The following is a 224,016-nucleotide window of genomic DNA, read 5'->3' on the forward strand; positions in this document are numbered from 1 at the left end:
CCCCTGCAGAGCATTACAGCAACCCCCCCTACAGAGCATTACAGCAACCCCCCCCCCTCCCCCTGCAGAGCATTACAGCAACCCCCCCCCCCCCCCCCTCCCCCCTGCAGATCATTACAGCAAGCCACTCATAAGCCTCTGGGGATATCATCTGTGCTTCTTGCAGACTCCAGGACCGGCTCTATAGGACCCTGCAGAGTATTACTTAGGCTACATTCACACTGTGTGGATCTGTTACAAACGGACATTAAGGGCTATTTTTTTTCCCACTTTGTCCGCCCTTAACCCCTTAAGGACTGAGCCCTTTTTCGCAATTCTGACCACCGTCGCTTTATGAATTAATAACCCGAAAAGGCTTTTACCGAATATTCTGATTCTGAGATTGTTTTTTTCTTCCTAATGGAAGCTTTTTCTTTTCTATATGTAGCACAATTTTTTTGCGCAGGGAGTTATTTTGCATCTTTTTTTGTGTGTCTTTTTTGATAGAGCAAAAAGCAAGCACTTGATTTTTTTTTTTTTGTGTGTGTGTGTGTGTATTGTGGAATGCATTTTGCAGTGGATCCTAATTTATCTTGTGCGTTTTATTTTTGATTTGACGCATTTTTTTTTCCCAAATAACTTTATTTTTTTTTTACTGCAAAAATACACCATCAAAAAAGGACACGTAGGAAAGTGCTCTACCGAGACAGCTGGGGGATGCAGGAGCCGTCCCTCAACACTGCTAAACTACAACTACTCCCATTATGGAACATGATGGCTGAGGAATGGAACTTGCACATCCCCCCCTGGCTGCGGGACTCTTGGAATAGTTAGGACTACTACTCCCATCATGGACAGACTGCCCATAATGGGAGTTATAGTAAAGGGAGGCCCGATCGCAGCAGGTCATTCTCCAGAGACCCGCTGCGATCCGCATTTATTAACTGTCCAAGCTGGCGGCATATGCGGTTCCACTGCGCTCCCCCGCCGGCTCCTGTATACGCTGTACCACCAATCAGAGCTCCCATCTCCCGGTGGCGAGGATTATTAATTATGACAGCATATACAGGAGCTGGCGGGGGAGCACAGTGGAGCCAGATTGTACCGCTGGTTTGTACAGTTAATGAATACAGATCGCAACGGGGTCTCTGGAGAATGACCTGCTGCGATCGGCCCCTGGACTATAACTTCCATCAGGGACAGTCTGTCCATGATGGGAGTAGTAGTCCTAACTATCCAAAAAGTGCCATCCCTCAGTGGTGCGGTACTACTCCCATCAGATGTCCCATGATGGGAATAGTAGTCCAAGGGCAGAGGGATAGATCGAAAAGGGGGTCTCACGTCTGAGACCCCCTGCGACCTTTACTGCACTGCCCCTATTGATGACATTATTAGGGGCGGAGCTACACAGTCCAGGCCTGACACTGTTCACATTATGCGTTTTTGCATAATGGGAACAGAGACTTTCTGGCAGTGTGTTCCCAAACAGGGAGACTCCAGCTGTTGCTTAACTACAGCCCCCCATGATGGTAGTTGTAGTTTAGCAACAATTGGAGGGGTCCCTGTTTAGGAATATGCTGCATTATGTGTGCTCTCTCCTCTATTTCTTGTTTTCCATTTCAGATACGTGAATGCGGAGGACTGCAACGATGACCAGCGTGCTTTTTTTTTTTTTTTTTTTTTTTTTTTAAATGGTTAACGAGGGCTGTGGGGGAGTGTGTTGTTTTTTTAATTTATTTATTTTTTTTATTTATTTTTATTAATTTCTTACAATGTGTCGTGTTTTTATAACCGAATTTTCAGGCTTAGTACTGGAAGCTGACTTGTAGACAGAATCCATTACTCCAATCTAATCCATTAGCCCCAAAATCAGCTAGCACTAACCTCCAATTATTACCCCAGTACCCACCGCCACAGGGGTGCCGGGAAGAACTGGTACCAACAGGCCCCAGAGCGTCAAAAATGGCGCTCCAGGGCCTAGGCGGTAACAGGTTGTCATTTTTAGGCTGGGGAGGGCCAGTAACAATGGTCCTCGGCCCACCCTGGTAACATCTGTTGCTGCTTGGTAGGTATCTGGCTGATATTGAAAATATGGGGAACCCTATGCAGGTTTTTTTTTTTAAATAAAAAAAAGTGTATGATTCCCCTTATTTTCAGTATCAGACAGATACCAACCAAGCAGCAACAGATGTTTCCAGGGTGGGCGAGGACCATTGTTACTGGTCCTCCCCAGCCTAAATAACACCAACCTGTTACCACCTAGGTCCAAGAGCACCATTTTTTGACGCTCTGGGCCTGAAGGTATCTGTTCTTCCCAGCACCCTTGTGGCGGTGGGTACTGGGGTAATAATTGGGGGTTAGCACTAAGCCCAGGCTTAGTAATGGATTCTATCTACCAGACGGCTTCCACTAATAAGCCTGAAAATTCAATTATAAAAAACACACACATTGAAAACATTTTTATTTAAAAAAAAAAAAAACTCCCCACAGCCCTCGTTAGCCTTTTTATTGACATTTAAAAAAAAACACTGGTCATCGTCACAATCCAACAAATCTGAAATGATAGAGAAAAAAAGGTTAGTACATTTTTGGTGCTCTCCCCTGGGTCGTTCCTAAACAGGGAGCCTTCAATTGCTGCCGTTTGCCTACTGTATATACAGTCATCTATAGACAGCTGTATATACAGGATAGCGCACAAAGACATAACCCAGAACTGTTCAGCAGCAGCAGCGGGGGTTAGCTCTTTTCTTGCTGGGCTCCTGTATAGTATACATGGGTACACTATGCACCCCTGTATACTATACAGCCAGTGGAGGTAAGTAGTGATGCTTTGCACCCTGTATATGAACATGCATCACTCATTACGTCCCTACACTCTGTGGACTCGGCGCTCTGCATCTGACCCATGGAGTGGTACCTGAAGGCAGTGACAAAATTGCCACAGGGTACAAATATGGCCAGCCAAAATGATCTACAAAAAACTTCTACCTACACCAAAAGCAAAGTGGTAGGGGGCCTGGCGGCAGGAACAAGTGTGGCAGAGGATCGGGAGTAGCTGAGGCAGCGAGCGTCGGTGGCCGAGACAGCGGTAGCAGTGGCTGTCTGGGCATGCTGGGAGTTGTAGTTTTTCAACTGGAGACACACTGGTTGGGAAACAGTTAGGGTTTATTTCCTGACTCAATATTTCTCAACCCGTTTCCCTTCAGCTGTTGCAAAACTATAACTCCCAACATCTGCTGACAGACCGTGCATGCTGGGAGTTGTAGTTTTGCAACAGCTGGAGGTACACTGGTGCAGAAAAACTGCTGTAATCTGTTACCTAACTCAGTGTTTCCCAACCATTGTGCCTCCAGCTGTGGCACAACTACAACTCCCAGCATCCATTGTCTGTTAGTGCATGCTGGGAGTTGTAGTTTTGCAACACCTGAAGGTTTGCTCCTCCCCCCTCCCCATGTGAATGTACAGGGTACAATCACCCGGTCAGGTTTACAGCGAGTTACCAGCTTCAAGTTTGAGCTGTGGCAAATTTTCCGCCACAGTTCAGACTTCAAGCAGGAAACTCGCTGTGAACCCGACCGTGTGACTGTACCCTAAAAACACTACACTACACCAACGGAAACCCCACCCATAAAAATGAAAAATTTCTTGTACGGCACTGTTTCCAAAACATAGTAACATAGTTCATAAGGTTGAAAAAAGACCAGAGTCCATCAAGTTCAACCTATATCCCTAATGAGTCCCTGCTGGGTTTATCCAAAGGAAGGCAAAAAACCCTCATACTCGAGGTAAAAATTCCTTCCCGACTCCAAATATGGCATCAGAATAAATCCCTGGATCAACGTTCTGTCCCTATAAATCTAATATACATAACCTGTAATGTTGTTATTCTCCAAAAATGCATCCAGACCATTTTACATTATTTTACAGAGTTCTCCATGACCACCTCCTCAGGCAGAGAATTCCATAGTCTCACTGCTCTTACAGTAAAGAACCCCCATCTGTGCTGGTGTAGGAACCTTCTTTCCTCTAGACGAAGAGGATGCCCCCTTGTTATAGATACAGTCCTGGGTATAAATAGATCATGGGAGAGATCTCTGTACTATCCCCTGATATATTTATATATAGTTATTAGGTCGCCCCTAAGCCTTCTTTTTTCTAAACTAAATAACCCTAATTCTGATAATATTTCTGGGTACTGTAGTCCTCCCATTCCCCGTATTACTCTGGTTGTCCTTCCAGCTGTTGCAAAATAAGAACTCCCTGTATTTCCGGACAACCATTGACTGTCCAGGCAGTTTTGCAACAGCTGGAGGTACCCTTTTTGGGAAACACTGCCATAGGGTATTTTTGGGTGGTGGAGGTGTTGGGTCTATAATATTCTGATATATTGATCGCTATATCTATACTCATATGCCTTTGCTAAAATGCTTTATGCTATTGCTAAACATTGCAGAAGAACTTTGCTTTCCTTTCAGCTGCTCTTTGCCCGTAATCAAGGCTAGAACCTTGAGATGGAGTCTATGGATACAAGAAGTCTAAACATTGGGCTTTGTGGAAGGATGGAGAAATCTCAAGCTAGAGGGCTTGTAACATAAATGACTTATGCTACGCCACACTCAAATGACCAATCAGCATACAGAACGATGCATAGTTTTACCCTTTACCCTTCCCCTTTATGTCAGATTGTAAAAAAATAATGTGATTTCCGGATAATAAACAGAACTCCCTGGAGTCAAGACCGAGGAGGCAAAATAGTACAGCGGTAGTCACTCACAGTTTAAAGGGGTACTCCGGTGAAAACCTTTTTTCTTTTAAATCAACTGGTGGCAGAAAGTTAAATATATTTGTAAATTATTTCTATTAAAAAATCTTAATCCTTCCAGTACTTATTAGCTGCTGAATGCTACAGAGGAAATTCCTTTCTTTTTGCAACACTGATGACATTACGAGCACAGTGCCATGACTAAGACTTATTAATAAGTCGAAACGCGTTGGTGCGTTTCGTTAGTGTTCTTTTATCATTTTTTTCTTCTGTTCTTGGATGCTGTATTTGGTTTTCAATCTGATCTAAATTAAAGTCTGGAATTTTAATCCAAGTTGGGAACCGGACATCCTTTTCCTTTGTCTGCAACTGTACTACAACATCAGAGATGAAAAGTTAAAGGGGTTCTCCACCATAAGGTGATTTTAGTACGTACCTGGTAGACAGTAATGGACATGCTTAGGAAGGATCTGCACTTGTCTTGGGGCTAAATGCCCATGTTGTGAGATTACCATAACACTGTGGCTAGCTTTCTGTGAACAGGTATTTCCTATTTTCAGTTTTCTTGTTTGCCTACAAATCCCATGATTCCATTTTCCTCCCTCCCACACATCAGCCACCCCAACCATTGAAACATAAATGAGCTGCATCCATTCAAAATACCTGTGGTTTTCAATCGGGGTGCCTACAGCTGTTGCATTACTAGCAGATTGATCCCTCCACCCATTGAGGCAGACAGGCTCCCTGTCATCAGCTGACTAGTGAATCAGGTCTCGGTTGCATTGCAAGCTGGGAAAAATCCGAGACAACAGTCATTTTGTATGCTGCTAAAAATAGTGAGGTGAAAATCACAGAAGAATTGCGAGAAAACCGTCACACACAGGTACAGACACTATATTATGAAATACACTAACTTTACAGCCCCTGTAGCATAGTCAAATAAAACAAAAATCCTTGAATACCCCTTTAACATCTAGGGATGAGCGAATCGACTTCGGATGCTTCATTGGAAGTGGATTTCCATAAAACTTTGTTGTAATACTGTAAAGAGCGGGAGCATAAGCCATTTCCTAGTCATCAGATGGACCAGGTCCTTTAGCTGGCTAGGATTTAGCAATCTCCCATAGAACAGGCTATTTCCTAGGCAGCAGAGGGACCAGGTCCTTTATTTCCTAGTCATCAGATGGACCAGGTCCTTTATTTCCTAGACATCAGATGGACCAGGTCCTTAATTTCCTAGACATCAGATGGACCAGGTCCTTTATTTCCTAGTCATCAGATGGGCCAGGTCCTTTATTTCCTAGTCATCAGATGGGCCAGGTCCTTTATTTCCTAGTCATCAGATGGGCCAGGTCCTTTATTTCCTAGTCATCAGATGGACCAGGTCCTTAATTTCCTAGTCATCAGATGGACCAGGTCTTTTATTTCCTAGACATCAGATGGGCAGGTCCTTTATTTCCTAGACATCAGATGGACCAGGTCCTTTAATTCCTAGTCATCAGATGGACCAGGTCCTTTATTTCCTAGACATCAGATGGCCAGGTCCTTTATTTCCTAGACATCAGATGGCCAGGTCCTTTATTTCCTAGACATCAGATGGACCAGGTCTTTTATTTCCTAGACATCAGATGGACAGGGTCCTTTATTTCCTAGACATCAGATGGACCAGGTCCTTTATTTCCTAGACATCAGATGGCCAGGTCCTTTATTTCCTAGTCATCAGATGGACCAGGTCCTTTAGCTGGCTAGGATTTAGACTCTACCCTTTACACACACCAACACAGGAAGCGGCACATCCCCCTCTGCTCCGCTCCTCTCTATCAGTATGAAGTGACATTACACGTCTATTCTCCCAGGCAGCCTCTGCGCTGCTCTTAAAGGGCTGGTGAAAATGGACAGCCCGGAACGACTAACCATCCCCACCGGACAGTCCCTGCAGCATAGATGGCCCGGACCAGCTCACCCTAACTTCCGTCGAGGGGTGGTGAGTACAAAACAAAAGGGGGGGGGGGGGGGGGGGGCTGGATGATGACGAAGGCCGCAGTGGTCTTCAACCTGCGGACCTCCAGAGGTTTCAAAACTACAACACCCAGCATGCCTGGACCACCAAAGGCTGTCAGGGCATGCTGGGAGTTGTAGTTTTGCAACATCTGGAGGTCCGCAGGTTGAAGACCACTGATGAAGGGATTGACAGGCGGTGATGATGAAGGGGGGGGATGATGAAGGGGGGGTCTGGATGATGATGGGGGTCTGGATGATTACATGGGGGGATGATGTATTTCCCACCCTAGGCTTATAGTCGAGTCAATAACTTTTCCTGGGTTTTTGGGGTAAAATTAGGGGCCTCGGCTTATATTCGGGTCGGCTTATACTCGAGTATGTACGGTACTTCACTGTTTTAGTCTACTAACACACACTGGGGGAGTTCAAGATAGTTTTTTCCCTCCACTATTATCTTTATTATTATTATTTTCCTTTGGGCATTTTGTAGGTGGTACGTAACATTATCCTAATCCCACTTACGGTAGCATCAAAGTCCCACCTGACCACCCCCTGTTTTCGGTGCCTCTGTGGCTGCTGAACTGCAGCTGTGTCTGCATTTCATACATGTATTTTACTTGTTTTTAATTGTATGTATCTGAATTTTGTATTTATGTACTAATAAAATATAGTTAATTTGTTAATATGGATATGTATATGCTCTTTTTTTCATGTAGCACAGACACTGGACAATTATTGGCTCTTACTTCACCAAGGCCAGGAGCCTTGCCGACACAAACCGACCATCAACCACAATGCCCTTGACCTTCTCACATACCCCCCCCTTTTGTTCAACCCTGAGGGGGTGAACACTTGTGCAACAGTGGACTCGTGAAAGGGCATCAGCGTTGCCTAGCAACCGACCCGCCCTGTGTTCAACCCTGAACTTGAAATTCTGCAAGGACAAAAACCACCTGGTGACCCTGGCATTTTTGTCCTTGGCTTGGCACATCCACTTAACGGGGGAATGATCCGTCACGAGACAAAATTTCCTCCCCAAAAGATAATAGTGGAGAGACTCGAGTGCCCTCTTAAAGGGTAACTCTCATTAAAAATGTTTTTGCTCTTGCACATTTACTAAACGTTTTCCTATCTAGTTTCGTCTGTTTTTTTTATCTGTTTTTGGGCGCAGTATGTCCGAGACATGTCACAGACATTTTGCGACGTCCTGCCCCATCATGCGCCCTCTTTTTGCAACTTGCCCAACTTTTCCGCAACAAAACCCGAAAAAGGGGCGTGATCTTCCAGTTTTCCCGAAACCCGACATATTTACTATCCAAGCCCACCAAAACTCGTCAGATTTATGCGCCGTAAAATCGACCAGGTAAAAGCAGGTCAGTTTTGCATTACATAGTCTTCTCACATCGGGAATTAAATCCCAACAACTATCAATGTTTGTTTTTTTTCAATGAGACCAAACAACTTTTCTGTCTTTCTTATTTTTATTTAAAAAAAAAAAGCTTTATTGCTAAGGATATTCGGAGTAGCTGGACCTTGGAGAAGTGTTTCAGTTATACAAGTTTGCCTTTTTTTTTTGTTTGGCATCCCGGGCACAAGGATACATCAAAGGTATGTAATGCATATCTCCTTTAACAAGGCTATGAAAAAAATAAAAACATTTTCCTAATTGCAATGTGGCAAATAGCCCTCTACTCTTTCCTGACAGCGTAACCCTAATGTAGGTTGTTGTTAAAGGGGTACTACCGTGCTGACAACTTATCCCCTATCTAAAGGATAGGGGATAAGTTGCCTGATCGCGCGGGGTCCCGCCACCGCTCTCATCACGCCCCCTCCATAGGCTTGCATTGAGGGGGTGGAGCGTGACGTCACAGAGGGGCGGAGCCGGGACGTCACTATGCTCCGTCCCCGTGATCGCCAGTAATCAGACCCGGAGCGAGCACGCTCCAAGGGCTGATTCTAACGGGGTGCGGCGTGGAAGATCACGGGGGTCCCCAGCGGCGGGACCCCCGCGATCAGGCATCTTATCCCCTATCCTTTGGATAGGGGATAAGATGTCTTAGCGCCGGAGTACCCCTTTAAGCTTTTTTGTGGGGGTATGAGAGTACTAATCAGTTATATTGGTTTTGGTTGTGTATTTAAGCAGTTTGAACATTGATAAGTAAACATGTTGGTTTAAAAAATTGACCAGGGTCTTGGCAAAATGTGTTTTAGTTTTATGTAACTAATTTTCCTGTACGTAATTACAGAAAACAATGAGGAATCATTGTCCTCCAGCAGTGGTGTACCTGATTCACTGATGGAGGAAACAACCATAATAACCCCAACACCTACTGCGGTATGTTTTCACCTAGTGTATACTTCTTTCTGTATGACCACAGTGCTCTGACCTGACAGCTTTATTTGTTATTTGCTAATTTTTTCTGAAAAAAACAATGTCTCCACTACAAAGTTGTCAGGGCAGTATGGCAGCAGACACCAGAGAGATTACACTGTAAATAAATATACTATTCTTTCCAAAGGTTTATTAACCAGTGTTTATGTTGCTAAACTTTCGTTATTTTATACTACCAGGACTTTGACAGTCGACCGCTTTGTTTCTGCGGTTGTTGTGGTTGATGTTAGTGTAAATGCAGAAGAGCAATTATTCCAGATATCCTTTTGCACGCTAATTGTGCAATGTGCTAACAATAGTACTAATTTAGTGTGTGGTTTTCACTTAATTAATTAATGCCTACATTTTTTATTAAATGGTTAATGTGTACAGTGCTCCTTATTTTGGATTTTTTCATTAAAGGGGTACTCCGGCACTTAGACATCTTATCCCCTATCCAAAGGATAGGGGATAAGATGCCTGATCGCTGGGGTCCCGCTGCTGAGGACCCCTGTGATCTTGCACGCCGCACCCCGTTAAAATCAGACCCCGGAGCCTGTTTGCTCCGTGTCTAATTACTGTTACTGTTGATCACGGGGTCGGGGCATTGTGATGTCACAGCTCCGCCCCCGTGTGACATCACGCTTCCACCCCCTCAATGCAAGCCAATGGGATGGGGCGTGACAGCTGTCACGCCCCCTCCCACAGGCTTGCTTTGAGGGGGCGGAGCGTGACGTCACAGAGGGGCGGAGCCGTGACGTCACTATGCTCCGTCCCCGTGATCGCCAGTAATCAGACCCGGAGCGAGCACGCTCCAAGGGCTGATTCTAACGGAGTGCGGCGTGGAAGATCACGGTGGTCCCCAGCGGTGGGACCCCCGCGATCAGGCATCTTATCCCCTATCCTTTGGATAGGGGATAAGATGTCTTAGCGCCGGAGTACCCCTTTAAGCTTTTTTGTGGGGGTATGAGAGCACTAATCAGTTATATTGGTTTTGGTTGTGTATTTAAGCAGTTTGAACATTGATAAGTAAACATGTTGGTTTAAAAATTGACCAGGGTCTTTGCAAAATGTGTTTTAGTTTTATGTAACTAATTTTCCTGTACGTAATTACAGAAAACAATGAGGAATCATTGTCCTCCAGCAGTGGTGCACCTGATTCACTGATGGAGGAAACAACCATAATAACCCCAACACCTACTGCGGTATGTTTTCACCTAGAGTATACTTCTTTCTGTATGACCACAGTGCTCTGACCTGACAGCTTTATTTGTTTCTGAAAAAAACAATGTCTCCACTACAAAGTTGTCAGGGCAGTATGGCAGCAGACACCAGAGAGATTACACTGTAAATAAATATACTATTCTTTCCAAAGGTTTATTAACCAGTGTTTATGTTGCTAAACTTTCATTCTTTTATACTACCAGGACTTTGACAGTCGACCGCTTTGTTTCTGCAGTTGTTGTGGTTGATGTTAGTGTAAATGCAGAAGAGCAATTATTCCAGATATCCTTTTGCACGCTAATTGTGCAATGTGCTAACAATAGTACTAATTTAGTGTGTGGTTTTCACTTAATTAATTAATGCCTACATTTTTTATTAAATGGTTAATGTGTACAGTGCTCCTTATTTTGGATTTTTTCATTAAAGGGGTACTCCGGCACTTAGACATCTTATCCCCTATCCAAAGGATAGGGGATAAGATGCCTGATCGCGGGGGTCCCGCTGCTGAGGACCCCTGTGATCTTGCACGCCGCACCCCGTTAAAATCAGACCCCGGAGCCTGTTTGCTCAGTGTCTGATTACTGTTACTGTTGATCACGGGGTCGGGGCATTGTGATGTCACAGCTCCGCCCCCGTGTGACATCACGCTTCCACCCCCTCAATGCAAGCCAATGGGATGGGGCGTGACAGCTGTCACGCCCCCTCCCACAGGCTTGCATTGAGGGGGCGGGGCGTGACGTCACACGGGGGCGGAGCTGTGACGTCACAATGCCCCGTCCCCGTGATCAACAGTTATCAGACACGGAGCAAACAGGCTCCCGATGTAATTTTAACGGGGTGTGGCATGCAAGATCACGGGGTTCCCCAACGGCGGGACCCCAGCGATCAGGCATCTTATCCCCTATCCTGAGAGTTGGAGTTTGCAACAGCTGGAGGCACACCGGTCGTGAAACACTGAGTTAGGTAAAAAAAAACTGAGTTTCACAACCAGTGTGCCTTCAGCTGTTGCAAAACTACAACTCTCAGCAGTCACCGACAGCCAACGGGCATTCTGGGAGTTGTAGTTATGCAACCAGCAGATGCACCACTACAACTCCCAGCATGCACTTTAGCTGTTTGTGCAAGCTGGGAGTTGTAGTTATACAACAGCTGAAGGTACACTTTTCCATAGAAAAAATGTGCCTCCAGCTGTTGCAAAACCATAAGTCCCAGCATGCCCATAAGGGAATGCTGGGAGTTGTGGTGGTCTGCCTCCTGCTGTTGCATAACTACAGCTCCCAGCATGCCCTTTTTGCATGCTGGGAGCTGTTGCTAGGCAACAGCAGGAGGCTGTCACTCGCCTCCAACGATCCACGCACAGATCAGTCCCTCGTCGCCGCCGCTGCTCCTGGGGCCCCAATCCCAACATTGACGCCGGGGATCAGGGTCCCCAGCCCCCGGGGTGTACGTCCCACACCCGCTCACGTCCTCCAGAAGAGGGGCGGAGCGGGTTGCGGGAGTGACACCCGCAGCAGGCGCCATGATTGGTCGGCCGGTAATCCGGCCGACGAATCAGGGCGATCGTGAGGTGGCACCAGTGCCACCTCCCTCCTGCAGGCTCTGGCTGTTTGGGGCCGTCAGAGATGGCCCCGATCAGCCAGTAATTCCGGGTCACCGGGTCACTGGAGACCCGATTGACCCGGAATCGCCGCAGATCGCTGGACTGAATTGCCGACATGGGGGGGCATAATGACCCCCCTGGGCGATATGCCGGGATGCCTGCTGAATGATTTCAGCAGGCATCCGGTTCCGATCCCCAATCGGCTAGCGGTGGGGACCGGAATTCCCACGGGCGTATGGATACGCCCTCGGTCCTTAAGGACTCGGAATGCAGGGCGTATCCATACGCCCTATGTCCTGAAGAGGTTAAGGACCCAGGACCCATGACGTACCGGTATGTCATGAGTCCGCTCCCGATCTATAACGTGGAGCCCGGCCTCTAACAACGGTCGGGACCCGTGGCTAATAGCATGCGGCATTGATCGCGGTGCCACGCGCTATTAACCCTTTAGACGTGGCGTTCAAAGTGGAACACCGCATCTAAAGTGAAAGCAAAACCATGCCGGTTAGCTCAGGGAGAAATCGTGGCATCCCGAACAGCTTACATTACAGCCGGAGGATCCTTATTTGCCTCCTCGCTGTCCGATCGCCGAATGACTGCTCAGTGCCTGAGATCCAGGCATGAGCAGTCAAGCGGCAGAATCATTGATCACTGGTTTCCTATGAGAAACCACTGATCAACGTAAAAGATCAGTGTGTGCAGTGTTATAGGTCCCTATGGGAGCTATAACACTGCAAAAAAATTTGGGAAAAAAGTGAATAAAGATCATTTATCACCTCCCCTAATAAAAGTTTGAATCACCCCCCTTTTCCCATAAAAAAAACCCAGTGTAAATAAAAATAAAAATAAACATATGTGGTATCACCGCGTGTAGAAATGTCCGAATTATAAAAATATACCTTTAATTAAACCGCAAAAAAATTCAAAAGTCCAAAATAGTGCATTTTTGGTAACTTTTTATTTCATGAATAAATGAATAAAAAGATCAATAAGTCCTATCAATGCAAAAATGATACTGCTAAAAACTTCAGATCACGACGCAAAAAATGAGCCCTCATACCGCCTCATATGCAGAAAAATAAAAAAGTTATAGGTTTCAGAAGATTTTTTGGTAAATTGACTGACGTCATTACAAAGTAGAATTGGTGGCACAAAAAATAAGCCATAATATGGATTTTTAGGTGCAAAATTGAAAGAGTTATGATTTTTTAAAGGTAAGGAGGAAAAAAACGAAAATACAAAAACTGAAAAACCCCGGGTGCACTTACAGGGTCTGTGCGATGTTAATCAATTGTTAACGTATCAAATGGCTTAGGAAAGTTGCAAGATTTTAATTTTTTAATTTTTTTGTCAAAGTTTGCACTGGAGCAAGTGTCAAATAAAAGTTAGTGGCATTCATCCTTGGTAAATTTTTATTTTTATAATTTTTTTGCCTTATAAGTTAGTAAAGTTGTGCATGTGAGCCTACAAACATGATGTAAACACAGCATTGATGTTTTTGGTGGACAACGGTGCTTGCTGATGAGCGTTTCACTAAGGTCATGCAATGCACCCTTGTGACATCACAAACCCCAACCTTAATCATTATTGTGTACGCCACTAATTTACATCATTTGTAGTATTGTTTAAGGCTTGGTTCACACCACGTTTTGTTAACTACGGTTCCCGTACACGGCTGGGAGGAGGGGGGGTGGGGCTTAATTGCGGCATCCGCACTCAGCCGTATTCAGGAACCGTATTAAATGCATGTCTATGAGCCGACCGGAGTGAACCGCAGCCTCCGTTCAGCTTTGTTTTCGGCCGTATGCGGTTTCCCGACCCTAGGCAAAAACGCGGTCGACCACATTTTTTGCCTGCGGTCGGGAAACCGCATACGGCCGAAAACGAAGCCGACCGGAGGCTGCGGTTCACTCCGGTCGGCTCATAGAAATGCATTAAATACGGTTCCTATATACGGCTAAGTGCGGATGCCGCAATTAAGCCCCGCCCCCCCCCTCCTCCCAGCCGTATACGGGAACCATAGTTAACAAAACGTGGTGTGAACCCAGCCTAAGTCAGTGGTGTAGAAAACAAGCACAGTCAGAACAAAGTTTGTTTATTTTCAAGCAAAAGATACCTACATTCACAAACAAAGGAGGAACCCAAAACAAAAATGTCTGCGTTACATTATTTTTTGGACAGAACAATTCAACATGTTTTTATTTTAAATTATATGATGAATGTGATATGCTCGAACCGTATATACTCGAGTAAAAGCCCACCCAAATATAAGCCAAGGCCCTTAATTTCACCCCAAAACCCAGGAAAAGTTATTGACTCGACTATAAGCCTAGGGTGGGAAATACATCATCCCCCCCATGTAATCATCCAGACCTCCGTCATCATCACCCTGTTGTCATCCAGACCCCTGTCATCATCCCCCCCCTTAATCATCCCCGCCTGTCAATCCCTTCATTAGTGGTCTTCAACCTGCGGACCTCCAGACGTTGCAAAACTACAACTCCCAGCATGCCCGGACAGCCATTGGCTGTCCGGGCATGCTGGGAGTTGTAGTTTTGAAACCTCTGAAGGTCCGCAGGTTGAAGACCACTGCGGCTTTCGTCATCATCCAGCCCTCCCCCCCTTTTGTTTTGTACTCCCCTCCCCTCGGCTGGAAGTTAGGGTGAGCTGGTTCGGGTCATCTCTGCTGCAGGGACCGTCCGGTGGGGATGGTAAGTCGTTGCGCGCTGTCCATTTTCACTGGGGGGGCCTCTTCTCTGCGCTTCAGGCCCGGACTAGTGACGTTTCCTTGACGACGACGCACAGGGACGTTCATGCGCATGAACGTCCCTGTGGGTTGTCGTCAAGGCAACGTATCTAGTCCGGGGCCGGGCCCGAAGCGCAGAGAAGAGGCCCCCCCCGGTGAAAATGGACAGCGCGCAACGGCTAACCATCCCCACCAGACGGTCCCTGCAGCATAGATGGCCCGGACCAGCTCACCCTAACTTCCTGCCGAGGGGAGGTGAGTACAAAAATAAAGGGGGGGGGGGATGATGAAGGCCGCAGACGAAGACCGCAGTGGTCTTCAACCTGCGGACCTCCAGAGGTTTCAAAAATACAACACCCAGCATGCCCGGACAGCCAATGGCTGTCCAGGCATGCTGGGAGTTGTAGTTTTGCAACATCTGGAGGTCCACAGGTTGAAGACCACTGATGAAGGGATTGACAGGCGGAGAGTTCACTTGAGTATAAGCCGAGGGGGGCGTTTTCAGCACGAAAAATTGTGCTGAAAAACTCGGCTTATACTCGAGTATATACGGTACCTTTAAACATAAACGTATTAATCTTTCATACTATCTAAACATTAAATATAAAAAACCTGATAATGGTTCCATAATTTTAAAGGCAATCTGTCCCGAGTCCCCTGCACTAACCTGTCGTTGCCGACAGGTAGTGCAGGTGACCCTGATGACAACGGTACTTGCCATGTCCCGTTCCGTGCAGGGGATCTCCTGTAATCTTCTACTTATCTTCGATTAGTGCACCCATCTTGGGGCACGGGCGGAGCTTTGTGACATCACCGCTGCTGTTCTCTCACAGTGGTATCCAGCAGGGAGCAGCAGCGGTTACATCAGTAAGCTCTGCCTGTGCCCCAAACCAGGTGCCCGGAGCAAAGATACGGTAGAAGATTACAGGATAGCGGGACAAGGTAAGTACCGTTGTCCACATTGGCACATGCACTACCTTAAAGGGGTACTCCGGTGGTTAAGATTTTTGGCTATATTGCATCTTCTTTTAACCCCTTAAGGACCAAGGACGTACCAGTACGTCCTTGGTCCTGCTCTCCTGATATAACGCGGGGTTACATAGTAACCCCGCGTCATATCACGGCGGGCCCGGCGTCATAGTGAAGCTGGGACCCCCCTCTAATAGCGCGCAGCGCCGATCGCGGCTAAAAGTGAAAGTTGCCGGCTAGCTCAGTCGGGCTGTTCGGGATAGCCGCGGCTAATCGCGGCATCCCGAACAGCTTACAGGACAGCAGGAGGGTCCCTACCTGCTTCCTCGCTGTCCGATCGCCGAATGACTGCTCAGTGCATGAGATCCAGGCATTAGCAGTCATGCGGCAGAATCGTTGATCACTGGTTTCTTATGAGAAACCAGTGATCAATGATGAAGATCAGTGTGTGCAGTGTTATAGGTCCCTATGGGACCTATAACACTGCAAAAAAAACAGTGAAAAAAAAAGTGAATAAAGATCATTTAACTCCTCCCCTATTAAAAGTTTGAATCACCCCCCTTTTCCCCAAAAAAAAAAAACAGTGTAAATAAAAATAAAAATAAACATATATGGTATCACCGTGTGCGGAAATGTCCGAATTATAAAAATATATCATTAATTAAACCGCTCAGTCAATGGTGTGCACGCAAAAAAATTCCAAAGTCCAAAATAGTGCATTTTTGATCACTTTTTATATCATTTAAAAATGAATAAAAAGCGATCAATAAGTCCTATCAATGCAAAAATGTTAAAAACTTCAGATCACGGTGCAAAAAATGAGCCCTCATACCGCCCCATACACGGAAAAATAAATAAGTTATAGGGGTCAGAAGATGACAATTTTAAACGTATTAATTTTCCTGCATGTAGTTATGATTTTTTCCAGAAGTCCGACAAAATCAAACCTATATAAGTTATCATTTCAATCGTATGGACCTACAGAATCAAGATAAGGTGTCATTGTTACCGAAAAATGTACTACGTAGAAACGGAAGCCCCCAAAATTTACAAAACTGCAGGGTTTTTTTTCAATTTTGTCGCACAATGATTTTTTTTTCCGTTTCACCGTAGATTTTTGGGCAAAGTGACTGACGTCATTACAAAGTAGAATTGGTGGCACAAAAAATAAGCCATCATATGGATTTTTAGGTGCAAAATTGAAAGAGTTATGATTTTTTAAAGGCAAGGAGCAAAAAACGAAAATGCAAAAATGGAAGACCCCCCGGTCCTTAACCCCTTAAGGACCAGGCCATTTTATACCTTAAGGACCCGAGCGTTTTTTGCAATTCTGACCACTGTCACTTTAAACATTAATAACTCTGGAATGCTTTTAGTTATCATTCTGATTCCGAGATTGTTTTTTCGTGACATATTCTACTTTAACTTAGTGGTAAAATTTCATGGTAACTTGCATCCTTTCTTGGTGAAAAATCCCAAAATTTGATGGAAAAAAATGAAAATTTTGCATTTTTCTAACTTTGAAGCTCTCTGCTTGTAAGGAAAATGGATATTCAAAATATATTTTTTTTGGGTTCACATATACAATATGTCTACTTTATGTTTGCATCATAAAATTTATGAGTTTTTACTTTTGGAAGACACCAGAGGGCTTCAAAGTTCAGTAGCAATTTTGAAATTTTTCACAAAATTTTCAAACTCACTATTTTTCAGGGACCAGTTCAGTTTTGAAGTGGATTTGAAGGGTCTTCATATTAGAAATACCCCATAAAAGACCCCATTATAAAAACTACACCCCCTAAAGTATTCAATAAAACATTCAGTAAGTGTATTAACCCTTTAGGTGTTTCACAGGAATAGCAGCAAAGTGAAGGAGAAAATTCAAAATCTTCATTTTTTACACTCGCATGTTCTTGTAGACCCAATTTTTGAATTTTTGTAAGGGGTAAAAAGGAGAAAATTTTTACTTGTATTTGAAACCCAATTTCTCTCGAGTAAGCACATACCTCATATGTCTATGTTATTTGTTCAGCGGGCGCAGTAGAGGGCTCAGAAGGGAAGGAGCGACAAATGGTTTTTGGGGGGCATGCCGCATTTAGGAAGCCCCTATGGTGCCAGGACAGCAAAAAAAAAACACATGGCATACCATTTTGGAAACTAGACCCCTCAGGGAACGTAACAAGGGGTAAAGTGAACCTTAATATCCTACAGGTGATTCACGACTTTTGCATATGTAAAAAAAATATATTTTTTTTTTACCTAAAATGCTTGGTTTCCCAAAAATTTTACATTTTTAAAAAGGGTAATAGCAGAAAATACCCCCCAAAATTTGAAGCCCAATTTCTCCCGATACAGAAAACACCTCGCATGGGGGTGAAAAGTGCTCTGCTGGTGCACTACAGGTCTCAGAAGAGAAGGAGTCACATTTGGCTTTTTGAAAGCAAATTTTGCTCTGGGGGCATGCCGCATTTAGGAAGCCCCTATGGTGCCAGAACAGCAAAAAAAAACCACATGGCATACCATTTTGGAAACTAGACCCCTCGGGGAACGTAACAAGGGGTAACGTGAACCTTAATGCCCTACAGGTGTTTCGCGACTTTTGCATATGTAAGAAAAAATATTTTTTTTTTACCTAAAATACTTGTTTTCCCAAAATGTTTACATTTTTAAAAAGGGTAATAGCGGAAAATACCCCCCAAAATTTGAAGCCCAATTTCTCCCGATTCAGAAAACACCCCATATGGGGGTGAAAAGTGATCTGCTGGCGCACTACAGGTCTCAGAAGAGAAGGAGTAACATTTGGCTTTTTGAAAGCAAATTTTGCTCTGGGGGCATGCCGCATTTAGGAAGCCCCCATGGTGCCAGGACAGCAAAAAAAGCCCACATGGCATACCATTTTGGAAACTAGACCCCTCGGGGAACGTAACAAGGGGTAATGTGAACCTTAATACCCTACAGGTGTTTCACGACTTTTGCATATGTAAAAAAATATATATTTTTTTTACCTAAAATGCTTGGCTTCCCAAAATTTTTACAATTTTAAAAAGGGTTATAGCAGAAAATACCCCCCAAAATTTGAAGCCCAATTTCTCCCGATTCAGAAAACACCCCATATGGGTGTGAAAAGTGCTCTGCTGGCGCACTACAGGTCTCAGAAGAGAAGGAGTCACATTTGGCTTTTTGAAAGCGAATTTTGCTCTGGGGGCATGCCGCATTTAGGAAGCCCCTATGGTGCCAGGACAGCAAAAAAAAAACACATGGCATACCATTTTGGAAACTAGACCCCTCGGGGAACGTAACAAGGGGTAATTTGAACCTTAATACCCTACAGGTGTTTCACGACTTTTGCATATGTAAAAAAATATATATTTTTTTTACCTAAAATGCTTGTTTTCCCAAAAATTTTACATTTTTTAAAAGGGTAATAGCAGAAAATACCCCCCAAAATTTGAAGCCCAATTTCTCCCGAGTACGGCGATACCCCATATGTGGCCCTAAACTGTTGCCTTGAAATACGACAGCGCTCCAAAGTGAGAGCGCCATACGCATTTGAGGCCTAAATTAGGGATTGCATAGGGGTGGACATAGGGGAATTCTACGCCAGTGATTCCCAAACAGGGTGCCTCCAGCTGTTGTAAAACTCCCAGCATGCCTGGACAGTCAGTGGCTATCTGGCAATACTGGGAGTAGTTGTTTTGCAACAGCTGGAGGCTCCGTTTTGGAAACAGTGGCGTAACAGACGTTTTTCATTTTTATTGGGGAGGGGGGCTGTGTAGGGGTATGTGTATATGTAGTGTTTTTTACTTTTTATTTTATTTTGTGTTAGTGTAGTGTAGTGTTTTTAGGGTACAGTCGCACGGGCGGGGGGTTCACAGTAGTTTTTCGCTGGCAGTTTGAGCTACGGCAGAAAATTTGACGCAGCTCAAACTTGCAGCCGGATACTTACTGTAATCCTCCGCCCATGTGAGTGTACCCTGTACGTTCACATGGGGGGGGGGAACATCCAGCTGTTGCAAAACTACAACTCCCAGCATGTACGGTCTATCAGTGCATGCTGGGAGTTGTAGTTTTGCAACCGCTGGAGGCTCCGTTTTGGAAACAGTGGCGTACCAGACATTTTTCATTTTTATTGGGGAGGGGGGCTGTGTAGGGGTATGTGTATATGTAGTGTTTTTTACTTTTTATTTTATTTTGTGTTAGTGTAGTGTAGTGTTTTTAGGGTACAGTCGCACGGGCGGGGGGTTCACAGTCGTTTCTCGCTGGCAGTTTGAGCTGCGGCAGAAATTTTGCCGCACCTCAAACTTGCAGCCGGATACTTACTGTAATCCTCCGCCCATGTGAGTGTACCCTGTACGTTCACATTGGGGGGGGGGGGGGGACATCCAGCTGTTGCAAAACTACAACTCCCAGCATGTACGGTCTATCAGTGGATGCTGGGAGTTGTAGTTTTGCAACAGCTGGAGACACACAGGTTGTGAAACACCGAGTTTGGTAACAAACTCAGTGTTTTGCAACCAGTGTGCCTTCAGCTGTTGCAAAAGCTACAACCCCCAGCATGTACGGACAGCGGAAGGGCATGCTGGGTGTTGTAGTTATGCAACAGCTGGAGGCATACTACTTTGGCTGGGGATGCTGGGGATTGTAGTTATGCAACAGCTGGAGACACACTGGTTTGCTACTTAACTCAGTGTGCCTTCAGCTGTTGCAAAACTACAACTCTCAGCAGTCACCGACAGCCAACGGGCATGCTGGGAGTTGTAGTTATGCAACCACCAGATGCACCACTACAACTCCCAGCATGCACTTTAGCTGATTGTGCAAGCTGGGAGTTGTAGTTACACAACAGCTGAAGGTGCACTTTTCCATAGAAAGAATGTGCCTCCAGCTGTTGCAAAACTACAAGTCCCAGCATGCCCATAAGGGCATGCTGGGAGTTGTGGTGGTCTGCCTCCTGCTGTTGCATAACTACAGCTCCCAGCATGCCCTTTTTGCATGCTGGGAGCTGTTGCTAAGCAACAGCAGGAGGCTGTCACTCACCTCCAGCGATCCTCGCCGCACAGGTCAGTCCCTCGTCGTCTCCGCCGCCGCCGCTTCTCCTGGGGCCCCGATCCCAACAGGGGCGCCGGGGATCGGGGTCCCCAGCACCCGGGGTGCACGTCCCGCACCCGCTCACGTCCTCCGGAAGAGGGGCGGAGCGGGTTGCGGGAGTGACACCCGCAGCAGGCGCCCTGATTGGTCGGCCGGTAATCCGGCCGACGAATCAGGGCGATCGTGAGGTGGCACCAGTGCCACCTCACCCCTGCTGCCTCTGGCTGTTCGGGGCCGTCTCTGACGGCCCCGATCAGCCAATAATTCCGGGTCACCGGGTCACTGGAGACCCGATTGACCCGGAATCCGCCGCAGATCGCTGGACTGAATTGTCCAGCGATCTGCGGCCATCGCCGACATGGGGGGTCATAATGACCCCCCTGGGCGATATGCCCCGATGCCTGCTGAACGATTTCAGCAGGCATCGGGGACCGGCTCCGCTCCAGATGGTTGCGGGGGGCCGGTAAAACACATGACGTTCTCATACGTCATGTGTCCTTAACCTCTTAAGGACCCATGACGTATGCATACGTCATGGGTCCCGGTCCTGCGATATAACGCGGGGTCACACGGTGACCCCGCATCATATCGCGGCGGGCCCGGCGTCATAGTGAAGCCGGGACCCGCCTCTAATAGCGCGCGGCACTGATCGCTGTGCCGCGCGCTATTAACCCTTTAGCCGCGCGCTCAAAGCTGAGCCGCGCGGCTAAAAACGAAAGTAAAAGTGCCCGGCTAGCTCAGGGAGCTGTTCGGGATCGCCGCGGTATAATCGCGGCATCCCGAACAGCTGTAGCACAGGAGGAAGGTCTCTTACCTTCCTTCCTGCAGTCCGATCGCCGAATGAATGCTTCAAGCCTGAGATCCAGGCTTGAGCATTCAATCGCCTAAAACACTGATTGATCCATTCCTATGGAGATGGATCAATCAGTGTAAAAGATCAGTAAATGCAATGTTATAGCCCCTTATGGGAGCTATAATGTTGCATAAGAAAAGTGTAAAAAAATCATTAACCCTTTCAATTATCCCTTCCCCTAATAAAAGTTTAAATCACCCGGCATTTCCAAAAATAAAAAAAACATTATGTAAATAATAATAAAAATAAACATATGTGGTATCGTCGCGTGCGGAAATGTCCGATTTATAAAAATATACCGCTTTTTAAACCGCTCGTTCAATGGCGTACGCGCAAAAAAATTCCAAAGTCCAAAATAGCGCATTTTTGATCACTTTTTATACCACAAAAAAGTGAATAAAAAGTGATCAAAAAGTCTGATCAGAACAAAAATGGTACCGCTAAAAACTTCAGATGACGGCGCAAAAAATGAGTCCTCAAAGCGCCCTGAACACAGAAAAATAAAAAAGTTATAGGGGTCAAAAGATGACCATTTTAAACGTATAAATTTTCCTGCATGTATTCATGATTTTTTTCGGAAGTGATACAAATTCAAACCTATACAAGTAGGGTATCATTTTAACCGTATGGACCTACAGAATAAAGATAAGGTATCATTTTTGACAAAAAATGTACAGCGTAAAAATAGAAGCCCCCAAAACTTACAAAATAGTGTTTTTTCATCAATTTTGTCGCACATTGATTTTTTTTCCCGTTTCACCGTAGATTTTTGGGTAAAATGACTAATGTCATTACAAAGTAGAATTAGTGACGCAAAAATTAAGCCATTATATATAATTTTAGGTGAAAATTTTTAAGAGTTATGATTTTTTAAAGTTAAGGAGGAAAAATTGAAAATGAAAAAACGGAAAAAGCCCGGGTCCTTAAGGGGTTAAGGACTCGGAAATGGAGACGTATGAGAACGTCATGTGTCCTTAAGGGGTTAAGGGGTTAATATTCGAGTTTTTTGTAATTGACATGTATTATATATTTGTGTAGCATGTGTATTTTTTTCTTACCTGTTTGTGGGCCAGGAAGTTCTGTAGTTCTGTGTTGGATCTCTTACTGTTGTCCACATGTTAGGATTAGGCTGTGGACAACATGTCAGGGCTTTTTTTTTCTCTGTTCTTTCAGAACTGCATGAGAGAGATAAGCCACGCCCCCTCATCTCCCCCTCCCGGAGGATGGAGGTCTGCATGAGACAAAGAAGCCAGAGCAGGGGGAGAGAGAGGACATACACAGCTCCTGCTCTGTCTTCTGAGAACGCAGGTCTGCACTGAAAGAAGACAGAGAAGATAAGAGTTTTATTTGAAGAGGAGGATAACAAAGTGCACGGGCTGGTGATGTATACACTGCAGGGGAATAATTCTCAGACTTGAGATGTATACACTGCAGGGGCCGGGGATGTATATACTGCAGGGGCCGGGGATGTATACACTGCAGGGGCCGGAGATGTATACACTGCAGGGGCCGGGGATGTATACACTGCAGGGGCCGGGGATGTATACACTGCAGGGGCCGGGGATGTATTCACTGCAGGGGCCGGGGATGTATTCACTGCAGGGGCCGGGGATGTATACACTGCAGGGGCCGGGGATGTATACACTGCAGGGGCCGTGGATGTATACACTGCAGGGGCCGGGGATGTATACACTGCAGGGACCGGAGATGTATACACTGCAGGGGCCGGGGATGTATACACTGCAGGGGCCGGGGATGTTTTCACTGCAGGGGCCGGGGATGTTTTCACTGCAGGGGCCGGGGATGTTTTCACTGCAGGGGCCGGGGATGTATTCACTGCAGGGGCCGGGGATGGATACACTGCAGGGGCCGGGGATGGATACACTGCAGGGGCCGGGGATGGATTCACTGCAGGGGCCGGGGATGGATTCACTGCAGGGGCCGGGGATGGATTCACTGCAGGGGCCGGGGATGGATTCACTGCAGGGGCCGGGGATGGATTCACTGCAGGGGCCGGGGATGTATACACTGCAGGGGCCGGGGATGTATACACTGCAGGGGCCGGGGATGTATACAACACTGCAGGGGCCGGGGATGTATACAACACTGCAGGGGCCGGAGATGTATACTACACTGCAGGGGCCGGGGATGTATACACTGCAGGGGCCGGGGATGTATACACTGCAGGGGCCGGGGATGTATACACTGCAGGGGCCGGGGATGTATACACTGCAGGGGCCGGGGATGTATACACTGCAGGGGCCGGGGATGTATACACTGCAGGGGCCGGGGATGTATACACTGCTGTATACATGCTGAGAGTTGTAGTCCCTGTTATGCGTGTGTATGCCAGTGTTTACAAACCAGTGTGCATCCAGCTATTTCAAAACTACAACTCCCAGCATGCCTGGAAATTTTTTGGACTTTTTTTCTCATTTTTTTTTTTTTTTTTGTCGGTGTGATATTGTTACGTACTTTTAAACATAATTCATCTGCTGACCATGTATATTTATAAGCCTGGTGCTTTCTTTTTTCAGGTACAATCACATGTTTTGCTCCACTTATGCGTTGTTCTTATTAGTGATATATATCACTGTCTTACTAATCACAGTGCTCATTTTAAATACACGGATTTTTGCTTTTTTGTGAGTATGTCTTGTTGTTTTTTCCACTCCACTTTTTCACTGTTTTTATTTTTGCATGTCACATTTTCACTTGGCACTTACTCACTTTAATTTTATTTACTCTTTAATTTTTTTCCTTTTTATTGTGTTTTGCTTTTGGAGATCCTAAATCCCAATACTTACCATGTATATTGCAATGTATATTGCGTTATCCAATAAGGTTATTGAGAAATGGATACGCATGTGCAGGCACTTAGTAGAACGGTGTGTGCCCTTTGGCTGTATGCACAATTTTTTTCAGCTGTAAACAGCCGTGATACGCACGCGCAACTCCGTTTGGGCACCTTATAGCTATGCGCATGCGCTAATTTTAACACTGCGATACATCATTGCGCCGCGCGTAACTTGCACATGCGCGATGCGCAACAATATGGCGCCGGCCACCGGAAACTACATGCGGACGCCGCAGCTGTTAGAGGAGGTAATAATCTTGTATTCTATGTTCTTATTGGTTTGGACTGTGTATTAATTGGCTCTTTGGACTTATCTAAATCACTCCCTGAAGAAGTGTAAAGCGAAACGGCGTAGGGGTGGTCATAGTTCCGGGCATGTCAGTACAGCATATCGTCTACTCAACTTTGGTGTATGGGATCTGTATTGGTTGAGCTCCTAGCTGATGGTTGTTTGGAGGAGGCTCTATAACACTCTGTTAGTGCTGAGCATACCTATTCGCCAGCCCTATCCCATTTACCCCTCAGAGTTGACTATTTGATGTCTATGAATTCATTGCTGCATATTACTCTATGGCAATTAGGATCCTTTCGGTTCTAGTGTGATGTCCTGTTTATGTAATAGGCTTGGTTTAGCCCCTTATTTTGCTGGACATTGAACTTTTTTCAGTCCATTTGTACTTATCCCATAATATGATGTTCCTTATCTCATGCCTTGTACTATGACGTGTTCTTTCTAACTGCTGCTGGTCCATTTTATATTTTTCTTAGTTTTTTTGTGTTTTTAAACCTTGTGTAATAATAAAGATTGATTTCTATTCTATTTAGTTGTGTTCCTTGCTCTGATAGGCTATATTCTTAGTTATGAATGGGACACCCTTTGCATGCTATATAACATTTTGAGGTACTTATAATGGCTTATATATGGTTAGAGGGTTGTAGCATAGTTATCTTGGGCCCTGGTGCAAATGTCCAGCTTGGGTCCCCACCCTCCTTGCATCTTCAATTTCCAGCTATAGGTACGACCAGCAGAAAAGAATGATGATCCAGCACTTGGAAATGATAGCTTTATTGAAGATCACTTGACACTGTTAAAACTGATCATACCATCAGACGCGTTTCGAGTGCATGCGCTCTTTCTTGGAGAGGGCGGTGGGGTCATGATGTCACGCCCCCTCTTGATATCACACCACGCCCTTTCAATGCAAGTCTATGGGAGGGGGGGGTGACGCCGCCACGCCCACTCCCATAGAATTGCATTGAGGTGGCGTGACGTGATGTCACAAGGGGGCGTGGCATGATGTCACGACCCCCTCCACCGATTGTACCCAGTATTCTAATCAAATGCCGGGGGCTGCACAGAGATTATGAGGGTCCCAGCAGTGGGACCCCGCAATCAGTCATCTTATCCCCTATCCAAAGGATAAGATGTCTAGGGACGGAGTACCTCTTTAGGAGACAATAAAACTTTCTCCCTGTAAACTCAGCATGTTCATATATGTTTTATTAGTTTTTTTTTTTTTTTTTTTTTTAAAGTTTACTCTGTTGTGTACATACCTATATGTGGGTGTCTTTAGATATTTTTGTCATACCATGCGAGAAGCAGAACCCTAAGCAGGTTAGAAATCTCTGTAACATCATTAGATTTATTTTTGTTAGCCATTAAAGGGTTATTCCGGGATTTTTTTTTATTTGACTATGCTACAGGGGATGTGAAGTTAGTTTAGTTCATAATATAGTGTCTGCACCTGTGTTTTCTGGTAGTCTCGCAATTGTTCTGTGATTTTTGCACCAATGTTTATTTTTAACAGCATATTAAATGGTTTACCCAGCTTTTCCCAGGTTGTAGTGCAGCTCGAGACATTACATCACTAGTCAAGTGCTCAGAGGGAGTCGGTCTACTTCAACGGGTGGAGGGACCGCTGAGAAGCTCGAAATGTCACGGTCACGCCTCGCTCGTGACGTCACGGCCAAGCCCCCTCAATGAAAGTCTATGGGAGGGGACGTGACAGCCCTCACACCCAGTCTCATAGACTTGCATTGAGGGGGCGTGGTCGTGATTTCACGAGTGGGGCGTGGCCATGATGTCATGAGCCTCCAGAGCTGCACCCAACACTTTAAACGAGTGCTGGATACCACAGTGGAGTTCGCGGGGGTCCCCAGCAGTGGGACCCCTGATCAGACATCTTATCCCCTGTCCTTTGGATAGGGGATAAGATGTCTAGAGGCAGAGTACCCCTTTAAGGGCAGCAAGCTCTGTCAGAAATCCTACAGAAGAATAATCCGTCCCCCCAGCCACAAATGATTACAATTGATGGTGTCTTTAATAGGAAACATACATTTGCTGGAAAATCTCTTTAAAAAAAAAAAAATGATGAAGTAAAACATGTCTTATACCAGAATTGATCGAAGACTTCATCTATCTGCGAGATATGGCACAGATCTCAAAGGGTTGGGGGGAGTTTGTAAACCCTATTTTAGGAGTAAGGTCCAGTTTGGCTCCGGGTACAGGCTTGAAAGTGAAGTTTTGTAATAGTGTTGTGAAGAACAGGAATAGCTCCATTTTAGCCAAGGTTTCCCCAGCACAGCTACGTTTACCTACGAGGAAGAACAATGATAGAAGATAAGTGATCATTTCAAATTACAACTCAATTGACGTAAGATTTTATAAATATTTGGTATAAAGCTTTGGTCTGGTCTGAGTGATGCTTGTTAGGCTGCTTCCACACTATAAAAATACCTCCGTTATCAACGTCCGTCATAAAAAAATCTTGAAAATCGGCAGTTAAACGGCCGTCAGAAAATCCCATTATAGTCTATGGGATTTTTCTAATAGCCATTTTAACCCGTTATCACCCGTTGTTATTTTGTGACCGACGAATGTACGGAAGAAATAATGCATAGACTATAATGGGATTTTCTAACGGCCGTTTAACTGCTGATTTTCAAGATTTTTATGATGGACGTTTACAACGGAGGTATTTTTATAGTGTGAAAGCAGCCTTACTCCAATGGTTGTTTATTTGCTTCTGCGCATGAACCCAACAGCCTTCGGAGTATCCGACGATAGTTCTATCAGATGTGATAGGAGGGAGAGCACCACATTTCACACTATTTTCCTGTCAAATGAGCATACACCAAGATGGAACCCAATGGATATAAGTCAGGGGGTTTGGATAGGCACCAATGGTATCCATCATTGGATTGTTCCAGCACTGCCATCATGGCTTCCGTTATAACGGAAACCAATTCGAAAAAAATATAAACAGATACATAGTTTCATAGGGGGAGATTTATCAAAATTTGTGCAGAGGAAAATCAGATCAGATGTTTTTTATTTTTTTTTTTATTTTTTTTTCATTTTTAACAAGGACTTTGCCAAATGAAAGAGGCAATCTGATTGGTTACTATTGGCAACTTAGAGTGAAGGCTTGCACTCTACAGCCAAATAGTGGATTTTTAATTTTTTGACATTTTGTCATTTGAAATAGTCTCTTATTATTCTGTACAAATTGGATGTTTACCTAGTGCATCAGAAATATAGCAGCTTTAGGTCAGAAAATCATTGGCAGATCTTTACTCTTAAATTTTTAGACAATTTTTAGCTTAGGTTTGGATTGATGCTTGTAATTAGAGATGAGCGAACTTACAGTAAATTTTATTCGTCACAAACTTCTCGGCTCGGCAGTTGATGACTTTTCCTGCATAAATTAGTTCAGATTTCAGGTGCTCCGGTGGGCTGGAAAAGGTGGATACAGTCCTAGGAGACTCTTTCCTAGGACTGTATCCACCTTTTCCAGCCCACCGGAGCACCTGAAGGCTGAACTAATTTACGCAGGAAAAGTCATCAACTGCCGAGCCGAGAAGTTTGTGACGAATTGAATTTACAGTAAGTTCGCTCATCTCTACTTGTAATGTAGCTTTGCCCAAAGATTTAAACCTTTCTAGTATCTGGCAAAACTTGTGGTCGCTGTGGCGACACCCAGGTCTATCCTGTCTGGTTTTTCTCTGGCCAATGCTGTGTCCTCTTCGAGTCCACACCCTGCAGCTTGGCTATTTAAAGAGATAATCTGCTGAAAACATATTATCCAAAGGATAGGGGATAAGATGTTAGATAGCAGGGGTCCCGCCACGGGGGACTCCCGCAATCTCCGCTGCGGCACCCCAGTCATTCTGTGGATGACGCGAACTCTGCTCTGTGCCTGATGACTGGTGATGCCAGCCACCACGCTCCCTCCATTTAAGTCTATGGGAGGAGGCATAACGACTTTGTACTAGCCACCACACTCCCTCCCATAGACATGAATGGAGGGGGAGTAGTGTGATGTCACAAACACAGAAGCTGCAAGCTTCTGTGTTCCTGACGCTGACGCCTGGCCCACCACTTTTAGTGGAGTACCCCTTTAACCCCTTCATGACCCAGCCCATTTTCACCTTCATGACCTGGGCATTTTTTGCAAATCTGACCACTGTCACTTTAAACATTAATAACTCTGGAATGCTTTTACTTATCATTCTGATTCCGAGATTGTTTTTTCGTGACATATTCTACTTTATGTTATTGGTAAAATTTCACTGATATTTGTATCCTTTCTTGGTAAAAAATCTAAAAATTTCATGAAAATTTTGAAAATTTAGCATTTTTCTAACTTTGAAAGTCTCTGCTTGAAAGGAAAATGGATATTCCAAATAAATTACATATTGATTCACATATACAATATGTGTACTTTGTGTTTGCATAAAAAAATTGACAAGTTTTTACTTTTGGAGGGCACCAGAGGGCTTCAAAGTTCCGCAGCAATTTTCCAATTTTTCTCAAGATTTTCAAAATCATAATTTTTCAGGGCCCAGTTCAGGTTGGAAGTGGATTTTAAGGGTCTTCATATTAGAAATACCCCATTATAAAAACTGCACCCCCAAAGTATTCAAAATGACATTCAGTAAGTGTTTTAACCCTTTAGGTGTTTCACAGGAATAGCAGCAAAGTGAAGGAGAAAATTCTAAATCTTCATTTTTTACTCGCATTTTCTTGTAGACCCAATTTTTGAATTTTTACAAGGGGTAAAAGGAGAGAAATCACCCTAAAATTTGTAACCCAATTTCTCTTGAGTAAGGAAATACCTCATATGTGTATGTCAAGTGTTTGGTGGGCGCAGTAGAGGGCTCAGAAGGGAAGGAGCGACAATGGGATTTTGGAGAGTGAGTTTTTCTGAAAGGGTTTTTGGGGGGCATGTCCCATTTAGGAAGCCCCTATGGTGCCAGAACAGTGGACCCCCCCCACATGTGACCCCATTTTGGAAACTATACCCCTCATGGAATTTAATAAGGGGTGCAGTGAGCATTTACACCCCACTGGCGTTTGACAGATATTTGAAACGGTGGACTGTGCAAATCAAAAATTTTATTTTTCATTTTCACAGACCACTGTTCCAAAAATCTGTCATACACCAGTGGGGTGTAAATGCTCACTGCACCCCTTATTACATTCCGTGAGGGGTGTAGTTTCCAAAATGGGGTCACATATGGATATTTATTGTTTTGCGTTTGTCAGAACTGCTGTAACAATCAGCCACCCCTGTGCAAATCGCCTCAAATGTACATGGCGCACTCTCCCTTCCGGGCCTTGTTGTGCGCCCCCAGAGCACTTTGCGCCCACATATGGGGTATCTCCGTAGTCGGGAGAAATTGCGTTACAAATTTTGGGGGTCTTTTTTCCCTTTTACCTCTTGTGAAAATGAAAAGTATAGGGCAACACCAGCATGTCAGTGTAAAAAAATTATTTTTTTACACTAACATGCTGGTGTAGACCCCAACTTCACCTTTTCATAAGGGGTTAAAGAAGAAAAAGCCCCCCAAAATTTGTAAGGAAATTTCTCCCGAGTACGGCGATACCCCATATGTGTCCCAAAACTGTTGCCCTGAAATACGACAGGGCTCCAAAGTGAGAGAGCGCCATGCGCATTTGAGGCCTGAATTAGGGATTTGCATAGGGGTGGACATAGGGGTATTCTATGCCAATGATTCCCAAACAGGGTGCCTCCAGCTGTTGCAAAACTCCCAGCATGCCTGGACAGTCAATGGCTGTCCGGCAATACTGGGAGTTATTATTTTTCAACAGCTGGAGGCTCCGTTTTGGAAACAGTAGCGTACCAGACGTTTTTCATTTTTTGGGGGGAGGGGGGCTGTGTAGGGGTATGTGTATATGTAGTGTTTTTTACTTTTTATTTTAGGTTAGTGTTAGTGTAGTGTAGTGTTTTTAGGGTACAGTCACATGGGCAGAGGTTCACAGCAAGTTTGCCGCTGGAAGTTTGAGCTGCAGCGCAAAATTTGCGCCATCTCAAACTTGCAGCACTCACTGTAAACCTCCGCCCATGTGAGTGTACCCTGTACATTCACATTGGGGGGAGGGGGCAAACATCCAGCTGTTGCAAACTCTGAGCATGCCCTTTGGCTGTCCGTGCATGCTGGGAGTTGTAGTTTTGCAACAGCTGGAGGAACACTGGTTTGGAAACACTAAGTTAAGAAATAAACTTTCAAGTGTTTTGCAACCAAACTTAGTGTTTCCAAGGGGACGCCAGGGGACGGGTCAGGGACACTTAGCAGAGCGGTGTGTGTCCCGATCCCCGTGATCGGGACTCACACACCGCGCTGCTATCAGCTAGTCAGATTTGACCAGCTGATAGCAGCGATCGCTGGGGGGGGGGGGGGTGGGCGATGAAACCCCCCCGTGGTCGCATGGTAAGATGGCTGGCTATCAGTGACCACCATCTCTCCGGGCGTTGCGGGATGCCGCGAGTAGCGGCAGTAATGTTCATGACGTACCTGTATGTCATGGGTCGGGAACACCTTGCCACCCATGACGTACAGGTATGTCATAGGTCGGGAAGGGGTTAAGCTCTCAATTGTCTCTTCGCTTTGCCTGTGAAATAGTGTTGTTCTCTGAAGCTAGCATTTACCTGCATCTGATTTTGTTTTCTTAGTTCTGTGACTTTGGCTCTGAAATTGGTTAACCCTTTGATACTCGATATTTTGTACTTTTGTTGTCTTCTTGGCTTTCTGATCTGGCTTGCTTACCATCCTTTCTGTTTGTCTGTCTCCCTATTTGTATATAGTGTGTGCTACCCATTGTGTTCTGACTGCTTCTCCCTGACCTTACTGTATTGCTGTCGTTTGTTGTTTTGACCTGTGACAACCCTGTACTAGAAAGCTTGGAACTGTACATTTAGTGAAAGCCACCTGAAAGTATAACACTTATCGGTGTTCCAAAATGCAAGGACTGTATGGATGAGACACTGTTTAGAGTGAAGGCTTGCACTCTACAGCCAAATAATGGAATGTTAATTTTTGGACATTTTGTCATTTGAAATAGTCTATCTTATTATACTGTATAAATTGGATGTTTACCTAGTGCATCAGAAATGTAGCAGGGGAATGCAGACCATGTGGAAAATAGCAACTAACTATCCTTTCTTGACAGCTTTAGGTCAAAAATCAGTGGCAGATTAGCTTAGGGTGGATTGATGCTTGTAATGTAGATTTGCCCAAAGAGTTAAACCTTTCTAGTCTCTGGCAAAGCTTGCTGTTGCTGTGGCGACACCCTGGCCTATCCTGTCTGTTTTTTCTCTGGCTAATGCTGTGTCCTCTTGGAGTCAACACCCTGCAGCTTGGCTATTTAAAGGGAAACTCCACTGAAAACATTTTATCCCCTATCATAAGGATAGAGGATAAGATGTTAGATAGCAGGGGTCCCGCCACTGGGGACACCTGCAATTTCCGCTGCGGCACCCCAGTTATTTTGTGCATGAAGCAAACTCCGCTCTGTGCCTGATGACTGGCGATGCCAGCCGCCACCCCCCCCCCCCCCCCATTTTCGTCTATGGGAGGAGGCATGATGGCTTTGTACTAGCCGCCACGCCCCGTCCCATAGACATGAATGGATGGGGTGTGGTGTGACATCACGGACGTAGAAGCAGCAAGCTTTTGTGTTCCAGACACCACCGCCGCTGCTGGCCGGCCCGCCACTGGGGACCTCTATGATCTAACATCTTATCCCCTATCCTCTGGATAGGGAATAAGATGTTTTCAGTGGAGTACCCCTTTAAGCTCTCAGTTGTCTCTTCGCTTTGCCTATGAAAGAGTGTTGTTCTCTGAAGCTAGCATTTACCTGCATCTGCATCTGATTCTGTTTTCTTGGTTCTGTGACTTTGGCTCTGAAATTGGTTAAACCTTTGATACTCGATATCTTGTACTTTTGTTGTCTTCTTGGCTTTCTGATCTTGCTTGCTCACCATCTTTTCTGTTTGTTTGTCTCCCTGTTTGTTTATAGTGTGTGTTACCCATTGTGTTCTGACTTCTTCTCCCTGACCTTACTGTATTGCTGTCGTTTGTTGTTTTGACCTGTGACAACCCTGTACTTATTCGTCTTCCAGTTGTGGAGTCCCCTTTTAGGGCAAATATGCAATAAGCAGGGACAGGGGTTCAGGGTGAGAACTAGAAAGTACTGTATCCCTGCCCATACGCAACAATGCGGTTGTAGGAAATGAATTACATCATTGTGTGCAATTTTTGTAAATCTTTTTACCCAGGTGAAACCTGCCATGTACATGTAGGAGAATATTAGAGCATGGTTTAATCTGACACAGTTACAAAATGTCTTAGAAGAAACAGCCACAAGGTAGAAAAAATATTTCAGACCGAGCACAACCCTTTTTCAGACATCTTATTGGATGAGGCCATCTGGACATTCATGGGGAGAACCTCCCTATGAAAAGGCATGAAAAACTAATATTACCTATTGAGAAGGGGATGAAGGCCTCGTTCGTTTTAAAATTCCCCTTTGAATCAAGAAAATGTTCTGGATAAAACTCTTCCGGTTTCTCAAAGTAAGTTTTCTCTCTCATTATCGAGTGCAGCAATGGGAAAACTAGAGTAGCCTGGAGGGAAAAAACATCAGAAGATTGACGATCATTACAATCAAAAGAAATAATGTAAAAATTAACAGGCAGAACAAAAGTCAATAATAGATGGGAAAACACTAATGCAGCTCAGGATCAGTATAAATGCAATAACATCTTGAGTACTCCAGAACTAAACCTAGAACACTATTGGGTGTCAAAATGTAGCAACTTTTAGATGACCTGTCAAGTGTTCTCTATGGTGCCTAGTGTATAGGGTCTGTCCTGTGTGGTGTAGTATAGAGGATCTGTCCCGTATGGTGTAGTATAGAGGATCTGTCTTGTGTGGTGTAGTATAGAGGATCTGTCTTGTGTGGTGTAGTATAGAGGATCTGTCCTGTGTGGTGTAGTATAGAGGATCTCTCCTGTGTGGTGTAGTATAGAGGATCTCTCCTGTGTGGTGTAGTATAGAGGATCTCTCCTGTGTGGTGTAGTATAGAGGATGTGTCCCGTGTGGTGTAGTATAGAGGATCTGTCCCATGTAGTGTAGTATAGAGGATCTGTCCCATGTGGCATAGTATAGAGGATCTTTCCTGTGTGGTGTAGTATAGAGGATCTGTCCTGTGTGGTGGTCCAATCTAGAACTGACCTCCTTATAGAAACTGATCAGATTAATCTGACCGGACTGATCCCGCATAAACCCGTGTTGGTGCTGTTAGTTTTTTTTCCTTATAATAATTCAGAATAGCATCTCCTAGAAACCCTTAAAAATCTTACCCACAACAGATGTTACTTACAGGCCTATAGTTCCAAGTATCCCTTTTTGACCTGTAGAACAATCACTGTTATTATGGAATCTTAAAATATAAAGAATATGGGTCTGTCTATCTTGGTTCTTAATTACTGCAATACTAATATTCCATCTGGGTCCGGTGATTTGTGTATTTTAATGTTACTAATGCTACTTTTTGTTAGATTAAACAGGTTAGATAGGCTGGAGAAATTACATTTTCCCTTCCAATGTTATCTGCCATTGGATTTTCCTGTGTAAATACAGTAGAGAAGAAGGTATTTAGTAGATTGGCCTTTTCCTCATCCTCCTCCACCATTACACCCAGATTATTTCTTTATTTCTTAAAATGACAACATTATAGTGTATCTGTACTATGTGTTGTAGTATAGAGGATTGTTCAGCAGAATACATTATATCTTTGCGGGGAATCTAGTAGCTCGAGAATTTCCCTGAGACTCAGTGATCTGATGGATTTAAAGGGGTTATGCACCATAAGGTGCTTTTAGTATGTACCTGGCAGACAGTAATGGACATGCTTAGGAAGGATTTGTGCTTGTCTTGGGGCTAAATGACTATGTTGTGAGATTACCATAACACTGTGGCTAACTGGTATTTCCTGTTTGACTTTTCTTTTTTTGACTACAAATCCCGCAATTCCATCTTCCTCCCTCCTACACATCAGCCACTCCACCCATTGAAACATAAATGAGCTGCATCAATTCAAATCAGTGTAGTTTTCAATCAGGGTGCCTCCAGCTGTTGCCCATTGAAGCAGACAGGCTCTCTGTCATCGGCTGTCATCGGCCACATTGCAAGCTGGGAAAAATCCAAGACAACATTATGTATGCTGTTAAAAATAACTATTGGGCTTAAAATCACAGAAGAATTGTGAGAAAACCATCACATTGCCTACTAAGTTTTAATGTACCCTGCTGCCAGAGAAGTTATAGTAAAGCCTTAAAGGGGTATTCCACTACCCCAGCGTTCGGAACATTTTGTCCTTAACGCTGGGTGTGGGTTGTGGGAGTCATGATGACGTCACGGCCACACCCCTCATGACATCATGCGACACCCCCTCAAAATGTTCCGAATGCTGGGGCGGTGGAGTACCCCTTTAAGTATTCTTGGACAAAGAGTAGTAATAATACTTTCCTTCATTCGAGCTAAATATTAATTTTGTCCCCCCTTGCCTTGTGTTTAGATGTTCTAGCCAAGTAATATGGGCTTATTGGTGCACTTACTGACACTCAGCACCCAGACCACATGACCCATTTTCCCTTTCCTTAGCTACACCCTTGTTTTCATGTATCCAACATACGGCTGTTCATTGGTTTTCACCTTTGGAATAAAATACCCTCTGAATGTGACGTCTTCAGAAGTTGCATGTGGAACATTATCAGGTACAATATCCCCAAAACGTTGAATTTCATGTACGACGGCGTCAGTATACGGCATTTGTTTCCTATGTTCCATCTGAGGTTGGGCTGATCCAATCACTCTTTCAATTTCATTATGGATTTTTTCTGTCAAGGAAGAGAGAAGGTGTCCCTTATTCACGTCTACACATCATTTTTTTAATATTTTTCTTTAATATTTCAACTATTTTTTTATGTAATGATAAAAAGCAGAAATTAGAAACAAAAATAATCCCTCCCCTACAAAAAAGCAAGTCCAATTGTTGACATAATGTTTGATCCAATCCGATTACTCAAAATCAAATATGTAATTTATCTAAATTAATGGCCGATGTTATTGAACTTTAAAGGGGTACTCCGCTGCTCAGCATTTGAAACAAACTGTTCCGAACACTGGAGCCGGAGATGGGAGCTCGTGATGACATAGTCCCTCCCCCTCATGATGTCACGCCCCACCCCCTCAATGGAAGTCTATAGGAAGGGGCGTGACAGCTGTCACGCCCCCTCCCATAGACTTGCATTGAGGGGGCGAGGCATGAAATCATGAGGGGGCGGGACTATGATGTCACAAGCTCCCGGCTCCAGCGTTCGGAACAGTTTGTTCCGTTTATCATATCATTACACTATGATTACTTAAAAAAAATAGCAGTTACATTTTTCTCAAAATATAGGCCCACAGATTGTAAAAAATATTAGGTTTGGGTTAACACAATGTAAATTCTTCTCATATTTTATTCTACAAGCTGATATATTTTTGGCGGTAGCAATTTAAATATTACACGTGCATTTTCCGGGAAAATTGGAGCATAAATTCAATTATGCTCTGAATTTTATGCAGTGTGAACCCATCCTTATGAATAGTTATCATTGTCATGACAAGAATGTCCCTATTCATGTTGCGAGCCCTTTCAATTTGAAATGATTCAATACAAGAGAAAATGCAAAAAATTGTTTGTTGCTGTTAACCATTTGACTGTGTTTAATAAATCTAATTCTTACGTTGAATCTCTGGATATTTCATCATGAGCAGAAGCCCCCATCTCAGGGTGGTTGAGGTGGTCTCCATTCCAGCACCGAACAGGTTCGCTACCAGTGTAGTTAAGTTTTCATCATGGTAATACTCTTTGGATTCAGACTTTCCCTAGACAGAACAAAGGAAGACAATTTTAAAGGGGTATTGAGGGATTTTTTTTTTTTATTTGACTGTGTCACAGGGGCTGTAAAGTTAGTGTAGTTCATAATATAGTGTCTGTACCTGTGTTTGATGGCTGGGCCTGCAATTCTTATGTGATCTTTGCCAAAATGTTCATTTTTAGCAGCATAGAAAACGAGTGTTGTCTCAGCTTTTCCTGGGTTGCAGTGCAGCCCGAGACATGACATCACTAATCAGGTGCTGAAAGGGAGTCTGTCTACTTCAATGGGTGGAGTGACCACTGGATGGGAGGGAGATCAGTCTCCACAGGGCTGCAGGGAATTGTAGTCTTAATTACAGCACAGCATGCAAGGGAGCTCAGCTGTGCAGCAATGGGTATGGTGGGTGATGCGTGGGAGAAAGAAATGTCACCTCGCACTTACAAACAAGATATCATGGGACTTGATAGTTGGAGTTGGAGTTAGGGAACTCCAACAAGAAATAGCCATTTCACAAAAAGCCTCCGCATTATGGTAATCTCATATCGCAAGACAAGTATGAATCCTTCCTACGCATGTCCAATACTGTCTGGCCGGTAAGTACTTAAGTCGCCTTATGATGGAGAACCCCTTTAAATACCGTGGGATGTTGTGTCTATGTTGGCTATTCAAATACGGTACTATGGCCTTCCTTATAATAGGGTTACCCAACAGGCACATTTTAGCTTTCACAAGAGAAGAATAAGTTAAGGTGACCACAACAATTCTAGCGTTACAGGAGATTTTGTAGTACTTCACTGTGTTTATCATGCTATAGAAATATCTATTCATAGTTTAGACATTTGTGAAAACAGTGATAGCATGTGATTACAACAATACCCAATTTACATAGGTTTTGTTTTACTACTTTTAAAAATGTTTTAAAAAAATTAAAGTTTTTGTAAGAAAATGAGTATGACCACCATAATTCTATTTTTTTCAGCATATGGGGGTGTATCAGGCTCATTTTTTGTACTGTGTTACTTAGTTTTTATCTGTACCTTTTTTATTTTGATGGGACTTTTGGATCGCTTTTTATTTTATTTTTTTCTAGCAATTCTGGACTTTTTTTTTGTTTTTGTTTACACTATTCATTGTGCTGTTTTACAAACATTATATTTTCTATTTCCACACTCGGCGATACCAAATATGTTTTTTGTTTATTTTTATTAACATAATTTTATTTTGGAAAAAAATAAGAAAAAGGGAGAGGTGCTTATTTACATTTAAAATATTTTATTATTATTATTATCATTATGATTTTTCACATTCTTTTCACAAAATGTTGACCCCATAGGAGACGAATACATGAAATCTTTTGATTGCATACACTAAACAATGCTCTGCCATAATTTCAGCTGATCTGAACCCCGCGATTACCCACTACATCAGCTTCCCCCCTGAATCCACTACGACCAAAAATTTTTACTTTTAGATCCCACAATCAACTTTGATTCCAATATCTAACTCAGTGGTTCTTAACCTGGGTTCAGGTTAACCCCAGGGGTTCGGTGAGTCAGTCCCGGGGGTTCGGCAGGGGAGGTCGCAACAGGACAGGCAAACCAAGCAATTGAAGTAGAAGAAGAAAACAGATAAAGCGACACTCACCAGGCAGGTAATTCTTTATTCACGGAGCTGTGACATCATGCGGGGTACAGGCGGGGGAGTGGAATGGAGGAGGGGCAGCCGGAACAAGTTGTTTTCCTCAAGCCGGATGTGAAGGCCGCGGAGCGCCGCCTCCACATTACATAGACACTGCGCCCCGCCATCGCGAGGCAACCAGACACAACATCATGTGACCATGGGGTTAGATCACGTGGATTGTAAAACGTAAACAGATGAACAACACAAGATATGCATATATAACGAAATGACATTAAAACAGCAAAATCAAAGGAAAGATACATATTCATTTCTATCATTGAGGCCTTTGTTGCCTGTTGCATTAAGCCGCACAATTCAGCGGGCTTCTTTTTGCAGGAGGACTCTGTGCCTATCTCCTCCATTACGGAGGAGAGGAACCTTTTCCAATCCTTGAAATTGCAAGGCACTTGGATCATCTTCATGTGCCTCTTTCATGTGGGCAATCAATCTGGGAGCCCCAGTTCCGGTTCGGAGAGAACAAACATGTTCCCGGAAAAGGATCTGGAGCTGCCTGATAGTCTTGCCCACATAATAGCGTCTGCAGGGACACAGTAAAGCGTAGACCACGAACGTGGACCTACAGGTAATTAAATCTTTAACTGTATGAGTAACGCCACCTAATGTGACATGGTCACATCTGTGGAAATGGGCACAATGTGGACAGGATTGACATGGTCGATTTCCTGTGAGTGCTTGACTGGAGAGTCAGTTGGAAATGGGCTTAGATTGAACCTGAGTCAATTTTTTCAATTTATCACCGATGGGGAGATTTTTACGAAAAGTGATTAGTGGAGGATTACTAGCCACCTCTTGAAGGTTATGATTCGGCAGGCTGGAGGTGGATCCTCTGTGTCAGAGAGGGATTGGCGTGGACCGTACCGGTGGACCAGTTCTAAGTTGCTACTGGTATTCACCAGAGCCCGCCGCAAAGCGGGATGGTCTTGCTGCGGCGGTAGCAACCAGGTCGTATCCACCGGTAACGGCTCAACCTCTCTGACTGCTGAGACAGGCGTGGTACAAAAGGACAAGACAAGAGCAAGGTCGGACGTAGCAGAAGGTCAGGGCAGGCAGCAAGGTCTGGAACACAGGCTTGGGACATACACTAAATGCTTTCTCTGGCACAAGGCAACAAGATCCGGCAATGCTGGGAAGGGGAAATGAGGTTATATGAGCAGGGAGCAGGTGGGAGCTAATTAGACTGATTGGGCCAGGCACCAATCATTGGTGCACTGGCCCTTTAAATCTTAGAGAGCTGGCGCGTGCGCGCCCTAGAGAGCGGAGCCGCGCGCGCCAGAACTTGACAGCCGGGGACCGGGACGGGTAAGTGGCTTGGGATGCGATTCGCGAGCGGGCGCGTCCCGCTATGCGAATCGCATCCCCGTCATGAATGTCAGTGCAGCGCTCCCGGTCAGCGGGTCTGACAGGCGCGCTGCAGAGAGGAGAACGCCGTGAGCGCTCCGGGGAGGAGCAGGGACCCGGAGCGCTCGGCGTAACAGTACCTCCGCCCCTTAGGTCTCCCCCTCTTTTTGTCTCCTTGTCCCTTCAAATGAGACGAGAACATAGGGGGCAACTCTTGAGTTTCCTTCCGGAAAAAAGAGAAGTCCTGGGAAGCAACATCAGCGGCAGGCAATCCAGAAGAAGTGGGAATGGGGAGGGGGGGCAGAGGGTGAAGCTTGTCACGGGGCAGAGTGTTACCAGGAAGGGGGCTATGAGGAGCAAATGTGAGGCATTGTTTGTGACAAGCAGGACCCCAATTCTTGATCTCCCCGGTGGTCCAGTCAAGGGTGGGAGAATGACGTTGGAGCCATGACAGACCAAGGAGGACTTCAGAGGTGCAGTTGGGCAGAACAAAAAATTCAATTTTCTCGTGATGCAGTCCAATGCTCATAAGCAGGGGTTCTGTGCGGTAACGCACAGTGCAGTCCAATTTTGCTCCGTTGACTGAAGAAATGTAGAGCGGCTTGATGAGACGGGTCACCGAGATGCAGAACCTATTAACCAAAGAGGCCAGAATAAAATTTCCAGCAGAACCAGAGTCCAAGAAGGCCACAGCTGAGAAGGAGGAGTTGGTAGAAGGAGCAATCCGCACGGGCACAGTGAGACGTGGAGAAGCAGAATTCACACCAAGGGACGCCACTCCCATTTGAACAGGGTGCGTGCGTGCGCTTCCCAGACGCGGAGGACGAATAGGGCAGTCCACCAAGAAATGTTCGGAACTAGCGCAGTACAGACATAAATTTTTATCTCTGCAGCGAGTCCTCTCTTCATGGGTCAGGTGAGACCGATCCACTTGCATAGCCTCCTCGGCGGGAGGCACAGGGGTAGATTGCAAAGGATACTGGGAGAGAGGTGCACAGAGATCAAGGTCCTTTTCCTGGCGGAGCTCCTGGTGTCTTTCAGAAAAACGTTTGTCGATGCGGGTGGCCAAAAGGATAAGTTCAGACAGGTTAGCTGGAATTTCTCGTGCGGCCAGTACATCTTTGATGTTGCTGGATAAGCCTTTCTTGAAGGTCGCGCAGAGGGCCTCATTGTTCCAGGCTAGCTCTGAGGCAAGGGTACAAAACTGGATGGCGTATTCGCCTACGGAAGAAGTTCCTTGGACTAGGTTCAGCAAAGCAGTCTCGGCAGAGGACGCCCGGGCTGGCTCCTCGAAGACTCTACGGACTTCAGCGAAGAAGGACTGGACTGTGGCTGTGGCAGGATCATTGCGGTCCCAGAGCTGTGTGGCCCAAGACAAGGCCTTTCCAGACAGAAGACTAACTACGAAAGCCACCTTAGACCGTTCTGTGGGAAATTGGTCCGACAACATCTCCATATGTAGGGAACATTGAGATAGGAAACCACGGCAGAGATTAGAGTCCCCATCAAATTTGTCCGGCAGAGGCAAGCGGAGGCTAGGAGCGGCCACTCGCTGCGGAGGAGGTGCAGGAGCTGGCGAAGGAGATGGTTGCTGCTGTAGCAGTGGCAGAAGTTGCTGAAGCATGGCGGTCAACTGCGACAGCTGCTGTCCTTGTTGGGCGATTTGTTGGGATTGCTGGGCAACCACCGTGGGTAGGTCAGCGAGACTTGGCAGCGGCACCTCAGCGGGATCCATGGCCGGATCTACTGTTATGATTCGGCTGGCTGGAGGTGGATCCTCTGTGTCAGAGAGGGATTGGCGTGGACCGTACCGGTGGACCGGTTCTAAGTTGCTACTGGTATTCACCAGAGCCCGCCGCAAAGCGGGATGGTCTTGCTGTGGCGGTAGCAACCAGGTCGTATCCACCGGTAACGGCTCAACCTCTCTGACTGCTGAAACAGGCGCGGTACAAAAGGACAAGGCAAGAGCAAGGTCGGACGTAGCAGAAGGTCAGGGCAGGCAGCAAGGTCTGGAACACAGGCTTGGGACATACACTAAACGCTTTCTCTGGCACAAGGCAACAAGATCCGGCAATGCTGGGAAGAGGAAGTGAGGTTATATGAGCAGGGAGCAGGTGGGAGCTAATTAGACTGATTGGGCCAGGCACCAATCATTGGTGCACTGGCCCTTTAAATCTTAGAGAGCTGGCGCGCGCGCGCCCCAGAGAGCGGAGCCGCGCGCGCCAGAACGTTACAGCCGGGGACCGGGACCGGTAAGTGGCTTAGGATGCGATTCGCGAGCGGGCGCGTCCCGCTATGCGAATCGCATCCCCGTCGTGAATGTCAGTGCAGCGCTCCCGGTCAGCGGGTCTGACCGTGGCGCTGCAGAGAGGAGAACGCCGCGAGCGCTCCGGGGAGGAGCAGGGACCCGGAGCGCTCGGCGTAACAAAGGTCAGAATCTGATTCCAACAGAAACCAGTTGCGAAGTATAGCATTAGCCACAGTCTGGTTCATGTTGGAGTTAGCTAGAGAGAAAGTACATCTTTTTGAGTGAACCAGCTGTTGCTTTCTAGGAGATAAAAGTTGATTTCGATCAAGGGTTCTGACTCTATTCAGACTGGATTCTATGACTTTGGGAGGGTATTTCCTTACCAGAAGACGCTGCTTTAGGTCATTCGCTTGACTCTCGAAAGTATGATCATCACTGTTATTGCGACGAAGCCTGAGGAACTGGGAATAGGGAATACTGTGCTTCACGGGTTGGGGATGGGAGCTATGACAATGAAGGAGAGCATTCTTAGCTATTGGTTTGCGGAAGCCCTCAGTCACGAGGGCACCATCAGACACCTTAAGCTTAATGTCCAAAAAGTCAAGCTCATTACAAGGGGTTGGAGAGGGAGAAAACGTAACGGCGTTCAAGGATAGCGAAGAAGAGATTAGCATATGTATAGGAGACCGGCGTGCCCATAGCCGTACCGGTCTCCTGCCTATACCAATCATCGCCATCCTTGAACGCATTATGGGTCAAAATGAAAAGTAAAGACTCACAGACAAAATTGATGAATTTGTCACTCTTGCCAAACTCAGTGAGGAACTCGCGAACAGCCTGTACACCCGCATCGTGAGGGATGTGGGTGTACAGGCTCTTGACGTCGACCGAGGCGAGACTGTAAGTCTCGCACCAGTGCAAGTCGGAAATGGTCGCTAGCAAAGCACCAGTGTCTTCAATGTAAGTTGCGGTGGACGACGAGAGAGAATTCAGGAGCCACTCGAGATACTGCGACAGGTACTCGGTCACGGAACCAATCCCGGCCACAATTGGTCAGCCGGGAGGTTGGCTCCATAACTTGTGGACCTTAGGTAGGAAATACCATCTAGGGTGACGTGGAGCCCTAGGTAGTAATTTCTCCGCAGTTCTGATGGAAATAACTCTCGCAGTAGGTTCTGAGGAGGGTACGAAGTTGGTTGAGGGTTTTGGACGTTGGATCAGAAGCGATGGGTTTGTAAGTGGCTGCATCGCCAAACGTCAGCATCCCTCTTTCAATCGGAGAAAATCCAATGTCCGTAAACAACCGTAAGACTATTGCACCTCTGATTCTGATACTACAGCTTCCGACGAGTCAACCACCATTCGTAACAACCAGCCTTTATCTCAACCTCCCCTCCCAGGTTCTCTCCCTTTAGGAGAAAAATCAGGAGAGGGAGAGGGAAGAAGAGAACAGACCGTCTCGTCAGTCAAGAGGAAGGGAGTCACTTGGAAGGACTGACCGAAGGGTCTGATAGGGACAATGTCATCAACATTTCTGGTGTCCCCCTCACAGACAAGTGCATGTCACTCCTATCTAAAGGGCTTAATTTTGGCCTTTGCCAGTCTTTTGACTATACCCAGAACGAAGTTGATCTTTATAAGAAAACTAGAAAAATGGGGCTGCATAAAATGTTAAATAAAAACCCTTCTTTTGCATCCACTTCTGACTACGAAGCGCTACGCACTTTGTGAGACCTGGCTGTTGGGGTTTACATTACCTCACCCCCAGTTTGTGATACCCCAGTAACTACGCTGCCTTTCAAGGGTGGTAACCCTTCTAGGTTTTCCCCTCCCACTCTGCCGGGCAGTTCAATTGAGCTGTTCGATAGAGCGGTCTCTAGGGATGTAAAAGCCTTAGTCTACCCACATATCAAGGCAAATCTTACTGTGGGAGAACAGCGGGCTTTGAAGTGGCTTGCGGCTAGGCCTGATTTGAAGATAGTTAAAGCTGACAAAGGCGGTGGGATGGTCGTGATGTCCTCCTCCGCCTATGACGCTGAGAAACAGCGCCTATTGGGCGATGCTGCCACTTACAAACCCATCGCTTCTGATCCAACGTCCAAAACCCTCAACCATCAGAACTGCTGAGAAATTACTACCTAGGGCTCCACGTCACCCTGGATGGTATTTCCTACCTTAGGTCCACAAGTCACGGAGTACCTGTCGCAGTATCTCGAGTGTCTCCTGAATCCTCTCTTGTCGTCCACTCCAACTTACATTAAAGACACTGGTGTTTTGCTCGCGACCATTTCCGACTTCCACTGGTGTGAGACTTACAGTCTCGCCTCGGTCGACGTTGAGATCCTGTACACCCGCATCCCTCACGATGCGGGTGTACAGGCTGTTCGCGAGTTCCTCACTGAGATTGGCAAGATTGACGAATTCATCAATTTTGTCTGTGAGGCTTTACTTTTCATTTTGACCCATAATGCGTTCAAGGATGGCGATGATTGGTATAGGCAGGAGACCGGTACGGCTATGGGCACGCCGGTCTCCTGTACATATGCCAATCTCTTCCTCGCCATCTTTGAACACCTTTACGTTTTCTCCCTCTCCAAACCCTTCTGTCGACATATGAAGTTGTTTGTCCGTTACGTGGATGACGTTTTGGTCATATGGGACTCTACGGAGGCTGACTTTTTCAACTTTGTTGCACATCTGAATACTGTGAATGAGGAGAATATGTTCTTCACGGCTGTTTTCAGTGGTAATGAACTTGACTTTTTGGACATTAAGCTTAAGGGGTCTGACGGTGCCCTCGTGACTGAGGGCTTCCGCAAACCAATAGCTAAGAATGCTCTCCTTCATTGTCAAAGCTCCCATCCCCAAAACGTGAAGCACAGTATTCCCTATTCCCAGTTCCTCAGGCTTCATCACAATAACAGTGATGATCATACTTTCGAGAGTCAAGCGAATGACCTAAAGCAGTGTCTTCTGGTAAGGAAATACCCTCCCAAAGTCATAGAATCCAGTCTGAACAGAGTCAGAACCCTTGATCGAAATCAACTTTTATCTCCTAGAAAGCAACAACTGGTTCCCTCAAAAAGATTTACTTTCTCTCTAGCTAACTCCAACCAGACTGTGGCTAATGCTATACGTCGCAACTGGTTCCTGTTGGAATGAGATTCTGACCTTCAAGAGGTGGCTAGTAATCCTCCACTAATAACTTTTCATAAAAATCTCACCATCGGTGATAAATGCCTACATGAAAGAGGCACATGAAGATGATCCAAGTGCCTTGCAATTTCTAGGATTGGAAAAGGTTCCTCCCCTCCGTAATGGAGGAGATAGGCACAGAGTCCTCCTGCAAAAAGAAGCCCGCTGGATTGTGCGGTTTAATGCAACAGGCAACAAAGGCCTTAATGATAGAAATTAATATGTATCTTTCCTTTGATTTTGCTGTTTTAATGTCATTTCGTTATATGCATATCTATTGTGGTGTTCTTTTGTTTACGTTTTACAATCCACGTGATCTAACCCCATGGTCACATGATGTAGGTGTTGTCTGGTTGCCTGGCGACGGCGGGGCGCCGTCTCTATGTAATGTGGAGGTGGCGCACCGCGGCCGTCACATCCGGCTTGAGGAAGTGCGCACTGCGCACGAAACAACTTGTTCCGGCTGCCCCTCCTCCATCCCACTCCCCCGCCTGTACCCTGCTTGATGTCACAGCTCCGTGAATAAAGAATTACCTGCCTGGTGAGTGTCGCTCAATCTGTTTTTTTCTTCTACTTCAGTTGCTACTTTTTTAGAGCTGAGCACCGCCGTTACAGGACTGTTACGTCTGGCTCCAGTCGAGTTGCGTTCCTCCGTGATTTTTTGTGGCTTAGTTCTTGTAGTGCCGGCTTTCTACTTCTATTTATACATGCCAAACCAAGAAATTGCTTGGGGCCCCAAGCTGGCCGGGGCCCCGAGAAGAGCCAGTGTTTGCCCGTCCTGTAGCGACGGGACAATTCCCCCCATAACTATTAACTCCCTGCGGCAACGCGTTAGGATTAAAAATGCAGGGCTGCCGGGACATAGCGCTGGGACGTCACTGACGTCCCGTGCATGCGCCTATGGAAACGAAGGTGCCGAGGACCGGAGGATAGAGAAGGAGGAAGATGCGCGCTGGCCAGCTTGGTAAGTGACCAGCGGCACGTCACCTTCGGTGCTCCGACCACCGGTCCCGAGACCTACTGCTATAGCCGGAGCGGTGGTCGGAGCACTGAAGTGGACAGTACACAGGCATACACTGTAAATGGATGGAGGCTGTATGTCTGTAGGGGAACACTGCCTACATCAGTGGTCTTCAACCTGTGGACCTCCAGGTGCTGCAAAACTACAACTCCCAGCATGCAGTTTTGCAACATCTGGAGGTCCGCAGGTTGAAGACCACTGGCCTACATAATGTGGGGGAACACTGCCTGCCTAATGTGGGGGAACACTGCTTGCCTAATATGGGGGAACACTGCCTGCCTAATGTGGGGGAACACTGCTTGCCTAATGTTTGGGAACACTGCCATTGTTGCGAAAATGACATGAGAGTGGCACTTCCCAAGGTAAAGCCGCACATTTCTGAACTGGTCTCTGAAAGACAACAGCAGAAGTCACACTGATTTGCAGTAAATATTAATTATGTTTTTGTGAGAAAATCATGTTTTCATGGTTTTGTTCTTTGTTCTTAATGGTTTTGTTCATTCTGTGCACCTATGTATTAATATATACTTAGATATATACCTCCTATGTTTTGAGTTTGAAAAAATCACATTTTATTTTTCCAATTAAGAGGGGTTCGGTGAATGCGCATATTAAACTGGTGGAGTTCAGTACCTCCAACAAGGTTAAGAACCAGGGGCATAACTATTAAAATATAAGGGTATCTAAACAGCACAGTCGATGGCGTACAGGTAAAAGAATACCAAAAGTCTAAAATTTTGCCTTTTTGGTGACTTCATATACCAAATTTTTTTTTATAAAAAGCGATCAAAAAGATCCATCAAAACAAATATTGTACCGATAAAAACTACAGACCACGGTGCAAAAAATGAGCCCTCATATAGCCCCGTATGCCAAAAAATTTAAAAATTATAGAGGTCAGAATATGGCAATTTTAAACATACTAATTTTGGTGCATGTAGTTATAATTTTTTTAAAGTAGTAAAATTAAATATAACCTATAAATTGGGTATATTTGTAACCATATGGATCTACAGAATAAAGATACATTGTGCATTGTGTAGAAGCGGAAGCCCCCAAAAGTTAAAAAATTGTTTGTTTTTTTTCATTTCACCACACAAATAAGTTTATTTTTGTTTTGCCTGCTGATTAGGCAATAAAATAAGTGATGTCATTACAAAGTACAATTGGTGACGTAAAACACAAGCCCTTTTATGGGTCTGTAGGTGCAAAATTGAAAGCGTTATGATTTTTAGAAGGGGAGGAGGAAAAAATGAAAGTGCAAAAACAAAAAGTGGCCTGGTCCTTAAAGTATACCTGTTATCAACAAAAACTTGCTGAGATGCAGGCTTGAGCAGTGATCAGTGTATAAGATCAGTGTGTACAGTGCTATAGCCCCCTATGGGAGCTATAACACTGCAAAAAAAAAAGTTAATAAATGTGATTTAACCCCTTCCCTAATAAAAGTCCAAATTGCCCCCCTTTTCCCATAAATAAAAAAACATATAAATAAAAATAAATATAAACATATATGGTATCACCGCGTGCGTGAATGTCCGAGCTATAAAAATATATCATTAATTAAACCGCACAGTCAATGACGTATGTGCAAAAAAATTCCAAAGTCCAAAATAACGTATTTCAATAGAAAAATGGTACCTCTGAAAACTTCAGATCATGGCGCAAAAAATGAGCCCTCATACCGCCGGATACGCAGTAAAATAAAAAAGTTATAGGGGTCAGAAGATGACAATTTTAAATGTATACATTTTCCTGCATGTAGTTATGATTTTTTCCAGAAGTACCACAAAATCAAACCTATATAAGTAGGGTAGCATTTTAATTGTATGGACATACAGAATAAAGATAAGGTTTCATTTTTACCGAAAAATGTACTGCGTAGAAACGGAAGTCCCCAAAAGTTTCAAAATTGCGTTTTTTCTTCAAATTCATCACACAATTATTTTTTTTACAGTTTCTCCGTAGTTTTTTGGGTAAAATGACTGATGCCATTACAAAGTAGAATTGTTGATGGAAAAAATAAGCCATCATATGGATTTTTAGGTGCAAAATTGAAAGGGTTATGATATATAAAATGTGAGGAGGAAAAAACTAAAGTGCAAAAACTGAAAAACCCGTGGTCCTTAAGGGGTTAAGTATAAACTGGAATAAAACTGTATTAATGCCACTAGATAAACAAACATGCCATGGGAGACTTAAGATAATAGGACATGGAGAAACGTTTGTGTATAAATGTTGGAAGGCAAGTTTTAAAGTATCTGGAATTAAATGTTTGGCCCATTTTGAGAAAGATAAAGGCAAAAATAAAAGCCTGGATAGGTTTACCACTTAGCATGGCAGATAGTATTGGCCTATTAAAGATGATAATCCTGCCCCAGAATCTGTTTGTGCTGACCAATAGTCCGGTATGGATAGGAGAACAATTTTTTTTAAGAAATAGAAGCTATGGAGAGAGAACTGCTCTGGAAAGGGAAAAAAAACAAGAATGAAACTAGGTCATTTATGTAGGGAAACGAAGAACGGAGGACTAGCTGTTCCAGATTTCAGGTTATACTATATAGCAGCACAGTTTAGGTAGGTAAAGAAATGGAAGGAAACAGATTCCTTTGCTAACATGGTAAAAGAAAAAAAGGAGACGTGTGGAGATGTGGGAGAATTGTTAGAATCTAAGTTGGGTGGAAAAGAGCCTGTAGGGGAAATGGTGAATAAAGTATAGGCGCAAATGAAAAAATAATGAAGGTGGAAGGTTCACTAGATTGCACAAGATTATTTAATAATACAAAATTTTAAGAACTTGAGAGACAAGAGTGGCGATTTTGGGGTAAATATATTTCAAAATATGTTGCACAATTTTTTGAAGGGAAGAAACTCAGATCATTTGAAGAGCTGAGTGCACAATATAAAATTCCTAATAATATGGCATCGTATGCCGCTGTAACATTGAAAAAGAGGCAGGCTAAGCCTCGAAACGTGCCTGTTTGCTTGGCACCATAATAAATGAACTTTTTTATCCATAGATCATGGATTGTGATTCTTACTTCACGGATTGCGCCAGAAACCCCCTGGATTTTCTACACCCAGATATCGGATGTTTCTACAATCAGCCAAGGCTTTTCTGACTACCGATACCGGGGAGGCTGCATCGTTACCATATGCTGTCACAGGTGGTTGTGTCTGGCACACAACCACAAAAGGTGAGCGAGATTGCCCCTATTTTCCTACTAGCTTTTTAAAAGTGCCTCCGCCTTTTTAAGGACTACTATCCCATGAGAAGCTCTGCTGTTTTTTCTCTATATAGATACACCTAATAATAGGATGTCATTATTTAGATATGCACAGTTAAGGGAGGCAGTGAAAAAAAATACATAAGAAAGAGGACTTAAGAATTCATGAGTGTCTAATAATGAAGGTCTTAAGGGAAGGTACGGGGGAAAAAAAATTCTAAGATATATAAAATAATGTTGATTGTTTAATACCGGGGAATGAGGCACTTTAGTATAAAGGAGTGGGAAAAAGATATAGGACAAGTAACAGAGAAGGAATGGAGGGGGACCTGGGAAGAGGACCTGAATATTAATAAAAATTGTTCACATAGGATTACACAATTTTTCATAACACATAGGTTATATTAAACGCTGCAGCTTTTGGGAAAAATGGATAAATTCAAAAAATATAAGTGGCCAAGATGTTAGAGCGAAGGATCAGGGTTCTTCCATATGTACTATGAGTGTCCTGTGCTTAAGGAATTCTGGTTGAAGGTGATAAGAATGATGGAGGGAAGGTTAAAGTTGTAGGAGAGAAACAAATTGATAACCTAGTTATTAGGGGGAGGAAGAACGGAAGGTAGAAGGATGGATAAGATTCTAAGAGTTAAAGTGCAATTTGTAATCAGACTATTGGTGGCAAGAAACTGGATGTCCAAAGAAGTCCCAAACATTGATGACTTTAATTCTACAGTATGCAAGATGATGAATTTTGAGTTTTGTTGGGCAGCCAAGGCCGGATGCTTGTCAAAATTCCATGCAATTTGGGATAGGTGGATTGAGGGTATGACGGAGAGAGAAAAATTGTGTTTTGTGGAGAGTATTAGATAAAAATATATCTATATATATTTTTTTCCCTTCTGCCATGGGGTGGGTGGGGGTGGGGGTTTATGGTGGCTGTGATTATATATTTGTAAGGAGAGGTGTTCTGTCCGACCAAAACCAGAAGTAATCTTAAAATGGGGAGGGATTATTATTAATTTTCCCTTCTTTTCCCGTTTCTTTCCCTCTTCTTTTGCCTCCTCTTTCTTGATGTTTCTCCTTCCCTCTCTCTTGGCTCTCCTCTCTCCCATGACTGAATGGAAATTGAGTGATTGAGGGCCTTCCCACTTGTCCATGTGAATGAATAAAAGATGAGTAGTCTCCTTATTTAAAAAACAAACAAAAAACACAAAATAGAAAAAAAAACGAAAAATTGTGCATAATAGTCAATAAAATATTCTCCTTGAATTGTTGATCCTGGACGGGATGTGAAAACGAATCGGCAGTGGAATACAGATAGTAATAAGGAGATGTTAATATGAAGTATGATAGATGGTAAGAATAGGAGGGAGAGAGTGATGGCATAAATGTGAGGGAGAAAAATGAGTGATGTAGCAGGGCCCAGATTGCAAGTTGGAATTGGGAGGGGGTCGGGGGGGAGGAGTTAATATTATAGTCTAGTTTTGTTTTGTTTTGTATACATATATGGTTTTTGGTTTTTTTAGGGATGGGGTGTGGGAGGGGGAGGAGAGGAGAAGTATTATTGAAATTAGTAATAAGAGTATGTGGGTGTTGTGGGTCGGACAGGACACTGGAGCTGGACTCGAGAAGTGTATGGGGGGGGAGAAAAAGAGGAAAAGAAAGGAAAATATATTTGTTTCTCGTAACATTGGTAATAGGTTAAGAAGATGGGAGTGTAATTTTATAAAGAATGTATAATTATTATTATTGAAATAAAAAAAAGTATAAAATATATTGATTTATAGGTTTAATAATGATTGGTACTATGTGTATCGTACCTCTTGTTGTTTGGCTAGAAAGGCATCCACAAGGTTCCTCTGGTCATTTACATCTAGTTCTTTCCTCTGTTTTGTAAATGTTTCTCTTATGAATTTCTGGAACTCTCTGATGTTCTTGAAAACTGTTCGGTGAGGTCCGGGAAGACCGTCCATCAGTGACGGAAAACTGTTATATAGCTAAATACAAAAATATTAAAGTCATAGTCAACACTATATTAAGTGTAAAGGACCATGTACAGGGGACGATTATTAGCCAGATGAATATATGTTCATTCCTTATTATTTACCCACGTAAAAGGAGCGGCCATCATCCAACAAAACAATAACTTATCGGCTCATCGTATCATTTATGCAGGCCTAAAATTATGGTTATTGGCGGCAAATCACCCATTGAAGAAAGCGAAGGAGCACATTGATGATCCAGTGATTCTTCATGTGGCCCTGCCTGTATGAGAACAGAGCCATGTAAAAGGCTCCTTAAATGAGAAGTGATCTACTAAATCGGGGCTCACATCAGCCCATATAAAAGTACCCTAACAGTCTGGAGGCTATTTACATGCAGGACTATATATGAAATGTTTCATCTCAGAATTCGCAAGAACCACTAGCCCTATGACAAAGACTGCAGTAAAAGCATACCTATTATAACCTCTTTTAATTTTCTATAATTTTCAGTTCTCTCAAAGCTGGTGGTCGGAGTCTAATGTATATGTGTATAGATGTTTCCCATACAATACACACACACACACACACACACACACACACACACAGAGGATATGATCATACACTTCTATGTCTCTATACACTGTACACACAGAGGAGGAAATCCTGCAATTCTATGTCTCTGTACACTGTACACACAGAGGAGGAGATCCTGTACTTTTATATCTATACACTGTACACAGAGGGGGAGATCCTGCACTTCTATATCTCTATACACTGTACACACAGAGGAGGAGATCCTGCACTTCTATGTCTCTATACACTGTACACACAGAGGAGGAGATCCTGCACTTCTATGTCTATATACACTGTACACACAGAGGAGGAGATCATGCACTTCTATGTCTCTATACACTGTACACACAGAGGAGACTATCCTGTACTTCTATGTTTAAATACACTGTACAGACAGAGGAGGAGATCCTGTACTTCTATATCTCTGTACACTGTACACACATAGAAGGAGATCCTGCACTTCTATATCTCTATACACAGTACACACATACAAGGAGATCCTGCACTTCTATATCTCTATACACTGCACACACAGAGGAAGAGATCCTGCACTTCTATGTCTCTATACACTGTATACACAGAGGAGGAGATCCTGTAATTCTATGTCTCTCTACACTGTACACAGAGGAGGAGATCCTGTACATTTATATCTCTATACACTGTACACAGAGGGGGAGATCCTGCACTTCTATATCTCTATACACTGTACACACAGAGGAGGAGATTCTGCACTTCTATATCTCTATAAACTGTACACACAGAGGAGGAGATCCTGTACTTCTATGTCTCTATACACTGTACACACAGAGGAGGAGATCATGCACTTCTATATATCTATACACTGTACACACAGAGGAGGAGATCCTGCATTTCTATGTCTCTATACACTGTACATACAGAGGAGTAGATCCTGTACTTTGTCTCTATACACTGTTTACACAGAGGAGGAGATCCTGCACTTCTATGTCCATACATTGTACACAAAGGGGAGCAGATCCTGCACTTCTATGTCTCTATACATTGTACACAGAGGAGGAGATTTTGTACTTCTAGGTCTCTATACACTGTACACACAGGAGACGATCCTGTACTTCTATGTTTAAATACACTGTACAGACAGAGGAGGAGATCCTGTACTTCTATATCTCTGTACACTGTACACACATAGAAGGAGATCCTGCACTTCTATATCTCTATACACAGTACACACATACAAGGAGATCCTGCACTTCTATATCTCTATACACTGCACACACAGAGGAAGAGATCCTGCACTTCTATGTCTCTATACACTGTATACACAGAGGAGGAGATCCTGTAATTCTATGTCTCTCTACACTGTAGACAGAGGAGGAGATCCTGCACTTCTATGTCTCTGTACACTGTACACAGAGGAGGAGATCCTGTACATTTATATCTCTATACACTGTACACAGAGGGGGAGATCCTGCACTTCTATATCTCTATACACTGTACACACAGAGGAGGAGATTCTGCACTTCTATATCTCTATAAACTGTACACACAGAGGAGGAGATCCTGTACTTCTATGTCTCTATACACTGTACACACAGAGGAGATCATGCACTTCTATATCTCTATACACTGTACACACAGAGGAGGAGATCCTGCATTTCTATGTCTCTATACACTGTACATACAGAGGAGTAGATCCTGTACTTTGTCTCTATACACTGTTTACACAGAGGAGGAGATCCTGCACTTCTATGTCCATACATTGTACACAAAGGGGAGCAGATCCTGCACTTCTATGTCTCTATATATTGTACACACAGAGGAGGAGATTTTGTACTTCTAGGTCTCTATACATTGTACACAAAGAGGAGGAGATCCTGTACTTCTATGTCTCTATACACTGTACACACAGAGGAGGAGATCCTGCACTTCCATGTCTCTATACACTGTACACACAGAGGAGGAGATCATGTACTTCTATGTCTCTATACACTGTACACACAGAGGAGGAGATCCTGCACTTCTATATCTCTATACACTGTACACACAGAGGAGGAGATCCTTCTGTTCTATGTCTCTATACACTGTACACACAGAGGAGGAGATCTTGCACTTCTATGTCTCTATACACTGTACACACAGAGGAGGAGATCCTGCACTTCTATGTCTCTATAAACAGTACACACATAGAAGGAGATCTTGCACTTCTATATCTCTATACACTGCACACACAGAGGAAGAGATCCTGCACTTCTATGTCTCTATACACTGTACACACAGAGGAGGAGATCCTGCACTTCTATATCTCTATACAATGTACACAGGGGAGGAGATCCTGCACTTCTAGGTATCTTTACACTGTACACACAGAGGAGGAGATCCTGCACTTCTATGGCTCTCTACACTGTACACAGAGGAGGAAATCCTGCACTTTTATGTCTCTATGCACTGTACACACTGAGGAGGAGATCCTGTACTTCTATATCTCTATACACTGTACACAGAGGAGGAGATCCTGCATTTCTATGTCTCTATACACTGTACACAGAGGAGGAGATCCTGCACTTCTATGTCTCTATAGACTGTACACACAGAGGAGGAGATCATGCACTTCTATGTCTCTATACACTGTACACACAGAGGAGGAGATCCTGTACTTCTATGTTTAAATACACTGTACACACAGAGGAGGAGATCCTGCACTTCTATATCTCTATACACTGTACACAGAGGAGGAGATCCTGCACTTCATGTCTCTATGCACTGTACATACAGAGGAGTAGATCCTGTACTTCTTTGTCTATATACACTGTTTACACAGAGGAGGAGATCCTGTACTTCTATGTCTCTATACACTGTACACAATGGGGAGCAGATCCTGCACTTCTATGTTTCTATACACTGTACACAGAGGAGGAGATCCTGCTCTTCTATGTCTCTCTACACTGTACACACAGAGGAGGAGATCCTGAACTTCTATATCTCTATACACTGTACACACAGAGGAGGTGATCCTGTACTTCTATATCTCTATACACTGTACACACAGAGGAAGAGATCCTGTACTTCTATATCTCTATACACTGTACACACAGAGAAGGAGATTCTGTACTTCTATGTCTCTATACACTGTACACACAGAGGAGGTGATCCTGTACTTCTAGGTCTCTATACAATGTACACACAGAGGAGGAGATCCTGCACTTCTATGTCTCTATACACTGTACACACGGAGGAGGAGATCCTGTACTTTCATGTTTCTATACACTGTACATACAGAGGTGGAGATCCTGCACTTCTATGTCTCTATACACTGTACATAGAGGAGGAGATCCTGCACTTCTATATCTCTATACACTGCACACACAGAGGAGGAGATCCTGCACTTCTATATCTCTATACACTGTGCACAGAGGAGGAGATCCTGCACTTCTATGTCTCTATACACTGTACACACAGAGGAGGAGATCCTGTACTTCTATATCTCTATACACTGTACACACAGAGGAAGAGATCCTGCACTTCTATGTCTCTATACACTGTATACAGAGGAAGAGATCCTGCACTTCTATGTCATTATACATTGTACACACAAGAGCAGATGAACAGCATGCATACATCTTAAGAATTAGATAGTGTACTGTATGATAGTGGACTGTATGATAGTTACAGTATATGGGAGTTAATGGCCCAAAAAAATTCAATAGACTTACATAGTCTCAAGGAAATGATGCAGTACTATCCTGTCGTATACTGGCCTTCAGTTGTATTATGGAGCTGTCACCTTTCATTATATCTGTGACACATTATTTATATTTATTTTTTAAATGCTTTTAATAAAATCTAAAGACAATATATAATAAATATATGCAATAATAAAGTTCTGACTTACCCTGATCCAAGGGCTTCCCAGAAGTCGTACATTCTCATTGATTAAACCCATCAGCCTCTGTATGGTCGGATCTTCATAGTCAAATCTATGGCTGAGCAGTATGGCCACAATGATATTGGCTACGGCTGCATTGATGATGGTCAAGTTATCAAAAGGCTTCCCTAAAAATTTGGGGAAAAAAAATAAAATAAAAAAAACTACATAAAAAAATAAACTGCATTTCTTGCCTCTCAGTTTCCATAATTTTATTGGTGATACCTTGTTTACCCTTTATTGACATTGGATGTAAATGTATATCCTGGTGCCCTGGTACTAATCACATCAGAACATATATTTACATCCTAGGAGTATGAAGCGTGCAGAGTAAGTTTTGTAAACTCCAAAATTAATGATCACATCCCAGAAAAAATTGAATAAATAGTCATTTAAAAGTCACATGTAAAGTAGATCACAATGCAAGGAATGAGCCCTCAGCAGTGTTTACAGAAAAATAAGAAAGTTATAGGTGCCAGAAAAAGACAAATTTTAACAAAAGTTTGATTTCTTTTTAAAGCACAACACAATAATTGTAAAGCATGTAAACCTGAGTATTTTTTTAATCGTATAGACCCACAGTGTAAAGAGAACAAGTCAGTTTACTGTAAAGTTTACAGCGTGAAAACAAACAAAAAACATGTGCAAAATTATTTTTTTTAACATATTTACTCCACAATAAAAATATAAGAGAAACAGAGACATCCACATCCACCATCTATATTTTGATTTACTTGCATAATTTCAAAAACTAGCAGGTTGTTATTATACATTTTGATCAAAAAGTACAAGCCCACTCACCACGTCATGGCCTAACCTAACACTGGTGTATCGCCAGGTGGCAACCATTGCCTCGGCAATGCCAAGCCCATAAGGGGAATGACCCAGTGGTCAGGCAGCCCCATTGCTGCCCGACCAAGCCCCTAGCTCCGGGCCACACCACCCCACAGACAAAGCATCATAGAAACAATAGCCACCACAGAGCACCACACTAGTGTGAAAACCTACCATGTGCTCCCTACCAGAGGGCTGGGAGAATGCTAGGAGGAAACCCATATGCAGTCTCCTGCTAATTAAAAACACCTGGGCCAAGTGGGTGGAGCAGAGTGCTGGCTATGAAAGAAGGGACAGACTACAAATGTATAACAAAAATAGAGAAACAGAAACACAGCCACATATCCACCATTTGTATTTTGATCTATTCCTAGCATTCCCCCAGCCCTCTAGCAGGGAGCACATGGTAGGTGTTCACACTAGTGTGGTGCACTGTGGCGGCCATTGTTACTGTGAAGCTTTTGTCTGTGTGGTGGTGTAGCCCGTTGCCTGGGGCGTGGTTGAGCAGCAGGTTAGGGACCCACTCTGACTAAGTGGCCTTGACGTGGCGACTGGGCTTGTACTTTTTTTTTAATCAAAATGTATACTAACAACCTGTGAGGTTTGAAATTATGCTGATAAGCAAGTAGATTAAAATACAAACAGTGGATGTGCAGCTAAGTTTCTCTATTTTTTTTTTTTTTTTTTTTTGAGCCATTCATTTTATGATAAAAAAAAATCATTACAATCAAAAATCATAAAATCAAAAACACACCCTCATATCGATCTGTGGATGGATAAATAAAAGAATTATGAATCTTAAAAGGCAAGGAGGAAAGAACGAAAACTCAAAAAGGAAATTGGCTGTGTCCTAGGGGCAAAATGTACTTTGTCCTTTAAAGGGTTACTTTGGGGAACTAGACCCATAGCCCGGCCTTTCCTTCTCACCAATCTATGTATTTGCTTAAATATCATTAATTAGTTATATAGAGTTATGTAGTTTCCCCTCTTTGAGCTGTCACTTACATGCAGGGAGTGAGAGAAAGACTACATTCTCAGATTCTCCTTGTCTTTGTGCAAACCCCTCAGTGAGACCTAGCCCCCACCCTCCTGGAAGACAACCACCTTGTGATTTCTGTCTAGGACTCTTGTCTTCACAGCCACACCTCCCCTCCTCTTCCCCCTCCCCTCTCTGTATGAGGATCATGTCGGGAGAGAAAAAGCCCAGTCTCCTCAGCACAAAACCCTGCTCTTTTCCTGCTGTAGGAAATTGGCTGGCAGCCATTACACAGAGCTGCACTGACTGCTGGGAGTTGTAGTCTGGGCTGCAAGCAAGAAAAAAGAATATACAGGAGACAACAGGGGCCACAGGAGCTGGCAAAATCACATGGATAACTACTGAGGACACAAAACAGGTATTGTGGTGAGAGCGTCCCTTGAGAAAGTCAGGTGATGAAACGTACGTTTGGACGGTGGCGACAGGTATCCATTATGGGTAAGTGAGGATCATCATCTACTTTGGGCATGTTGTTCATATGGATCAGTTTACATGTGATAGAGCAGATAGCTCTTATACACATATATTGGGGCCTCTAGACCCCTGTTTACTTTTGGTTGCATAACATATAGAGCCATTGATATCATTCCCTTGACCTCACTATATATAGATCCATTGTGATTACAACGATTGCTATACCTGTTCCCCCTACGTTTATTGGTTGTATCTGATTACATCTCATTTTGTATTGCTTTATGCACACAGATTTGGTATTATCTTTATTGCATTTTGTCACAAGTGGTGACATTTTTAAATTTTTTGATATATTAATAAAAATCGTATATTATTCAGTGGCAATTGCTCTCAGTTTCAGTCCTTTTTTTGTATAAATTGTGGTGCTTTGCGGCTTTTTTAATTTTCTTAACTTCCCCATAGCACCCCTTTAAAGGGGTACTCCGCCCTGGACATCTGATCCCCTATCTAAAAGAAGGGAGAATGTCGAATTACGGGGGTCTGGTTGGGCAGCACCCAAATGCTGTTTTTTGGCTGCTGTGGTCTTGATATCAAGCCTCGCCCCCTCCATTAATAACTAAGGGGCATGGCAAGCGACCACAGCTATTATGCCCCCTCCTATAGACATGAATGGAGGGGGGCATGGTGTTATATAAACAGTCCATTCATTTTTTTGACTACCTGACTTTCTCCAGTGGTCACAGGCAGGCCAAAGAAGACCAGGGCGCCCTCGATACAAGGATAGCTGTGGGTCTCAGAAATAGGACCCACATCTTTCAGACATTTATGGCACATCCAGTTGATGTTCCCATAAAATTTTCTTATTATCATAGTGAAAAATAAATTGAAATAAAGGGTCAACTAAAGTAGCATTTTGCCAGGGGTGAGGAGGTTGCCCAGGTCTTGAGGCCTTATGATGCCCAAAAGGTCTCTCTGCATTACAAGGAAATAAGTTATATCATTTTTATTTGATATATAAGGGACACAGGAACTACAAGTTACTGTACACCTTACTGCATTACTGTACATTCTGCACCATTACAGAAATGAACCCCTCACCTTTATAGGATCTGAACTTCTCCACTAAATACTCGGCCTCCTCTGTGATCTTGTTTTCAATGGTTTTCTTCCCCATTCCATAATCCCGTAGTGTGGAGAGTGTGAATCTTCTCATTACTTTCCAGTTCTCTCCATTGGAAAAGACAATGCCTGAATAAAATGAATATGTGTTATGTTACCCTTACCACATGAGACTTAAAGAGGTACTCCACATTTTTTTTAATGGGAAAAAGAGGGTGATTCAAACTTTTGTTAGGGAAGGGGTAATTGTCGTTAACTTTTTTTTACACAATTTTAGTCCCCATAGGGGAAATGATTGACAGTATTGCAAGGTAAAATTGGTGGCACAAAAAACAAGCCCTCATATGGGTCTGTAGGTAGAAAATTGAAAGTGTTATGATTTTTAGAAGGGGAGAAAGAAAAGACCGAAAGTGCAAAAATGAAAAATGGCCCCGTCCTCAAGGGGCTAAATAGAAGTTATTTACAAACCTGTTTAACTTTCTGGCACCAGTTGATGTAAAATAAAAAGTATCTCTTTAACAAATGCTGGAAGTCTCCTTTAACCCCTTGACATCATCCAATTTACAGGTACTGTGTGGCTGCCTGGGCCTTAGAGCACCTAAGTTGCATTGTGCATAAAGTTCACAAAACTTGAAGAAAAGCTCCATAGATGGTGAGTGACGGCTGCTATCACGTTGATGCCTTTCATTTAACCCCTTAAGTGCCGCAATCAGTAGTGATTGTCCCATTTTCCCTTCTCCCATGTTAGGAGACAATGAAAATTGGCAGTATCCTCAAGGGGTTAAGGGTAGAAAAACTCTAGGAAAAAATACTCAACATTATATGTAAGCACGTGTGATGCAAAGTGAGAAAAAAAATAAAATAAAAGATTACCATTGTTCTTTATTAATTTTGTAACCACCGGTGTATGAGGTCTGTTATTGAAGGCCTCGGCATGGTTGATGAGCGCGTCCTTCACCACGTCATAACCACATAGGACAACTGCTTTTGTCATGCCTAACCGGACGCTGAAGACTGGGCCGTACGTCTTAGAAAGCTGTGAACACAAGACAAGACATGTTTTCCTTTATTGAATCCATAACTTACAGTCTCTTACCGTCAAGGACTTCATACAAGTAAAAGACGTCTACTGTAATTTAGGATTACGTTTAAGCCCCTCCCATCACTATGTTTTCTGATTAACCTTTTTGTAGATATTATGTTGTTTTCCAACATGTTTTGTTTTTTGCAGGACCAGTTAAATTTTAATGGCTCCATTTATTATATGTGATTTATTCTGCAGTACAAATTATGTGTTGACTTTATTCTGTTGGTTAGACTGGTTTACTTCATCAATTTGCACTCAATGAGAGAGATTTATCAAAACCTGTCCAGAGGAAAAGTTGCTGAGTTGCCCATAGCAACCAATCAGATCGCTTCTTTCATTTTTAACAAGGCCTCTGAAAACTGAAAGAAGCGATCTGATTGGTTGCTATGGGCAACTCAGCAACTTTTCCTCTGGACAGGTATTGATACATTTTCCCCAATATCCTAAAATGACAAAGTGACAACAGAATGTTACAAATCTTTGCCTATTTATAAAAAAAAAGGAAAAAATAAAATCTTGCATTAGACCCTTTACTCAGTCCTTACTTGAAGCACCTTGGGCCATGATTACAGCCTCCAGTCTTCTTGGGTGCTGAATGAAGGTAAAGCTTCATCCCAGTCTGAGGTCCGGAGTGCTCTGGATCAGGTTTTCATTAAAAGGATACTCCGGTGAAAGACTTTTTATTTATTTTTTTTTTTTTTTAAATCAACTGGTGCAAGAAAGTTAAACAAGTTTGTAAATTACTTCTATAAAAAAAATCTTAATCCTTCAAGTACTTATTAGCTGCTGAATACTACAGAAGTAATTAATTTCTTTTTGGAACACAGAGCTCCCTGCTGACATCACAAGCACAGTGCTCTCTGCTGACACCTCTGTCCATTTTCAGAACTGTCCGGAGTAGGTGAAAATCCCCATAGCAAACATATGCTGCTCTGGTCAGTTCCTAAAATGGACAGAGATGTCAGCAGAGTGCACTGTGGTCATGATGTTGCTCTATTCGGCTTTCAATTCTAACCCGTTTCTCTGTGCCCACAGCATGATGCTGCCCCCACCATGATCACTGTAGGGATGTATTGGGCAGGGAGATGGGCAGTGCCTGGTTTCCTCCAGACATGATGCTGCCCCCACCATGATCACTGTAGGGATGGTATTGGGTAGGTGATGGTCAATGCCTGGTTTCCTCCAGACATGATGCTGCCCCCACCATGATCACTGTAGGGATGGTATTGGGCAGGTGATGGGCAGTGCCTTGTTTCCCCCAGATATGATGCTGCCCCCACCATGATCACTGTAGGGATGGTATTGGGTAGGTGATGGTCAATGCCTGGTTTCCTCCAGACACGATGCTGCCCCCACCATGATCACTGTAGGGATGGTATTGGGTAGGTGATGGTCAATGCCTGGTTTCCTCCAGACATGATGCTGCCCCCACCATGATCACTGTAGAGATGGTATTGGGCAGGTGATGGGCAGTGCCTGGTTTCCTTCAGACATGATGCTGCCCCCACCATGATCACTGTAGGGATGGTATTGGGCAGGTGATGGGCAGTGCCTGGTTTCCTCCAGACATGACGCTGCCCCCACCATGATTACTGTAGGGATGGTATTGGGCAGGTGATGGGCAGTGCCTGGTTTCCTCCAGACACGATGCTGCCCCCACCATGATCACTGTAGGGATGGTATTGGGCAGGTGATGGGCAGTGCCTGGTTTCCTCCAGACATGATGCAGCCCCCACCATGATCACTGTAGAGAAGGTATTGGGCAGGTGATGGGCAGTGCCTGGTTTCCTCCAGACATGAAACTCAGAATTGAGGCTAGAATGTTCAATTTTGATTTCATCAGAACAGAGAATCTGTTTTTCACAGTGTTATTTTACAAACTCCAAGTGGCTTTCCTGTGTCTTATACTGAGGAGAGGCTTATTTCTGGTTACTTTTCCATAAAGTCCAGATTGTGGAGGCTGCAGTTATGGTTGACTTTCTGAAAGTTTCCCCCATCGGCACACAGGATCTTTGGAGCTCAGCCAGAGTGACCATTGGGTTCTTCGGTACCTCTCTTACCAACACTCTAATTCCCCAAATACTTAGTTTGGTGGGGTAGACAGTTCTAGGAAAGGCCCCGGCTGTTCCAGACTTCTTCCATCTAGAAATTATGCCACTGCTCTAAAGAACTTTGTAGCCTTCTCAAGATTCTGTCTTTGAGCTCTACAAACAGTTTTCCCACTTAAAGGGGTACTTGGCTGCTCAGAGTTTGGAACAAACTGTTCTGAACGCTGGAGCAGGCGTTGGGAAATGTGATGTTATAGCACCAACCCCTCATGATGTCACACCCCACCCCCTCAATGCAAGTCTATGGGAGGTGGCGTGACAGCCACCACACCCCCTCCCATAGACTTGCATTGAGGGAGTGGGATGTGACGTAATGAGGGGGCAGGGCTATGATGTCACGAGCTCCCGGCACCGGCTCCAGTGTTCGGAAGAGTTGGTTCTAAGTGTGGCGGTGTACCCCTTTAATTTTTGCTCTGATGTGCATTGACAGCTGTGAGACTTTACATAGATGGGGTGCATCTTTCCAAAGCATGTGTTTAAAAAAAAAAAAATAGTACAAGGCCACAGCAAAACAAAATGTGAAAAAAGTGAAAGGGTCTGAAAACTTTTCAAGTGCTTCTGAGACTTTCACCTTTGACACATTTATTGCATGAACTTCTGATATGCCAAGATTGCACCAAATAAGAATGCCAATAAGTTATCTGGCCCCTGAAAGTGGTAAAATGTTACAATGGGCTCTGGGAACAGACAAGTTTGTGCACCCCTGCTTTATATTAGAGGATTTCTGTATTACCTCCATGAATGTTTTATGGGGTTTTGACAAGTTGATTGTGAGGAGATTTCCAATAATCGGTAAAGGTGTTGGTCCAGGTGGGAAGTTTTTGTAATTTCCATATTTCTGGTTCATAAAAGCTTTGGCCAAAAATAAAATGACCACGATGGCCAAGAGAACCGCAACCAGGTCCATGGTGAATGTGAGCTCTGTAGAGTGAGAAAAGACAGGACATGAGTGATTCTTGTCCACACATATTTAAAAAGGGAATAAATATAATAGTCTACATTTAATTATCTGTTCATGATTTTGCAACACTTGTTTATTGCTCAAATGCATCTAAAACTTAATCGACTTTGCAGAGTATCGATTAAATAATATTCTTTAATTTTCTGTCTACAGCTTCTATGCAGATTCATGTGTCTCAATGGTTACAGATAGAGATGAGCGAAGCTGACGAACCCGAATTCGTTACAAATTTCATGAAATATTCGATTTGCAATGCGCAAATGACTTCATTAAACTTCATTTTACAGCGTTCCAGTCTATTGGAGACCTAAAATGGCGCAACCACATGTGAGTACTTGGGGCAGGGGATTATGGAAGGGTGGGAGACAGCGGCGGGAATGAAGGTAGGTGGGATGACCCTGAATCACATGTGAGATGCAGCCTATCAGCATTCATTGACCCCTGTGATGTCACAGCTCTATATAATTGGCAGCCATCTTGCATTTCTTCATTTCATCCATGCACTCAGAGATAGAGAGAACGGAACTGCGTGTGTGTGAATTGCTTATGCCACATCGTACCACTGCAACTGATAGTTAGGCCACAGTAAGGGCTGGTGTTTTACAAAAATACAGATTTTTTACTGCGTATAGTTGCGCATATTACTGCCCTCTTCATTGCATATCGCATACGCACATCCAAGTAGTGTACCATTTTGTAACTGTTAATCTGTCAAGGGCCTACATAATGTGAAAGTCCAAACGATAGTATTAACCGGCTGGTGTTTTACAAAAATACAGATTTTTTTTACTGCGTATTGTTGCGCAAATTTCTGCCCTCATAAGTGCATACCGCATATGTTCATCCAAGTAGTGTACCATTTTGTACCTGTTAATCTGTCAAGGGCCTACATACTGTGAAAGTCCAAACAAAAGTACTCACCAGCTGGTGTTTTACAAAAATACAGATTTTCAACTGCGTATTGTTGCGCATATTTCTGCCCTCATCATTGCATACCGCATACGTACATCCAAGTATTGTACCATTTCCAACCTGTTAATCTGTCAAGGGCCTACATTCTGTGAAAGTACAAACAATAGTATTCACCAGCTGGTGTTTTTCAAAATTACAGATTTTTTACTGCGTATTGTTGCGCAAATTTCTGCCCTCATCAGTGCATACCGCATACGTTCATCCAAGTAGTGTACCATTTTGTACCTGTTAATCTGTCAAGGGCCTACATACTGTGAAAGTCCAAATAATAGTATTCACCGGCTGGTGTTTTACAAAAATACAGATTTTTTTTACTGCGTATAGTTGCGCATATTACTGCCCTCATCAGTGCATACCGCATACATACATCCAAGTAGTGTACCATTTTGTACCTGTTAATCTGTCAAGGGCCTACATTCTGTTAAAAGTCCAAACAATAGTATTCACCGGCTGGTGTTTTACAAAAATACAGATTTTTTACTGCGTATAGTTGCGCATATTACTGCCCTCTTCATTGCATACCGCATACATACATCCAAGTATTGTACCATTTTGTACCTGTTAATCTGTCAAGGTCCTACATAATGTGAAAGTCCAAACAATAGTATTAACCGGCTGGTGTTTTACAAAAATACAGATTTTTTTTTACTGCGTATTGTTGCGCAAATTTCTGCCCTCATCAGTGCATACCGCATATGTTCATCCAAGTAGTGTACCATTTTGTACCTGTTAATCTGTCAAGGGCCTACATACTGTGAAAGTCCAAACAATAGTACTCACCGGCTGGTGTTTTACAAAAATACAGATTTTTTTCTGCGTATAGTTGCGCATATTACTGCCCTCATCAGTGCATACCGCATACGTACATCCAAGTATTGTACCATTTTGTAATTGTTAATCTGTCAAGGGCCTACATACTGTGTAAGGACAGACAAAAGTAATCACCTGCTGCTGTTCTAGACAAATACTGTTTAAAGAGTAGTGTAGCTTATTGTAATACCCTCATATACGCATTAAGTATGTCAGGCAGAGAAGTGCCATGACGTGCACAGAGGAGTGGCAGAGGCCTAAATACTTCAGGCAGATTTGGCAGCAGACTAGGGGCGAGTGGCAGCAGGAGTCGCAGCGAGAGTCCTGAGCTTCCGTTATCAGCCAGCGGTCGTGTCTCGACCAGCAACCCATCTGCCGTCGTCGATTGGTTAACACGCTCATCCGCATCATCACAAGTGACATCTGACACCCCCAGTCAACAGTCGGTGGGTTCCTCAGACACAACCCTCAGTTGGCATGGCTCGGGAGCAGTCCCTGTCCTCTCATTGCCTTTAACCTATGCTGTTCACTCTCCTAGAGAAGTATCTTATACTGTGGGTTCAGTTCCACTATTCACTGAGGACGATCTAATAGAGGACAGTCTGCAGCTACTGCCCAGCCAAGAAGGGGAGGAGACATCCGTCGCGTGCTCCGCTAGGCGGCCAAGTAGTGATGCGGAGAGTGACGTGGGAGGCGGTGTTGCAAGGGTTCAGGGTCCTGAAGCAGACACTGTTGGGGAACCTGAGGAGGACATCAGTGACGTGCACACACCTGTGGATGATGTTGAAGCCGATCGCAATTGGGAGCCAGGTGCAGAAGGTGCTTCATCATCATCAGGAGAAGAGAGTTGCAGGTTGCCCTTGAGGCAGCAAGGTGGTAGCACGGTTGGCAGTCAGCGTGGTGGCAGAAGTGGAAATTCAGGAGCCAAACGTGCCCGGGGGAGGCCACCTGCTTCGCGATAGCCTACCTTTCCGGGAGGTAATGGAACAGGGGTTCCTGGAGACGCGCCAGTAGCAGTCAATTAGAGTGCGGACTGTAGGTGGAAAAATCAGCTACTCAGCGGTGTGGCAGTTTTTCATCAGGCATCCGGAGGCGGTTCACGTAGACACATGAAAGCTCTGTCGGCAGAAGGTGAAGCGGGGCCAGGGTCCCAATGACGGCACCACGGCCCTGCGTCAACACATGCTTCGCCACCATAAAGCGGCCTGGGAGAACCGTGGCTCCGATGTAGTGGTCCAGCTTGCTGCATCACCCAGTGGCCATCCGCTCCCTCCTTTATCCAGCCAAGGCTCCACCACCTCAGCCAAAGGGAGCTGTGTGTCAAACCCTCCTTCTGTTGCTACAGATGCTCCTGCTTCTCCCGCTTTTAGTCAGCCATTCTGCCAACAATCCATCGGCGAAGCCATGTCCAAGAGACAACAGTATGCGCCCACTCATCCACCGGCGCAGAAGTTGAATGTTCTCCTGTTCAAGTTGCTGGTGCTGCAGTACCTCCCTTTTCAAGTGGTGGACTCAGAGAATTGATGGCTTGTGCCTAGCCGAGGTGGAGAGTCCCAAGCTGTCATTTCTTTGCGAAGAAGGCAGAAACAACCCTGCATAAGTTTGTACAAGAGAAGGAGGGCCAGTCCTTGAGCCTGTCGGTGTGTTCAAAAGTGCACGGCAGCGCCGACGTGTGGAGCTGTAACTACGGGCAGGGACAATACTTGTCTTTTACGGCCCGCTGGGTAAATGTGGTTCCTGCACAGCCACAACAGCAACTTGGACAGGTCACACCTTCCTCCTCCACGCTCTTGCTCTCAGGCAGTTGGTCCTGTTACAGTGTGTGACGCCGCCTCCTCATCCTCCACCGTGTCCTCGCCCTCCACTGCATGTCCAAATCTCGGTGGCCCTTCATCGTACCATGTGTGTAGGGCACGGCGGTGTCAAGCTGTTCTTCACATGGTTTGCCTTGGCGAACGGAGTCACACAGGGGAGGAACTGCTAAAATTCATTAGTAAAGAAATCCGAGTATGGCTTACTCCACGAAATCTGGAAATGGGAACCATGGTGACCGACAACGGGAAGAACATTGTGTCTGCGCTGCGACAAGGAAGTGTGAAACATGCGCCCTTCATGGCACATGTGTTGAATCTGGTTGTCAAGCACTTCCTCAAGTCTTCACTCCATTTTCAAAACATCCTGAAAATGGCAAGGAAATTGTGCATGCACTTCAGCCACTCGTACACCACAGGGCACACCTTCCTTGAGCTGCAGCGTCAGAACGGTATCCCACAACATAGTCTTATTTGTGACGTTGCCACACGTTGGAATTCCACCCTCCATATGTTGGATAGACTATACGAACAATGAAAAGCCATCACCAATTTCTTGATGATCCAAGCAGATAGGAGTACTCCCCTGAGTAACTTCAATGGAATCCAGTGCAGCCCATACGTGACACCTGCCGTTTGCTGAGGCCCTTTGAGGAAGCCACATTATTTGTGAGTCGCCTGGATTACGCCATGAACAATGTAATTCCACTCCTACATTTCCTACAAGAAATTATTGAAACGATGGCTGGTAACGGCAATGGAGACGTTGCGCCTACATCTCAAGGCTACATAAGCCCTGTGGGGGCTTAACTGGAGGAGGAGGAGGAGGGGCAGAGTGGAGCACAGTTTAGGTTGGATGAGATGGCCGGTGTTTCTAGTCATCGGACAGGAGAGGAGGAGCAGGAGCAGCCAGAGGAGGTGGAGGGTTATGAGGAAGGCGAGACAGAGGACCCAGACACACCATGGCAGTATGCAGTGGAGATGGAGGCAGGTAGTCCATCTGAGTCACTGGCGCAAATGGCACGATGCATGCTTAGTTGCTTGCGTAGTGACCCCTGAATTGTCAAAATTCGTCAGCGGGATGACTTCTGGATCTCCACCTTATTAGACCCTCGCTACCGTCCCAGAATGGGGGCCTTTTTTATATCCACTGAGAGGGAGGACAAACTGACCTACTACAGAGAGATCCTACGTAGTCAATTGGCCGATGCCTATCGGCCACATGGTCCATCCACTCGCAGGTCTGACTCGGGGGGCCCCCTGCGCTCACCTTCCACTGCCATGGCTGCTGGGGAGGGATGGGGTGGCAGGAGCAGTACCAGCTCAGTCAGCAGCAGCCTGAGTCTATAGTCGCTGATGGATAGCTTTCCTCACCCGCATAGTGAAGCAACTCATCAGCAGCAGGTAGACATGGAGCAGGACCTGAGCCAGCAGGTGGTGGCATACCTTGACATGGCCATGCCAACAACCATTGAAGATCCGCTGGACTTCTGGGCAGCCAAACTTGATTTATGGCCACAACTAGCAGAGTTTGCCCTGGAAAAGCTGTCCTGCCCGGCCAGTAGTGTGTCATCAGAGCGGGTGTTTAGTGCGGCCGGGGCCATAGTCACCCCAAGGTGAACTTGTCTGTCCACTAAAAATGTGGAGAGACTGACATTTGTGAAGTTGAATCAAGGATGGATCAGCCAGGATTCCCAGTCACCAATGCCAGATGCCTAAGAGTAGATTTGACCATGCTGCTACACCAACACTTCCCAATTATGGTTATGAAACCCTCTTGGGTTATCAATTAGGGTTATGAAACACTCTTTGGTACTGCGAATGCCTTCTCCTGACTCATCCTGTGTCTTTCAGGAACTACTTGCCTCACTGATGCTTCTGGCCTTGGGCCTTTTAATTTTTGAATGTTTAGCAGTAGCTAAATACATTCTTAATGCAAATTTCAACATTGATCTTTACATGTAAGAGGTTATGAAACCTTCTTGGGTACTGCGAATGCCTTCTCCATTCTCATCCTGTGTCTTTCAGGAACTACATGCCTCATAGATGCTTCGGGCCTTGGGCCTTAAATTTTTGGATGTTTAGCAGTAGCTAAATACATGCTTAATGCAAATTTCAACATTGATCTTTAAATGTAAGGGGTTATGAAGCCCTGTTGGGTACTGCAAATTCCTGCTCCTGGCTCATCTTGTGTCTTTCGGGAACTACTTGCCTAACAGATGCTTCGGGCCTTGGCTCTTTAATTTTGGATGTTTAGCATGGGCTAAATACATGCTTAATGCAAATTTCAACATTGATCTTTAAATGTAAGGGTTTATGAAACCCTCTTGGGTACTGTGAATGCCTGCTCCTGACTCATCCTGTTTCTTTCAGGAACTACTTGCCTTACTGATGCTTCTGCCCTTGGGCCTTTAATTTTTGGATTTTTAGCAGTAGCTAAATACATGCTTAATGCAAATTTCAACATTGATCTTTACATGTAAGGGGTTATAAAACCCTCTTGGGTACTGCGAATGCCTGCTCCTGGCTCATCCTGTGTCTTTCAGGAACTACATGCCTCACTGACGCTTCTGGCCTTGGGCGTTTAATTTTTGGAAGTTTAGCAGTAGCTAATACATGCTTAATGCTAATTTCCACAATGATCTTTAAATTCTCGGCGCTCTGCCAGGGCCGTCTCCTACCCCGCCAGGGCCGATCCGAGCACCTCACTAAACCATCCAATCGGTAGAAGAGACAGGCGGTGTGTACAAAGGCCAGGGACTTAACGAACCCGAGCTTATGACCCGCACTTAGTTGTGATTCTTCTTTCATGGCAAATAATTGCAATCCCTGATCCCTATCATGAACGGGGTTGAGCGGGTTACCCGCACTTGTCAGTGAAGGATAGACACACGCTGGTCCGTTCAGTGTAGCGCATGTGCAGCCCCAGACATCTGAGGGCATCACACTCCTGTTATTGCTTGATCTCGCGATTGATCGTGCAATGTAAGGGGTTATGAAAGCCTCTTGGGTACTGCTGATGCCTATTCCTGACTGCTCCTGTGTCTTTTAGGAACTACTTGCCTTCATGATGCTTCTGGGCTTGGGCCTTTAATTTTACGATTTGTGAAATAGATACATACATGCTTAATTAAAATTTCAACATTTATGGTGCAATCACTGTTGTGTACTGTTTTTTTCAAATTTTATGATAATTTTCTCAGTAATAAACTTGAATTTTCCAGAATAATAACCATTACACCATTGAACGCTTATTGTGTGTGATTTTTTTTATTAAAATTGTCAAAAATAATCTTCTGGACTCTTGGATATGCGCTTGTTCTTAAACAAAGGTACAAAAAAAAATGGCCGGTCAGGGCAATGGAGACATTGCGCCTACATCTCACGGCCACATGAGCCCTGTGGGGGCTTGTTGGATTTGGTCCTTCGTACCCACACGCTGGGGTCCAGGGCACTCAAAGTTTGATTTAAATTTCAAATTAAAAAATCAGACATTTCAATGGTCTCCTCATGCATCAGCCAACTCCAGGCTGTGTCATTCAGGCAATATATGGTTTACTAATGGCGCTGCTGGGCCTGGGTCTGGGAATTTCAAATTTTCTCACAGGTAGCACCCGCTATCCAAAATCTTTTTCAAAAATTTCTAAAATTGTTGTGTTTTTTTGGGGGGATTGTGAAGCCAACTCCAGGCTGTGTAATTCAGGCAATATATGGTTTACTGATGCCGCTGTGGGGGCTTGTGAGATTTGGACCTTTGTACCAACACGCTGGGGTCTGGGACACTCAAAGTTTGATTTAAATTTCAAATAAAGAAAAATAAGGTTTTGACCTTAATGACCAAGGCAAAGTTTCAAAATCTCACATTCATCAACTTATTTGGTAATAACTTTGGAACGCTTTTACTTATGAAAGCAATTCTGAGATTGTTTTTTTTGTGACATATTGTACTTTACACTAGTGGTAAATTTTGATTGATATATTTTGTGGTTTTTGTAAATAAAAAAATCCCAAATTCTGCGAAAAATATGAAAAATTTTCTAGACTACATTTTCTGCCCGCACGATAAATAGTCATATCGCACCAAATTAATGATTAATTCACATCTACAATATGTCTACTTTATGTTCCCGTCATTTGATAAACATTCTTTAACTTTTTTTGAATGTTAGAAGGTTTATAAGATTAGCAGGAATTTTCCAGATTTTCAAGAAAATGTCAAAATCGGATTTTTCAGGGACCAGTTCAGTTCTGAAGTGGAATTGAGGGGCCTGTATGTTAGATACCCCCTTAAATCACCCCATTTTATAAACTGCACCCCTTAAAGTAGTCAGAATGACATTAAATAAGTTTTTAACCCCTTAGGCATTTCACAGAAATGAAAGCAAAGTGGAGGCTGTATTTTAAAATTTCATTTTTTTTTTAAAGATTTTTCATTTTATTCAATTTTTTTCTGTAGCACAGTAGGTGTTGACAAATAAATAAAACTCAAGATTTATTCCCTGAATTCTGAAGTACTTAGAAATATCCCATATGTGGCCTTTTTGCGCTACGTGTCTCTCACTCAGACATGAAGCCGTGGTGTGTGGATTTTGGGGCGTCATTTTAGTTTAGGATTATTTGTTGGCATCATATAAAGTCAAAGAGGCCTTGGGGTGCAAAAATATTTTTGGGAGACAAGTTGACGCTTTCATTGGTACCATTCTGGGGTGATACTCTGATAGTTTTTTATAAAAATTTTTATGAGGTGTTATACATAAAAAAATCTATTCTGCGGTTGTTTATTTATAAAAAAATGTAGGTTGTTTGTCAAGCGGTATAAATGACATGTTATCTTTACTCTGCAGGTTGTTATGGTTATGGCGATACCAAATTTTAGTTCATTTATAGCATAAAAACTATTTTTGTGAAAAAAAAAAAAAAACCTTTTGTGAGTAGCCGTATTCTGTGGGCCATAACTTTTTAATTTTTTGACTGATGCGATTGTGTGAGGACTCTTTTTTGTGGGACATGTTGATGTTTTTGGGTGTGTTTGGACTCTTTTTGGGTGTGTTTTCGGGTATATTATATATATATATATATATATATATCATTCTTTTACTATTTTTTCAAATTTTTTAATTTTTTTTTAAATTTTTTTTTCACATTTTCCTTTTTTTTTATTATTATTATTATTATTATTATTATACACATAATTCAATGGAGTACAAATCTGTACTCCATTGAATTAGGCCTATGTCTGTCATAGATATAGGATAGATCAGTCACTACTTGGGTAAAGACTGATCTGTTGCCATGACAAGGGAGGCCACTGTCAGTCCTCCAGTTGCCATGGCAACCATCGGCCCTCTGCTTTCAGAGTTGCAGAGTGCCGATGGGTGACAGAGGGAGCTCCCTCCCTCTTTTACCCTTATAGACAGGGTTAATTCAGGATCTGAGCACAGCTTTGTACTAACGGATCAATAGCAGAGATCGCCGGCTGGGGACCGCTGCGATTGGTCCCTGGCCGGCATCAGGGAGGCTCCGCTGTGCAGCACAGCCGAGCTCAATAAACTGTCACAGCACCCGGCGGCGCTGTGACAGTTTATTTCCATCAGGTACATGTACCTAATATTGTGGGAAGTCACCGCTAATTGTCAGGTACATGTACCTGATTTTGCGTAAATGGGTTAAAATGTAGACAAAAAACGGTGTGGAAACATAGCCTGTAAAAGCATTTAGGTATGTCCCACTGAGTGTAAGTTAGGTTTAATAAATGAGAATAAATTAATGAATAAATAAATAAAATGTTGTATCCTACTTTGTGCAGTGCGAAGAGTTCAGTAGATATAGTTCAGCCGTGGACTCTCCGATCTTCTGTCCTCACATCATGAATACTTGGCTTTTAAACCTTTGGAGGATCATTAACTAGGATAGTCTGCTCCACCCCATAATATGGAGTAAACATCTCTAAAATATGCAACCAGCCTTCTAATGTGAAAAATACCCTTTTACTCAAGCTTCAACTGCATTCCAACAGCAATAAAAAAATTTGATCTTCCAATAAAGTAGATGTAAGAAGATCATTTTTTTTCTGGGATAAGTATTATGTTTCAATGGCACCATTTAATTGTTAGCGTATTGAAAAAGTAAATAAATGAATTGCAAAAATACAGGTTAAAGGGGTACTCCGCCCCTAGACATGTTATAAAATGTCTGATTGCAAGGGACCCCCGTGATCTTGGCTGCGGCACCCCAGACATCCGGTGTACGATGCGAACTTCGCGACATGCCGGATGACTGGCGATGAGGGGCGGAGGCTTGTGACGTCAAGGTCGTGCCTGCTTGTGATGTTGCGCCCATTCCCCCTCAATGCAAGTCTATAAGAGGGGGCGTGGTGGCTGCCACGCCCCCTCCCATAGACTTGCATTGAGGGGGCGTGACCACAACATCAAGAGTGGTGCGCGGCCGTGATGTCACAAGCCTTCGATGCTGAACCCGATGCTCTAAGGGGGATAAGATGTATAGGGGCAGGGAACCCCTTTAACTATTCTACAGTCGGTGACAATATGTACCGGTAACATTTTTTTTTTATAGGGATTTATTTTTAATAGTGAATTGGCAGCACAGACCTATAGATGTTGTTGTGGAATTTTCACAGGGGTTCTGCAAATTCAAAGCAAGATCTCCAGCAAATAAATTTGTTTGTTCAACATGGCGGAATGGCAGTTTTGGGCACAATGTTGCTGTTAGGAGGTAGCCGAGACTAATATTTAGAGTGCAGTAGATATGGACTAAGTGATGTACAGTATATGTAAGCATGTGACTGTTTGGGGAGAAAACTGTTCACCGTTCACAGGCTTAGCTCATGCAAGCTTGGCAACGGCAGTAATAATGGCAGGACAGGTGAAAGGAGGAAGTTTTGGGAACACTGAAATTATGTCAGTATAGCCCAGCATACCTTGCAGCTATCGGCAATATCACATGACCACAGGTTCTCCAATCATTGCTCTGCATTATATGCAATACAGCTCCCAGGCCTATGAGGACACAGCATAGGGGTGAGTTTAAGAAGCTAATAAAGCCCCATGCACTGCATTGTGGCCACCATTTTGGAGAAAGAGAGAAAAGACTATTGATTCAAGAAAGCCTTCATAAATCTGATCTACTCCAAAAAGGTAACAATAAAAAGTAATGATTACGGTGCGAAAAAAATTAGCTATTACATATCAAATGTATATATTTTATAGTTGAAAAAATTAAAAATAAATGACATGGGTCAGAATATTGTGATTCAAAGTATATTTATTTATTTATTTCAAATAAGTACAATATCACAAAATTAAAGGGGCACTCCACTGGAAAACATTCTTAATAACCTGGTGCCAAAATTTGTAAATTACTTCTATTTAAAAATCTTAATCCTTCCAGCACTTATCAGCTGCTCTATGCTCCAGAGGAAGTTGTGTAGTTCTTTTCAGTCTGACCACAGTGCTCTCTGCTGACACCTCTCTCCATGTCAGGAAATGTCCAGAGCAGGAGAGGTTTGCTATGGGGATTTGCTCCTGCTCTGGACAGTCCCTGAGACAGACAGAGGTGTTTTCACGATTCGGCAGGCTGGAGGTGGATCCTCTGTGTCAGAGAGGGATTGGCGTGGACCGTGTCGGTGGACCGGTTCTAAGTTGCTACTGGTTTTCACTAGAGCCCGCGCAAAGCAGGATGGTCTTGCAGCGGCGGAAGCAACCAGGTCGTATCCACCGGCAACGGCTCAACCTCTCTGACTGCTGAGATAGGCATGGTACAAGGGATAAGGCAAGAGCAAGGTCGAACGTAGCAGAAGGTCAGGGCAGGCAGCAAGAATCGTAGTCAGGGGCAACGGCAGGAGGTCTGGAACACAGGCTAGGAACACTCAAGGAAGGCTTTCACTGGCACAAGGGCAAAAAGATCCGGCAAGGGAGTGCAGGGGAAGTGAGGTATAAGTAGGGAGTGCACAGGTGAGGATACTGATTAGGCCTGCTGCGCCAATCAGTGGCGCAGTGGCCCTTTAAATCACAGAGACCCGGCGCTCGTGCCCTAAGGAGCTGGGCCGCGCGTGCCGGGACACAGACGGGGAACGGGTCAGGTACGGGAGCCGAGATGCGCATCGCGAGCGGGCGCGTCCCGCATCGCGAATCGCATCCCGGCTGGGAGCAATATCGCAGCGCACCCGGTCAGCAGGTCTGACCGGGGCGCTGTGAATAAGAGAACGCTGCGAGCGCTTCGGGGAGGAGCGGGGACCCGGAGCGCTCGGCGTAACAGTACCCCCCCCCCCCCCCTTGGGTCTCCCCCTCTTCTTGGAGCCTGAGAACCTGAGGATAAGACTTTTGTCCAGGATGTTGTCCTCAGGTTCCCAACATCTCTCCTCTGGGCACTTAACTACAAAGGGTCCAAGATAACGTGGTCCCAGATTAAAACTGGGGACACGGAAGCGGATATACTTGGTGGAGAGCCACACAAAAACAGGAGGAGTTCTTCTTTTTTTTTCGGCATGCTTCTTCACCTGGGATGAGGCTAGTATGAGGGATTTTAGAGTCTTTTTCCAGACGGTGGCGAAGCCCCGGGAAACCTCATCAACAGCGGGCAAACAAGAAGGCGTGGGAGTGGGGAGGGAGGGAAGAGGGTAAAGCTTGGCACGGGGCAGAGTGTTAACAGAACGGGGGCTATGAGGAGGAGACACAGCATAGTCCAGATAGGCCTTGGGGAGACCAGGTAAAGGAGGAGACACTGAGGTTAGACTGACGGGACTGGGAGCAGACGTGAGGCATTTTCTGTGGCAAGAAACACCCCAGCTCTTGATCTCCCCGGTGGTCCAGACAAGGGTAGAAGAGTGGCGTTGGAGCCATGGCAGACCGAGGAGGACTTCAGAGGAGCATTTGGGCAAAACAAAACGTTCAATTTTTTCGAGATGCAGTTCCATGCTCATGAGCAGGGATCCTGTGCGGTAACGCACAGTGCAGTATAGATGTAAATCTTTATTTCTGCGGCGAGTCCTCTCTTCAGGGGTCAGGCGAGACCTATCCACTTGCATAGCCTCCTCGGCGGGAGGCACAGAGGTATTTTGCAAAGGATACTGTGAGAGAGGTGCTCCGAGCGGTGTGGCCCATGGCAGGGCCTTCCCAGACAGGAGACCACGGCAGAGTCTAGAGTCCCCATCAAATTTGTCCGGCAGGGACAAGCGGGGTTTGGGAGCGGCCGCTCGCTGCGGAGGAGGTGCAGGAGCCGGCGGAGGAGATGGTAGTTGCTGTTGCAGCTGCTGTGTCTGTGACTGAAGTTGCTGTATCTGCGGTAGCAGCTGCTGTAACTGTGACTGAAGTTGGGTGATCATTAGGGATTGCTGGGCGATCACCGTGGAAATGTCGGCAAGACTTGACAGCGGCACCTCAGCGGAATCCATGGCCGGATCTACTGTCACGATTCGGCAGGCTGGAGGTGGATCATCTGTTTCAGAGAGGGATTGACGTGGACCGTGTCGGTGGACCGGTTCTAAGTTGCTACTGGTTTTCACCAGAGCCCGCCGCAAACAGGATGGTCTTGCAGCGGCGGTAGCAACCAGGTCGTATCCACCGGCAACGGCTCAACCTCTCTGACTGCTGAGATAGGCATGGTACAAGGGATAAGGCAAGAGCAAGGTCGGACGTAGCAGAAGGTCAGGGCAGGCAGCAAGGATCGTAGTCAGGGGCAACGGCAGGAGGTCTGGAACACAGGCTAGGAACACTCAAGGAAGGCTTTCACTGGCGCAAGGGCAACAAGATCCGGCAAGGGAGTGCAGGAGAAGTGAGGTATAAGTAGGGAGTGCACAGGTGAGGATACTGATTAGGCCTGCTGCGCCAATCAGTGGCGCAGTGGCTCTTTAAATCACAGAGACCCGGCGCGCACGCCCTAAGGAGCGGGGCCACGCGCGCCGGGACAACACAGACGGGGAACGGGTCAGGTACGGGAGCCGAGATGCGCATCGCGAGCGGGCGCGTCCCGCATCGCGAATCGCATCCCGGCTGGGAGCAATATCGCAGCGCACCCGGTCAGCAGGTCTGACCGGTGCGCTGTGAATAAGAGAACGCTGCGAGCGCTTCGGGGAGGAGCGGGGACCCGGAGCGCTCGGCGTAACAGGTGTCAGCAGAGAGCACTGTGGACAGACAGAAAAGAACTACACAATTTCCTCTAGAGCATAATAAAAGTAATTTACAAATCTGGTTAACTTAATCCTTCCAGTACTTATCAGCTGCTATATTAGGAACTGCTTCCATTTTAGGAATTGTCCAGAGTAGGAGAAAATCCACATAGCAATCTAGCATAGACACCTATCCTGCTTCAGACAGTTCCTAAAATGGACAGAGTTGTCAGCAGAGAGAACTGTGGTCAGACAGAAAGGAAATTAAAAAAGAAAACAACTTCCTGTGGATCACAACAGCAGCTGATAAGTATTGGAAGGATTAAGATTTTTTAATAGAAGCAATTTACAAATCTGTTTAACTTTCTGGCACCAGTTGATTTAAGACAAAATGTTTTTCCAGGGGAGTACCCCTTTAACTTGGGTATGGCAGTAGTCTTAATGACATGCTGAATAAATGTAACATGTCAGTTTTACTGCAAAGCAAACAGAGTAAAATGAAATCTATCAAAAGTTTCAGAATTGAGACTTCCGGTTCCGGCGCTGCCCTGGCTAGATGCGGCTGAGCGAGCTCCCTGCATCTCCCGGCCCCGACCTGCATATAAGATCGCGGTTCAGCCCCACGGTGTCCGCAACAGTCACCCCGACCTCCCCTCTCATACCAGGACCCGGATGGAGCGATATCTCCTCCGCAGTTCGCAGAAGGACCCGGCTCCGCTCCTCTCCTGCCAGGCGGCCTCCTCTCTGCATATGGCGGCGCAGCGCGGGAGAAGCTGCCCGGACCTCGGCCGCGGTGTCACTGAGGAACGTGACAGGCACCTTCCCACTGCTCAGCTACCTGCTCCTTCGGCTCTTCTGCCAGCTCCCTCTGGCAATGGGACTCAGGGGATACCAGCTGATTCCCCCAGCAATGCGGCGGCGGCAGAGCGCCACGAGAGCCCCAGCAAGGACTTCCTGCAGTGTCGCGGTGAGTCAGGAGGGAGGGGGGTTAATGCTCCTAATCTACAGCCGCCTGCTCCCTCTGCTCCAATACATGACCCTGCCTGCCATTCATCCCCTGAGGCTTCTCCTTCACTGAGAGAAAGGGTGCCTGAAGAAAAATCTTCTTTTTGGGAATTAACCCCTTCTGTGCTGCACTCTGGTTGTGTGGGGGAAAGCACACTTCCAGCTTCCCCGCCCAGCTTGCTTTCTGATGACTCTCGGGATGCTGGTCTGCTGCCCCTTCCATCTGCTGCTGCTCCTGCATTAACCCCTACGCTGCCAACCTCAGCCTTGGATTTTAAACAACTTGCTGCAGAGGTCACAGCCAGAATCATGCCCAGCATTCAACTCTCCCTGGAAGCTTCCCTACAAAAGTCTTTCCAGCTGTTGCGTACTGAACTTGCGACCACTAATAATACGGTGGCGTCCATTCAAACTGATGTTAAATCTTTACAGCGGGATTTTCTATCCCAGTCGGGTACTATCACTGAGCTGCAGAAAGAAAACAGCGCCTTGTGGGCGAAGTTGGATGACTTGGAAAATAGGTCCAGGCGTAACAACTTGCGGCTTGTGGGGCTCTCCGAACAGGTGCAGTTACTGGATTTACAAAGGATATGTGAAGTGGAGCTCTCGGAGGCCCTGGGTCTGGACTATTATTGCAGAGTTGAACGAGCTCATCGGTTGGGCCCGGATCGCGGGTCGCAGGAACAGCATCTGACCTCCTCACAAATGGCCTCCCGTACTAAACCGCGTCAGGTTATCTTTAAACTTCTGGATTACAACGACCGTCAGGCCGTAATGCGCGCCTTCAGAAGGCGCACTTCCCCCCTGATGATTCGCGGTTGTCCAGTGCTTCTCTTTGAGGACTTCTCGGCGCCTGTGGCGAAACGGAGGCATGAATTTAGTGGTGTGTGCACCGAGCTGTTCCAGCGGAAACTAAAGTTTCACCTCCAGTACCCGGCTACTCTCCGAGTCTTTCATGAGGATGGGACTTCTTCAGTATTCCACAACCCGTACGCAGCGGAGATGGCGCTTCGCAGCCCAGCCAGGGGGGCTCGTGGGGGGAAGAGCCCCCGATCCCGCAGAGAAGCCATGCCCGCCTCCAGCCCTAAGTTGGCTCATTCGGGGGGTGCCCAAAGAGCTGAATGACTATACCGTCTTGATTGAACGACTGTTCCGGACGGGTGTCTGGGGTATTTCCCCCTGAGCCAGTGCACTACCTTGGGTGCCTTTCACGAACTTCCTGGACTGCCATTTTGTTGGGAACTGGGATGGTTCGGGGGGCGGGTGGGGTGGATGTGGTTCCCCTAGTTTGTCCTTTTGCCGCTATTCTCCTGGAACCTTACCCTCGTTCCCATATGCCTTGTATTCTCAGGGGTCTGGTTTGGGATTGTGTGCTGTCAGAGCGTCCTTCACTATTGTTATTTGATTTGAGTGGGGTTTGTACTGCTTGGTCATGGGTTTGTTGCTTAGCCCGGAGTGTTCTGTTTAGGCCGGGGGATGAGGGTCCTCTAGCGGGGGTAGAAAAAAGGACGTCCCGAACACAGTGTTAGGCACTTGCTAAAGTGCCCAAGTACACGTGTCAGTTGCTATTTTCATTGTAGTGCTCCAAGTTCCTGTGCATTGCTTTATTTTACTGTTTAGCCAACCTAATTTTCTTTCACCCTACTAGGTCTGCCTAGTGTCAGGGAGCGGTGTGAGTGTTTTTTTTCTTTTGTTTTTGTGTGTTTGTCCTGTTCTGTTTGTCCCGTCCTGGTGTTCCCCCTGTCAAATTTTTACCGTTTTGTCCTTCCCTTAACCCTCCTACTTCCCGTCTTCATCCTAATTCACCCTTTTTTTTATTTTAATTTTTTTAATTTATTTTTTTTATTTTTTTTTAATTTATTTTTTTATTTTTAATTTTAATTTTTTTTTGTCCATCTCTCCCCTCCTATTCTCTCTTTCCAGGTCTTTACCTCTTGTCCCTTCTCCAAGATGAGACTGGTTTCGTGGAACGTTAAAGGCTTGCGTTCACCCAACAAACGGACCCAAGTTCTTCGCCATCTTAAGAGATTGCGGCCGGACGTTGCCCTGTTGCAGGAGACTCATCTATCCACGGAGGATATGGTTCGTATGCAGAGATTGTGGGTTGGGGAAGTAATTGGGGCCCCAGCAGTAGGTGGTAAGGCTGGGGTGCTTATCCTGATTGGTAGGGGCTTTGGAGGAGTGGTGGTTGCCAAGGTGACGGACGACAATGGACGTTGGGCGTGGGTTCACGTGAGACACGATGGCCATGATTATAGCATTTATAACTGTTATGCTCCTAATGGTGATAACAAGGCCTACTTCCACGATGTCGGGACTCGTGTTCTTTGTGATCCCATATCCAACAAAATAGTGGGGGGTGATATGAACGCTGTAGCCTCCCTGGCTGAGGACCGCAGAGGGGGAACTGCTGACCGTTCTCAGGTTCGACAAAGTGACAAGACCTTCTCCCTCTTCCTAGACTCGTCTGGATTGCGGGACCCCTGGAGATTGACACATCCTGACAGCACGGATTTTACTCATTATTCCCACAGTCACTCCTCTTGGTCTCGGATAGATTATCTCCTTACTTCCCCCGAGCTCCTTTCCAGGGTAGATAGCACAGAGTTACATGACATGGTCATTTCTGACCATTCCCCCATCTCTCTCTCCCTGACGGATGCGTATCCGAAAGGGAGCGATTTTCAATGGAGGTTCCCGGCGTATATGACTAAAGATGACAACTTTGTCGATTTTCTGCGCAGCTGGTGGATGGAATTCTCGTGGGACAATTCTGCTCATGTAAATGATGCTCCCTTATATTGGGAGTCTGCCAAATTTGTGCTTAGAGGTCGATTGATCGCGTTCATGTCCACTGTAAAAAAGAAGTCCCTCCACCACTTCCAAGAATCGAGCAAGGTGCTCCAAACAGCTTACACTAACTATGTCACCTGTCCCACGGCCTCGGCTCTGCATGCGTGGAAGGAGGCTAAGGCCACTTTTGACCTTTGGTCAGAACGCAAATGCCTGGCATCTTTTTCAAAATTTAAGGCCGAACTTTTCCGGTTCGGGAACAAGTCGGGACGCCTCCTTGCACGCCTGGCAAAGGGCAGACGCCCCCCTCAGCGTTTCCCTTCCTTACGAGATGCCCAGGGTGGGGCCCATTCTGACCCGAAAGTGATTAACACCATATTTCGGGATTTCTATAAGACACTTTATTCTAGTCACACGGCCGACATGTCTTTGGGTGGGGCGTTTCTGGAGTCACTTCGTTTACCGTCTTTGACTGATGATCAACGTATGATCTTGAGTGCGGACTTTTCAGAGGCTGAGGTGACGCACGCTATTAAGAACTTGCACAGTGGAGAAGCCCCGGGACCCGATGGGTTCACGGGAGAGTTTTTTAAGGTGCTGAAGGATAACGTGGTGACTCCATTGACGCGTTACTTTAATCATCTATTACACACGGGTTCCCTGCCCCTACATACCAATGTGGCCACCATTAAATTATTGCTGAAACCGAACAAAGATCCTCTTCAACCGCACTCCTACCGGCCTATCTCGCTCATAAACCAGGATTTTAAGTTGGCGTCCAAAATGCTGGCGGATCGCCTTAGTGCATTCCTCCCTTTGCTTATTGGGCCCTCGCAAGTTGGTTTTGTGCGAGGTAGGTCAGCCGTCTCTAACTTACGTAAGGTGCTGACGGTTCTAGATAGGGTTCATCACCATCCTCAGCCAGGGGAATCGCCCTTGTTACTAGCTCTCGACGCTGAAAAGGCCTTCGATAATGTCCGATGGGACTGGCTGGGGATGGTGCTGGACAAGATGGGAATTACGGGCCCCTTCCGCACTTTCTTAGGGGGGTTATATTCCTCCCCACAGGCCCGAGTACACACATCGGGCTTTCTCTCTCAGACTTTTCTGCTCCACAAAGGAACGAGACAGGGCTGCCCCCTTTCCCCTCTCCTTTTCAATTTGGCTCTTGAACCCTTGGCGAGATACCTGGAGGATTCCGCTCTGTTTAGTGGGGTCCGGATCCAGCGAACGGAGGTCAAGTTGACTCTCTTTGCGGACGACGTTTTGATTTTCCTGGCAAACCCGAGTGATCATTATGGCCCCCTGAATTCCACTCTAGAACATTTTGGCCAATTCTCTGGCTATAAAATTAACCCCTTGAAAAGTGAAGCTCTACCCCTGGGCCCACCCAAACCGGCCTCCTATTGGACGGCTATGGGTATACCACCTGTCATCATTAAAAACCATATAACGTACTTAGGGATCAACATAGGGAAACTCCCTTCCTCCTTATACACCCTTAATTACCCTCCCCTTTTCAAGACAATCACAGACGAACTTCACCGTTGGTCCCACCTTCCCCTCTCCTTTCTGGGTCGCTGCCATTTAGTAAAAATGATAAGTTTCCCCCGCATGTTGTACCACCTTCAGACTTTACCATTGCTGCTTAAACACACACATATAAATGATCTCAACAGGGCTTTTACTCGTTTTGTGTGGGCCGGTCGGCGACTGAGAATAGCGTTACAAAAGTTGATGCTACGTTCTCCTGATGGCGGGGTTGGTTTTCCCAACGTTCGCGGTTAAAACTTGGCCTGCTTGTTCAGGCATGTATTGGACTGGATCCACGAATCTAGTTATCATTCTAATTACCCTTTAGAGGCAGACCTGGTCTTCCCATGAAAGCTTTCGGCTTGCCTACACACACGCATCCCTCGCCTCCCGACCCACATAAAACGTTCCCTAGTGGTGAGGGACACCATTGTGACCTGGAAGGCGGTTCGTAAGGCATTTAATTTGCCTTTTCTGCTGTCTGGGCGCCTGGACCTGTGGGGACATCCTGAGTTTCCGCAGGGGGTGGAAAGTAGTTTATTCTCGGCTTGGCGACAGAAAGGGCTCAGAGTAGCTAGGCAGCTCATGCATGTGGAGGAAAAGCGATGGTTACGCCCCCAGGAAATCTTGTCTGATTTCTCCTTACCCTCGACTCATTTCCTTCAGGTCTCCCAACTTCTCTCTTTTTGCCAATCTCACCTTCGCAAGCCTGCTTCTGAAGTGTGCCCCTCATCCTTTGAGGATTTGGTGGGCTCTCAAGCCCGTAAGTTGTCTCTCTCACACTTATATATGAGCCTCAATACTTATTTCTTAAAAATTTCTCGAACTGCAGTGTTTCACAAATGGGAGTCCATTGTGCCAGATGAGGACCTACGCCAAAAAATATTGGAGGGTTGGAACAAAGTCAGAGCTAATGTCATAAGTGAGCGTTGGAGGGAGACTTATTTTAAATTGATGCATCATGGCTACCTGGGCTTCAATCTCCTGGCCACCCCCTCGTGCCCAGACAGGATTGTGTCTTGTCCTAAGTGCTCTAGCCCTGGTACTGATTTTTATCATGGGATATGGAGCTGCTCCTTCTCACGGACCTTTTGGACAGATGTAGTGCACTACATTGCTCGTTACTGGAAAATTAGGGTCCCTATGACCCCTCAAGCTCTCCTTTTCCAATCTGTCGGCCCGGAGATAGCTGAGGCGGCTGGAATGCGTACTGTGCCGCGTTTTGTTCATGTGATCCTACTGGTGGCTAAACGAGTTATTCTCAGGGAGTGGATCCACTCGCGAATGCCGGCATTGTCAGACGTGCTGGCGGAGTTAACAGCCTTTCTGGAGTTTGACAGATTGGATACGGAGAGACATAGGGAACGGAATGCTAAGAAATTTTTTGCCAAATGGCGCACATTTATGGTAGCTCATTTGGATAGATCTCAAATTGAGGCATTTGTCATGCCTTTCCGCCATACGGAATGGTATTGTAGGGCCTCACTCAGTGGTACTCTGGGACCGCTTCGCCTTCCAGATGGAGTGGGCTAAGGAATCCGGGTTGTCAGGCGAGCTTAGGGTGGCTATCTGCTTTTATACCTTCCCCTCACCTGGTCTCATTGACATTTCTTTTCTTCTTCTCTTCTTCTCTTTCTTTCCCCTCACTTTCCTTTATGTCATGCCCTTCCTTGATGTTTCCCGTTTTATGTGCCTTGGTCCTCTGTTACAGTTTAATGTTGTTGTCTGTCCAGGAATGCTTGTGAATGTTTCGGTGTGAGCGGTCAGAAGGAACATTTTGGCCTGGTAGGCTGAATACTAATTCTTGCTTTTCTGTATATTACATATTTGTTGTGGCATTCAGGGTACTGCGCTACCCGCTTATGCCTGTTCGTATACCGTTACTTTTTCGCATTACTTGGTTCTCTTTATTTATATAATGTGAAAACTCAATAAACAAAGTTTAAAAAAAAAAAAAAAAAGTTTCAGAATTGTGTTTTTTTATTTATTTATTAATTTTTTTTGTAATTTCAGTCCACACTTTTGTTTTTGGTTCATTTTATGGAAACAGCAATGGTGTCTTTAAATGGAAAAATAAGAAAACAGATCGTGGTTCTTAGAAGACGAGGAATTACGAACATGTCAGAAATTACTGTCAGGGAAATGGGTTAACGTTCCATGTAAACAGAGCCTGTATTCTTCACCTTTTACTCTACCCAAAGCTAATATGTCAGACAGAGATCTGGTGTCACCTTTCCTCTAGTGAAGAAACTTGGCTCACCTCTTACCTGTCTATTACTCAATCTGTTATGCCAGTATAAACTTCATCACGTGGGTCCCCACCTCTTCGGTGCAGACATATTATTGCAGAGTCATCACTTTGCACTGTAATAGGCTGCAGCAAAGACTTTGTGCAATGTACTGTTCACGTGTCATCACTTTAAAGGTGTATTCCGGGCAAAAACATCTTATCCCCTATCCAAAGGATAGGGGATAAGATGTCTGATCGTGGGGGCCCGCTGCTGGGGCCCCCTGTGATCTCCCTGCAGCACCTGCATTCTGTGCGGGGCTGCGTCTCCAGTTTCGGAAACCTCCGGGTTTCTGGGACTGGGGACGTGACGTCACGTCACGCCCCCTCCATTCATGTCTATGGGAGGGGTTGTGAAGGGTTTTATCACACTTTGATTTCAATGGAATTCTGCTGCTCTGTTCACACATGTCCAACAATATGTGACTGGACATGTTCTATCTTTCACCCGAATCTGTGGCTATATTGTTCTATATGGGACATCAAGAATAACATTGTTGCAGACGTTCATGAAAGGGATCACAGTAAAGTAGGAAAAGATATTACAAATAAGAAAAACTACAACAAGAGGACGTAGGGGGACATTTATCAATGTTTGCTTATGTATTCCTTTTTTTAGTTATTTTTTTCTTATATATATATATATACATATATATATATATATATATATATATATATATATAAATTTCTTTCACATAAGCAATTTTTCTTTTTTTGCTTTGGTAGTGGCTTTTTCTGCTCCATGTCTGAGCTGGAGTAAATTTAGTAGGTTATTTCATGTAATGCGACTTTTTTGCAACTTTCGCACTTGATTAATCTCTGACCACTGCAAGTCAAAAATCACTTTTTGCTTTGGTAAGCAAGATTTTTTAGTTTTTTCTTAGGACACTGCACAATTAAAAAGTCACAGAAAAAAGAGTGTAGTTACACTTGCGACTTTTTTGCGACAATTTTAACCCCTTAAGGACGCAGGGTTTTTCCGTTTTTGCATTTTCATTTTTTCCTCATCACCTTCTAAAAATCATAATGCTTTCAATTTTGCACATAAAATTCCATATGATGGCTTATTTTTTGCAACACTAAATCTACTTTGCAGTGACATTAGTCATTTTACCCAAAAATCCACGGCGAAACAGAAAAAAAATTAATTGTGCGACAATATTGAAGAAAAAATGTCATTTTGTAAATTTTGGGGGCTTCCATTTCTACGCAGTGTATTTTTCGGTAAAAATAACACCTTATATTAATTCTGTAAGTCCATACGGTTAAAATGATACCCTACTTATATAGGTTGAATATTGTCGTACTTCGGAAAAAAATCATAACGACATGCAGGAAAATTTATATGTTAAAAATTCTCATCTTCTAACCCTTATAACTTTTTTATTTTTCTGCGTACGGGCCGATATGAGGACTCATTTTTTGCGCTTTGTTCTGAAGTTTTTATTGGCACCATTTTTGTATTGCTCTGACTTTTTGATCACTTTTTATTCATTTTGCATGAAATAAAAAGTGACCAAAAATACGCTATTTTGGAATTTTTTTTGCGCGTACGCCATTGACCGTGTGGTTTAATGAACAATATATTTTTATAGTTCGGACATTTACGCACGCGGCGATACCACATATGTTTATTTTTATTTACACAGTTTTTTTTTATGGGAAAAGGGGGGTGATTCAAACTTTTATTAGTGAAGGGCTAAATGACCTTAAATTTTTTTTTCACTTTTTGTTTGCAGTGCTATAGCTCCCATAGGGGGCTATAACACTGCACTCACTGATCTTTTATCCTGATCCCTGCAAAGCCATAGCTTTGCATGGATCAGTGAGATAGGGGCTCGATTGCTCAAGCCTGTAGCTCAGGCTTGGAGCAATCAAACGCCGATCAGACGTAAAGGAGCAAGGTAAGGGGACCTCCGCTCGCGTCCTAGCTGATCGAAATGTCGTGATTTTATCGCGATGTCCCGATCAGCCCAACTGAGCTGCCGGGAAGCGTTTCCTTCCATTTTTAGACACGGCGATCAACTTTGATCGCCGCGTCTAAAGGGTTAATAGCGCGTGGCACAACGATCGGTGCCGCACGCTATTAGCCCAGGGTCCCGGCTATCGTTAGCAGCCAGGACCGACTCGGTGTGACCCCGTTTTAAACACCGGGACCGGGCGAGGGGCGTACAGGTACGCCCTTCATCCTGAAGGAGTTAAGCAAAAAAAAATCTACTAAATGCTTTGACAAATCACCCCCATAGTGTTGTATTGGAGGGGAAAGGTTTCTGCAGTAATATCAGGAAGTATTACTTTAATGAGAGAGTAGTGGATGCATGGAATAAGTGCAGAAGTGGTAGCTGCAGATACAGAGAAGGAGTGTAAGCATGCATGGGATAGGCATAAGATAGGGATTTGCATAAGGCTATCCTTCATATAAGATAGGGATAGGCATAAGACTATCCTTCATATAAGACAGGGATAGACTTAAGGCTATCCTTCATTTAAGATAGGGATAGGCATAAGGCTATCCTTCATATACGATAGGGATAGGCATAAGGCTATCCATTATATAAGATAGGGATAGGCATAAGGCTATCCTTTATATAAGAGAGATAGGCATAAGGTTATCCTTCATATAAGATAGGAATAGGCATAATGCTATCCTTTATATAAGAGAGATAGGCATAAGGCTATCCTTCATATAAGATAGGGATAGGCATAAGGCTATCCTTCATATAAGATAGGGATAGGCAAAAGGCTATTCTTCACATAAGATAGGGATAGGCATAAGGCTATTCTTCATATAAGATAGTGATAGGCATAAGGCTATTTTTTATAAGCCTACAAACAAGACAAATAGATGAAGCAGCAAAAAAGGAGGAAGTCATTATTATGGGGGACTTTAACTAATCTGATATAGAATGGGAGACTAACCCTACAGGTCCAGCAAGGGAAACAGATTTTATTGCAAGACTGGAGGCTCCATTTTGCAATCTCCTTTTTACTACTAATAGATAGCAGCAACATACAAATATAAGGAATGTAGAAAAAAACATTAAATATGCAAATAAGGTGAACCATGTAGCCGATCAGCAGCTGGCACAGGTGATATAAGGTATGACACGGAGCATCACTTCCTCTTCTTTGCTGCTCCAAGCTGCAGATAAGTTCACATTACAGTCTTCTCATAAATTTGTTAAATTGTATATCTTTATATATAATTCTATACATATTTTTCATATTGGTCTCCATTTTAAGTTTTTTTTTCCCCCTTATTACTTGATATTACTCTTTTTCTTATTTCTCATTTTTTCTCATACATTCACATTTTCTGTGAGAGAGATGCTATAGCACTGGACCCTCTGCTGTGAGGATGTGTGTCTGAATTACGCTTGTCAGGTGCCCCCCTGTTTGTCTCATATTTTTCTCTATCCCCTCTATCGCTTTACAGAGTTTACTTTCAACCTTACCTTCTTTCAGAGTTTATTTCCTCTTAGATATAGTGTTTTATTCACCTCTTAATGCGGCGTCATTTTACCTATCTGCATCCCTCTCCTTGTTATCTTCGCTGGAGATCTCGCGATAACAGCGCAAGCTGGTTGTCTGCTGTTCGCGCTCCTTTATTGTCCCACTCGCCGTGACTGACTTCAGTGTTCCTGTCAGTCGGCTGTGACGTGCCATATCTCCCTGCCTCTCGTCAGCAAGTGATATACTGTTTCTATATTGAGACATATATATTTTTGCTAAAACCCTCCTTTTCCCTGTACTCCAGCTCCATCTATTGGTGCTTATTCTATACTATCTATTATCACCTCAGTGCTAACTGCCTCGCTATTCATATTCAGTTTATTAGTTCATTGCCTCAAATATATATATATATATATATATATATATATATATATACTCTTAAAGCTACAGTATATATATTTAATTATATTCATTTTCTGACAATTTATTACTCTTGCTTAGTTACTATGGCTAATGAAGAGGCCTCTCAGGTCCCTGAGACCACCAATTTTAACATGAATGATGGTAATGCCATTCAGTCTATGGTGGACATATCAGTCTGCAAGGCCATGTCCAGTATTCCAGACATTGTGGCTCAATCCGCTGCTATGGTCATGTCCCATAATGAACTCCTAAAATCCCCTAAAGCAGGACCCTCTACCCCGTCGGATCAATTTTGGTCTGCGGAGGACCCTACTTCCCAGTTAGCAAAAGGCTGGGGTAAGTCTGGGAAGGCCTCCCATAAAAGGCCTATTTTACCTACCGGTCCACAAAAATCTCCTAAAAGCCCAAAACGGCTAAGGACCAGGTCTCTTATAACGCTTTTTCAAAAAGCAAAGTTGCTGATGCCAAAAAGTTGCATCCCATACCCTCTACCCGAGAGGAGAAGGATACAATTCGGGCTAAGAGAATCGCTCATAGGAATAAATCAGATCCCTACGATACTTAGCTGGATCAATCCTCTTCAGAGGAAGAAGAGATTGCTGAGGCAGAAACCGATTCCGAATATGAGGACATTTCGGATAATGAAGACCCTACAATAATTTCAGAGGATCCAAAAACTGTCATTACTGACAGTTCAGGCATACCATATTTTGATCCGAGCCTTCTCAAAAGTCCTCGCTGAGGGGAGTGGTCTCCTCACGCTAATATTTCCCAGTTCTTAAGTTTATGGCTGAGAAAACCAATGGATAAATCCATTTGCAATAAATTACGGGCGGAATGCCCCTGCCCCATTGTTCCACATAAATTAGAAGTCACTCCTGAGATTGATCCCAAAAAAGGAGTGGATAGGTGATTTTGTACAATCCAGGATTGCTTTTTGGACCTATTAGGTCCTTTAACTTAAATATTAGACCTAACTGAGGAAGCATGTTCATCCGGTAATCCGGTGGATCTGGATACCCTTAAAGGATGGGCTCAAAGAGCCCTATGCATTTTTGGGGGGATAAATTCCTCTATCTGTACTGAGCGCAAAAGGTCCAGCCTCTTAAAATTGGATCCCCAACTTATAAAACTAGCTTCCTCTGAACCTGAATCCCCAACAGAAGGTTTACTTTTTGGTGATACCGTCATCAAAGAAATAAATAAATAAATATGTTTCTTTGTTCTCATCACAAACGTCTCTCAAGAAGGCATTCCAGCCCCGTATTTTTCCCAAGGCTGGGAAAAGAAGGGGCAATTTTCCCAGCCAACAAGTCCAAGAGAGATGCTATAACTAAGTTCCAAAAACGCCATCACTCCAATTCCTCTTCATACCCCGGGTTTTGTGAGCAACCTCTTTCTTGTAAAAAAGAAAGAAGGCAGATACAGATCAGTCATACATTTGAAAGCCCTGAACAATTATGTCTGTTACCAACATTTCAAGATGGAGGGCATTCACCTATTGAGAGATCTTCTATTACCAAACGATTGGCTAGCAAAAATAGATCTCAAAGATTTTTATCTGACAATACCCATGCATCATCTCTCTCAACCTTACCTCCAATTTTTATGGATCAGAAATGGCAGTTTACCAGCCTACCATTCGGCCTTTCTTCCGCCTCTTGGTGTTTCACCAAGCTTCCCAAACCGGTCGTAGCAATTTTGAGAGCCTGTGGTGTCCGTCTCATTATTTACCTGGACGACATCCTTCTTATGGCTCAATCACTTCCCCTGATTCACCTACGTATCCAATGGGCTATATCTCTTTTCTCCAATCTAGGCTTTATTATCAACATGAACAAGTCAATTTTCTCCCCTTCAAAGGAAATAGAACTCTTGGGGTTCTTAATAAACACTCAAACTGCCCTCTTCAGTCTTCCCTCCAGGAGATTGAAAACCATTCGGAGAGAGATTTATTCCATATTGAACAAACAGACAGTATCTCTTCGTTCAATTGCTCGAGTAGTGGGCCTTCTCTCTGCCTCTATTCAGGCAATCTTCCCAGCCCCATTACATTATCGAGCCCTCCAATGTCTGAAAGCTCAACATCTTCGGGAAGGTCTAGGATATTCGGACGAAATATCCTTAAGAAGAACTTCTGTGGTGGCTAAAACATCTTCAAGATTGGAATGGGAAAACCATTTTCAATTCTGTCCCAGATCTGATCATAGAATCAGATGCCAGTCTCCTAGGTTGGGGAGCTCGAAGTGGTTCCTCCTCAACAGGAAGAAAATGGTCTCCGGAAGAATCCCTGTTACACATCAATTGTTTAGAATTATTAGCTGGTTTATTCGCCCTCAAGAGCTTTGCGAAGAACAGATCACATTGTTGCATCCTTTTACAGATGGACAATATCTCCGCAGTTCAGTATATCAACAAACTGGGAGGTACCAAGTCTCTACCTCTGATCAATATAGCAAAAGAGTTCTGGCATTATTGCCTTCACAGGGACATCATGATCAAAGCAGAATACTTACCCGGTCTTTCCAACACCATTGCGGATTGGAATTCTCATTTCCTCAAGGATTCCAGCGATTGGCAATTAGATCCCAATGTTTTCAACCGCATCAATTCTCTTTGGGGTCCTCTACACCTCGATCTGTTCGCATCTCACCTGAATCGTCAAATCCATCGTCACTACAGTTGGCGTCCGGATCCAGAGGCAGAAGGCATAGATGCTCTTCTTCAACATTGGCCCTCGGACAATCTATATGCTTTTCCTCCTTTTATTCTAATCCCGAGAGTTTTTCTTCTCATCAAATCTCTGAAATCAACAGTAGTACTGATAACACCTTGGTGGCCAACCCAATCTTGGTTCCCTCAAATTCTGGAAATGATTATAGATTTCCCTCAACTGATTCCATCACACCCATTTCTACTTCAGGATTCTTTGGGGAATCCTCACCCACTCATAAGTTCCAACAGTCTACATCTCATAGCTTGGTTTGTTTCGGGTCAACAAACTCAGATTTCAAACTTTCAGTTACATCTAGGGAAATACTCTCAGACGCTTGGGCCCCAGGTACCAGATCTGCTTACAGATCAGCCTGGAAAATTTGTTCTAATTGGTGCATGCAACGGGATCTGGATCCCGTACATGCATCTCTAGGACACATTATAAATTTTCTATCCTCATCTTTTGATTTACCATAAATGTCTACAGATCAGCCATTTCATTTTATCACTCTCCTATCAATTCTCTTTCAGTAGGTAAACACCCCTTTGTCTGCAAATTAATGAAAGGTATAAAATTCAGACGTCCTCCACTACACAGATATCACTCCACCTGGGATGTTAATTTACTTTTACAATATATTATTTCACTAGGCGATAACAATTCTCTTTCTCTAAAAATATTATCCTTAAAACTCACTGCCTTATTATGTCTCATCTCTTTGAAACGAATCTCGGTTGTTAGAGCCCTTGACGTTACTCACAGACAATATTTACCTAATTGAGTACATTTTTCTATATACAGATGGACTAAGACTGCTCTCCATTCAGTTTTTTACCCTTCTTTTCCTCAACAAAATCACCTTTGTGTGGTTTCTTGCCTTCAAGCTTACAAACGTCAAACTGCCACAATTCGTAACATCTCAAATTCTCAACTATTGATTTCTTTCTGTAAACGCTATCGTCCGGGTTTCTTCTCCCTCTTAAGCCAGATGGATGAAACAGATCATGCAATTAGCTGGCATTGAGATTTCTATTTTCAAAGCTCATTCGGCTAGAGGAGCTATGTCTACTAAATTACAACAATCTTGAGTATCTTTATCAGATATTCTTAAAGCCGCTAATTGGGCTTCTGAATCAACCTTTAAAACATTTTATTTTAGACCAGATCATCATATTTCTTCAGCTCTTATATGATTTATTGTTGTTATGTAGTTTGTATAATTGCTTAATTTTATTAGCTTTAAACATGCAAAATGGAGCCTCCAGTCTTGTAATAAAATTGGAGATTTTCCTAGTCTTTATGACGGAAAATATGGATTTTATTAAAGACAGGAGGCGAACATTTTCCCTCCCCTTTTTTCTTTTCCCTACCCTTATTTTATTGTTATATAATAATTTTTTCTTTCAGTATAATCTCGACAGATGGCAAAAATCTTCACTCCAGAGGTCGAGCTTCTTCCATTCAAAATTTCCGATGGACTTCCAGTTTCGCCAATTGGAGAAGTGTTTTCATTCTGTCCTGCTCCTAGGATATCTTTCATGATCTTCAGACTTCAAGATGGTCATCTTTCATCTGTGAATCTTAAATAAGGATTTCAAGATACCCATATTCTTCTCATTTTCGGTTGCTGTTAGACTTTTCAAGATGTTTACTTTATTTATCTTAGACGTTATAGTTTATTGCATCAAAGAAGAGGAAGTGATGCTCTGTGTCATACCTTATGTCACCTGTGCCGGCTGCCGATTGGCTACATGGTTCACCTTATTTGCATATTTAACATTTTTTTCTACATTCCTTATATTTGTATGTTGCTGCTATCTATGAGTAGTAAAGAAGAGATTGCAAAATGTTCGCCTCTTGTCTTTAATAAAAATCATTATTTTCCATCTTAAAGACTAGGAAAATTTCCAATTATTGGCTATAATGAAGGACAGTTACATTTCCCTAACCAATAGGCCAGACAAAGTATCTCAAGTAAAGGTAGTGGGTCATCTTGGTAATAGTGACTACAGCATAATGAGTTTTCATTTATCCTATAGCAGGATGTCTACTAGGGCTACAAAAACATTTAACCCCTTAAGGACTGAGAGTTTTTCAGTTTTTGCACTTTTGTTTTTTTCCTCCTTACCTTTTAAAAATCATAACCCTTTAAATTTTGCACCTAAAAATCCATATGATGGCTTATTTTTTGTGCCACCAATTCTACTTTAATGAAATCAGTCATATTACCCCAAAATATACAGCAAAACCCCAAAAAATCATTGTACAACAAAATTGAAGAAAAAACGCCATTTTCTAAATTTTGGGGGCTTCCATTTCTACGTAATAATTTTTTTGGTAAAAATGATATCTCATCTTTATTCTGTAGGACCATATGATTAAAATGATACCCTACTTATATAGGTTTGATTTGGCATACTTCTGGAAAAAAATCAGCTACATGCAGGAAAATTTCTGGCGCCTATAATTTTTTTTATTTTGGACTTTGGATTTTTTTTTGCACGTACACCATTGACTGTGCGGTTTAATTAACAATATATTTTTATAGTTCGGAAGTTTATGCATGAGGGTATACCACATATGCAATTTTTTAAAATTTTTTATTTACACTTTTTTTTTGTTTTCTTTAATGGGAAAAGTTTTATTAGGGGAGGGGTTGAATCATCTTTATTAATGTAAAAAAAAATTTCACTTTTTTTTTTTTGCAATGTTATAGCCCCCATAGGGGACTATAAAATGCAATACTCTGACTGCTATGCCATTGATCAGTGTTATCGCCGCTTTACTGCTCCTGCTCCTGCCTGGATCTCAGGCACGGAGCAGTCATTCGGCGATCGGACACCGTGGAAGCAGGTATGGGACCCTCCTCGTGTGTCCTAGGTGATCGGGACACCGTGGTGGTCCCAATCAGTCCGACTGAGCTGCCGGAAGTGCTGTTTTGTAACTTTAGATACGGCGATCGACTTTGATCACTGCCTCTGAAGGGTTAATAGTGCACATCACCGCGATCGGTGATGTCCGCTATTAGCCATGGGTACCAGCTACCGTTAGCTGCTGGGACCGACACGCTATCATGCGGGGTCACACATTCTAGAAAGAGAACGGACGCAGGGCGTACAGGTATGCCCTGCATCTTTAACCCCTTAAGGATGCAGGACATAAATGTACGTCCTGGTGAGCTGGTACTTAACGCACCAGGATGTACATTTACGTCGTAAGCATAACCGCGAGCATCGGATGCTGATCGCAGCTAGGGACCCGCCGGTAATGGCGGACATCCGCGATCCCACGGATATCCGCCATTAACCCCTCAGATGCCGTGATCAATACAGATCATGGCATCTGCAGCATCGCGGTCACATGGAAATGGATGATCGGATCGTCCGCAGCACTGCCGCGGTGATCCCATCATCCAGCACGGCAGACGGAGGTCCCCTCACCTGCCTCCGCTGCCTTCCCTGATCAGTGCTATGTCCTATACATGGCACTGAACAGTATTAGCAATCGAATGATTGCTATAAATAATCCCCTATGGGGGCCATTAAAGTGTAAAAATAAAAGTAAAAAAAAAAAAAAAAAAAAATTTATAGGGTGATTTTAAACATACTAATTTGGTTAAAAGGTTTGCGGTTTTTAAGCGCAACAGTAATAGAAAAGTATATTATCATGGATATAATTTTTATCATATTGACCAAAAGAATAAAGAACCCATGTCATTTTTACCGTAAATTGTAAAACGTGAAAAAGAAACCTTGCAAAATTGTGGTTTTCTTTTTAATTTCCCCACACAAATAGTATTTTTTTGGTACATTTTATGGTAAAGTGTGGATTAAAATATAAAAGACTTATGATTTTTTGAAGTCGAGGAGGAAAAAGCGAAAACGTAAAAATAAAATTGTCTGAGTCCGTAAGGCCCAAATGGGTCCTTAAGGGGTTAAAGGGGTACACCACACCTAGACATCTTATCCCCTATCCAAAGGATAGGGGATAAGATGTCAGATCGCCGGGGTCCTGCTGCTGGGGACCCCGGGGATCGCTGCTGCAGCACCCCGCTATCATTACTGAGCAGAGCGAGATCGCTCTGCACGTAATGACGGGCAATACAGGGGCCGGAGCATCGTTACATCACGGCCCGCCCCCGTCAATACAAGTCTATGGGAGGGGGCGTGGCAGTCGTCACGCCCCATGTCATAGACTTGCATTAGGGGAAGGGCCGTGATTATATGAGGGGCGGAGCCATGACGTCACGCTGCTCCGGCCCCTGTATCGCCCGTCATTACGCACAGAGCGAACTCGCTCTGTGCAGTAATGATGGCGGGGTGCCGCAGTGGCGATCCCTGGGGTCCCCAGCAGCGGGACCGTGGCGATCTAACATCTTATCCCCTATCCTTTGGATAGGGATAAGATGCCAGGGGCGGAATACCCCTTTAAGAGGTTAAGTGTACCCGTCATTAACAAAAAAATGTTTATATATTGTAGATAATACTATTATATGTATATTTGTAATATACTTTTTTTTTTTTTAAATTGAATAAGAAGTGAATTCGGGACAAACAGGACTCTGTGCAGGCTCCTGGATTGCCAATCATCCTGCTGTGTGACCCGGGAACGTGCCACAGCCTCAGTGTGCAGAGCCCTGCTTGTCCTCAGTGTACAGATCCCTGCTTGTCCTCGGTGTACAGAGCCCTGCTTGTCCTCGGTGTACAGATCCCTGCTTGTCCTCGGTGTACAGAGCCCTGCTTGTCCTCGGTGTACAGAGCCCTGCTTGTTCTCGGTGTACAGAGCCCTGCTTGTGTGGTGTCCCAGTCCCGTATCTAATCCGGTACATGTATGTTGTTGGGTCCCCATAGCCAGAGTCCCTAGGATGTAGGGAGCACTGTGGTATAGTCTGCCCCTAGTCGCCTCTATTACAGCTCAGATAGGATGGAATCCTATAAGGTTTTTTGTTAATAGAGTTAAATATAAGTAAAGAAAGAGTTCATTTAAGCGTTTCAGGACCTGCGGGTAATGTGACTGGGTGAACTCTATGGTATTTGGCTTCAGGACCTTCGGAGGCCCTGCTACGTCATCAATCCCATTACACCATATAATGGTGAATGGCAGATGTTCGGACCAATCAGATTCGCCCCGCCCCCTACCCATATAAGGGAGTGGCGGCCATCTTTTCGATCTCTCTTGTTCCTGCGCCACCAAACGGTGAGCATCTCTCTTGTTCCTGGCTGCCAGTCAAGGAGGATCTCTCTTGTTCCTGCGCCACCAAAGGAGAAGCATCTGTACGCAGCTGTTGCAGTGAGTTAGGCCCGAGCCTTGCGGCAACGGCCGGATCAATCCAAATCTAGAGTGTAGCTATTCCCAAACACTCTGCAGCATCACCGTATCTAATGGCTCCCCTAAATCCGGACGGATCTGCAAAATCTCTCCCTAAATTCAAAGACTGTTTACTAATTCAAGGTCCGCAACAACTGCCAGTCACTAAGCAATCAAAGTACTGTTTGTATGAGACTATTACTGTGCGGTGGATATTGCAAGTAATTGTTCAAGTTCAAGTTTAATCTCTTTGTGGACCTTCAGTCATTTCATGCACCTATCGTTCCTGGGTAGGGTGGCAATAGGGCGGAACGCTTATTCAGCATAATAGCCCTCAGCCTGGCATCATGAACTCTAGGGTTAAAAATTAACCCCTCATATACCGTTACCATACCACCACTACCATACACCCCCCCAAGGGCTACCACAAAGCCTTTTTGGCGTTGTACGAACAGGATTCGGGTGTGTGCCTACTACTAACTTTATTCATGTGTTGCTGTGTACAGGAACGGTGTTTGTGGTGCACCAAACAAGGGGGCCACAGAAAAAGTAAGGGGGGAGCTAAAAATCCTGCTACAGTTGAAATGTGTAAACTGCGCAACAAGTTCATGCTGCGATCATCTGGTCTGGTCAGCACAGGCGGAGCCGAACTGCTGCCGTAAAAACGCACAAAGAAAGCCCGCGCTGCGCCACGCCCCGCCCCTGGGCGTGGCCACCAAGTTGCTTTGTCGCAGCCAAAAGGGAACTCAGAGATACAGGAATTATTTCTGGAGGGACCGGAAGTCCGGGCTGCACCGATAGTGTCCTTCCTGCCCAGCGCCATTTTGGAGAAGCCTTCTATAAAAGACGCCATGCAGAGCAACCTCTTCAGTCTGCAGAGAGAACCGGAGAGTACAGACATGGCGGAGAGCAGCGTTCCACGTGGTCAAGTTGGCAAAATGGCGCCGGAAGCCCGGAAAGTTGCGTCAGTCGCAGCCCAACTTTTACAAGAATTTGCTGACCGTCTGCAGCGGTTGTCATTAGACGAAGAGGGGGCCTGCAATCTTCCCCCACTGCCTGATGATGATGTCGATTGGCCAGAGACACCTCCAGCGAACAGTGCAGGGACAACTGGAGGTGCGTCCCCTCACCACAGAACCTGGGGCTCGTGGGCCGAGATCCCGTCGGAGGAGTTTTCTGTGAGTACCCAGCCAGAGGCGGCCTATTCTTCCTCCTCCAGCCCTGAGGTCATTCCTCGATCAAGCTTGCCAAGTGCACGACCGTGCTCACCAAAATTGCCGCAATGGGTGTTCGGAGATGAGTCGGAGCTGATCGAGTACATGCACAGAGTACTTCAGCCATTACCTGGGAAGCCACTCCCACCAATCCCAACTGCAGATAGGGAAAGGGCCCGTCAAGAAGCCGAGCTGGCCGAATTGATGGAGAAGTTAAAGGCCCGACACCGAGAACTCTATGCCCCCAAGCACGTACATTTGCCCCCTGAAGAGAAAGTGCGGTGGCAAGAAAACACCAAAGAAATGGAGGGATTGTACATCCGCAAATGGGATCACCCCCGAGAAGGGGAGGAGCAATTAGAAAGGAGAAGAGCAACTGTGGCCAAGTTCGACAAGGTCAGAGGTTATGGGACCCTTCTTGACTGCCACACTGGGCAGAACATCCTCGTAAACCGGCGAGCAGTACAAAGGCCATATCTACAGAAGAAATTCTACACTTTGGAGGTGGGTGAAATTGTGGAGTACACCCCTGTCCAGAGCCTTCGTGGAGAATGGGCTGCAGCAGTCACCAGACCAACAGCCCCAACACAGCTTCCTTTCAAATATTTCCCATCAACGGATTGGGAGTCCGATCCCTTCAACTTGAGGCTGACAAGGTCCGCTCCTAAAACCTCCACCAACGCACCCAAGGAGGAGGAGCCTAAAGAGTTAAGTTCATCATCTTCCATGTACAGCAAAGAGTCAAGTTTATCATCTGCTATGTACAACAAAGAGTCAAGTTCTTCATCTTCTTCATACCGTCGAGAGTCAAGTTCTACACAGGGTGAAGAAAACAGGCCAAAGTTGCGGCCACCCAAGTCGGTACCTAGACCCTCTCGGAGCAGTGAGAGTTTGTCTAACCCTGGAGTACCCACAGATGTACCAAGGCCCTCACGGAGCAGTGAGAGTTTGCCAATTCCTAAGGTACCAATGAAAGGATCATGGGTTGCTCCTAATCTGCAGATGGTGCTCAAACAATCTTGTCCCACTGTGATCCAGGCTAGTAAGCCTATAACCCCTTCTCAAGCTGCCTTCCACAACTCCATCCTCACCAATGTGGTGTGGCAAAGTTATGTCAATTCTTCACCTTTCCCTGATGTTGGCAGATACAGAGAAACCCAGAGAGGCACTAGAAGAATAAAGAAGAATATTCTCTAGAGAGACTCTAAAGTAATGTCATATTGTTTTTCTGTCTAACCATTTTGTCTTACAGCAACCAAGTTCAAGAATTGTGCCTAGCAGGACTGTGCTAAGTTTGTTCCAGTTCAAAGTTCAGCAACGTAACCACTAAGCTTGTGCCTGACTATTAAGTCAAGAGACTCCTAGCCTGTAGGAGATTCATTAAGGACTGTACCCGGCTGATTTGTGGTAAGGCCGTGTTTACCTTTCCCTTCCCATGAACTCCTAGTGTAGGTGGACTGCTGATCCTTACACTCCAAATTGTATAATTTTTTATGGACTCCTAGTGTAGGTGGACTGCTGATCCTTAAACGCCTGCTTCATTTATATACCAGCCGCGTCATAAGAACTTTTATGATAAATGTTGTACTTATCGGGTGAATGCACCTGAAATATGTTGGAGTGTTGGTAAATATATAGTAAATATGTATATGGTTCTGTACACAGAAAGTGTTCTCAAGTCTGTGTACATAAAAATAGGTAAAAGTCTGTACATAAGAAAATAGTCAAATGTCTATGTACATAAAAAAAAGTCAGGACTGTACACAGAAAATATCGACGTTCTGCACGTGTACACTCCACACTAAAATGGTAACTATTTTCTGTACATACAAATGCACATAAAAACAAAATTGCTAAAGGTGTTGTAGTAATTACTTACTAGGTGACACCCCAGCTCCTCCGTGGGTAGTATTATTGCTGTCACCAATCGCTAGCACGTGTCTCAACAAAATTTAGTAGGTCTCAAAGGTCTACACAAGGCAAACTACCTATCAGGTACCAGGACTCACATTTAGTGCCTGCACACATAGTACCTTCAATGACCCACTTCAATGCTCTACCTATCAGCTTTCAGTACTCAAACTTTCTCACTTAGAAGTACTACTTCAAAATTTCTCTAGTACATATAAAATAAATATCTCACTTAAGAAAAAAAAAAACACTTTAGGGAATTGTAGCATATTAATACCCAATTCCTGCCACTGTTAGGTACACACTTCTTTTCTTTATTCATTGCGTGTGTGAGATATTCTAGCAAATACAGAAATAAAACAGGTAATTCCAGGAATAACCTAGTTAGGTTGTTTTGAAAGTGCCCTAGGGATAAGTAGCGTGTAGTCGATAGACCCTAGCAGCCACCCTTACTGTGACCTAGCTTAGGGCTAGCCAGTATACCTTTTGTGTACTAACTAACAGGTAAACCTATTGTTGGCGAATAGAATGTGTGAGATAATACAAATGTCTAGTCAGCTTGAAGCTAACTGTATAGAGAGCTGTACTAACATTTAGATAGCCTCATGTATAGAGAGTTATACTAATGTTCAGTTTAGCCTCATAGAATTTGTATAGAGAGCTAATAAAAAATGTCTTAGGCAACTATCCAATTGTCTAGTGAAGCCTAATTGTCTAGTAAGCTTCAAATGTATCATAAGTTTGATAGAATTGTATGGGAAGCTAGAAACTAAATGTATAGATAGCTTCTTTAAATGTCTAGATAGTATTAAATGTCTAGATAGCATTATATGTCTATATAGATTTCAAATTGTCTAGTCCAGATACTAGGAAAAGTATCCAGAAAATGTAAATGTGTTTAGTCTACTTAGGATGTATAACAAAAGTATAGTTCATCCTGTTCTATAGCATCCTGTTTTAGTCCCAGTCCCTCTGTCTCAGGGGACAGACGTCGAGGCCGACTTATCTTAAGTAAGGGGGTTTGTGGTGTCCCGGTCCCGTATCTAATCCGGTACCTGTATGTTGTTGGGTCCCCATAGCCAGAGTCCCTAGGACGTAGGGAGCCCTGTGGTATAGTCTGCCCCTAGTCGCCTCTATTACAGCTCAGATAGGATGGAATCCTATAAGGTTTTTTGTAAATAGAGTTAAATATGTGTAAAGAAAGAGTTAATTACCTGTTTCTATAAGCGTTGCAGGACCTGCGGGTCATGTGACTGGATGAACTCTATGGTATTTGGCTTCAGGACCTTCGAAGGCCCTGCTACATCATCAATCCCATTACACCATGTAATGGTGAATGGCAGATGTTCGGACCAACCAGATTTGCCCCGCCCCCTACCCATATAAGGGAGCGGCGGCCATCTTTTTGATCTCTCTTGTTCCTGCGCCACCAAACGGTGAGCATCTCTCTTGTTCCTGGCTGCCAGTCAAGCAGCATCTCTCTTGTTCCTGCGCCACCAAAGGAGAAGCATCTGTACGCAGCTGTCGAAGTGAGTTAGGCCCGAGCCTTGCGGCAACGGCTGGATCAATCCAAATCTAGAGTGTAGCTATTCCCAAACACTCTGCAGCCTCACCGGATCTAATAACTCCCCTAAATCCGGACGGATCTGCAAAATCTCTCCCTAAATTCAAAGACTGTTTACTAATTCAAGGTCCGCAACAACTGCCAGTCACTAAGCAACCAAAGTACTGTTTGTATGAGACTATTACTGTGCTGTGGATATTGAAAGTACTTCAGTAAAGTTGTTCAAGTTCAAGTTTAATCTCTTTGTGGGCCTTCAGTCATTTCATGCACCTATCGTTCCTGGGTAGGGCGCCGATAGGCCGGAACACTTATTCAGCATAATAGCCCTCAGCCTGGCGTCACGAACTCTAGGGTTAAAAATCAACCCCTCATATACCGTTACCATACCACCACTACCATACACCCCCCAAGGGCTACCACACTTGTCCTCGATGTACAGAGCCCTGCTTGTCCTCGGTGTACAGAGCCCTGCTTGTCCTCGGTGTACAGAGCCCTGCTTGTCCTCGGTGTACAGAGCCCTGCTTGTCCTCAGTGTACAGAGCCCTGCTTGTCCTCAGTGTACAGAGTCCTGCTTGTCCTCAGTGTACAGAGCCCTGCTTTTCCTCAGTATACAGAGCCCTGCTTGTCCTCAGTGTACGGAGCCCTGCATTTCCTCAGTGTACGGAGCCCTGCTTGTCCTCAGTGTACGGAGCCCTGCATGTCCTCAGTGTACAGAGCCCTGTTTGTCCTGAGTGTACAGTGATCTGTGCCAACGTGCCCTAATTATCTGTGCCATCATGCCTCTATGAACTGTGCCAATGTGCCCTAATCTGTACCACTGTCCCATAAGGATCTGTGCCATCATGCCTCTATGAACTGTGCCCTAATAATCTGTGCCACCATGCTCTAATGAAATGAGTCATCATGTCCCTAACAATTTGCACAAATATGCCCCTACTAAACTGTGCCAACATGCCACTAAAAACTGTGCCCCTAAATCATTGCTCTCCCAATCAATATCTCAGATGTTGCAAAACTCCCATCATACCCAACAGTAGTGTTAAGTACGAGTATTCGTAATCGCAAATATCGGCACTTTGCAATTTTGCTAATATTTAGAATATAGTGCTATATATTTGTAATGACGAATATTCGTGTTTTATTTTTTTCACATGCAAATTTTTATGCGAATTTTCCATGTGAATAGGTGTCTATCACATGGATCTATGACATGGGCCTGTTTTTTTTTTTCACATGCAAATTTTCACAGGGAAAAAATAAAGTGAATGAACGTAGCGAATATGCGAATTTCGTGAACATAGGACAAATAATCAATTTATTTGCGAAATATTGCAAATTCGAATATGGCCCCTGCTGCTCATCACTACCCAACAGCAGGACATGTAGTTGTGCAACTGTAGTGACACAGATATACACAGATATATTCTGCCTGTCTAAATACCCTGCCTCCTGGTAAGGCTGGGTCCACACTACGTTTTGTCCCATACGGGAGCGCATACGGCAGGGGGGAGCTAAAACCTCGCGCTCCCGTATGTGACCGTATGCGCTCCCGTATGCCATTCACTTCAATGAGCCGACCGGAGTGAAACGTTCGGTCCGGTCGGCTCATTTTTGCGCCGTATGCGCTTTTACAACCGGACCTAAAACCGTCGTTGACCACAGTTTTAGGTCCGGTTGTAAAAGCGCATACGGCGCAAAAATGAGCCGACCGGACCGAACGTTTCACTCCGGTCGGCTCATTGAAGTGAATGGCATACGGGAGCGCATACGGTCACATACGGGAGCGCGAGGTTTTAGCTCCCTCCTGCCGTATGCGCTCCCGTATGGGACAAAACGTAGTGTGGACCCAGCCTAATACTCATCCATACCAGCTCCCGCACTGCTCTGGCTCCTCTGGTCAGGTCTGGACCATTAACCCCTTATTATCCGGCTTTCTCATTTGGACCAGGTTGTAGTTACTGCATCTGCAAACAGTGAGACTGTGGAACTCCCTTCCAGAGGAGGTGGCTATGGTGAACTCAATAAAAGAGATCAGGAGGAGTCTGGACGCATTTTTGGAGAATAATAACATTACAGGTTATGGATACTAGATTTATAGGGACAGAACGTTGATTCATGGATTTATTTTGATGCCATATTTGAAATCGGGAAATAATTTTTCCCCTGGTATAGGGCAATTGACATCAGCCTCAGGCTAGGTTTCCACTTGTTTTTTTTTTTTTGTACACCTAAAAAATGCCAGCTAAAACAGCAGAGAAACTGCCACAGGGTTTTCCTGAGTTTTGGCAGTTTTTCTGGCATTTTCCCTGGTGTGTGGAAACAGCCAAATTTGTACCCTGTGACAGTTTTTTCACTGTCTTCAGGTACCACTCTGTGGGCCAGATGCTGAGCGCTCGTTCCACAGAGTGTAAGGAGATGAGGAGTGATGTACAGCATCACTACTCACCTCTTCCGGCAGTATAGTATACAGGGGTACATAGTATACCCAAGTATACTGTACAGGAGCTGGAAATCCTGTGACCAGACTGACAGGACTCCCTGCTCCTATAGCACCTTTGGGCGGTATACAGAATATACAGCTATCTATAGATAGCTGTATATAGTGTATACAGAACAGAAGGTTCACTTACCTCCCTCGTCTCTGTCACTGCCGGGTGCATGTAGCCCCGCCCCTAGTGATGACATCATTAGGGGGCGGAGCTATATACAGGATCCAAGCTAGTAATTCTGAAGCTCTGTTCACATTGTCCTTTTTGGATAATGGGAACAGACCCTTCTGCCACGGAGAGACTCCAGCTGTTGCAAAACCACATCTTCCAGCATGCCCAGACAGCCAAAGGCTGTCTGGGCATGCTGGGAGTAGTTTTGAACCAATTGGAAGCTCCCTGTTTAGGTAGACAGTGAATTATGGGCGCTCTCCCCTGCAGAGAGCGCCAAAAATATCCTTACCCATTTTTTTTAATGTTTTTTTTCTTCTCGTTTCAGATCCGTGTATGCAGAGGATTACGATGGATTTGATGGATTACGACGGATGAACTTGATTTTTTTTATTTTAATAGAATGGTTAACGAGGGCTGTGGGGGAGTGTATTTTAAAATAAAATAATTTTCCCAATGTGTTGTGTTTTTTTTTTAAATTGAATATTCAGGCTTAGTAATGGAGGCTGTCTAATAGATGGAATCCATTACTAAGCCGGGGCTCAGCATTAGCCCCAAAAACAGCTGGCGCTAACCCCAAAATATTACCCCAGTACCCACCGCCACAGGGGTGATGGGAAGAGCCAGTACCAACAGGCCCAGAGTGTCAAAAATGGCGCTCCTGGATCTAGGCGGTAACCGGCTGGCGTTATTTAGGCTAGGGAGGGCCAGTAACAATGGTCCTCACCCACCCTGGTAACCTCAGGCTGTTGCTGCTTTGTTGGTATCTGGCTGATACTGAATATACAGGGAACCCTATGCATATTTTTTCATAAATAAAAAAAAAAACGCATAGGGTTCCCCTATTTTCAGTATCAGCCAAATACCAACCAAGCAGTAAGTGAGACAGCAATGTTTATACTGTATACACATTGCAGGCTCACTGTAAGTTCTTGCTGGGCAGTAGATATACAATGTATATGCACTGCTCAGCATCAGCTAATCTCCCGGCTCTGTAGCCTTGAGAACAGCTGATCCCGACAGTCACTTCAGGTGGATTGCAGCGGGTGTCAGGAGAAGTGACATCCGCTGTGATCTGTCCCTTACTGCAGGTACTACTGCTCCCAACATGCAGCACACTCTGCTCAATGCTGGGAGCTGTAGTACCTGCATTAATAGACAAATCGCAGCGAGTGTCACTTCTGACACCCAATGGGATCGTCCGCTTTTCTATGGTCCCCTGCACTATATATACAACGTATATATACAACTATTCATATTTCCCGCAGAGTTGTGATTGGCTGGAACATCTTGCCAATCACAGCTCTCTGTGGGAAATGTGAATAGGTGTATATATACATCAGTGCAGGGGACCATAGAAGAGTGGCCGCCGCATCTTTAAATTATACAGGAGGATCGCAATGGACCCGGGGCGATCTGTCAATTAGTACAGGTAACTACTACTCCCATCATGGAACAGTGTGTTCCATGCTGGGAGTAGAAGTACTACATACAATTTTTTTTTTTTTTAAGTAAAAAAAACGCACACACACATTTTTATTATTGTCGGCTACATTTTTAGTGCCCTACCCGCCCACATAAATTGATGTCGGTTTAAAAATTTATAAAAATTTTGTTATAAAAAAGATACATTTCGTTATATACAATTTTTTCCATCACTACTGTATCTTATATTTTTTTAATGGTACCTATAGAAATGCTAATAAAAAAGGAATTTCCATCACTTTTTTGGATCGCTAAAGTCCAAAAGAGAATAAAAACCACCTGAAAAAATGTTAGAAAAAAGTTAAAACCCACATGGCATTTTTCTTGGGGTTTTTTCACTTCCATAGACTTCTATGGGAGGAAAACGCCAAGATTTTCCCGAAAAAACGCCAAAGTCTCGACAAGAGGACGTTTTTTAAAAACTGCCAAGGAGCCCAAAAACGTTAAACGGGTAAAAAAAAAAACGCCAAACTGAAAAATGCCAAGTGGATATGGCATTTTGCAGTTCCCAATTGACTTGCAGCTAACATCTGGCCGCAGCATTTTTTCACACAAAAAACGCCATGCGGCAGAATGGGCGTTTTTATTGGCGTTTTTGTAAAACAAAAAAAACAAGTGGAAACCTAGCCTCATAAGGGTTTTTTCTTTCTGTTGACCAACACAGTAGGGGCACAATAGGGATATAGGTTGAACCTGATGAACTTTGTAACTATATAACTACAATCAAGGCTGCCATCAGAAATGTTGGGGCCCCTTACATGACTCAAGGCCTAGGCCCCCCTTCAGTAGCTCACCACCCAGTCTGCCCCCAGTGCCCCCCCCCTGCTCTTTTACCCATCATGTATGAAAAAAAATATTTTAAAACACAGGATAAGAAAAACAAGAGCTCTTTAGAAGCAGTCCAAATAGAAGCAGCCCCTCCAGTAATGATAGCCGGTAGCGATGGGTGCAGGCACACGAGAACCTCGGTCTCCAGTTCTTCACAATAGAACAAATAGATGCAGCACACCAATATACGTGGAAAAATGTGTGGTTTATTCCATGATGCTGCAGACAACATTTTGGTGACTTCACGCCACCTTTCTCAAGTGTGAGGTCCCTGAAAGGTTGTCTGCTGGGACCCCGGGACAACACGCACCCTCCATGCATCTCTAAAGGAGAGTTGGAGATACAGGAGTGCTGTAGCCTATCCATGAAGGGTGCGTGTTGACAAATGCTTCGTGCACATAGCGGTGGGTGCTCCATGCATGAGGAGAGCCGGGTGTCGGGCAGGAGATTGTGGGGGTCCCAGTGGTCGGACCTCCCCAATAAGACACTTATTTTCTATCCTGTGGATAGGGGAAAACTTACTTTTCGCTGCCCAACCCTTTTAACTGGCAAATTCAGCTTTGCTATCTATACTGTGGTCTACAAAATCTCAAATATCCCTCATTATTAGACTATGTAAAAAACAAAGTTGGCCAGCAATTCCTAACAAAATAAAAGCAATGGGAAGGTGCAGAAGCAAAACAAACAATATAAGACTATATTAGTCTCCTTCTTTAAGTAAAGCCATAACACCTTGTTGTGTAAGACAGCAAAGAATAAGGGTAACACTAAGCCTAAATTTCTCCATTGTTGCTGTGACGGCATTACTACTTAAATTCATGATGACTGAAGTAGAAGAACTGGCTGTGGATTGCATCACATTAGTGCCTATAGTACAGGATAAAATCCCATAATCCCTCAATTGTTCTGAAGCTTAGAAACTACTGAGCTGAGATAAGGAGCTCATCGCCATAAAAGATTTTACCGAAAAACTATTCACACAATATATGAAGGGCATTTCATGCATCTACCTGTTGTAGTTGCCTTGTCCTATGTTTATATAAAGCTTTTTGAACAAACCTCTGTTTTATGCCTCAAAAAATATCCCCAAAAACTTTTTTGTTCCTAATGAATTACATTAGCCATAAGATGACACAAGATGTCGGGGTGTATGAAGTGTGCTCACAAATTGAGCACAAAATGGCCATTTTTAAATTGGAAAGCAACATAAAAAGCTAAAAAATGTCTTTAAAATAAAGTCCAAAAAAATCCTTTTGAAAAACGTAGCTTCAAGCTGTTTTGGGGCTTTAACCCCTTAAGGACCCGGGGTTTTTCCGTTTTTGCATTTTCGTTTTTTTCCTCCTTATCTTAAAAAAATCATAACTCTTAAAATGTTTCACCTAAAAATCCATATGATGGCTTATTTTTTGCGCCACCAATTCTACTTTGTAATGACATCAGTCTGCTTACCCAAAAATCTACAGCAAAACAGAAAAGAAAAATCATTGTGAGACAAAATTGAAAAAAAAAAAAAACGCCATTTTGTAAATTTTGGGGGCTTCCGTTTCTACACAGTACATTTTTCGGCAAAAATGACACATTCGCTTTATTCTGTAGGTCCATACGATTAAAATTATACCCTACCACTACTTCTGGAAAAAATCCTAACTACATGCATGGAAGTTTATACGTTTAAAATTGTCATGTTCTGACCCCTATAACTTTTTTATTTTTCCGCAAACAGGGCGGTATTAGGCTTATTTTTTGGGCCATGATCTGAAATTTTATTCATTTTTTCATGATATGAAAAGTGACCAAAAATACACTATTTTGGACTTTGGAATTTTTTTCCGCATACGCCATTGACCGTGCGGTTTAAATAACGATATATCTTTATAATTTGGACATTTCCGCACGCTGTGATACCACATGTTTATTTTTATTTGCACGTTTTTGATTCAAACTTTTATTAGGGAAGGGGTTAAATGATCGTTCACTTTTTTTTCACTTTTATTTTGCAATGTTATAGCTCCCATAGGGGACTATAACACTGCACACACTGATCTTTTACATTGATCAGTGGTTTCCCATAGGAAACCACTGATCGATTATTCTGCCTCTCGACTGCTCATGCTTGGATCTCAGGCACTGAGCAGTCATTCGGCGATTGGACACCAGGAGGCAAGGTAAGGGACCCTCCTGCTGTGTCACAGCTGTTCGGGATGCCGCGATATAGCCGCAGACATCCCGAACAGCCCCCTGAGCTAACCGGCAATGATTTACTTTCACTTTAGACGCAGCGTTCAACTTTGAATGCTGCATCTAAAAGGGTTAATAGCCGTGGCCCCCGTGTTATAGAACGGGAGCGGACTCATGACGTACCGGTACATTATGGGTCCTGTAGGGGTTAAAATTATCCTAAAATACACCATGTGAACATAGTTATCACCAAGGCCTACATACAGTGCATTGCAGGGAAAAATGCTCAGCTTAAAAGGGGTACTCCGGTGGACAACTTTTTTTCATCAACTGGTGCCAGAAAGTTGAACAAATTTGTAAATGACCTCTATTAAAAAATCTTTACCCTTCCAGTACTTTTTAGCAGCTGAATGCTACAGAAGAAAATCATTTATTTTTTGAATTTCTTTTTTGTCTAGTCTACAGTGCTCTCTGCTGATACCTGATGCCTGTATCAGGAACTGTCCAGAGCAGGAGAAAATCCCCATTGCAAGCCCATGCTGCTCTGGACAGTTCCTGACATGGACAGAGGTGTCAGCAGAGAGCACTGTGGACAAGACAAAAAATAAATTTAAAAAGAAAATAATTTCCTCTGTAGCATACAGCTGCTAAAAAGTACTGGAAGGGTAAAGATTTTTTAATAGAAGTCATTTAAAAATCTGTTTAAATTTCTTGTACTAGTTGATTTAGAAAAAGAGTACCCCTTTTTACCTAGTCATATCCCCCAATTATTTGTGAGTAGTGATAATTGGATTTGCTGTGAATTTTAATAAAAATTTTACAAAAAAATTCTCATTCTTAAATCTAGTATAAAAAACAGGGACTCCCGTCAAAGACTGTGAAGCAAGCTATACGCTGTACGTCTGCTTGCTCAGCCCTAAGTTTTGCTGGTTTTCCTAACTTTTGCAAAAAAATCTGATTTTGACCAAACTAGTTCTGTCCTAACCTTTACTTTACCAAACATGTGCATGACAAGCCTTAAATGCCCTATATAACACTGTTAGGTCACCTAGTGGGATATCTATGGACTTCTGAGTTGTCTTTAAAGGGGTACTCCAGCAAAAAACATCTTACTCCCTATTCAAAGCTTGGAGCTTCCATGTTCGTGACGTCACGCCACCTACCATAGACCTGAAAGGAGAGGGTGTGGCATCTGTGGTTGCCAGTCATCCGGCACGGAGTGGAGTTCGCTCCATGCACCAGATGACTGGGGTGCTGCAGTGGAGATCGCAATTAGACATCTTATCCCCTATTCTTTGGATAGGGGATAAGATGCTTTCCGACAACATGTTTGACTATGGGCGGTAACTAACAAGTTATTAATTTCCACATGGAATTTGCCTTGCCTTCATAGCCCCATCCAAGCTTGAAACACTCCACCGAAGGCCACTGTGCCTTCTTCCATCCATGCAGACTCTGGGCATTGATCAGCACATGTCAATTCCCCAATTGCAATTTCCAGGAGGGGACACCCTATCCCCCTACTTAGTGAACAGCAAGTCCCAGTATTCATATCTTCCCTTGCTTGCCATCTCCTTCTCCTGTGTGTGTCCGTGCTTCGGACTACAGCCTCTCGTTCTGTGGCCGCTGCTCCTCCTATTGTCACTATCACATGACTGAGTCCGGAGCCTCGGATTGCACCTTTACGCCAGGTAAGAGAGAAAGTAAGCTGAGCTCTGGGGCCTCAGAAGTCCAATGGCTCATGTGGTGCCATCATGTGAAACCACCCTAAACTGGTAACTAACAGGTTGAATAAAAACATGCTGCTGATTTTTTTAATGCTTTTTTTAAAATGAATGTTCGGATGCCTGCAGATGTTTATATGAACAAAGAATGCATAGAAAGGGAAGAAGCAATGGCTTTTTACAAGCTGAGAAAAATTATTCCCATTTTGGGATGTAGCAACAGGATGGATGTCCTAGAAAATGAACAACAGTAACTCCAAACCCTTTATGCAGCATTTTCACAACTTAGTGTAATTTTTTTTTTAAAGCCACGCGTAGCTTCCAATTAAAAAAAAAAAAAAAAAAAAAATTGCACTGATACAATGGATTCAGATCATTATACTACAATTATTATGTGTGTGGTCCTACTCCTATCTGTGTTGGGCACTGCACACTGTCACTCACAGAGATCTTCATCTAACATCTGCTATTGCTAAAATGGCTGCTGAAGCTATGTTTATAGGCTATTATGGTGGCCTTGACATTACTCCTATACTGCCTCCTGATTGTCTGGGAAAGCTGTTTAAAAGGCAATATTGGATTCCTTAAGGTCATGTGATCCTTCTTCCTTTCTGCACTGAGGCTAATGTTTTTTTTTAGCAAAGTTTTGACTGATTTTAGGTTATATAGGATCGACTAGCTCATATAAAGTGGATTGATACTCATCACTTTTGTCTGTGGCCAGGCCTGAACCTGCATTTTGCTCCACAGCACTTATGGTCACTAGATCACTGCAGGGGAATATCATGTCCACAGACAGGATCGGGGAATAAGTATTTTTATACTCCCCTGTGAGCAGAGGAGCAGGGACTCCTGTCATTTTATCAGGCATCCTAACTCTATGTCAATAGGCTGTAATGTGTTATGCATTGTTGCTGTTGTAACATGGAGGTAGGCGGTAATACAATGTCATTTTAAGGGCATCTATTATCTTCCACACACAACAGCAATTTGCTGAATGGGCCAGCTCAGGTTACATGCCTCATCTGGCCCTGTGGCTTGTGCTCTCAGTGGCAAGATTTAGGTAGACCTTATGATGTTAGTGCATCACCTCAGTCTATACCAAGTTTATAGAGAAAAAAAAAAAAAAGGACACCAGGATGCGCCCCTTGTGAGGACCAGTATGGAATACTGTTACGGTAGACTAAAGCTGGGCTCCTTACCCTTAGGTGTTGCACTTAGAGCACAACACCTACAGTTGCGTGTGGACAGTGAAGATAGGCTAGCCGCCTCATGGTGATTCCAGACGAACAGCAGTAAATCCGGTATATGCAATGGAGGGATGAAAAAAATGGAAAATGGTTCCCTGGCTAAAGGGGCTTCTCCCTAAATGTGTAAATGGTAAATATTATTAGTAAGGCAACGCGTTTCAATCCTGGACCAGGATCTTCGTCAGGCATTCATCCCTCCATTGCATATACCAAGTTTATGGCACCTTAAATGCCTACAGTCTACAAGTGAGTATGACTGGGCCAGGAGTTGATGGCTCACTGCACTTGCATAGTATTTCACTGTACTGAAGTTCTAAGGATGCAATAGGACCTTTACCATAAGACCTTCTTCCCCTTGTGTACACCCCTGCATTTGAGCCAGGTCATAAATCATCATTGCAACCTTATTGAGAAAAACTAGATGAAGATAAGCTCCAGGATCTTACTTTAATTTATATAATTAAAAACAGCCTAGAATGTACTATAATGTCTAAAACAAAATGTAAGATCACTAACAGTTGTAATCTACAACAGCGGTGTCGATCCTTGGATCTCCAGTTGAGGTGACATATTAAGTCCCGCTATGGCCAAAGGAAATCTTTGAACGGTATAAACATTCCCTACAAAAAAACTGCTACAATAGAATTTTACTGATTCGTTGTAGACGTGTTCTTAGGCACGAGGTATGGCACAAATCAAATGGGGCATAGGTGGTGTTGTGAACCCAAGAGCTGGGGTTAGGTCAAATTCAGCACCAGCAGGAGCCTTAAACGTGAAGTTCTGCAGCAATTTTGTGAAGAAGAGGAACAGCTCCATCTTAGCCAAATTCTCCCCGGCACAACTTCTCTTACCTGAAGAACAGAGCAATAGTAAACAGCAGAAAAGTGTAAAACATTTATTATTTTGTCACAAAAGAGGCAAGAGTCTGGCACTTCCCTTCATTCAAAGTAGGCAACTTCGGTGGATACATGCAGGAGTGGGAGTGAGCACTAATGAATGAGCGTGGAGGTGCAGATCCAATCCATGTAACTAGCAAATACAACAACTGAGAAGATTCAGAAGATCGCACTCACCACTGTAGCTCAAATCCTTTATTGGGGCATGTAAAGCAGGTACAGAAGATACAGATGCGGGGGGCACCTCCATGGGACAGTCTCCGTTTCGTGCACTAGGTTCACTTTTTCAAGCCAACACTCACCTTGTTGGCTTGACGAAGTGCACCTAGTGCACGAAACGGAGACCATCCCATGGAGGCGCCCCCGCATTTGTATCTTCTGTACCTGCTTTACATGCCCCAATAAAGGATTTGAGCTACAGTGGTGAGTGCGATCTTCTGAATCTTCTCAGTTGTATTTATTATTTTGTGTATACTATTATACTACTGTCCATACATCCTGTCATAAATGCTATGATACTGGCTGTCAGGAGTTATTTCTCTTGTCCCGACCTCTAGTACATGAAATGGATTTTACAAGGGGACTACTTTAGTAGAAGTGGAGGATAGAACCAGGGTAATTGCAATTTGATGGGTCAAGGCTGGCTTTGGTGGCTAAAACTGGTGGGGAATTGTAGCTTGTGTTCGGGTAGATGTTATAGAGTTTGATATTGTAAACAGGGTGTCCAATGGGAGAGATTGAGGCTGGTCCTGGAGGTCATTGTAGTTAATTTATGGGTACACAATTTGTTGAAATGGGGTCACAATGTGGTTACACACCACAGCTGCTGAAGACCTTGGCCCAGATTTATGAAACTGAGAAAAAAAATTGAAGGATTTTCGCACAACGACCAATCACAGCTCAGCTTTCACTTTACCATAGCTCCTTAGCTGAGCTGTGATTGGTTGCTGTGGGAATATCACTTGTTTTTCAAGATGAAGTCTCCCATGATATTACTGAATTAGAGAAAATGGGTTCTACAGTATATGCCTACAACCTAAGGCCCATTTCCATTATATTTTGGGGCATATATGTAACCTGTCACAAAGGGATGCCAACGTACAACACTACATTTTTCTGACAGGCCTATTGACTTTAGTTTGCAGAAGTAGTCTAATTGAGCTTAAAGAGGTACTCCGGGATAGAAAAATGTACCCCCTATCCTAAAAATAGGGGATAAGGAGGCGAACCGGGGCTCCGTGCAGGAGATTGCTGGGAGTACCAGTGGTCAGTCCCCCCCCCACCCCCAGTGATGCCTTTTGTTCACCTGTTTAACCCCTTAAGGACTCAGCCCATTTGGGCCTTAAGGATGCAGACAATTTTATTTTTACGTTTTCGTTTTTTCCTCATCGCCTTCAAAAAATCATAGCTTTTTTATATTTCCATCCACAGACTAGTATGAGGGCTTGTTTTTTGTGCGACCAGTTGTCCGTTGTAATGTCATCGCTCACTTTACCATAAAATATATGGTGCAACCAAAAAAATACCATTTGTGTGGTGAAATTAAAAAGAAAACCGCAATTTTGCCAATTTTGGAAGGTTTTGTTTTCACGCCATACAATTCACGGTAAACATTGCATGTGTTCTTTATTCTTTTGGTCAATATGATTAAAATGATACCCATGATAACATACTTTTCTATTACTGTTGCGCTTAAAAAAAAAATCACAAACTTTTTAACCAAATTAGTACGTTTAAAATCCTCCTATTTTGAAGACCTATAACTTTTTCATTTTTCCATATAAGCGGCGGTATAAGGGCTCATTTTTTGCGCCGTGATCTTTACTTTTTATTGATACCATATTTGCTTATATAAAACTTTTAATCCATTATTATAAATTTTTTTTGGAATAAAACGTTATAAAAAAGCAGCTATTTTTTTTTTTTTTACTTTCACGCCATTCACCGTACAGTATTATTAACATTTTATTTTAATAGTTCAGATATTTACGCATGAGGAAATACCAAATATGTATATACAATATTTTTTTAACACTTTTTGGGGGCGAAATAGGGAAAATGGGACATTTTACGTTTTTATTGGGGAGGGGGTTTTTCAATTTTCTTTTTACTTTTTACTTTTTTTACTTTTATTTTTACACTTTAATAGTCCCCATAGGGGAATATTTATAGCAATCATTCGATTGCTAATACTGTTCAGTGTAGCACTGATCAGGGTTATCGGTCATCTTCTGCTCTGGTCTGCGGGAAGGCAGATAAGAGCAGAAGACGCCGGGAAGGCAGCGGAGGCAGGTGAGGGGACCTCCGTCTGCTGTGCTGGATGATCGGATCACCGTGGCAGCTTTGCGGGTGATCTGATCATCCATTTTAATGACCGCGATGCTGCAGATGCCGTGATCTGTATTGATCACGGCATCTGAGGGGTTAATGGCGGACATCCTGCGTCGTTAAGGGGTTAAACTGATGTGGCTTGTATGGTATAAGCTGCATTTTGGATATATGGTATCTCACATAAGTGAGTGCACCCCCCCCCCCCCCCCCCATTTTTTTTTCTAAATATTGAATCATACCTTTTAATGTGGCAACACTGAAGAAATGACCCTCTATTATACAGGCTGTGCACTCATTACTTTATATTGTAGCAGTGTTTAATGTTGTGTTCCCTCAAAATAACTCAACACAGCCATTAATGTCTATACTGTCTACTGTTTAATGAGTGGAAATGCCCAAATTGGGCCCAGTTAGCCATTTTCCCACCCTGGTGTCATGTGACTCAGTGTTACAAGGTCTCAGGTGTGAATGGGGGGCAGGTATCTTAAATTTAGTGTTATCGCTCTTACACTCTCTAATATTGGTCACTGGAAGTTCAACCTAGCACCTCATTGCTAAGAACTCTGAGGATCCGAAAAAAGTATTGTTGCTCTACATTAAGATGGCCTAGGCTAGCTGCAGCACAGTGGGCAAGAACATACAGCTGTTTCACAGGATAGAGTCCAACCAGGCGTTCGCCATGGTTGACCAAAGAAGTTGAGTTCACATGCTTAGCGTCATATCCAGAGTTTGTCTTTAGAAAATAGACATGAGTGCTGCCAACATTGCTACATAGGTTGAAGAGTGTGTGTGTGTGTGTGTGTGTGTGTGTGTGTGTGTGTGTGTGTGTGTGGGGGGGGGGGGGGGGGGGGGAGGCAGCCTGTCACAAATGCTCTTCAATACAATAAATTGCACTGTAGGACTAGAAATCGAGAGTTTTCATGATCTAGGCAAAAAAATGAGTGCTTCATTAAAATCAGTGGGTTCACTGGGAACAAGTCGAGAATTATGCTGGCATTCCTTTTTAACGGGTTTCTAGCATATAGCCCAATGTCTGCCCAAAAACATGATGTTAATGGCGCCTAAAAAGGTTAAGGATAAGACTCAGAAGACAATGTTCTGATGACAAGTTCTACTCCACAAAGATGTGCACTTTGCACTGGAGCTTCTAGGAAGAATTTTATGTCGTGCAATAGAACACTATATATTTTTATGCTATATATATTACCTGCTGAGAATGGCAAAAATGCTTCATTCTTCACAAAATTCCCCTTGGAGTCAAGGAAATGCTGTGGGTAGAACTCATTTGGTTTCTCAAAGTGGGCCTCATCTCGAAGGACAGAGGTCAATAGGGGCATGACATATGTGCCCTGAAAAAAGAATACTTCTTACTCATCAAGACTGTAACCTCCATGTAGAAAATGCTGAAAATTATTGTTACATACATATAGAGCTGTTCTTTAAAGGGGTACTCCGCTGCTCAGCGTTTGGAACAAACTGTTCTGAACGCTGGAGCTGGCGTCGGGAGCTTGTGAAGTCATAGCCCCGCCCCCACACGATGTCATGTCCCGCCCCCTCAATGCAAATCTATGGGAGGGGGCGTGACGCCCCCTCCTATAGACTTGCATTGAGGGGGTAGGGCATGACATCACAAGAGGGCGGGGCTATGATGTCATGAGCTCCCAGGCGCCGGTTCCAGTGTTCGGAACAGTTTGTTCCAAATGCTGAGCAGCGAAGTACCTCTTTAAACAAATATTCTAACCTCTAAAAAGAATCCCTTGTTCCATCAGTTATCTATAGGAGTGCTGGAGATACACGAGCACAGCATTTGGGCATCTCCAGTGCTCCCATAGACAATGAATAGAAAGTGAACCGACCCACCTCTCAGTGGGGAGAATTGGGTCCTTGTTCTCAAGGTTGCGAGTGGTCCGACTTCCTGTGATCAGACATTTACCCCCTACCCTGTGCATAGTGGATAGATTTCTAGGGTTTGGAATACCGGTTTAATTCTTCTAAAAAGGGGTTTTCCCGTAAATACATTTATAGTATACCCTCTGAATATGCCATCACCACCTGACAGGGATGGGTCCACCTTTGTGTGATTGACTTACTGAACGGAGTCTCCTGACCTTGATTTGCCGATTTACGCTATCACAGAAATCAAAGGAGAGATGACCTTACGTGCATGTTATCCCGTCCATCAAAGTCTTGCTCTGCTTATTCCCTAACTCCTAAAGACTTTGATGTGGAAGGACCATGGGTATTATAGGACCCCATGTTATACTGTTTATTACATAGTCCAATGTATATTCTGTATTGTTAGACAACAATTTTACTGTATATTCTGTATTCTAACGCTGCTGGTGTTACGCCGAGCGCTCCGGGTCCCTGCTCCTCCCCGGAGCGCTCACAGCGTCTCTCTCCCTGCAGCGCCCCGGTCAGACCCGCTGACCGGGAGCGCTGCACTGACATTGCCGGCTGGGATGCGATTCGCATAGCGGGACGCGCCCGCTCGCGAATCGCATCCCAAGTCACTTACCCGTCCCGGTCCCCGGCTGTCATGTGCTGGCGCGCGCGGCTCCGCTCTCTATGATTGGTGCCTGGTCCAATTAGCTTAATTAGCTTCCACCTGCTCCCTGGCTATATCTACTCACTTCCCCTGCACTCCCTAGCCGGATCTTGTTGCCTTGTGCCAGTGAAAGCGTTTAGTGTTGTCCAAGCCTGTGTTACCTGATCTCCTGCTATCCATATTGACTACGAACCTTGCCGCCTGCCCCGACCTTCTGCTACGTCTGACCTTGCCTCTGCCTAGTCCTTCTGTCCCACGCCTTCTCAGCAGTCAGCGAGGTTGAGCCGTTGCTAGTGGATACGACCTGGTTGCTACTGCCGCAGCAAGACCATCCCGCTTTGCGGCGGGCTCTGGTGAACACCAGTAGCCTCTTAGAACCGGTCCACCAGCACGGTCCACGCCAATCCCTCGCTGACACAGTGGATCCACAACCTGTAAGCCGAATCGTGACAGCTGGTTGGCAACCATCAGCGTGCCAAGTGTCTTGGTTCTTACCAGCGTCGGGCGACATTCTCTGTGCCATGTGTCTTCTGTATTTTCTAGTATTAGTCTCAAAATCCCATCTGAGGCTCAGATGGGATTTTGAGACTAATATTCCAAACCCTGGGAAACCCTTGGGGAATTTTGAGAGATATTCTCTATTTCCTAGGCTTCCTGCTCTGGTGTGTCTCTTGCTGCAGTTTCCGCTCTGTCCACTAGGGGCAGCAGGCAAGCACTGAATGAGTTTTATGGAGCCAGCGTACACTGCCTAATGGATCCTCCTCCAATTCCTGCTAGGCACTGCATATATAAGTCTGCCACACCTGCTGTTCCAGGCCTCAGTAAACTTGCATTCTGGTTGTATTTCCTTTATTGCTAAGTAGTGTTGCTCGCGAATATTCGCAATGCGAATTTTATTCGCGAATATCACATATTCACGAATATAGCACTATATATATTCGTAATTACGAATATTCATTTTTTTTTTCACAGTACACATCACAGTGATCACCCCTCTCTGCTTCCAGCTAGTGTGGTGTAAAGAAGGCCGTGATACTACTGTGTGAGACTGGCATGCAAATTATTGCATATGCAAAAATTAGAATATGCTAATTTTTGCATATGCAAAAATATGAATATGCTAATTTTCGAAAATAAAACAAGAATATTACGAATATTCAAAATGTGCGAATATATGACGAATATTACTTGCAGTGGGTGCACACTCATGGGGAGTTACAGTGGCTATGACATCAATAAACATCGTCAAAGATAAATTTGATTGTCATCACTATTTGACTGTGAATTATTAGCTCCTGAACATATATATTACTTACTTTAGGTATAAAATAACCTCTGAATGTGACATCCTTGGCGGTGGCGTGGGGGAGGTTAGTTGGGATTATGTTGGCGAACCTTTGAATCTCGTGGATGACTGCATCTGTATAGGGCATTACCTTCCGATGCTCAAACTGAGGCTCAGACGACCCGATAACTTTTTCTATTTCATTTTGAACATTTTCTGAATTAAAAAGAAAAAAAAAAAGGGGATAAATGAGTTTATTATCTTCTCAGTAGGTTTTATTACAATCGATTTTAGCATCACATTGTTATTTCCTGAAGCAACAACAGAGAAGGAAAACTTGTAATTTTTAAAAAACTTTTTTAAAGATTTTCTTTACAATTTTATCAGGACAGCCATCTTGTTCAAAGTTGTTGTGGCAGATATAATGGAGATTTTCTTTATGGCATGCCCTTGTATAGTAAGGCTCCTGTCATACCACTTCTCTGGTGTTGATTAGGAACACCGACACTGTGCCTAACGCAGTGGTCTATAACTGTGGCCCTCCAGATGTTGCAAAACTTCAACTCCTAGCATGCCATAACATTCTCTCGATATACCAAGGGATAGAATATAACAAAGTAGCCAATGCTAATATGTGTCCCCTGAGGAAGTTGGAACTACCCAATGAAACGTGTGGAATCCCAGAGCACATGTCCGTGCTCTTAATACTTTTGGATCCTTCTTTGATCTTGTGTCTAGCACAGTGGTCTCAAAGTGTGGCCCTCCAGATGTTGCAAAACTTAATCTCCCAGGATGCCCAGATAGTCGTTGGCTGCTGGGAGTTGAGGTTTTGCAACATCTGGAGGGCTACAGTTTGAGACCACTGGCCGGTCATTAATTTTTATACTTTATGAGTCCATCTATGACAGATGTCACTAAATGGCATCTGTCATTGCTATAGGTAGCTCTGTATGAGCTACCTATAGCAATGACAGATGCCATTTAGGGACTCATAAATGGACTCAAAGTATAAAGATACACTTTAACTAGGCCAACAAGGCTCGAGCCTAGGGTGGCACTTGATCAGAGGATGGTGGGTGGGGACAGGATTGTTTTTTATTTATTTATTTTTTAACCTTTGGCAGCTGTCACCAGCTGTGGACAACCCACTTCACAGCTGTCTGATGAGGGCAGTACTTCTCTGGGAGGAGGAGCAGCCTAACCACAAAGTAAAATTACTTGGAGCATGAGTTTAGTCAGGCCTAGGTCAATGCCAAACCTAAAAATACCACTGACTATAGCGTAGTGGTACCTGCCAGGGAGTTCCCAACTTATAACTAGAGATGAGCGAATCGAAGTTGACAAACCCGAATTAGTTACGAATTTCATGAAAAATTCGATTTGCAACGAATATCGCACGAATCGCTTCATTAAACTCCATTTTACAGCGTTCCAGGCTATTGGAGACCTAAGATGGCGCATCCACATGTGAGTACATGGGGCAGGGGATTATTGGAGGGCGGAAAACAGCGGCGGGAATGAAGGTAGGCGGGCTGACCCTGAATCATATGTGAGATGTAGCCTATCAGTGTTCACTGACCCCTGTGATGTCACAGGCCCTATATAAATCGGCAGCCATCTTGCCTCTTCATTTCATCTATGCACTCAGATGGAGAGGACGGGACTGCGTGTGTGTGTGAATAGCTCATACCACAGCGTTACACTGCAACTGCTAGTCACATCAGCATTAGGGAAAGGCAGGAGTGCAGAGTGCTGTGCTGTTACACTGAGAAGGATCATTGATTGCTAAACCTCCTATTCACGTTATTGAGCATTGCAGCAGAGAGGGGCAGATAGCTGTCAGCTGCCTCATACAGATCTCCAAGCTGCCTGAACTTTATCAACCATCTTATCTCCTCATTTTTCAGCCCAATTGAGGTTTTTTTAATTTGCTCCACAAATCTTCTGCTGCTCAGAATTGTGTGACAGAGTGCAATTTAGGGTTTAATCCCTGGATTTTTTTTTTTTGTGGTGCTGCACTGTTGGGTCCTGCTGCTGTTCAGAAATACATGATTGTTCAGTGGACTGTAGTGCATTTGTACCATTTTGTACCTGTTAATCTGTCAAGGGGCTGGCTACATACTGTGCAAGTCCAAACAATACTATTCACCAGCTGTTTTTTTTTTTTTTAAATAGTTTTTTCTGCGTATAGTTAGGCATATATAACTGCCTTCATCAGTGCATACCGCATAGGTACATCCAAGTATTGTACCATTTAGTACCTGTTAAGTTGCTCCATACCGTCAAAGTCCAAACAATAGTATCCACCGGCTGGTGTTTTACAAAAATACAGAGTTTTTTCTGCTAATAGTTAGGCATATTACTGCCCTCATCAGTGCATAGCGCATAGGTAAATCCAAGTATTGTACCATCTAGTACCTGTTAATCTGTCAAGGGCCTACATACTGTTAGGACAGCCATAAGTAATCACCTGCCGCTGTTCTAGACAAATACTGTTTAAAGAGTAGTGTAGCGTATTGTAATACCCTCATAATCGGTGGGTTCCTCGGACACAACCCTCAGTTGGCATGGCCCGGGAGAAGTCAGTGTCCTCCCATTGCCTTTGTCCTATGCTGTTCCCTCTCCTAAAGTAGTATCTTATGTTGTGGGTTCAGCTCCACTATTTACTGAGGACGATCAAATAGAGGACAGTCAGCAGCTACTGGACAGCCAAGAAGGGGAGGAGACATGCGCCGCTTGCTCCGCTAGGCGGCCAAATAGTGATGCGGAGAGTGACGTGGGAGGCGGTGTTGCAAGTGTTCAGGGATCTGAAGCAGACACTGTTGGGGAACCTGAGGAGGACATCAGTGACGTGCACACAACTGTTGATGATGAAGCCGATCGCAATTGGGAGCCGGGTGCAGAAGGGGCTTCATCATCATCAGAAGAGTTGCAGGTTGCCCTTGAGGCAGCAAGGCGGTAGCACGGTTGGCAGTCAGCATGGTGGCAGGAGTGGAAATTCAGGAGCCAAACGTGCCCGGGGGAGACCACCTGCTTCACGGCAGCCTACCTTTCCGGGAGTTAGTGGAGCAGGGGTTCCTGGAGACGGCGCCAGTAGCAGTCAATTAGTGCGGACTGCGGGTGGGAAAATCAGCTACTCGGCGGTGTGGAAGTTTTTCATAAGGCATCCGGAGGAGGTTCACGTAGCCACATGCAAGATCTGTCGGCAGAAGGTGAAGCGTGGCCAGGGTCCCAAAGTCGGCACCATGGCCCTGCGTCAACACATGCTTCGCCACCATAAAGCGGCCTGGGAGAAATGTGGCTCCGATGTAGTGGTCCAGCCTGCAGCATCACCCAGTGGCCATCCGCTCCCTCCTTCATCCAGCCAAGGCTCCACCACCTCAGCCGAAGGGAGCTGTGTGTCAAACCCTCTTTCTGTCGCTCCTGCTTCTCCCGCTTTTAGTCAGCCAATCCGCCAACAATCCATGTCCAAGAGACAACAGTATGCGCCCACTCCTCCAACGACGCAGAAGTTGAATGTGCTCCTTTCCAAGTTGCTGGTGTTGCAGTCCCTCCCTTTTCAAGTGGTGGACTCTGCACCTTTCAGAGAATTCATGGCTTGTGCCGAGCCAAGGTGGAGAGTTCCAAGCCGTCATTTCTTTGCGAAGAAGGCAGTACCAGCCCTGCATAAATTTGTACAAGAGAAGGTGGGCCAGTCCTTGAGCCTGTCGGTGTGCTCAAAAGTGCACGACAGCGCCGACATGTGGAGCTGTAACTACGGGCAGGGACAATACTTAGCTTTTACGGCTCACTGGGTAAATGTTGTTCCTGCACAGCCACAACAGCAACTTGGACAGGTCACACCGCTTCCTCCTCCACGCTCTTGCTCCCAGGCAGTTGGTCCTGTTACAGTGTGCGACGCCGCCTCCTCATCCTCCACCATGTCCTCGGCATCCACTGTACGTCCAAATCTCGGTGGCCCTTCATCGTACCATGTGTGTAGGGCGCGGCGGTGTCAAGCCGGAGGAACTGCTAAAGTTCATTCGCAAAGAAATCTGAGTATGGCTTACTCCACGAAATCTGGAAATGGGAATCATGGTGACCGACAACGGGAAGAACATCGTGTCCGCGCTGCGACAAGGAAGTGTGAAACATGCGCCCTGCATGGCACACGTGTTGAATCTGGTTGTCAAGCCTCAAGTCTTCACCCCATTTGCAAAACATCCTGAAAATGGCAAGGAAACTGTGCATGCACTTCAGCCACTCTTACACCACCAAGCACACCTTCCTTGAGCTGCAGCGTCAGAACGGTATCCCACAACATATTCTTATTTGTGACATTGCCACACGTTGGAATTCCACCCTCCATATGTTGGACAGACTATACGAACAAAGAAAAGCCATCAACGATTTCTTGATGATACAAGCAGATAGGAGTACTCCCCTGAGTAACTTCAATGTGAACCAGTGGCAAGTGACACCTGCCGTTTGCTGAAGCCCTTTGAGGAAGCCACATTATTTGTGAGTCACCTGGATTACGCCATGAACGACGTAATTCCACTCCTACATTTCCTACAACAATTGCAACCATGGCTGGTCACGGCAATGTAGAAATTGCGCATACATCTCAAGGCTACATGAGCCCTGTGGGGGCTGAACTGGAGGAAGAGGATGATGAGGGGCAGAGCGGAGCACAGTTTAGGTTGGAGGAGATGGCCGGTGTGTTTCTAGTCTTCGGACAGGAGAGGAGGAGCAGGAGTAGCCAGAGGAGCTGGAGGGTTATGAGGAAGTTGAGACAGAGGACCCAGACACCGTGGCAGTATGCAGTTGAGATGGAGGCAGGTAGTCCCTCCGAGTCACTGGCGCAAATGGCACGATGGATGCCGAGATGCTTGCGCAGTGACCCCCGAATTGTCAAAATTTGTCAGCGGGATGACTTCTGGATCTCCACCTTATCAGACCCTCGCTACCGTCCCAGAATGGGGGCCTTTTTTACGTCCACTGAGAGGGAGGACAAACTGACCTACTACAGAGAGATTCTACGTAGTCAGTTGGCTGATGCCTATGGGCCACATGGTCCATCCATTTGCAGGTCTGACTCGGGGGGCCCTCTGCGCTCATCTTTCACTGCCATGGCTGCTGGGGAGGGGTGGGAGGAGCAGTACCAGCTCAGCAGCAGCCTGAGTCTACAGTTGCTGATGAGTAGCTTTCTTCACCTGCATAGTGAAGCAACTCATCAGCAGCAGGTAGACATGGAGCAGGACCTGAACCAGCAGGTGGTGGCATACCTTGACATGGCTATGCCAACAACCATTGAAGATCCGCTGGACTTCTGGGCAGCCAAACTTGATTTATGGCCGCAACTAGCAGAGTTTGCCCTGGAAAAGCTGTCCTGCCCGGCCAGTAGTGTGCCATCAGAGCGGGTGTTTAGTGTGGCCGGGGCCATAGTCACCCCAAGGCGAACTCGTCTGTCCACCGAAAATGTGGAGAGACTGACGTTTGTCAAGATGAATCAGGGATGGATCAGCCAGGATTTCCAGCCACCAATGCCAGATGCCTCAGAGTAGATTGACCATGCTGCTACACCAACATTTCCCAATTATGGTTGGTTATGAAACCCTCTTGGGTTATCAATTAGGGTTATGAAACCCTCTTTGGTACTGCGATTGCCTGCTCCTGGCTCATCCTGTGTCTTTCAGGAACTACTTGCCTCACTGATGCTTCTGGCCTTGGCCCTTTAATTTTTGGATGTTTAGCAGTAGCTAAATATATGCTTAATGCAAATGTCAACATTGATCTTTAAATGTAAGGGGGTTATGAAACCCTCTTGGGTACTGCGAATGCCTGCTCCATACTCAGTGTCTTTCAGGAACTACTTGCCCCCCTGCCCTCAGGCCTTGGGCCTTCAATTTTTGGATGTTTTGCAGTAGCTAAATACATGCTTAATGCAAATTTCAACATTGATCTTTAAATGTAATAGGTTGGTTATGAAACCCTCTTGGGTACTGCAAATGACTGCTCCTGACTCATTCTGTGTCTTTCAGGAAATAATTGCCTCCCTGATGCCTCAGGCCTTAAATTTTGGGAAGTTTAGCAGTAGCTAATACATGCTTAATGCTAATTTCAACAATGATCTTTAAATTCTCGGCGCTCTGCTAGTGCTTTCTCCCTCCTACCCCACTGGGGCCGTTCCGGAGATCTCACTAAACCATCCAATCGGTAGTAGAGACATGCGGTGTGTACAAAGGGCAGGGACTTAATGAACCCAAGCTTATGACCGGCGCTTAGTTGTGATTCTTCTTTCCTGGGAAATAATTGCAATCCCTGATCCCTATCGTGAAGGGGGTTCAGCGGGTTACCCGCACCTGTAGGTAAAAGATAGACACACGCTGGTCCGTTCCGTGTAGCGCGCGTGCAGCCCCGGACATCTGAGGGCATAACACACCTGTTATTGCTCGATCTCGCGAGTGATTGTGCAATGTAAGGGGTTATTAAAGCCTCTTGGGTACTGCTGATGCCTACTCCTGACTGCTCCTGTGTCTTTCAGGAACTACTTGACTTCATGACGCTTCTGGGCTTGGGCCTTTAATTTTAGAAATACATACATACATGCTTAATTTAAATTTCAACATTTATGGTGCAATGTATGGGGTTATTAAACACTCTTGGGTAGTGTTTTTTTTTAATTTTCGGATAATTATCACAGTAATAAGCTAGAATTTTCCACAATAATAACCTTTACACCATTGAACGATTTTTTAAGTCAAATTTTCAAAAAAAAATACGCAGAGGGATGAACTCTGCTTCTTTATTTCATAAAAAAATATTTTATAGAAGAATGTCTTTTGGTGGTCCACCGTCCTGCATTATAGAGTCTTCTGGACTCTTGGATATGCGCTTGTTCTTAAACAAAGGTACAAAAACAAAAAATGGCCGGTCAGGGCTATGGAGGCGTTGCGCCTACATCTTACGGCCACATGAGCCCTGTGGGTGCTTGTGAGATTAGGTCCTTTGTACCCACACTGCGGGGTGGGTCCGGGACACAAATTTTGATTTCAATTTTTAAAAAAAATCACACATTTCAATGGTCTCCTCATGCATCAGCCTACTCCAGGCTGTGTCATTCAGGCAATATATGGTTTACTGATGGCGCTGCTGGGCCTGGGTCTGGGAATTTCAAATTATCTCATAGGTAGCACACGCTATCCATAAGTTTTCTTCGTAAATTTCTACGATTGTTGTGTTTTTTTGGAGGCATCGTGCCCTAGTGTGTACTCATGCATCAGCCAACTACAGGGTGTGTCATTCATGCAACGTATAGGTAGCACCCGCTGTCCTAAATATTCTTAAAATTATTTTAAAAATGGTTGTTTTTTCTTTGGGATTCTGAAGCCCTGGTGTGTACTCAATGCTGCTTCCTGCTACACTCTGTCAGCCCGTTGGTCCTGTGACAGTGTGCTATTCCGCTTCCACATCCTCCACTGTGTCTTAAGCCTCCACTGCCCGGACAAGTCTCAGTGGCCCATCAGCATACCATGTGTGTAGGTCACGGCAGTGTCGCGGCTGTTTTTCACATGGTTTGCCTTGGCGAGAAGTCTTGGAAACAATGGCCGGCCAGGGCAACGGAGACGTTTCGCCGAAATCTCACGGCCACATCAGCCCTGTGGGGGCTTGTTGGATTTGGTCCTTCGTACCCCCACACTGGGGTCCGGGACACGCAAAGGTTGTTTTAAATTTCAAATCAAAAAATGAAGGCGCTGCTGGGCCTAGGTCTGGGAATTTCAAATTTTCTCATGGGTAGCACCTATCTTTTTTTAAAATTTCTAAAATTGTGGTGTTTTTTAGCGGGGATTGTGAAGCCCTGGTGTGTACTCGTGCATCAGCCAACTACAGGTTTTGTCATTCAGGCAATATATGGGTTACTGATGCCGCTGTTGGGCCTGGGTCTGGTAATTTCCAATTTTCTCATAGGTAGCACCCGCTATCCAAAATCTTCAGTTTAAATTTCTTAATTAATCTTTTAATCTTAGAGATTGTGAAGGTCTAGTGCCTACTCATGCTGCTGGCAACTCCGGGCTGTGCCATACATCCACTATATGGTCTCCTCATGCTGCCAACACTTCCATGCTGTGTCATTCAGCCACTATATGGTGTCCTCATACGGCCAACACCTCCATTCTGTTTCATTCAGCCACTATATGGTGTCCTCATGCTTCAGCCTCATCCAAGCTGTGTCATTCAGCCACTATATGGTCTCCTCATGCTGCAAACACCTCCACACTATGTTATTCAGTCACTTTACGGTCTCCTGACACTGATGCCACTGCTGTGCGGCAGTGATTCTAAAAGCGATGCCGGTAATCTGCATGTTATTCTGAATAACAGTATTATTTCACTACCCCAGCACACTCCATATGCATTTTAGAAGACAGAAATGTGTCCTATACCTATAGTGGCTGTATGTAGGCTAGAAATAGCCTTTTTTAAATATAGATTCGCCGCAAAAAAAATTTGGATCGAAACGAACTTTGGCGAATCGGCCGAATCAAATTTTTGAAAAGTTTGCTCATCTCTACTTATAACCATTGCTGGACACTAAAAAAAAAGTATGGTGGAAAATTACTGATTGACATGACTGAAAAAGGATAGGGGATAAGTTGTCTGACCGCTGGGATCCAGCTGCTGGGGACCCCTGTGACAGCACCCCAGTCATCCGTGCACGGAGCACTACAGCCACCACACCTCCTCCGTTCATGTCTATGGGAGGAGGTGCGACGGTTACGTACTAGCCGTCACGCCCCCTCCCATAGACATGAATGGAGGAGGTGGGGCATGATGTCACGAATGCAGAAGCTCCAATGCCAACCCGGAGATCATGGGGGTACCCAGCGGCGGGACCTCCACGATCTGACATCTTATCCCCTATCCTTTGGATAGGGGATAAAATGTTTTTCGGTGGAGTAACCCTTTAAGAAGAAGCATTAGATGTTATCCTGGCAGTTTTGCTCATGTCTCTCGTAAATATGAGAATTGGTAGCCCTCGCCCTAGCGTGAACACTGCAAAGCAGGAAGCACAGAGTGTATTTTTTGTCATCTTAAAAAATTTTAAATCTATGTTTACCAATTAAACTTGGTTAACAAAAGGTCAACTGAAAAAAAAAATAATTAAGAGGTTAACTAGTACTGCGAAACCCAATCATCTATAAAGTATCTTACTTTGAATCTCGGGGTATTTCATCATTAGAAGGAGGCCCCATCGGAGAGTGGTTGAGGTTGTCTCCATTCCTGCAGCAAAGAGGTTGCTGACCACCATTATTAAATTCTCATTGTGGAAATAAGAAGCAAATTCAGATTTTTCCTGAAACAATTGTAAAAATCCCCTCAATAAAATGTGAATCATTAAGAGATAAAAAGCGTAAAAAAGTTTAGCGATATTGGCCCTCATTTACTATTCTAAACTTGTTTTGTCAGGTTTTTTTGTCGCATCTTTGTCTGCGACATGTCGCAGACATCGTGCGCCAGACTGCGACACGATGCAACATTTTTTCCCGACGGACCGGAAGTGTATTCTCCCAAACCCAAAAAAAGGGCGTAACCCGACATTTGAGCTTTCCCACGTATTTATAAAGCTTTCCAACCCGAATTTGTTCAATTGTTGTGGATTTTTTCCCCGACAACTCAGAGGAGTTGGAAACCAAGTCAAAAAAATGCACGTGTGACAAACAGGATGCAACATAATAAATACCAGGGGAAAAAAGCAATCGGGTAAGAAAGCAACATAAACTTACAACCCGATTTTCTAAGTAAATGAGGGCCATTGTCCACATATTGATGACGTATTATACTGAAGAGGATATTTTCTGGGTTCTGATTCTCACCATTGGGTTGTCTTATATTAAGTTTTTCCATTTATAAGAGAACTTGAGAAAAGGGAGTGCTGAGCTTAAAGGTTGCATCCATGTACTTGTCAATGGTGGAAACACAGTTTGGCCCCTTCACCAGTTAGTAAAGGGGCCAAAATGTGCTGGACTCTTGAAGCGCAGAAGAATGCCCAGTGGGCTCAGAAGCCTAAAACAACTGGGGAAGGGTGCGGTGCCTGCGCTCTAGTGCAAGAGCAGAGCGCTTGTGTCCTGTCAGCTCCCAGGCGACTAGGGCTTGAGGGTAAAGTAATTAAAATATTTATTAGATGGACGGGCATAGTGTTGCAAAAAGAAGAGGCAGGGGAGCTCGGCAAGCCGAATCCCCGCCTCCATTGGGCACAGAAGTGAAACAAACATAATTTTGCAACTACAGGATCAACGTACATAAGTAACCCGTCCTTTTCATGCTGCTCACCTGCACTCAAACCCAGTATATTGGGTTTAGTGCAGAGGAACACGCAGAATAGCTCATATATTATACCTCTTGTTGCTTGACAAGAAAAGTATCTATAAGCGTCCTCTGATCATTTGCGTCCAGCTGCTCCTTGTGCTTTGTGAAGACCTCTTTAATAAATTTCTGTGTCTCTACAGCATTCTCATTCACTTTTCTGTGACCTCCCGGCAACCAGCGAATGACAGATTGGAAAGTGTTATATAACTGCAAAGGATAAAAATTATGGAATAGTTAGTCCCTACGAACAATCCAATTTCTAGGGTTTCATTTCAATCACATGTTTCTAAGACAGAAATCATACATGGTCATTTTCTGCAACAAAAATTGACCATGTATTAACCAATGGAGAGGGGAATACTAGAATAGATATAGATATAGATATAGATAGATATATATCACTGTACCCAGTGTTTCTTTCTCTAAGGCAAATGTATATGAACAGTTGTGATGCCCCACATTGCAGATGCTGATAGAAGCTACTTTGAGATAAACAATGTTTTTGTTGAAATTGTGCAAATGGATTAAAGCTTTAGTTTAGGAAACAATAAGAAATATGTGTAATCCTGGCAGTTTTTGGTACATTTGCCACTGCAGTTGTTAAGCCAAAAGCCAGATGTGTATTCAAAAAGGAAAGGAAAATATAAAGTAAGGACACATACTTCTCATTCCTGCTGGATTCACTTCTGGCTTTGGGTCAAAGAACTCTACTCCATGCCTCATATCTAGTGAATCTGTTAAGCTGTAGATAAAGAAGAGTCTTGAAGCTCTGAAGGACTTTATAAACTTTAGCTCTGCAGAATATGGCTCACCGATATACTGTATAAGGACTAATAATAGTACTGGAGCAGTTTAATTTAAAACCAAAGAGCTTTTTATTTTATTTTTTATGTACTACATGTTTCTAGGGGCAATTTCCCCTCTTCGTCAGTTCCTGACGGAGAGGAGTTTGCCCCTAGAAATGCATAATACATAATAAAGTTCTCAGTTCATAAGGGTGAAAAAAGATCAAGTTCAACCTATATCCATCTTGTGTCCTTACTGTGTTGATCCAGAACACTTATTCTCCATATACTCGTGAATGCTACTCTGCAGATGCAGTATATATGTGAAGTCCTACTAAACTTCAAGCCTCTTCCACTGTTACAACCTGCAGATAGGATCAGGGTACCTGATGCAAGCGGCACCTGGCTGAACAATTGTGATACATATTATATTTACATGCAAGTATTAATATTGTGCATGCAGCACAGTGCCAAAAGGTTTCCACCCTATATCTGATAATGGCAACAGTTAAACCCATTGTCTCCTGTTCTTTTTTTCTTTATATGTGAAGCTGTGGATGAAGAAAGCTTGGCCCAATTAGAGGGTGTAGTATATATTTGTTTATACCTGTAAGACCCCTTACTTTGCACCAGAATAATTATTAAATAAGGTTGGGGTGCCACGGGGGTGCAAGGTATGCTTGTCAGTTTGTCATGCCAGGACACCATTAACCAACACGGTCTGAGATGGAGGCCAGCTTCTCCTGGGCCAGGCACAAGACAAGCACAGATGCCAGTTATGGATAACTGTCTTTTTACTGAGGCAAGAGCAGATGGTACAATACAGTGCTCGCAGCACAAAGTAAAGTAGAAGGAATGCAGTGTAACCCTTGGGAGCCATGTTGCCTTGCTAGTACTCATGGTGCTTTACACCCACTTGAATTGAACAGACTTGAGACTTTATTCTGAGATATCCTACGCTGACTAGGGTACTGCTAAGGTCCAATTTAACTGACGCCGCCAGGTATGAACTAGCCCACGGGATCCAGCTGCCTGTGGCTTTCTACTGTATCTATCACAAACTAGAACCGTGTGGCCCATCGACTCACCAGATCCTATGCACACAGATAGGAATTTCCGACTCCTCCTGGGTGGGGAACACTTGCAGATTAGCCTGGTTGCTTGTTTCAGTTTTTCTTTAGGCTTCTCCTTGGATCACTTCACACTCCTTTCCACACTGCAGCTCACACTGAGCTCTGTGGGTGGGATGAAATGGAATGGATGTGATGCATAAGCATTAATGTTATTTTGTTCTAGGATTCATGCTTTCCTGTTTACTCCTTAAAGGGGTACTCTGCCCCTAGACATCTTATCCTCTATCTTAAGACCTCCGCTGGGGACCCCTGCAATTTCGGCTGCGGCGCTCCAGACATCCAATGCCGGATGACTGGCAATGCGAGGCGGAGGCTCATGAAGTCACTGTCTCTGCAGGCTCGAGATGTCATGGGCACACCCCCTCAATGCCAGTCTATGGGAGGGGGCGTGATGCCTGTCACGCCCCCTCCCATAGACTTGCATTGAGGAGGTGTGTTGCCGTGACTACACAAGCGCGAGTGACCATGAGGTCACGAGCCTCTGGCGCTGCACCGATGCTCTAAACAAACGCTGGGTGCAGCAGGGAGATCGTGGGGGTCCCCAGCAGTGGTATCCCCACGATAAGATGTCTAGGGGCGGAGTACCCCTTTAATTCTGACTTTGCCATCTGAATGTCACAGCTGGAATGGAGACCCAGACCAGACAATGTTCTTCCAGTCTTCCATTGTCCAGTTATGGTGCCTGTGTGAATTCCAGCCACAGGTTCCTGTTCTTAGCTGACAGGAGTGGCACCTGGTGTGGTCTTCAGCTGCTGTAGCCCATCTGCTTCAAGGTTGGACATGTTGTATGTTTGTGGTGTCCCAGCACCAAAGGCTGTCCTGTGGGTTAGAGATTGCCTCGGACACCCTGTCTGGCTGCTCACGGAGGTGAATTGTCAAAGGCTGGCGGTAAGAAAAGTACATGGGAAAATCTCTACTTCAGTCGGTCAGTCAAGCTCAGTCTCCCAATTCAGAGTGTGCTGCTTCTAATTCTAAAGCTACATTCATCAGCCACTACAACTCCCAGGAAGGCTACGGGCTCCACGGGTTCCACTCAGCCCATCCCTCTGCGCAGAAATCTGAATTGTTTAAGTTCTGCTACTTCCAGAAAAGTAAATAGACAGTTATATGTAACCTGGCATCGGTGTATTTATTATCCTGCGCTTGACCCAGGAGAAGCGGTTGTATCCTCGGACCGCGCCCTGGCGCCCTGATCATATCCAAACACCCTGCACACAGTATCCCCAATTGGGCACCACATGTTCAGAGGTGGTATTCTGCATACCTTTAGTATTTGAAATAATGTTGCCTTTCTGTCATCTCGAACCAATCTGCCCATACTCCTCAGACATCTACCAAGCATTTTCTTCCAGACAACTGACGCTCACTCGACATTTTCTCTTTTTTGGCGTTAACATCCCAGTAGATCAGCAGTTTCTTGAAATACTCAGACCACCCCGTCTGGCACCAACAACATGCCATGCTTAAAGTCACTTAAATCCCCTTTCTTCCCCATTCTGGTGCTTAGTTTGAACTTTACTAACTTGTCTTGACCACATCTACATGCCCAAATACATTAAGTTGCTGCAACGCGATTGACTGATTCGCTGTTAACAGGCAATTGAACAAGTGAACCTAATAAAGTATACAGTGATTGTATATGCTAGTGATGAATTAAGGTAGTACTATTACTTCCAGCAAGTCCAAGGAAGCATAGGCAATATGGTTAGACATGATATCATCTGTAACAAATGTAGGTGGCCAAAACAATCATTTTCTGTCTATTTACTGTGCATATGTACAGTGGGGCAAAAAAGTAATTAGTCAGCCACCAATTGTGCAAGTTCTCCCACTTAAAGATGAGGCCTGTAATTTTCATCAAGGTATACCTTAACTATGAGAGACATAAGCTCCTTGCATTCCTCCATGCAGATCTCCTCTAGAGCAGTGATGTTTTGGGGCTGTCGCTGGCCAACACAGATTTTCAACTCCCTCCAAAGGTTTTCTAGGGGGTTGAGATCTGGAGACTGGCTAGGCCAATCCAGGACCTTGAAATGCTTCTTACGAAGCCTCTCTTTCATTGCCCAGGCGGTGTGTTTGGGATCATTGTCATGCTGAAAGACCCAGCCATGTTTCATCTTCAATGCCCTTGCTGATGGGAGGTTTTCACTCGAAATCTCACAATACATGGCCCCATTCATTCTCTCTTTTAAACAGTTCAGTAGTCATGGTCCCTTAGCAGAAAAACAGCCCCAAAGCATGATGTTTCCCCCATGCTTCACAGTAGTTATGGTGTTCTTTGGATGCAACTCGGCATTCATTCTTCTCCAAACACAAGTTGAGTTTTTACCAAAAAGTTCTACTTTGGTTTCATCTGACCATATGACATTCTCCCAATCCTCTTCTGGATCACCCAAATGCTCTCTAGCAAACTTCAGACGGGCCCAGACATGTACTGGCTTAACCCCTTAACGACCATGGACGTAAATGTACATCCTGGCTTGGCGGGACTTCCCGCACCAGGACGTACATTTACGTCCTGTGTATGACCGCGAGCATCGGAGCGGTTCTCGTGTCGTACACGGCAGGTTCCGGCTGCTAGCAGCAGCCGGGGACCCGCCCGTAATGGCCGACATCCGTGGTCGCACGGATGTCCGCCATTAACCCCTCAGATGCCGTGATCAATACAGATCGCGGCATTGCGGTACTTTGATTGGATGATCGGATCGCCCGCAGCGCTGCCGCGGGGATCCGATCATCCAGCATGGCGGCCGGAGGTCCCCTCACCTGGCTCTGGCCGTCTCCCGGGGTTTTCTGCTCTGGTCTGCGATCGAGCAGACCAGAGCAGAAGATCACCGATAATACTGAGCAGTGCTGTGTCCTATGCATAGCACTGCTCAGTATTAGCAATCAAAGGATTGCTATAGATCGTCCCCTATGGGGACATAAAGTGTAAAAATGAAGTTGAAAAATTAAAAAATAAAAAAAGGGGAAAAAAAGGGAAAAATCCCCTACCCCAATAAAAATTAAAACTGTCCATTTTTCCCATTTTACCCCCCCAAAAGCATAAAATATTTTTTTTTAATAAACATATTTGGTATTACCGCGTGCGTAAATGTCCGAACTATCAATGTTAATGATTCCATACGGTGAATGGCGTAAACGTAAAAAATAATAAAAAGTCCAAAAATGCTGCTTTTTTGTCACATTTTATAAAAAAAAAAAAAAAAGGATCTAAAAGTTTTATATATGCAAATGTGGTATCTAAAAAAAGTACAGATGACGGCGCAAAAAATGAGCCCTCATACCGCCCTATATATGGAAAAATTAAAAAAAAGTTATAGGTGGTCAAAATAGGGCGATTTTAGATTACTGATTTTGTACAAAAAGTTTTAGATTTTTTTAAGCGGTACAAAAATATAAAAGTGTCTAGCCATGGGTATCATTTTAATCGTATTGACCCACAGAATAAAGAACACATCATTTTTACCGTAAATTGTACAGTGTGAAAATGTGCAAAATTTTAGTTTTCATTTAAAATTCCTCCCTAAAATTTTATTTTTTGGGGGATTTGCCGTACATTTTATGGTAAAATGAGAGGTTTCATTACAAAGTACAATTGGTCACGCAAAAAACAAGCCCTGGTCCTAAAGGTGAAAATGGGCATTAAGGGCTTAAGGACCAGGTTTTTTCTGTTTTTTTGCACTTTCATTTTTTTCTCCTTACCTTTAAAAAATCGTAACTCTTTCAATTTTGCACCTAAAAATCCATATAATGGCTTATATTTTGCGCCACCAATTCTACTTTTTAATGACATCAGTCATTTTACCCAAATATCTACGGCGAAACGGAAAAAATAAATCATTGTGAGACAAAATTGAAAAAAGAAAGCCATTTTGTAAATTTTGAGGGCTTCTGTTTCTAGGCCGTACATTTTTCGGTATAAATTACACATTTTCTTTATTCTGTAGGTCCATAGGATTAAAATGATACCCTACTTTTATAGGTTTGATTTTGTCGTACTTCTGAAAAAACTACTTGCAGGAAAATTTATACGTTTAAAATTGTCATATCCTGACCCCTATAACTTTTATTTTTCTGCCTATGGGCCGTGATCTGAAGTTTTCAGTGGTACCATTTTTGTATTGATCGGACTTGTTGATCGCTTTTTATTCATTTTTTTCATGATCTAAAAAGTGACCAAAAATACACTATTTTGGACTTTGGAATTTTTTTGTGCGTTTGCCATTGACCATGCGCTTTAATTAATGATATATTTTTATATTTCGGACATATCTACACGCGGCGATACCACATATGTTCATTTTTATTTTTAGTTACACTTTTTTTTTTAAATGGGAAAAGGGGGGTGATTCAAACTTTTATTAGGGAAGGGGTTAATTCTTTATTAACTTATTTTTCACTTTTTTTTGCAATGTTATAGCTCCCATAGGAGGCTATAACACTGCACACACTGTTCTTTTACATTGATCAGTGGTTTCCCATAGGAAACCATTGATCAATGATTCTGTCACTTGACTGCTCATGCCTGGATCTCAGGCACTGAGCAGTCATTCGGTGATCAGACACCAGGAGGCAAGGTAGGAGACCCTCCTCGTGTCCCAGAGCTGTTCGGAATGCCGCGATTTCGCCGCGGACATTCCGAACAGCCCCCTGAGCTAACCGGCAGTGATTTACTTTCACTTTAGATGCAGCGTTCAACTTTGAATGCCGCGTCTAGAGGGTTAATAGCACGCGACACCACGTTCAGTGCCATGCGCTATTAGCCACGGTCCCGGCCGTTGTCCCCGCGTTATAGAACGGGAGCGAACTCAGGGCGTACAGGTACGCCCTTGGTCCTTAACAGATTAAAGGTGTACTCCGGTGGAATGCTTTTTTTTTTTTTAATCAACTGGCGCCAGAAAGTTAAACAGATTTGTAAATTACTTCTATTAATAAATCTTAATCCTTCCAGTACTTATTAGCTGATGAATACTGCAGAGGAAATTCTTTTCTTTTTGAAACACAGAGCTCTCTGCTGACATGACCAGAGCTCTTTGCTGACACCTCTATCCTTTTTAAGAACTGTCCAGAGTAGGAGAAAATCCCCATAGAAAACATATGCTGCTCTGGACAGTTCCTAAAATGGACAGAGATGTCAGCAGAGAGCACTGTGTTCCAAAAAGAAGAAATTCCTCTGTAGTATTCAGCAGCTAATAAGTACTGGAAGGGTTAAGATTTTTTTTAATAGAAGTAATTTACAAATCTGTTTAACTTTCTGCGACCAGATAAAAAAAACGGAGGGGGACACGTCTGGCACTGCATGATTTGAGTCCCTGGCAGTGTAGTGTGTTACTGATGGTAGCCTTTGTTACTTTGGTTCTTGTGATCATTTTGACACCACGAGGGAGATTATCCGTGTTCTTGTATGTCTTCCATTTTCTAATAATTGCTCCCACAGTTGATTTCTTCACACCAAGCTGCTTGCCTATTGCATATTCAGTCTTCCCAGCCTGGTGCAGGTCTACAACTTTGTTTCTGGTGTCCTTCGACAGCTCTTTGGTCTTTGCCATAGTGGAGTTTGTAGTGTGACTGAGGATGGGGACAGGTGTCTTTTATACTGATAATAAGTTCAAACAGGGGCCATTAATACAGGTAACGAGTGGAGGACAGAGAATCTTAAAGGGTACTCCGCCCCTAGACATCTTATCCCCTATCCAAAGGATAGAGGATAAGATGTCAGATCACCGGGGTCTCACCGCTGGGGACCCCCACAATATAGCAAGCAGCACCCACCTGTAATTGCTTCCGGAAGCGCTGGAGGTTCTCTGGCCAATTCCTCCAGACCACGGGGACGGAAGGTAGTGACGTCACGACTCTGCCCCCTCAATGCAAGTCTATGGGAGGGGGCGTGATGGCCGTCATGCCCCATCCCATAGACTTGCATTGAGGGGGCGGGGTGTGACGTCACACAGGGGCGGAGTCGTGACATCACGATCTTCCGTCCCCGTCCTCGGGAGGAATTAGCCAGAGAACCTCTAGCGCTTCCGGAAGCAGTTACAGGTGGGTACTGCTTGCTATATTGCGGAGGTCCCGAGTGGCGGGACCCTGGCGATCTGACATCTTATCGCTTATCCTTTGGATAGGGAATAAGTTGTCTAGGGGCAGAGTACCCCTTTAAAGAAGAAGTTACAGGTCTGTGAGAGCCAGAAATCTTGCTTGTTTGTAGGTGACCAAATACTTATTTTCCACCATAATTTGCAAATAAATTCTTTAAAAATCAGACAATGTTTTATGATTTTTTTTTCTCATTCTGTCTCCCATAGTTGAGGTTATAACCTATGATGAAAACTACAGGCCTCATCTTTTTATGTGGGAGAACTTGCAGAATTGGTGGCTGACTAAATACTTTTTTGCCCCACTGTAGAACATACTGAAGATGAATACACGACTGTGTGTAAATGTAAAAGAACTTACCATGACCATCGGTGATCCCACCAGCCTAATGTTCTCATTAATATAACCCATTAGCCTTAAAAAGACTGAATCGTCATAGTCAAAGCGATGACCAAGTAATATGGAGACGATGATATTAGCGACAGCTGCGTTCATGATCATTGTGTTTTCAAATGGCTTTCCTGAGAATAAGGCAAAGAACGTCAGTTTAGTTCACATGAACATTGCACTTGTAAGGTTACACACAGTGGATATACAGCAAAAAGTCTACATACCCCTGTTAAAATGCCAGGTCCTTGTGATGTTAAAGAATAAGACAAAGATAAATCATGTCAGAACTTTTTTCACCTTTATACATGCACATGTACAGTATTCTGCGCAGATTTTCTGCAGGATTTTCTGCTGCAGATCTCAATGTAAACTGAATGACTGAACACAGATTGAAATCCTGCGCATCAAATCTGTGTAGAATACTGTACGTGTGAATAGACTCTTAATGTGACCTAAAACATGAACAATTCATTTACAAAACAAAAAATCTTTGAGGGGGAATTTAAAAACTTGGTTGCATAAGTGTACATACCCTCTTATAATTGGGGATCTGGCTGTGTTCAGACTAAACAAATCGCATTCAATCTCATGTTAAATAGAATTAATTACACTGGCTATCATTTAACCCCTTCCCACTATAGGACGTATGCATACGTCCAAGCATACGACACATTCACGCAATTGGACGTATGCATACATCCTAGAGATCTCCGGCACTGCCGCGGGCCCCCTGATCACGGCATCTATGGTGTTGACAGGGGGAGCGCTCTCCCCCTGTTAAGCAACGGCGGCACCGCGATACGATCGCGGGTTGCCGTCGGTTGCTATGGCAGCAGGAGGTGTGATCACTACCGCCTGCCTGCCTGCTGCGGAAGCCTGTGAGATCCAGCCAGAGGCTCATCAGGTCATACTGTGCTGCAGTACAAATGTATTGCAGCATAGTATAACCTGTAAAAAAATAAAATAAAAAAGTTCTTCAATAAAAGTATGAAGTGTAAAAAAAAAAAAAAAAAATGCCCTTTCCCAATAAAAACCCTGTATTATCACCAAAAAATATCAAAAACACAAATCATATACATAATAGGTATTGCCATGTCCTATAAATGGAAATTATAATGGAAATTATCCCGCACGGGATCGAAAAAATTCAATCGAAAAAAGCTAAATTCACCAATTTTGGTACAAATAGCAGAATAAAAAAAGATCAAAAAAAGGTAGCACGTAGCACAAAAATTACCAATAAAAAGTACAGCTCATCCTGCAAAAAATAAGCCGTTACTCAATGGCGTCGGACGAAAAATAAAAAAAGTTATGGCTGTTGGAAAATGAATGACAGAAAAAATTTTGCTCAGAAAAGGAAAAAAAACAGAAAGCGACATAAAATGGGTATGGCCATAATCGTACTGACCCACAGAATAAATAGAACATCACTTACTGCACAGTGTACACCATGAAAAATAAAAATAAAAACGCCAGAAATGTTCCAGTTTCACAATATTTTGAAGCGTTTCACAAAAAAATGCTGCATATGTCAACAAAAATAAACCACTTTATATAAAGTACAATATGTCACGAAAAAAAAAAAAAATATGTCAGAATCGCTCCGCTCAGAAAAAGCTTTCTAAAGTTATTACCATTTAAAGAGATACATGTCAAATAAAAATAAAAAATAAATTTAAAAAAAGCCTGGTCATTAAGGTAAAAAATGGGTCCGTCCTTAAGGGGTTAACCAAATGCTCACAAATAAAGTTCAGCTGTTCTAGTGAGATTTTCCTGACATTTGCTAAGTAATCTCTCAGAGCAAAAGCCATTGTCTGCAGAGAGCAAACATCCAAACATCGATTGACATTAAAGGGGTACCCCGGCGCCTGATCTGTCTACATTCATCCCATTAAAGGGGTTCTCTGGAGCTTAGATATCTTATCCCTTATCCAAAGGATAGGGGATAAGATGCCTGATCGCGGGGGTCCTGCCGCTGGGGACCCCCGTGATCTTGCACGCAGCACCCCAGTTAAAATCAGTCCCCAGAGCATGTTCACTCCGGGTCTGATTACCGGCGACCACGGGGCTGGTGGAGTGTGACGGCATGCCTCCACCCCCGTGTGACAACACGCTCCGCATGATAGCTGTCACGCCTCCTCCCATAGGCTTGCATTGAGGGGCAGAGTGTGACGTCACATGGGGGCGGAGGCGTGAAGTCACATGCCGCCGACCCGGGGTCGCCAGTAATCACACCCGGAGTGAACATACTCCGGGGACTGATTTTAACTGGGGTGCTGCGTGCAAGATCACGGGGGTCCCCAGCGGCGGGACCCCCGTGATCAGGCATCTTATCCCCTATCCTTTGGATAGGGGATAAGATGTCTATGCGCCGGAGTACCCCTTTAATGGGATGAATGTAGACAGAATTTTACCGTCTTCAGGCAATTTCCCCTACGTATCCCGTTTTTGGACTCAACAGACAGAACGGCAGCAGCGGTATGAACAGGTATGTAAAAACACATCGCTCACCCTCAAATGATTTAAACTTCTTTACTAGGAAATCACATTCTTCAACAATATTATTTTCTATGATTTTCTTCCCCATCCCCAGATCTCTTAGTGTGGAAATTGTAAATCTTCTCATCACCTTCCAATTCTCTCCGTGAGAAAAAATTACACCTGGAAAGAAACTTAATAAAATAATGAGATTAAATTAATAATTCAGGATTATTTTCTGCAAAAAAATTTATATTTAATTAAACCACAAAATACTGAAAAGCCTTCAGTAATATTATGTAGGCGCCAACAGACACCATTTAAACACCTTAAAAACACAGACATGAAGGCATGTCAACTTTCCAGTTTGACAAGATGGGTTTATCCTACATCCACCCATGATGTTCATATAAAACCTTATTTCTACTCATAGCTATGTGTTTATATCTGTACTTTCATTTTTCTTTTTTACTCATATGGTCTACGGCGGGGTCACCACTATATGGGCTTTGTATGGGGGGGGAATAATGTTCTATGTTCAGTGGTTTTTATACAGTCACTATGTGGTAATGGTAATGGTCATGGTGTAGTGGTATTATTCTTGTGTACTGGTATTAATGGTAATATTGGTCTCAGTATACAGGATTTGGTCAGTAACAGTATGATGGTAATATTTATGGTGATAATGGGAGAGATTAATCAAATATGTGCAGAAGAAAAGTCAACCAGTTGCCCATAGCAACCAGATTACTTCTTTCATTTTTGAAAAGCCCTCTGAAAGATGAAAGAAGCGATCTGATTGGTTGCAATGAGCAACTGGTTAACTTTTCCTCAGCACAGGTTTTGAGGAATCTCCCCAATTCCTTGTATACTGGTTTTATTGGTAACATTGGTCTCAGTATACAGGATTTGGTTAGTAACAGTATGGTGGTGATATTTATGGTGATAATATTCCCCCTCCCTTCCTCAATGAACTAAATGATCTAAAAGGAAAGCAGAAGGCGCTCCATGTGCGGGATCAGCAGGTCAGGCCCATAGGGAGAGGGAAACGATCTATCCCACGCCGCTTACCAGAGTTGGTTGTGTGCACACACACACACACACACACACAACAATGGGAAGCGCCTGGAAGTGCTTGTGTCCTCATCCGCAGCCCTCCTCATAGGCAATAGATAAGCAATTTGACCGTGTAGTAGGAGATATCGGCACTGGATGAAGGAACCAGGAGGAGTGCAGCATAAAATCAAGCTGGGTTTATTAGATGCAACGTGTTTCGCTGCGCATGCGCAGCTTCATCAGGCATGATGAAGCTGCGCATGCGTAGTGAAACGCGTTGCATCTAATAAACCCAGCTTGATTTTATGCTGCACTCCTCCTTTTTCCTTCATCCAGCGCCGATATCTCCTACTACACGGTCAAATTGCTTATCAATGAACTAAAGGCACTTGTTTTTCTTGTCCTGTGTCTTAAAAATATTTTTTAATTGACAATGGGGAAGATATTTTAATCCTGAGTTGCCCATAGCAACCAATCAGATGCCCTCTCATTTTTCACGGCTTTTTTTTATTTTTTTTATGAAAGAAGCAATCTGGTTGCTATGGGCAACTCAGCAACCTTCCCTCTGGATAGATTTTGATAAATCTTCCCCATTGTCTTTTAGGTATCACGTTTTGGCAGTTAGAGACATTGGGGGAGATTTATCAAAACCTGTGCTGAGGAAAAGTGACCAGTTGCCCATAGCAACCAGTGCTTCTTTTTCAGAGGCCTTTTCAAAAATAAAAGTAGTGATCTGATTGGTTGCTATGGGCAACTGGTCAACTTTTCTTCAGCAGGTTTTGATGAATCTCCCCCATTACCTGTATCCACAAGGGCCCTGTGATTTACATTAAAAGGGTACTCCGCTGCTCAGTGTTTGGAACAAACTGTTCCAAACGCTGGAGCCGCTGCCGGGAGCTCATGACGTCATAGCCCTGCCCCCATGACATCACGCCACCTCAATTCATGTTTATGGGAGGGGGCATCATGCCCCCTTCCCATAGACTTGCATTGAGGGGGCGGGGTGTGACATCATGAGGGGGCGGTGCTATGATGTCACAAGCTCCTGGCTCCAGTGTTCGTTACAGTTTGTTCCAAACGCTGAGCAGCGGAGTACCCTTTTAAACCTGATGTTTTATGAGTGTCTGTGCAATAAAAAAAAAAAAAAATAATAATAATTACAATTTTACCAGAATTTATCATTACTTCCATTACAGATTATTATATTATTCATCTGTATAGAAAGTAGAATTCCTCTAAAGTTTTTTTTTTTCCCCCTTTTCATGTTTCTGCAGTACAGCGCAACGTATCATTGGAAATAATTCACAAATAATCTTACCTTGTCTCAATGACATGACGCTCCAAACAATGTTCTGTTGTAAAAGCGCGGGAATTCTCATATTGTACAGGAAAGAATTAAAAAAAAAAATGCAATATTGAACTTAATTTTTTGTAATATGTTAAGAGCTCCTATAGATAAAATAATGCTCAATAACAAATATCACAAACAAACAGTTCACAAAGTTGTACACAATAGACAATAGGATTGGGTTAGGCTGGGTTCACACTAAGTTTTGTACTTACGGTTCCCGTATACGGCTGGGAGGAGGGGGCGGGGCTTAATCGCGGCACCTGCACTCAGCCATATACGGGAACCGTATTTAATGCATGTCTATGAGCCGACCGGAGTGAACCGCAGCCGCCGGTCGGCTGCGTTTTCGGCCGTATGCGGCTTTTCCGACCGCAGGCAAAAACTCGGTCGACCACGTTTTTGCCTGCGGTCGGCAAACCGCATACAGCCGAAAACGCAGCCGACCGGCGGCTGCGGTTCACTCCGGTTGGCTCATAGACATGCATTAAATACGGTTCCCATATACGGGCGCCGCAAATAAGCCCCACCCCCCTCCTCCCATACGGGAACCGTAGTTACAAAACGCAGTGTGAACCCAGCCTTACATGGGTCACTTTCAAGTCATCTACACTACAGGCTCCAAGATGACATGTCTCTGGTTATAGGTAGGGTTGTCCTTACATTGGACAAAACACAAACCCACACTATACAATGCCTCAGTACAGGATGCTGACCCAATATGTTGGTCCAATAGTAATTTCATGTGTTTGTTAAATGTATGTCCTTGTTGCCTCTTAGTGCACCAGGGCCCTGCGGCAAGTACCGTCTATAAAGAGAGCGCAGTAGCTGCGCTTCCTTCATAGATTGTGGGTCCGCGATGCTAATGGTGGACAGTGATTATGTCCACCATTAACCCTTAGGCTAGGTTCACAGTGCGGACAGCGCCTACTGAATCAATCGGCACTAGGACCGTGCGGACACTGCAGTTCTAACAGACTGCAATGTGTTCCACAAGTATTTCCGCCTGAATGAGCAACGCCATTCTTCTGGCGGAAATTTTCAAGCGGATTTTCCGTTCACAAATTCCGAAGTGTGAATTTGTGAACGGAAACCCATTCACTACACTATTCATTTTAGTTAGCAGAATTTCTGCCTGCAATTTCAAAGCGGAATTGCAGGTGGACATTCCGTAGTGGGAACCTAGCCTTAAGATGCTGTGATCAATACTGCATCTAAAGCATTAGCATGGCTTAATTACACTCGGCGGACCAACACCGGCGTGATTACGGGGGTCCGATGAGTCAAGATGGTGGTCAGAGGTGTCCTCATCTGCTCGGTCCTGCTGAATCTGTGGTGTCCCAGCATCAGTAGGTGTCCCATGGCTTTGGACTGTCTCGGGCAGCCTGGCAGCTCAGGGTGTTGGGCCCACTAAAGTTCTACTGTTTAATTATGTGTTATAATGCCCAATAATATAGTTTTCTAAAATTAATTTTATTATATGTATATATGTTTTATATGTTATTGTACCTTTAAGAGTGCAACCCATGAGACCTTGCAGTGAACCCCATGTGACCCTGCCTGCCAATGAGAACCCCAAAGTCTCCCCTGTATAGTGAGGTGCAGGGGAGAAGTTTGTTCACCCTAGTGTGGCTCCTGAGCTTAGCTCAGGTGTGCTGTGTGTCGTGTGCTCTGAGGAGAGGCCTACTTTGAACTGGTCATCCTGCAAGAATTACTCGCAAGGAGGAAATTCATGCCTCAGTGGAACAATCTTCAGTACCATGACAAGACCCTACCTACCAAGATTCAATCTTCTGTCTCACAAGTCAGTATAATTCTGTCTGGTGTAGGCACCACAAATCTCAGCAAGGCGAGAGGGCTCCCAAGGGGTTACACGGCACTCACCTAAAGCCAGCTGTATGTGTATTACCATCTGCACTAACTCCGTAAAGACAGACAGTTATTCGTAACCTGATGTCGGAGTGTTCATTTACTCCCAGTGTCTGGCCCAGGAGAAGCTGTCTACAACCTCAGACCTTGTATAGGATAACGGTGCCCTGGCGTCACAAAGGGATCAGATATTTCCACCAACACATAACAGTGTCACCACAAATTCACTTGTGTGGTCTGCCTTCTGGCAGCCTGTACAAGTATATCGCCATTATTATTATTATTAATTAATTTGATAAATTGTATTTATTCATTCTTTAGTTAAGATATATCCCGCCACACCTGATGAAAATGTAAAAATATAAATTGATTGCGTCCTTAAGGCCAAAATGGGCTGTGCCTTTCTTAAAGGGGTTTCCAGGTTTTAATAACTTTTCACTATTGTGCTAAGTTATGTTATCAGTGCTTTACGTGTGGGGGGGGGGGGGGGGAAATCGACCCCACTTTTGGATTCCCCCAGATTCCTAATTCCTTCAGTGTCTGGATAACTTGTCTCGAGCCTTTCCCAGGATCCAGTTCTGCTCGAGACAACAGCTGACTACAGAGGGCTTGGCTTCTTCTCGTCTCCCTTGACAAGCCAGCCCCCTGATCATGTGTGCGGTCCAGCTTTGCCCCTCTGATCACTGTTTTCGAGGTGAACAGGATTCTGGGAAAGGCTTGAGACAAGTTATTCACTGTGGAATGCTGATCCTGGAGGGGACCATTAAATCACAGAAGAGGAGGCGACCCGCTCCAGACATAAGGCAAGTAAGCACTTAAAGGGGTACTCCACCGCATACATTTTATCCCCTAGCCAAAGGATAGGGGATAAGATGTTAGATCGCAGGGGTCCCGCCGCTAGGGACCCCCGTGATCTCCGGGCCGGCAGCAGTGGCATCTGGAACACGGAAGCTTGCAGCTTCCTCATTCATGATGTCACAGTCTAGTCCCTCCAATAGACTTGCATTGAGAGGGCTTGGTGTGACGTCACGGCCACGCCCCCTCCCATAGACTTGCATTGAGGGGGAATTGCATGACATCACAACCCCTGCAGCCCGCACCCAGCATTAAAAACAAAATGTTCCGAATGATGGGGCAGTGGAGTACTGCTGCTTTCTGTACAAAAAAAACTAAGACTTTGTAAGGATTAAAAACAGAACATTAACAGGATGTGAACCTAGCCTAAGAGACTAACCCCTAAATGTAACAAATTTATGTTCTGATAGTATGCTGGTAATTTTATTTGATTGTTTTATTCTATAAAAAGAGTAAATAGGGAAAAGTTACCATATCCCTTGGCTAGGTCATGGAAAATGGGCACATATGGTCTTTCAGAAAACTCTTCTGCATAGTTGACAAGAGCGTCTTTCACCGTCTCATATCCACATAGTAAGACCATCTTCTGACTGCCTATCTGCACACTGAACACTGGGCCGTACTCCTTAGAGAGCTGTGAAAGAAAAAATACATAATACAGAGTGCAAAAATATCACTAATACACCAGGAGGGGGCATCTTTTGGTGAACTAAAAAGTAGTAAATTGTTAGTAACTTTTCATGCAACGTATGCTCTGTCAATAGTATATGAATTTTGGTTTTCATTTAAAAAAAATCCCACTGAGTTTGCTGTGCGCTTGCCTATTGTTAGGCTCAGTCCATCTCTAGTAACAGAAATACCAAGACAGACTGCAGAAGAGTAGGAGTGGGATCATCTTCATTGGCTCCCTGTAGGAAGTGGGGATAGGATTACAATGTATGCACTGCCTCTGCTATCAGCTGTGGGATTGCTGCTCTTCTGTCTCTGTATTAGCCATAGGATGGCTGCTCTTCTGCCTCTGCTTGTAGCCAACATCTCTTTTTATATTTGTAATTCCTCTTTATGCTTTTAAAGACTACATCTCAGAATTCTAGATTTCTCTTCCAAAGAACTTCCTGCTTGTTCCTTATCAGTCTGGCTACATATTGGCTGTGAAGTGTCAGGTCACCGGGATGGTCTAGACACTGAATTTGTGTGAATGGAGGGGTGAGCGGAAATTTAAAATTTTTTAACCTCTTAAAAAGGGGTACTCCGGCAAAAGTTATACAGATTTGTAAGTCACTTCTATTTAAAAATGTTAATCCTTCCAGTACTTAGCTGTTGTATGCTCCACAGGGAGTTCTTTTCTGTCTGACCACAGTGCTCTCTGCTGACACCTCTGTCCATGTCAGGAACTGTCCAGAGTAGGAGCAAATCCCCATAGCAAACATATGCTGCTCTGGACAGTTCCTGACATGGACAGAGGTGTCTGCAGAGAGCACTGTGGTCAGACAAAAAAGAAATTCAAAAATAAAAGAACTTCCTCTGCAGTAGAAAACAGCTGATAAGTACTGGAAGGATTAAGATGTTTAATATAAATAATTTACCAATCTGTTAAACTTTCTGGCCCTGGGAAACATGTATACATATAGGGGCAGGCATTCAGATTGTGGCTGGTAGCCAATTGGTTTATATTCCGGTCAGCATAGACAGATTAGCAGATAAGGGGCACATTCCCTGCTATTGGGTATGTTCACATGGTGTAAAATTTGAGCAATGTCAGCCCGCAAATTTGCATGTCTCCATAGACTGCAATGCATTTCCAAATGGATTACACTGAAAGAATGAATATTCTTTCGTTGGACATCAGAATCAAAATTTCTGCTATGGAAAAATCTGCTGCAGAAATTCCACCGTTGCACGGTCAGCAGAATCTCATTGAAAACAATGAGACTCTGCTGCAACATAATTTCCAAACAGACAAAGTACAAATAATGGAGAACTTCCGGTTCCGGCGCGCTGATGGAGGAGACGCACTAGCGGGAGCTCCGACGAGTCACCCTGTAACGGCTGCATTCACCGCTCACAGAACCGGTCATCGGGGTAGGATCTCTGCCGGGATCTTCCCCATTACCTCTCTGATGGAGAGATTTGTCACTCGCGGCGCCAGTGCACCCTGTCAGCATCCCTCCTCAACTCCGGAGCGGGACGAAGCGGTCCTCAAAATGGCGGCGGCCGAGATGAGCCAGGATATGGCGCAGATGACCTCCTCCACCACAGCTACCCAGGAAGGGCAAGTAAGTGGGGTTATGGACTCTGTCATCCCCTCATTAGGGATGACGGGCAAACAATATGCCATGGAAATGGCTAAAATACTCTCCCCACAAATAACCGCCACAATTGAAGCCTCTATATCAGCAGCAGTGGCACAGCTTAAAATGGAGGTATCCTCCCACACTGCTCGGATTACGGAGCTAGAACACAGGCATGTACAGCTGGACAATGAGATGGACACTCTCTCAAGGGAAATGAGTCTTATGTCTAAGGCGCAACAGGCATTGCAAGATAAGGTTGATGACCTAGAAAATAGGTCCAGAAGAAATAACTTAAGAGTGGTGGGTTTACCGGAGACTATCCCACACAATCAGCTTATTGCTTTTTATTCGATGGAACTGCCCAAAGCACTTGGTCTAGAAGGGGGATATTTAGTAGAGAGAGCGCACAGAGTGGGACCCCCCACACAAGCTGAGGCTAATAAACAAAATCGCACTGCCAAGTCACGCCAGGTCATAGCACGTTATCTGAATTACGCTGACAAAGAACTTGTGCTACGCACTTTTAAAAAACGTAACACTCCACTGCTCTATCAGGGGCACAAGTTACTCCTATTTGCTGACTACTCTGCGGAAGTTGCACAAAAACGGAAAGCTTTTGCCCATATTTGTACTTCGTTGTTCAGACAGCAGATTCGCTTCACTTTGCAATATCCGGCAGTTTTGAGGGTGTTTGGTAAAGACGGTACATCTGCAACTTATTCATCTCCGGATGAGGCAGCCTCCTTAACAGAGACGCAGGAGGCTATGGAGATTACGGCACGATCTGCGCAGAAACGTAGAAGAGACGACAGGGTTCAACCGGGTTCTATTACCCCAGGATGAACATTCTATGATACTCCAAGGGATGCTCTACAGATGTAATTGGGGGCTAGCACGTACTCTTGGTTTATGCTGTTGGTTACATACATAGCGAGGATGAAGGTGACTTCCAAGGGAGATGGTGGACATATCTTCAGGGACTATTACACTATTTCTCATGGTCTCTTTCATTAATTAAGTTTGTTATTCTGCACTAAAATGTCAAAGGAAGGATGTACGTGGTGCATGCCGTTCTGGAGGGGGGGAGGGGGGGGGGATTGGGGGTTGAGGGGATTTAATGTAACGGGCAAAAGGGGGGCGGGAGGAGATTGATGATTCTAGAGGTAACTTTCTGTAGAGGTGGTTCAGTGTCCCACCATGTTACCATCAGCGAAAAAAGTGAAGTCTGGAATACGATAGACACTGTGCAGAGGGTTTTATGTTATGTCACCAAGTTGATCTTGTTCATTGTTTTTTCATTATTTTTATTTTCTATGTCTACATACAACAATGATATTGTGTGCACTGTACTTTTCTGGAAGCGGGGAGAAGTGGAAGATTGTGATCGGCAGACGTCGTTTGTCCTCAGGTATATCAGACTCCATGTTACCTTACTTTTTAGTATAATACAATGACGGTCACCTCCTGGAATGTGAAGGGACTTAGGTCCCCGGCCAAAAGGCGTATGGTTTTACGTCACCTAAACAAACTTAAAACAAATATTGCTTTATTGCAGGAGACACACCTGGGGGAGGAGGATTTTTTTAGACTCAGACAGATGTGGGTGGGAGCGGTATATGGTTCACCAGCGGTGAATGGGAAGGCAGGGGTTGTAGTTCTCATCAGAAAATCTTTCGCACACACTGTGATTTCCCAACAATCTGATAAAAATGGTAGGATGTGTCATATTGTACTGGACTCTGCTCTGGGACGGTTAAGCTTATACAATATTTACGCCCCTAATGATAATCGCACTCCATTCTTTCGAACTCTACAAGACACTTTTGGGGATGACCGTGAACGAAATATATTGGTGGGCGGGGATTTCAACACAGTTCATTCTTGCAGGGAGGATAGAAAGAGAACGGCTGAGGGGGAGGGACACGGAAGGGGTGAGGAAAATTGGCTGACGGACTTACTAGAATGCACAAACTTCACGGACGTATGGAGGCACATGCACCCTGATGGTAGGGAATTTAGCTTTTATTCGGCAATGTGGAAAGCATGGTCTCGCATAGATTATTTTCTAGTTTCACAGACCTTGTTGCCTAGGATAGAGAGAGCGGAATTGGCAGACATAGTAATTTCTGACCATGCACCATTGCTGATGGAGATGACTTCGATTATACCTAAAGGAACCGATATCCTGTGGCGCTTCCCCTCGGCATTGGCCAAGGAGACCGATTTTCAGGCTCATCTTAATAGCTGGTGGATGGAATATCGGTCTACGAATGCAGAGCATGCTGCCAACCCAAGGCTGTTCTGGGATGCCGCAAAGGCTGTGCTGAGGGGGAGAGTCATGGCTTATGTAACCCACCGTAAAAGAAGCGCGACTTTAGTATTTCAGAAGGCGACTAATAATTTACGCAGTGCATACACTAATTTTCTGGCTGATCCGACTAATGGTAATAGAGAGGATTGGGTAAGGGCGAAGACGGACTTTGAACACTCTCAGGAACAGTTGGACACACTGTTTCGCGATCAACGGAATGCGACTTTATACAAATTTGGGAACAAGGCGGGGAAACTGATGGCTAACTTAGCGAAGGGATGGAGACCAGTGACGGACATCAGGGCATTGAAGGACAAGGATGGTATGACTCAGACTCACCCGAAAGATATCAACCAAATCTTGGGGGACTTTTACCAGCGTTTGTATAGGGGGGATGACCTTAATAGAGAGGAGGGACTTAAGTATTTAAGCTCACTAAACTTACCTCGAATGTCGAATGCGGCTTTAGAGTTGCTTAATGCTCCAATCACATTGGAGGACGTTAGTACGGCTATACGGGGGTTGACAGGGGGGAAGGCACCGGGACCTGATGGTTTTGGCCCTGATTTTTACAAAACACTGGAAAAGGAGATTTCGCCTTTTTTAGTCCAGGTGTTCAATTCCATTCTGGCGGATGGGAGGATGCTGGCTTCGGGGGATATCGCCTACATTAAAGTAATACCGAAACCTGATAAACCTCCGGAGTATGCCTCCTCTTATCGTCCGATCTCCCTCATTAATCAGGACTGTAAACTCTTATCAAAGATACTGGCGGACCGTCTGTCAAACTTTTTACCGACTCTGATAGGACACCATCAAGTGGGGTTTGTGAAGGGACGCTCAGCAGTTACAAATATACGGGCGGTCATAGCAGCTCAGGATATGGCCAGCAGACTAGACCACTCCAGGACACCCCCGGCACTGCTGGCAATCGATGCTGAGAAAGCCTTCGATAACATAAGCTGGGAGTGGTTGGGGGATGTTCTGGACGGTTTTGGAATCAGGGGAACCTTCCGTAGGTACATTGACACCATATATAGAGCTCCCCTGGCGCGGGTATATACACCAGGTTTCTTATCACAGCCTATCACACTGCAGAAGGGGACACGTCAGGGGTGTCCTTTGTCTCCTCTCCTTTTTGACATGGCTTTGGAGCCTCTGGCGCGTGCTCTTATACAATCAAGGGGATTCAGGGGAATAAGGGTGGGATCACATGAATTAAAACTGACTTGCTTTGCGGACGATATGTTAGTATATCTAGATGATCCAGTATCGCATGTGGGAGTAGTCATGCAGGAATTGAGCCATTTTGGTTCATTCTCGGGTTTTAGGGTTAATTCGTCTAAGTGTCAACTACTCTTTCTGGGATCGCAGGCGACTCCCTGTGTTCCTCAACTTGGTGTGACAGTGGCGAAGTCGCAGATAACATATTTAGGGATCAAAATAGGGAAGACTACTGCTGACCTATATAAATTGAACTATCTCCCAATATTTACTAAAATTAAAAATGACCTAGTCAGATGGCGTACACTGCCCCTGTCGTTGGTGGGAAGGGCACACTTAGTGAAGATGATGTGCTTTGGAAAATTGTTGTACCCCTTGCAGACGATTCCCCTTCTGCTCAAACATACAGATGTCCGTCTTCTTCAGTCATGGATTGTTGGGTTTTTGTGGAAGGGGAAGCGCCCTAGAATAGCATATAAAAAGCTACAATTGGGTAAACATTTGGGGGGTTTGAACATGCCCTGTGTTAGAACATATAATCTTGCGGCTCTCCTTCGACATGTGAGGGATTGGGCACTGGACTGCTCCTACTTCTCTAACTTGTCGCTGGACAAGCAGCTGGCTGCTCCATGGGATCTCACTGCCTTACTACATGCGAAATACTCTGAATTACCCATAGAAGTAAAACGAAGTGCTCTCTTGCGAGATACCATCGCTGCGTGGAAGGCGGTCCGGAAGCTATATCATCTGCCCTTCAGTATTTCACCCATAATGTCCTTATGGCACTCCCCCTTCTTTTCATTGGGTTCTGAAAATAAGCTATATGACGGATGGAGGGAGGGAGGAATACGCACAGTAGGAGACTTGCTGACTTCTCCGGGGGGAACGTTATATACCTGGAATGACTTGAGAGACAAATACAACTTCCCAGCATCACAGGCCCTCCAGTTCTATCAGATAAAATCGTTTTGTAGGTCTAGGGCCCAACAGTTCGACAATTTGCCAGAAGAAACACACTTTACTGATCTATTGGGACAGGCCACGTCCTGCCGTGCTTTGTCTCACCTGTATAGAAATATTCGGGACAGGGACTCATTCACATATGCGTCTAAATTGTTTGATCATTGGACCCCGGTTTTGGGGCAAGATGAGGTAACGGAGAAGCTGAGGCAGGGCCTGAGACATGTGCGGGGGGCAGCGGTGAGCGAAGACTGGAGGGAGATGCATTTTAAAATTCTACATAAAGCAACGTACGCTTTTAACTTTTCACACTGGGAGGTGCCGCCTCATTATTTGACAGCTTGTCCAAAGTGTCATTTGAATAAGGCTGACCTGATGCACTGTCTCTGGCTTTGTGGACAGGTAAAAGATTACTGGAAATCTGTTCAAGAACTGATCTTTAAGGTGTGGGAAAGAGAAATAAACTTAGAACCTATACATTACATATTTCATTATATTCCTATGGTCACTGCGTCAGGTGAAGAGTCTACTTTAACGGCCAAAGATATTCACTTGCTGCTACTAGTCGGAGTCAAATGCTTATTGAGACACTGGTTAGCAGCAACGATTCCAGGGATACAGGAGGTGACGTCCACATTTTTGCACCTGATGGATATGGAGTCTAGGGAGACGCTCAGGGACCCAGACAGAGGCACTAAGACATTTTTCAAAAAGTGGAGAGTGGTTATATCCAAATTAATGTCTGAAGAGGACAGACGGCGTCTGATGAATAAGTATAAAATGACAGAGTGGTATGCATTGGAAGCTCTTAAGGGCACCTTAGGTGCTCTGGCAGTTGATTAATCTAATGGATTACTCTGGGTCGATGCCCACACTTCTAATTGAACAAAGGAAAAGGTATATATTTTCTGTGATCAGAGATCAGTATGTGCAAGTATGTAGATTATTGATGTTAATTGTTGATTTTATTTACTTGTTTAACTGTTATATATAAAACAGGAATGGCTCGCATGGGTTAACTAATAGACTCGCCTACAATAGATAAAGTTACCCGAATCTTCGGTAACGAAGAGGCTATAGCCCTAATGTAATGTAAGGCGAGACAAGGGGAGTGGGATTATGTGTGTTATTATATTGCCTTTGGCTGTATATTTTCTTGTCTACTTTCCTTGGAAAATAATAAAAATTGTTAATTAAAAAAAAAAAAAAGTACAAATAATGGAGCTGCAAATAGCGGTGCACCCAGCATCTGATATATATATCAACTGGCTCCAGAAAGTTAAACAGATTTGTAAATTACTTCTATTAAAATATTTTAATCCTTTCAGTACTTATGAGCTTCTGAAGTTAAGGTTGTTCTTTTCTGTCTAAGTGCTCTCTGATGACACCTGTCTCGGAAACCAGTTTAGAAGAGGTTTGCTATGGGAATTTTCTTCTAAACTGGGCGGTTCCCGAGACATGTGTCATCAGAGAGAACTTAGACATAAAAGAACAACCTTAACTTCAGAAGCTCATAAGTACTGAAAGAATTAAGATTTTTTAATAGAAGTAATTTACAAATCTGTTTAACTTTCTGGAGCCAGTTGATATATAAAGTTTTTTTTCCTGGATAACCCCCTTTAAGACAATGAATTCCCAGGGCTGTCTTGCAGTATCCCATGAATGTTAAGTTACCATTTTAAAAAATAAAATAAATTATATTATATACACACATATACAGTGGTCCCTCAACATACGATGGTAATCCGTTCCAAATGAACCATTGTTTGTTGAAACCATCGTATGTTGAGGGATCCGTGCAAGTATAGGACAGTGGTCTCCAACCTGCGGACCTCCAGATGTTGCAAAACTACAACTCCCAGCATGCCCGGACAGCCAACGGCTGTCCGGCCATGCTGGGAGTTGTAGTTTTGCAACATCTGGAGGCCCGCCGGTTGAAGACCACTGGTATAGGAAGTTGTACTCACCTGTCCCCGCCGCTCCGGACCATCACCGCTGCCCTGGATGTCACCCTCCATCGCTGTCGCCGCATCCCCGACGCTCTGGAACGTCTCTGCTGCCCTGGATCCTCGCTCTCCGTCGCCGCCATCACGTCGTTACGCACGCCGCTCCTATTGTATGACGGGACGGCGTGCGCAGCGACGTGATGGCGATGATGGAGAGCGCTGACGATGCAGGGGATCCCGAAGGACGCGCCGGAGCCCCGAGGACAGGTAAGTGATCGTCAACGGACCACACGGGGCACCATAAACGGCTATCCGGTGGCAGCTGAAGCAGTCTGCGCTGCAGGATAGCCGTTTATGCGATGGCCCCGACATACAAAAGCATCGTATGTTGATGCTGCCTTCAACATGCCATGGCCTCAGAGGCCATCGCATGTTGAAAGGATCGTATGTCGGGGCCATCGTAGGTCGGAGGGGTCACTATACTAAAAAAAATTCTGGGGGAATTGACACCATATGCCCACTGGAAGACAGAATTTTTTGTCTAACACACAGTGCTATTTCTGTATATACCTTACATACACCTATCAATGTTCTAATACCTCGAGGAATGTCTTGTGCGGCCTCTTCAGGTTTAGTATGTGCATGTTTCCAATGATGGGCAAGGGTTTGGGTCCAGGTGGGAAGTTTTTGTACATATTGTCCTTTGGCTTCTTATAAAACTTTATTAAAAATAAGCAAGTTAAAATCAGAAGAAGAACGGTGACCAGGTCGATGGTAAACATGATTCTGCCAGTCCTGAAATGGAAAGTAGTACACGTTACATACAGATACATACTTACACATTGTGTATATTTATATACATACATCCACAGTAGTGTTGAGCGGCATAGGCCATATTCGAATTCGCGAATATTCGCGAATATATGGACGAATATTCGTCATATATTCGTGAATATTCGCATATTCGTAATATTCTCGTTTTATTTTCGCATAATCGAAAATTCGCGAGTGCGAAAATTAACATATACGAAAATTAGCATATTCAAAATTAACACAGGCGACAATTCGCATATGCGAAAATTAGCATATGTTAATTTTCGCATATGCGAAAAGTCGCACGCACAGTAGTATTAGAGCCTTCTTTACACCACACAAGCTGGAAGCAGAGAGGGATGATCACTGTGATGTGTACTGTGAAAAAAAATAAATAATAAAAAATAAAAAAAATGAATATTCGTAATTCCGAATATATAGTGCTATATTCGCGAATATTCGCGAATTCGCGAATATGCGATATTCGCGAATAAAATTCGCATTGCGAATATTCGCGAGCATCACTAATCCACAGTACCACCACACTATATATTTTTATTAGACAGGTTCCAGAACAAAAAAAACATAACACAGGAACAAAACAAAATCCTAGGCCATCCAGCCACTAAATACACATTAGTCTCTTCCCTCTATCCACTGGTAAGCTATAGTCTCCACCAGCTTAAAACACAAGTTTCCTGCAACCTTTACTCACTGGTCACACACAGCGTTTGCAGCCTCTTGCTGTGTGTACGAAGACTCCTTGTCTGTCCACTTCATTATTGGTGGGTCACTCACAGCACCTTGCTGTATGCTCCTCACAAGGACCCTGCCTCTCCTCTCCTCCCCCCCCTTCCCTCCCCCCCCCCCCTCCCCCTCACCGGGGTCCCGCTGCTGGGGACCCCAGGGATCACCGCTGCAGCACCCAGCTGTCATTACTGCGCAAAGCGAGTTCGCTCTGTGCGTAATGACGGGCGATACATGGGGCGGAGCAGCGTGACGTCATGGCTCTGCCCCTTGTGACATCACGGCCCGCCCCCTTAATGCAAGTCTATGGCAGGGGCATGACGACCGCCATGCCCCCTCCCATAGACTCGTATTGAGGGGGCGGGCAGTGACATCACAAGGGGCAGAGCCGTGACATAACGATGCTTCGGCCCCTGTACTGCCCGTCATTACGCGCAGAGCGAACTCTATCTGTGCAGTAATGATAGCGCGGTGCCGCAGCGACAATCCCAGGGGTCCTCAGCAGCGGGACCGTGGCGATCTAACATCTTATCCCCTATCCTTTGGATAAGGGATAAGATGTCTAGGGGCAGAGTACCCCTTTAAGGACCAGACCAATTTTATTTTTGCATTTTCGTTTTTTCCTCCTCGCCTTCTAAAATTCATAACTCTCTTATATTACCATCCACAGACCCATATGAGGGCTTGTTTTTTATGTCACCAATTGTACTTTGTAATTACATCACTTTTTTACCATAAAATGTACGGCGCAACCAAACAAATATTATTTATGTGGGGAAATTGAAAAAAAAAACCGCAATTTAGCAGATTTTGGAAGGCTTTGTTTTCACGCTGTACATTTTCTGGTAAAAATGACATGTTTTTTTTATTCTGTGGGTCAATACGATTAAAATGTTACCCATGTTATATGTTTTTCTATAATTGTACCGCTTAAAAAAACATCTCAAACCATTTTAATAAAATTAGTATGTTTGAAATTGCCCGATTTTGACCACCTATAACTTTCTCATTTTTCCGTATATGGGGCGATATGAAGGCTCATTTTTTGTGCCATGATCAGTTTTATCAGTACCACTTTTGCTTAGGTTTTACTTTTTATTAATCATTTTTTTTTTTTTGGAATAAAATGTGGCAAAAAAGCAGCAATTTTAGACATTTTTTTTTTTTTACGTTTACGCCGTTCACCGTACGGGATAATTAACAAAATATTTTAATAGTTCAGACTTGTACGCATGCGGCGATACCAAATATGTGTATTGTTTTTTTTTTGGGGGGGGGGGGTAAAATGGGAAAACGGACGTTTTACTTTTTTATTGGGGGAGGGGATTTTCAAATTTTTTACTTTTTTTTAACACTTTTTATGTCCCCATATGGGACTATTCATAGCAATCAGTTGACTGCTAATACTTTTCAGTGCTATATATAGGACATAGCACTGCTCAGTATTATCGGTCATCTTCTCCTCTGGTCTGCTCGATCTCAGACCAGAGCAGAAGACCCCAGGAGACGGCCAGAGCCAGGTGAGGGGACCTCCGTCCTCCATGCTGGATGATCGGATCGCCGCGGCAGCACTGCGGGCGATCTGATCATCCATTCAAAGTACCGCACTTCCGCGGTAACTGAGGGGTTAATCACGGACGTTCGCCATTACCGGCAGGTCCCTGGCTGCTGATAGCAGCCGGGACCTACCGGGCATGACAAGAGCACTGCTCCGATGCTCGCGATCATGGCGACGCGTAAATGTACGTCATGGAGCACTAAGTACCACGTCACCATGACGTACGTTTACGTCCATTGTCGTTGATCATTATCTGATCATTGTTATCCTATAGGAGAGCTTTCAGACAATTTCCCTCCCTAATCTGTTTATGAACTCTTTCAATGGCAATAAAAACGCATGTTAGAAACATTCCCATTATGAACATCACAAACACGTCGGGATACATTAGACATGTTCACATTAAGTACATTGTTCAAACCTCTGATGGGTTCTTGGATGCATTTTTTAAGATTTTTTTTAGTGGATCCAATATAAGTTAAATTACAAGCAGAACATGTGACATTGTGTGGTAACGGGGTGTGATGAGGGCAGATATTATTAACCTAGGTGGAGATGGCATCAACCCCTTGTATTTGTGACGCCAGGGCGTGGTTTAGCCTATAACCATCCAAAGGTATACCGCTGGATCCGGGGCTAGGCACGGGGGCAATAAAGATTCTGACACCAAATTACAGACAACGGTAGCTTTACTGAGGGTAGACAGTTGGTAAAGTCTATACAGTTCAGCCAAGGTCAAAGGTGACCAGTGATGCAGAGACCGTAAGGGCTTGCTGGGACTTGTAGTAGGACTGGATAATTGAAGGCAGACCACGCTGACTTGACAGGTGACAGGGACTGACTTGACTCATAAAGCTGTGACTTTATCTTACTTGACTTGATGGTGGCTGCAGGACTGGACTTAGAGGTCTCCAACCCTCTGGACACACACACTAGACAAGACTGCACTGGACCTCAGCAGAAGAGAGAGAGAGAAGCTCCACCCAGGGCTTATATGGGGGGAGACTAGCAGGGAGCCCATAGGTCAGCCCTGGGATCACCTGTCACTGGTACCTCCTGGGTACCAATCACATGACATAACTCTTAAAGATACAACACATTTTACAATACAATACACTGCAGAACATATTTACAGGGGGGACACAGGTAAGAGGGGCCCTGAGGATACTGAAGGAGATTGCCTGACAGGACAGCAAAGGTACGGGGCAACATCTCCCCTACTGGGCCACCGCAATTGTATAATACAAAACAAGAATCACAATTCAGGAAATCTCTGATTTTATGAACTTTGCCGGAACGTGCATCGGAAAAAGTTTTGGCAGCGTACTTACACACCACACACCTAATGTGACCATGTGGTGTCCCGGTACCGTATTTCATATGTTACCTTGTGGTGAGGTCCCCAAAGACAGAGTCCCTAGGAACAGTGGGGGTCCTCTACCTTAGCTAGCCCCTCGTCACCCCTTAGTTAGTTAATATGTATGTAAATAAACATGTAAATATGGCAATTAAAGATTCCTACCTGTGGGTCATGTGACTTAGTTCAGAACTCTATGGTTTGCTTAAGGACCTTTGGTGGTTCTCGTGTCACGTGTTCACCCACAATGCAATGTAACTGATAGTGACAGTTTTATATGGACAATCCAAAACGGCCAACCCCTGCCCATATAAGGGAGCGGCCGCCATTATTCTCTCTCTTGGGTTGCTGACTCTGGATGAGGTTAGGAGCGCAACTTCCAAAGACAAGAACTAGGCCCAAAGCCTTGCGGCCGGGGCCTATGCTAGAGACTATTAGATTTTATAATTCCCCATTATCTCTGCAAGATCACTGGACCTAAACGCTCCCCTAAATCCAGCGGATCTCTGCTACAGAATCTATGAGAAGCTACATTAAGCTCATCTGATCCCAACCAACTGTCAATCGCTGCCCAGTTAGAAATGGACTTTGTTATCTGGACTGTTATTGATATTGCCTGCTTCAGAAATTCTTCAGTAAAAGTTCCTGCAAGTTTTAAAGAGGTATTCCAGGCAAAACCTTTTTTTATATATATCAACTGGCTCCGGAAAGTTAAAAAGATTTGTAAATTACTTCTATTAAAAAATCATAATCCTTCCAATAGTTATTAGCTTCTGAAGTTTTCTGTCTAACTGCTCAATGATGATGTCACGTCCCGGGAGCTGTGCATGATGGGAGAATATTCCCATAGGAACTGCACAGCTCCCAGGACGTGAGTCATCAGAGAGCAGTTAGACAGAAAATAACAACTCAACTTCAGAAGCTAATAACTATTGGAAGGATTAAGATTTTTTAATAGAAGTAATTTACAAATCTGTTTAACTTTCCGGAGCCAGTTGATATATAAAAAAAAAGTTTTGGCCTGGAATACCCCTTTAAGTTCAACAGTGGTTGTGGACAATCTAATTATTACGCACGCACCTATCGCTTTTGGGAAGGGTGGCAATAGGCCCAGCAACATTACCGAATTGAACCCTCACCCTGGTGTCATGAGTGACAAGGGTTAACAGGGTAACCCTTTCAGTATCTAGAACAGCAGCACTCCAACTAACCTACACCCCACAAGGCTTTTCCACACAGTTCCTCACCACAACCACATTTATGAAAACCTTGGCCCTCATTTACTATTGCAAACCCGTCATGTTTTGTAGGGTTGTGCGCCAGATTCTTTCGCATTGCGCCAGAACCTGTGTCTGCGCCAGAATTTGTGCCAGAATTGAAAAAACCCAGACTAACTCTCCATTTTGCTAAGAAATTCTGAAAAAGGGGCATGGCCGATGGGAAAAGGGGGCGTAGTCTCCAAAAAGGGGCGTGTCCCCAACATTTTCACAAAAAACAACATATTTACTAAGGTTTCCATAGAAAATGTGGTGGATTTGAGCTGAGGAAAACCAGACAGATCAGAGCATGTGTAAAAAAAAAAAAGCAAAGTGTAGGGAAAAGGGAAAATGTAGGGAAACCTTAGTAAATACTGTGGAAAATAAATTGTAGGAAATTAAAACCCACAAAGAAACCTACTCAACACTCTTAGTAAATGAGGACCCTTGTGTTTTAATCCAACTAACCATTTTCTGCCATGGGGATGAAGGTGGAAGACTAGGGGAAAGAATACTTACCAGTGTTGGGGCTTTATGTGATGAGAAATTACAACTAGAGATGAGCGAACTTACAGTAAATTCGATTTGTCACGGACTTCTCGGCTCGCCAGTTGATGACTTATCCTGCATAAATGAGTTCAGCTTTCAGGTGCTCCGGTGGGCTGGAAAAGGTGGATACAGTCCTAGGAGACTCTTTCCTAGGAATGTATCCACCTTTTCCAGCCCACCGGAGCACCTGAAGGCTGAACTAATTTATGCAGGAAAAGTCATCAACTGCCGAGCCGAGAAGTTCGTGACGAATGGAATTTACTGTAAGTTCGCTCATCTCTAATTACAACCTTCTTTTAAGATGATATCTCAGACGGGGTCCTGTCGGAGTATTGGAAGAAATTTATTCACAATTGTTTTAATATCATGAAACTCCATACTGTAGGTAGTGACAAAGGAGACCTTATTGTAATAATGGTTATTAGCTTGCGACATTATCCGATTTTGAAGTAAATTAGATCTAGTTTTGCCTTGTACACTATGTTTGGCTCTCTCTAGCATCCACGTTTTGTAACCTCTTACTTTTAGACAGTTACAAACCGTTTCTTGCTCCGCAATTGAATTCTTTGTGGTTGAACAATTTCTTTTTGCTCTGATTAATTGACCAACCGGAATGCCTGTTACTGTATGGTGGGGGTGACAAGAGCTTGCATGCCAAATGGTGTTACCAGTAAATGGTTTACGATAGGGAACCTGGTTTTTGTGTCGCATATGTGTAAAACGGAGATTGTGGGCATTGTTGTTCATATAGTGGACAAAGTCCAAGGCCTCTATATCAGTGCCCGTCCATATGACAACAATGTCGCCCACATATCTAGCCAACCATTTTATGCGGTCCAAAAAAGGGTTTGTTTAATTGAAAATATACTGGTTTTCATACTAAAAAACAAATAAATTTGTTAGAGTTGGAGAGATCTTCGCCCCCATAGAAGCACCAGTTTTTTGCAAGTAAACAATATTTTCATACAAAAAAAATGTATGTGGTAGAATGTACCATAAAGCATCCAGAATAACCCCCTGTAGTACCGAATCATACAATGAGAATTGTTGCATAATGTCTGAAACTGCCTGCACTGACATAGTGTGGGGCAGGGACGTATACAAAGATTCGATGTCACAAACCAACCATGACATTGTGGTGAGCCATGGGGTGTGAGGTGAGAGGGACCGATGGTGTTGCCCAGGGGTAGATGGTATTAGCCCCTTCGTGTTCGTGACGCCAGGGCGCGATTTTCCTATATAACCATCCAAAGGTAGTACCGCTAATCCTAGGTCAGGCAGGGGCAATAAAGAGTCCAAGGCCAGGTTAACCCCTTGGGGAATGAGCCCATTATGACCCTAAGGACGGGAGCATTTTTTGCAAATCTGACCATTGTCACTTTAAGCATTAATAACTCTGGGATGCTTTTACTTATAAATTTGATTCCGAGATTGTTTTTTCGTGACATATTCTACTTTATGGTAGTGGTAAATTTTTGTCGATACTTGCATCATTTCTTGCATCATTTCTCAAATTCCAAAATTTGATGAAGAATTTGAAAATTTAGCATTTTTCTAACTTTGAAGCTCTCTGCTTGTAAGGAAAATAGACATTCCAAATACATTTTATATTGATTCACAAATACAATATGTCTACTTTATATTTGCATCATAAAGTTGACATGTTTTTACTTTTGGAAGACACCAGAGGACTTCAAAGTTCAGCAGCAATGTTTCACAAAATTTTCAAAATCTGAATTTTTCAGGGACCAGTTCAGGTTTGAAGTGGATTTGAAGGGCTTTCCTATTAGAAATACCCCACAAATGACCCAATTATAAAAACTGCACCCCTCAAAGTATCCAAAATGACATTCAGTAAGTTTGTTAACCCTTTAGGTGTTTCACAGGAATAGCAGCAAAGTGAAGGAGAAAATTCAAAATCTTCATTTTATACACTCGCATGTTCTTGTAGACCCAGTTTTTGAATTTTTACAAGAGGTAATAGGAGAAAAAGCCCCCCAAAATGTGTAACCCAATTTCTCTCGAGTAAGGAAATACCTCATATGTGTATGTCAAGTGTTCGGAGGGCGCAGTAGAGGGCTCAGAAGGGAAGGAGCAACAATGGGATTTTGGAGAGTGAATTTTGCTGAAATGTTTTTTTGGGGGCATGTCACATTTAGGAAGCCCCTATGGTGCAAGAAAAGCAGAAAACCCCACATGGCATACCATTTTGGAAACTACACACCTCAAGGCACGTAACAAGGGGTCCAGTGAGCCTTAACACCACGCAGGTGTTTGCCGACTTTTCGTTAAAATCGGATGTGTAAATGAAAAAAAAATGTTTTCACTAAAGTGCAGTTTCTTCCCCAAATTTACCATTTTTACAAAGGGTTATGGGAGAGAATGCCCCCCAAAATCTGTAACCCCATCTCTTCTGAGTATGGAAATACCCCATGTTAGGACGTAAAATGCACTGCGGGCGAACTACAATGCTCAGAAGAGGAGGAGCGCCATTGAGCTTTTGGAAAGGAATGGTAGTCAGGGGCCATGTGCGTTTACAAAGCCCCCCGTGGTGCCAGAACAGTGGTTCCCCCCCACATGTGACCCCATTTTGGAAACTACACCCCTCACAGAATTTAATAAGGGGTGCAGTGAGTACCGTATTTTTCGCCGTATAAGACGCACTTTTTCTTCCCCAAAACTGGGGGGGGGGGAAAGTCGGTGCGTCTTATACGGCGAATACACCCGTTTCGCGGCGGTCCCTGCGGCCATCAACGGCCGGGACCCGCGGCTAATACTGGACATCACCGGTCGCGGTGATGCCCTGTATTAACCCTTCAGACGTGGCAATCAAAGCTGACCGCTGCGTCTGAAGCGAAAATAACACTAACCCGGCTGTTCAGTCAGGCTGTTCGGGACCGCCGCAATTTCACGCCGGCGGTCCCGAACAGCCCGACTGAATAGCCGGGTTAGTGCTTACAGGACACCGGGAGGGACCTTACCTGCCTCCTCGGTGTCTGCTCCGTGCCGGGATCCCCTGTATGGCCGGCGCTCTCCTTCCTCGTCATCACGTCGTCGCGTACGTGCGTCGGCGTGCGTAACTACGTGATGGCGGCAACGGAGAGCGAGGATACCCGGCCGGCAGCAGAGACGTTCCCGAGCGACGGGGACGCGGCGACAGCGATGGAGCGACATCCAGGGCAGCGGTGACGGGTCCGGAGTGGCGGGAACACGTGAGTATTACCTCCTATACCAGTGGTCTTCAACCTGCGGACCTCCAGATGTTGCAAAACTACAACTCCCAGCATGCCCGGACAGCCAACAGCTGTCCGGGCATGCTGGGAGTTGTAGTTTTGCAACATCTGGAGGTCCGCAGGTTGAAGACCACTATTGGGTTCAAAATCTTTATTTTTTTAGATTTTGCACCTATAAATTGGGTGCGTCTTATACGCCGGTGCGTCCTATAGGGCGAAAAATACGGTATTTACACCCCACTGGCGTTTGACAGATCTTTGGAACAGTGGGCTGTGCAAATGAAAAATTTATATTTTTCATTTTCACGGACCACTGTTCCAAAAATCTGTCAGACACATGTGGGGCGTAAATGCTCACTGTACCCCTTAATACACTACATGAGGGGTGTAGTTTTCAAAATGGGGTCACATGTGGCGGGGGGGGGGGGGTCCTTTGTTCTGGCTCTATGGGGGCCTTGTAAACTCATGTGGCCTTCAATTCCGGACACATTTTCTCTTCAAAATCCCAATGGCGCTCCTTCTCTTCTGAGCATTGTAGTTCGCCCGCCGAGCACTTTACATCCACATATGGGGCATTTATATACTCAGAAGAAATTGGGTTACAAATTTTGGGGGGCTTTTTTTTTCTATTTTCCCTTGTGAAAATGAAAAATTTAGGGTAACACCAGCATTTTAGTGAAAACATTTTTTTTTTTCATTTTCCCATCCAAATGTAATGAAAATTTGTCAGACACCTGTGGGGTGTTCAGGCTCACTATACCCCTTGTTACGTTCCATGAGGGGTGTAGTTTCCAAAATGGGGTCACATGTGGGTATTTATGTTTTTGCGTTTATGTCAGAATCGCTGTAAAATCAGCCACCCCTGTGCAAATCACCAATTTAGGCCTCAAATGTACATGGTGCGCTCTCACTCCTGAGCCTTGTTGTGCGCTCGCAGAGCATTTTACGCCCACATATGGGGTATTTCCGTATTCAGGAGAAATTGCGTTACTAATTTTGGGGGGCTTTTTTTCCTTTTACTGCTTGTGAAAATAAAAAGTATGGGGCAACACCAGCATGTTAGGGTAAACATTTAGTTTTTTTTACACTAACAGGCTGGTGTAGCCCCCAACTTTTCCTTTTCATAAGGGGTAAAAGGAGAAAAAGCCCCCCCAAAATTTGTAGTGCAATTTCTCCCGGTTATGGAAATACCCCATATGTGACCCTAAACTGCTTCCTTGAAATACGACAGGGCTCCAAAATGAGAAAGCGCCATGCGCATTTGAGGACTAAATTAGGGATTGCATAGGGGTGGACATAGGGGTATTCTATGCCAGTGATTCCCAAACAGGGTGCCTCCAGCTGTTGCTTAACTCCTAGCATGCCTGGACAGTCAGTGGCTGTCCAGAAATGCTGGGAGTTGTTGTTTTGCAACAGCCGGAGGCTCCGTTTTGGAAACACTGCCGTACAATACGTTTTTCATTTTTATTGGGGGGGGGGGGTTGGGGGACAGTGTAAGGGGGTGTATATGTAGTGTTTTACCCTTTATTATGTGTTAGTGTAGTGTTTTTAGGGCAAAAATTTGCCGCAGACCAAACTTGAAGTAGGAAACTTACTGTAAACCTGCCCGTGTTAATGTACCCTGTATGTTCACATTGGGGGGGAGGGGGGGGGGGGAACCTCCAACTGTTTCAAAACCACAGACAGTGCATGCTGGGAGTTGTACTTTTGCAACAGCTTTAGGCACACTGGTTAGAAAACCTTCAGTTAGGTTATGTTACCTAACTCAGTATTTTCCAACCAGTGTGCCTCCAGCTGTTGCAAAAATACAACTCCCAGCATGTACTAATCACCGAAGGGCATGCTGGGAGATGTAGTTATGCAACAGCTGGAGGTTACGCAACTACAACTCCCAGCATGGTGAGGCAGCTGTTTGCTGTTTGGGCATGCTGGGATTTTCAGTTTTGCAACATCTGAAGGGCTACAGTTTATAGACCACTGCCCAGTGATCTCCAAACTGTTACCCTCCAGATGTTGCAAAACTACAAATCCCAGCATGCCCAGACAGCAAAGAGCTGTTTGAGCATGCTAGGAGTTGTAGTTTTGCAAGATCTGGAGGGATACAGTTTAAAGACCACTATATAGTGTTCTCAAACTGCAGCCCTCCAGCTGTTGCAAAACTACAAATTCCAGAAAGCCCGAACAGCAAACAGCTGTCTGGGCATGCTGGGAGTTGTAGTTTTGCAACATCTGGAGGGCTACAGTCTCAGACTGTAGCCCTCCAGATGTTGTTAGACAACTTATCGGCTTCCGTAGGATCCAGGGAGCCGTCTTCTTCTGCCGCACGCGCCGATCTCCGTCGCTGCCCGCCGATCACCGTCGCCCGCAGCCTCCAGAGGGGAAAGTGGACCTTCGGCCCCCTTCGTTTCCCCGTTCTTCCGTTCTGCCCCGCCTATTGGGGGGGGGGGAGGGCAGGACGGGGAAAACGAAAGTAAACCCCTCCGCCACCCGATCTGCTATTGGTGGTCGTGTCTAGACCACCAATAGCAGGGATAGGAGGGGTGGCACCCGTGCCACCTCACTCCTATCCCTTCAGGGGGATCGTAGTTGTCTTAGACAACCGCGATCCCCCTTCTATTCCGGGTCACCGGGTCACCATAGACCCGTAATGACCCGGAATCGGCGCAAATCGCAAGTGTGAATTCACTTGCAATTTGCGCCGATCGCCGACATCAGCAGTCACCCCGGTCTGGTCCCTGCCCGGCCCACGGCGGGGACCGACATTCCAATGGGCGTACGGATACTCCCTTCATCCTTAAGTACCAGGACGCAAGGGCGTATCCATACGCCCTTCGTCCCCAACAGGTTAAGGGTAATGGTAGCTTTTACTGAGGTTAGACAGGTGGTACAGTCTCTACAGTTCAGCCAGGATCCCAGAGAGGTGGCCAGTGACACAGAGAGACCTCGCAGGCTTGCTGGATACTTGCAGTAGGTAGACTGACTATAATGCAGGCCACAGTGACTAGACAGTAGACTTGACCTGACTGACTTGATGACTTTAGGCTCTGGACACACACACTGTACCGACTGCACTGCACTGGACCTCAGCAGGAAAGAGCAATGAGCTAAGAGAAATAGAGCAAAAAAAGTGATTGCAGCTCCTCCCTATCTTTTATATAGGGGGCTGTACAAGAAGCCCATAGGTTACCTGAGAGGTCACCTGGTCACTGGTTTCTCTCGGTTGCAATCATATGACTTAAACATGTGACTTAGAAACATTCATGTGGCACAAACATAATCATGTGACAAATAATAAAGGTCCTTTACTCTTTATGTGAAAACCCTTCATATGAAACTTATATACACAGGGGGAGATACTGCAGGAGAAACCCGGGGACAGACAGGGACGCAACCTGATGGGACAGAAGGACCATACAGGAACATATCCCATACTGGGACACCGCAACATTGAATCCCAAGTCAAGTTTTCCAACGAGGACAAAAGGTGTTTAGTGTCCTTGATGTGACTTGGGCATAGTTCAACCAGAGGGCGCAAAGCAGAGTCGAGCCGAGAACAATGACATTTGTTAAGAGACCAGATTCCCGCAACGATGGGACGCATCGCCGGCGGGAATCGGTCTTTGTGTACTTTAAGCAATGAATGATAAATGGGAATAATGGGATCTGCAACTAGATTTGTAAATTACTTCTATTAAAAAATCTTAATCCTTCCAGTACTTATCAGCTGCTGTATAGTCCAGAGAAAGTTCTTTCTTTTTAAATTTGCGTAACAATGTACTCCAGTGACTGACATGTACCTCAGTGATTAAACAGGGAACAAAATACAGTATAAATGCAGTGACTATAGAGAAAACCTGTGAAGCTGTAACCATAGAAAATAAATGCTTGACCAGTGGTTTCAAACTGGCCCTCCAGATGTTGCAAAACTTCAACTCCCAGCATGCCCGTACAGCCAACAGCTGTCCGGGCATGCTGGGAGTTGAAGTTTTGCAACATCTGGAGGGCCACAATATGTGATCCCAAAGGATGTAGAGCATGGACATGTGCACTGGGACCCCACGCATTTCATTGGGTATTCCCAACTTCCTCAGGGGACATATACCAGCATTGGCTATTTTGTTATATTATATCCCTTGGTGTATAGAGAATGCGGGTGAGTAATATATCATATTATTGTCAAACAGAGTTTGCTTTTTTGTCCCCCTCTAGATGAACATATCAGTTGTGATAGAGTTAAAGGGGTACTCCGGTGAAAACCTTTTTTCTTTTAAATCAATTGATGGCAGAAAGTTAAACATATTTGTAAATTACTTCTATTTAGAAATCTTAATCCTTCCTGTACTTATTAGCTGCTGAATACTACAGAGGAAATTATTTTCTTTTTGGAATGCTCTCTGATGACATCACAAGCACAGTTCTCTCTGCTGACGTTATTATAATAATAATAATGCTTTATTTATTGTTGTCCTTAGTGGGATTTGAACCCAAGTCCCCAGCACTGCAAGGCAGCAGTGCTAATCACTGAGCCACCATGCTGCCCTTAGCATACATCTGCTATGCATGGTTGCTAAAATGGACAGAGATGTCAGCAGAGAGCACTGTGCTTGTGATGTCATCAGTGTTCCAAAAAGAAAGGAATTTCCTCTGTAGCATTCAGCAGCTAATAAGCACTAGAAGGAATAAGATTTTTTAATAGAAGTAATTTACAAATATGTTTAACTTTCTGCCACCAGTTGATTTAAAAGAAAAAAGGTTTTCATTGGGGTACCCTTTTAAAGGGGTACTCCGGTGGAATTTTTTTATTTTTTAAATCAACTGGTGCCAGAAACTTAAACAGATGTGTAAATTACTTAAACAATCTTTATCCTTCCAGTACTTTTTAGCAACTGTATGCTACAGATGAAATTCTTTTCTTTTCAAATTTCTTTTTTGTCTTGTCCACAGTGCTCTCTGCTGACACCTGATGCCCGTATCAGGAACTGTCCAGAGCAGGCGAAAATCCTCATAGCAAACCTATGCTTATCTGGACAGTTCCTGACATGGACAGAGGTGTCAGCAGAGAGCACTGTGAACAAGACAAAAAAAGAAATTAAAAAAGAAAAGAATTTCCTCTGTAGCATACAGCTGCTTATAAGTCCTGGACGGATAAAGATTTTTTAATCAAAGTCATTTACAAATCTGTTTTAACTTTCTGGCACCAGTTCATTAATAAAAAACAAAAAACAACAACAAAAAAAAACTTTCCCGCTATAGGACGTATGCATACGTCCAAGCATCCAACACGTTCCCGCAACTGAACGTATGCATACGTCCTAGCGATCTCTGGCACTGCCACGGGCAGCGCAGGAGATCGGGGACGGGACCCAGCAGTCAATCACAGCCAGAGTCCCGCCGCAGCTGCCGGAGCCATGATCGCGCCGGTCCTGGCAGCATTAACCCCCTAGATGCCGTGATCAATCCTGATCACGGCATCTATGGTGTTGACAGGGGGAGCGCTCTCCCCTGTTTACCAATGCCGGTGCCGCAATACGATCACGGGTCGCCGTTGGTTGCTATGGCAGCAGGAGGTCAGATCATGACCTCCTGTCTGCCTGCTATGAAAGCCTGTGAGATCTAGCCAGAGGCTGTATCGCAAGGGCTGCGCTGTGTGCAGCTGATCGGGTCATACTGTGCTGCAGTACAAATGTATTGCAGGATAGTATAACCTTTAAAAAGTGTATAAAATAAATAAAAAAGTTCTTCAATAAAAGTATGAAGTGTAAAAAAAAAAAAATAATAATAAAAATGCCCCTTTCCCAATAAAAGCCCTTTATTATCACCAAAAAAGATCAAAAACACAAATCATATACATATTAGGCATTGCCACGTCCGTAATAACATGTATTATAAAACTATAATGTAAATTATGCCGCATGATGAACGTCGTAAAAAACCCATAAAAAAGCGCAAAATTCGCCAATTTTGGTACAAATAGTGGAATTAAAAAGATCAAAAGGTAGCATGTAGCGCAAAAATGATACCAATAAAAAGTACAGCTCAATGGCATCGGACGAAAAATAAAAGTTACGGCTGTTGGAAAATGAATGGCAGAAAAAGAATTTTGCTCAGAAAAGGAAAAAGAACATATAAAGCTATATAAAATGGGTAACGCCATAATCGTACTGACCCACAGAATAAATATAACTATATCACTTTTACCACACAGTGTACACCATAAAAAATTCTTAAAAAATGCCAGAAATTTTTCACAATATTTTGAAGTTTCTCACAAAAAATGCTTCATGTGTCAACAAAAATGCACCACTTATATAAAGTACAATATGTCACGAAAAAACAATCTCCGAATCGCTCTGCTCAGAAAAAGAGTTCTAAAGTTATTACCATTTAAAGAGATACATGTCAAAAAAAAAACAGCCTGGTCATAGAGGTAAAAAATGGGTCCGTCCTTAAGGGGTTAAAGTAGAAGAGCAGAGTTGGTCAGATCCCTTGGACCTGAATAGATCAGTAGAAACTGAGCGGAATCCATCAGATGTAGTGGAGATAGTTTAGCTATGGGTAGTAGTTTGTAGTCATTTTTAGTCGTAGTTTGGAGTGATTTTTTTTTTTTTTTTACATGCACAGAAGGTTCTACATACAGAGGTCCCTCAAGTAACAATATTAATTGGTTCCAGGACGACCATTGTAAGTTGAAACCATTGTGTGTTGAGACCAGAACTCTATGGAAACCTGGTAATTGGTTCTGAAGCCCCAAAAGGTCATCCAAAAATAGGAAAAAGTGAGGATTAAAGAAAAAAAAAAAAAAAAAAAAAAAGTAGATAACTAATATAGATAAAGCAAATTCTTACATAAAAAAGTAAGAAAGATTTGCTGGGAGCTGTGATCACTGTCTATTTAAGTGTTTTCCAACCAGGGTGCCCCCAGCTGTTGCAAAACTACAACTCCCAGCATGCCCGGACAGCCTTCGGCTGTCCGGGCATGCTGGGAGTTGTAGTTTTGCAACAGCTGGAGGCACCCTCGTTGGGAAACACTGGTCTATGTAGAGGACAGGAGCTTCTTCAGGGTCCTGTACAGTACATGCAATGTCCTAAAAAAAGTAACATGGTGTCCAAAGGAGCAGCTAACCATGGCATGGGTTAAAAGTAGTACAGAACATGTAATATCTCCCTGTACTGTAGGGGGCGCTATTAGACACCAGTCAGTGCGTGCACTTAAAGGGGTACTCCGCCCCTGGCATCTTATCCCCTATCCAAAGGATAGGGGATAAGATGTTAGATCGCTGCGGTCACGCTGCTGGGGACCCCGGGGATCGCCGCTGCGGCACCCCGCCATCATTACTGCGCAGAGTGAGTTCGCTCTGTGCGTAATAACGGGCGATACAGGGGCCGGAGCAGCGTGACGTCATGGCTCCGCCCCTCATGACATCACTGCCCGTCCCCTTAATGCAAGTCTATGGCAGGGGGCGTGACGACCGCCACGCCCCCTCCCATAGACTTGTATTGACGGGGGCGGAGCCGTGACGTAACGATGCTCCGGCCCCTGTATTGCCCGTCATTACGTGCAGAGCAATCTCGCTCTGTGCAGTAATGATGGCACGGTGCTGCAGCAGCGATCCCCGGGGTCCCCAGCAGCGGGACCCCGGCGATCTGACATAAGATGTCTAGGGGCGGAGTACACCTTTAAGGAATACAGGGATTTTACCAGTGAATGCCAATTCTGATTGGTCGGTTCTTCCAGCCATTGACATGTTTTGCAGATTCCATAGCATTGTATGTTGAGTCTGGTTTCAAGTTACAATGGTCCAGAAAAGAAAAGACCATTGTATGTTGAAACTATTGTATGTTGAGGCGATTGTAAATTGAGGGATCACTGTATTATATATAGTCAGGCAATGCAGACCTAAATACAAAACCAGCTCTGCTACATTTGCACATATTAGCATTATCTGTCCTGGTCACTTACCTTGGCTTCTCTCTAGAATGGTCTATCTGCTCCTCTAGCCGGGCTGGTCTTCAGCACATTCCTTTATGTTCGTGTGTGGAATGTATGTGGCTCCACCTATGTTCTTGTGTTACTGTGACCGATGGTGGAGAAAAAGATTATGCTACACTGCAGGGAAGTGCTGCAATCCACATTGTGTAATAGCCGTCTGTACTAACCTTTCCTGTTCTCTAATACTAAGGTGATTCCAAAGTCTCCTGTTGTACATTTGTGCACACGAGGATATGGTTGGTAGGACAAAAAGTACAAAAAAAAAAAAAAACACTGTTTAAGGGCAAAGTACATGTGGTTTTGGGACAACTTGAATGCATTTCATTTAACCCCTTAAAGGGTTGCTGTCCCCTGAAAAAAAAAAAAAGTTTCACTAGGTCCAGACATGTCAAAAGTTCGATGGCACCGGGTCTCAGATCTAGACTGTTGAGATCCAATTTCCTACTAACCGGCTATAACTACCCCTCCCCCTTAAATGATAACTGACACAACAACAATTTAATTTTGCATGGGTGGGGATCGGCCACAGCTTTATTTATAAAATTACTTCTATAAATAACAATTCAACTGTAACAAAGACACCGATTGGCTTGTTGCCAACCCGAGAGGTGCTGCCACACCGTCCTGTGTGGAGGTCTACTGCAGGTTGACCCCGCTTTCACAGTCTTCTTACAGCCAAGCTGTGACTTACAACAAACAGAGATACAAAAAGGGAGGGAGGGAAAACTCCGGGTCCTGGGCAGATTGAGGGGGGAAGGGAGAGATAACAGCTATAAATACCCAGGGGAGGGCCCCTGAAAACCCGGAAAACTATTAAACCCCTGATTGGTGCACTCCTCCCCCCCCCCCCACCCATGGGACATACCACTACAGTTACTGATAAGGCGGGGGAGGGGGCTAAAAACCTTGCCTGTATTTTTCTTAACCCCTTAACTGCTCACCAGTCAGGGGGCAAGATAGTTATGCACAGCTTGCCCTTCCAGACTGTTGAGACCCAATTACCTCCCCCTCCCCCTTACTACAATAAATAATTAAATAATAACTGACACAACAACAATTTAACTTTTGCGTGGGTGGGGATCGGCCACAGCTTTATTTATAAAATTACTTATATAAATAACAATTTAACTGTAACAAAGACACCGATTGGCTTCTTGCCAACCCGAGAGGTGCTGCCACACCGTCCTGTGTGCAGATCTTCCCCGGGTTGCCACCGCTTTCACCGTCTTCTTACCGCCACGGAGGAGACCAGTTAGCCCTACACTGGGCTTCGACCCCCACCCAAGAGATACCGGACAGCCAACACCTGGGGCCACCTCGGCACCCTGGACACACCCAACACATTTCCACTCCAGGAAATCCGAGGTACCTGCCGCCAGGACCCAACTCATCTCTCCGACTAGCCCATACACCGAAGAGTGACCCAGCACTCGCACCACCTTGCGGAAAGCCTCTCGCAAAACAAAACACATATGGGAAACATCAAACTAGGCAAAAATAGCAACACAACATGCAGATCGCCAGCGTCCCACGCACTACGCTACCCCTTCCGGAAACCCACCAACCTCCACCGGCCCCGATACAAAAAGAGAGCGAATCCCGAACTCACAACACCCCATCCCATCAATGAAAAGCAAAAACCCAAAACCGATAAAACCCGAAACTGAATAATCGGGGGCGGGGAGGAAAAAGAAAAGGGGGGGGGCACCCCGTCAAGAAGAGACGTACCCAACTCACAACCAGAGACCAACATAGACATACACCCATTTCCGAGACCCAAACTCAACAAACACACGGGAACAAAAGGACGAACACCACACAGAACATAGCCATAAGCACACTAATCGGGGAAGGGGAAGGAGAGGGCACTAACCGGGCCTAGCCAGCTGAAGCCCCAAAGGCAGGCACTTAACTAGAGCTCAGCCCCGCCCCCCAAGCCCCGCATCAGAAAACTCACCAATTCCAGAAGATGGAGAAGGCACAAAGCTGGAGGAACCACTTCACCACCGCCGCAGGCGTGGGACAAGGCACGCTGGAGACCGCCGGGTTGCGGGCACTCGGCAACCACCTGGAACGGTGCCGGGAAACCAGCAGTAGAGGACTCCGAGGCACTGGATGTGGTGGAGGAGGAGGGAGAACCCCTGCGGGAAGAACCGAACCACCTACTCCCTGCAGTTGAGCAGGAGGCCCATAAAACACCGCCTATATCTCCTTCCAGGGCCAGAGCGAGAGCGGCGACGAATATGTCTATGCTCCCATCTGGCCCAAGAGGGGGAAGAGCAACAAGAAATCATGGGATCACTCCCTGCCCCTCCACAGGGGGCACTGGAGAGGCAAGAGGAAGAGGGACAGTGGCAGCAGTGGGGGGGGGTTGGGTACTCGGGCGGAGAGGTGATGGGGGAGGCAGGGGGGTAAGCGTGCAGTGGCTGCAAGCACCTTGGGGAGCACTGGAGAAGCCACGGCAGCAGTGGGAGGGGGGAAGTAAGGAGGGGGGGGTGCTAGTGTGATGGGGGTGAGGGGCTGGGTAAACGAGTGGGGATGGTTTGAGGGCTAATTTTTTTGTTTTTGCTGAAGTTTTAAGTAGTACCATTTTCGTTTTGATCTGATTTTTTGATCGCTTTTTATTCATTTTTTTTGGTATAAAAAGCGACCAAAACTATGCTATTTTGGACTTTGAAACGTTTTTTTTTTTTTGCACGTACGCCATTGACCGTTCGGTTAAAGTGATGATATATGTTTATAGTTCAGACATTTACGTACACGGCGATACCACATGTGTGTATGTTTGTTTTAATTCACACACATTTTTTTTTTTCTTTTATGGGAAAAGGGGGTGATTAAAACTTTTATTAGGGAAAGGGTTAAAGATATTTATTAACTGTTTTTTTTTTTTGCAATGTTATAGCTCCAATAGGGGGCTATAACACTGCGCACATTGATCTTTACACTGATCACTTGCCATGTATTAACATGGCAATGATCAGTGTTATCGGCCGTTGATTGCTCAAGCCTGGATTTCAGGCTTGGAGCAATCAATCGACAATCGGACTCGCAGGAGGCAGGTAATGGAACCTCCTGCTGCATCCTAGCTGATCGGGACATCGCGATGGTCCCGATCAGCCTGACTGAGCAGCCGGGATGCATTTACTTTCACTTTTAGAAGCGGCGATCAAAGTTAAAGAGTTAATGCCGGACATCTCCCCGATTGGCGATGTCCGGCATTAGCGTGGATCCAGGGTGCTCATAGCTCATAGCATTATAGCTGAATACGCACAAATGGACGTTAATAAATGCCCATTTGCGCTAATGGGTTAAAAGGTGGGAAAAGGAGGCGGAGCGCACTCATAAAGAGCACGCCTGTTACGCCGAGCGCTCCGGGTCCCCGCTCCTCCCCGGAGCGCTCGCCACATCCTCGCTACTGCAGCGCCCCGGTCAGATCCACTGACCGGGTGCGCTGCGATACCGCCTCCAGCCGGGATGCGATTCGCGATGCGGGTGGCGCCCGCTCGCGATGCGCACCCCGGCTCCCGTACCTGACTCGCTCTCCGTCGGTCCTGTCCCGGCGCGCGCGGCCCCGCTCCCTAGGGCGCGCGCGCGCCGGGTCTCTGCGATTTAAAGGGCCACTGCGCCACTGATTGGCGCAGTTATTCTAATTAGTGTGTTCACCTGTGCACTCCCTATGTATACCTCACTTCCCCTGCACTCCCTCGCCGGATCTTGTTGCCATCGTGCCAGTGAAAGCGTTTCCTTGTGTGTTCCTAGCCTGTGTTCCAGACCTCCTGCCGTTGCCCCTGACTACGATCCTTGCTGCCTGCCCCGACCTTCTGCTACGTCCGACCTTGCTCTTGTCTACTCCCTTGTACCGCGCCTATCTTCAGCAGTCAGAGAGGTTGAGCCGTTGCTAGTGGATACGACCTGGTTACTACCGCCGCTGCAAGACCATCCCGCTTTGCGGCGGGCTCTGGTGAATACCAGTAGTAACTTAGAACCGGTCCACTAGCACGGTCCACGCCAATCCCTCTCTGGCACAGAGGATCCACCTCCTGCCAGCCGAGCCGTGACAGTAGATCCGGCCATGGATCCCGCTGAAGTTCCACTGCCAGTTGTCGCCGACCTCACCACGGTGGTCGCCCAGCAGTCGCAACAGATAGCGCAACAAGGCCGCCAGCTGTCTCAACTGACCGTGATGCTACAGCAGCTACTACCACAGCTCCAGCAATCATCTCCTCCGCCAGCTCCTGCACCTCCTCCGCAGCGAGTGGCCGCTTCCGGCCTACGACTATCCTTGCCGGATAAATTTGATGGGGACTCTAAGTTTTGCCGTGGCTTTCTTTCGCAATGTTCCCTGCACTTGGAGATGATGTCGGACCAGTTTCCTACTGAAAGGTCTAAGGTGGCTTTCGTAGTCAGCCTTCTGTCTGGGAAAGCTCTGTCATGGGCCACACCGCTCTGGGACCGCAATGACCCCGTCACTGCCTCTGTACACTCCTTCTTCTCGGAAATTCGAAGTGTCTTTGAGGAACCTGCCCGAGCCTCTTCTGCTGAGACTGCCCTGCTGAACCTGGTCCAGGGTAATTCTTCCGTTGGCGAGTACGCCATCCAATTCCGTACTCTTGCTTCCGAATTATCCTGGAATAATGAGGCCCTCTGCGCGACCTTTAAAAAAGGCCTATCCAGCAACATTAAAGATGTTCTGGCCGCACGAGAAATTCCTGCTAACCTGCATGAACTCATTCATCTAGCCACTCGCATTGACATGCGTTTTTCCGAAAGGCGTCAGGAGCTCCGCCAGGATATGGACTTTGTTCGCACGAGGCGTTTTTTCTCCCCGGCTCCTCTCTCCTCTGGTCCTCTGCAATCCGTTCCTGTGCCTCCCGCCGTGGAGGCTATGCAAGTTGACCGGTCTCGCTTGACACCTCAAGAGAGGACACGACGCCGCATGGAGAATCTTTGCCTGTACTGTGCCGGTACCGAACACTTCCTGAAGGATTGTCCTATCCGTCCTCCCCGCCTGGAAAGACGTACGCTGACTCCGCACAAGGGTGAGACAGTTCTTGATGTCAACTCTGCTTCTCCACGCCTTACTGTGCCTGTGCGGATATCTGCCTCTACCTTCTCCTTCTCTACTATGGCCTTCTTGGATTCCGGATCTGCAGGAAATTTTATTTTGGCCTCTCTCATCAACAGGTTCAACATCCCGGTGACCAGTCTCGCCAGACCCCTCTACATCAATTGTGTTAACAATGAAAGATTGGACTGTACCGTGCGTTACCGCACGGAGCCCCTCCTAATGTGCATCGGACCTCATCACGAAAAAATTGAGTTTTTGGTCCTCCCCAATTGCACTTCCGAAATTCTCCTTGGACTACCGTGGCTTCAACGCCATTCCCCAACCCTTGATTGGTCCACAGGAGAGATCAAGAGCTGGGGTACTTCTTGTTTCAAGGACTGTCTTAAACCGGTTCCCAGTACTCCCTGCCGTGACCCTGTGGGTCCCCCTGTAACCGGTCTACCTAAGGCTTATATGGACTATGCTGACGTATTTTGTAAAAAACAAGCTGAGACTTTACCTCCTCACAGGCCTTATGACTGTCCTATTGACCTCCTCCCGGGCACTACTCCACCCCGGGGCAGAATTTATCCTCTGTCCGCCCCAGAGACTCTTGCTATGTCTGAATACATCCAGGAAAATTTAAAAAAGGGGTTTATCCGCAAATCCTCCTCTCCTGCCGGAGCTGGATTTTTCTTTGTGTCCAAAAAAGATGGCTCCCTACGTCCTTGCATTGATTACCGCGGACTTAATAAAATCACGGTAAAGAACCGCTACCCCCTACCTCTTATCTCAGAACTCTTTGATCGCCTTCAAGGTGCCCACATCTTTACCAAACTGGACTTAAGAGGTGCTTATAACCTCATCCGCATCAGGGAGGGGGACGAATGGAAAACTGCATTTAACACCAGAGATGGACACTTTGAGTATCTAGTCATGCCCTTTGGCCTGTGCAACGCCCCTGCCGTCTTCCAAGACTTTGTTAATGAAATTTTTCGTGATCTCTTATATTCCTGTGTTGTTGTGTATCTGGACGATATTCTGATTTTTTCTGCCAACTTAGAAGAACATCGCCAGCATGTCCGCATGGTTCTTCAGAGACTTCGAGACAATCAACTTTATGCCAAAATGGAGAAATGTCTGTTTGAATGTCAATCTCTTCCTTTCCTAGGATACTTGGTCTCTGGCCAGGGACTACAAATGGACCCAGATAAACTCTCTGCCGTCTTAGATTGGCCACGCCCCTCCGGACTCCGTGCTATCCAACGTTTTTTGGGGTTCGCCAATTATTACAGACAATTTATTCCTCATTTTTCCACTATTGTGGCTCCTATCGTGGCTTTAACCAAGAAGAATGCCAATCCTAAGTCCTGGTCTCCTCAAGCGGAAGACGCATTTAAACGGCTCAAGTCTGCCTTTTCTTCTGCTCCCGTGCTCTCCAGACCTGACCCATCTAAACCCTTCCTATTGGAGGTTGATGCCTCCTCAGTGGGAGCTGGAGCGGTCCTTCTACAAAAAAATTCTTCCGGGCATGCTGTTACTTGTGGTTTTTTTTCTAGGACCTTCTCTCCGGCGGAGAGGAACTACTCCATCGGGGATCGAGAACTACTGGCCATTAAATTGGCACTTGAGGAATGGAGGCATCTGCTGGAGGGATCAAAATTTCCAGTTATCATTTACACCGACCACAAGAATCTCTCCTATCTCCAGTCTGCCCAACGGCTGAATCCTCGCCAGGCCAGGTGGTCTTTGTTCTTTGCCCGTTTTAACTTTGAAATTCATTTTCGCCCTGCCGACAAGAACATTAGGGCCGATGCTCTCTCTCGTTCCTCGGATGCTTCGGAAGTAGAGGTCTCTCCGCAACACATCATTCCTCCTGACTGTCTGATCTCCACTTCTCCAGCCTCCATCAGGCAAACTCCTCCAGGGAAGACCTTTGTTTCTCCACGCCAACGTCTAGGGATTCTCAAATGGGGTCACTCCTCCCACCTCGCTGGCCATGCGGGCATCAAAAAGTCTTTGCAACTCATCTCTCGCTTCTATTGGTGGCCGACTCTGGAGACGAATGTTGTTGATTTTGTGCGGGCCTGTACTGTCTGTGCCCGGGATAAGACTCCTCGCCAGAAGCCTGCTGGTCTCCTTCATCCTCTGCCTGTCCCCGAACAGCCTTGGTCTCTGATTGGTATGGACTTTATTACAGACTTACCCCCATCCCGTGGCAACACTGTTGTTTGGGTGGTCGTTGATCGATTTTCCAAGATGGCACATTTTATTCCTCTTCCTGGTCTTCCTTCAGCGCCTCAGTTGGCAAAACAATTTTTTGTACACATTTTTCGTCTTCACGGTTTGCCCACGCAGATCGTCTCGGATAGAGGCGTCCAGTTCGTGTCAAAATTCTGGAGGGCTCTCTGTAAACAACTCAAGATTAAATTAAACTTCTCTTCTGCTTATCATCCTCAATCCAATGGGCAAGTAGAAAGAATTAACCAGGTCCTGGGTGACTATTTACGGCATTTTGTTTCCTCCCGCCAGGATGACTGGGCAGATCTTCTACCATGGGCCGAATTCTCGTACAACTTCAGAGTCTCTGAATCTTCTTCTAAATCCCCATTTTTCGTGGTGTACGGCCGTCACCCTCTTCCCCCCCTCCCTACTCCCTTGCCCTCTGGTTTGCCCGCTGTGGATGAAGTGACTCGTGATCTTTCCACCATATGGAAAGAGACCCAAAATTCTCTTTTACTGGCTTCATCTCGCATGAAAAAGTTTGCCGATAAGAAAAGAAGAGCTCCCCCCATTTTTTCTCCCGGAGACAAGGTATGGCTCTCCGCTAAATATGTCCGCTTCCGTGTCCCCAGCTACAAACTGGGACCACGCTATCTTGGTCCTTTCAAAATCTTGTGCCAAATTAATCCTGTCTCTTACAAACTTCTTCTTCCTCCTTCTCTTCGTATTCCTAATGCCTTTCATGTCTCTCCTCTTAAACCACTCATCATCAACCGTTTCTCTCCCAAACTTGTTTCTCCCACTCCTGTTTCCGGTTCCTCTGACATCTTCTCCGTAAAGGAGATACTGGCCTCCAAGACGGTCAGAGGAAAAAAAAATTTTTTGGTCGATTGGGAGGGCTGTGGTCCTGAAGAGAGATCCTGGGAACCTGAGGACAACATCCTAGACAAAAGTCTGGTCCTCAGGTTCTCAGGCTCCAAGAAGAGGGGGAGACCCAAGGGGGGGGGGGGTACTGTTACGCCGAGCGCTCCGGGTCCCCGCTCCTCCCCAGAGCGCTCGCCACATCCTCGCTACTGCAGCGCCCCGGTCAGATCCACTGACCGGGTGCGCTGCGATACCGCCTCCAGCCGGGATGCGATTCGCGATGCGGGTGGCGCCCGCTCGCGATGCGCACCCCGGCTCCCGTACCTGACTCGCTCTCCGTCGGTCCTGTCCCGGCGCGCGCGGCCCCGCTCCCTAGGGCGCGCGCGCGCCGGGTCTCTGCGATTTAAAGGGCCACTGCGCCACTGATTGGCGCAGTTGTTCTAATTAGTGTGTTCACCTGTGCACTCCCTATGTATACCTCACTTCCCCTGCACTCCCTCGCCGGATCTTGTTGCCATCGTGCCAGTGAAAGCGTTTCCTTGTGTGTTCCTAGCCTGTGTTCCAGACCTCCTGCCGTTGCCCCTGACTACGATCCTTGCTGCCTGCCCCGACCTTCTGCTACGTCCGACCTTGCTCTTGTCTACTCCCTTGTACCGCGCCTATCTTCAGCAGTCAGAGAGGTTGAGCCGTTGCTAGTGGATACGACCTGGTTACTACCGCCGCTGCAAGACCATCCCGCTTTGCGGCGGGCTCTGGTGAATACCAGTAGTAACTTAGAACCGGTCCACTAGCACGGTCCACGCCAATCCCTCTCTGGCACAGAGGATCCACCTCCTGCCAGCCGAGCCGTGACAACGCCCACTCCGAAGTAGTGCCGCCGCGACGATGCGCAGCCGGCTAGACAGGGTATGGGCGAGAAGGAGGGCTCAACATATTGCGTGGGGGGAGGGCTTAAGGCACAGGCAGGGGAGAGGGCTCGGGCCATGGGCAGGGAAGAGGGCGCAAGGAACGGGCAGGACAGGGCTCACAGGGACTATACCGGGAAAGGAGGGCGGGACTGACGAGAGGTCCGCCAGCCTCCCAAACCTAACGCTGGCGCCACGGGCGCAACAGGAGGGGATGCCAGCTCAGCCACATAAATAAGGGGCAGAAACATACCAGCCGGCAGGCAAAACTCCGGGTCCTGGGTAGATTGAGGGGGGAAGGGAGACATAACAGCTATAAATACCCAGGGGAGGGCACCTGAAAACCCAGGAAACTATTAAACCCCTGATTGGAGCACTCCTTCCCCCCCCCACCCATGGGACATACCACTACAGTTACTGACAAGTTTTAAAGGCGGGGGAGGGGGCTAAAATCCTTGCCTGTATTTTTCTTAACCCCTTAACTGCTCACCAGTCAGGGGGCAAGCTAGTTATGCACAGCTTGCCCCTCCAAGATCTAAGTTAAACACCAGTGCAGCGCTCTTCACTCCCTGCCACTCCTTTTCGTTCACTGTAGAGAAAACAGGGGTGCTGGAGCATGAGCTTTATTGGAGACACCTGTTGTAAATTCGGTGGATTGGACATGATTTGAGAAGATATAGCCCTGTCTATATGAGATCTAATGACTGACAATATATATCAGACCAAAACCCAAGCCATAAGGTACAAACAACTGCTTGTAGAGCTCAGAGAAATAATTGCAGGGAGCCACAGATCTGGAGAAGGGGACAAAAATATTTCTGTTGCACTGAAAGTTTCCAGAAACACAGTGGTCTTCATAATTCGTAAATGAAAGATGGTTGGAACCACCAGGAGTCTTGCTAGAGCTGCCACCCCACTAAACTTAGTAACTGGGGAGAGGAAGGGCCTTGGTAAGAGATGTGACCAAGAAACCAATAGACACTCTGGCTGAGCTCCAAAGATCCTGTGTGGAGATGGGAGAAACTTCCTGAAGGTCCAGAACCATCACTGCAGCCTCCACAATCTGGACTTTATGGCAGAAAGAAGCATCTCCTAAGTGGGGGGGGGGGGGGGGGGAAACAAAAGAAAAACAGAAAAAAGCCTATCTGGAGCTTATGGACTCTCAGACTGTGAGAAACAAGATTTTCTGGTTTGGTGAAACCAAGCTTGAATGTTTTGCCTCAAATAAATCAAGTGTCATGTGTGGATGAAACCAGGCACTGCCCATCATCTGCTCAATACCATCCCTACAGTGATCATGGTGGGGGCAGCATCATGTCTGAAGGAAACAAGGCACTGCCTATCACCTGCCCAATACCATCCCTACAGTGATCATGGTGGGGGCAGCATCATGTCTGGAGGAAACCAGGCACTGCCCATCACCTGCCCAATACCATCCGTACAGTGATCATGGTGGGGGCAGCGTCATGTCTGCAGGAAACCAGGCACTGCCCATCACCTGCCCAATACCATCCCTACAGTCAGGCCCGTCGCTACCGGATCGGCAAACCAAGCAATTGCTTGGGGCCCCGAGCTGGCTGGGGGGCCCCGAGCAGAGCCGGTGCTTGCCCGTCCTGTAGCGACGGGGCACTTCGGGAGGCCCGCACATTTGAATTAAATTACCTTTGTAGGGCGCCGGCCCCTTAAGAAAAAAACGGCACCGGACAGGTCAGGGGCTGAAGGGAGTAGAGACGTCAAGTGCCTGCGCGCACGTCTACGCCAATCACCTGACCTGTCCCTGCCTACGTCCCCACGCGAACCTCCAGCATCCTCCGTGCAGTGGCAGGAGCAGCAGCAGACTTGCGCCACTGCAACGATCCGCGGCAGGGTAAGTACACTGGCGCGGGGGGGGGGGGGATTGTATGGTGGTTAGGGGACTGCAATGGTGATGAGAGGTGTGTGTGTGTGGTGGGGGGGGTGGGGGGGTGTTATGGGGGTGATGAGAGTTGCAGGGGGGTGTTATGGGGGTCATGAGAGATGCAGGGGGTATTATGGGGGTCATGAGAGGTGCAATGGTGTTATGGGGGTCATGAGAGATGCAGGCGGGTGTTATGGGGGTCATGAGAGATGCAGGGGGGTGTTATGGGGGTCATGAGAGATGCAGGGGGGTGTTATGGCGGTGATGAGAGGTGCAGGGGGGTGTTATGGGGGTCATGAGAGATGCAGGGGGGGGGTGTTATGGGGGTCATGAGAGATGCAGGGGTGTTATGGGGGTCATGAGAGATGCAGGGGGGGTGTTATGGGGTTCATGAGAGATGCAGGGGGGTGTTATGGGGTTCATGAGAGATGCAGGGGGTGTTATGGGGGTGATGAGAGGTGCAGGGGGGGTGTTATGGGGTCATGAGAGATGCAGGGGGTGTTATGGGGTCATGAGAGATGCAGGGGGGTGTTATGGGGCCATGAGAGATGCAGGGGGGTGTTATGGGGTCATGAGAGATGCAGGGGGGTGTTATGGGGGTGATGAAAGATGCAGGGGGGTGTTATGGGGGTGATGAGAGGTGCAGGGGGGTGTTATGGGGGTCATGAGAGATGCAGGGGGGTGTTATGGGGGTCATGAGAGGTGCATGGGTGTTATGGGGGTCATGAGAGATGCAGGGCGGGTCTCATGGGGTTGATGAGAGGTGTAGGGGTGATGAGAGGTGCAGGGGGGGGTGTTATGGGGTCATGAGAGATGCAGGAGGGGTGTTATGGGGTCATGAGAGATGCAGGGGGGTGTTATGGGGGTGATGAGAGATGCATGGGGGGTGTTATGGGGGTCATGAGAGATGCAGGGGGTGTTATGGGGGTGATGAGAGGTGCCGGGGGTGTTATGGGGGTGATGAGAGGTGAAGGGGGGGGGATGTTATGGGAGTGATGAGAGGTGCAGGGGGGTGTTATGAGGGTGATGAGAGGTGCATGGGGGGTGTTATGGGGGTGATGAGAGGTGCCCCCCCCCTGCACCTCTCCTCATCACCCCCCATAACCTCCCCTGGTTATAATAGTGATGAGGAGAGGTGGGGAGTTATAGTAATGATGAGGAGAGGTTTGGCGGGGGGGGGGGGGGGGTTTATGGGGGTGATGAGGACACAGAAGATAAGAGGGGTGTATATGTATATATGATGTGTATGCATGTGTGGCAGTATTATTGTATTCAGTGGATACAGTGTGGAGCAGCATTATATTCAGGGTACAGTGTGTGGCAGAATTATATTTAGTGGGTACAGTGTGGGGCAGTATTATATTCAGGGTACAGTGTGGGGCAGTATTATATTCAGGGTACAGTGTATAGCAGTATTATATTCAGGGTACAGTGTGGGGCAGTATTTTATTTAGGATACAGTGTGGGGCAGTATTTTATTTAGGGTACAGTGTGGGGCAGTATTATATTTAGTGGGTACAGTGAATAGCAGGATTATATTTAGTGGGTACAGTGTATGGCAGTATTATATTTAGTGGGTACAGTGTGTGGTAGTATATTTAGTGGGTACTGTGTATAGCAGTATTATATTTAGGGTACAGTGTATGGCAGTATTATATTCAGGGTACAGTGTGTGGCAGGGTTATATTTAGTGGGTACAGTGTATAGCAGTATTATATTCAGGGTACAGTGTACAGCAGTATTATAATCAGGGTACAGTGTGTGGCAGTATTATATTTAGTGGGTACAGTGTATGGCAGTATTATATTCAGGGTACAGTGTGGGGCAGTATTTTATTCAGGGTAACAGTGTGGGGCAGTATTTTATTAAGGTTATAATGATTACTGTCTTCATGCAGAGGATGAGGTTCTGCTGACAGTGAGGAGCCAATGATGTCTGGATGTCAGACTCTGCAGAGAAGATGGAGCTGGAGGAAGACCTGGTCTCTGGACCAGATGAAGAAGAAAAGATAACAGAGAAGACATTACTCAGGTCAGAAGATGTCACTCAGGTCACTGATATCATTGTGTATTCTCCTGACTGCCCCATCAGAGCTGTAGTCACTTGTAAGTTCTGCAGTGATGATGGGTAAAACTGTGTCCAATCTGTGTCTCTCCAGCTGTTACAAAACTACAACTCCCCTTGCCAGAGGCTCTTCAGACATGATGGGAGTTTTAGCTTTCCAACAGCTGGAGAACCACTGCAACCGAGGTGATCGGTGGGGGTCTCAGCAGTCGAACCCCCACCAAAAAAAATGCCCGGGGGGGGGGGGGGCTGGACAGGGGGTATGGGTAAGGAACACTGCTGCACCTAATGTGGGGGGAACACTGCTGCACCTAATGTGGGGGTAACACTGCCTACCTAATGTGCGTCGTATCGACGTTCGCTTACATTGCGCTCCCAGAATTCAAGGGCCGGCGTTACCATGTCCTGATGCCGGCCCTAGAGCGTGACGTGCGTGAACATCAAAGGGGGGGTGGCCTCCATGTCCATTTTGCTTGAGGTCCCCAAATTTCTTCAAACGGCCCTGCCTACAGTGATCATGGTGGGGGCAACATCATGTCTGGAGGAAACCAGGCACTGCCCATCACCTGTCCAATATCATGTCGGTGGGGGCAGCATCATGTCTGGAGGAAACCAGGCACTGTCCATCACCTGTCCAATACCATCTCTACAGTGATCATGGTGGGGGCAGCATCATGTCTGGAGGAAACCAGGCACTGCCCCTTCACCTGCCCAATATCATGTCTACCGTGAAATATGGTGGGGGCAGCATCATGTTTTGGGGAAACCAGGCACTGCCCATCACCTGCTCAATACCATCCCTACAGTGATCATGGTGGGGGCAGCATAATGTCTGGAGTAGAGATGAGCAAAAAATTTGATCCAAATAATTTCAGTCCGGATTAATTTGCGGCGAATCGCTATTAAAAACGGCTATTTCTGGACTACAGAGAGCCTTAATAGGGGTGTAGAACACTTTGCCTTGCTGTAACATGCATAGGGTGTGTGCTGGGGTAGTGAAATAATACTGTTTTTTACAGCTAGCGCTCCGGCCAGTCACACAGGCCGTGAGTGCTCTCTTCCTCTGTCCTCCGGTGGGCCCAGGATTCCCATGGCGGGACTTGCCCACATGCGAATCCCGGGCTGTCACTCACCTCCTCCTTCTTCTGTTTCCTCCGTGTTCTCACACCACTGGTGCGTGTGTCCCCGCCTTCCAGGACACACACACCGGAGCTCTGAGATTTAAAGGGCCAGTGCGCCCTTAATTAGTGTTTGCACCTGTCCCTTCTCTATAAGTATGTGCACCTCCCTTTACCTCTTGCCGGATCTTTGTGTGCCAAGTGCCCTAGTGAAAGCGTTTATTGTGCCCTGCCTTACCGTGTTCCTGACCTACCTGCTACCTGACCTACCTGTGCCGCCTGCCTACTGACCTCTTGCTGCTTCCCTGTTCTCGCTACCGTGCTGCCAGCCCTGACTTTCTGCTATACTGACGAGTTGCCATATTCCTCCTGTACCACGTCTTCTCCTCAGCAGCCTGTGTAGACATGTCGTGTCAGGTGTAGCGACCTGGGTGCTGCCTGCCACAGCAAGTCCATCATGCTTTGCGGCGGGCTCTGGTGAAAACCAGCGGCACCTTAGACTCCGCTCCCTGACATGGCAAAAGCCATCATTCACACAGGCTCAGCGGATCTACTACCTCCTTGCCGCTAATGGTAAGATCCAGCCATGAATCCCCCTGGGGTGCCTCTGCCTGATGTTATGGATCTCTCCACCGTCGTCGCTCAACAGTCGCAGCAGTTAGTCCATCAGGCGGAACAACTCAATCAACTATCTGCCATGATGCAACAGCTTCTAGCCGTCCAGCAGCAGCAACAGCAGCCACATCCTGCTCCTGTGTCTCCTCCTGTGCCTGCAGCTCCTTCCGAATCCAAGCTTCATTTACCCTTGCCTTCGAAGTATGAAGGAGAGCCTAAGTTGTGTAGAGGCTTCGTGACTCAATGCTCTATGCATTTGGAGCTCATGGCTGATCAGTATCGACTGAGAGAGCTAAAGTGGCGATTGTGGTCAGTCTATTATACTCTGGGATCGTAATGATCCGGTGTCTTCTAACCTGCAGGTTTTTCTCTTTGAATTTTGCAATTTCTTTGAAGAACCTGCATGGGCCTCCTCGGCCGAGACGGCACTTCTGAATCTCAGTCAAGGGAACTCCTCAGTGGGCGACTATGCGGTTCTGCACTCTTGCTTCTGAACTGGCTTGGAACGACAAGGCCTTGTGTGCTACTTTCAAAAGGACTGTCTAGTCTTGCAGCACAAGATCCTCCTTCTACCCTGTGTGAGCTTATCCATTTGACCACTCAAATTCGTGTGCATTTTGCCGAGAGGCAGGAAGAACTTCATCTGGAAAGAGAACCTGTCCGTATTCCGCGATTTCCTCATCTGACACCTGTATTCCAGCATCCACCTCTACCCTCTCCTATGTTTCCTGCCGAAGAGGCAATGCAGGTGGATTGGTCTCGTCTAACACTGCAGGAAAGATCCTGTCGATGCAATGAGAATTTGTGCCTATATTGTGCCAGTCCGGAGCATTTTCTTAAAGGCTGTTCTATATGTCCTCAGTGTTTGGGAAACGCTTGCACCTAGGATTCGTGGGAGAGGCATCCCTAGGTGTGAATGCTACCTCTACTTGTTTGACCATGCCGGTTCAAGTTTATACTCATACCAAGACATCTTTCTTCGCTTCTGCCTTTTTGGACTCCGATTCCATTGGAGATTTAATTGATGCCTCTCTGGTCCATAAACATCGTCTTCCAGTGACTCTACTTGCTAAGCCTATGTACATTTCCTCTGTCAATGGAGAAAACCTGAACTGTACTGTGCTTTCCACACTGAACCTCTCGTTATGCAAATGATTGTGTTACATAAGGAAAAAATTTAGTTCTACGTGCTTCCACATTGTACTTCAGAGCTTCTTCTTGTTCTTCCTTGGCTTCAGCATCACACTCCACTCCTCGACTGGAGGTCTGGTGAGGTCACCCGCTAGGGATTTTTTTTGCCAGAAACACTGTCTCGAGCCTACCCTGCCTAAGTATATCAATATGCCTTCTTCTATGCTGGGATTGCCCCTTCCTTATCAAGACTACTCTGATATATTCAGTGAAAAGCAGGCTTAAATTCTTCTGTCACATCGTCCCTATAACTGTCCTATTAACTTACAGCCAGAGACTTTGCCTCCCCGGGGAAGAATTTATCCTTTTGTCTGTTCCAGAGACACAAGCCATAGCTAAATATATCCAAGAGTCCAAAAGGGGTTCAACCGTAAATCCTCCTCCCCAGCCGGAGAGAGTTTCTTCTTTGTCGGGAAGAAGGATTGTTCTCTTCGTCCTTGTATTGACTACCGGGGACTTAACAAAATTACGATCAAAAATCACTAGCCTTTTGCCTTTAATTTCTGAACTTTTTGATAGTCTTCGGGGAGCCAAGATTTTCTTCAAATTGGATCTTCGAGAGCATACAATCTCATTCGTATTTGTGAAAAAGATGAATGGAAGACAGCCTTTAACACCCGAGATGGAGACTTTGAATATCTCATGATGCCATTTGGCCTCTGTAACGCTCCAGCTGTCTTTTAAGAATTCGTTAAAGGGGTACTCCGGTGAAAGCCTTTTTTCTTTTAAATCAACTGGTGGTAGAAAGTTAAACATATTTGTAAATTACTTCTATTAAAAAATCTTAATCCTTCCAGTACTTATTAGCTGCTGAATGCTACAGAGGAAATTCCTTTCTTTTTGGAACACTGATACATCACGAACACAGTGCTCTCTGCTGACATCTCTGTCCATTTTAGCAACCATGCATAGCAGATGTATGCTAAGGGCAGCATGGTGGCTCAGTGGTTAGCACTGCTGCCTTGCAGTGCTGGGGACTTAGGTTCAAATCCCACTAAGGACAACAATAAATAAAGCGTTATTATTATTATATTAACGTCAGCAGAGAGAACTGTGGTCGTGATGTCATCAGAGAGCATTCCAAAAAGAAAACAATTTCCTCTGTAGTATTCAGCAGCTAATAAGTACAGCAGCTAATAAGTAATAGAAGTATTTACAAATGGGGTCTGTTCTATGTTGGGGGTAGTAGTAGTAGAGGGGCTGAGGGATTGATCGCACCGGGTCTCACTTCTGAGACCCGATCCGATCAGATGTTATTAAGCAGGGGAGCAGGCGGCATGTTCCGATCCCCTGCAATGTACAGTAAACTTTCATTTTTAAATTCCCCACCAGGAGCCCTGAATGGCCGGGACCGAGGAGCCAATCAGGGCTCCTGGCAGGGTTTTAATATAGAAGCGCTGTGGTGGGCAAAGATGTATAGAATCGCTGGGGGGGGGAAGGGTATATATCTGGCCCCTCCAGTGTTTCTATATATCTTTCCCCCTGCTGCGCTATATCAAACTTAGTGCCAGCTGCGCTTGAATAAATGTACTGCCCCCCCCCAGCGCTATTATATATCTATACTGACCCTCGCTGCGCATATACTGACCCCCGTTGCTCATATTTATATATATACTGACCCCCCCAGCTGCGCATATTAATATTCATGCTCACCCTCCCCTGGCTGCCAATGAATGAAAACTCTATTAGCGGCGGAGCGGAAGGCTGCTGCATATCATGCTGTGGGGGTCAGACATATGGATATATGTCTGACCCTCACATCATACATATACAAATGCCGGCTCACCGCTATGAATGACAAGTAAGCTATTGGCAGCAGCAGCGCGAGCCTCCGCTCCCTGCACTGCTTTACTTGTCATTCATAGCGGTGAGCCGGCACCTGTATATATAGATGCTGTGAGGGTCAGACATATATCCATATGTCTGACCCCTACCGCGTATCTATATATACAGGTGCCGGCTCACCGCTATAAATGATAAGTAAGCTATTAGGAGCAGCAGCGCGAGCCTCGGCTCCCTGCACTGCTTTACTTGTCATTCATAGCGGTGAGCCAGCATTTGTATATGTATTAAGTGAGGGTCAGACATATATCCATATGTCTGACCCCCGCAGCCTTCCGCTCTGCCGCTAATAGAGTTTTCATTCATTGGCAGCCAGGGGAGGAGAGCATGAATATTAATATGCGCAGCTGGGGGGGTCAGTATATATATATATATATATATATATATATATATATATATATATATATATATATATATTTATGGTCAGGGCCTTTCAGTGCGTATGGAACGTACGTCTACCTAACCTAACATACCATGATAACTATAACCCTATTTCCTATCCTGTAACAAGAATACCGGACATAACCTACCTTATCTAATCTGCGGCAGAGGTGTGCCCGTGCCGCCGTCGGGGGGTACACCTTAAGTGGGCATACCCTGAATGAGGCTGAAGGAAGACCTGAAAAAAGAGGGAGGGCTGATGGGTGGGACAGCGTGACGTCCAACGTGCACCTGAACCTGCACGTGCTGGTATTTATACCACCCAGGCCCCTCCCATAAACCCAGGTTGTCATTCAACCTTTCACTTATGGTCAGGGCCTTTCAGTGCGTATGGAACGTACGCCTACCTAACCTAACATACCATGATAACTATAACCCTATTTCCTATCCTGTAACAAGAATACCGGACATAACCTACCTTATCTAATCTGCGGCAGAGGTGTGCCCGTGCCGCCGTCGGGAGGTACACCTTAAGTGGGCAAAAAACAGCATGCCTAGTGGAGTGGTATAATATGCCCTTGTGATACCAGAGCCTGAGCTGCCAAACCAGCCTTCAGGCCATGTTCCCAACCCCCTCAGCGAATATCCGATATTACTGCGGACATCCCTATAATGACACCTACCTCACCAGAAGCCCTAGCTACCATCTAGACACCATGTGCATATTCGCCACCTGAACTTTCTGAATGGACTGACCAACCCGCTCCCTATCCTACTGTACCACATGACCCACTATCCATAAACCTAGTATGTAGTTTCCAGGATTATGGCCAAAACCTGACAACCGTAGGGAGCCCTAAAAAGAAACCCAAGTGTCATGAGACACAGAACATTACAGATATATACTGCCGATACCACGAAGTATTCCCTAAATCAACGACCATAACTATGGGAGAAAACAACTAACTGAACCATGTTAACATGTGTACACAGGTCACCTGTAAATGATCACTTAATACCGGTATAACAGTCGTATGCTGCAAACGAGTCAGAACATACGACTATGCAGTGCATCCCACCTGAGAACGTGACAGGCATGACGGGTATACAGCTGCCTATGTGTAGTGCCGTTACTGCTCTGAAAACGTGTCAGCAACAATAACCAAGTAGTATATCCCACCTGAGAACGTGTCAGGCATATCAGGTATACACTCCTCTATGTGTCCTGCTGCTACTGCTCGGGAAAACGTGCCCGAAACAATAGCCCAAATGATGTATTCCCCTGCAGACGTGGCAGGCAGTGTGAGAATATCCGTAACCTGTAAACGTAACCCGATTCAAAATGGTTGATAATGCGCCTATGTGCCTGATGCAAATGACCATCACGTGTAAGATCCGTGCACTGTGGTTACCATGAAAGTAAGCACTATGCCTAGCACGTAGTGTCATACCCGCAACAATGACGTAAGCGTATTGTCACGATGCCGGCTGGCAGGTAGTGGATCCTCTGTGCCAGAGAGGGATTGGCGTGGACCGTGCTAGTGGACCGGTTCTAAGCCACTACTGGTTTTCACCAGAGCCCGCCGCAAAGCGGGATGGTCTTGCTGCGGCGGTAGTGACCAGGTCGTATCCACTAGCAACGGCTCACCTCTCTGGCTGCTGAAGATAGGCGCGGTACAAGGGAGTAGGCAGAAGCAAGGTCGGACGTAGCAGAAGGTCGGGGCAGGCAGCAAGGATCGTAGTCAGGGGCAACGGCAGAAGGTCTGGAACACAGGCTAGGAACACACAAGGAACGCTTTCACTGGCACAATGGCAACAAGATCCGGCAAGGGAGTGCAGGGGAAGTGAGGTGATATAGGGAAGTGCACAGGTGAACACACTAATTGGAACCACTGCGCCAATCAGCGGCGCAGTGGCCCTTTAAATCGCAGAGACCCGGCGCGCGCGCGCCCTAGGGAGCGGGGCCGCGCGCGCCGGGACAGAACAGACGGAGAGCGAGTCAGGTAGGGGAGCCGGGGTGCGCATCGCGAGCGGGCGCTACCCGCATCGCGAATCGCATCCCGGCTGGCAGCGGAATCGCAGCGCCCCGGGTCAGAGGACGTGACCGGAGCGCTGCAGCGGGAGGAGTGAAGCGAGCGCTCCGGGGAGGAGCGGGGACCCGGAGCGCTCGGCGTAACAGTACCCCCCCCCTTGGGTCTCCCCCTCTTCTTAGAGCCTGAGAACCTGAGGAGCAGACTTTTGTCTAGGATGTTGTCCTCAGGTTCCCAGGATCTCTCTTCAGGACCACAACCCTCCCAGTCCACTAAAAAAAAATTTTTCCCTCTGACCTTTTTGGCAGCTAAGATTTCTTTGACCGAGAAGATGTCCGAGGAGCCGGAAACAGGAGTGGGAGGAACAGATTTGGGAGAAAAACGGTTGAGGATGAGTGGTTTGAGAAGAGAGACGTGAAAGGCATTAGGGATACGAAGAGAAGGAGGAAGAAGAAGTTTATAAGAGACAGGATTAATTTGACACAAAATTTTGAAAGGACCAAGATAGCGTGGTCCCAACTTGTAGCTAGGGACACGGAAGCGGACATATTTAGCGGAGAGCCATACCTTGTCTCCAGGGGAAAAAACGGGAGGGGCTCTTCTTTTCTTATCCGCGAACTTCTTCATGCGTGATGAAGCCTGTAAGAGAGAATTTTGGGTCTCTCTCCATATGATGGAAAGGTCACGAGAAATTTCATCCACAGCGGGCAGACCAGAGGGCAAGGGAGTAGGGAGGGGGGGAAGAGGGTGACGGCCGTACACCACGAAAAATGGGGATTTGGAGGAAGACTCAGAGACCCTGAAGTTATACGAGAATTCGGCCCATGGGAGGAGATCTGCCCAGTCATCCTGGCGGGAGGAAACAAAATGTCGCAAATAATCACCCAAGATCTGGTTAATTCTTTCTACTTGTCCATTGGACTGGGGATGATATGCAGAAGAAAAATTTAATTTAATCTTGAGTTGTTTACAGAGAGCCCTCCAGAATTTAGACACGAATTGGACGCCTCTATCCGAGACAATCTGCGTAGGCAACCCGTGAAGACGAAAAATGTGTACAAAAAATTGTTTAGCCAACTGAGGCGCAGAAGGAAGACCAGGAAGAGGGATGAAATGTGCCATTTTGGAGAATCGATCAACGACCACCCAAATAACAGTGTTGCCACGGGAAGGGGGTAAATCAGTAATAAAATCCATACCAATCAGAGACCAAGGCTGTTCGGGGACAGGCAGAGGATGAAGAAAACCAGCGGGCTTCTGGCGAGGAGTCTTATCCCGGGCACAGATAGTGCAGGCTCGCACAAAGTCCACAACATCCGTCTCCAGAGTCGGCCACCAATAGAAGCGGGAGATGAGTTGCACAGATTTCTTGATACCCGCATGACCTGCGAGATGGGAGGAGTGACCCCATTTGAGGATTCCGAGGCGTTGGCGAGGAGAAACAAAGGTCTTTCCTGGAGGAGTCTGCCTGATGGAGGCAGGAGAAGTGGAGATCAGGCAGTCAGGTGGAATGATGTGTTGCGGAGAGAGTTCAACTTCTGAGGCATCCGAGGAACGAGAGAGAGCATCGGCCCTAATGTTCTTATCGGCAGGACGAAAGTGAATCTCAAAATTAAATCGGGCAAAGAACAGAGACCACCGGGCCTGGCGAGGATTCAGCCGTTGGGCAGACTGGAGGTAGGAGAGGTTCTTGTGGTCGGTGTAGATAATAACAGGAGAACTTGATCCCTCCAACAGATGCCTCCATTCCTCAAGTGCTAATTTAATGGCTAGAAGCTCTCGATCCCCGATGGAGTAGTTCCTCTCCGCTGGAGAGAAGGTCCTAGAGAAAAAACCACAAGTGACAGCATGCCCGGAAGAATTTTTTTGTAGAAGAACAGCTCCAGCTCCCACTGAGGAGGCATCAACCTCCAATAGGAAGGGTTTGGAAGGGTCAGGTCTGGAGAGGACGGGAGCCGAAGAAAAGGCAGACTTGAGTCGTTTAAAGGCGTCTTCTGCTTGAGGAGGCCAGGACTTGGGATCAGCATTTTTTTTGGTTAAAGCCACGATAGGAGCCACAATGGTAGAAAAATGTGGAATAAATTGCCTGTAATAATTGGCGAACCCCAAAAAGCGTTGGATAGCACGGAGTCCGGAGGGGCGTGGCCAATCTAAGACGGCAGAAAATTTGTCTGGATCCATCTGTAGTCCCTGGCCAGAGACCAAATATCCTAGAAAAGGAAGAGATTGGCATTCAAACAGACATTTCTCAATTTTGGCATAGAGTTGGTTGTCACGAAGTCTCTGAAGAACCATACGGACATGCTGGCGGTGTTCTTCTAGATTGGCAGAAAAAATTAGGATATCGTCCAGATATACAACAACACAAGAGTATAACAGATCACGAAAAATTTCATTGACAAAGTCTTGGAAGACGGCAGGGGCGTTGCACAGGCCAAAGGGCATGACCAGATACTCAAAGTGTCCATCTCTGGTGTTAAATGCCGTTTTCCACTCGTCCCCCTCTCTGATGCGGATGAGGTTATAGGCGCCTCTTAAGTCCAATTTAGTAAAGATGTGGGCACCTTGGAGGCGATCAAAGAGTTCAGAGATGAGGGGTAAGGGGTAGCGGTTCTTAACCGTGATTTTATTAAGACCGCGGTAGTCAATGCAAGGACGTAGGGAGCCATCTTTTTTGGACACAAAGAAAAATCCGGCTCCGGCAGGAGAGGAGGATTTACGGATAAAGCCCTTTTTAAGATTCTCCTGGACGTATTCGGACATGGCAAGAGTCTCTGGGGCAGAGAGAGGATAAATTCTGCCCCGGGGTGGAGTAGTGCCCGGGAGGAGGTCGATAGGGCAATCATAAGGCCTGTGAGGAGGTAGAGTCTCAGCTTGTTTTTTGCAGAAAACATCCGCGAAGTCCATATAGGCCTTAGGGAGACCGGTTACTGGAGGAACCACAGAGTTACGGCAAGGGTTACTGGGAACCGGTTTTAGACAGTTCTTGGAACAAGAGGACCCCCAACTCTTGATCTCCCCAGTGGACCAATCCAGGGTTGGGGAATGAAGTTGAAGCCAGGGAAGTCCAAGGAGAATTTCCGAGGTGCAATTGGGGAGGACCAAAAGTTCAATCCTCTCATGATGAGATCCGATGCTCATAAGAAGGGGCTCCGTGCGGAAACGTATGGTACAGTCCAATCTTTCATTATTTACACAATTGATGTAGAGGGGTCTGGCGAGACTGGTCACGGGGATGTTGAACCTGTTGACGAGAGAGGCCAAAATAAAATTTCCTGCAGATCCAGAGTCCAAGAAGGCCACTGTAGAGAAGGAGAAGGCAGAGGCAGACATCCGCACAGGCACAGTAAGACGTGGAGAAGCAGAGTAGACATCAAGGACTGTCTCACCTTTGTGCGGAGTCAGCGTACGTCTTTCCAGGCGGGGAGGACGGATAGGACAATCCCTCAGGAAGTGTTCGGTACTAGCACAGTACAGGCAGAGGTTCTCCATACGGCGTCGTGTCCTCTCTTGAGGTGTCAGGCGAGACCGGTCGACCTGCATAGCCTCCACGGCGGGAGGCACAGGAACAGATTGCAGGGGACCAGAGGAGAGAGGAGCCGAGGAGAAGAAACGCCTCGTGCGAACAGAGTCCATATCTTGGCGGAGTTCCTGACGCCTTTCGGAAAAACGCATGTCAATGCGAGTGGCTAGGTGAATAAGTTCATGTAGATTAGCAGGAATTTCTCGTGCGGCCAGAACATCTTTAATGTTGCTGGATAGGCCTTTTTTGAAGGTCGCGCAGAGGGCCTCATTATTCCAGGACAATTCTGAAGCAAGAGTACGGAATTGTACGGCATACTCGCCAACGGAAGAATTACCCTGGACCAGGTTCAACAGGGCAGTCTCAGCAGAAGAGGCTCGGGCAGGTTCCTCAAAGACACTTCGGATTTCCGAGAAGAAGGAGTGTACAGAGGCAGTGACGGGGTCATTGCGGTCCCAGAGCGGTGTGGCCCATGACAGGGCTTTTCCGGACAGAAGGCTGACTACGAAAGCCACCTTAGACCTTTCAGTGGGAAACAGGTCCGACATCATCTCCAGATGCAGGGAACATTGGGAAAGAAAGCCACGGCAAAACTTAGAGTCCCCATCAAATTTATCCGGCAAGGATAAGCGTATCCCAGGAGCGGCCACTCGCTGCGGAGGAGGTGCAGGAGCTGGCGGAGGAGATGACTGCTGAAGCTGTGGTAGTAACTGTTGTAGCATAACGGTCAGTTGAGACAGCTGTTGGCCTTGTTGCGCTATCTGTTGTGACTGCTGGGCGACCACCGTGGTGAGGTCAGCGACAACTGGCAGAGGAACTTCAGCGGGATCCATGGCCGGATCTACCGTCACGATGCCGGCTGGCAGGTAGTGGATCCTCTGTGCCAGAGAGGGATTGGCGTGGACCGTGCTAGTGGACCGGTTCTAAGCCACTACTGGTTTTCACCAGAGCCCGCCGCAAAGCGGGATGGTCTTGCTGCGGCGGTAGTGACCAGGTCGTATCCACTAGCAACGGCTCACCTCTCTGGCTGCTGAAGATAGGCGCGGTACAAGGGAGTAGGCAGAAGCAAGGTCGGACGTAGCAGAAGGTCGGGGCAGGCAGCAAGGATCGTAGTCAGGGGCAACGGCAGAAGGTCTGGAACACAGGCTAGGAACACACAAGGAACGCTTTCACTGGCACAATGGCAACAAGATCCGGCAAGGGAGTGCAGGGGAAGTGAGGTGATATAGGGAAGTGCACAGGTGAACACACTAATTGGAACCACTGCGCCAATCAGCGGCGCAGTGGCCCTTTAAATCGCAGAGACCCGGCGCGCGCGCGCCCTAGGGAGCGGGGCCGCGCGCGCCGGGACAGAACAGACGGAGAGCGAGTCAGGTAGGGGAGCCGGGGTGCGCATCGCGAGCGGGCGCTACCCGCATCGCGAATCGCATCCCGGCTGGCAGCGGAATCGCAGCGCCCCGGGTCAGAGGACGTGACCGGAGCGCTGCAGCGGGAGGAGTGAAGCGAGCGCTCCGGGGAGGAGCGGGGACCCGGAGCGCTCGGCGTAACACGTATGACTACTGTATGCAAAGTAAGATAGCTTGACGTAGAACCTATAACTGTGGTATGTTAACGTAACCTGACCTATTCATGAACGTAGAATCAGGACTAAGTAACCTGCTTAAAATAACGTACGTGTACGGAGACCTTTACTGGGTACCCGAAACAAAAGGGCAGATAAGCATTGCGTCATGCAAGTAGTAACTTATACGTAGAATGCCCGAACTTACGTAGCGCATGTGCCGTAGTAAATGCTATGATAGTAAGCAAAATTACATAAGGTATACATACCCATATTATAGCAACCAGACTCAGTTCACCCGTAAATGATCACTTTAATACCGGTATGGCAGTCGTATCCTGGAAACGTGTCAGAACATACGACTATACAGTGCATCCCAACCTGAGGACGTGACAGGCATAACAGGTATACAGCTGCCTATGTGTGGTGATGTTATTGCTCTGAAAACGTGTCAGCAACAATAACCAAGTAGTATATCCCACCTGAGAATGAGTCAGGCATATCAGGTATATACTCCTCTATGTGTGCTGCTGCTATTGCTCAGGAAAACGTGTCTGAAACAATAGCCCAAATTATGTATTCCCCTGCAGACGTGGCAGGCAGGTTTAGAATATCCACAACCTGTAAACGGGACATGACCCAAAATGGTGAAAATGCACTCAGTAAGACATGTCTAACCCAATTACCATAGACACCTATGCTTACCACGGTGAGAAAACATGATCCAGTTATACTATAGCCCGGTAAGCGTGTAATACCGTATGGAAGGCCTACGGGTATGTGTAAGCTATATGGAATTTGATCGCATTAATCGTATGGAACACCACGTGTTATGCCGTATAGACACATAAGCGTATGATAACGTGTGGAAACCTATGCGTATGCCACGTATGTGACATGAGCGTGTTGTACCCTATGGTGAACAATAGTATGCCATGGCATATGGAAATATGAATGAAATCTCGTAATGCAACATCAACGTTTTAAGCCATCGGAAACCTGAGAGTCACACAATCTAAACCATAATCGTGTTATCCCTAATGGAAACTGAGCGTGTAACTGAATGGAACATACAAGTATGTATACTGTGTGCTAATTACCAGCACACACACCGAATGGTAAAACACCCGCGCGCACCCCGTATGCCAACCACAGGCGGGCACACCGTACAGAAAACACCGGCATGCCCGCCGTACAGTAGACACCAGTGCGCGCACCCACAACAATCGCCGGCATGCACCCACAACAACCACCGGCATGCACACCGCATGGCAACCACCAGCGTGCCTACAGAATGGAAATGCCATCGTGTATACCGTACGGAAAATGCAATCGTGTATACTGTACGGAAAATGCGATCGTGTATACTGTACGGAAAATGCCATCATGTACACTGTACGGAAAATGCCATCATGTACACTGTCTGGAAAATGCAACCATGTATACTGAACGGAAAATGCAACCGTGCCTGCTGTACAGAAGATACAATTGCGTATACTATATGGAAAGTGCAATCATGTATACTGTACGGAAAAAAGCAATCATGTATACTGTACGGAAAAAAGCAATCATGTATACTGTACCGAAAGTGCAATCATGTATACTGTACGGAAAATGCAATCGTGCCTGCTGTACCGAAGATACCATCGCGTATACTTTATGGAAAGTGCAATCATGCATACCGTTCAGACAATACCATCGGAAAATACAATCGTGTATACTGTATAAAGAAAATACTAACATATATTATATAGAAAAGTGAGCGTGTCTACTGTACTGGAAATACGAACGTGTATCCTGACCTTAAAATACTAGAATGCATACTGTACTGGAAATACGAGCGTGTATACTGTTCTGGAAATACGAGAACACTGTACTGGAAATACTAGCGTGTATACTGTACTGGAAATACGAGCATGAATACTGTACTGGAAATACGAGCATGTACACTGTGTGAAAGAGTAAGCGTTCATACTGTACAAATTACAGTCATGTGTACCGTATGAAACACCAGTGTAAATATTGCATGAGAAACACGAGTGTGTACATCGTAAGAAACCCAAGCGTGTAATCTATATGGAAAATGCAAGTGTGCCTACCTTACAAGCGCGTATACTGTGTGAATGTACAATCGCATATTTGTATGCAAATACCATCACATGTTCTAGAGAAAACGAGAGTGTATACTGTATGCAAATACAAGCATCTATACTGTATGCAAGACAAGCATGCATTCTACCTGGATGATAAAAGCACTTACACTGTAGGACACACAGCGTACACACTGTATGCAAATCCAAGCGTGTACCCTGTATGAAAATCCAAGCGTGTTCTTGAAAATACAAGCGTGTCATACTGTATGACAATGCGGGCGTGTCCTTGTATGAAAACCCAAGCGTGTCCTACTATATGAAAATACACGTGTGTTCTATTGTACGAAAATACAAGCGTATTCTATTGAACAAAATACAAGCATGTTCTATTGTATGAAAATACAAGCGTGTTCTATTGTATGAAAATACAAGCATGTACTGTAAGGACAATACGAGCGTGTATACTGTATGGTCAATACAAGCGTGTATACTGTATGGAAATATAAGCGTGTATGTTGTATGGAAAAACAAACGTGTATACTGTATGGAAAATGCCAGCGTGTTTACTGTATGGAAAATACAAACGTGTATACTGTATGGAAAATACCAGCGTGTATACTGTATGGAAAAAACAAGAGTGTATACTGTATGGAAAATACCAGCGTGTATACTGTATGGAAAATACAAACGTGTATACTGTATGGAAAATACCAGCGTGTATACTGTATGGAAAATACAAACGTGTATACTAAATGGAAAATACCAGTGTGTATACTGTACGGAAAATACAAACGTGTATACTGCATGGAAAATACCAGCGTGTATACTGTATGGAAAATACCAGCATGTATACTGTATGGAAATGCAAGTGTGTATGCTATATGGTAAATGCAAGTGTGTATACCGTGTAGTAAATGTAAGTGTATACTGAACGAAAATATATGCGTGTATACTGTATGGTAACATGTAATGACTGCACGGTGTAAATGCTATGAGTGACTGCACGGAGTGAAAGCTATGAGTGACTGGACGGTATAAATGCTAGGTGACTGCCAGGTATGAATGCCGAGTGACTGTACGAAATAAAATTCTGTGAGCGACTGTGCATTATCAACTGTTATGAGTGACTGTATGGCACAACGTTGTGAGCGGCTGCATGGCATGGCCGCTACGTGAACAGTCAGCCACCATTAAACGTGGTCCGTGGGGACCCTGCGTCCGGCAGGGAAACCTCGGGTGTGATAAGTGGAGGAGGGGAATTGCACCGGAGACTTCCCCCTTGGCATACCCGCGGCCCTGTGGTCGCGGGGAGCCGGGCCCTTAGATGAGTCCCCCGTCTATAGGGAAGCCAGTGTATTGACCCGCTTGCAAGTTTTAGCTCTGCCCCTTTGCATACCATGCTGCCCGGCGACGCCGCCCCCAGCCAACGGGGAGGACGCCGATCCCGCCGCCCTGAGCCACGGGGAGTGAGGAGGAGGAGAGCCCGGCGCGAGAACCATGCCAGGCACCATGACAGTCATGGGCTCCGCCCCCCCCCCCCCCCCCCCCCGGACCACGCGGCCGGGCGACCGAACGAGGCCGAGCAAGAGGAGGAGGTGACCCGGCGCAGAAATCCAGGTGAAGGACCAGCCGGGTCCCGAGACGGCAGTGGGCCCCGCCCCCCCGCACACCATGTGACCCGGCGGCACCGCTCTTGTGAGCGGGGTGGGGGGGAAGGGGGGGGGGTAAACCGATCTTGCCACTCGGCCGCGGGTGGTCGGGAACCCCGGTAAAACTCCCAGGCAAGGGATTCGGGCCCACCCGCAGAGGTCAGAATCTCCTCCGGCAACCCAGTAGCCGCCAAGGCCCCTCCCCATGCACCGTCCAGCAGAGTTAAAACGGCAACGGGAGGGGGGGGATGGGTCCAGGGGCCACCGCAAAGAGAGCGGAGGAGAGTTCGGGACGGGGGAATCGGGGACGGAGTACGGGAACCCGGTCCGTAGGTGGGAACATAATAAAAAGACTGGAGGTGCTGAAACCGTGGCCGGGGCTGACCGAGGGCGCCCTCCGTGCTCCAGCTTACCTCCGGCGAGTGGGCTGCCGCGGATGTCGGCACGCCGGCCGGCCCCGGCCGCTTACCATTACCCTGAAAACCGTGACTCCTGTGCATCAGCTGACTGGCGTGTCAGCTGATCCCCTACAGCGTGACGTCCAACGTGCACCTGAACCTGCACGTGCTGGTATTTATACCACCCAGGCCCCTCCCATAAACCCAGGTTGTCATTCAACCTTTCACATATATATAAATATGCACAGCGGGGGTCAGTATATGCGCAGCGGGGGTCAGTATAGATATATAATAGCGCTGGGGGGGTAGTACATTTATTCAAGCGCAGCGGGCACTACGTTTGATATAGCGCAGCAGGGGGAAAGATATATAGAAATGCTGGAGGGGCCAGATATATACCCCTCCCCCCCCAGCGATTCTATACATCTTTGCCCACCACAGCGCTTCTATATTAAAACCCTGCCAGGAGCCCTGATTTGCTCCTCGGTCCCGGCCATTCAGGGCTCCTGGTGGGGAATTTAAAAATGAAAGTTTACTGTACATTGCAGGGGATCGGAACATGCCGCCTGCTCCCCTGCTTAATAACATCTGATCGGATCGGGTCTCAGAAGTGAGACCCGGTGTGATCAATCCCTCAGCCCCTCTACTTCTACCCCCAACATCGAACAGACCCTGTTCCATGCTGGGAGTAGCAGGATTCACTGCATTTTGAGGAATTTACCGACAGCTCTGTCGGTTTTCTGTGAAGCAAAACTCACAGGTTTTCTTGTTTTCTTCACACTCGGAGCGATTTTTTTTTTTGTCGGGAAAAACGCCCCTTTTGTCATTTTTTTCCCCACTCTGAGTGATTTTGATTTTGTCGGGTTGTGCGCCAGATTCTGGTGCAAATTCTGGCGCAGACAGAACTCTGGCGCAAAACCCGACAAAAAGTGTCAGGATCCTGTTAGTAAATGAGGGCCACTGTGTCTGGTCAAGGTCTTCAGATAGATCCTGGCAAGTTGTCTGCAGTTTTGGACTGGCCAAGACCTACTGGCCTACGGGACATTCAGCGTTTCTTGTGGTTTGCTAATTACAATCGTCAGTTCATTCCTCATTTTTCTTCTGTGATCGCCCCGATTGTGGCTCTCACAAAAAAAAAACTGTAATCCCAAGAATTGGACTCCTGAGGCTGATGAGGCCTTCACCTCAGCATCAGTTCTCTCTAGACCTGATCCTGAGAGACCCTTCTATCTGGAGGTAGACGCATCCTCTCTAGGAGCTGGCGCCATTCTGACTCCAAAGTCCTCTGAGGGCAAGACTGTAACCTGTGGCTTCTTTTCCTGTAACCTGACGATTCTTTTCCTTCTCGCTATTAAGCTGGCATTAGAGCAGTTTGGGATCACTCAGGGGAAATGAGTTGTGATCAAACAAAATAGAAACACATACCAAATAACAGTACTAAGTATACATGACAATGCAATGATGGGGGTAGTTGTTCAAGAGATGAATAATGACATACCAAATAACAGTACTAAGTATACATGACAATGCAATGATGGGGGTAGTTGTTCAAGAGATGAATGATGACATACCAAATAACAGTACTAAGTATACATGACAATGCAATGATGGGGGTAGTTGTTCAAGAGATGAATGATGACATACCTGTAAATGAAAGAATAGGCTGGTGAGAAGATGAAGTGAATGAATTCTGGTATAATTCTTGATATCACACTTAAGAGCACTTTAGATGGCAGTATTAGATGGCTCCAGATGGCTATTTGTGGTCACTCGACACGCGCACCCCCCCCCCCTCCCCCAGGAACCAATGGTAGAGCGGGTGTGCCTATGTCAGCCAATGGAGCTGTCTTAGTCCAGCACTGGAAAGTGCTGAGTCATGTATCACATTCTATGGCAAAACACAAAATATGACACTACAGCGGGACTGATGGGGAACGTCGCGCAAGTGAGGTTCCACCGCAGACCCACGCAGGAGGATGTCAGTGACGTCACATGTCAGTCCCGTCCATGGTAGGAAAGAATAAACCATCGACAGCCAGGTGAGTGTCTCTGTAAGTGTATCTGTCTGTAGTGTGTCTGTAAGTGTATGTTAGTGTGTGTTGGTCATTCAAGCGGGGGGGGGGGGGGGGGGAGTGTGCTTTCTAACCTTATATGGGGAAACTATGATGTCTACCTTATGTGGGGGAACACTGCTGCATACCTAATGTGGCAAAACTATGCTGTTTACCTAATGTGGGGGAACTATGCTGTCTACCTAATGTGGGGGAACTATGCTGTCTACCTAATGGGGGTAAACTATGCTGTCTACCTAATGTGGGGAACTTTGTTGTCTACCTAATGTGGGGAATTCACTGAGTATTCTCACTTTAGTGAACTTTAGTGTTATTCTGATATGCTGCAGATTTCTGTGAGTTGTATTGCCGTGGAGCTCTGCGATGTTGGTTTAACATATCAACATTTTAAATCTACAAATAAATCATACTAATATATGTGTGATCCTGAAGAGCCTGGCCCCTCAATATGTCCAAACCACTGGGTGGTGATCAGAAGCGGAAGAAGAACCCATCATTTTCGATTGATGGGTTCAGCTCACAGTGCTTTTTATATAATGTATTGATTAGTATTTTCAAAACAGAACAAAATTCAAAAACAAGGCCTTACAGAATGGCCCAAAATCGCAATCAAATAAGCATACAATACAAATGAATGTATAACATAAATGAGCAGCCACAAGGCCTTCCAACAAAAAGCCAGGGAACAAAAAAGTCTAAGAAGTCCAATAATACAGTCTATAACATGCGATGTAGGTAGCCAGTGAGAGATGCCCTACACATCCCTGAATAAAGAAAGGAACATCAAAGATCCCTGGGGTATCTCAAATATGAACAAGAAATGTAATGTCAAATAATAGAGTTCCCAGTCCTCAAATACCTCAGCCAAAAAGGTTGTACAATGGATGTTTGGAAAGATGCAAACATTTTATTATAAATAATTTTTACACATAAAACTTCTCGCAGGGCCGTGTGATATAACATAAAATGACATAAAAATATACTTGATAATAAATGGACAAACTAGAAAAAGGGAAACCTGTAAGATCCATGAAAAATGTCCAGTGTGCATTTTGATCAAAAAGTGCGCTAAAAGCCTCCATTTTTTGACCTAGAGTGCTGTTGCAACTTTCTTGTTTGTACTATATATATATATATATATATATAACTGCAGTAGTGATTGACCGCAATTCACATTCAATAGCAGTTCGTATTCAATAATGCGGTATCTGAATAACTGATGGTACTATGTACCGCTCACCACTCCTTGAATAATCACCGCCCACCACTCTGTAGAGCAGCCACAAGGCTTTCCAACAAAGTAAGCCAGGGACCCGAAAAGGCTAAGAGGTCCAATAATACAGTCTATAACATGTGATGTAGGTAGCCAGTGAGTGACACCCTACACATCCCTGAGTAAAGAAAGGAACATCAAAGATCCCTGGGGTGTCTCAAATATGAAAAAGAAATGTGCAGGACAATCGCATGCACCCAAAGAAGCAAGAGTCAAGGCAAACTGAGGCAACCCAAAGAGCCCTTGATAGCCTTCATATTATATCATTCAGTGTAACGAAAGGGGCGCACTATGTCAGCTATCTCCTGCACATTGAATTGTGTCACTATGAATGATTTCCATTTCTGGAAGAACATTTTGGTGCTAGTCAGTTTGTGTCACGCTGCATCAAGCCTATCTACCCCAAAGAAAACCTTCATTTGAGCAATCAGCATGGGTAAATCCGGTGTAGTGTCTGAGAGCAAAGTAGCAAACAGGAAGCGTAAAGCCACCAACAAGGCCACATGAACCATCTGGGGATCTGCCTTCCCTCCCCTTCCTCCCCCTCTGGTGGATGCAACTTGTGAAAAAGCATGCTTCTCGGTTTAATCGGGACTCTTACTCTCTAATTGTCATAAATATAGCTAGCTACCAATGACCAGTAGGATCCAGAATGGGTGCACGTCCAGACACCATGATAAAAAATTTGTCAAGGGTGTATGACACTTAGGGCAACTGGTAATTCTGTCTGGAAAATCTCGTGAGGGGAAAATATTGAACCCAAATAGTGCAGCGTGAACCATTTTAAAATAAATTTCCCTTCATCTCTCATTTATTATACATTTATGTACTATCATGCATCCAGAGAGAATGACCACGGTCAAATCCTCATCGCCAGTCCACCTCTCCCACGTACAGAATAATTTTTTAGGGTCCACCTTTACAAAACTGCTATAACAGGCCTGATAAAGGAGTGAGATAGAAGAGCACCTAGGTCCCGAACCAATTATGTCGTCTAATGAGTGGGATTGGGATTCAAGTGTGAGATTATGGAGTCTGCTATTACAGAAGGTAGATGCTTGAATGGCAAACAACATATGTGAGCTAGGGAGAGCAAACTTAGATAATATCTCAGTAGGTGTGTACCATCGATGATCCTCCTTATTCATGAGGTCCCCTACCACTAATATACCCCATTCCTTTCAGAGGGACCGCCAGGAGGAGGAGCATCTCTGCGGGAATTCAGGATGACGACATAGGGGCATCCTCTTGGAGAGGAGAAAGGGGAGGCCAAAAACCTTCCGTATCTCCTTCCACGAGACTATAGTGTCGCGCAACAAGACGGATTGTTTGATCATGGGGGGCAGTTTCGAGTAGGTAGTATGTAGAAGGGCTACTAAGTCCCACTGTGCTGCCAGGTTCTGTTCTAGGGATACATTGGAATAGAAAGAGGAACCATGAAACCAATCAAGTACATGCCGAAACAAACAGACTAAGTTATAACCCCCCACATTGGCTAGGTTAAGGCCACCGTCATTCTTGCACAACATAAATTTTTGCAGAGCCACACAAGGACGCTTGCCCTACAAGATAAAGCGAATTGAGACATTTGACATCATCCTGTTTGTGTAAGGTAGGCAGGGTTTGGAGGGGGTATAACAGTCTGGGGAAGCTGATCATCTTCAGGAGATGAAAGCGTCCCATGATAGTGAAGGGAAGATTCTTCCATTTGCACAAATTGGAAATTATTTTAGTCAGTAGGGGAGGGCAATTAAGAGAATAGAGGGAATCAGGCATGTTCCCTATCTTGATACCTAAGGATTGGATGTGAGAGTACGCAACCGTGACCTCCAGGTTCCCCCCTCCACAAGCCAGTGCCGGGGTGACAAACTCAACGGCAAGAGCTCGCATTTGGACATGTTTATTTTATAACCTGACAAGCCCCCCAAAAAATAAAGAAAATTTAGGACATGAGGCACCCTGTGGGGTGTTAAGGCTCACTGTACCCCTTCTTATGTTCCTTGAGGGGTTTAGTTTCCAAAATAGTGTGCAATGTGTTTTTTTTTTGTAACATAAGTGATGTAATTACAAAGTACAATTGGTGACGCAAAAAAATAAGCCCTCATATGGGTCTGTGGATGGAAATATAACAGAGTTATGATTTTTAGAAGGCAAGGAAGAAAAAACGAAAATGCAAAAATAAAATTGGTCTGGTCCTTAAAGTGGTGACTCCGCCCCCATGTGATGTCACCCCCTGCCCCCGCTATGCAAGTCTATGGGAGGGGGCGTGATGGCCATCACGCCCCCTCCTATAGAATTGCATAGGGGGGGTTGGGGGGTGACGTCACACAGGGGCGGAGTCATGACATCACGATACTCCGGACCCGTGGTCGACACTTGGCTGTTTGTGAGCTGGCACCGCGGCGTACAGCTCAAACAGGTGGGTGGCGAATACAAGATTGCGGGGGTCCCCAGCGGCGGGACCACCGCTGTGAGACATCTTATCCCCTATACTTTGGATAGAGGATAAGATGTCTCAGGGCCGGAGTACCCCTTTAAAGGGCTACACCGGTGGAAAACTTTGCCGTAGATGCCCTGATCTGTATTGATCATGGCATCTGAGGGGTTAATGGCAGACATCAGCGCGATTGCTGTTGTCCGCCATTACCGGCGGGTCCCCAACTGCTATCGGCAGTGCATGAAGCCAGCACTGCTCCGATGCTCGCGGTCATGTACAGGATGCAAATGTACGTCCTGGTGTGCGAAGTACCTCCGCACCAGGATGTCCATTTACGTCTGTAGTCATTAAGAGGTTAAAGAGTACCTGCCATTTCAGGTGACTTTTCAGGATAAGCTGCCCTGTGTACATGAAAAGAAGCACTATTTCTGGACATTATACAACCTGTATATAGTATTTTACAGCAGATTTCTGCTCTAAAGGCTCTATCTCTAATTTGCAGATTTCTCAGAGCTGGTGGGTAGAGCTACCTCCCACCTCCATAGGCTTGTATTAATTGTTTTGCAGACACAGGACAAAGCTGAGCTGATTATCAGGGTGAAATACAGTCTCACAGAAGAGGGGGGAAGAGGGAAGAAGATTGATGACAGGAGAAAGAAGCTTTTTTCTCTAATAAGATATATTACAAAGATTCTAATATTTCTTTGTACAATTTGTAGTCCTTTGTAGTTTGTTCAATTCACAAAACACCTATTTATGATTTATGAATAAATGCTGCCTGGGCCCAGGGATTTTATCAGAATTTTAGTTTGCTCATACACAGTCATACTGTACTTCTCTGTGTAATAGGTAATTTCAGGTGAAGAACCTTGTCTACTCTCCTCCTAAATGATATTGGACACTATGTGGACTAAATATATTTTGGTTTATTGCCCTCCAGCTTCTTTCCTAGTATACCCTGCTTTTACTAGACCCTCGGATGCCATCTGAACTAAATGTCACCCTGTAGATGTAAAAGGCCTGAGGGGAGCTTTACCAGGTCTAATTCAGTGATCTCAAACTGTGGCCCTGAGCGAGTGGTTTGGATGCTGGTTGTCTAACTTTCTTGTGGCAGGCAGAGCGGCGCCCCACATCAAGAGGGCGCTCTAGGCGGCTGCCTATTTTGCCTATAGGCAGAGCCGTCCCTGGGAGGGTTCAAGCTTGTCATATTTGTTGTCATGGATTGTGAAAGATCAGGGACGTCTCCAGCGAAAAATCTGTACAGCACTCCACTGGGGTTTTTTCAGGAACTTTTCATACCATAGACATGTTAGGACTAATCTTAGGGTGTGTTAGAACATATGTAAATTAAATTGTACACCTTGTGAAAACAGGGAAATTATTTTGCATTGGAGACAGCTTTGTGTTTATCTTACATTAAAAAGGTGCAGAAGGACCTTGGTAAGAGAGGTGACCAATAACCCAATGGTCAGAACCCAATGGTCACTCTGGCTGAGCTCCAAAGCTCCTGTGTGCAGATAGGAGAAACTTCCAAAAAGGTCCAGAACCATCACTGCAGCCTCCACTATCTTAGCTTTATGGCAGAGTGACCAGAAAGAAGTCTATCCTCAGTGATAACAGAAGGAAGCTCGTCTCCTGTCCAATACCATCTCTACAGTGAACTATGGTGGGAGCCGCATCACACCTTGGAAAGTTTTTCAGTAAATGGAACATCTATCTATCTCATATCTATCAATCTATCTCATATCTATCTATCTATCTATCTCATATCTATCTATCTCATATCTATCTATCTCATATTTATCTATCTATCTATCTCATATCTATCTATCTCAAATCTATCTATCATCTATCTCTCATATCAATCTATCTCTCATATCAATCTATCTCATATCCATCTATCTATCATCTATCTATCTATTTTTAAATATTTTATTGGCAAATTATGATGGAAAATATATCGATCTATCAATTTATCTCATATCTATCTATCTATCTCATATCTATCAATCTATCTCATATCTCATATCTATCTATCTATCTATCTCATATCTATCTATCTCATATCTATCTATCTATCTCATATCTATCTATCTCATATCCATCTATCCATCATCTATCTATTTTTAAATATTTTATTGGCAAATTATGATGGAAAATATATCGATCTATCAATTTATCTCATATCTATCTATCTCATATCTATCAATCTATCTCATATCTATCTATCTATCTAATATCTATCTCATATTTATCTATCTATCTCATATCTATCTATCTATCTCACTATCATCTATCTATCTCATATCAATCTATCTCATATCTATCTATCTATCCATCTATCTATCTATCTATCTATCTATCTATCTATCTCATATCCATCTATCTATCTATCTATCTATCTATCTATCTATTTTTAAATATTTTATTGGCAAATTATGATGGAAAATATATAGATCTATCAATTTATCTCATATCTATCTATTTATCTAATGAGTGAGGCCACATGCCTGTGGCCAAAACGCGTCACTTTCCGATAGCGCTCCAGCTGTCCTATGTGCTTTTAATTAATAAAGAAAGTTTGCTGCCACATGATACAAAATTACCACACAGGTGTAAAAATACAAGAAAAACACCAGAAGAAACAACACATAAAAAAAAGCAATCATGCAGCAAAATAAGTGTGTTTTGGGGGCTTTTTTTTTTTTTTTTAGGTACTTTACCAGTGTTCTCCATTTGTTTGGACCACCAGGACAAATTCTTTCAGCCACGGTGCAAATCTATGGCATTTTCTACGCAAATATCCTAGGCTTCAAACTTTCCCCGCACCCATTCCCCACCTATACAAACTTTCTTTAGAACTTACCCCATTAAATAGGAAGGTAAATAAGTAGGGTCCCCAAAAAGACAGGTTCCTTAATTAGGGGGTGGGTACCCCAAGAAGGTATTCAGGTTCCTCAGTAGATAGGTTCCTCCAGTTGGTAGAGCTTTCCAGTAGGTAGGCTTCCCAATGTAAAAATAGGCCCCCATTCCTTAGTGAGGTGATCCCTGTGGGTATGTAATTAGCAGGATGCTCCCCCTAGTAGGTAGGTAGGTAAGTAGGTTGTTCACCTCATTTATAATTCCCCCCATTGTGTCAACATAAGTAGAAAACAAATAAACTAACCTTCTCCCTACTCCCAGGCACAGCAGCAGGACCTTCTACTTCCTCCTCCATGATTGCTGCCCACTTCCTTTTTCATGCAGGTGGTGGTAAAATGGGGGGCAGTGCAGCTCTGAACTTAACCCATACCACTGTCGCTATCTAATTCAACAATCCATCCTACATAGCAGCCGCCTACTTGGCAATGGTCCTTCCTTAGAGCAAACAGTAAACAAGTGAGGGTCACAACCAGAGAGTAACATTGGGTTGAGTAACAGTAGCGTAGTCAAATACAAGCAGGGTCAAGCAAAGGGGGAACATCAAGGGCAGAATCGAAGATAAGAGGCAAGTTCCCAAACAGGCAAGAGGTCAGCAATCTAGAAATCCAAAGTATTTGGTGTAAGATGTATAAAGATAAAGATAAGATGTATAAAGCTGGAATACCCCTTTAACCCCTTAAGGACTCAGCCCATTTTGGCCTTAAGGACTCAGACAATTACATTTTTACGTTTTCATTTTTTCTGCCTTGCCTTCTAAAAATCATAACTCTTTTATATTTTCATCCATAGACTAGTTTGAGGGCTTGTTTTTTGCGCGACCAGTTGTCCTTTGTAATGACATAACTCATTATATCATAAAATGTATGGCGCAACCAAAAAACACTTTTTTTGGGGAAATTAAAACGAAAAACGCAATTTTGCTAATTTTGGAAGGTTTCGTTTTCACGCCGTACAATTTATGGTAAAAATGACGTGTTCTTTATTCTGAGGGTCAATACGATTAAAATGATACCCATTATTACGTACTTTTATATTATTGTTGCGCTTAAAAAAAATCACAAACTTTTTAACCAAATGAGTACGTTTATAATCCCTTTATTTTGATGACCTATAACTTTTTAATTTTTCCATATAAGCGGCGGTATGGGGGCTCATTTTTGCGCCATGATCTGTACTTTTTTTTGATACCACATTTGCATATAAAAAACTTTTAATAAATTTTTTATAGTTTTTTTTTTAAATAAAATGTATTAAAAAAGTAGGAATTTTGGACTTTTTTTTTTCGTTCACGCCGTTAACCGTACGGGATCATTAACATTTTATTTTAATAGTTCGGACATTTACGCACGCGGCGATACCAAATATGTCTATATAAATTTTTTTTTAATGCTTTTTGGGGGTGAAATAGGAAAAAACGGACGTTTTACTTTTTTAATGGGGGAGGGTATTTTTCATTTTTTTTTACTTTTACATTTTTTGACATTTTTTTTTTTACACTTGAATAGTCCCCATAGGGGACTATTCATAGCAATACCATGATTGCTAATACTGATCTGTTCTATGTATAGGACATGGAACAGATCAGTGTTTTCGGTCATCTTCTGCTCTGGTCTGCTCGATCACAGACCAGAGCAGGAGACGCCGGGAGCCGGACGGAGGAAGGAGAGGGGTCCTCCGTGCGGCGTTATGAATGATCGGATCCCCACAGCAGCGCTGCGGGCGATCCGATCATTCATTCAAATCGCGCACTGCCGCAGATGCCAGGATCTGTATTGATCCCGTCACCTGAGGGGTTAATGGCGGACGCCCGTGAGATCGCGGGCGTCGGCCATTGCCGGCGGGTCCCTGGCTGCGATCAGTAGCGCGGCTGATCCCGGCTACTGATCGCAGCCAGGGACCCGCCGATGCCCGCGGTTATGCTTAGGACGTAAATGTACATCCTGGTGCGTTAAGTACCACCGCACCAGGACGTACATTTACGTCCTGCGTCCTTAAGGGGTTAAAGAGCAGAAGAACAGCATAAAAATTCAGTGTAAATGTGTTCATAACCTTCAACACCTCATAGAAACTTCAACACCTCATAAGTGATCTATGTTGGGAATTAACCATGTATAACGGTGTGAATGTTTTACCTATATATTTGGCTGTTTGAGTTTGGTTAAGTATAGAATAGTTAATTATTAAAGCTAAAACAACGAAGACATGTATAGTTAATCATTCATAGAAATGTATAAAAAAAAAAACAGAAATGCAAAAAAAAAATAAAAAAACTGTGATAATACAAATTCCACTTGTTGTGTCTATTAGTCTATTGACCTAATGGTGAATGGCTTATAGACGTCCAGAGGTTCGTAGTGTCTTCAAGGAACCAGCCCGAGCCTCTTCTGCCGAGACTGCTTTGTTGAACCTTGTCCAAGGAAATTCTTCTGTGGGCGAATACGCTATCCAATTTCGTACTCTCGCATCTGAATTATCCTGGAACAATGAGGCCCTCTGTGCGACCTTCAAGAAAGGCCTATCCAGCAACATCAAGGATGTACTGGCCGCTAACCTGCATGAACTTATCCATTTGGCCACTCGCATTGACATGCGTTTTTCTGAAAGACGCCAGGAGCTCCGTCAGGATATGGACTTTGTTCGCACCATGCGATTTCTCTTCTCAAGTCCACTGCAATCTGTTTCTGTGCCTTCTGCCGTGGAGGCTATGCAAGTAGACCGGTCCCGCCTGACCCTACAAGAGAGGACTCGCCGCCGCAATGAGAATCTATGCCTGTACTGTGCTAGTACTGAACACTTCCTGAAGGAATGTCCTATCCGTCCTCCGCGTCAGGAAAGATGCACTCCGATTCCGCACAAAGGTGAGACAGCTCTAGGTGTGAACTCTGCTTCTCCACGTCTCACTGTGCCTGTGCGGATTTCTTCTTCTGCTAACTCCTCCTTCTCAGCTGTGGCCTTCTTGGATTCCGGTTCTGCAGGAAATTTTATTTTTGCCTCTTTCGTTAATAGGTTCAACATCCCAGTGACCAGTCTCGTCAGACCACTCTACATCGCTTCAGTTAATGGAGAAAAATTGGACTGCACTGTGCGTTACCGCACAGAACCCCTGTTAATGTGCATTGGACTACATCACGAAAAAAATTGAATTTCTGGTCCTACCCAACTGCACTTCTGAAATTCTCCTCGGCTTGCCTTGGCTCCAACGTCATTCTCCTACCCTTGACTGGACTACCGGGGAGATCAAGAGCTGGGGTTCTTCTTGCCTCAAAAAATGCTCCCGACTCCGTCAGTCAAACCCCTGTGGCTCCTCCTATACCAGGTCTTCCCAAGGCCAACAGGACTATGCCAATGTTTTCTGTAAAAAACAAGCAGAGACTTTGCCACCTACTAGGCCTTATGACTGCCCTATTGACCTCCTTCCTGGTACTACTCCACCCCGGGGCAGGATCTATCCTCTGTCCGCTCCTGAGACTCAAGCCATGTCGGACTACATCCAAGAAAATTTAAAGAGGGGATTCATTCGCAAGTCCTCCTCCCCTGCCGGAGCGGGGTTCTTCTTTGTCTCAAAAAAAGACGGTACCTTACGGCCGTATATTGATTACCGCGGTTTAAATAAAATCACTATCAAAAACCGCTATCCCCTGCCACTTATCTCGGAACCTTCGTGGCACTAACATCTTCACTAAATTGGACTTAAGAGGCGCATATAATCTCATTCGCATCAGAAAAGGGGATGAGTGGAAAACCGCATTTAATACCAGAGATGGACACTTTGAATATCTGGTTATGCCCTTTGGGCTCTGCAACGCCCCTGCTGTCTTCCAGGTCTTTGTTAATGAAATATTTCGGGATTTGTTATATACCTGTGTTGTTGTTTACCTGGACGACATTTTGATTTTTTCCTATAGTCTTGAGGAACACCGTCGTCATGTCCGCCTAGTGCTCCAAAGACTCCGTGAAAATCAACTATATGCCAAGATGGAGAAATATCTCTTTGAATGCCAATCTCTTCCCTTCCTAGGTTACCTAGTCTCTGGCCAGGGACTTAAAATGGACCCAGACAAACTGTCAGCCGTTTTAGATTGGCCACGCCCGTCTGGACTCCGAGCTGGACTCCGGTAAGTTTAACGTGCATTGTGGGTAAATTGTTTGAAGGACTTATAAGGGATTACATACAGGAATACATAGGGGATAATTGTATTATAAGTGATAGCCAGCATGGGTTTACTAAGGATAGAAGTTGTCAAACCAATCTAATTTGCTTTTATGAAGAGGTGAGTAGAAGCCTTGACAGAGGAATGGCTGTGGCTATAGTGTTTCTGGATTTTGCCAAAGCATTTGATACTGTCCCTCACAGACGTCTGACAGGTAAGTTAAGGTCCTTGGGCTTGGAAACTTTAGTTTGTAACTGGATTGAACACTGGCTCATGGATCGTACCCAGAGAGTGGTGGTCAATGATTCGTACTCTGATTGGTCCCCGGTAATTAGTGGTGTACCCCAAGGTTCAGTACTGGGCCCGCTGTTGTTTAATTTATTTATCAATGATATAGAGGATGGTATTAACAGCTCTGTTTCTATCTTTGCAGATGACACCAAGCTTTGTAGCACGGTACAGTCTATAGAGGATGTGCATAAGTTACAGGATGACTTGGATAGACTAAGTGTCTGGGCATCCACTTGGCAAATGAGGTTCAATGTGGATAAATGTAAAGTTATGCATCTGGGTACTAATAACCTGCATGCATCGTATGTCTTAGGGGGGATTAAACTGGCAGAGTCACTGGTAGAGAAGGATCTGGGTGTACTTGTAGATCACAGACTACAGAATAGCATGCAATGTCAGGCTGCTGCTTCCAAAGCCGGCAGGATATTGTCATGTATAAAAAGAGGCATGGACTCAAGGGACAGGGACATAATACTCCCCCTTTATAAAGCATTGGTACGGCCTCACCTGGAATATGCTGTTCAGTTTTGGGCACCTGTCCATAAAAGGGACACTGCGGAGTTGGAAAGGGTGCAGAGACGCGCGACTAAACTAATATGGGGCATGGAACATCTTAGCTATGAGGAGCGATTAAAGGAGTTACAATTGTTTAGTCTTGAGAAGAGACGTTTAAGGGGGGATATGATAAACGTATATAAGTATATTAATGGCCCATACAAAAAATATGGAGAAAAACTGTTCCAGGTTAAACCCCCCCAAAGGACGAGGGGACACTCCCTCCGTCTGGAGAAGAAAAAGTTTAGTCTCAAGGGGCGACACGCATTCTTTCCCGTGAGGACTGTGAATTTATGGAACGGTCTACCTCAGGAACTGGTCACAGTAGGAACAATTAACAGCTTTAAAACAGGATTAGATACATTTATGGAACAAAATAACATTAATGCTTATGAAGAAATATAAAATCCCATCCCTTCCCCAATATCGCGCCACACCCCTACCCCTTAATTCCCTGGTTGAACTTGATGGACATATGTCTTTTTTCGACCGTACTAACTATGTAACTATGTAACTATCCAACGCCTCTTAGGATTTGCCAATTACTACCGACAGTTTATTCCTCATTTTTCCACCATTGTGGCTCCGATTGTGGCCCTAACCAGGAAGAATGCCAAACCTAAGTCCTGGCATCCCCAAGCGGATGAGGCCTTCAATCGCCTCAAAACTGCCTTCGCTTCTGCTCCAGTACTCTCCAGACCTGATCCATCAAAACCGTTCTTGCTGGAAGAGGACGCCTCCTCGGTCGGAGCCGGAGCTGTACTCCTTCAAAAAAACTCTACCGGACATAACATTACTTGTGGTTTCTTTTCTAAAACCTTCTCTCCGGCGGAAAAAAATTACTCCATTGGTGATCGTGAACTTCTGGCCATTAAACTAGCTCTCGAAGAATGGAGGCATCTACTGGAAGGTTCCAAACACCCCATTGTCATCTACACGGATCACAAGAATCTCTCGTATCTCCAGTCTGCCCAACGTCTGAACCCACGCCAGGCTAGGTGGTCGTTGTTTTTTGCCCGCTTTAACTTCGAGATTCATTTTCGTCCTGCTGACAAAAACATCAGGGCTGATGCCCTTTCACGTTCCTCTGATGCTTCCGAATCTGAAGCCCCCCTGCAACATATTGTACCTCCTGAGTGCCTGATCTCCTCTGCTCCAGCTTCTATCAGACAAACTCCTCCTGGAAAGACCTTCGTCCCTCCACGCCAGCGCCTCAAGATCCTCAAGTGGGGACACTCCTCGCCGGCCATGCTGGCATCAAGAAGTCCATCCAACTCATTTCTCGTTTATATTGGTGGCCTACCCTGGAGGCTGATGTCGCTGATTTTGTTCGGGCCTGTACAGTTTGTGCCCGGGACAAGTCTCCTCGCCATAAGCCTGCTGGACTCCTTCATCCTTTACCTGTTCCTGAGCTACCATGGTCTCAAATTGCCATGGATTTTATTATGGATCTGCCTTTATCCCATGGCAACACTGTCATCTGGGTGGTCGTTGATCGTTTCTCCAAGATGGCACATTTTATTCCGCTTCCAGCTCTTCCTTCAGCGCCACAGTTAACGAAGCAATTTTTTGTGCACATTTTTCACCTTCACGGGCTACCCACGCATATCGTCTCAGATAGAGGCGTTCAATTTGCATCGAAATTTTGGAGAGCTCTCTGTAATCAATTAAAAATCAAATTAAATTTCTCGTCCTCCAATCATCCCCAATCCAATGGGCAAGTAGGGAGAGTTAACCAGATACTTGCTGACTATTTGCGACATTTTGTTTCCTCCCGCCAAGACGATTGGGTCGATCTTCTACCCTGGGCTGAATTCTCGTACAATTTCAAAAACTCTGAATCCTCCGCCAAATCTCCGTTCTTTGTGGTGTACGGTGGTCACCCTCTGCCCCCCCTCCCCATTCCCACTTCTTCTGGATTGCCTGCTGTTGATGAAGTTACCCTGAACTTATCTATCATCTGGAAGGAGACTCAAAAATCCCTCCTACTGGCCTCATCCCGTATGAAGAAGCATGCCGATAAAAAGAGAAGAACTCCTCCTGTCTTCGTTCCTGGGGACAAAGTGTGGCTCTCTGCCAAGTGTTACGCCGAGCGCTCCAGGTCCCCGCTCCTCCCCGGAGCGCTCGCAGCGTTCACCTTGTCGCAGCGCCCCAGTCAGACCCGCTGACCGAGAGTGCTGCATTAATGTCACTGGCAGGGATGCGACCCGCGAAGCGGGATGCGCCTGCTCGCGGTTTGCATCCCAGTCTTCTTACCCGACCTGTCCTCCCTCAGTTCAGTCCCGGCGCGTGGCCCCGCTCCCTAGGGCGCGCGCGCGCCGGTTCTCTGCGATTTAAAGGGCCAGTGCGCCTCTGATTGACGCCTGGCCCAATTAGTGCATACACCTGTGTCCTAGCCTATATTACCTCACTTCCCCTTCCCAGTATCGCCGGATCTTGCTGCCCTTGTGCCAGTGAAAGCGTTCCTTGTATGTCCCAAGCCAGTGTTCCAGACCCTCTGCCGTTGCCCCTGACTACGATCCTTGCTGCCTGCCCTGACCTTCTGCTACGTCCGACCTTGCTCTTGCCTAATCCTTTGTACCGCGCCTATCTCAGCCATCAGTTGGGGTTTAGCCGCTATCGGGTGGAACGACCTGGGGGTTACCTGCCGCAGCAAGTCCATCCCGCTGTGCGGCGGGCTCTGGTGAAAACCAGTAACCCCTTAGACTCCGTTCCCCTGGTACGGCCCACGTCATCACCCCACTGACGATCCACCACCAGTATCCTCACAGTACCCGGATCCTGACATCTGCACTATAAATTCATGCTTAAATCCTATTACTCCGCTCTTCATCTCGCCAAACAAACATCTTTTACCTCCCTCATCTCCTCTCTGTCTAACAACCCAAAACTCCTTTTTGACTCGTTCAACTCTCTCCTTCGGCCTAAAGTACAGACCCCAATCACTGATCTCTGTGCTGAAGACCTGGCCAATTACTTCAAAACTAAAATCGATGACATTCGTGATGAAATCCTCTCCCAGTCCCCTAAAAGTTCTGATCCAATTCCCAGCCACGTCTCCTCTTCATCACTCTCAGTTTTTGAGCCTGTAACGGAGGATGAGGTTTCCAGGCTCCCCTCCTCTGCCCGCCCTACTACCTGCTCTAGTGACCCCATGCCTTCACACCTCATCCAGTCTCTCTCTCCTGCTATCAGCTGTCCCCTAACTAAAATCTTTAACCTCTCCCTCTCTTCTGGGGTCTTTCCCTCCTCCTTCAAACACTCTGAATAGTTATTATGTAATATTATGTCTGATACTTGTCTTTGTTTGTACCCCATAATTGTAAGCGCTGCGGAATCTGTAGGTGCTATATAAATACATTATTAATATAAATTATTATTAAATATGCTGTCTCAAACACTGTTCCCTTCAGTGTGAGTTCGGCTACAATAGCAAGAAGTTGTCTCCTGCTGTGATAGCTGAAGCGCTGCAGCTGCAATGTTATTCGCACTGCGGTGTAGCGCCATATGTCCCCATAGCAGGGGATGAATGTAATGTCAGCCATAGTGCTGAGATCCTGCCATGGGCGCAATGTCCCCATAGTGGGACATTAATTACATTACAGCAGCAGCGCGAATAACATTGCAGCCGCAGAGCTTTGGCTATCACAGCAGGAGACATCCTCTTGCTGTGGTAGCCGAACTCACACTGAAGGGAGCGGTGTTTGAGACAGTATATTTATGGTCACGTGACACGCGCACACACTCCCCCCAGCCCCCATAGGAACCAATGGTAGGGGCGGATGAGTGTCAGCCAATGGAGCTGTCTTAGTCCAGCACTGGAAAGTGCTGAGTCATGTAAAACATTCTATGGCAAAACACAAAGGCCGCGGCGCCACTTTAGAACAGTGAGTCGCAGTGACAGGGCCGGTTCTGCCTTGACTGGCATTTTAGCGTGGGGCTAAAGGGCTAGCTACTTTTGGCCTCTAGGAATGACAGGGCCCAGGGCAGCTGCCCATTTTGCCCCACATTAAATACAGACCTGCAGCTCCTGTATGCTCCACAGGAAGTTCTTTTCTTCTTGAATGTATTTTCTGTCTAACCATAGTGCTCTCTGCTGACACCTCTGTCCATTTTAAGAACTGTTCAGAGCAGGAGCAAATCCCCATAGCAAATATCTCCTTCTCTGGACAGTTGCTGATATGGACAGAGGTGTCAGCAGAGAGCACTGTGGTCAGACAGAAAAGAAATTAAAAAAGAAAAGAACTTCCTGTGGAGCATACAGCAGCCGATAAGTCCTGGAAGGATTAAGATTTTTAAATAGAAGTAATTTACAAATCTGTTTAACTTTCTGGCACAAGAAAGGTTTTTTTTTTTTTTACATAGGCTGCTGGGGGGCAAGCAATAAGCACATGCACAAGGCTCAATTAATGGAGTAGCTAGATGATCAACTCTCAAAATAGAAGATATCCAAATATGTTCTTTTATTGTTTTACAGTAGATTAAAGAAAACATAGTAATCAGTTTTACCTGCACTAACCTGTCGGTACAAATAGGTGGTGCAGGTGACACTGATAACAACCATACTTACCTGATCCCGTTCCGTGCTCCAAATGTCCAGCTATCTTCCTCCATATCTTTCTTTCCGGCCCCCACTTGGAGCATTTGGGGGACTTACTGACATCATTGCTCCTGTTTGCTAGCAGTAATGACATCAGGAAGCTCCGCCCATGCTCCGAGACGGTTCAGAAATGGAAGACACAGAGAAAGATAACTGGATATCTGGAGCATGGAATGGGATCAGGTAAGTATGGTTGCCCTCAGTGTCATCTGCACTACATATCTGTACTAATCGGTTAGTGCAGGTGAAACCGATAATAGATTTCCATTATAGGACCTATCTTTTTCCAATAGATAACTTTTGAACATACAATGATCCCTCAAATAACAAAAACCTTAGTTAACAATATTTTAAACATACAATGGTCTTTCCTGGGCCAATGTAACTTGATACCAGACTTAACATGAAAGCTACAGACAGACTGGATCTGTGGTACCTGTGAATGGCTGGAAAGTCCAACCAATTTTTGTAGGTGTTTCACTGGTAAATCTCCTGTATTACTGAAATGCATGCACTGATGAGCTGTCTGACTGCTCCTCTCTGCAGTACAGTGCGGTACTACAATGACTGTTCTGTACTGCTTTTTAAATGGGCACTGTCATCAACATTTTTTTTTAATATGTTGAAGTACTTATGTACCACAACATATCTCTAATATAGATTCATTATTATTTTTTGGGCTTAAAATGGTTTAATTTACATTTGAAAACCGGCTGCAGCAACGAGTGGCTGGGCAATCGGTCCGAATTCAGTCAGCCTGCGCTTGCTCCCTTCCTGTCAATCAGACAGGCGGGAGCGAGCACAGTGAAGGTCAGGGCTGCACGCATTTGCTCGCTGGATTCGTGCTCAGCCCGTCCCCGACATGAAAAGTGAAATGGAGACAGCACACGCACACTATATCAGTGCCATGCTGAGGCTCCATTAGTACGGTCTCGGCAGTTGTATATTGCACGTCAGGCTACTCTTATACTCCTCCTCCCTGGATAACACATGTACTGCTAAACAGGGAGTAGGAGACCCCAGAGCAGCCTGCCGTGCTATTCGCTGCTCATCTATGCGCGCTCCCACAGGAGCGCAGCATAGATGAAGTGAGGGCGGAAGTCGGCGCCCAGCAGGCATCAGTGACATCGCGCCTGCTGGGGAAATTGGCTTCTGGCAGAGGAAAGCAGAAGAGCCCAAGAAGACCCATTTGCAAGGTAAAACAAATGTTTTAAAAGGCAGGGAGGGGGTTAGGGATAGATTACCAATAGGTAGGGAAAGAAGGAAAAAAAACAGATGGTGGGAGCTCCTCTTTAACTGTGCTAGGATGAGTTCCTCCTTTGGATACCTGGTTATGGTGCGTTCATTTAGTTTTTCTGGTCCACTATGCGTACCCTAAAGCAGTTTCTGCCCCATATATATATATATATATATATATATATATATATATATATATATATATAAAATGATTTATAGCACCAAACAGCTGTGTCTGATTTGTATATGTAGGGAGTTGCTTTATCTATATTACTATCCTTTGGGAGCTAGTTGACTTTTTGGAGTAATCAGACCTGAAATTCTAGTTTACCATAGAGGTTTTGCCTCAAGATACATTTTTTAAAACTAGAATGGTGGAACTTTAACGTGGGCAGGGCCGTTTGAAGGAATTTGGGGGCCCCAAGCAAAATGGACATGGAGGCCCCCCCCCCCTTTGATGATCACGCCGGCGTTACTATGTCCTGACGCCGGCCCTTGAATTCTGGGAGCGCAACGTGAGCGAACGTCGATACGTCACACATTTAGGTGCAGCAGAGTTCCCTCCACATTAGGTGCAGCAGTGTTCCCTACCCATACCCCCTGTCCAGACCCCCCCAGAGCCATTTTTTTGGTGGGAGTTTGACTGCTGAGACCCCCACCGATCACCTCGGTTAAAGTGGTTCCCCAGCTGTTGGAAAGCTAAAACTCCCATCATGTCTGAAGAGCCTCTGGCAATGAGAATTGTAGTTTTGTAACAGCTGGAGAGACACAGATTGGACACAGTTTTACCCATCATCACTGTAGAACTTACAAGTGACTGCAGCTCTGATGGGACAGTCAGGAGAATACACAATGATATCAGTGACCTGAGTGACGCCTTCTGACTTGAGGGATATCTCTGTTATCTTTTCTTCTTCATCTGGTCCAGAGACCAGGTCTTCCTCCAGCTCCATCTTCTCTGCAGAGTCTGACATCCAGACATCATTGGCTCCTCACCAGATCCTCATCCTCTGCATGAAGACAGTAATCATTATAACCTTGCCAGAAAGTGTACCCTAAATAAAATACTGCCCCACACTGTACCCTGAATATAATACTGCCCCACACTGTACCCTGAATATAATCCTGCCACACACTGTACCCTAAATATAATACTGCTATACACAGTACCCACTAAATATAATACTACCACACACTGTACCCACTAAATATAATACTGCCATACACTGCACCCACTAACTATAATCCTGCTATTCACTGTACCCACTAAATATAATACTGCTATACACTGTACCCTAAATATAATACTGCTATACACTGTACCCTAAATATAATACTGCCCGATACTGTACCCTAAATAAAATACTGCCTTACACTGTACCCTGAATATAATACTGCCCCACACTGTACCCTGAATATAATACTGCTCCACACTGTATCCACTGAATACAATACTGCCACACATGCATACACATCATATATACATAAGCACCCCTCTTATCCTGCGTCCTCCTCACCCCCATAACCCCCCGCCAAACCTCTCCTCATCATTACAATAACTCCCCCCCACCTCTCCTCATCACTATTATAACCAGGGGGGGGGTTATTGGGGGGTGATGACGAGAGGTGCAGGGGGGGGGCACCTCTCATCACTCCCATAACACCCCCCCCTGCAGCGCTCATCACCCCCATAGCACCCCCCTGCACCTCTCATCACCCCCATAACACCCCCCCCTGCACCTCTCATCACCCCCTTGCACCTCTCATGACCCCCATTACACCCCGCCTGCACCTCTCATGACCCCCATTACACCCCGCCTGCACCTCTCATGACCCCCATAACACCCCCCCTGCACCTCTCATGACCACCATAACACCCCCCCTGCATCTCTCATGACCCCCATAACACCCCTCCTGGATCTCTCATGACCCCCATAACACCCCTCCTGCATCTCTCATGACCCCCATAACACCCCCCCTGCATCTCTCATGACCCCCATAACACCCCCTGCATCTCTCATGACTCCCATAACACCCCCTGCATCTCTCATGACCCCCATAACACTCCCCTGCATCTCTCATGACCCCCACAACACCCCCCTGCATCTCTCATGACCCCCATAACACCCCCCTGCATCTCTCATGACCCCCATAACACCCCCCTGCATCTCTCATGACCCCCATAACACCCCCCCTGCATCTCTCATGACCCCCATAACACCCCCCATGCATCTCTTATGACCCCTATAACACCCCCTGCATCTCTCATGACCCCCATAACATCCCCCCCTGCATCTCTCATGACCCCCATAACACCCCCCCCTGCATCTTCATGACCCCCATAACACCCCCCTGCACCTCTCATGACCCCCATAACACCCCCCCTGCATCTCTCATGACCCCCATAGCAACCCCCCCTGCATCTCTCATGGCCCCCATAACAACCCCCCTCCCTGCATCTCTCATGACCCCCATAACAACCCCCCCCCCCCCACACACACACACACACACCTACCTCTCATCACCATTGCAGTCCCCTAACCACCATACAATCCCCCCCCCCCTGGGCCCCCCGCGCCAGTTTACTTATCCTGCCGGGGATCGTTGCAGCAGCTTGAGTCTGCTGCTGCTCCTGTCACTGCCCGGAGGATGCTGGAGGTTTGCGTGGGGATGTAAGCAGGGACAGGTCAGGTGATTGGCGTAGATGTGCGTGCCTACGCGGGGCACGTGACGTCTCTACTCCCATCAGCCCCTGACCTGTCCGGTGCCGGCCCTGCTATGTTTCTTAAGGGGCCCGCGCCCTACAAAAAGGTAATTGAAATGTGCGGGCCCCCCGAAGTGCCCCGTCGCTACAGGACGGGCAAGCACCGGCTCTGCTCGAGGCCCCCCAGCCAGCTCGGGGGCCCAAGCAATTGCTTGGTTTGCCGGTCTGGTAGCGACGGGCCTGAACATGGGGGTATTTGTTGTACTCTGATTTTCTAATAGAACATTTTTATAATAAATATCACAGATAAATCTATACAGTAACAGTTATAGCCCAAGCAGAAAATAATGGCAAGTAAACCAATGGCAACTCCTTCTCCCCATAATTCAATGTGTTCTCTTGAGTACTTGATAGTTCCAAAGCTAACATTTATTATCAGCATGCAGTATAATGAGAGTGTCATTTTTAGTTGTTTTTCTCCATAGTTCACAATAATGTTGGGGAAAAAAATCACACACAACAAAATGCACAATTATAAAAAAAGACCTTAGAAAAACACACAAAAAAAACTTCAACAGCGCTGATATTTTGTTGATTTTTATGCTCTTTCACTCACATGAACTTTGTACAGGCAAGTAGAATTCAATCTGCACACACATCTTAGTAGTAGATGTAAATGAACTAGGGACACATACATAAAAAGTCCTATATAAAAAGAAACTATAGTAGAACTGAAGAAAAACAGCAGCCAGCACTCACCATTCAGGGGTCTTTATTGAAGAAATCGGTGCACGTACATGGCTTCAGCAGGCAGGGTCGGGAGGCAGGTCGGGAGGTCCCTGCCTCCTGACCCTGCCCACTGAAGCCATGTACGTGCACCGATTTCTTCAATAAAGACCCCTCAATGATGAGTGCTGGCCGCTGTTTTTTTCTTCAGTTCTACTATCTATATCCAGTAATTGGCTATGTGCACCAATGCTAGTAGGAGCTACATTTGGAAACCTATTGTGTACTACTAGTGGTGTATGTGCCGGTGTCCCTACTCCTCATATTGAACTAAAAATAAACTATGTACATTGTAATAAGCTGTATTGATAATTGTATTGATCATTGATTTCCACAATGTATTGTACCTACAGTACCCTCAACTAGCTGCAAGCCTGGCATGGATAAAACTTATTTTCTTATAGCCTCCACTAGGATTTGGCCCAATAATTGAAAATGTGGGGGTTCAGCTCTACC

At 45.2% G+C, this 224,016-nt stretch overlaps 2 protein-coding genes across 5 annotated transcripts; both read right to left on the minus strand.

Moving 5' to 3' along the window:
- Positions 1-26,774: 26,774 nt before the first annotated feature.
- On the minus strand, positions 26,775-111,452 carry LOC130361235 (cytochrome P450 2K6-like). 2 transcript variants are annotated; one of them, XM_056563991.1, is made up of 10 exons: positions 111,425-111,452; positions 63,201-63,388; positions 60,146-60,308; positions 59,252-59,401; positions 55,837-55,997; positions 51,231-51,407; positions 36,549-36,690; positions 35,473-35,657; positions 33,239-33,380; positions 26,775-27,045 (listed from the first exon to the last, which is right to left on the minus strand). In XM_056563991.1, exons 2-10 carry the CDS (start codon positions 63,372-63,374, stop codon positions 26,867-26,869), a joined length of 1,473 nt encoding a protein of 490 aa, XP_056419966.1. In that variant the 5' UTR covers positions 63,375-63,388; positions 111,425-111,452; the 3' UTR covers positions 26,775-26,866. The 2 variants fall into 2 exon arrangements, with proteins under 2 accessions (XP_056419966.1, XP_056419965.1); XM_056563990.1 differs by lacking the exon at positions 111,425-111,452 and adding an exon at positions 72,819-73,028.
- Positions 111,453-111,910: 458 nt separating this feature from the next.
- On the minus strand, positions 111,911-185,287 carry LOC130361234 (cytochrome P450 2K6-like). Of its 3 annotated transcripts, none has more exons than XM_056563989.1 (10): positions 185,266-185,287; positions 154,227-154,422; positions 145,364-145,526; positions 139,798-139,947; positions 137,257-137,417; positions 128,913-129,089; positions 127,728-127,869; positions 118,564-118,748; positions 115,907-116,048; positions 111,911-112,323 (listed from the first exon to the last, which is right to left on the minus strand). In XM_056563989.1, the coding sequence occupies exons 2-10, from the start codon at positions 154,407-154,409 to the stop codon at positions 112,145-112,147; spliced, it is 1,482 nt and encodes a 493-aa protein (XP_056419964.1). In that variant the 5' UTR covers positions 154,410-154,422; positions 185,266-185,287; the 3' UTR covers positions 111,911-112,144. The 3 variants fall into 3 exon arrangements, with proteins under 3 accessions (XP_056419964.1, XP_056419962.1, XP_056419963.1); XM_056563987.1 differs by lacking the exon at positions 185,266-185,287 and adding an exon at positions 171,297-171,351; XM_056563988.1 differs by lacking the exon at positions 185,266-185,287 and adding an exon at positions 171,100-171,283.
- Between the last annotated feature and the right edge of the window lie 38,729 nt (positions 185,288-224,016).

The sequence above is a fragment of the Hyla sarda genome, chromosome 3 (assembly GCF_029499605.1).
Source record: "Hyla sarda isolate aHylSar1 chromosome 3, aHylSar1.hap1, whole genome shotgun sequence".
In the NCBI taxonomy this organism is placed as follows: domain Eukaryota; kingdom Metazoa; phylum Chordata; class Amphibia; order Anura; family Hylidae; genus Hyla; species Hyla sarda.

What these genes read in the sequence shown, in the direction of transcription:
- LOC130361235 (XM_056563991.1), bottom strand. Translation starts at nt 63,374, where the DNA reads ATGGACCTGGTTGCGGTTCTCTTGGCCATCGTGGTCATTTTATTTTTG. An exon ending in GAAATATCCAGAGATTCAAC is followed by an intron (nt 35,658 to 36,548) that starts GTAAGAATTAGA and finishes CTTCCTTGACAG; the next exon opens with AAAAAATCCATAATGAAATT. An exon ending in GAGGGTATTTTATTCCAAAG is followed by an intron (nt 33,381 to 35,472) that starts GTGAAAACCAAT and finishes TTTTCCCTCCAG; the next exon opens with GCTACTCTAGTTTTCCCATT.
- LOC130361234 (XM_056563987.1), bottom strand. Translation starts at nt 171,346, where the DNA reads ATGTACAACAGGAGACTTTGGAATCACCTTAGTATTAGAGAACAGGAA. An exon ending in TTCTTGTCAAGCAACAAGAG is followed by an intron (nt 127,870 to 128,912) that starts GTATAATATATG and finishes CAATTGTTTCAG; the next exon opens with GAAAAATCTGAATTTGCTTC. An exon ending in GAAATACCCCGAGATTCAAA is followed by an intron (nt 118,749 to 127,727) that starts GTAAGATACTTT and finishes TTTTTAATTCAG; the next exon opens with AAAATGTTCAAAATGAAATA.